The sequence below is a fragment of the Sceloporus occidentalis genome, unplaced genomic scaffold (assembly GCF_023333645.1).
Source record: "Sceloporus occidentalis isolate IW3139 unplaced genomic scaffold, rSceOcc1.0.p SCAF_4, whole genome shotgun sequence".
NCBI lineage: Eukaryota > Metazoa > Chordata > Lepidosauria > Squamata > Phrynosomatidae > Sceloporus > Sceloporus occidentalis.
In genome coordinates, this window is record NW_028316984.1 from 124066967 (window position 1) to 124355324 (window position 288358).

At 41.2% G+C, this 288358-nt stretch overlaps 1 protein-coding gene across 5 annotated transcripts; it reads left to right on the forward strand.

The window, feature by feature from the left end:
* Nucleotides 1-13787: 13787 nt before the first annotated feature.
* On the forward strand, nucleotides 13788-174995 carry LOC149314589 (tripartite motif-containing protein 44-like). Of its 5 annotated transcripts, XR_016280939.1 has the most exons (7): nucleotides 13788-14230; nucleotides 33602-33679; nucleotides 62979-63218; nucleotides 84853-84872; nucleotides 155881-156007; nucleotides 163364-163565; nucleotides 170019-174995. XR_016280939.1 is itself a non-coding variant. In XM_089521437.1 (6 exons), exons 1-5 carry the CDS (start codon nucleotides 13847-13849, stop codon nucleotides 155966-155968), a joined length of 810 nt encoding a protein of 269 aa, XP_089377563.1. In that variant the 5' UTR covers nucleotides 13788-13846; the 3' UTR covers nucleotides 155969-156007; nucleotides 163364-165629. The 5 variants fall into 5 exon arrangements, 3 of the variants coding, with proteins under 3 accessions (XP_089377563.1, XP_089377562.1, XP_089377564.1); XM_089521437.1 differs by lacking the exon at nucleotides 170019-174995 and having other exon boundaries at nucleotides 163364-165629; XM_089521436.1 differs by lacking the exons at nucleotides 163364-163565; nucleotides 170019-174995 and adding an exon at nucleotides 162993-163288.
* The last annotated feature ends 113363 nt before the right edge of the window (nucleotides 174996-288358 follow it).

A 288358-nucleotide genomic window follows, 5' to 3' on the forward strand; every position in this document is an offset into this window, starting at 1 on the left:
CTGGAAGAAAGTGCCAAGGCAGGTTTAATGTTGAACTTTAAGAAAACTAAAATAATGATCACAGTGGAGATACACAAATTCATTACAGATGAGGAAACTGAAATGGTTAAAGAATTCCCATACCTTGAATCAATCACTGACCAGAATGGAAACTACAGTCAAGAAATCAGAAGACGTAAGGACCAAAACAGATGGCCCTTTTGCACTGTCATCCAGGTGGCCAGTAGAAAGAAAGAAAGGTCATACACCAGATGAATATTTTATTTATTTATATATTTTATTGATTTGGAGTATTTATACCCTGCTCTTCAGTCACAAAGGCTCAGAGCAGCTCAGTAGACTTAATCAAAGAGGACACAGCCCTGAGCAAGATTGTTGAGGATAGGGTGCCTTGGAGATGCTCATTCACAGGATCAGTAAAAGTCAAAGTCAAATTGAGGGCAGTTAACAACAACAACAACAATGGTAACTTTTCCAAGGTGTGTTCAGGAATGAAATCTAGCCCACAGTAAGAAGCAGCCAAAATTCAAATCCTAAACCATTTCTATCTCATAAATACTTGCAAATGTACCTTATTTGAAAAGCCTTTATTTTAGAACATCACAGCCCTAGCAAAATACAATGGACTGCTTGCATTGCAGAACACTAGCTCCACGGAGCAAATGCTGCTAGTTACTGCTGCCTGTTGCGTCTTCGTTTTTTAGTATTTTCATCTGGCAACCATATCCCAAGAAATCTGTTATCCTCTTTTGTTCACTTCAAAACATGTTATTTCCGGCACTACAGACAACACATTTTTTGCATTTAGGTACCAAAAAACATCTGTCAGCTTAAAGAGTTCAAACAGAGGACTCCTTAGGAATGGCAGGGGCCTGCACTAACGCCCAGGAGGGGAAGCATCTTGTAAAGCTTTTATGAAGGATGAATCCCACAGTGCCTGCAGTGCAAGTACAGTAAATAAGATTTTAGTGGAATGCAAGACAAACATGGCAATGGGAGTAAGGGCATAAGAATGACCGTGTGGTTTTCTTTTCTTCTTCTGTTTTACTAGCAAAGGGCTTGTCATTATGCGACTCTATTCACCAAACTTTCACACAAAGCAAGAGAGTTCTCAAACCTCTGGGCTTCTATACACTGCCCAGTGGTAGCTTTAACCTATTGGTACATGGTCCTTTCCTTTCTTCCTCATCAGTAAAAGAGTGACCAACTCTATTGTAAAGCCCCTATTGGGGAAAAGCAATGAATTTTGTTGTATATTTCTAAATTACCCAAACCCATAAAAGGAAGGATGGTTTGAAGCTATGAGCACTGTCTTTCTGAGCTAATATAAAAGCATCCAAAACAGTTTAGTCTCCTCTGCCCTTCAGTCCCTCTATCTTATCCAAAATGAATTTGTTAGCCATTTTCATCCAGCATGTTATAAAGCTTGTACAATGAAACAGCTTTTCTGGCATCCTAACTGATTTAGCCAGAGCAGTCTAGTAGTTTGAGTGTTGTAATACGAGACTGGAGACTAGGGTTCAATTCCCAGCTCGAGCATAAAAGCCTACTGGTTGGCTTTGGCCATGTCACATTCTCTCAGCCTCAGAAGATAGTATTGGCAACCCCCCTCTTAAGAAACTTGCCAAGAAAATCCTATGATATGTTCCCCTTAGGGTTGCTGTAAGGCAAAAATGACTTGTAGGCACCCAACAACAATAACAAACCTGATTTAGATCACTGCTTGTAAAGCATCTGAAGTGGAAGAATGGCAAGATACCCCCCTCCCCCCATGTGCCAGAAACTAGCAACATATGTGTGACCATTGATTACAACTGTTTCTTTCTTTCCTGGAAACTCTTTATAACAGTGTGCCTCTAAATCCCAGTTTCTATAACTGATGGAGACAGACAATGGTAGCAAAACTTCAGTCTCAGGGCAGCAGTAGTGTTACATGCCCTCCAGGCACAGATTGCACATCATGGTGGCTAATTTCGATGCCAAACCAGAGCTGAAACAGTTAGTAAAGGATTGTGAAACCTTTGACTTCTCTGATATTTTGGACTTCAATGAGCCCAACTCAGCCTGGGCACTCATAAGGAATTATGGGACTGGATTCCAAAACATCTAGAGGACCAAAGGTTTTGTACAGCCCCACCCCCAAGCCTAGAAAGCAGTTTCATCTATGAGATGCTGAACAGCCACCGCTGACTTGGGCACTTTGCTCCAAAAGCATATATTTGTAATTGAGTGAACTGTTCCAGCTGCAGTGTTTAAGCAGTAGCAGATGAGAGCACTTTTATCCTCCAAGTGTTTTGCGAACACATCACAGTGGGCCTTTGAAGATGGTGGAGTCCTGTACTAAATCATGTACGGCAAAGTCCTGCAGGAACAAAAAAAAAAGAAGTTCACCTGCTGCCTCTCTGAAGATGCAATGGTGTTGGAGAAGCAGTTTCTTCACTGCTACTACCACCCAGTAGACCCAACAACAGGCTCTCATTGAGTTCAGTCATACTTGCAATGAGTTTTATGGCATTTTGGTTGTAGCAATCTCCAGACTTGCTAATTACACCATGTATGTCTCATCTGCTTCCATATCCCCAGATGTACTTTGACTAATCACTGACTGTAAACAGACATCAAAACATATGGTGCACTGTGTCGATTCCAATTTGTACTTCCTGACTTTCAACTGACTCCATGATGCTATTGGCTGCATTGTATTATTTGTTTAAGAGCAAGTCTCTCCTCAGAAATTTCCTTGGAGGTTTGCATACTGAATTAAACGGACACAGAAGAGGGTTGATACAGCAGTTTTAGAAAGTGTTTTCATGTGTAACTGTACATTTGCTACAGTCATCTTTGACTCCAACATGGTAATCATAACCAAAATGTGATGAACAACCTGTTCCATTCACATAATGGCTAATATGTCAGTGAAATTAATTTTGTAACTGAGATGAGATTGAAATATTGACCACAACATGAACTCATCACTGCCCTCTTGGATTCAAGCATGATGGCCCCTCATACTGTTTGCCAGATTGGCCTCATAACTTTTCTGACACAAGTAGACCATTGCTAAATGAAAGATATTCACTGCTTGAGATAATGAGTTACCCACAATGCAAAATATAGAAGTTTTATTGGTCAATTTATAGCTTATGTTCAGACTTAAAAAGAAGTATGATTCATTCCATTCAGGTCCAAGACATACTGCAAAAATAATTCAATTCAAGACCACTTTAACTGCCCTGGCTCAGTGCTAGGGAATCCTGGGAAATGTAGTTTATTGTGTCACCAGAGCTCTCCGACAGAGAAGGGCTAAAGGTCTCACAAAACTAGAGTTCCCAGAATTCCCTAGCATTTAGGGTTGCCATAAGTCAGGACCTCCCAACCGGGACAAATGTAGGACAAATGTAGGGCCACATTTTCAAATGTAGGACACTTTTAAAAATGGAGGACACATTAAAAATTCGATAATTTTTTAAAAAATGATAATATAAATGCATGTTTCTTTGGCTGCTCAAAATGGAGGACATTTTGGCATTATTCCTAGACAGATGGCAGAAATGTACTTCTCTTTCTGGCCAAATACCCCCCCTGCCCAATTCTACAACTACATGTCCCACTCCCAAGCAGGCCTAGGATTTGAAAGACCACAGGCACCCCTTTTTGCCACTGCAAACTACATTTCCCACTCCCAAGCCTTCTTAGCAATTCCCCCCTTCCTCCTTTTCCTTGCCCCCTCCAACCGCCCCCCAAACCCCTCACCGCCTCTTTTTCCCCAGGTATGTATCAACTTAGGGGGGATTTATGGGTCAGATCCCTTGCAAAGTCTTTTTTCTTTTGTAATGGGGGCAAAGCCTTGAGAAGCCCTGGACCCCTGAGAAGAAGAGGAGGGGGGCTTAGAGAGAGGGGGGTAAATAAGGAGGCTAGAGGCAGGGTTGCCATAAGTCAGAAAGGAGTTGGGCACACAACAACAACAATGCCAACAACAACAGCAGAGGAGGAAGGGGGAGGAGGAGAAAAAAGAAAATAGGAACAAAGAGAAAAAGAAGATGAGGAGGGGGAAGAAAGGAAGAAAAAGGAGAGGAGGAAGAGGAAGGGAAGAGGAGGAGAAGAAAAAAACGGAATAACAAGAAGAAGAGAAGGAGTGGAAAGAGAAAGAGAAAGAGGGGAAAAACTAAAAGCAGCTTGCCTGAGTGCAAAGCACTCCCTGCTTCAACGTTGGAGCATGCCAAATAAGGAAGCAGAGGGCTGGCCAATAGGGGCAGGGCAGAGCAGCAGACCCCGCCCCCTGTTAGCTCCAGGCCTGCTGCTGCTCCAGCCCTGCTGCTCAGCACTGTAGGAAAGGGAGGCAGCAGCCCTGGGAGCCCTGAGTCGGGCAGCCACCCGGGAATGGGGGGGAGGGCGGGGCAGGACCGTGCACACTCCCCAGGAGGTGGGAAAGTCCCGCCCACCACCATGAAATGGCAAGCCTACTAGCATTGAGCCAGGGAAGTCTCAAACTGGATTATTTCTGCAGTGTGTTTTGGACCTTTGTTGGCTCTCCCAGATAAATGTGCATGGACCTTGTGTTCTATTTATTATTTCAAGTATTTATATGTTATTTATTAATTAAGATATTTAATTGGCCTGAAGACATAAACTTGGTGCAGAAATGATTCCATTATTGGTGCCAATTGGACCTCCATGGAGCTGGAATTTCACAACTGACTGTGCCATAACGGGGCAGTAGGGCCCGCCCTCAAGTATTGAGATCACAAGATGTTTAGAGCTTTAAATATTATTGAATTCAGGATGGAATTACTAGCCTGTGCAATTCCTTCAGAAGAGATGTAATGTGATATTTGTATGGAGTACCAGTTAGTTTAGCTGCTGCATTTTGTAGTAGCTAATTTCCAAGTCGTCTTCAAGGCCAACCCCATGTAGAATGCATTGCAGTACATCTGTATCTCCCCAAATCCAAAATAGTTGTCATGGTAACCATGGCTGCATCCACACTATAGAAATAATCCAAGTTGACACCACTTTAACTGCCATGTCTCAATTCTATGGAATTCTGGGGAATTGTATTTTGTTGTGGCACCAGAGCTCTATGACAGAGAAGGCTAAATGACTCACGCAAAACTAAAATTCACAGAATTCCATAGCATTTCGCCAGGGCAGCTAAGATGCTGTCAAACTGCATTATTTCTGCAGTGTAGATGCTGTCTATGAAGTCCTGATAAGGGATCATAGAGTTGGAAGAGACCACAAGGGCCATCCAGTCCAATCCCCTGCCATGCAGGAAATCTCAGTCAAAGCATCCCTGACAGTTGGCCATCCAGCCTCTCTTTAAAGACCTCTAAGGAAGAAAACCTCACTACACTCCAAGGGAATTTGTTCCACTGTCGAACACCCCTTACTGTCAGGAAGTTCCTCCTAATGTTGCGGTGGAATCTCTTTTCTTGTAGCTTGCATCCATTGCTCTGGGTCCTTTTCTCTGGAGCAGCAGAAAACAAGCTAGCTGCCACCTCAATATGGCATCCCTTTAAGTATTTAAACAGGGCTATCATATCACCTCTTAACCTTCTCTTCTCCAGGCTAAACATCCCCAGCTCCTTAAGTCATTCCTCATAGGGCATAGTTTCCAGACACTTCACCATTTTAGTCACCCTCCTTTGGACACGCTCCAGTTTCTCAACATCCTTTTTAAATTGTGGTGCCCAGAACTGGACACAATATTCCAGGTGGGGCCTGACCAAAGCAGAATAGAGTGGCACTATTACTTCCCTTGATCTAGACACTATACTTCTATTGATGCAGTGTAAAATCGCATTGGCCCTGTTAGCTGCAGCATCGCACTTTCACTCATGTTCAATTTGTGGTCTACTTGGACTCCCAGATCCCTTTCACATGTACTTTCATTCAGCCAGGTGTCCCCCATCCTATATCTGTTCATTTCATTTTTCCGCCCTAAGTGCAGTATCTTACATTTCTCCGCGTTGAAATTCATTTTGTTATCTTTGGCACAGTTTTCTAATCTATTAAGGTCATTTTGAATGTTGATCCTGTCCTCAGGAGTGTTAGCTACTCCTCCTAATTTGGTGTCATCTGCAAATCTGATAAGTATGCCCCCAATTCTGTCATCCAGGTCATTGATAAAGATGTTGAATAGAACTGGCCCGAGGACAGAGCCTTGTGGGACCCCACTGGTCACTTCTCTCCAGGATGAAAAGGAGCCATTGTTGAGCAGCCTTTGGGTTCGGCCAGTCAACCAATTACAAATCCATGTAACAGATACCTTGTCTAGCCAACATTCTACAAGCTTGTTTGCAAGAATGTCATGGGAAACACTGTGAAAGGCCTTACTGAAATCAAGATATACTATATCCACAGCATTCCCTTCATCTACCAAACTGGTAATTTTAACAAAGAAAGAGATTAGATTTGTCTGGCATGACTTGTTTTTCTGAAACCCATGTTGAATTTTTGTGATGATGGAATTGCCTTCAGATGTTCACACACTCTCTGTTTAATGATCTCCTCCAGTATCTTTCCTGGTATTGATGTCAGACGAACTAGATGATAATTGTTGGGATCCTCTTTTTCCCCGCTTTTTGAAGATGGGAACAACTTTTGCCCTCCTCCAGTCTGCTGGGACTTCTCCCATTCTCCAGGAGTTCTCAAAGATTATTGCCAATGGCTCCGATATTACATTAGCCAGTTCTTTTTTTTAAAATTTATTTAAAATTTTCGTACACAAACCATATCACATAAAACATAAAACAAGAATATACATTACATACACCTTACATCAGTCACATATACATAAAAACAAACACAATAAAAAAAACTTCCTTTCCTTTACAGCGATTATTACTGCTCTCCAGTCACCCTGGGAAATATGACCTTCGTGTTTAACTTTTCCTTATAGTAACTTTAACTAAATTCTACATGAAGATATAGGCCCTTTTTCCTTTAAATGTCTTCCCTGTTCTCATACCATGATATCTTCCCTGGCATCTCTTTTTTTCCCCCTTTATTTTTACTTAATCTTCTTTAGTTGACTGATATACAGATTTCATTTATCAAAAGCTATTATTCCATTATCACCTTTCTCTATTTTCAGATAATTGATAACTGGTTGCCATTCCGTTCTATATCTTTCTAGGCTTTTGTCTTTTAATAAACATGTCAACTTATCTAATTCCAGAAATTCATACAATTTCAAAAGCCATTCTTGTACAGTCAGTTCATCATTTCCTTTCCATTTTTTTGCAATTGTGGATCTTGCAGCAGTTAACAAATAAAACATAATTTTCCCATATTTGTTTCCAGGTCACCACTCAACATGCCTAACAAAAACACTTTGGGATCCATCTCCAATGTAGTCTCTAACATTCTTTCCGTTTCTTTGTGTATTTTTTTCCAAAATTTCTTAACCCGCTGACATCCCCACCACATATGAAACATGGTACCTGAGCTTTTATTATAGTTCCAACAAGTATCTTTAGTACATTAGCCAGTTCTTTTAATACTCTTGGATGCAGTTCATCAGGTCCTGGAGACTTATATTCATTTAGATTAACCAGATATTCCTGTACTATCTCTGCTGAATTTCCCCTATTCTGTCCTCTGCTCCATTATCCTCAGGTTGAGCACCCTTTGCCTTTTCTGAGAAGACTGAGGCAAAGAAGGTGTTGAGTAATTCTGCCTTTTCTCTGTCCTCTGTTAGCATTTTGCCATCTTCTCCACTCAGTGGCCCTACCATTTCCTTCTTCTTCCTTTTGCTGCGGACATATCCAAAAAAGCCCTTTTTGTTGTTCTTAACCTCTTTGGCAAGCCTGAATTGATTCTGCACTTTAGCTTTTCTGACTTTACCCCTACACATGCCTGCTATTTCTTTGAATTCCCCTTTGGTGATTTCCCCATTTTTTTCCATTTCTTATACATGTTGTTTAAAACTTAGCTCAGATGAAAGTTCCTTAGTCATCCATCCTGGTTTCTTGAGACATCTCCCATTTTTTCCCCTCACTGGAACTGTTTTAAATTGTGCCTTCAGTATCTCCCTTTTGAGAAACTCCCATCCATCCTGAACTTCCTTCTCTTTTAGTATTCTTGACCATGGCATCACCCCCAATATTTCTCTAAGTGTACTGAAATCAGTTCTCCTAAAGTCTAGAATGAGTGTCTGCCTATGCCTGGCTTCTCCTTTCCACTGTATTACAAACTCCAGGAGAACATGGTCACTTCCACTTAATGATCCCACCACTTGCACCCCATTAACCAAGTCATTCCTGTTTGTTAGAATCAGATCTAAAATAGCTGATCCCCTTGTTGCCTCTTCCACCTTTTGGACAATGAAATTGTCTCCAAGGCAAGTGAGAAATTTGCTAGACCTTGAAGATTTGGCTGAGTTTGACTTCCAGCAAATATCAGGATAGTTGAAGTCACCCATCACTACTACATCTCTCCTTTCTGAGTGTGTGGTCATCTGTTCTAGAAAGACATCATTCAGTTCCTCCATCTGACTTGGGGGTCTGTAGTAGACTCCCACAATAACATCCTTGCTGTTTCCCTCCCCTTTAATTTTTATCCAGATGCTCTCCATCTAGCTGCCAAGATCAACGTCCTGGATCTCTTCACTGGTGTAAATGTCCCTGACATATAAGGCTATTCCTCTTCCTTTCCTGTTTGGCCTATTTCTCTTGAAAAGGTTATACTCCTGTATTCCTACATTCCAGTCATGAGACTCATCCCACCACGTTTCAGTAATGCCTATTATATCATATTTGCATTGTTGTGCTAGTTCAAGTTCATCTTGATTATTCCCCATGCTCTGTGCATTAGTGTAGAGATATCTTAAACCATGGGTCCCCACTACTTGCTTCCTGTGCATGTTTTTTTGCCTCCCACTGTTGAGTCCATGCACTGTTTGTCTTGTTCCCTTTGAGAGAATTTGACTAATTTCTGCAGCCCTTTTGCCGTCCAGAATACTGTCTCCCTCCCCCACATAACTCAGGTTAAAGCCCACTAATCAAATTTTTGAGACTATCAGCAAAAACAATTTTGCCAACTGGCGTGAGATGCAACCCATCCCTTGCTAGAAGTCCCTCCTCATGGAACCTCAGACTATGATCCAAAAATCCAAATCGTTCTTGATGGCACCATCTGCAGAACCAGTTATTCACCTCTGCCACCTTCCTGGACCATGCCCTTTGACTGGGAAAAGAGATGAGATGACAACCTGTGCATCAATCTCTTTCAAGTTCCTACCCAAAGCCTCATAATCCCTTATATTCTGAAGGCTGTGATTTGCAGTATCATTGGTTTCCACATGAACCAAAAGAAAGAGGTGACAGTCAGTAGGCTTGACAAGTCTTTCAGCCTCTCTGTCACATCACAGATCTTTGTTCCAGAGAGACAGCACACCTTCAAGACATCTTGTCAGGCCCCCAAACCACTGGTTCAGTACCTCTCAGCAAGGAGTCCCCCACGACCACCACACACCTCCTCCGAGGCTTAGTAGCGGCTGTTCCCTTTGGTGGAACTCTCAGGGTCCCCTGCTCTGTCCCTGAAGTCTGTCCCTGCTGCTGTTCCACATCATCCTTGATATTAGAGAGAGATTCAAATTGATTCTGTGGCTGCAAGCTCATAGAATGTTCCCTGGTTTCCCTACTTCTGTGTGTGACCTTCTCCTCTGTACTTTAAAACCTCCTTGACTATAAAAAATAGAAGGAAATTTCGGTGCACACCTCGGTTAGGAGCTATATAGAATTAGGCTTCTAGCTCCTTCTCCCAGTGACCCACAAAAATGGGTCACAATTTGAAAAGTTTGAAAACTCACCCCAGCAAAATGAACACAGAGAACCAGCCTTTCCTTTTTCCAAGAGAATGGATCCTTTCAGGACAGCCTCAGCATGGATGCTGAAGTCCCCCAGAACCACAGCCCTGGGTTCTCCATCACTTCCAAAACCACCTTGGCCAGCTCAGTCAGGGAGGCTGCTGGGAGTGGGGTGGATGATATACAAGCATGATTGCTGTTTTGTTTCTTTGGCTGAACACAAGGTACAAACCCTCAAAGTCAGTGCTAGAATGGATAGGCTTTCTTGTGAAAGTGATAGAATCTTCTAGAAGATAGCAGCACCCCCCTTCCTTGGCTTACCAGTCTGAGCTGATGTTGCACTGAGTACCCAGGTGGATAAAGCTGGGATAAGCTAGCCTGACACCACTCAGGTTCATCCACCCAGGGAATGGTGGTACGAGAGGAAATTAAGTTAATCAGTTCTCTCCCTCAAGACACCTGAGGTAGAATAGGAAAGCAGCTGGAATAGGGAGGGAGAGGCTCTCACCAAACACTGGGGCCCTGGCATGACGTAGTTGATCTTGGCTGCCCTTCTCCTCCCTCAGCAGTCAAAGTCATTGCAATGAGGATACAAAGAGAAGTCCAAAACATTTGGAGGGCAAAGTTTGGAAACCACTGAGCCAGTGCAATCGAGTCTAGGGGGTGGGAAACTTGTTTTATCCAGCTGGTTATGTACTTCAACTCCCATTAGGCCCAGTCTCATCAGACACTCATCAGGTCAAGCTACAAATCACTTTGAATATATAATCAGTAGCTATAGTTTTTCTTTACTAAAAATTAAGTAAGCAAGACTATGGCCCTAAAGAGACAGGCCCAAAAGAGTAGTGTGAGGCTGCACTGGCGCCATTTGTGCTGGGACTGCAGCAACCACATATGCCTGGTCCCAATCTGGTCCGCTGCTGTGGTCCTGAACAGGGCCACCGGAAGGAGTCCAGTTATTTTTCATTGGCATGGTCTTGACACAGTTTCCATGTAGCATCACCATCATCAGCTTACCTGCTCCCACATAACTTTTTTGGGAAAAGATAGCTGTGGGAAGGAAAAGAGATAAGAGATGAAAAAGGTAAGCTGTAGTAAGGGGTAATTAACCCTTTTTGATAAGGTTGCTTCACTCTCCCAACCCCCTATGTTTTTGAAACTCAGTGAGAAAGGAGGCAATAGTAGGCTGTTTTTCTTATTTATTTATTCATTTAAATTATTATTATTATTATTATTATTATTATTATTAAAATTTATTTATATAGTGCTGTAGATTTACATAGTGTTGTACATATATAAATATTTATATTCAGCCCTTTCTCTGAAGATCACAGAGTGCCTTAGAGAAAACTCAATTTAAAACAATAAATAATTACAAAAACTTGAAATATTCAAATATATATTAAATAGTTTTCAAGTCTACCCAGATGCAGCCTAAACAATATCATAGCACAGCTCAAAAACAAAACAAAAAAAAAAAACAACTCCCAGCTATTGGTATTGGCAATACACTGACTACTTTTCACACTCAAAAGAAACACTCACAGATACAGTTGATTCATCCAAAGTTCTGGAGGCTTTATCTTCAGTTGCAATGTGTACAATATAATACAATATAATACAATATATACACACACCGACTCTCCAAACTACTCCAAACCAACTCAACTAACCCACATGTGACCAGTCTCTTGGCCCACATATAGGCGGTTGTCTCTGAGTCATTATTCTGTGCTACATGGATGTTGCAACCTTGCTGTAACTTTGCCTCATGCCATGTGCTCCTGACTAAACAGTCTGTGGTTGTCCCATGGAATATACTGTATGTTATTCCATATCATCTGTCACTCAAAATGTTTTTCTGTTGTTAAAGGCATAATTACTCCAACATATTCTTATGTACTAACAAGCTGGCCCCCAGTTATGGTGACCATCTATTATTAACTGCCTTGCTCAGTTTTTGCACATTCAGGCTTGCAGCTTCCTTTGACTGAGCCAATCCATCTGTCAAGTAATAGGGTGGCAACACAACACTTAACTCCTTTCCTAGAGGGAAACCATTCATTCTCTTCTGGAAGGTGTTGTGTTTGACAAGCTGTCCAGTCCAGGTCTGATTGAAAGATAAAGAACTATAAAGAGGTAGGTCAGAGACATAGAGCTGCCCATCTAGTTACCATCATGATAAGGAGACTCAGCAGGTGCAGAGGTGATCTGGCCTCTGACATACAAGTGAGATGAATTGCAATTCTGTTTATTTTTTTAAAATCCTAATTTTACATCTCTACAGTATATAGAGTCAGCATGGTGAAGCGGTTTGAGCATTGGAGACCAAGGCTGAAATCCCCACTCACTCATAGAAACTCATTGGGTGACCCTGGGCAAATTGCACTCTCTCAGCCTCAGAAAAGGCAAAGGCAAAAACTCTTCTGAACAACTCGTGCCAAGAAAACCCCATGACAGGGTTGCTATAAGTTGAAATCAACTGGAAGGCACACAATAACAACCAGCATAAGGAACTTTATGCAACTTACAAATGTTCTCTCTGGTCATGTACAAATAACCACCACATATCTCCCCCTCTTTTCCCCACCAATTCACCCTCTCCCCAAGTTATTTCTAGGAAATCTATGTATGGTGGGGGAAGCAACATGTAACGCATATTTGCATTTAATATCTTGAACAACCTTAGTTTAGCAAGGGAGTTTTTTTCGATGGGGGGGAGAGGGCTGGCAGTTGGAGGCTTTAAGCCTGCATTAAAAATAATGTATATAATTAAAAAACCCTCAACCCACTCTGCAGCCAAGAGAAAGAAAATGAGCCAATTTGCTTCTTTCCTTATTCCCCTCCTTCCTACCAAAGAAAGAAAGAAAGAAAGGCTGGGGGAAACATCCTGTCAACTTCAAAGGACTTTCTTTCTGATTATTGCCAGACCAGTCTGAGCGTCCAGCTTCATTCACTGATTCATTCACACACACAAACACACACACACACACAAGGAATAAACCCACAGATCTAGTTTAAACACAAAAATGTGTGGCATCTCCCCCCTTTACCAGAACAAAGGGGAGGATCAAAATTCATTCTATTTTTAAAAAGGAAAAGGCTGCATTGCACTGCAGAAATAATTTGGTTTGATACCACTTGTAGCTGCCATGGTTCAATGCTGTGGAATTCTGGGAACTGTAGTTTGTTGCAGCAGCAGAGCTACTTTATGATTCCATCGCTTTAATGAGTCTCTTCCCTGCTGCCCAGACTAAGACCACCACCATAGATGGAGGAAAAAATGCTTCACTGCATCCACAATGCAGAAATAATCCAGTTTGATACCACTTTAACTGCCACGCCTCAGTGCTATGGAATTCTGGGAAGTGTAGTCCAGTGAGACATTCAGCCTTCTCTGTCAGGGAGTTCTGGTGGCACAACAAACTATAGTCCCCAGAATTCCACACCATTGAGACACGGCAGTTAAAGCAGTTTCAAACTGGATTGTTTCTGCAGTGTGTTTTGGACCTAAACCTCCCTTTAAATATCCTTTAAAGGCGGGATATAAATAAAACCTATTATTATTATTATTGTTTTAGCCTCCTCCTCTGCCAGAGAGAGCTCAGGTGTCACAACAAACTACAGTTCCCAGGATTCCCTAGCACTGAGCCAGGGCAGTTAAAACGGTCTGAAAGTGGATGATTTCTGCAGTGTGTTTTGGACCTTTGACTTTGGAGGAAAGTAGAAAGGAAGATACAGTTTGTTTTTTAAAAAAGGCCCCCAAATCCCCCTCAAAAGCGAGAGAAAACAAAAAGGGAGTCTGAGAGAGAGAGAGAGAGAGAGAGACAGAGGGGAAAGACTTGGGAGCTGAGCAAATGGCGGCGGCGGCGGCGGCGGCGGGCTGAGAGGAAAGGAGCTCCGACGACGCCGCCATTACGCAGAGCGCACCGACGCCGCTTGTAGACGGTTTACTAAGAGGAGGAGGAGGAGGAGGAGGAGGCGGAGGAGGGAGCAGTTGCTAATAAAGCCCGGGGCGGGGAGGAGAAAGGCATCATGGCTTCCGCTGAGGCCGGAGAGGAGCCCTGGCTGCAAGATGGCTCCTGCGACGCCTGCGAGCCCGACGAGGCCCAAAGCGCGGCCCAGGCCTGCCTCGACTGCGGCTTCAGCTTCTGCCCCCTCCACGCCCAGGAGCACCGCCAGAGGCTCTCGGGGCACCGCATGGCGGACCTGGCGGCGGCGGCAGGAGGAGGAGGAGGAGGAGGAGGAACGGGGGTTCCCCGTGAGGCGCAGCGCAGGAGCTGCCAGGCCCACGAGGGGCAAGCGCTGAGCCTCTACTGCCAGCAGGACCAGGCCCTGGTCTGCGTCCTCTGCGCCGTGGCCGGCCCTCACCGCCAGCACCCCCTGGCCACCCTCCAGCAGGCCTTCCAGGACCTCAGGGTAAGCCTCCCGCTCTGCAGGGAGCCATTGCCCTCCTCTGAGGCTGAGAGAGCGTGACTCCCCAAGGTCACCAAGTCCTGTCAGAGGGAGGAACTGGCAAGACCCCTCTGGAGATTCCTTGCCTAAGAAAAGCCTATGCAAGTCACGGCCTTTCATAAGTCCACACACACACAGCCCCCGGGGAAATGGGGTTATTCCACAAAAGCCGGGGTAGAAATACAAACCAGTCAGCCTTGAAGGCGGCCATCGGTTCCCTCCCTCCCTCCCTCCCTCCTTTTTACGCCGCAAAAAGCAAACGCCGCTCCTTCTTTGAAAAATAGGTATCAGTTTTCTAGTTGGGTTCCATCCCTCCTTTTTTTGGTCTGACTTCCTAGTGTTTTTTACTCTTGATAAAATAAGGCAGTCGCCAAGGAAAGGGATGCTAATTGAAGCCTCCAAAAAGTGCATCATCTCCTGAGGCCCCGAGGGCTAGTTGCCAGTCGCTCCTTTGAATGCACTTCAGTGTTGAAGTCCCCCTGAGATGGAAGGTGGGATGTCAGCAGGATCTTCCCTGTCTTCTCTTTCCCTGGATGTATTCACCCCTTCCCATGAATACTTCCCATGAATACTTGAGTTGTTCACCTATGATGACCCTCCTGGCTGTTTTGGGCAGGCCAGCCTCTTGTCACAGCAGCAAAGAAAGCGATGGTGGTGGCAACAAAACGGGATGTGCAAAAAGCAGAGGTTTCTAGAGGAAATGGCTGGAAAGTAACTCATGTTTCCTCCAACGCAGAAGGCCTTTTCGTTTTCCACAGGAGCAGCATATGGCCAGTCAATGAGCAACTGCTCTCAGACATAGTATTTCTGCATCAACTGTGCATTTTCCAGAGGGCAGGCAGAGTTTTCTATAATACTAGCCAGACAGAAGTCACTTCATATCTGGATTATCCTACTGCCTGCCTGAGCATTGTATTCTGTTTAACACAGCAATATAAAAGGAGTTGTGAGGCTTCAACAGTACCTTCATTCATTTACTGTAAGCCTTAATTGTTTCTGAATTACTAGGAAATAGTTCTTTTAGAACTGCATAGCACCAAAGGTTTGGAAACAAAGCATTATTAATTGGGTATAGATTTGAAGCTGGATCCACTTCATCCTAGTCTTGTGCTCAAGCAACCCTGTTCTGCTTGATGGGCCCATAATAGAGCAAAATGGTTGTTGTTATTTACATCTATTAAGTTACAGCCCTCTTTTCTGAAAAAGCCACTTTCATTTCAAGGCACTGTGACTAACAGATTGGAATTCTATGATGGGAAAAGCTTCCCATCTTCATTTTCCGACTGTTTGGCAGCTGAGTATGCCATAATAATTCACTTGGGTTGAGGAGGATGAACATGAACTTGGAGCCGGCTTCCTGGTGGTGTGGGGGCATGGCGTATGCACATGCCCCAATTCTGCCCCAAAGCTGGCATCATGCTGCCCTGCTGCCCACATGGGGACAGCTTTTTGGCACTCTGGCAGCGCGGTGTTTAGATGCTGCATGCCACAGGAGTGCCATTAAGCCACAGTGGCAGCAGAAAAGGCAGCGTTTATCTGGCACAAAAAGGAACAGCATTTGGTCACTTGTTTTTGCACCAGAAAAAGTCCAGAGTGGTGCTGGAGTCTGTGGTTACTGTGGCACCCACCTGGCTCTTTCAGGGGCAGCATCACGCCACCCCTTTGGGGCGGTCTGTTTCGGCCCTTGGCTAGTTAATTTTTTTTACCTTTTATGTCTGGAAACCATGCCCTACGAGGAACGACTTAGGGAGCTGGGGATGTTTAGCCTGGAGAAAAGAAGGTTAAGGGGTGATATGATAGCTCTGTTTAAATATTTGAAGGGATGTCATATTGAGGAGGGAGCAAGCTTGTTTTCTGCTGCTCCAGAGACTAGAACCCAGAGCAATGGATGCAAGCTACAGGAAAAGAGATTCCACCTCAACATTAGGAAGAACTTCCTGACAGTAAGGGCTGTTCAACAGTGGAGCACACTTCCTCGCAGTGTAGTGGCATCTCCCTCCATGGAGGTCTTCAAATGGAGGCTGGATGGCCATCTGTTGGGGATGCTTTGATTTGGATTTCCTGCATGGCAGGGGGTTGGACTGGATGGCCCTTGTGGTCTCTTCCAACTCTATGATTCTATGATTCTATGTCTTGCTTAAACTGCAAGGAACTCAAGACAGCAGATATGGTCACTCCACAACATTTTATTCTCATAACTACCTTGTGAAGTACAGTGGTACCTCGGGATACGAAATACCCAGGTTACGAAATTTTCAGGATACGAAAAAAACCCATAGGAAATTATTGTTCCGGGTTGCGAAAGTTTTTTCGGGTTACGAAAAAACTTTTGGTGCTTTTCTGCGCGATTTCACACGGAATCACGGCTTTTCCCCATTAGCGCCTATGGCGATTCGGCTTGCGAAGGCTTTTCGGGTTACGAACGGCGCCCCGGAACGAATTAATTTCGTAACCCGGGGCACCACTGTACTGTAGTTTAGGGCAACAGAGGTGACTGGCTCAAGATTAGTGCCAGTCTATCTTTCTGTTTTGTATTGTGTTTGAAACTTATTTGATGCTGTATAGCCAATGGTCATATGTGTTGCTTTATAGCCACGTGTATTCCTAGGCCATTCAGTGCTCACTGCTTTCTGCGGTAGATGAACACGTTGGAAGAGTTGTGAAAGAACAAGCTAAAACTGAGTGGTAAGTTTCTTTCAGTAAATGGCCACTTGCTTTGCAGAAGTTTAGAAACGGTGTGCTGGCAGAAGTTCATTTTCTTTTGCGCTTGCCCTTGCCCCTGCTGATGCGTATGTATTATCTTGTGTGCGTGCGCCATTATAAATAGCAGAGGTCGCCCCTCCACGCATATTCAAGTATGCGGATCTCAGATCCGAGAATTAAGAGGGGCAACTATAGATTTATCTGGCATTTGAAATTGGGGATGTAAAAGAAAAAGTTTAATCAGAGAAGGTTCAGAAACAAGTTCATTCTGCCATTGTTTCCAGATCATCAGTGAGTTTAACAGAACTAGGTTTCATATTGTTTTGAAGGAGTTTTTTGTATTCTAAGAAAAAAGACTAAATTCCATCAAGGAAGTATATTTTATTTCTAAATTGACCTATTCAGAAGCAATATCATGTTTAATAATGTGGGTTAGTTCACTCACTTGAAAGGTGCGAAAATGGGTTTACCTATCAGGTATTGCCAATCCATTTTTAGAGATGACATGTTTAGTCGATTTTCCAAATCTAGGTCTCTTCTTATTGAAAATAAATTTGTCTGTTTTTGAGTGCCAGCTGTTAAATTTAGAAAGGGAGAGGGTTAAGGAGATTGTCTGAAATAGAAAGCAGAGTAAGGGAATAAAGAACATTTTTATAAGGGTTATTGTACATGATAAAGAATTTTTAAAAAGATGGCCATGTCTGAACTTTGATTTTCGTCCACTTTGTTATTAGGTTATGAGTTTGTGGAATCAGTTTGTGATATATCCTATGTAATTATGATGCTTAAATGGGAAGAAGCCTGAAGGCTGCATTTGAAAGCCAATTAACTGCTGCCAGTGTTTTTGTGCTTGGAGAGCAGCATTTGAATACATCATTATGAACTTTGAACATTTATTTTGAGGCCAGTGTAAATACTAAACACGTTAAGAATTTTTTTTCCAACTCAGGAAAAGATTCCTCAGGATTTTCTTTTCTTTGTTTTTTGTTTGTTTTTACATTTTTTCATTCTTTTGTAAATTTGTCTTCTTTCCCCCCTTCCCTCACCTGCCACCCATTTAAATCACTTTTATGATCTGGATCAACTCTTAGGCCTGTTACAGACTGCCAAAATAAAGCTGCTTCGGGTCTCTTTGGAGGTATGCTGTTTAAATGATGCATGCATCAGAAGAATCCAGAAGCTGCACCAAAGCTGTACTCCAGTGCTTAGGAATGTAGTGTGGCTTTGGCGCAACTTCCAGACTCTTAGGACCCATGCATCATTTAAAATAGCATACCTCCAATGAGGCCCGAAGCAGCTTTATTTTGGCAGTCTGTAACAGGCCATAGTATTTTTTCCTTCCCTTCCTTCCCTTTCCTGACTATCCTTTTATTCCTGTCACCCCCTCTTAACCCTTCCTTGCTTACCTCTTTTCTCACCCTTTCCCCACTCCATTAACCTATCCCTCTTATTACTTTCAGTAATCTTACTCAATACTCCTTCTCCTCTCTCTCTCTGTCCCTCTTAATATGTCTCTAATGACTGGGCCTCCAGTCATTGGAAGACTTCTACTAGGTAATAAGAGTAAGCTGGGAAGGAGGCACATGCAAATAAGTAATGACATCACAGTTGATGGAAGGCTCACTTGACCAATCAGTGAGCAGGAGCGAGAGTTTCTTCCGGAAGCTTCTAAGAGAAAAAGCCTCTGAGTTGGAGAGAGAGAGACAGAGAGAGAGTCTTCAGCAGTTAGTAGTTTCCACAATGAGAATTCAAGGTGGGAAGGTCTCCCTCAAGTTAGTCTTACAGGTTAGGAAAACTGTCGCATTTTGCCTACAGAAAGAAGACATAATTCAGGCAGAGAGTCTATGCTAAGCTAAGACCTGTAACTATGGGCCGGTATAGACAGGCCAAAATAAAGCTGCTTCGGGTCACTTGGAAGTATGCTGTTTAAATGATGCATGTGTCCTAAGAGTCCGGAAGCCGCACCAAAGCCACACTCCAGTCGTTAGGACTGTAGCATGGCTTTGGCATGTTTTCTGGCCTCTTAGGACACATGCATCATTTAAACAGCATACCTCCAAAGTGACCCAAAGCAGCTTTATTTTGGCCTGTTTGTATGGGTTCTATATTTCAAATCCATCAGGGCTGGCATATTACATCAGTATATCAGTTAGGTGAGAATGTGTCAGATTTGGACATTTAGGCCTTATTTATTATTTTTCTGGTTGCTTGCATGAAATGAATACTGTTAGAATTACACATCTTGTACCTGCAAGGCCCTTAGGATCTTGCATGATTTATATCTTTTTGTTCTGTTTTAATTATAATAAATACTTTCTTAAAAGTATTGTGAAGACAACACTCCTTCACCTTATTTCTTCTCCTTATGATGGCAGTTCCATGGGTTTCTTTTAATCCCACCGCTGCCACCAAGTTATGTGATGCACAACTGATCCCTCTCTATGATGTCTCAACCCCTCTAAATGTCCAGTGTTTAGTAGCGTGTTATAATTTCAAAACTCAGGCCAAGTGGATGTTCAAACAGCAACAAAAGTTTATTTTAAAACAGAATGGTAAAGTGTAACTTGGACATGAAATCGTTATTGTTGACTTGCTTGCTTATTTAGTTACAGGTTGGTTCTTTTATCTCTGTTAGTAACTCAGCCACACAGGCTATAAATATCCCTCAGGATATTAATCAACCAAGACCCCTCTTCCAGAGTCTGGCTAACTCTGAGCCTCTCACTACTAGACCTCCAGTTCTACTACCGTCCCTTTCTGAGACCACTAGTCCCTCTCTTGGTCTACAATTAAAACCCACACTGACAAACTACTGTTCCCTCAGGAACTCCTGGAACACAGTCCTCTCTCGGACTTAACTGTTCCCCAACTTCTACTCTCAACTGTCAATGGCCAACTGCCAACTTCAACTTCAGCACAGAATTTTTTAAAGTTCTACCAGCCAGCTTTCTATTGGCCGATGACTGCTGCCTTGTGATTGGCTGGTTGGGCTCTTCACCACAAGTATTTGCTACTTCCACACTCCTTTACACGTGTCCCAGCCCAGTTGATGCTTGAGAAGATTAGCAAGAAGTAGAAGTCCCAGTGTATGTTAAAGGAAATCCAATGTGAATTCACTGGGTGGTGGCAGCGTGATTCGAGGATCTCCAGGGGTCATCTTCAACTCAGAAAGGAGTAGAAACATAGACCAGGAGACTCAGGGAGAAGCTAAGGATCTGCTTGGACTAAGAGCCAAGGCAGACCTGCTGTTTGGCTGCTTAGACCACAGGGAGATCATCACAACGTCACTTACTCCAGCCTTCCTCAACTTCCTTAACTATCTACATCTCCCCTCCTAACATCCCTAACACCTCTTCTTTCCTTATCAAATTCTCCCTGTTTGTCAATTTCAAGTTCTTGTTTATCAACCAAATCTAATCTGTTCTTCCTCTGTAATTCTATTCCCTTCCTCAGCATCTTTTGTCCCCCTTCCTCTTTCAACCCCCTCACCGTACACCAATCTTTCCCTTCATTACCCCATCTTTCCTCTGTTCTCCCCTGTTTAGAATTTGTTGTCATTATGTGTCCTTCTCTTGTTGGCTCCTCTCCATCCAGATATTGCCTTCTCTCCATCTCCACTGTTCCCTCCTCTCCATCCATTCTGATCCCACCGTTGTCTCCACATCATCTTCTTCCATCCTCTCTACTCACCTCCACTTAGTCCAAGTCTCCACCTTAATAATTTTATGTTTATCAAAATCAGTCTGATATTAAATCTTGCTCGATTCAATCAATGTCTCTCTTCTTCTCCTGTCTTCAGTCCACCATCTTCTATCACCACCTTCTGAATTTCAGATTCCCCTCTTCTGGTTTCTCCCCCTCGAAAGCAGTCAGCATTTGGTATCCTGTTCTTCAGTTTCTATTTTACATTCAATTATAATTCATACTTTAAATCAGCGTATTTGTTGTCCCTTTATGGAACGTTTCAGTAAATCCACTCACTTCTCACTTAGAATATTATTCAAATCTATCTGTCCTTCCTTTAGCTTGTTGCTGCCTCTTTTTAAGCAGGCCAGCAACAACAGGCCTCTGCCTGCTAAGAAGTAAAGCCCTCCTCCCGACCGCCATCTTGCTTGTCTTTATTGCATGTTGTTCAATTTTTATTGGTTTTTGTGAGGTTGTTTTTATGATGTGTAAGTTTTAAATGATTCTGTGAACCGCTTTGATCACCTCGGAAAAGCGGTATAAAAATAAAGCATATTATTATTATTATTATTATTATTATTATTATGTATCTCACCACTTCCTTCAGTCATTTCCAGATAGTTCGTAGCCTAAATCAAGTTATATTTAATCTGTTTCAAATTAAAACCAATGCTTCGCTGCTGGCAGAGAGGTTTTTAAGCCAAATAAGTTTGTATTTCAATTTCATACTAGGATCCAATGATTCTCGTAGTTTGTTAAATTAAAAATGCTGTTGTATGTTGCTAAGCCTATCTATCCAGGCAGCTGTCTGGCATGGCTAGGGCGGCTCTTTGGCTCCCTTGGTCTCCTCCTCCTTGGGTAGATTAAATTCTTCTCTGCCACATGTGGGCAACTGGAATGAGCCCCAACAAGCCCCTCTGTATGCTCTTTACTGAGAAGATCACTTGCAACCTGGAGTAGAAACTCACTATTTCACCACAACAAACCACAGATTTATTTGCAGCCATGTGAACCAAGTGGCTAGCATGACTCCATCCCAGCTGGAAGTGTCAAAAGGATTCTTCAGTGTTTTCAGGGAAAAAATAAAATATCATCAGCACAGAATATTTTTTTTGTCGATGACCATTAATCTGTCCACCCACTATTTAGACTGCATCAAATTTCCTAGAGGTTTAACATCCAAAGCAAATAAGAGAGGTGAAAAAGGGCAACCTTGTTTAATATCCCTTTGAAGAGCAATGGGGGAGAGCCGATTTCATTGACAAGAACTGAAGCCTCTGAATGCTTAAATAGACCCTGGACAGATGGGCTCTTTGCGGCGTCATGGCGTGACGACGTCACAGCTGCACAGCACCATCTACACAGCTGCAACGCCATTGCGCCGTCTCTGGTGGTTTCGGTGTTGCAACTGAGCCGCTAAAAGGAGCCTCTTCCTGGCGTTCCTTTCTTGCTGTGCAGCACCATTGCGCAATTTGGTTGCTGCGGCGCAAAGGAAAGGAGACGTGCCTCCCTGACGCCTCTTTTTGGTGCTCTGTACCATGCCATAATTTCCTTAAGCATGTCATAAATCTGTGGGCAAACACTATCAGTAAATATAAAGATACCAGTGCAGCTGGAGTATTCAACAGGATGTCATGATGTAATATATTAAGAACTCTACACATGGAATTTGCAAGTCTTCCACCTGGCATTAATTTGACTTGATCAGGATGCAACTACCCTAAAATAAATTCATTGTACTGACAAGAATTGAGGTTAGAATATCCTGATTTATTGGAGTTATTGGTATGATGGACTTAGCCTCTGAATTTTCTTCCATTGTTTTTGGAATGGGAATAATACAAGAAGTGTCAACTGATTGGGGAGAGTACAGAATCCATACATTGATTAAATACCTCAAGTAGGTATGGGACTAACTGCTAAAAAGTAGTTTATATAATTCTCCTGAGTAGCCATCAGGGCTGGGAGATATGCCTGGCTTCAGTTTGTTAATAGCTTGCTTAATTTTATTCATAGTTATGAGTCTGTTTACAAAAGAAGAATGTAAATTTGAAATTTTATATTTAAAAATAATAATAAATCCATCTATATTTAACTTAGTTGGGGTTTCAGACAAATGCAGTTTGGAGTAAAATTCATTAATAATCTCATTGGGACTGTATCCGCATTACAGAAATAATCCAGGTTGACACCATTTTAACTGCCATGGTTAGTGGAATAGTGGGATTTGTAGTTTTGTGACATAGGCCTGTTACAGACAGGCCAAAATAAAGCTGCTTCGAGTCACTTTGGAGGTATGGTATTTCAATGACGCATGCGTCCTAAGAGTCCAAAAGCCGCACCAAAGCTGCACTCCAGTCCTTAGAACTGGTGCATGGCTTTGGTGCGGCTTTTGGACTCTTAGGACACATGCATCATTGAAATACCATACCTCCAAAGTGATTCGAAGCAGCTTTATTTTGGCCTGTCTGTAACAGGCCATAGCTTCTGTCACAGAACTCTTATGTCACAATGAACTACAATGGCCAGAATTCCTTAGCATTGAGCTATGACAGTTAAAGTGATGTCAACTGGATTATTTCTGCAGTGCAGATGCAACATGAGAGAAAGTTTTAGACATTTTCTACATATGGTAATAGAAGTAATAATTTTTCTTTCTGCTCTCTTTTTAATTCCTCTGGCTAGAAGGCAAGCATTTTTATTACTATGTTCATAATAATATGCTTTAGAATAATATAATGAGGTTTGAATTTTTCTGGTATCTAATTTCATCAGTGCCAATTTTTTCTTTAGGAGTTCAGTAAAAATGTTTGAATCCTGAGTCAGTTTGTGAGCATGAGACAACTGGGTCTCTCTCTCTCTCTCTCTTTGAAGTTTGCCCCCTCTTGTATGAATAATCTATGAAAAATTGATTTTAATGTATTGCATAAAAAAGCTTCAGAGGTAATAGAGGTGTTGTTTTCTAAATAGAAGAGTTTGGGGTGTGTGAATGATGAACATTTTGTACAGTTCATCAGTTAAAAGAGGTAGAGTAATCCTCCAGTTTTTTGTTTTGTGTATTTCTGGTCCAAATCAAAACAAGGGGGAGAGTGATTGGTTCAATTATTACATCTGGTATATTGTTATCTCTTAGTATATCTTATAAACCCACTGGATGATTTTGGGCAAGTCACACTCTTTCAGCCTCAGAGGATGGCAGTGGCAAACCCCCCTGAAGAAACTTGCCAAGAAGACCCTATGATAGTTTTGCCTTAGGGTTGCCACTTAGGGTTGCCACAAGTCAGAATAGACTTGAAGGCATACAACAACAACAACAAATATCTTTAAACAGTGATTTAGATGCAAAGAAATAGTCCACTTCAGAATAAGTATGATGAATATTGGAGAAAAAAGTATCTGCATGGTTGCATGGTTCTTCATGGATCCACCAAATTAGTTTCCTTTGTCAATTCCAAAAGCAGAGATCTGTTTCAGTTCTTCCTCCTTGGATGATAAGATCAATCTAAATTATTGTATTTGTGTCTCCTCTGATTATAATTTCTCCTGTTGCTGCTTCTGTTAAAGTTTGTAAAAATAATCGCATAAATTTAGTTTAGTGGTATTTGAGGAGTAGAAAATGTCCAGCATGATTGCTTTGAGTGCCAGAAACTTTAGCAATATGAGAAATCTGCCTGCCAGGTCTCTTTCCACTGTCTCACTCAAAAAAAAACCCACAGGTTTTATCAAATAGCAACCACTCTAGTACGGTTTGCACCTTTCTCTGTATACTGAAATACTGATTGCATAAATATAGGTTCTATCCCTGTTGTACGTGTTTCTTGTAAAAAATACTAGCTTAGGATTTAATTGCTTTATAAATAAGTAATTTTTGCATGTTGGTAGAAATTTTTAAGGCCCATCTTTCTGCAAGGCTCTTGTGACTTGAGTCAAACCTGGTCTGGTATAAGGATCCCAAACTGGGCTTAAAGCTTTTGTAATCTGGAAAATGTATTTTTCCCCCTTTCTCATTGGTCATACTGTTCCACAAATAATTAACCCATAAGCAAGACTGTAAAAAGTCTGTGGCCTAATAGCTAATAGCGCCCTCTCAGGCCTGCTTCCAAACGAAAGCCCTGGTACACGGAAGATCTCCGGGCGCGGAAGCGGGTCCTGCGACGGCTAGAGCATCGCTGGCGGAAACACCTACGCTTAGCCGACAAGACTCTCTTAGACCACCTCTTGGAGGACTATGGAGAGGCGATACGGGCAGCTAAGAATTCGTTCTATGGTGCTCGTATCGCGTCCGCGGAGTTGCGTCCAGCAGAGTTGTTCAGGGTAGTCAGGGAGCTAACTCAGCTCCCTCCTGCCCCGAACCAGATCCTTGAACCTTCTAAGGCCTGCTGTGACCAATTTAACAACTTCTTCGCGGATAAAACCTCTCGGATAAGCGAAGGTCTTGAAGCCAGCGTTAAAGCAGAACCTAGAGTAGAGGCATCCAGAGCTTCCGTGGACTCAGTTATACTGGATCAGTTTGAGTCTGTTAGTACCGAGGATGTGGACAGGATCCTTCGGAGTGTTAGGAAGACAACATGCTCTCTCGATCCCTGTCCCTCATGGCTAGCGGCACAGGGGGGGCCGGTTGTGACATCATTGTTACACCGGATTATTAATACATCTTTGAGGGATGGGCAATTTCCATCTAATTTGAAATTGGCCATAGTAAAACCTTTGTTAAAAAAGCCCTCCCTTGACCCCCTGTTGCATAACAATTATCGGCCAGTCTCGCTACTGCCATTTTTGGGGAAGGTGATTGAGAGGGCGGTTGCTCTCCAGCTCCAATCGATCCTGGATGAAACGGATTATCTAGACCCATTTCAAACCGGCTTTCGGGCGGGCTACGGGGTTGAGACTGCTATGGTCGCCTTGGTCGATGATATCCGTCTGGGCATTGACAGGGGTAGCGTGTCCCTGTTGGTGCTCTTGGACATCTCAGCGGCTTTCGATACCATAGACCATGGTATCCTTCTGGAGCGCCTGGCGGAGGTGGGAATCGGGGGCACTGCGCTCCAGTGGTTCCGGTCCTACCTCTCTGGGAGGTTCCAGATGGTGCAGCTGGGAGACGTGTGCTCCTACAGGAGACCCCTAACATCTGGGGTCCCTCAAGGAGCCATTCTGTCTCCCATGCTTTTTAACATTTACATGAAACCACTGGGAGAGATCATCCGGAGACATGGGGCGCGGGGTTATCAGTACGCTGATGACACCCAAATAGTCTTCTCTATGTCTCCGGCTGATGCAGTGACCGGGGATGGCATCTCTCCTCTCGTGGCCTGTTTGGAGTCGGTAATGGGCTGGATGAGGGAAAACAGACTCAGCCTGAATCCAGAGAAAACTGAAGTACTTGTGATAGGTTCTCCTGGTCCAGGGATGGCAGTAATTCCACCCGTCCTGAACGGAGTCACGCTCCCCGTGAAGGACTCTGTACGCAGTCTGGGGGTGCTCCTTGACTCGTCACTCCACCTTACATCTCAAGTGGATGCAACAGTCAGGAGCACCTGTTATCAGCTTCGGCGGATACGCCAGCTGCGTCCCTACCTGGGCCAGAGGGACCTTGAAACTGTTGTACATGCTCTGGTAACCTCTCGCTTGGACTTCTGTAATGTGCTCTACATGGGGCAACCCTTGTACCATACCCGGAAGCTGCAATTAGTGCAGAATATGGCAGCCCAACTGGTCACTAATACACCTAGGGCCAGTCACATAACACCAGCGCTCAAAGAGTTGCACTGGCTGCCTATTCACTTCCAGGCGCAATACAAGGTGTTGGTCGTTACCTATAAAGCCCTAAATGGCTTGGGCCCAGGGTATCTGATGGACCGCCTCTCCCCATATAATCCGCCCCGCACTCTCAGATCATCTGGGCAGCAACTTTTAAGAGTTCCGGAGGCTAGGTTAGTTTCTACTTCCAAGAGGGTCTTTACGACCTCGGCCCCCAGCCTCTGGAACTCGCTGCCCACAGAGCTCCGTGCAGCCACCTCGTTACCTCAATTTAAGAAGGGGTTGAAAACCTATTTATTCAAACAGGCCTACCCCTGAATACTTCCCCCCAGATTGTTTATTCACCCCCTCTCCCTCTGCCAGCATTGTAGACTGGCATGAGGTGTAATGTTTTTAATACAGTTGGCCTTTCTTATACACGGATTTTTTATACAAGGATTTAAGCATACACGGTTTGAAAATGTTCCAAAAAAGTATAAATTTACCTTGATGTTCCATTTTTTATTAGGGACACCATTTTGCTATGTCATTATACTTAATGGGACTTGAGTATACACGGATTTTGTTATACACGGGGGATCTTGGAACCAAACCCCAGCGTGTAACAAGGATCCACTGTATGTTTAGGTTTTTACTTGTGATATGGCTTTTGTACATTGTATTTGTTTCGGTGTTTATTGTATTGCATAATTTTGTTGTGCACCGCCCTGATTTGAAGAAGGGCGGTATAAAAATAAAACTTTTATTATTTTTATTATTATTATTTTGTGGTTTAATTTGTAAAGTTGGTGTAGTGGTTTGAGTGTTGATTTTGAAGACCAGGGCTTGAATCCCTGCTCGGCGATGGAAACCCACTGGGTGACCTTGGCAAGTCTCAGCCTCAGAGGAAGACAAAGGCAATCTCTCTCTGAACAAATCTCAATGTATGTCGAGAACATCTTGAATACACACACAATCTTATTAAGTGTACATAGCTGGTAAATGAGAAGTTCTCTATAATGTCTGGAGACTCACAGTTTATTGAGAAGGAGAATGATATAGATCATTGTACGATGACTTGAACAATCTGATTGTATCAAAGACAGGATATATAGCAACGTTAGCCATGATTGAAATGGATGACTATTGTTGTGTGGGGAGTATGATGGATAAAGATAGCCTCAGAAATGTGATTTGGCCTGTAGATCACTAATCGGTTCTGCATATTTGCTGAATAAAAAAGCACAGGATTGGTTCCATTGGATAGCCTTCTTTAACTTAATACTATCAATCAGTCTGCTACCATGGCTAATGGTCAGGAATCCTAAGAATGGTAGTACAAAAGATCTGATTTGGAGGGCAGCAGGTTGGTGAATGTTGATAATAGGATTTCATTTGTGTGGAAGCAGTGTAGTAAGTAATGATGCTGCAGTTTCTTGGCCTGGTCTTCTCTGTCTTTGGGTTTTCTTTGTGCAGGGAGCAAACATATTGCCAGCCATCCTACCTTAGTGTACTGGGAGAAAACAAAGGCCAGTATTGCTGTAGTTTGCTTTCATGGTTCTACATCTCCTGCAAACTAAGGCACAGCTGATCTGTTTAATTTTAGGTTTTCTCTCTAGCTTTTGACAGATTTTGAGTGATTCCTAGAAAACATAGCTATATGCAGAGTTGTGGAAGTTGTTTTAGTGATGGTGTTAAATTCTCTGCTTGTCAGTCTATATTGGGGAAAGGGTGTTCTGCTGAGTTGTAGTTTCCACTGAGAAACAGGCTCTTTTTAATTGTATGTTGTTGTCATATTTGTTCTTGATGCATGAGTGGGGTTTTCTGTACATTTTTGGTTACTTTACCATGCTAAAGGAATAGAATCTTATAAAGATTTGTTTCTTTGTTTTTATAGTTGCCTGTTTCAGTATTATTAATGTTGCTTGTTTGAAATATTTCATTCTACCCAGTTTATTTATTCAGAATTTGTGTATGTGAAAACAGGTTATTCAGAGTGATGAATCTTGATAGGAGTTGTACTTTTGATGCTCAGAACTGGTTGAACTCAAATCTTAGGTCATTTTCTTTCTGGATCTACAGAAATGATCTACCATGATCACTCCGATACATGTCTTTCTTTGGGAGAAAGATAGGGGAATGCTATTTTGTAGATACTCCTTGGCCTCTTGAGGACTTTCAATACTATTAACTATGCTATCCTCCTGGAATACTAAAGTTAGGATTGCCCATGCCATCATATTTCCAGTTTCTATGCATGGTTGTAAAATCTGGGCAGTGAAGAAAGCTGTTAGGAAGAAAATCAACTCATTTGAAAGGTATTGTTGGAGTTCTACGGATACTGTGAACTGCTAAAAAGACAAATAATGGGTCCTAGAGCAAATGAACTTTCCCTAGAAGAAGAAAATGACTAAACTGAAACTGTCATACTTTGGCCATATTGTGAGAACACCTGACTCACTGGAAAAGACAATAATGCTTGGTAAGGTAGAACGCGGTAGGAAAGAAGGAAGACCGCAGTACAGATGGATAGACTCAATCAAGGAACCATCATTCCTGATTCTGCAAGACCTGACTGGGCTGTTGATGACAGGGTAACTTGGGGGCCTCCTTGAGTTGAAGTCGACTTGATGGCAGTTAACAACAAGGAATCCTCTTGGAATAGGTCAATGGATTTGTAGTAAGAGATTGCTACAGTTGTTGACCTTATTACCTACTGGATTGCTGCCAGAGACTAGCATTTTGAAACTTATTTATTTATTGCAGTATTTTCAAAATCTGGGGATTTTTCAGCTTCATAGGTTGTGCTTTAGGATCCACAAGACACCATCCAGTCCCCTATGCTAGTCAACATCGATATAACGCCATCAAGATGTGCCATCTGATGTTGTGGAGTACATTTTCTCTAGACTGCAGATGACACTCAGTTCTGTTTGCCCATTCCATCTGACTGCAAAAAGGGCTAGATGCCTAAAGGCAATGGTGAGCTGGGTGAGCGCCAGTAAGCTGAAACTGAATCCTAATCAGGCAGAGTCTTTGTGGGAGGCTTGTTCCTGGATCTGGGATTTAGACACATGCTAATGTTTTAAAGTGCCTCATGACTCTTTCTTATTCAGAAATGTGACTTTTTGCTTGGAGTCTGAAATGATTCCATTAATTTTACCACCTAACTTGTATTTCTTTACTGTGCCTCCTAAAATGTACTTTCATGCAACATTAAGATAATATGGGCAGTATTCCACAAGTCTGGAAGTATATTTGGAACATTTTGTCTGAGTACCATTTGCAACAAGTTCCAGACTATCATGATCTGGAAATGGAGCACAAGTTCACAAATCTGGCTGGAAGCCAGTTGTGCATATTATTTAGACAAGATTTCTCATATTTGCAGACGCAAGGAAAAGCTGCTGGCATACAAACCTGCCAGTCTGGATATGTCTGTTGTACATTTACATGACCATTTACTTTTCAGGTGACTGGGCAAGAGTCTCCTCTTCCCTCCATGCTCAGTGAAATCTTTGATTTGCTCCTTTACTATGTAAACAGACCCAGAGGTAGGCAAATCATAGATTGAGTGTGTGTGTGTGTGTGTGTGTGCGCGCACCCAAGCCAATCTTAAGCAGATTTTTCCTCTTGTAAATTGATGTTCCCATTAACTTGTATTTCATATTTCAATGCATTCAGTTTGTCCTTTAGTTAGCTGTGTTTGTGGAAGACTGACAAGGAGTTTTTAGTAATAAGGCTTCTCATCTGTCTATATACATTTGTTACGTAAGTACTAACTTGCTTTATAGTCTACATCAGTGATTCCCAAACTCTGGTCTTCCAAGTGTTTTGGATTTCAGCTCCCAGAAACCTGAACCATCTTGGCCAATAGTCTGGGATTCTGGGAGCCAAAGTCTGAGACTGTTGGCAGGCCAGAGTTTGGGGATCACTAGTCTAGATTTAGAAGTTTTATAGTTTAATTATACTCTGTTTGAGTTACTTAGTAAAGAGGTCTTAATCCTAAAGATGAACAAATATGCAGCTAAGGTGATTGTGGCAGTCATAATGCTGGTAAGAAGCTCCCTCCCTGCCAACTTGAATATTTCTCCTTGTGCAATCTCAGGGAGGAGAGGGGATGTACACATCTCCCAAGCCTGTGAATATCATCTCAAAACTTTCAGAAAGCTAACCATATCAGGCTATATAACTACCACTTGAGAGGAATTTCATTTGTCCCAGTCTTGGGAGTGGGGAATGCCAATGCCTTGACCAAACTCAAGAAGGCCCATTTGGAGTTAAGAGAACAACATAACATTTAGCAGTGCAGATCTAGGGACCATGTGCATTTGAGACTTTGTCTGTATTTGGCCAAAGGAAAACACAAACACTTCTCTTCTTTTATATTTTATGCTTTTGCATGTTTACCCATCTGTTGTTGTTTTTGTTGTTTTGTGCCTTCAAGTAATTTCCAACTTATGGTGACCCTAAGACAAACCTATCATGGACCTTTATTGGCAAGATTTGTTCAGAGGAAGTTTGCCATTGCTTTCCCCTGAGGCTGAGAGTACAGTATGTGATTTGCCCAAGGTCAACCGGTGGGTTTCATGGCCGAGCTAGAAATTGAATTCTGGTCTCCAGAGTCATAATCCAACACTCAAACCCTGCTGGCTCTCCATCTGTTTGTCTGTTTGTATTTCAGGTGATTTTCTCTTTCTTCAGTGCATCCTTGAACATAAATTGAGCAGGACTTGGGCCAGTCCCTCTAGTTCAGTACAACTCTCTGTTGTTATCCAGTAGTGTGGAAGAGGAAAGTATTCAAAGTGTTTCGCAGATATTACTTGCAGTAGTTGTGTAAGGAAGGCCATTATTATCCTACATGAGAGACAAAGAGAATCTAAACCTGATAGTAAACTGTCAAAGGCCAACTTATCTAAGCCTGAGGTAATATTTGAAGCAAGGACCTCCCAGCTCCCTTTAGATCAATGCTGCTCTACTCTACAGAAGGTGCAGTTTCTTGGAAACTATGTAGATAAAATAACTGTAATAATATGGCATAAATATGGTACTACCCCCTGGCACAAGAGGGAGGGAAATGCCCACCTATCACATCAGATAGCTTCAGAAGAACTCCTTTAGATTCTACACTAGTCCAACTCTCATTTAATACATTCAGTTAGGGACAAAGTCGATGGCCCCGTAGAAGCAGCCTTTGGCCGCAATCACACTGGGACTGAGGCGACTGTAATGCCTGTTTCTAAAGCAGGCTGCCACTGCAGTCCCAAACCAGCACTGCCAGGAGCTGGATTATTTCTGCTTCTTAAAGGTCTAGCTTTTACCCCCTTAGTATGGCCTCGGAGCGGCTTCCAGCTGCTTTGGGGGCATGCGTAATATAAACACCATGCTCCCAAAGTGGTCAAAAGCCACTTTATTTGGCCTGTGTTTTGAGCCTTAGTTTTAGTTTGTAATGTATTATTAGCGATTTTTCTCATTAAGGTCCTCACTTTTGGCCGAGGAATTATGTGACATTAGTGATTTCCCCACCTTGATGCATTCTGTTTTTATGAACCTTAGTTTCATTGGCTAGATATAAGAGAACATTTTAATATCACCATATAAACACAGAGAAGTAGAAATTACTATAGGTTCAGTCTTCCTTATCTGGATTTCCAAAATCCAAAACATTCCGAAATCGTCCACATGAGGGGTAGAGATAGTTCAGATTTGCTTTCTGATGGTTAGTTGTACACAGACCTTGTTTCAGGAACAACATTATTAAAATTGTTGTTGTTATGTGTATAAAATTACTTTCAGGCTATGTTTATAAGGTATATATGCAACTTAAAGGAATTTCATGTTTATGCAGTACTTAGGTGCCTTCTCCAGGATATTCCATTATGTGTATGAAAATATTCCAAAATCTGATAAACTCCAAAATCCAAAACACTTCTGGTCCCAAGCATTTTGAATGAGAGACTCAAACTATAATACATAAAAGCATGAAAGTACCTTGGTTGGGATGGTGACATGGAAGTTATTACCTTAATTTTTATTTGAGAATGCTGAGGAAGTATAAACAAATTGGGTGTAACAATAGAAAGTGGAAAGATCAGAGCTAACTCATTATGTGGTCTTGAAAGTGCCAAGTGTTTCCTGGAAATAATCCAACTTGCTGCAAGTATATAAGTAGTTGATCATTGTCTTCAGTGGCTATTCAGCCTTAATGAAATGGTTGCTGTGAAATAGTGGGATTAGGCTGTGAACAGAGTTCAGTAGTGATGGCTGTCTCTCAGCAGCACCAGAACAATTCACAAACATGTCCTAACACTATGTATAGTCCAGAATATCTTCCAAGAGGTATTTCTGGACCTCATAAATATTGTTTCATTGGCAAATATTGTGACTGAAGTACTGAATCAGTCTTCAGTCAGTGAAAGAAAAAAACGCTCAAGATCACAGATCTTTCCAAGGAAAACAAGAGAAGAAGACAAAAATGCTGTTTCAAGTGTTCCTCACTTCAGATACTCTTTTCACTGTTAAGGTCTCCCTCTCCCTTTAAGTATGAACTGCGAATTAATTCTGGAGAGAGGCTAGTTCAAGCAAAAGAAACAAATATTCCTAGGACTCCACAAGTGCCTACTGCTTTGCATCTTTCTTGAAGTGTGAACTCTTGATTACTTCCTTAATTAGTTCTTTCCGTCTGCTCCATTGTACAAATGGAACCAAAAAAGTGCAGGATTAAATTATCGGGCAGCTAATACCAATTACAGCAAATAAATGAAACATGGAAGTAGGTCACCATTGCAGGCATATTCTACATAAGGCCATTATGCTGGAAGGTGCTGAAAGGTACTGAGTCCCCTCTTGACAACCATTGAACTCTTGGCTCGAGGAGGGTGAAGAATGCTGAGCATCTAGCAGGATTTGAGCCTGCTTGAAGCTGAGCCACGTGACACAGGCAATGAATGACTTGGCCTCTGCAATAGCATTTAATTTTCATTCCAGTAGTTTTCCCAGTGCTCTTGGCAGATATATCTTTTCTTCTTGGTTGAGCCCGTTTCTTGCTTAACCTCAGTCCCAAAAGAATGAGTGAATGTATTCAGGGGCTCATAGCAACTTGGCTAATAGAAAATGCTGAAAGATAGCTATTCTCCTCCACCTCCCTCAAGTTATCTTATGGAAATCCTCCTTGTATTTGCAGGAGTGACCTTTAACCTCTTTGTCTTTCAGAACAAAGAACCTGTTGACCTGAAGGTGGCCATGCTAGAGATGGTGAAGAGGTTAAAGTTCAAGTGTGCAGACCCTAAAGTAAGTTAATAAAATAAACATGACTGTCATTTTTTTTTTTTTTGCCTTTTTATTCTCCTTGAGAAAAAATACACTGCCTTGCTAAAGACTGTTGGCACATTGCATTAAGATCTAATTAAGTCTGTCTGTCAGTCAAAACAAAACAAAAAAATTTAAAAATACTGCAGCAGTCAAGCTTTATATGTGCCTGGAGATAAGTCGTTTCTTTACCCTGCTTTGCCTTAAAAAAAAAAAGCTTGAAATAACATAATCGGTGTTTGTTTTCCCTGAACAGCACACCAGTGTGGCCTTAATCTTTTCACAATTATTTATTTATTCAGTGTTTGTCCTGTCTTTCCACTATAAAGCTAAGGATTGCATAAATGAAGCTAGCATATATTCTCAAAAGCATTGCTGTATAGCAGATTGGAACAACCTCCAACCTTTTCAGATCTGTGAACCACCTTTGTTCCACACGTATTTTTAGGTACCTACATCTTAATTTTTAACTTTACATTTCTGTAGTGATAATATTGCTGTGGTAACCCACCATAGCCAGGGTGTGATGCAATAGTGGGACCCAAACCAGTAGTTAAAAAATAATGTTAGGCTCAGATGACTGACCTAAGGCCAGTCAGTGTGCTTGAGATTTTGAAGGCTATATTGCCGGTTTGTACTGCACTGAATTATTTTCCTTGAGAAGACCTGTGTGCTTTGTGAGATCAGATCCCAGTCCATCTGTAGAGAGTGTTGATGGTACACCAAAACTAACTTATATCTTGGGGAATCAAAGATGTAGATTGTGTGTATACTTGCACTGTGGTCTGTATGAACATAATGAATACCTTCTGGACAAGGTGTCTGTATGCCTGTACATGTTTGCATTTTTCCTATCATCTGTATGCCGATGACACTCAGCTGTATCTTTCTACTCCTGACCTTTTGCCAGGACTTGAACAGCAAGTTTCATCTTGTCTGGCTGCTATCTCTCAGTGGATGCATCATCGACGCTTGAAGCTCAACATGTCCAAGACGGAGCTTCTTGTCTTTCCACCTAAGTCCTCCCTTCAATACTACTTTTCTGTCTTTGTTGACGACATCTCTATTCAACAGATCCAGGAAGCCCACAGTCTTGGTTTCATCTTTGATTCTTCTCTGTCGTTTATCTCCCAGATCCAGGCCACAGCCAAGGCTTGTAGATTCTTTCTTTACAACATTGCTAAAATCCATCCATTTCTTTCAGCCTCTGTTGCCAAGACTCTGGTCCATGCCCCTAGTGGTCTCGCGACTAGATTATTGTAATCTTCTTCTGACAGGGCTTCCTCTCTCTCACCTTTGTTCTTTAATTTCTGTCCAGCATTCAGCTGCACGTATTATTACATCCACTCGCTGCTTTGACCATGTTTCTCCCTGGTGGCGCAGTGGTTAAATGCCTGTACTGCAGCCATTCACTCAAAACCACAAAGTTGCGAGTTCAAGACCAGCAAAAGGGCCCAAGCTCGACTCAGGCTTGCATCCTTCCGAGGTCGCTAAAATGAGTACCCAGACTGTTCGGGGCAAATTAGCTTACTTGCTAATTAGCTTACTTGCTGTTCACCGCTATGATCTTTGGAATAGCGGTATATAAATAAAATAAATAATAATAATAATTATTATTATTATTATTATCATCTCCTCTCCATTGGGTCCCCTTCCCCTTCTGCATTCAGTATAAGCTTTTGTTGTTGACATTTAAAGCCCTGCACGGGCTGGTTCCTCCTTATCTATCTGAATTTATCTCGCCTTACATTCCTGCTCGTTCAAGGTCTCCTGTCCCAGCCTAGGATTTTCACTGCCCCATCCCGGATTTGTCCTTTCTCACTTGCTGCCCCTCACTCCTGGAACCTTCTTCCCCCACAAACGTGGCTCGTCACTTCTCTAACCAGTTTTAAAACTGAGTTAAAGACTACTGTATATTGTTCAGGGAAGCGTTTCCAGGTAGTGTGTGACTGTTTTTATTTGACATCTGATATTTGACCTGATGTCTGTTATTTGATGTTTTTAACCTGTTGTTTGTTTATTTTATTCTAGCTAGTATTACTATCTACTTTATATGCATTTGTTATTTTTTTAGACTGTACGCCACTGGCAGGTTTTATTATTCTTATCGATTTTATCCATTCTATATACAGTGCTGTGCAAATTTACAGCACTTTATAAATAAAATAAAATATAATAATAATAATAATAATAATAATAATTTAATAAAAAAGCACTTCTGAGTACATGGGATAAGAAAGGAGAGCCTGGTGGATTTATTGCTGCAGGGATGACAAACCCTCTCTTGATTTTAAGGCTGCTCCTCTCCCAACTGTTCCAAATTTTACAGGGGCTTTTCTATTGGGCCCCTTTCTGCTGTGTTTTCACTGTCAGACCTTCAAACCCCCCCCCCCCCATCCTCCTCAACTTGTGACCGAGTGGCAAGGATGGACAAAAGCTAGCCCAAGCCCTGCCAGGAAAGAAAGCAAGAAGGCAGGCTGATCAGCCAGCCAGCTACTCAGTCGCTACTTCCTTTATATCTGATCACCATGGGAGCAGCAGTTTTTCCTTCTTTTGTTCTTGCACGGGTAGGCTTGCCGTATGTGCTGGGAAACTGGGACAATCACAGATTGGGGTTTCTAAAAAATGTCTTGGCTGGCTTGGCATGTTTGAATCCACAAATCCTGGATACCAGCTTTGTTCCAGGCTGCATTTTGTCAGAGACTGAGAAACTCTCCATATTCTTATCTGAAGAGAGCAACATAATGAAATTCAAAGGCAGGTGATGATCACCCTATTAACACCAGAATAGGAAAAGGAAGCCAGGGAGGAAGATAGTCTCCAGCAGTCATGGCTTTAAATCTTGGATGGACAGTGAGGTTGAGAGACACTCTCACCGTCTCTCCCCCTCTTCTGTTGGACTCTGTTTCTGTCTCAGAGTGAGAGAGAGAGAAAATGGGTTAAAAAATAAAATGTAAGTATAAAATATCCCGTTCTCAGCACAAGATAAGCATATATACTGTGTTGTCTCTAATTCAGATGGCTTAATTTATGGGATGATGGTTGGGATTTTGGAGGAGGAATAAGCAGCCAGGGATGGAGAGTGGGGGTGGTGAAAGCCATACAGGGACTAAAGATGGTGGGGGGGGGGATTCTGAAAATACTTAAGCCTTAAGAGAGGGATGTAGAGGCAAGATGGGGGGAAATGTTTCAGGATCTGGTCTGTCACCTGGTGTAAATTAGAGTGGTTTTCTTAAATAGAATAATTAAAAAATCGCAAATTACGTGCCTGAATTTTAAGAAGTGGAATATGGCAATCCTATGCATGTGAGAGTGCAGCACATGCTACCAAAAGAGGTGCATGGCTTTGTGCAGCCACCCCCCTTGCACTACTTTAAGCCAAGAAGCACAAATTGAAGTAGGCAGTGACAAGCCGGGTGCAGCCAAGGCAGATGCTGCTGGCCAGCTGGCTTCTGCATGAACTGGGAAGGCGGCAGTAGTGAGAGGGCAGACCCCATCCTGTGACTGGGGGGGATGCAGAGGGGTATGCCATGTCATTCCACACCAGGTGGGAAGAAAGGAGGCATGAGTACTCAATCTCTGCTCCCTGTTTACCTTCAAAGCAGCAACCAAGTGACTATCTGGCAAGTCTTCCTTTTGTTCTTGCTTGTGAGAGTGTAGCACCTGCCACCAAAAGAAGCACATGGCTTCATTCATCTGGGCTCCCTGCTCCCCAATGTAGACAGGCAAGGCAGCTCCAACAGGCCTTGCCTGAAAAGAAGAAGGCATCTCTCTATCCACCATCTTGAAGGAGAGAAAGGCAAGCCAGCTCTATCAGGCCTCCGAGGAAGAGCAGATTTGCTGGACTTTCCCCTTTCCCCACTGCCATTCCCTTCTCCTTATGTGTCTTGTCATTTTTAGATTGTAAGCCTGAGGGCAGGGAAATGTCTAATTAACAAATTGTAAGCCGCTCAGATAGCCTTGGCTGAAGAGCGGGGTATAAATAAATAAGTATTATTATTATTGAGGGGGCAAGGAAAGACAGAGGAGACAGGCAGTGGCACCACTTTCCTCTTCCCTTACTGCGGAAAAAGTAAGGAAGGAGGCAGCCATGGATTGTGGGTAAGTGAAAGGGTGAACACAGTTCCACAGTATAAAGTAATAAGAACTACGGTAAATATCATAGAACAACTAGACAGCGCAGGATCTTCTGCAGTGGAAGGAAGCTGTAGAGCTAGTCTGGGACAATGGCATTGTGGAAAGGGAAGGTGAAAATGCCTGTGATGATTTCACAGTTTAAAAATTGCCCACCCCCAATACACACCACTTGCTATTGGCTTTCTGGTGGAAACCTCAAGATATAGAAAGAACTGAGCATGTTCACCATGGAATGCTGACTGATTGTTGACTGAGTAAAATGAGGGAATGCAATTTCTGGAATTCTGAAAAGGAGCCCTTCACATTGTAGCACTTTCATAGTTCCTAGTTGTCCTCTTCTGGTTGTGAATCTGTGTGGCAGTATCCTATCGTTCCATGATTTGTTTCAATTGAATTATTTACTGGCATTGTAATGATATGTGTACCTACTTGGTTGTTAAGAATTAGTGTATTCATGCAAATTATTCCTAGATAAGTGGTGTAGAATTGCATTAAAGGTTGAGTCTCCCTTTCTCCAGAATTCTGAAATCCAAAATACTGTACTCATGGGTGGCTGGGATAGGGTCAGGACAGATAGACCTGAAAGGGGGTGGCAGCTTGAAGCCGCCCCTTCTGAAGATAGATTGAGACCACATCAAACACATTCTGTGGCCCCAATCCGCCTTGAACCTGGCCAAAAAAAGAGCGGGTAAGAGCCGTTCCTTTTCTGGCTGGGGAAAAGCCATCTTTGTCGGCCCAGCTGCGGCCCCATGGCAGTTTCATGATGCTCTGGTGGCATATGACTTGTAAATGCCGCACCGCCAGAGTGTCATGAAGCCACCCACTGCTGGGCAGCTTCAAGCCAGTTTTCTGGCATCATTGGGACATCCTCTGTTTAAATGCTGTATGCTGATAATGCATGGAAGCAGGCTTTTTGGGTTATCTGTTCCAGCCCATAGTGACATCTTTGTTTTCCTATGATTCAATGTACACAAATTTTATTTCATGTGTAAATTTTTTAAAAATATTGTATAAAATTACCTTCAGGCTATGTGTATAATATGAAACATAAATGAATTTTGTATTTAGACTTGAGTCCCATCTCCAAGATAGTTATTCTGTATGTATATCCAGATACATTTGTCCCTCTACATTTGCAGCTTTGATTATTCACGGATTTTATTAATACTTTATCTCTAGGAATATCTAGGTCCTCCAGTGCAACTCTGTGGTTATCTTTAACCAAAAGTCACACTGAAGGACCTAGAGACTGCTAAAGAGAACACTCCACTAGACATTTGTAGCTCCTCCAGTGCAATTCTGTGATCAGTGTCTGGCAGATGTTGACTCCAGACTTGCACTGGAGGACCTAGAGATTCCTAGAGAGGTGTTTTCTCGTGTAAAATCATTGTGGTTTTGTTATTTGCGATTTTTCCACATTCACGGGTTCTGTACCCCTAACCCCAGTGAATGTGGAGGGACGAGCGTACAAGTATTCCAAAGGCTAAAATAAATAAATAAATAAATAAATAAAAATAAAATCTGATTGCAAGCATTTCAAACAGGGGAGAGTCAACCCATAGTAAATACCTTTGATTAAAAAAAATATTCTGGAACATGAATGCATACCCTCAAGCTCTTTACCAGTCTGCATTTGCTGTGTGTTTAGTGTTTTTTGAAACGTGTGTAGGGTTGGGTTCTCCCCTTCCCCTTTTGGTGGGAATGCTAAAATGAAGAAGAGCCAGGTTATATTCTTTTCAATATTATGATATGGGCTTTTTGCTTAGTAAAGCTAACTTGAGAAATGTTGTCATTAGGATCAAAAGAACGGTGATTGTGTAATACAATATTGTGGAATATAATGAAAAGATTTATGGCTTACACTTTTGAACTGTGTTGAGCATCTGTCCAGAATTAATAAATTTAAGTTACCCTGCTACGTGAGCCAAATCATTAAAAGTTCTTTCACTCATCAGTAAAAAAAATAAGGCAGGTAATCTATGACTATAATACTTCTGTTTTATGGGTTTGTTACATTACGACAGGTATTATTTGAGAAGTATTGACTGACAAAGCAGGACAGTTGTTGTGTAAGGAGGAAATCCCTGTTAAGTTTATTGGCTTTTAAAATATCTTATCATTAGGTTTTTTTCTTTTAAAGAACACAAGAGTAATACCTAATCCATATTGCATAATTTATAGGGGGAAAAATCAATCCAAGCGAAACCACACATTACTTTTGTACATGGCACAAACGCAGAAATACTCAAGTAAAGAAGACTGTCTCTTGATGATCAGTTTTCTGTCACAGAGAAGCACAGCTTTTCTCCACTTAAATCTTATTAGGCAACTTTTGCTATCCACAGTATAGTCTGTGTTCTCATGCAGTTTTGTGTTTGGAAACTATTTCTTGTTATATTTAACACATTGGCTGCAAGTTCCTGAGTTATGTCATTTTTAATATTTCTCAACAAAAGAACTTGTAAGTTGAGTATTGCCTTGTTATTTCTTTCACTCCTGATTAGGAAAGAAAGGAAGGCAGTACTTTATTGGCTTGTCTGCCAAATACAGAAATCATCACCATGGGATGTAAACACTTTCAACATTTAATTCCACTTTTATCATTTCATGTTAAGTAACAGATATCTCAGTCCATCTTTAAAATGGTTATCTCTAAGTCTAGAGGAGGGCAGCTTTGGCAACGCCAAAGGCCAGCCCCCATTCTACTCCCTGTACAGGCCACAAGCAGAAGTAACTAAATATCAACTTTCAATTTGTTTTAAAATTGGTTTGAGCTATATGTGGTGTCAGAGTTGCATTTCAGATCCCCCCCAGGAGGCCTTGCATCATTTTTCTTTTCTTTTTTTACTCAGACTGTCCCTTGCATCCTCTAGGAAGTATGAGGGCAATTGTGCCCAGAGGTCTTACCTTCTCCTCAGGGTTTGAGGCCCAGGAGAGGCTTTTTTCAATCCATAAATGGTTTACTTCTAGAGGTCTCCCCTGGGTCTGAAATTGGGGTGGAGGGAAATAACATGGCAGAATTGCTGGTCATTGAAGAAGAGTATAGAAGGATATACTCACTGTTTTTTTAAAGCCTGGGTGTCAACTGTGGGGCCTGCACTTTGCTTACAGTTCAGGTAGTTGCCTGTCCTTGATCTAAATTAACAAGTCATGACAAATATGAGTAGTAGAAGTTGTGCTGCACATTTGGAAAGGCTTGTACCAAAATATCATATTTTTTTGTAATTGGGGATGTTGTTTTATCAACTAGTAGCCTTGCTCATAATTAATAGCTTGTTAAGACTTCAGCTAGGTTCAGAGCTTGTGGTCTGCCACTGTGGAATTTATTCTGATACACTGTTACTGGTGGATTTTTTGTTTTTTGTAATTTGCTATTTTCCAATAGCAGAGAAGCTGTGCTAATCAGATGCAACATTTATTGGTTATGGGAGAGATAGGCTCTTCCAATGCCAGGTCCTGCCTGATTGAGAGAACAGGGCTGTTTTAGCCAGTTTCCAAGAGGCATTCAAGGGACTTGTGTAAGCTAGGATATCCACAAACGTTCTTGACCCTGGTTGGAAAGTACATGAACACCATAGTAGGCTTGTTTGTCTTCCTGAGACTAACAGTTAAGCACCTTATTTTCAAGGTATCATACCTTGGAGGCGTCCAGGATAAACAATTTGATTTCCCCAGTGGTTTAGAATAGTCTTTCCCACCAATATCCAGAGTATCTCATAACCTGAGATCGGAGGGAGTGCAGGTTCTGCTAGTTGCCCCATATTGGCCACAGAGACCTTGGTTCTCAGAGTTAAAAACTTGTTCATCTGTAAGTCATGGCCTCTGTCTCTTCATGAAGAACTTCTGCTTTAAGGAAGCATCTTCCAACCAGACTTACCATAGGCAGATTACAGCTCCAAGCATGGAGACTGAGCAGGGAAAGGTAGAGAACTAGGGATATACCCCTGAGGTAGTGGATCTCATGCTATTTTCCTAAAAGGATTCCAGTAATAGGATGTATAAACTTTCCTGGCATAGCTTTGGCAGATTGTACTGCTGAAACCGAAGTTTCCTTGGATTCCATCAAACTCGTTTGATCTTTCCTGTACTCAGGTGTTGACTCAGGGCCTAAGACAAACACGTTCAAGCACCTTCGAGCTGCCTTGGGGACTGTCCTAAAATTTTCACTTTGAGATATACTAGTTCAACATCCACACAACAAAAAAGTTTCTCACATCATGTAAGCTATCATTTCTGAACTTGGGACTTACATTTAGTCCCCAGATCACTCCTCTCTGCATGTTTTGAAACATTAAGAGGCATAGTGCTACAATTGCAGTTGTGCAGAGTTCTGTGTCTGGTGGCATTCACTTCCTTATCCAGGGTGGTGGAGATAGGGAAAGTTTCAATCTACAAGAGCTTATGTGTAAGGACTCAGCAGTGTCCTGTCTAGACCTTTCCATTGTCCCAAAGGTGAACAGTATGTTTCACAGATCACAGGAAGTTACACTGCTGACCTTCTACCCTATCTCCAAGGCGGAGAAAGAAAGACAGTGTGATAGTATGGATATCAGGCTGATATATAAGTTGTACAGTATATCACCTGGATAGGAGTTTAGGACCTCGAAGTCTCTGTTCACTTCTTTCCATGCTAGTTTGAAGAGAACAAAAGTTTTTTTACTACTCTGTAGATGGATTGGATAGTGTATCACTTTTGGTTATTCCTCTGTGTCTTCCCCTACTCCAGTGATGGTGAACCTTTTACAGACCGAGTGCCCAAACTGCAACCCAGACCCCACTTATTTATTGCAAAGTGCCACATCTCTCTGGCTTTCTAGTAAGAAACTCTGGCAAACTCTGTGCTAGGGTGACAGCATGTGTGCCCACAGAGAGGGCTCTGAGTGCCACCTCTGGCACACGTGCCATAGGTTCGCCATCACTGCCCTATTCCATCAGGCATCATGACTTGCTTGCTCTACCAGCAACATGCCCTCCTCAGCATCATTCAGCACAGCAGTCCCATTGTGGGGAGGTCTGCAGGGCTGCCGCTTGTTCCTCTATGTCCACCTTTATATATTTCTGTGAATGCCTCCTTTGCAGAGATGCTAGCTTAGGGATCAGCAATATCCTACCTGAGACAACCACTCTGATACATCGCAGCTCAGGACACTCTCCCCTGCTGTTAGAAATCGCAACATTGGTACTTGCAAGAAAGTCCTTTTCTTTTTTTCAACAGTGGAAAGCAATTTTGTCCCTCCTTTTTTCCAGAGATGTTTACTGTGGCTAAGCCATGGTTGTGTTAAAGTCCTATTATGGTTAGGGCTTGAGGGCTTTTTGAAAATTATTTTTTCTTATCTGGAGCTTGGTATTTGTAACAGAGAAGGGCTGTGTCTCTCACAACAGATTGAAGTTCATAGGATCATAGAATCTTATGAGATGGAAGGACTGCAAGGACTGTCTTGTCCAATCCTCTGTCATGCAGGAATACATAACTAATGCACTCCTGAACGATGCCCATGTTGAGGCGTGGAAAGATGCACTGTGTCCACCACGACCACCTGCAGAATTGAACCACGTCGACAGGACGCCAGGGAGAAGTATTTTGTGGCGATGTCTGCAAAGGTATTCAAGTCAAGAAGGAAAAATTCCTTCACCACTGCAAAAGAACTTGAGCTCCCGGCTTGAGAAATAACGACACTAACAAGCCTTCGTTCTTCATGAGGGCTTTTAATAAATAAGTTACTTTGCCAACCAAACAACCATAACAACAAACAACAGATAGGCAGTTACATAACAACAACTGCCATAACTAACACCACTAACAACCCACTTACTCTCCCTCAGTGACAGTTGAGAACGACAGTTGCATCAACATTCCAATGATGCACTGTTTGAATGCTGACACGTATAACTGCCACTAGTGCTGTAAATAACTTGCACAACAGCTCCATCTAGTGGCCACATTCATGTTATTTTATCAGACCTGTTTACCATGGTCCTGACAGCCCATCCAACCTCTGTTTACAGATCTGTGAAGATGGAGAGTACACCACCCTCAAAAGCAATCTACTCCTCTGTCAAACAGCTCTTACAGTAAAAAAAAATAGTTCTTCCTAATGTTTAGGTGAAATATCTTTTCTTATAATTTGAATCCATTGGTTCATCTTCTAGTTTCTGGAGCAACAGAAAACAAGTTCATCTTCCATCTTCTACATGACATCTCTCCAGATATTTAAAGATGGCTATCAAAACACCTCTCAGTCTTCTCTTATCCAACCTAAACATGCCCATCTCCCTAAATTGTTCCATATAAGGCTTGATTTCCAAATCCTTGATTTTCTTGGGTGCCCCCTTCAACCTATTAATGTCCTTCCTGAACTGTGGTGCCCAGAACTGGACACATTATTCCAGATGTGGTCTATTCCAAATCAGAATAGAGTGGTGCTACTTCTTTTCTAATGAGGACATTGTACTCCTGTTGATGCAGACCAGAATTGCAATTTTTTGCGGGGGGGGGGGGGGGGCTACTGTATCACACTGTTGCATCATGTTCAGTTTGTCATCTACTAAGGCCCCCAGATGATCCGTTTCACATGTACTATTTTCAAACAATGTTACTCATCCTATATTTGTGCATTTTATGTTTCTTGGCTACGTGTAGTATCTTTCTTTTATCCATTTTGTTAGTTTTGGCTCAGCTGTCCAAACTTTCAAAGTTGTTTTGAATTCTGATCCTGTCTTCCAGGTATTTCTTAACCAACCCCCCCCCCCCCCAAATTGGTGCCATCTGCATGTTTGATAATGTGCCTTCTATCCCATAGTCTACATCATTTATAAAGATATTAAACAACACCAGCCCCAGGACAGAAGTCCGAGGCACCCCACTAACTGCTTGTCTCCAATATGAAGAAGAACCATTGGTGTTTACTCTCAGTGTTTGGTCTGTCAACCAATTTCAGATCACCAGCTTGCCTGGAAGAATGTCATGGGGGACCTTGTCAAAATTCTTACTGAAATCAAGATATACTATATCTGACTACAGCATTGTTCAAATCTATCAAGTTTGTAACTCTGTTTAAAAAAAAAGAACAAAAAAAGATTAGTTTGGTATGATTTGCCTTTAAGAAACTTGCTCATTCTTAGTAATCACAGCATTCCTTTCTAAGTGCACACACACTGTTTAACAATCTGTTCTAGAATCTTTCCTGATATTGACATCATGCTGACATCTCAGTAGTTGCTCAAGTCCACTTTTTGCCTTTGTTGAAGATGGGAACAACATTTGCTCTCTCTTGATCTGTTGGGACCTCTCCTGTCGTCCAAGAATTCTCAAAGATTGATAGTAGCGCTGAGGCTACACCTGCAAATTCCTTTAATATTCTTGAATGTAACTCTTTCGACCCTGGAGACTCAAATTCTTTTGGAGTAGCTAGGTATTCCTTTACTACCTCTTTATCTGTTCTGGGCTGCAGTCTCCTAACTGCATGCGTTGTTCTATTTTCACCAGAAAATAAGAGGACAGTTTTATTTTGGGAAGAAGAGTGTAACAAATTAGCATAGATTTGGCCTGTGAAATCAGAGGAGACAATGCCAACTACAGGTACCCTCCCTCTACTGTCCAGAAAGGACCTTCTCAGTAAGTAACAATATTTCATTAACCACTTACAAAGAATTTTTAATTGCTCTGCAGGCGTAGAGAGAAACAAAGTCTTCCAGTCTCTGAATGCTGCTGTATGCTTGACTTGTGTAGTCTGCCCTGAAAATCCCACAGTGCTTTTGTTCCTGTAACAATTTTCCCACTCACACTATAGGACTTGATTAATCTAAATGCTGAAGTCCCATGGGACTGTAGCTATTTTTAGCAATATTGTTTTGCAGGGGTAAAGGTAAAGATTTATAGTTTTGTCTAGAGAAAAATCTACCTGCCTTTCTCTATGTAAGGTTGAATGCATTCCAGCAACTGCATCCAAAATGCTTCTTCCTTGATAGCCTTTTAATTCATCCGTTAAAACATTGAGACCCTGAGAATCCTGAATGAAAAGGAACATGTTGCTTGTGTGCCATTCTTCTTCACCTAACCTCCACACTTCTGTGTAGCCCGTTGGGCTTTGTGTCTGAGGTTAGGAAACTGGTACTGTATTTTAAATTTCCAGAGATTAACACTGTTTGTCTGTTGCATCAAAAACCACTATGAATCTTGTCATAATTAAAAAACTACCATATATACTTGACTGTAAGTCGACCTCATATATAAGTCGAGGACAAGTTTGGGGGCCAGAAATATGGATTTTGAAATGACCTGTAGATATGTCAAGGGTAAAACTTACGGACATATATCAAAGGATCTAAAAGATAAAGCAAAGCAAAATAATGTCAAAGAACTTACAAAATTTCAGCTGACATAACTCTTTGTGCTCACTCTTAAGGCTGGATGGATGAGAGAGTAGTGGGGGGTGGTGCTTTCAGGACAAATTATACTCTTGCCTTTCACCAGGGGATGGTTCCTTGTTTTAAATAAGTTAAAATACACTACATACATTGACCTGTGGATAAGTCAACTCAGGTTTTTTGGGTCAATTTTTTGACCTAAATTTCTAGACTTATACATGTGTCTATGTATTAGAATACATTTATGAACTTTTTAAAACTACAAGGAATGTACAGAGGTGGCAAACCACTGACTCTTTTAAAGATGTTTTCTGCTTGTTGAGAGAATCATGATTGTAAAGTAGCCTATTGAAAATATTTGGCATGGGCTAAGATGTCATCATTTTACAAGCCATTGACATGGGGCAGAGTAATCTACAACATGGTGAAATTATGTTTCATCTTTTACCATTATGTGTGTGCAAATAATATAATGTAGTTACATTGAAGATGTATTCATCCACAAAATTTAGATGTAAGTTAGAACCTGGATCAAGCAGGCTTTTAGACCATGGGAATTGTTCTGAACACGTTGCCTGCATGTATATTTCTGTAGTTGTGTTCATAATGACCTATGGGTGCAATGTAGACCACAGAGGTGATATTATATTGTTTTCTGCATCCTGCCTTTTGCTGCTACTTCCCAATGAATGTTCAATGCTTCATGAATACAACTTCAGAATCTTGCATACATTTCACTTGCAGGATCTTTCATAATGGTTGCCTATTATTACAAACTAGTGAAAGATGGAATGTGCCTTAAGAGAGTGAGCTCCAGTCCTCATAGGGTTGATTAAAATAAAATAAAGCTCTACAAAGCTTTCTTTTCATATATTTTGTTACTAAAGGAAAATGCTATGTTTCTTGAGTTGCGTACTACTAATTATTGCTGATATGGAAATATGCAGATAGGAATGTGAATAAATCAACAGATGTGTGTACATCTGGCTAATGTTTCCTTGTATTTTTTTTATTGATCAAGACACATGGGCAAACAGTGCCTTTGAAAGGAGATTAGGAACAGTGTATGATTCAACCTAAGCGTTAACTAGTGCATTTGTAACTCAGCTTCAGAATTGACTAATGTACATTCAGGGTAAAATGCACATTAGTTACACAGATTGAAGCATATAAATTAAAAAAATTGCACTGTCATGCACATGCTTGACTTACCATAATATTACAAACAAAACAAACAAACAAGCTTCATTCATATACCGCTTCATACCACCTAAGCAGTGTCTAAGTGGTTTACAACTGTAAGCTAATTTGCCCCCAACAATCTGGGTACTCATTTTAGCGACCTCAGAAGGATGCAAGCCTGAGTCAAGTTTGAGCCCTTTTGCTGGTCTTGAACTCACAACCTTTGAGTGAATGACTGTAGTACAGGCATTTAACCACTGCACCACCAGGGGGGCAGGGAAAGAATTTGTAAATCTACTGGATTTGGCCATAGGCTGTAGCTTAAGAGAATGGGCTGGCAGCTTTTAAAGGTGACTTCAGTTTCTTTCAGGAGTGATGTATAAGATTGGGATTGTTATATGTTGTTAATGGTGTGATCCCTGCATATCCATGTATCTTTGTGGACATATAAATGTGTATATAAAATAACTGTTTCATGCAGACTCTGTTTCTCTCTCATGAGATGTTTGACTAAGCTTTAACTAGCAAGATGAGACCAGAGTTAAGTCCTGTGTGTGTGTGTGTGTGTGAGAGAGAGAGAGAGAGAGAGAGATATGCAAAGCTTTATCTTTTTATTTATTTGCTGAGAAATATGGTCTTTAAAAAAATACCTTGAAATCTTTTCTAACTTATATTACAGTGTTTCTTTAACTTTCTTTCTTTCTTTCTTTCTTCTTGTATATTCATTTTGTGCTATTTCAAGTCTCCTGCAGTATTCTCTGCCAAATGGTGACTCATTTGTGCAAACAGATAATTATGAGGCAAATGCCACTTTTGACAAGCAGAGCAAGGCTGTCAGGCTCTTTTCCCCTTTGGGCAATACCACTTTGTGTTTCCAGTGCTAGATTGTATTTGACATTTAATTTAAAAGCCCTTGGTACCTACTCATAGGACTTTACAATGATAATAGAGATAAAGCAACTGAGAGCTGCTTATGACGGAGCCTTTATTCTTCCAATTGTCTCCACACTTCAGATTGTGCTGAAGTGCCTTATTTGCATTGGAGAAAGGAGCTTAACCTTGAGATCTAGGAGGAAGGGAACTGTCCCAGAATGATCTAATAATGAAACTCATTATTTTTGGCTCTGAAATAATGTGCCAATTCACTTTCCACATACAACCTTTGTGTGGCTACGTGACATATGTGCATGCATGCATTGTAGGAAAGGAAGAACAAGAGACAGTTGATGTCACTGAAAGAATTGCTTCCTTGATTAGTCACATCATTTGGTTTGTGATCCAACAGGTGTTCTCCATGAGCACAGACTCTTTATTGCTCTATATACTGGAGCTGCCAGAGAAAACACCACTAGTAACATGGCATGAGCTCTGTTTCCATGAATGTGAAAGCAGTTTCTCTTTCCCCCTGTCCTACCTCATAGATATTTATGGCATTGGCATTGGCATGACTTTGTCAGATACTGCAAATTGAGGTAGGTCAGAAAGGAGACTTCCCAAGAAATCCCATGATATGAAAACAAATGTGGCTATGGCTGTGTCCTCCTCTTTCTTCCAGAGTTAGCATCTCAGTTGGTATGTAGGTAAGGAGAAACGTCAGCTAACCTTTAGTATAAAATTTATGAAAATCTTAGCATTAGATGTATACTTCGGAATATATCAACCTTTATAATCTTTTCTGAAATGTTGAGGAAGACATATTCATATCAAAAGATATTTTATAAATATCTAGAGGCCCTATGTTACTAGAGATACTGTATATACTGATGTATAAGGCAATCTCATGTATAAGTTGAGGGTATTATTATGGGGCCAAAATTATGGATTGTGATATTATTATGCAGAGAGGGGAAAGTGCCAGTGATGCTTCAAGGAGCCCATTTCTCGGTTTTAGTGACCTTTTTTTGGATTCTTGCTGCCCTGGCCACTGCCTCTGCCATTTTCCCACCCAGTCTTTCAAAAAGGCCTTTTGCCATTCTACTCAGAGAAGGGGATGTTCCTTTTTTAGGTAAAGGTTAAAGAACAGTATTAACTTTTATCAGAAAACAATCCATCCTCTTTTCTGAATAGAGTGATGAAAGGCAATAGCTTAGTCCATCCTGGGTGTACTTAAAAGAAGCATTGACTCCATCTACTTTCCTCAGCACTCCTTTGAGGTGAAGCACCAAAGAGGCACTGGTGCTGCAACCATTTTCCTGCCCAGACATTCAAAAAGACCAGAAGTAGTGCCATAGTAGAAAGAGTAGAAGAAGTCATATATGTTGAGGCTGAACAAGAGAGGTAGTATAAAAGCAATCTTTAAATACCTGAAGGATTATCAAATGGGGAGATGGTGTGAGTTTGTTTTCTGTTATTCCGGAATATAGGATCTGAACCAACTGACTCTAATTACAAGAAATGCGTTTCCAAGTAAATGTTAGGAAAAACCTCCTGCTGCACACTTCAGTAGTGAAATAAACTAGCATTGAACTGTCCTTTGTAGGAGATCATTAAGCAGAGATTGGATGGTCGTCTGTGAGGAGTTTTTTAGTTATGGATTACTGTGCTGCCAGAGGAATGGACTATCTTAGGTTGCATTCCGGCTCTGTGATTCTATGAATATGAAAGTATGGTTGCTAAAGCTTATGTGCAAGTAATAGCCATGCTAGCTGGGAGATTCTGAGAATTGTACACTCGTCCCTCCACATTCGCAGTCTGACTTTTGCAGATTTGATTATTCACAGATTTTATTAATATGTTCTCTCTAGGAATATCTAGGTCCTCAAGCACAACCCTATGGTCAACTTTAACCGAACATCACACTGAAGGACTTAGAGATTCTTAGAGAGAATATCCCACTAGGCATTTGTAGCACCTCCAGTGCACATCTGTGGTCAGTGTCTGGCAGATATTGACCACAGAGTTGCACTGGAGGATCTAGAGATTCCTAGAGAGGTATTATCTCAGGTAAAAACATGGTGTTTATATTATTTGCAGTTTTTCCACATTCACGGGGGTCCGCTGCCCCTAACTCCAGCAAATGTGGAGGGGTGAGTGTAATTTAAAGAAGTCACATTTCCAAATTCTGCTGACATGTTTTGGTCATGGAGAGGTACAGCTTAATAGATTGAAAAACCTGGTAGACGACCACTCACCAAAGCACAATTTTAAGGATACTCCAGAAATGCTGACAATATATGTAGGTTTGTGTTCCACTTCATACGATAGAAGCCTTTCTCACAGTTAACCAGTGGTTAACCTATGTATATTTAACCAGTACAGTGTACAACTGGGGATGGGATCCCTTGTTCATGGGGTAGTCTCCTAGAATCTGGGATACAAAATTTTGAAACATCGGGTGTTTCTAGAAAAAGACTAGAGAGAGGGAGGAACATTTGTTGTTGTAGTGTATCTTAAAGTTGTTTATGACTTATGGTGGCCCTAAGGTGAACCTATCATGGGGCTTTCTTGGCAAGAATTGTTTAGAGGAAGTTTGCCATTGCCTTCCCCTGAGGCTGAGAGCATGTGACTTGCTCAAGGTCATCCAGTGGGTTTCATGGCTGAGCAGGGAATCAAACTCTGGTCACAGTCTAACACAGGGGTAGGCAATCTTTTTGAGCCGGGGGCCGGGTTGCTGTCCCTCAGACAACTGGGGGGCCGAAGCCAAAAAATAAATAATTAAATAGTTTTTTTAAAAAATTAAATATATAAATAAACCAGGACAAATGTAGGACAAAATTTTCAAATGGAAGACACTTTTTTTAAAAAAATGGAGGACACGCGAAAAAATTTGCTGATTTTTAAAAAAATGTTAATATAAATGCATGTTTCTGAGGCTTCTATAGACAATTGCCCCCCAAAGGCCCCGGCGGCAATCGGCGGCAGGACCGGGCTGGGGCCAGTCCCAAGGCCTTGCCGGGCCACATCCGGCCCGCGGGCCGCAGGTTGCCTACCCCTGGTCTAACATTCAAACCACTGTGCTACACTGGCTCTCAGGGAGAAACAAATTATGAAGTAAAGTCAGAGTGATCTGCAAGAGTATTAGCCCCGCTCCGTTTGATCTTTCACATTTCGTGGTGTTATAATCTGGAATTCAAATGGTCTAAATACAGTCATTATTTTGGTTTATTTGGGGGGGAGGGGTGTTGCCTTTGCAGTCTGCTCCTTCTTTTTAAAAAAATTGATTTTGAGGTAAAGGGAAAAAAGAAACTTGGGTGGTTAGAGGAAGATAGCTGACTTTACAGCTGAAATGTGGGGGCGTACTGTCAGAGGAGTAGGAAGAAGAGACATTTCTCTGTAAAACTAACAATCTGTCTTTCAAAAATAATGTCTGCTACAAAAGGCCCTTTCAACTGTTCGTGTCACTCTCAAACACCCACTACCCCTGTGATTCCTCTAAGCAAAAATGCCTCTCTCTGTCAAACTTGGGAATGAGAAGAACCTGCTGTTGGTGGAGTGGCATCCTAGGAAGTGGCATCCAACTAAGCAGTTGTCAGAAGTGTTACTCATAATGGAACAAAATTGCTCATAGACAATTTAGGCATTCATGAATTTTGTGTGGCTGCATTTGCAACACACGATACTGCCTATTTCCAATGTAGTTCAGGTATTACTTGGAGACCTTACTTGTAAACAGAAAAACATTTATTAAATATTTTTTTTAAGATTGTATGTTTGGAGGAGTGTGTTTGAAAGATGAACTACAACCTATTCTGGATAATAATGCCACTCTTTCAAGGGCCCTTGGTGGCAGACCTTTACTTGCTTACAGACAGCCTGCAAACCTCAAACAGGTACTCACCCACAGGAAGACACATGACACAGATATCGACACAGGTACTAAGAACTGCCACAAACCAAGATGCCAACTCTGCCCACACATTTTTTTCAGAAAATGTCATCATAAGACCTAATGGCATCACCCAAAATATTAGGGGAGGCCTTCACGTGCTTATCCTCAAATGTGACCTATGCTATACTGTATCAGAAATGCCCTTTCGCACTCTACATTGGGCAAACAGGCCAGTCCCTGCACCAAAGGATAAATGGACATAAATCAGATATTAGGAATGGGAATACACAAAAACTGGTAGCAGAACATTTCAGTTTCCCTGGGCATTCCATCTCAGACCACAGAACAGCCGTCATTGAACAAAAGAACACTACAGGCACTTAAACACTATCTGACCCCATCCTCATGGGGGTGCCCTACATTCACCTATTTCCCTCACTACAAGCTAGTCTGATTTCAAAACTGGATCTGCCACTTCATCTCCATGCAAAAAGATCAGTTTCCTATGTTTTTTGTGGGTTTTTTGGACTATGTGGCCATGTTCTAGAAGAGTTTCTTCCTGATGTTTCGCCAGCATCTGTGGCTGGCATCTTGAGAGATTTTCTGAAGATGCCAGCCACAGATACTGGCAAAACGTCAGGAAGAAACTCTTCTAGAACATGGTCACATAGCCCGAAAAAAACCACAAAAAACTATGGATGCCGGCCATGAAAGCCCTTGACTTCACAGTTTCCTATGTCTTTGTGCGCTAATGAACATCATTAAAATTGGAACTGCAACTTCATTTCCATACACAAAGGATTTGTAATTTGTATTGACATCCCCACATACCAATGGCATATATATGTCTGTACCTGGCTTCCACTCCACCAAATGCATCTGGGGAAGTAGACTGAAGTCTATGAAAGCTCATGCTGCCAATTTCTTTCAGTTAGTCTCAAAGGTGCTGCAAGATGTGAAGTCAAAGGTTTTCATAGCTAGCATCCATAGTTTTGTGTGGGTTTTTTGGGCTACGTGGCATATTCTAGAAGAGTTTATTCTGACATTTCGCCAGCAGAGAACTCTTCTAGAACATGGCCACATAGTCCGAAAAACCCACAAAAAATTATGTGCTAAAAGATCTATCTACATACTGATTCTACAGACTAACATGTCTGTATCTTTGCATCGCACCTATTCCAGTTTGCAGAACAAATGGACACATTCTAGAGATGTTGGCTGACTGCCTGCATGTGGCTTTTTATTATGTGCCTTCACATTGACTCCAGATTGTGATGACTCTTTCATAAGGTTTTTTCAAAGGAGATTTGTTTAAAATCCTTATGTTATGATCTTGACATAATATAGTTAGGGTCCACATCGATGTCATAAAGAGTAGTCTTCCTGACAACATGGTGTGTCCAGGTAAACTCATCATCATCTTCCTTTATATGTATGTGTGTGTGTGATTAATGTACAACAGATTCATAATGTACAACATTGGTGTGTGTGTGTGTGTGTAATGAATCTATTGTACATTAATCACATATCTTTGCAAGCTGGCCTGACATTCCTGTGGAGTACCATCAAAAAGCAAATGCACAACGCATTAATGAGCTGCTGAGTAGTTGTCAGAAGCATCACTCCTAATGGAACAAAATTGCTTTCTAAACAGACGGGATCAGAGGCCCGTGAATGACTAATCCTAAAATTCTCTCAATTGGCTGGCTTCACAAATGGTGAATCTGTTTTTAACTAGAACAGGGGCTCGACCATGGTATGAGGGATTGATTTAGTGTGTTTTCTGCACCCCTCTGTGGTGGTTTCATCTATATTTTGTATAGACTTTTGAATGTGTGATATTCATATTCGTGGTTGTACCACTGTATAGTAAGATGATTTTACCTTTAAAACAAATAATGCAAATGAACCTTGCATGCCATTATTTTGAGGATTGTCCTTTCCCCTCTGTACTCATTACCTGAGCTGCTTCCTTTCACCTACACTCTCTAACACTCTATTTCTTCCTGTGTTGTTCAGGGATCATCTCTGAGCCATGTGTATATGCATGAATTGGTGTTTGTGTAATTTTTGTTAGATCTGTATATATTATGTATCTCTGTGGAGTGAATATATTCCTGTCTTTTATTGCCTTAAAAGGCTTTTTAAAATCAAAAACCAAGAGTAGATTTTGTGCGTTGAAAGCAACTAGGCAGATCTCCTCAGAGATGCAGGTGGTGGGTAGAAAATAGTGTTGGGAAGGGTTCTTCATACAAAAGTAGCAAAAGCCATGCCAGAAATAGCTATCATCATATCAACATTTTACTTAAGGTGCGTCTGAATGGACAGCTTATAATGTTACCACTGAAAAGATGTTGCTTTTATAAGACATTCCTATACAAACTTCTCCCACATATTTGACAGGTTAGGGACCAGAGCACTGTCGAAAAGATGTAACCATTGTAATGCAAATCCAGGTGTTTTTTAACTTGCAAATTCATTTTGGCAAAAAGGCTAAAAATCAACTGGATTCTGCACATTTCTTGGAGGGGGACAGCAACACATAGGTAATGAAGCTGAGGTCTTCTTAGCATCCTGTCCCCACTACACATCAGAGGATCCTTTTAAAGCTTTTCCTAACATTAAGTTCACAGAGTCATTCAGTTTGAGTAGCCTTACACATTTGCTATTCCCCACCCCCACCCCCTCCCCTGAGAATGCTCCCCTCACTTTGGAGGCAAGTCTTGTCTGCTGCTTGAAGTGAATGATGCTATGGACTTTTAAGTTAGGGAAAGCTTTAGAAGGCTCCTCTGATGTGCATTGGAGACAGGCTGTTGAGTAGATCAGAATCCCCATGTCAGTGCCTAACATATTTGCTATTCCCCTGTGAGAAACATGGTCCACACTTTCAGGAGAGGTGTTGCCTGCTGCTCGAAGTGAACAACACAGTGGACCTTGCTCCTGATGATGGGGTTGGCTGTCAAGATGCAAATAGCTTTCTGCACTGCCATGTTGCTCCTGTCAGCAACCACAGCTCTCAAGACACACAGCTATCCCTCTGAGTGCTTGCACAAGCAACACCAACCTGCCTCATACAGTACAGGTATAATATTCATAAATCATAGAGTTGGAAGAGACCACACGGGCCATCCAGTCCAACCCCCTGCCATGCAGGAAATCCAAATCAAAGCATTCCCGACAGATGACCTCCAAGGAAGGAGACTCCACTACACTCCGAGGGAATGTGTTCCACTGTTGAACAGCCCTTACTGTCAGGAAGTTCTTCCTAATGTTGAGGTGGAATCTCTTTTCCTGTAGCTTGCATCCATTGTTCCGGGTCCTGTTCTCTGGAGCAGCAGAAAAACAAGCTTGCTCCCTCCTCAATATGACATCCTTTCAAATATTTAAACAGGGCTATCATATCACCTCTTAATCTGCTCTTTCGACCCCTTTAAATCAATTCAATATGTGGTTGAAAGAGCCAGCTATGCATCAAATATACTGTATGTGTTTTGGATATAATTTAGTAGGGCTGAAACAGTGGGTCATTCAAAAATGAGTCATCAAAAAAACTGGGAATGCCTATAGTACATTTGATTCCAGAAATCCCCAGAAGGTTAGTAGCTAGCAAACTGCAGGGTAAACATATGGAGTTATACAACTAATGGTGGTTAAGTGAAGTTGAATGGTGGTTAGCTGCTTTGGGGAGCCATCCTGTTCAGGGGGGATTGTTCTTGAAGCTGGGGCCCACAGAGTACTTTAAAAATCAAATAACAAAACATAAAACAGCAAAAATGTAACAAGTGGTTTTATTAATATCAGCAACAATAACTGACTAAGGGGCTAAACAGACTGGCACTAAACTCTGGCATCAGGTTGGAGTGGGGACATGGAGATCGCACACTGGATGCCCTGACTCCTACGTCACACCACCCACCCAACCACACACCAGGTGGTATCCCACCCCTTTTTCAGCATAGTGTTTAACTGCACTGGGCTGACAAATGGCTGCAGTGGGGCCTCAGCATGCGGTTGCTGCAGCCCCGATGTGGCACTGAAAGGGGCGGCAGGACACTGCTCCTTTGGGGCTGTCTGTACAGCCTCTAAGTTAGTAGCCAGCAAACTGCAAGGTAAACATATGGAATTATACAACTAATGGTGGTTAAGTGAAGTCAAATGGTGGTTAGCTGCTTTGGGAACTATCCTGTTCAGGGGGGATTGTTTTGGAAGCTGGGGGCCACAGTGGTGCAGGCTGTCCTCTGCATCTCATCCAAACAGATTTCTTTACACTACGATATCACAGCCACTTCACAAGCACAGAGATGTAAATCAGTCCATACAGATGAAAGCTATCTCTCAGCCAGTGCAGAGTTTTGAATAGGGTTGGAAAAAACCCAGTTTTTTTAAAACCCCAAAGTCAGGGTTTTTAAACCTATTTTTTTGCATTAATGTTTTAATGAAAAAAATTGAATCCTGCTTATTAATATTGTGAAACATTATTTTATGTATGAGAAAGCTTGATCAACCCTGTTTTAATGCTTAAAGAAGTGGGAGTGCCACTACATCTAAGAGTCCTGATGAGGAATCTGTACTTAGGACAAGAGACTACTGTAAAAACAGAATATAGAGAAACAGAATGGTTCTCAATTAGCAAAGGAGTCAGGCAAGTCTGCATTTTAACACCCTTTCTGTACAGGTATGCCGAAAATACCATATGTAGAGCACGTTTAGACATGGAAGAAGGAGTGTAGATAGGGAAAAGTAACATCAACAATCTAACATAGGCAAATGACACCATACTACTAATGGAAAGCATCACAGACTTGCAACAATCACTAAAAAATGTCAAAGAAGAAAGTGCAATGGCAGGCCTACTGTTAAACATAAAGAAAACAAAAATAATGACCTCAGACGATTTACATAAATTCAACCTAGATAACAAGGAAATCGAAATATTTAAAGATTTCCCATACCTGGGATGAAGCATTGATCACAATGGAGATTGCATTCAAGAAATCAGAAGAAGATTAGGAATGGGAAGGAGAGCTATGAAAGAACTAGACCAAATCCTAAAGTGTAAAGATACACAGCTGAACACTAAAATTAGAATCATCCAATCTTTGTATTCCTCATCACCATGTACGGATGTGAGAGCTGGACAGTGAAGAAAGCCGATAGGAAGAAAATTAATTCATTTGAAATGTGTGCTGGAGAAGAGTGCTGACAATTATGTGGATAGCTAAAAAGGCAAACAAGTGAGTCCTAGTACAAATCAAGCCTGAAATCTCCCTGGGAGCCAAGATGACTAAATTGAGGCTGTTGTACTTTGGCAGGACTCATTAGAAAAAACAATGATGCTGGGGGGAATGTAGAAGTCAGTAGAAAGAGAGAAATACTGCAGACCAAATGGATAGACTCAATCAGGGATAACGAGCTTGAGCCTACAGGTCTTGAACAAAGAGGTCGAGGATTGGCGGGGCTGGAGATGTTTCATTCACAGGGTCGCCATGAGTCTAGATCAACTTGAAGGCAGCTAACAACAGCAGCAACAACAAAACATTAACAATCCATGATTGTTGATATGATTTATATCTTTGAATAAAACACATCTTTATTGCTTATTCCTATTAAAAATCTGAATATATGTAGACAATACATAATAAAACATACAAAGTGCTCTCAGAGTTGTTTTGGCTGAACTTATTTCTTGCACTCTAAAATAAAATTATTAAAAAGAAAGCAAGTGACACTGGATACTGATCTAACTATGAATAACTATCAACAAACTGTTAGATGTTAAAATGTTTACATTCAGACAGTCATTATTGTTCCAATAAGAGTAGGGTTGCCATAAGTCAGGACCTCCAAACCGGGACAAATGTAGGGCAAATGTAGGACAACCTTTTCAAATGTAGGGCACATTTTATAAAAATGGAGGACATGCGGAAAAAATTGATGCTTTTTAAAAATGTTAATATAAATGCATGTTTCTTAGGCATGATCAAAATGGAGGACATTTGGGCATTATTCCTAGTCAGATGGCAGAAATGGACTTCCTTTTCTGCCCAAACCACCCCCCTCCATTCCAAAACACACACAACAGCACATTTGGGCACTTCCCGTGGCTTTACTTAACATGGCCTCTTGCATAGTTCAGAGGCTTATTCCATAATCAAACCCCTTGAGTTTAACACTTAGCATGGTTTAACATGGCTATGCATATTGAACATGTCAAGGTGGTTTCACAAGAAGTGGATTTGCCGTTTCAGGTTTCTTGCACCAACTCTACTTCTCAGAAGTGTGTACTTAGTCAAGGGACTTTGATTTTTTTTCACTGCACATGAGTTTGTAAAAATCAGAGCAGCTAACATTGGCCATGCCTGAGAGGCTTGCTGATATCAATATCACCATCACCATCATCACCATCATTGTCACAACAAGGGAGACTTGTTAGCATTAAAAGCACAAAAAATACACCAAAACCACACTTTGGAAGGTGACACTCTCTCAACTTCAGAAGCTGACTCAAATCACATCATCACCACACTATCCTTGTCGAAGCAAGGGACAATTGTTAGCATTAAAAGCATCAAAAATACACAGAAAAGGCACTTTAAAATGCACTTTAAAAATACAGTTTAAAAAATACAGCTTAAAAATGCACTTTAAAAATACAGTTTAAAAAACACATACAGTACTTCCTCCTTCTCCTTCTCCTTCTCTTCCTCTTCATCCTCCTCCTCCTCCTCGGCACCAAAAAAGGGCAAAGGAAATGGCCCTTTCCTTTCCCCTCTGGCTGCAGCCCAGCCCAACAGAGGAGGAACTCCTCCTCCTGAGTCTGGCTGGCCAATGGGGGCAGACTGGGGCTGGAACAGCCCCGCCCCCTGCCAGCCCTCACAGGCTCAGGCCTGGAGGACCCAGCCTGAGGAGGAGGAAGTCCTCCTCATTAGCCCTGCGCAGCTCTGCAAGGGCCAGCAAAGGCAACCTCATCCACCCGGGACAAGGAGGAAACCGTGCAGGGACGCCCCCTAGTGGTCAAAACCCGGGATTGTCCCGCCCCCAGCCGGCTTATGGCAACCCTAAATAAGAGGGTTGGGAAATAGTAATGATAGCCAAGCATTTAAAAAATATGAATAATCAATTTAAAACACCAGGAGTGTTTTATTTTTTCCCCTAAAGCATTTTGGTTTAAACCATACAACTTTAATTTTCAGTCCAGGAATTTTATGCTCACAATTCAAAACTCAGTTGGTCAAAGCACAGTAGTAGCATCACATAAAATGCATTAAATAATTCAGGTCACGAGGTTAGTAATGCATGAACCACTTTCCCAGAATGTCTGTAGCAGATGTACCAGCAAAAGCTGGTGATATGTGCTCTTGGTCAATGAGACTACTTGGGTCATCAGTGACAAAGATTAGTCCCTGGACACTACTAGACTATGCACCTGTCCCCATAGTGGGAGAGCAGTCCCAAGTAGGAGAGGGAGATTGCCCAACTCTCAGATCTGGGATTCACCTTCCACAGATCTTTGTTTTTCTGGGATTCAGAAAACATTTTAAAAATCCCCAGACAGTTTAAAAATCCACTTGGAAATAAATTTTAGGTCTGAAAAGAGGACATGTCTGGGAAAAGGAGGACATGTGGTAACCTTAGCTTTGAACTATTTGGTACTTGTGGCCTAGCTGACAGGACTAATTCTCTGTCCTCTCTTTACAGTAGGGCATTTATGGTTATAGCTCTTCAGATCTGGAACCTCCTCTTGATGAAACTAGGAAGTCTCAGCATTAGAAGAGCTCGTAGATTTTTTTCTTTTTCAGCAACTGTTTAGCTGATCTCATTTTCCCCTTTCCACAAATCAGTGAATTTTTAAAAATAGTGTCATTGTATTAATTTTTGTTCCTGCAAATGGCTTTGAAATGTTTTTGGAAAAGCAGTATTTAATAGTTTTAAACTAATTTAAACTAATAAAGGCCAATTTGCATGGACATCCTTAAAAAATATGCTTTTACCTTATACCTTATACTCTACTTGAAATCTTTTCTGTATTTCTTTCTGAAGGTGAAGGGCTGGTTTGGCTAGCTTTATACCTGGCAGGATATCAGGCTAATGGGATAAATGCTTCTGAAGCAAGTAAGCTGTTTCAGCATTCTGTTTTTGCTGTTTCCTATCTTTGACCTATGCAAGAATTTCCCCCTCCAGAGAGTGCCTCATGACCAATTTCTACAAGAACTTCAGTGTAAGGCCACCTTTAAAAATGTTCATCTCCTTCTAGTAGTGCTAATTGAAGAGAGAATGTGTGGCGTAGGCTTTTTGCTGACTGTAGTCCTGTCAGGAAAAAAGCAACACAGTGTTTAACTGTTGGCATTTTTTCAGACTAAGGTTTCTTTTGCTGGTTTTTAATTTTATTTTCTTGCCATTGCAATTAAATTCATGTGTAAAAAGAGTCTGATTTGTTGCATTACTTTGCAATTTGTGCTCACCACCCCACTCCACAAAGAAAGCACTTTAAACAGTACACACATTGAAAATAGTGCCCATGTGTGATTTGCAGCTTCTGATTTTTATGGCTTAGTCACTCCTAGTTTGTATTCCTATGCAGTGCTGCAAAAATCCTATAGCCATTGGGACAGAATTGGAGAGCCTTTTTTGGATAATCCAGTTGCAAGAAGCTCCATTTTTAACTCATTCTTGACAAGGGACTGGTGGTTCTTTGATTGGCATGTTCAGGAAACAGATGCTTTACTTCTCTGACAGAGCCCTGGAAAAGCAGCATCTCTCAAGAGTCTGCTTTCTAGCCTTCTATTTCCAACAAAATGCAGTCTTTTGGCTTCAATCTCTTATGCTGGGGTGGGGAACTTTTGACTTTCCAGCTGTTTTTGCTTGTAACTCTTGTCTGGCAATGAAGGGATTATGGGAATTGAAGTCCAAACATCTGGAGTGTTTGCCACCACTGCTGTATGCACCCACCTGGGAGTAAATTGGGATTACTTCTGACCAAACATGCATACCTGTGTGGCAGGGGTTTGGACTAGATGGCCCTTGTGATCTCTTCCAGCTCTGAGATTCCATTATAGGCTTGTGCACTGAGTTTTCTTGTGGCTGCATCATGTTGAATCTGCAGTCCTATCAGAAAACCCCAAACTAGAACAGTGCTTCTTAAGCTATCTGATATGGGGGAGTATCATACCCCTCTCCCAGTGTGCCAGGGACCAGCCATGTTTTGTACCTAGTGGCTATAATAGTTTCTTTCATTTCTGGAAATTATCCAGGGACTGGCAGCTGATGGCCTTAGAACCAGCACTGGTCCATGGGCGCACCATTTTGGGTAGTACTAAAAAACAAAAATGCACCAAGTTAGTGTGGGTGGCAGAACTCTTCAGAACAGCTAAAGCTGCTCCAAAAAGTTGGAACTCACCCTGAAAGCTCTAAATAAGCCATCCTATTTATGAAGCGTGAATTTATGCATCAGATTTGTGGCTCTTGCTTGGAGGAAACTGAATGTTCTTCCGCATTAACAGACTCTGTAAGAGAGGTGTTGACACTGACTGTTAGAATAATGAATCCAGAGTTGCTTCCATTTTCTCGTTTGGGATTTAATCTGTTGTTTTAGGGTATTTCTCTTTAAAAAATTAATACCGTGTGGCCATATAATTTATAAAGCAGAAGTGAACTATATTCTGATTTCATTTAAAATCTGATGTGAATTTAGATTTGTTTTGTTTGTGCATTTAATACAGGAATGAACCAACAAACACTCCCACATAAGTGGTTGGCCTATAGCCTCCCTAATCCCTTACCACTGACTATGCTGGCTAGGGCAGATGGAGCTTGCAGTCCAGCATTTTTTGGTAGTTTGCCCACCCTGATTTTTCTGGAAGGTCATAGCTTGCCCTCCTTTTATCCACACCTATTTCTGAAGTTTCCTCTTCAGAACACTCTCATCTTCCCCTCTTTTTAGAACATGAATAGGAATCACAGAGCTTGGAAAGTTACTTTAAATTTTTTTTATTGCTGTTGTAGACCATCCTCAATATAGAGGTTCTGCTGTTGTTACAGAATCTTAAAAGTAAATGTTTGGATGTTTGTTTCTTGGGGGTGGGGACCGAAAATAAGCATCGGTACTTTTAGCTTTTTTAAAAAAATGTAAATGCTGCAATCCACAGACCTGTGGTAGAAATCACACCTAAATTACAAAAATAGGGCATTGGAAAGAAAGACACATAAAGAGTAGAGAAAAATATCTGTAGGATTAATTAAAAAATGCCACAGGAGTGCCCATACCCACTCCAAATGCACCCCAACACTAATACCAAAGAATAGTGCACAGAGTTTTAAAAATGCACTTAAAATGCAATTTAGCAACATGGTTCTCCACCTCATCTCAGTGTAGTACAATATAAGAAAATATATTCTTGGTTTACATGACAGTAAGGTTAATTTTTAAGGATGGCTGATATGTGATTCATTTCAAACTCTTGAAAGCATTATAATAACATGTTCCATTGTTTTTTCAGTGCCTAAAGGTACCAGATCCTGTCTGTTTTTGGAAGCTAAGCAGGGTCAGCCCTCAGTAAGTGAATGGGAGAGCAACAATGAATATCAGTTGCTGTAGGCTATATGTCAGAGGAAGGAACTGGCAAAATCCCTTCTTGAGTATTCCTTGCCTAAGAAAACCCTATGAAATTCATGGGCTTGTCATAAGTCAACAGGCAACTTGAAGGCACATACATGTATACGTTTACTAGCTCAAGTTCAAACTTTCAGTAGAATTTTCTGGTTCCAGATAGTAACTCCTTAATAAACCTGGCAGTCATTCTCTAAAACCCATTGCTCTTTATACCTCAGGTGACTCAGGGTGACATGAAGCAATGCATTCGGCAAGAGTTCAACAAAGTACGGAGTCAGATTTGTGAAGAAGAGCGGCGAGCTCTCCACCTGGTGGATGTCAAGGAAGCATTGATCACTGCTCATACCACAGAAACCCTGGCTGACATTGATGTCCGCAAGGCAAAATTGATGACTGAGATGGCAGAACTCACAAGGCATCTGAATACCTTTAATGAGCTAGCCCTGCTCAAGCCCAAGGTAAATAAAGTTAACAGCAGAAGAATGTAAAGCTTTATGATGGATGCAGAAGTTTAATCTCCTTTATTGCTTGTCAGCATTTAAAGGTGGCCACAAATCCACTAAACTTCCAAGGGGATAAGTAGAATTGTAAGCAATAGCCTATTATGAATTATATGTGTGGTTTTGTTGGTACCCAGCTGATTTGGTGGTTTGAATGGGCACAAGGCCAGCTGATTCTGTCCATTTAAAAGTCAGATTGTAGCCTTTACAACAGTAAGACCCTCTGTCTGATTATCTCAGAACATTCACAGAGAGTTCTGCCATTCTTGTGATTCTCTCAATTCCATCTTCTTTCAAGGTAGAAAGAACAGCAGTCCACTTTAAAGCACAACTGCTTCTTTGTGGTCTCTGTCCCTCACATTAATGGGTTTTCGGACTTGTGCAGAGACCCAGTCTGAATGTTCTGCATCTGAATAGCTTGGCAGGAACTCCACCCATTGTGTGAGGGCACATATGATGACTCCAAGAATCAGATAACCGAATTACAGGTAAGCAACCTGTTCTTTCATCACACATGATATCCCCTCTACACTTTTTTCTTTTAAAGGAGGAAGATGTGGTTTTCTCTTTTGCCTAGAATGGGTCTATGCCTTTTAAAATGATTATTGCTTCCTAGTGAATTTGAGAAGGTAGCCATTTTGGCCACTTAGGCTATAGCAACAATGCAGATTGTGGTTCAGTTTGGAATTTAAAAACTATTCATGCAATCCAAATGATAAGTACCCATGTACATTTACAGTGCATCAATAAACACCATGGTGCTTGAAGGTAAAATGAATTTCCTAGCCTGTCATATTAGCCTGAGTTACCATCATAGCTCCCTTGTGTTATTGGTCTAGTGAACATAGGAGGTGCCCCCCCATCCTCAAGTTCTTTCCTTGCCCACCATCCAATCTCAGGGATCAAAAATCTATGAAACTCTTGGTCCTGCTGGAAAACTTTATTTTTTAAAAAATAAAACTAATCCAAGTTCTATTTGATATAAATCTGTTTGGTCTATTGTGCCAGAGTATGTATGGTTTTTAGAAACAAGGCAGTGAATTTAATCTGTAGAAAATAGCAGTGATTGTATTACAAAGATATCACATAGCACTGAAAGTGTAAGAAAACACTTGCAAGACCAAGATGAAACCCAAGCTTTCTTAAGCAAAAAGGATTTCACACTGCCTTGTATGGTATTTGCTTGATCAGGTTCTCCCAAAATGTATGCTGTTCCAACATTCCTCTGAAATGGTTATTTCAGCAGAGTCTGCAATGTAGCACCTGATCTTCTTGCCAGTTCTAGATCCATGTGTTATTTTTTAAGTTAACATCAGGAAAAGACTCCAGCCCCCAGCTCTGCTTAAATCCACTCCGTCCCATTTTGTGTTTCTACCTATCAGAATTGGCAGACAGAGTCCTCTATCCAGTGCACTGAAACCTAGCTAATAGGCAAATTGAATTTTTCCAACGTCATGCACACATATTATGGAGAGGGACTGATTTCTGCCAGTGTGTAATAAAGAGAGGCTTTATGTAAAACCAAGTTCCTGTACCAGATACTGAATCATAGACTCGTAGATTTAGAAGAGACCACAAGGGCCATCCAGTCCAACCCCCTGCCATGCAGGAAATCTAGATCAAAGCATCCCCAACAGATGACCATCCAGCCTCTGTTTAAAGACCTTCAGGGAGGGAGACTCCACTACAGTCCGAGGGAGTGTATTCCACTGTTGAACAGCCCTTATTGTCAGGAAGTTCCTCCTAATGTTGAGGTGGAATCTCTTTTCCTGTATCTGCATCCATTGTTCTGGGTCCGATTCTCTGGAGCAGCAGAAAACAAGCTTGCTCTCTCCTTAATATGACATCTCTTCAAATATTTAAACAAGGCTATCATGCTTCTGATGTTGCGCAGCGCGTGAGGCAACACGTCAACGTTTGGCACCAGATTTTCCCCTTTCGTGACTGTAGTCAGCAGCTTGTGAGCTGGTGAAAGACCTCTCCCTTTCTCAATGAGCAAAGAGACACTGTAAACTTCTCTCAGATGAGGCTTTTATTCTTAGAAGTTCCACTGTGTACAACAATATATACATCGACACCATCCACACCATAGCAACCCACACTGGGGTGAAATGCGCCTCACTACTCTAGCAAAGGCTCCGTGGGGCCTACTAGGCCTTGCCTCTCCCTCGGGCCACAAAGGATCCAGCCACCCTCTTGAGGGTCTCTTCAGACTGGTAGCATCCTACAGGACTTTACAGCACTTGCTGGCTATCTTTTTTGATGTCACTTCCTGTTTAAATGCCTAATCATTAAAGTAACCCTTTAATGCCTGGTTACTATTAAAACCCACATTGTACATTTTCCTTGTGACTCTCTATCGCAACATATTATATCACCTCTTAACCTTCTCTTCTCCAGGTTAAACATCTCCAGCTCCCTAAGTCATTCCTCATAGGGCATAGTTTCCAGACTCTTCACCATTTTGGTCAAACTCCTTTGGACACGCTCCAGTTTCTCAACATCCTTTTTGAATTGTGGTGCCCAGAACTCGATGCAACATTCCAGGTGGGGCCTGACCAAAGCAGAATAGAGTGGCACTATACTTTTATTGATGCAGCCTAAAATTGCATTGGCCTTTTTAGCTGCTGCTGTGTCGCACTTTTGAGTCATGTTCAACTTGTGGTCTACTTGGACTCCCAGATCTCTTTCACATGTAGTTTCATTCAGCCAGGTGTCCCCCATCCTATATCTATGCATTTCATTTTCCCCCCTAAGTGCAGTACCTTACATTTCTCCGTGTTGAACTTCATTTTATTAGCTTTGGCACAGTTTTCTAGTCTATTCAGGTTATTTTGAATTTTGATCCTGTCCTCTGGGGTATTAGCTACTCCTCCTAATTTGGTGTCATCTGCAAATTTGATAAGTATGCCCCCAATTCTGTCATCCAAGTCATTGATAAAGATGTTGAACAGCACTGGGCCCAGGACAGAGCCCTGTGGGACCCCACTGGTCACTTCTCTCCAGAATGAAAGGGAGCCATTGTTGAGCACTCTTGGGGTTCAGCCAGTCAACCAGTTACAAATCCATGTAACAATTGCCTTCTCTAGCCCACATTTTACAAGCTTGTTTGCAAGAATGTCATGGGAAACTTTGTAAAAGGCCTTACTGAAATCAAGATATACTATATCCACAGCATTCCCTTCATCTACCAAGCTGGTAATTTTATCAAAAAAGAGATTAGATTTGTCTGGCATGACTTGTTTCTCTGAAACCCATGTTGACTTTTTTTTGAATATGAAATTGCCTTCTAGATGTTCACAGACTCTCTGTTTAATGATCTGCTCCAGAATTTTTCCTGGTATTGATGTCAGACGAACTAGATGATAATTGTTGGGATCCTCTTTCCCCCTTTTTGAAGATGGGGGACAATTTTTGCCCTCCTCCAGTCTGCTGGGATTTCTCCCGTTCTCCAGGAGTTCTCAAAGATTATTGCCAATAGCTCCGATACTACATTTGCCAATGCTTTTAATACTCTTGGATGCAGTTCATCAGGTCCTGGAGACTTATATTCATTTAGATTAACCAGATATTCCTGCACTATCTCTGCTGAATTTCCCCTATTCTATCCTCTGCTCCATTATCCTCAGGTTAAGCACCCTTTGCCTTTTCTGAGAAGACTGAGGCAAAGAAGATGTTGAGTAATTCTTGTCAGGAAAAAGCAACATGGGATATATAGTCACAAGAAATATAATATGTATATGAATGTATTTGAAAGTAACATGACACAGCAAAAGCTATTGAAATGGCACATAGGTGTTGCATATAATGTAATTAGAAGTTCCTAAAAGCCAAGGACACATGTGGCAAGGACAAAGTGAAAAGGTGTAAATTGATATCACCTGAAAGTCATTGAGTGGACAGGAATGTATGATGCAATGTGAGGTAAAGATTGAGCCAAGTATGATATGTCAATCATAATGTATGTACACGCCCAGGAGGTGGCAACTGTATAATGAATGGAGAGACAAATGCCTATATAAGCAATAATGTATGGCAATATTTTTTGTGGGTATTGAGTATAGTAGTGTGAGTTTTGTGAGTAGTGAATTGTTTTGTGCATAGTGTATATATTAGAATAAAAGTAGATCTTTTATAGAAGACTACTGTGTTGACTGGTGTCTTGAGAGCTGCACAAGAACCAGCAGACTCCAGAGAAGATTGGAAAACATCTTCAGCCAATTCTCAGAGCTACTGGTCAAACTGGTTGTTCTTCCGCTGACCAGGGGGGTGAGAGTGAAAGCCAGGAGAAGAGCTGCAACTCCCATCATCCCTAACAATTCTGCCTTTTCTCTGTCCTCTGTTAGCATTTTGCCATCTTCTCCATGCAGTGGCCCTACCATTTCCTTCTTCTTCCTTTTGTTGCGGACATATCCAAAAAAGCCCTTTTTATTGTTCTTAACCTCTCTAGGAAGCCTGAATTGATTCTTCGCTTTAGCTTTTCTGATTTTACCCCTACACATGCCTGCTATTTCTTTGAATTCCCCTTTGGTGATTTCCCCATTTTTTCCATTTCTTATACATGTTCCGTTTAAAACTTAGCTCAGATGAAAGTTCCTTCATCATCCATCCTGGTTTCTTGAGACATCTCCCATTTTTCTTCCTCACTAGAACTGTTTTAATTGTACCTTCAGTATCTCCCTTTTGAGAAACTCCCATCCATCCTGAACTTCCTTCTCTTTTAGTATTCCTGACCATGGCATCACCCCCAGTATTTCTCTAAGTGTACTGAAATCAGCTCTCCTAAAGTCTAGAATGCGTGTCTGACTATGCCTGGCTTATCTTTTCCACTGTAAAACAAACTCCAGGAGAACATGGTCACTTCCACCTAATGATCCCACCACTTGCACCCCATTAACCAAGTCATCCCTGTTGGTTAGAATCAGATCTAAAATAGCAGATCCCCTTGTTGCCTCTTCCATCTTTTGGACAATGAAACTGTCATCAAGGCAAGTGAAGAATTTGCTAGCTAGACCTTGAAGGTTTGGCTGAGTTTGACTTCCAGCAAATATCAGGATAGTTGAAGTCACCCATCACTACTACATCTCTCCTTTCTGAGTGTGTGATCATCTGTTCTAGAAAGGCATCATCCAATTCCTCCATCTGACTTGGAGGTCTATAGTAGACTCCCACAATGACATCCCTGTTGTTTCCCTCCCCTTTAATTTTTATCCCAATGCTCTCCACCTAGTTTCAAGTTTTGATGTCCTGGATCTCTTCACTGGTGTAAATATCCCTGAGATATAATGCTGTTCCTCCTCCTTTCCTGTTTGGCCTGTTTCTCTTAAAAAGGTTATATCCCTCTATTTCTACATTCCAGTCATGAGACTCATCCCACCAGGTTTCAGTAATGCCTATTATATTATATTTGCTTTGTTGTACTAAGAGTTCAAGTTCATCTTGCTTATTTCCCATGCTCTGTGTATTAGTGTAGAGACATCAAAGAGCATGTGTCCCTTTGCTGCCCGGGCAAGATTTTTTGCCTCCCACTGTTGTGTCCTTGCACTCTTTGCCTTGTTCCCTCTATGACGTTTGGCTATTTTCTCCAGCCCTTTTGCCTTCCAGAATACTGTCTCCCTCCCCAACATAACTCAGTTTAAAGCCCTCCTGACCAAATTCTTGAGACTGTTGGCAAAAACGTTTTTGCCAACTGGCGTGAGATGCAACCCATCCCTTGCCAGAAGTCCCCCCTCATGGAACTGCAGACCATGATCAAGGAATCCTAATCGCTCAAGGTGGCACCATCCGCAGAGCCAGTTATTCACCTCTGCTATTTTCCTGATTTTATTGAGGTGGACAAACATTACAAATCTAGCCTATTTTTGTCACTCCTCCTTTAGTCGCTGGAAATAAAAACAACATATCCATCAAACATTTAATGTGGTATAGACAAAGATTTTGAAGCAGGACATAAGATCTGTTGAATTAGAACAGACTCCATGGGATTTAGTTGCTGGTGGCTAGCCAATACCCCTGGAAAGAATTCAAAGATCTCACCAAGTTGCCCCATAGGAACTAATAATAAAGTTCCTATTTATCACAGCAATAACAGTTGGTAGACCTGTCCACTGTGCTGAATCATTTTAAAAACCATCTCATGAGCTTGCCTCCACCACTTCATTTGACAGCAAGTTCCATACATAATTATGCATTGTGTGAAAAGGTACTTTTCTTTTGTCTGTCATGAATCTACTGCCAATCAATTTAATAGAGTGACCCTAAGTTCTAATATTATGAGGAGGGAAGAAAAAAACCTTTCTTTCACCATGTCATTTGAAATTCTGTAAATCCCCAGTGTCGCCACCCCCTATTATCTTCTACCTAATCTTAAATAGCCTGAACATTTAGCCTTTTAGCTTACAAAAAGCTTTCTAGCTCCCTAATCATTATGGCTGTCCTCTTCTATTTTTTACAGCTCTATTTTATCCATTGTGAAACCAAATAGTTGGATTAATGCATTCTGAACTTGATTAAGTGTGCAAGAAAAACTGCTCGTTTAGACCAGTGGTTCCCAACCTTCCTAATGCTGCGACCCTTTAATACAGTTCCTCATGTTGTGGTGACCCAAACCCATGAAATTATTTTCATTGCTACAGTGGTACCCCGGGATACGAATTCACCGCGTTACGAAATTTCCGGGGTACGAAAAAGTTCCATTGGAAAAAACTGTTCCGGGTTACGAAGGATTTTTCGGGTTACGAAATTTATTTCGGCGCGAAATTCAAATCGGAAGCCGCGGCTAGTGGTTTCCAGCGCCTTTTCGGGTTGCGAAATGTATCGGGTTACGAACGGCGCCGCGGAACGAATTAAATTCGTAACCCGAGGTACCACTGTACTTCATAACTGTAATTAAATAGATGTTTTCCAATGGTCTTAGGCGACCCCCATGAAAGGGTCATTTGACCCCCAAAGGGGTCCCGACCCACAGGTTGGGAACCACTGGTTTAGACCATCAACCTATCTTGTTGCTGCTGCTGTTGTTGTTATCTACCCTCATATCAATCTTGACCCGTTGTGACCCTGTAGATGAGACATTTTGTTACTACAGTGGCCAACCAGATGCCTATGGAGTTTACAAAACAGACGTGAGTAGTATAGCACTAGAACTTGGAAAATTTACCTTTTTGGCTTACAACTCAAAAACTTCCCAGCTAGCATGGCCACTTGCCATAATAGTTGGGGGATTCTGGGACTTGTGTTTTTAAAAACGTATTTACCTAGCTTCAAATCATGCCCATAAAATAAAGATACATATGGCTTCTGATTTTGGAGTCCATTGGTTGATTTATCCTCTGTATATCACTGATTTTTTTAAAAATGGAGTCCATGAAGGAACTTCAATCCCCTGATAAGAGTTTTACATACAGAAAGTTCCAGGTTTGATCCTTGGTGTATCTAAATAGAGCAGGAAAGACTGGGGAGCTGCTTTCAGTCATTGTCAAAAATACTCAGATAGGTGGCTCAGTTGTGTGATTTTGTTTGGGAACAAAGCAGGGGGAAGCAGGGGTGAGTACAGCCTTCCCCTTCCAGGCCCTTAGAGAGTTGCCCGACTTCACAGCCTTCATTAGGGCAATTTTTGCCCAGGAAGCTGCCTCATAGCTTAGGGGCATCCTACCTGGCCCAAGATCAGCCAGCGGTCATCAGCTGGCTCCCGTTGGAGCACTCGGTGGCTCCCCCTCCTCTGCCCGAGTGGGACTTGGCCCTGAGACCCTCGGTGCTGCCTCCCCTCTCAGCGGGGGCTCCCAGAGCTTAGGGGATCAGCATCATCATTCTCCTCCCAAGGGCTTTATGGGCTGAACTCTCCCGACTACCAAGCGTGGTGGATCCCTGACTGGTCCTCCAGCCCTCGCCAGGCCTCATCTGGGCGAACCCAATCGTCCCTGGTGAAGTCCGGACTCCAGGGTCTGTAACCGGATCCCTGCCGATCACGGAGGTTGCCGCTCCACCTTCCCACGTGGTCCTCCCTCATGGCGGCAGCCATCCTGGACACGTGACTGGTGGCAGCCATCTTTTTTCACATTTATGTTCTTTATCAACTCCAGGAAGTATACTGTCTGGACTGGTGACTTACTAGTTTGTGAATTGTCAGTGTCAGAAATTTAGCTTTGATAATTTTTGCATTGTGTTTTTCAGTAGCCCCTTGAAAATGAAAGGTGTCAGGCACTATCTTCCATATGTCTGCCCGCTAAACCACACAAATATTTTTAGCCTCTCTGTAATCTCCCTAGAGGTGTATAAAATTATGTATGCAAGGAGAAAAAGGATAGAAAGAACCTCTTCCTTTCTCATTATCCTACAACCCAGAGTCATCCGCTGAAGTAGAATGGTGGGAAATTAGCAAGTGCATTTCTATACCATTTAGCAGTGCACTTAAGCACTCCCTAAGCGGTTTACAAAGTATAAGGTAATTGACCCCAACAAACTGGCTACTCATTTTAGCGACCTCGGAAGAATGCAAGCCTGAGTCGAGCTTGAGCCCTTTCGCTGGTATTGAACTTGTAACCTTATGGTTTGTGAGTGAGTGGCTGCAGTACAGGCATTTAACCACTGTGTCACGAGAGCTCTTAAAGGAAGTAATTGACAGTACAGAGGTAAACTTTGAATTTGCTGCCATAAGATGTAGTGATTTCTGCAAAACTGAATTACTTTAAAAGGGGGTTAGATAAATTCATAAAGGTTAGGACCGTCACTGTCTGCTAGCCAGTATTTCACTTCCAATGTGTATGTATGTGTTTTCATGTCACCTGTCAACTTGTGCTAACTCCATAAATTTCATAGGGTTTCATAGTTGAGGAATACTCAGAGGTGGTTTTACCAGTTTCATCCTCTGAAATATAGCCTTTGAATTGTTGGCAGTCTCCCATTGAACTTCTAACCAGGAGTGATCCTGCTTAGCTTCCAAGATCAGAAAAGATCTAGTGCCTTTAGGGTATTTAGGCCCATATCATCTCTATCAGAGGCAATTTAGTACTGTATCTCAGGTAGTGGCAAAATGAGACAGAGGGGTTCATTTCCACTTGTGCTTATGGGCTTCCTATAGACAACTGGTTGGCCATTGTGTGAACAGAAAATCCAGCCTTTAGTCTTTTCCTATCTTTCTTTCACCCCTTTGTCTTCTAACAGTCTAGCTACCTCTCTGGTTTCCTGCTCTTTCCTCATATTTTCACAGAGTTTGTGTTTGTTTTTATTTTTGTAATGTGAGCCCAAATTTCATATTTTAAAGGAAGTAATCTCGGATTTATGCGTTTCTTGACTTTAGCTAGTTAATGACACTGACAGCCTCCTAGATTTGGTTTCTTAATCAATGGTTATAATTTTGGGGAGCTTCTATTGTAGAATTTTGTTGGATCTAGATGTAAGAGGGAAACAAGATTGGGTCAGACAATTTGAATTTGCCATGATTGGGTCATGGCAAGGTGCATTTTGTACTGGGTGAACATGAAACCAGTGCCTTTCTTTCAAGAGATATCATGTGCTTCAGTTAATGGGAAAATGGGATTGGGAACTACTTGTGGGTATACTTGTCAGCTACTGGTGTTATGTTGGGGCAACTTTCAATTTGCTTAGGAAGGTAAATTTGATAGCATGTTAGTTAAAGTGTCCAAGAAGCTTCACAATAATTCTATCTGATGCCAGACCCTAGTTGTTTTGTAGGTTTAAGCTGAGATACTACTCCCTTGTAGTCTGTTCCCTGGCCAGTTGTTCTAAAGTTTGTGTAGAAACTGTACTCTTGTTCTTACCGGACTGTATACTTATTCAAATTGAGTTGGCTACTTCCCTGATTTCTATTAACTTCTCAAGTTCCGGTTAGAGTAATGAGAATTAGTGGATGTTCCCAAGTTTCCTTGCCATACTATTTTTTGGGACTCAGTATTTCCATCCATATTGATTTTATAGAGGAGTTACTTACTGTTAAGCTTCATAGTTAATTGGATTTGCTGGTTTGGACACACACAAAAAATATTCACAAAATCTCTCAGATTTTTTTTTATAGATCTAGCAATAATTATATTTTTAGTGAACATTTCTGTTCAACCAGATTTTTAATATGTCTGCCACACCTATATTTTCATTTAGAGTGAAACTGTCAAGTCCCTCCATCTTAACTTGTCAGATGTTTGTATCTCCCAGCATTGGTTGCTACCTTGTTTCAGTGCAAAACTACCACTCTTGTAGACATTTTGCTGGGGGTTTTTCCAGCAGGAGAGCATTTAGATGGATGGGAGAGACTGGAGTCTGAAAAATCAGCCTTAGGTGCTTCGTACAGCCACATGCCAAGAATTTATAGTCTAAGGCAGCCATGTCTAGTCCAGCCCATTCTTTATGGTTTTGACTATAACTTAAATTCCAATAATAATAATAATAATAATAAGAAGAAGAAACTAAGACCAGGAATTGCAGTGATATACTGTACGTATTTTTACATTAAAATCTACTTGATACATAGTATTTAGAGGTAACATTTGTCTGAAACAAAAGAAAATGAACATTTTGTGTTAAATATTTTATTCATTCTAAAAGAAAATATTTCATAAACAGCTTTTTTAAAGTTTACAAGGAAAAAAAGAGGGTTGAGGGGAAAATCGTGTATTCTGAATTTGACCATTTTGATGGGTCTTCACATCCTCAGTTGTCAGTTAAAATTATCTTCATAAATATTTTTGATAATGTAAAAGCCAGCTTGAAGGGTACGGAATGAATATGAGAATAGGGAGTGATCACATCTGCATACCTAATGCACAGATATACCGCAGAATATTAATTGGGAACATGGAGCAGAGGTACACATTTCTCGGGGTTGGTGCCAGTTGTGCAAGAGCTCAGGGCAGAGGTCCAGGTTTTGGCTCAGTAAAATGTACAAATGAGTATCCAAACTCAGGAGGCCTATGATACCACATTTTGAAACCAAAGAAGTGAAACACTATGGCTAGATCCATTCTTTAAGTTATTGAATGGTGAGTCAACATGTAGAGAAATCTAATGGATTAAGTGGCTCTAAAGGACAATGTCATATAAAGAGGTACTCCTATCCCCTCCAATGAGACCATTATGTACAGAATATAAAATGATTTAAATCTACCACTGTTTTGGCTACTCGGTGCAAAAAACCAAAATAACTTTAAAGCAGTACGTAGAGAGATCTGGTAGCACCTTTGAGACTAACTGATAGAAAGAAATTGCTCAAAGGTGCTACAAGATCTCTCTATGTACTGATTCTACATACTAACATGGCTATATCTTTGAATTCTAACTTTAAAGCAATTACTTATCTGCCTCTTGCTCTTGTTGTCATACTATTTCATGCTAATCTTGCCAGTATATTTAAGTCGTTACTAAAAGTGATATAATGTGTTGTCTTATTATTTAAAGAATAATATGAAATAAAAGTACCCACTGAATTAGATACAAAGGACAAAGTATGTTTTTGCTATGAGAATCATCTGGGGGTTTGTTTTGTTTTGTTCTCATAGAAAGCCTGCACTTTCACAACATAGGTTTGCAAGTCAAATGTTTGTTTTTGGTTCTGCTCCCATCTAAGAGTCTTTTTTGACACTTCTCTCAAAGAAATAAATTTAACCTACCAAAAACTTCAGTCACTTCCTAGAAGTTGTACCAATTATAACTTCAAGAAACTGGGTTAAGAAGGAGCTTGAATTCAAATTGTGACTGTTTTGTTTTTGTTCTGCTTTGAGCAAAGGTTAAATCCATTCAGTACCTTTTGATTCACTTGTCTTGGGAAAGGGAACTGTTGATGTTTGACAGAAAGATGGTGACACTGTTGAGCTTTTTTTAGATCACAGAAATCTTTTTACTGTCAGAAAGCAAATTACTTGTAGTGATCATTGTGTGTGAGGATTTCTCGTTCTCTAGACTCTTGAAGACATGAATGGTGACTCCTGATCTAAAGAGACACATAAAGAAATACTGAGCAGCCCACGAGCTCTGTTAGTCAGTCATGCAGTGATAATTCCACATTGACCTTCTTCAGGTTATCTTTGGCCTGAAAGAAACTGAAGTTCTTCAGTGTCTTGAAAGGTACAGTACAGAAATGTAATGATAAACATAGATAGCTGGTGCTTTCAGAAAACAATGGGTGCCATGAGACATGCCTGTGCTTCTAAGTCACTCCCACCAGTGAGGCCTGGCAGGGTTGAGAGAAAAAAAAAGTAGTTTTGTTTGTGGGAATTTCTGGCCCTCCAGATGTTGGATTGAAACTAGCCAGCCTAGTTAATGGTGTAGAATGACTGGAGATGCGACCCAACAACGTCGGAAGTGCCACACATTGGCTATAGAGTTACTGTGTATAACAGAATACATACATAGTTTTTTGTGGGTTTTTTGGGCTATATGGCCATGTTCTAGAAGAGCTTATTCCTGAGAAGATGCCAGCACAGATGCTGGCAAGACATCAGGAATAAACTCTTCTAGAACATGGCCACATAGCCTGAAAAACCCACAAAACACTATGGATGCTGGCCATGAAAGCCTTTAACTTCACACAGAATATATACAGTTACTGTGTGTGCTGACAGATACCCTGCCACTAACAAATTAAAACCATGCACAATAACATATTCCCATTGATCATCACTGTCCAAGCTACAGCACTCTCTCAATCAGAAACCTTACAACAAGAAACTCGGCCTTATAACGCATTACTTATTATATATGTACACAAAAAAAATTCTGCACATAGAAGACTTTTGAGAAAAAATGGCTCATTTTTAGATGCAGAAAATATGACAAGGAGTCTGGGAAGAGGATCATATTTTCCTTTATTATTCTATTAGATCCTGGAGACAAACAGGGCAAAGGTGCTAGTAATCTTTCCTGAGAGCCAGATTCCTTCAAAAATTGAATGTGTGGCACTGGAAATGTTGGGTGAAGACAAGTGAATTGGCTGCAGACATATGATGGGTGGATTCATGGTTAGGAGTCTCAAAATGCAAATCCGTTTTTTCTGAACCTACATTTGCTGTTGCAATGCAGCAACTTTATAAACAACCTGGTTAACTAAAGAGATTTAAGAGCAATTACCCCATCTAATTTCCTATCCATATTACTTTTGTTTGAATTTACCCTATAGATTCTCCAAATTAATTTCCCTGTTGCTACCTTCTTTCCCAGAGGAAGGGAGGAAATTCCTTTTTTCTTACAGATGTTACATCAGTTTGTACCCTAGGACAGCTGTCTTCCATGCTCTCCCAACCACATTAGCATAGCCACTAGGGTATGGAGTATGCTGAAGTGTGTTCCCAAGAGAGGATTCTTAGAACATCATCAGTGATGATAGATGAGACTTCCTCTACAACATGGAAATGAAGTGGCTGTTCTTCTATATATAGAAGTCTGTAGATGCAGAGAGGAACGAACGCATTAACCACATTTGTACTGTATTTACTATCTCAGTGTATTGGTGCGAGCACCAGAGGGACAAATTTTGAAATTACCATCTGTGACGAATTGACTTACAAACCAGCCAATCAGAAGCCAGAGATCCACTAGCCAATCAGGTGCTGGCTGAGGAATTTGAACATTCCGCTTGGCAGTTGGGTTGAGTCAGTTAGGGTTTGGAATCCTGAGGGATGAAGATGGAGTTCAGTGGGGAAGATAGGATTAGAGACTGAGGGAACAGTATTTTGATAATAGACCAAGGAAGGGTCTGTTAGGTCCAGAGAGGGACAATATTAGTTCTGGAGAGTCTAGAGAGGAGAGACTCAGTGTAGCCAGACTCAGAAAGAGGGGTTTGGGTTACCTAATTTCTTGAGTGATAGTATAGCCACCGGATAGGCATAGACATTGTGGGTCCATTACCACAGGCAACCCAGAGAGGAAAGAGATACATTCTGACGCTGATAGACTATGCTACAAGATATCCAGAGGCAGTGGCTCTGAGAAATATGGAGACCCTAACAGTGGCCAACGCTTTTAATAAACATTTTTGGTAGACTAGGATTTCCTAGTGAGATCATCTCAGATTTGGGAAGTCCTTTTACTTCTAAGTTGATACAAAAACTATGGGAGGTCTGTGGGGTTAAACCTTTGACCACATCAACTTATCACCCACAAGGGAATGGATTAGTAGAAAAATTTAATGGGACACTGGTCAACATGATTAAAGCATATACCACAGAAAACCCATGAGATTGGGACCTCAAGTTACAACATTTATTATTTGCCTATCGTGAAGTCCCACAAGAAAGCTTAGGATTCAGTCCATTCGAGCTAATGTTTGGACGTAAGGTACAAGGACCTTTAAACCTTAGACACGAGTGGGAAAATACAGTCGAAAGAGAGCCAGAAGATGTGGTATCCTATATCCAAAACTTGATGACGCCCCTAAATCAAGCATTACAAAGTGCTGGGGAAAACGTAAAGACGGCTCAAGGTTGACAGAAGTCATGGTATGATAAAAAGGCTCGAGTCAGAGAGTTCCTGCTGGGAGATGAAGTTTTACTTATGCGAACAACAAGAGGAAACAAACTACAATATGCCTGGTCCGGTCCATTTCAAGTGACAGAGAAAATCAATGACATAAACTATATAGTGGACTTGGGGGAAAAGATGGGATGTAAGTTTGTACACGTGAATATGTTAAAGCCCTATCACAGGAGAGAAAATCTAGTATTATACGTATTATATGTGGTTAAAGAGACTGAGAATGATGAGATTGCCATTCCCAGTTGGAGACAGGAGAATGGGGGAAAAGAAAATCATAGAATCATAGAATCGTAGAGTTGGAAGAGACCACTAGGGCCATCCAGTCCGACCCCCTGCCATGCAGGAAATCCAAATCAAAGCATCCCTGACAGATGGCCATCCAGCCTCTGTTTAAAGACCTCCAAGGAAGGAGACTCTATCACCCTCCGAGGGAGTGCATTCCATTGTCGAACAGCCCTTACTGTCAGGAAGTTCCTCCTAATGTTCAGGTGGAATTGTGGGTGATGGGACCATCAAGGCCGAAACTTCTAAAGTAGAAGCCATAGATAACTGGCCCGTCCCTACTTCAAAAAAAGGTGTGTGGTCATTCCTGGGATTGGCAAGATACTATAGGAAGTTCATTCCAAATTTTAGCAGTATTGCCAGCCCATTATCCGATTTAACCAAAAAGGATAACCCTGCTAAAGTTCTCTGGTCAGAAAAATGTGAATTCACTGAATTAAAACGCCTGATGACCACGGCTCCGGTTCTGATGGCTCCGGATTACACCAAGGCTTTCATAGTTACTACGGATGCCTCTAATGTTGGTCTGGGTGCTGTGTTAAGCCAAGAAGGGGAAGAGGGTCAGATCCATCCGATCTTATATATAAGTAAGAAATTCCTACCTGGAGAAAGACACTTAGCCACAATTAAAAAAAAAATGTTTGGCTATAGTGTGGGCTGTAAATAAACTTAAGCCATATTTGTGGAGAAGAAAGTTCGTGATCAGAACAGATCACTCTCCCTATTGTTGGTTAAATCGGACACGGGGAAATAACAGCAAGTTATTACGATGGAGTCTTATGTTACAGGACTTTGACTTTGCTATTCACTATGTCAAGGGTAAGGAAAATGTAGTGGCTGATGGTCTCTCTAGACAATTTGAAGAGGGGTAAAAGAAAAGAGACAAGGTTTGTAAACAGGTTGATATGATAATGTATATAAGTGAAATATATATGTATATAGTGACGATGTTTACTTATTGTTTGTATAATGTTATATATAATGGGTAAGTATAATTTATAACTGAGAGTTCCTTGGCCCATATAACCGTTTGGTTATGAGTGTGAATGAACTTATTAAAGGGGGGAGTGTGTGACGAACTGACTTAAAAACCAGCCAGTCAGAAGCCAGAGATCCACTAGCCAATTGGGTGCTGGCTGAGGAGTTTGAACATTCCGCTTGGCAGTTGGGTTGAGTCAGTTAGGGTTTGGAATCCTGAGGGATGAAGATGGAGTTCAGTGGGGAAGATAGGATTAGAGACTGAGGGAACAGTATTTTGATAATAGACCAAGGAAGGGTCTGTTAGGTCCAGAGAGGGACAATATTAGTTCTGGAGAGTCTAGAGAGGAGAGACTCAGTGTAGCCAGACTCAGAAAGAGGGGTTTGGGTTACCCAATTTCTTGAGTGATAGTATAGCCTGTGTGGCTGAGTTATTAGAAAGTTAAAACCAGATTTATATATATATGTGTGTAACAAAAGAAGATATAGTAACAACTTCATGTCAAAGTTACCTTTGCCTATTCTGTGTTAAAATAAACTTTTATTATTGTTTAACTATCCACTTGGCCTGTGATTTAACATCCATCCACACTACTGACCTTTAAAAACCCGAAGGGGTGTTGGGTCACAAAGAAGGAAAGAATTGTGAGGTGGTGGGGCAACGTTACACCATCTTGAAGAGAAAAAGAGGAAACACAATACAGGAAAAAACATTCTCATTGTTTGTTTTTAAATGGAATTCCTATATATTCCATTCAATGAAATTTCATTTCTTTGATGTCTTTTTCACAGAATCACAATCATAATCATACACACACAACTAGACAAAACTGCTGCCTCTTAAAACAGTCTTAGAATGTGGGTTTTGCACATTCATGGGGGTCCTGTGCCCCTAAACCCAGTGAATGTGGAGGGCCCACTGTAGTTGTCTACTCACCACTGTGATCAGCTTGGTCTTCCCTAGTAAAGGTGATAGCTACCGCACCAAACACAGTTGGGCAAAGCGACTCATGGCCAAAGCAGCCAAATGGCTTTCCAGGGATCCAAGAGCAACCTCAGGCTTGCAGAGAGGAAGCAACCCCATCCAGAGCAGTTTGTAACCCCATCTTCAAGTTTGCTGTCCTATTGAGCAACAGAACCTGTCTAGATTAAGCCTGTTTATTCGCCCGCAGCCAGGCCATGATGAAGAACCTCCACAGCCACCTTGACATCAATTACAAAAGTAAGATAGAGCTAGGTATCATCAGCATCCTGATGGCCCTCAACTCCAAAACTCTGGATGATTTCCCCCAGAGGCTTCATGTAGGTGTTTAAAAGCATAGGAGACAGTACTGAGCCCCATTAGACTGTAAGGGCCTCCCCTTGCAACTTTGTGACAAAGAATAGAGAATTGCACCCTCAGAAGCTTCCAGGGATGCTGTTCTCTTAGTAAACATATCACCACGCACCTTATTTATTTACAAAAACATGTAGACATAACCTTTTAGTCACTAGTGGTTTTATGAAGAAGAGTGGGTGCAGCCCATGGTTGTCCAAGGGTGATGGTTGAAAATAGGGCAGGTGGCCTCTAGGTCTTCTGCATTTGGCCATCCCTGCTACAATGTCTTGTTGTAGTGAATTCCATAAGCTAATCATGAATTGTGTGAGGCAGTATGCCTTTTCGTCTTAAAAAATACAAGAAATAGTGAGTGTCAAAGTTGCTGTGCCATAGGTGTAGTGCTAGAACCAATAAATAGAAGAATTAATTTAAACAGAACTGCAATTCAAGCAATAATAGATAGGGATGGAAACAACTTGTGTTAAATATAATATTGAATGTACTTCTGAATGCAGTAAATTCTTAATTATTGAGGATCAGCCATGTAAATACACTTTCGACCTTGAAATAACATGGTTGCCATTCTGCTGAGTATGTGCCTCATTTCTAATCTCAATGATGAATTTTCATGAAAGAAATTAGAGACAGAAATAGTACTGTTCCAGCACTATGTTCTAAAGTCTGTATTTTCCAAACTTAGGCCCGTTCTAGACGGGCCTTTAATACACCCCCGTCACGTGCTAGGGGTTGGCCGAGGACCTAGTGTCCATACTGGCCTTACCCCTAGCACGTGATGGGGGCGTAAAAATGACGGCACCCTATACACATGGGTGCCGCCATTTTTACGTGCCGGATGCTTAGCATCCGCACGTCCCCCTGCACTTGCAACATCACGAGTGTGCCATTTGTGCACTCGTGCGTCGCAAGCGCGACGCAAAAAGATGTCAAGGAAATGCAACATGGGACATGCAGTTATAGAAATAAAATATGTATGTGAAAGTCAGAATGACTAAGCATGAACAATTAAGAAATCACACAGGTGTAAAGGATGGTGTAATTTAGAAGTCTTGGGAGCCAAGGACAAAATTAAGGAATGTACATTGGTAACACCTGAGACTTGTTACATGTACAAGGTGATCAGATGATGTTCATGGGTTGGACTTGAGTATGGGATGAACAAAAGTCAACCAATCATTGTGAATGTACACACCTACTGGGTGGTAATAGTCTAGTGGGTGGTAACAAACATTTGCTATAATAATTGCCAGTTTTGCTAATGTAACTTGTGGGTAGTTGCGGAGTATTGGTAGAGTGTAGAGATATTGTGGATTGTTAGGCATATAGAGATAGTAACTCTATATAGTAGAATAAAGTAGATCTTTTATGTAAGACTACTGAGTTGTGTTGGTGTCTTGAGTGAAGATACAAGAACCAGCAGAATCCTGATGGTGTTTGGAGACATCTGAAGAAGAAGAGTGAGAAGGCTTGGAGAAGATTGTCAGGGTCTTCAGCCTATTCTCAGAAAACTCTGCTGCTTTGGGAGAAAGCAATAACCACTGGCCAAAGCTGGTCAGCTCAGCTTCATTAACAAGGTGGTGAGTTACAGCCTGAGGTGTAGAGCAACAACTCCCATCATCCCTGACAAAAGAAACCGCTTTTGCGGCTTCTTTTTCCGCCGCCGGGAAGCCTCCCCGTTTGGAGGCTGAGGCTTTCCGGCGACGGAAATGGAGGCGGTGGCAGACGGCCCTTTTTGGGCAGTCTGTAAGCCACCTTAGGCTATTATAAAGGAGGTGAGATGCTGGTGAGATGTTTGGCTCTGAATCTTATGAATATATGGAATTATCTTGTACAGTACTTTCTGCAGTACCATATCATTTGTTTACTTTAGTCAGTGTTATCTTCTGTGATTGGCATTTGCTCTTCAAGGTGTCTAGAGGAAAAGGTCTTTTCTGAGGCCTGCTATCTGAAATTGTTTCAACTTTAGATAGCAGGGTTTAAATCTGGAACATTATGCTTTCAGAGCACCACTGAATCTTAAACTCTGTGTTACCAATATGCTGCCAAGCTGTCCATGCAATGCTTATTTAAGGTTACCTTTAAAGTACCAGTTGTTTACCAGTGGTAAATAATCTGAGAAAGCAATGACGACAACAGGTGTATTTGACGAATAATGTCATACATAATGGTTTTATGTCTAGTTAAATAAATTTGATTAAATTTCAGTACTAACCAAAGTTTATATTCTGCATCTTCTGATTAGACACTCAAAGCAAGCAGCTTTCTGAGCTTTCTTAATGTTGCCCTTTTCTATGCAGAAGAGAAAATATTACTTGCATGACTCCACAGTGGTATTTACATAGAATTGATTATTGCAGTGCCCTTTACTCTCTCTCAGAATGTGATACAAAATGTCTTTACTGCTCTGCTCAGAGTTAGGCACTCTAGTGAGCACTGGGCTTTCGTCTTTCTTTGCCACAGCATTTTAACACCTGTGCATTGTCTTCCATTTACAAGCTTTATGCAAAAGCAGTGTGCAACCAGATGAATGTGTTTGGAATTGTAGCTATTCATTATTCAAGCACCATGGCATATAGACAAACACATAATATGAATGGCTAGGTACCATTAGGGTCTTTTGCAATTACATACCATCTGCCAGCCCAAGCACCTGATAAGTGTTGTCAACTGTCGGCATGGTAGCAGGATGGGAAGATGTTATCATCAACAAGCAGCAATCCTGAGCCATTCCCATCTGGCCGGAATGACCTGAGAATCTGGTGTGAAGGACTAAAGTATGCTTAGCTGACGAGGCTAGAGACGTTCCTTGTGGAGATACTGTTATTACTGCTGCAAGTCCAGTATAATAAATGAGCTGTTCATTGTGCTCTTCTGGTCAAGTAGAGCCTGTAGCATTAAATCTAATGATGATGATTTCTGTTAACAGGGCAGAATCTCTCTTTCATCATTAGTCAGCAGACTCTTTATGTATCTAGATTCATTTCAGTCTGGCTTCAAGCCTGGCTATGGGACAGAGACAGATTACCTCTGTAGGGAACTAGATGGGGCAGTGTGTCCCTGTTGTTTCTGCTGGACTTCTCAGAGGCTTTCACTGACCATGGTACCCTTTGGGGTCACCTCTCTGAGATAGGTCTTGGGGAACGCTGTTTTACAATGACTCTGGCCTCTTAAAGGCGCAACCCCAGAAGGTGGTGCTGGGGAATGCACTTTTGAGATCCTGGTCACTATCCTGTGGTGTCCCTTAGGGCTTCATTCTGACCCCAGTGCTGTTTAATATTTACATGAAATCACTAGGAGAGGTTATCTGGAATTTTGGGACTTGGTGTTATGAGTATGCTGTGATGACACACAACTCTTATCTCTCCTTTCTACCGCACTCCAAGATAGCTGTTTCTTCACCAGTTCCTGCTGTCAGTAATAGACTGGATGAGGGTGAACAAATAGAAACCTAATCCAGACAAGACAGAGGTGTTTCTGGTCAGTCAGAAGGAAGATCAGGGAATAGGGATTCAACCTGTGGTGGATGGGGTTACACGTCCCCTGAAATCTCAGCTTCTACGCTTGGGTGTGCTTTTGGACTCAGATCTGAGCTTGGATGCCCACATTTCAACTGCATCCAGGAGTGCATTTGCATTGTTAAAACTAGTTCTTGAGAAGTCAAATCTGGCTGTGGTGACACATGCCTTGATTACATCCCATTTGGACTGCTGTAACACATTCCACATGGATCTGTGTTTGGAAACTGTTAGGAAAATTCAGCAGGTCCAAAATTCTGTGGCCAGGCTGTTGACCAGGGCAGGATCATGTGACTCTCCTATAAGAAACAGCTGCATTGGCTACTGGTCCATTGCCAGTCAGAATTCAAAGTGCTAGTTTTGACCTTTGAGGCCTTACGTGGCTTGGGCCCAGACTGTCTTCTTATATGCATCTCCTTATTAAAACTAGTGTGATAAGATGTGAAGGGAGGGCTTCCTCTAAGTCTCACCACCTTCACAGGTGCACTTGGTGAGGACTCAAAAGAGAGTCTTCTCAGTGGCTGTGGAACTCCTTTCCATGGGAGGTCCAGTTGGCCTCCTCTCTGCTCTCTTTTTTGCCAGCAGGTGAAGATATTTTTGCTTAGGCAGGCCTTTGAATTTTAATTATGGAGCTGTAGTATATGTATAAAGTGATGTTCTCTCTCTCTCTCTCTGTATAAATAAGTAATATTTTATTGAAACTGTGTTTTAAATGTGTTCTATGTGTTTTAGTCTGTTTAGCTGTCTTTAATAACATTTTAATAATATTGAGATTTAATGTCTTTTTAACATCTGTAAATTACTGTTTTAGCTGGAGCTTTTAAATATTATTTTAAGCCACCTTGAATTCCATTTTGGGAGAAAGGTGGGATATAAATTCAATAAATAAATACATATCTGTTATATATTACTTACAATAATCTAAAGATGAAAATCAACATTTACTGATCTCAACATATGTTTTTTTGCTTGTGTATGTGTGTGTGCTTTTCTTTTGCAGAGTGCAGATGAAGAAACCAGGTAAGCTCACTTGCTTGCTTTCCCCCTTGCCTACCAGCTACCTTTACTTTGTTTAAAGTGTGTGGAAATACCATTGCAGATGGGGTTACATTATGACCCCCATGCCCATTAGGGATACATTCCAGGAGTTACTGTAGAAATGTGAAACTGCAGATAATAGTGAGCTCTGTTGAAAATAATGACTTCTGGTGAAGTTTCCCATAGAACTGTGCTGGAAGGCTACAGATTCCTAGAGAGACAATTCCTAGATCTTCCAACATGACTCTGTGGTCAACCTCCACCAGAAGCATACTGTAGAATCACACTGGAAGACCTAGAAACTGCCTAGAGATATTTTTTTTCAGACATGGGTAAGTGAAACTATGAGTACTGTGGTTATTAGGGAGATGCATGTATGGCTTCTGAATATCAATGCATGAAATGCTGGGGTTGAAGATGCACAGCTCTCTGTGTTGGTCATTAGATCATGTTTTGAAGTCTTGTCATGGAGGACAAGCAGTACGTTTACTTCCTGTTTGAGATATGCTAAAAAAAAACCCACATATTCCTTGAAAATATATGGTGGGTCCTTGGTATCCATTGGGGTTTGGTTTCAGTACCCCTTCCCCCCCCCCCCCATGGATACGAAAATCCATGGATGTTCAAGTCCAATTAAATATAAATATATGCATATTTTCAATCTGTGGATACTTAAATCCATGGATATAATGAATCTGTGGATATGTAGGGCTGACCGTATATATTTTCCACAAGCTCAGAATGCAAAGAAGTCACAGAATCTGAATGAGCCATCAACTGTTCCTTGCCAGATGTGCAGTACTATTCTCCATTAAGCCCTAATGAAGGCCCAGTATTGAGGGTTCATAGGAACTGAAAATGACAATATCTGGAGGGCACCAGATTGGGAAGGATGTCAAACATGTCAGGGATGATGGGAGTTGTAGCTCTTCACCTCTGGCTCAATCTCACCACCTTGTTACGCACCGGCGCTGACCAGTTTTGGTCAGTGGTTAAAGCTTTGCTCTAAAGCAGCAGAGTTACAGAGAATAGGCTGAAGACCCTGACAAACTCTCCAAGCCTTCTCACTCTTGCTTCCACAGAAGTCTTCACACTTCTTCAGGATCCAGCTGGCTCTTGTATCTTCACTCAAGACACCAGACAACTCAGTAGTCTTATATAAAAGATCTACTTTATTCTACTATATACAGCTCCAACACAACTCCAATACTCCTCACTACTATCCACTACTACTACCCACAAAATACATTGGGATTCATAGCCATTATTATAGTCATTGGATAATACCACCCACTGTTGTCTGTTTCCACCCAGTGGGCGTGTACATCCACTCTCATTGGTTCTCTTGGTTTAACCCACAATTAATGATTTCATCATCTCAGCCTTGACCACTTAACAATTCTCAGGTGTTCTCAATTATCCACTTTGCATTTCTGTCCTTGGCATTTAGGACTTGCTAATTCCATTACCTTTTACACCTGTGTGGCTTCTATTTGCTTCTGCTGAGTCATCCTGACTCTCACATACATGTTTTATTTCATTCACTGTATATCCCATGTTGCATTTTCCTTAACAAAACAATATTTCCATTCAACCATCACTGTTAGTATAGGTTCTTTCTATTGCATTCTTTATTTTAAAAACTACCGGGGTTGTACAGATGAATATATAGGGTTGCCTAATTCTTAGCCTAATTTTACCCCTCATGGGACATTGACAAATTGCTGTTCTAGAGCATTCAAGTTGTAATCCAGGATCCAGTCATTGACTCTAGTGATTTAACTGTCATCCTGTGACAGTTGGTGTTGCCTGATATGGGTACTTGATTAAAACTGAATTTCGCACCTTCTTCCACCCTGAACTCAAATTACCATGTGTTCTTTTCAGTTTAGTGATTTGTATCTTTGTAAATATACAAAAATGGGCTGATTTTTCTTTTGGCTGTGAATTTCCACTGTTTTTGTTTTGTTTTGTTTTGTTGTTTTTTTTGAGAGAAGGTTAATGTTAGTCTTCACCACATTTCTTTTCTATTTTGGCCTTTACTACTGTAGCAGGGAAATGGGATTCATTTGGGCAATGCCTGATGCAATTCTTATGGGGTCTATCAGTATGACTTCCACTATTTTGACAATGAATTTGATGCAGAATGACAGGCTGAATGGATTGTTCAGCTTCTTCCTCTCTTCCTGGTTGGTCTTATTTTTCATAGCTTTATATTTTTCTCTGTAGGAGGAAAGACATGCTCTAATCATATGAGATGGACTTGGCATTTGTAATACTTGTAATTTTCATATTGCCAGTCAAATGAATGTTCAGGCAGGTACTATACATCATTATTTCTAGATAGCTTTTACTTTTTTGAATTATTCTTGGGGAAAATTTTTGACTTTCTGGGAAGACATAATCTATGAACAGAAAAAAAGGAGAATGATAAAAGTGAAAAGATGAGATATGCAGATAAAGAACATGAGTTTTAGCTCTTTAGATATTCTGATGGTGATAGTAAAATAAAGAGTACTTGAGGCTTTTTGTGGGTTTTTCAGGCTATTTGACCATGTTCTAGAAGAGTTTGTTTCTGAAATTTTGCCATCATCTGTGGCTGGCATCTGAAGATTCTTCTAGAAACTCTTCTAGAACATGGCCATATAGCCCGAAAAACCCACAAAAAACTATGGATGCTAGCCATGAAAGCCTTCGACTTCACAGTACTTGAGGCCATAGGTATAGAACTTTTCAGGCAGATGTTATGTTACTTTCCCTTCTTATCAGAACTCTTATATTTAAATTCATTTATATCGAGTATTGTATATACCCATGTATAAGTCTAGAAATTCTAGTCAAAAAATGGATTTAAAATACCTGGGTCGACTTATCCACGGGTCAGTGCAAATACTGTACTTTTCTATTTAAAAAGGACACCACCCCCCTGGTGAAAAGCAAGAGCACATCCTGTCCTGCTCATGCTCATAAATTTTACTCTCAATTTATGCATGAGTCATATGAAAATCCATTGTTTTGACCCCAAAACTTGCTGTGGAGTTAGACATGAGATCGACTTATAGTCAGTTATATACTGTAGTTCAGTTTCTTTAAGTGGAATATCCAAAAATGATATTGATTACAGTGTTGGAAGGCAGATTTTCTTAAAATTAAGTGGAAGGAAAAGCTGTATTGATTCTTGTAATTCTCTGGTTTTCCCAATACACCGTTTGGTAGAGTTGACTGTGATTTTGTCAGAAGCCTAGGACACAAAGTTTTCATTGAGTCACATAACTAGTTTGGATCTGGGATGAAAAAAGCTCCTCATAGTCCTCACTTTGGTTACTCAGACCTCTGTCACTGCATCTCAGAAAATATTTGGAAAATCAACCAAATAAATAAATAAATCCTGGTTTCTACCCAACACCTGAGAAATCCAGATCCAGTGCAGGAAACATTTTCCCTTTTGATCTTTGTGGTTCACTTCTCAAAATGAGAATAGAGTAGCTATTTACTTTGTACTCATGAAGTGTATCTCTGTTCACTGATGTAAATGAATACTAGTGAAGACACGTAACCTGTCCATTTCTCATAAGTATATTGCTCATTATTTTGTAATGCAGACGGGCCAAAAGGGTCAAGCCAATACTGTGCCAGCTACAGTCGCACCAGGAATGTGCTGACCACATGAGCCCTCTTCTGAAGTGAGCTGCAGCCACAGTCCTGAACCTGACTGCCATCAGGAGTGGCTTTTCGACACTCATTTTTGTGTTGGCTTTTCTGGGTTGGAGCATTCTCCACATGGCTTCCAGCCACTTTTGAGGAGTGCTTCTTATAAGTGCCCTGCCCTCAAAGCTGCTGTTTCCTGCCCATCTGTTTTGGGCCTTAGAAGCCAATTTTTTGATCCTTTTCGGAGTATCAGGTAAGTTTCAAAGCTGCAGGAGAGTGGCATTGATCCATAGCCCTAGGTAATATGGCTGCAAATATTTTGTTTTCATAACCCTCAGTAACATAGAAACAAATATTTTTTGTAGTTTGTTCAGTCAGCTCTTGGTAAGTTCTGCTAATTATCTTTCTAATATGGGCTTACATTGTACACCTAAATTCTAAAATCCATATACACTTCATTCTCTGTAAGAGAGAAACTGAATGAATGGACAGTTAACTAAACATGGAAGGTGAGGAGCACGCTAGGTCTATGCTGTCCATCATTGGTTTGCTCCATATGAAAAACTAACAAGTCTGAAGAAGAGAGCCTCCTCTATCCATGGAAGATCTTCACAAAAGCCAGAACCCTGGGAAATCAGGCTTTACAATCATGTGAAGACCCTTGATGGCTACAGGAGATTCTCTACTTCAGTCCTGCAACTCTTCATGTGAACAAACTAACAGTGGGAGGACAGGCCTAGCTATTTCTCATCTATCAGTTAATGAATAGTTAACTCTATCTAGAACAGGTTTATTGAGGAGCCTGAGTAGGTTTCCTACCAAATCCAAATTTAAGATTTAGGTCCAAAACACACTGCAGAAATAATCCAGTTTGAGACCGCTTTAGCCGTCCTGGCTCAGTGCTAGAGAATCCTGGGAATTGTAGTTTATTGTGGCACCAGTGCTCTCTGACAGAGAAGGCTAAATGCCTCACAAAAGTACAGTTCCCAGAATTTCCTGGACCAGGGCAGGTAAAGCGGTCTCAAACTAGATAATTTCTACAGTTTGTTTTGAACCCTTGTCATTGAAATAAAGAGACAACCTTCTAATTGGTGGAGCTCAGAATGAATGTTTGGAAAATGAAACTATGTGGTGTTTAGTGTGTTAATCCATGCAGCATTGGTTCTCCAGCATTTTAGACAAGTCTTCTCTCCCCCTCCCCATGTGGTGGTGCTGGAGATTGATCCTGGGGTATTTTGTAAGCAATGCATGCACTCTGTTACTGAGTTCCTGTTCTTCCAATCAATGAAGAATGGCTGATCATGGATTGCAAACTTCAGAACTATGCTGTATTATTGCTTTCTTCAAAAGGGGCTAAAAACTTTAAAATGATGATCTGGGGCCCAGTTAAAATATGGGAAAATAACAGACTTATTCATTATCAAAATGTACATAGTTGAGGTTTGGCATGATCAGCTAGTTTCTCTGATTAGGAGCATAATTCAGTTAAATGAATTAGATAAAATAGTTACCTTATACTCCCCTGGATGTATGTTAAGCTTTCTGATTGCTAATCATAAGAACGGTCCTCTGTTTTCATGGGGGATCCGTTCCTGACCCCACTGCGAAAACGGAAACTCGCCTGTATTCAAGTCCCATAGGCTTGAATGGGTGTGGGCCACAGGGGTGTGCCACATTGAAAATAACGGAGATTGCCCCTCTGTGAATATTCAAGACCATGGACCTCAAGTCTGTGAGAAAGGAGGGGCAACTGTATAGTTGTTGTTGAGAGGGAAATATTGCTTGTGGCCTAGCTATCATGTCCTCTCCCTGCTTGAAATTTCTCGATGCCTCAGAAGTCTTTGTGAGTATCCTAAATCAATGATGATCACTGATTTTATAAGAAGCCTCTCTGGTTAATACCACCTTCTTTGTATTTATGACATCAGTGTTACCCTATCACCAGAGATAATAATCCTGTCCCTGTTGTGTCTGTAATTTTGATTTGATTTAATTGTAATCATATGTTTGTGATTGCAAACTTCTTGGAATGAACTTACTTACACCATCCGGCTGTTCTTCATCATTTCTTTCTAAGTAGCTACATGTTCTCAGAAATGTTTTATGCTGTTCTGCATTACCTGAGCCTCCCACATTCAGCTTATTGGCCAGATGTTCATTACTTGCATATTGTTGATTTCCCATTGTGGAAATTTATGTTACAGCTTTGATTATATGCATAGTTTGCAAAATGAAGATCAGGTAAGTTGTACACTAGTCTTCATCTTACAAGAAAGGAAGGATTGTCACAACATCTCTTCTAAGTAGTTCTGATAGTTTCAACAAACTGACATCCTCACTTTTACATGTTCTGTGTCTGGTTGGCACTTTGATGAAAAATCCACTCAGGTACCACAAAATAAACTGTCTTAAATGGCACTTGACTTAAGTATTTACTTCTTTTGAAGATACTATTGATACTACAGCCTTTTTCTTAGATGTTATGTCTTTTATGTTAGTAAATAACTACTGTCATGCAGTGTGCACATTTGAGTCAAGGAAATGTAAATATATCACTGCTATTTTCTTGGCTTGCAAAACTGGACTCTTCTGCTCCTTTTTTCTTGGTGTTCTCACAATTTTAATAATCCCAAAGTGTGCAGACTTCCAACAACATATTCATTATTATTTTATGGAAAGTGTGTTTTATGACAGTGAGTCCCTTGGGGGTTCTCAGTTGTATTTGGCTGAATGTAGGTAAATGGCTTTCCGTTTGTCTTTCACTGGCGACATGTAACATGGCTGCCTCAAGGGGTGACTTCTGCATTCATTGCTCTCCCATCTCCTCACTAGGTCCCTCTTTCTCACTGGGTCACTTCTCTCTTGCACAAAAGCCTTCAGTTCCCTATGCTTCCTCCATGCATACAAAAGCTTTTCTGCTGGAATACACCATGTGGCATTCTTACAGCTTTAAAAACACACAAACACAGTGACTTAAACTAAGAATTCTTATTAAAGAGATTCAAAATATTAATGCACATTTGCATAAGTTTAACAACATAGCATTCAGTAGCAGGCTGCAGCTTAGTGGTGATATTGAGCCTCAGAGGCTCTCTTTTTTCAGTTCAAAGAGCAGGCTCAGAAACAGTGTTATGATTTTTAGTCCTTTAAAAATATATAGATTTACTTATGTTTTATATATATTAAAATATTTATATTCCATCCTATCTCATAAGACATGGGAGTATTGTGAAGACAAAAGAGCAATTTAAAATAAAGCAGTTTAAAACTATTTAACTTGGTCTAAAATACATAAAAGAAAATTTATAAAACAAATCAGCTACCAAGTACTTGTACAGATTGAAGCCACTGCCTTAGATCCTAAAGGCTTAGGGTTTGGTGGTTAAATGACATTACCATTGCCTCCAGTTGAGTCTCCAAATAGAGACCATTCTACATCAGGGTGGATGGCAGAGCAGCACAGAAGGCCTTTTCCTTCATCTCTACATAGTGTATTTCGTCCACTGGTGGGAATCAGACAAGACTCATTTCAACTCTTCTCAGTGTCCAGGGAGAGACTGTCCTTTAGCTATCAAGGCCCCAGGCCATTTAGGACTTTAAAATGTCATATAGCACTTTACATTTAGACTAGAAATAAGGTGGCAGCCATTGGATTTCCTTTAGAACTAATAGCATATGGTTTCTCTAAGATGTAAGCCCTATCCAGCCTGGGTATCAGGTTATTTAATAGAATCATAGAATTGTAGAAATAGAAATTTGAAGGACCATGGCTGAACACAGATGGCCCTAAAGGAGCGATTCTGCTCCCCTCCTTTGCTTGCCCGAATGGGGCTGTCACAACTACACGCCACAGCCCTGATCTGGCATTTTTGCAGCCCAAAAGAAGCGGCAAAATGGCACTCCTTTTGGGGGCAGAAAAAAGACTCCCTTGCCACCACTGCAGCAATTCTTCTGCATTTCTTTGGCACAGTGTAAACACTGCACCGCAGAAATGTCGTGATGTCGCCTGCCATCTGGTTTGGCGGGCAGTGTGATGCCGCTTGGGGGCAAAGCGGGGTGGGTGGCTGGCAGTCACCATTCCACCCTGACGCCACTGTTCTTGCTGATCTGTATAGCCCCTATGTCTCCTTTTATGAGCCCAGTAGAACTCTAAGATTATCTGAAGAGATCCTTCTCTATCCCACCACCCTCTCAGGCTCATTTGGTAAAAACAAGGGAGAGGGCATTCTTGGTGGCTGCTCCCAAACTTTGGAACTCCCTCTCTAGAGAGGCTAGGATAGCCCCATTCCTGTTCTCCTTTCGGCAGCAAATAAAAACATTTTTGTGCCATCAGTCTTTTTCATACTGATGAGGATTGGGCTTCCAAATGTTGTGCAATTCAGATTTTAAGGTATGTATACATTTTAATATTTTTAATGTTTAATATTTTTAATTTTGTATATTGTGTTTATTAAACTTCATATTTATACTTTTTAATATTTTTGTATTGCTTTAAATTTGGTTTTACATTTGCTATGTGCTGCCTTGAGGTGAAAGGGGGGGATATAAATAATAATAATCATCATCATCATCATCATCATATTTCAGTCAGCAATCTAGCTGCTACATACTGCACTTGGTACAGCCTCCATTTCATCTTCAAGTAGAGTCCCATATACAGTATATTAGAGAAGCCTAACTGAAAGTTACTACTAGGGCCATAATCACTGTTTAGGAAAGTCGACACCCGGTGTACCCGTTGAAAGTGTGGATACATTCCAATTCCACTAGTTTTCTTTCAAATCTTCTTCTGTAATCCTTTTGTTCAAGGACCACTGTTCTGAGGTCTGAGATGGAATGTCCAGGAAGATTGAAGTGTTCTGCAACCGATTTCTGGTATTCCCATTATTAATGTCTAATGGACATTATGTTCATAGACATAAATCAGCCTCCTTCTAAAGAGTACATCAACTTCCCCTAATTTTATGTACTCTTCTTTCTCCCCCATGTTGTGTTTTTCTTACATCCAGTCTATTTCCAGGTCCCTCTCCTTTTTTCTTTTTGCCCTTTTCTTTCTGTATCTTATCATCTATGTGTAATGACCTACTGTTTAGACTGCAGTGGCCTTTCCTACTGCCATTCATTTCTCTCTCCTAATTATCTCTGTCATATTTATGTCCAGTGCTAAGGTCATGGAAACCCTCAGCCTTTATTCTGAAACATTCCATACTTGATGGTATTCCTTATTCTGTTAGCTGGCTTGTTCTGTGGAAGCTTATGTTGTATTGGCATAATTTATGAGAATATGAAATGTGAGTTGAAAGTCCACAATCTGGACTCCAATTAATTTATTGAAAGTCCAAGTCATTCTTTCTCGGGCTTTGACACTCCCTGCCCCTGTCTTTAACATAAAAACAATACTTACCTGCATTTCAGGGTGGTTGTAAAACTCTAATCTTCAGATTTTTTACATTCAGGCAGAAGTGTCTGCTGAGGAACCCATAGATATTTGCCATAGAATCATATACATTGCATAGGGTTTTGAACTAGTTAATGGGAGGAGAATACAGTAGATGCTTCGTATAGTGGACTGGCAATCTGTGGATTTGACTGCCCATGGATTGCCACACCCCATATTATTTAGTGGTGATGCGTGCACACATCCATGCTGACACATCCATTTGCATGTCACTGACATTGAATAATATGGGTCATGGCCATCCGTGTTTTTTGCCATCCATGAGGGGCAGGGAACCTGGAACCAAACCCCCACAGATAGGAAGGGTCCACTACAATATTGAGACTCTTGAGTCTTCAGAAAGCCTTGAATATTGGCTGGCCTGCCAAAGCACCATGACAGTCAGTTCAGGAATATTTTCATTTTCCAAGCACCTTATTTGTGCTCACTGGTTACAGTTCTTTCTTTCTTTCTTTCCTGGGAATACTCCAGGGATGAACAGCCAGTGGCTGGGGGAACGGCAACAGTCCAGGAACCACCACTTTAAGTAGTATTGGAGTAAAAGGTCTTTCAGAAAAGAGTATCACTGAATCTTCTCACTGAAAAAAAAACAAGTTTTTACAAAGCAACGTAGGTTTCTAGGATCACAATGTGTGTGTGTGTGTGTGTGTGTGTGTGTGTGCGCGTGCTCGCATGCATGTGTGGAAGGAGCTTAAGGCTTAGATTCAGCCAATTCATGGCATTCACAATTCTGGTTTGGGTTTGTTGTCACTCTCTGTGAAGGGAGAGTAAAACCCTGCCTAGACATTCTTCTCCAGTGTAGCAATCTCCAGATCTTTTTGACTACATCTCCCATCAGTTTCAATCAAAACACCCAAAGGTCACTGGATTGGAGAAAGCTGTCATAGATTGTGTTTATATGTTGCTTCATTGTTTGTTTAATTATTTGCATCTTTTTACTCCAGCTTCACTTTTCAGTTTTACAAAAACATATCAATTGGCACAGCACTTACAAAGTGAGTTACATAATTATAAACACAAAATATATTAAAGACATTAACATCCAAACAGAGAGAAATATAAAAATTAAAGCCATAGGCTAATAGTAAGACAGCATTGGTTCCAAATAAATAATACAGGTGTATCTCCATTAACAAAGTAGAATCATAGAATCATAGAATTGGAAGAGACCACAAGGGCCATCCAGTCCAACCCCCTGCCATGCAGGAAATCCCAATCAAAGCATCCCCGACAGATGGCCATCCAGCCTCTGCTTGAAGACCTCCAAGGAAGGAGACTCTACTACACTCCGAGGGAGTTTGTTCCACTGTCGAACAGCCCTTACTGTCAGGAAGTTCCTCCTAATGTTGAGGTGGAATCTCTTTTCCTGTAGCTTGCATTTTCCTGAGCATTATATCTTTAACAGTAAATGTAGTATTACAGGCAGAAATAACATGGAAAGAACAGTCTTCCACCACAAAAAAGAAGAGCAGTTCAACATGCTTTAGCAAGCATTTTACTCAAAGCTAGCAATATCAGGTGAGCCTTGCATAAACAGCAGCAACAAAAAATTGATTCTCCTAGAGACCCAGTTACTTCTCCCAAAATGGATCCAGGGATGATTTTTTTCTTTCACCAGGTTCCACAATTCCTCTGACTTCCATTTGGTGGCCAACATATAGACAGATCAATGTATGCTTTTTAATATGTTGGAGATAGTGGATGAGGCAGACTTACCTGTTTTCTCATTTTTTTCTCTGTTCTTCTATTCATGCATGCTCAGTAAGGGATCTTGGAGACAGATGCTGTATATCTTAGCTGTTGTAGAAAGGCACACACAATTACAGTAGAATTCCATTCTTCCTCAGCTCACACTTTATAGCATTGTTTACTGCAGACACACTGCTGTAAGCCAACACTGAAAGTCTGTGTTTCTCCAGTCCTCCATCCTCCTCCTAAGGCCAATGGCCTAAAAAAACTTCCAGCTAGACAGAGAGCAAGGAGAAAAATGGGAACTGTGTGGGTATAAAAAGATTGTCAAAAAAGAGGCTTTGTTTAAGTTTAAGGGGATTTGTTAACTGAGAGATATCTATAGTAAAAACTTTTGAAAATAACTTCATCACTTTAAAAGCTGCAGTATTAGGTGATCTTGTGCTCTGTATGTTTCCCATCTCAACCTTGTAAGCTTCTGTATTACCAGCACAAATATTATGTTTTCTTGTACTCTATATATTTTCCCAAAATGGAATCTCTATTCTGAATGCCCACAACTAAAGATATGAGAAAGTCTGAAGGGAATGGGTGTAAACTAAGTGGGGACAAAGTGTGCATGCCACACTGCTGTGACAAGATGTGTGTTGTATACTTCTCTGCAGTGGCGAAGGGCTGTTTCCTGCTCATGCCAGTTATCTTTTTTGTCTTTCAGTGTTTCTGCTTCCACCCTTAAGTATAGAAGTACTAAAAATACTTCTGCAAGAAATACTTTAGGTATCCATTAAACATGGCAGCCTTATGGAGGAGTCCTAGACACACTAAATTTCTCTCTGTGGCAATAATACATTGTTAACAGGATCCCAGCAGAACCTGAAATTGCAAATGGGACCAATCTACTCACCTTACACAGATTGTCTCTGAGTTAATAGCCTAGCTGTTCCACAAGGGAGTAATTGTCCATTGTCTCTCCATCTGTCCTCTTTCTATCTCTATTTGATTAGAACTGGCTTGGGTGAGAGCCAGTTCATGTGCATGAAAATTGAAATTTAACCGTTGCAGAATTGGTCCTTTCTAAAAGCCTGGTTTCCAAGGGGGGGTGGGGAATGTAAACAAGGAAGTTAATTACTCTTCATAGTACTTTTCTGTCTCACCCACCCACCCATTCCCAGATATTTTCCTAGTTCCCTTTGTTTGCTGTTCCCTTTTACACTTGCTTCTGAGATGAAATGGTGAAGTATTCATTGAAGTTTACCAACTTGCATATCAGTTCCCCTTTCTCCTGAACCAGAAATCACCTGTGCTTGGCTGTACAAATTCTGTGTCAATTCCTAAAGGATATGTAAAGTCTCACAATACAGAGTGAGAGGTTTTTTGTTTACTTAAATAGGTTGCATTGCCCTCTTTTAATAAATTAGTTTATCCCCATGTGTACACACAGGCAAATGTTAGAATCATCTCATGATAGTCCCCCTTTTCAAGGAAAATGCTTATCAAGGAAAAGTTTATTAGGAACAGGGCTAGGTGAATATTCTTAAACATGTAGGTCCAACAATTTAAGTAGTTTATTGTCAATAAACTTGTTGGCGCCTGTATGGTGATCAAAACAATAATTTTGTACCTTTTTATAACCTCCTCCTGCAAATACGTATATCTGAATCGTTATGTCCAGAAGATGTGAATGGATGGATCAGCCTTATTCCAACTTCATATCAGTTTATCATGTGTTCATGTATACAACATTTCTGTTCAATTTCTGCATTTATGTACTTTTAAAAAACAAAGTCACGTACAATGTATATGTTAAAGATTCATATGTGGTTTTATTTATATACTTTCTCACAAAATATGGCTGTGAACCCAAATATATGCATTTTCACATTGAATTTTATCTTAAAATATGTATTGTTGTGTGTGTGTGTGTGTGTGTGTGTTTTAAAAAAAATTGAGCCCTGAATCTCCAAATTTAGAGAGGTTCTAAATTATCTGAAGGATAATTATTTTCCAATGTAAAGTCAAAGGCTTTCATGGCCAGCATCCATAGTTTTTTGTGGGTTTTTCTGGTTATGTGGCCATGTTCTAGCAGAGTTTCTTTCTGACGTTTCACCAGCATCTGTGGCTGGCATCAAGATGCCAGCCACAGATACTGGCGAAACGTCAGAAAGAAACTCTGCTAGAACATAGCCACATAACCAGAAAAACCCACAAAAAATTATTTTCCATTTCACATGTTAATCTGGGAGGCATGGTCAGCTTGTGCTATTATTCACAGTTTGTTTTCCTCATGCATCCTTTAGAGATCAGTCTTTTGAAATTGCAACCCATATATAAAACATACACACCAGAAGGAAGCTTTTATATGTGGGGCACAATTTTGACCTGGGATTCTTTCATACCATGTATCCAAACTACACTTTTACTGCTGGAAACCTACAAGGCTCTGGCACTAGAATGGAGTGGGAGAGATTGGATATACTACTAATTCCTGTTTATAGTAATCACTATTATTTTTCCCTCCAGTACAACTAATGAAAAATTACATAATGATAAATGATTAACTTAAATTTTGTGTCAGTAGCTAGGAGGGGAATCAGCCTGGCCTTGTATTTTTTCTCAAAGTTTTCTCATAATATTTCCATCTGATATCATCAGTTGCTTATTTTATTGTTTCAGCCAGCCTTCCTGGGGTCTTGCTGTCAGCTCTTTTCAAGCATGTTGTTCTGAGCCACTCCATAGGGATGCTTTTTAACCACACCAAAAAAAGAGAGAGAAATGAGCAATATCAGTGGTATGGTAGATATTAAGTTCTGAAGCAGTGCAGAATTTAAGTAGCTAGTTTTCAAGAAGGTGCTAGCTAAGAAGGAATCCAGAGCAAATCACAGCCAGAAGTATCTATCTGTCTTTGGGGAGATAAAAGTGAGGGGAAATAGAAGGTTGGGAGGCTCAGGTAGCAGGGTGAGATCATTGCCTCAAATACCTGTCTAAATGTCAATGTACTGTGAACCACAGACTGTTCAGAGCCTGCATCCACTTCATCAGCATCATAGCAGTTTCTGCGGCTGTTGCAATATTGTTGCCATATGAAAGAACTTACGGTAATCATTACTGGCAACATCCATTGGGCCTGCGTGTGAAAGCAGACATTAATTAATATTCAGACATAAAGCTGTAAGATGTGGAGTTTTATTTTTAATGACAACTAAAGCTGGCATAGCTTTCACTGAAGTGTCAAAGTACAGAGTCCACAAATTTCAACTTCATGCCATCTTATATTTTTAAATATGTGCAGTGGGCCATTCACATTTGCTGGTGATAGGGGCACAGGACCCCTGTGAAAGTGGGAAAAGCCCAATTAAAAAAAAACACTATTTTTTTTAACTGAGAGAACACCTTTCTAGGAATCTCTAGGTCTTCCAGCACAAATATCCACTGGAATTTGACTATAGACTCATGCTGGAGGACCTACAAGTGCCTAGAGAAGTGTTTTCTCTTGGAATCTCTAGGTCCTCCAGTGTGACTCCATGGTTAACATCCAGCAGAGTTGCACTGGAAGATCTAGAGATTCCTAGAGAGAACTTATTAATCAAATCCATGAATAATCAAATTCGCAAAAGTCTAACCTGCAAATCTGGAGGGACAACAGTATTTGTTTTTTATATTTCTCTTTGACTTCTCCTGTTGTTGTTGCTAATTTATTTCTAGTACTTAGAAATCTCCTGATATAGTGAAGTCTCTAAGCCGTTTATATTCACAGGCCTATATAATGTAAGGTAAAGCAATATAAAAAGTAACAGTTTAAAGTAACAAGTTATTTTAAAACACTACAACAGCAACAGCAGTTGTGATAGTTAACAGTGTCAGTCTTCCGTCTAAGAAAGATAAAATTGTGCCCAGCGCTGGAATCCTGTGAACATTTAGTTTGAAATAAGCCTACTTCAATACAGTGGGCATGTTTGCTTCTGCATCGTATTGGACTGTGAGATGGTTCTTTGTAGCCATAATGCCCTACTTTAGATGCTCCTTAGCGCAGACTTGCAGCTGCAGTCTGCACTGGTAAAATAAGCTTAGGGAAACCTTAGTGTAGTGCCTGGGTGGGAGCATGTGCTGTGAGGGGACTTCCACTGCCAAGCAGATTGCTGAACCTAGGAAACTATATTGCATGGTTAAATGGATACACTGAACCATCAAATGAAACTACAGTATGCAGGTCATCGGGTGCTGCGTTCTGCTCCAATAATATAGCAAAACTGAACAGCAAACCTATTGGTACTCTTATCTTTTCTAAAAATAAGTTTCCTCAGGATTTTTAAGTGTGTGTAATCAAAAGGAATTGTCCCATATTCAAGTTGAGAACAATCCAAAATACCCTGATACATTAAAGTAAATTGTTTTAAAAGCACTTGCTTTCTTCTTTAACTACTAAAGATAGGACTGCATTTCATATTAAAGGCTATTGTCATCTCAAGAAAAAGCAAAGCAATGTGTCCTTGTTGTGTGCCTTCAAGTAATTTCCCACTTATGGCAACCCTGTCATAGGGGTTTCTTGGCCAGATTTATTCAAAAAGCCTTTTGCCTTTGCTTTCTTCTGAGGCTGAGAGAGTGTGCCTCACCCAAGGTCATCCAGTTGGGTTTCCATGGCTGCTCAGGGTGATTTGAACCCTAGTCTGCAGTCATACTGCAGCGCTCAAACCATTACTCCATTCTCCTAATGTTTAGCAACTAACAACTTCACTATCAAAAATGGTTTGGAAGTTTTCAGAATGCTACCAAGAAAATCCTATCTACTTCCTCTGTGACTATTTACATTATCTGTTAATTTTGCAAGCTTATTTCTTGATTATTTACGGGTTTAGGAGCACTGCTGCTCATGAATCCTCTTGGCTTTGATTTTTCCATTAAAGATATTCTAAAAAAATTAGCAGTGAAAGATCAGACAGAAACTAGAAAAAAGAATGTGTTGATAATAGTTTTTAAATTGAAAGACAAAGGTATAGCTGTATCTCAGGGAGGGGGCAAAAAACTATGCTGAGTGCCTGTTTTAAAGAGCAAGGGTGTTTGTAGTTTGAAGGATCATACTTCAGCAGTAAATGAAATTGTACATGTTCTTGTTAATCCCATTATGCCAAAATGAATGTTGGCCACTGTAGCATACATATTGCAGATGTGAAGAGTAAGTAAATTGACCGAAGGGGGTTCATTTCTTTTTACCAGATTAGTTACAAAAAAGCAAGAAAATATACACTTCAGATTTATTCAGATGTTTCTAATATGTGAATGGACTTACTGTTTATAGGACTAAAAACATTTATCTTTGTAATTGCAGCCATTCTGATTGTCATATCTTTAAAGAAAATGTACTTTCTGTGTACATGGAAGGAAGGGATCTTCTCAGAAATACTTTAAAGTAGCTGTAGTAGTAGTAGAAGTATTTTTACACTACCTCTTTGTAAAACTACTAAGCTGATGTATAATAAATTGAAAGCAATAAATATAGCAAAATCAGAACCAACATTATAACATGATAATCAATAAAACTACTAAAAGTAATTTCAGAGGCCAAATTAAAAAGATCGTTTTGAAACATTTTCTAAAAGCAGAGCAAGTGTGGACAAATCTTAGCTGGAGAGGGGCTGTTCCAGAATTGGAAGCTGCACAGGAAAAAACTGTACTGTGTATCCCCTACCAGGCGGGCATTGGCTAGTGGAGGTATTCACAAAAAGCCTTCTCCTTCAGATGTCAATAACCAGCCAGGTTCATAGCATGATCTCTTACATAGTCAGGTAATCATCTGTTTCAGACTTTGAAGCTTAAAATCAACACTTTGAATTGATCTTGTGAAACAGTGAGCAATCAGTTTTTTTTTTAAACTGTCTGGGTTACATGCATTGATTACCAGCCTACATGCTGCAGTTTGCATCAGCAAAAGTTGCAGATGCTTTTCAAGGTCAGGCACCTGACCACAGCACTATGGAATGGTATAAGCATGATATGGCTAAGACATGGGTAACTGTTGCAAAATCAAACTCCAAAAGTATCCAGAGTAACTAGAATTGCACCCACCTCAGAAATACAGTGGGGTTTAGATATCTGCTGGAGTTTGGTTCCAGGACAAAATCTGTGGATGCTCAAGTCCCATTATATACAGTGGTGTAGTAAAATGGTATTCCTTGTATAAAATTTAAAAAATAAATAAAAATATTTTCAAGCTATGGACAGTTGAAACCATGGATGCAGAATCCGTGGTTATAGAGGGCAGATTGTACTTGGGTGTCATTTACAGACATCAGCAATTGTGGATACATGCTGTTGGCTTGTAACAAGATACAGTTGATATTGGTACAATTGTTTGAAGGTACAGAATTATTTCTTAACTTGGCCAAATGAATCTACAGGATGGCAACTGTCATTCACAGTGCATAATGCTGCAATATCAAGAGCCTGCAAAAATTCCAAGAATGAAACTCCAATAATGGTGTAGACATTATTTCAAAGGCTCTAAACCTATCACAGTTCCTTTCCCCCTATAAGATTTCCTAGTAGTTGTTCCACCCTTTGAGTATTACCTTGTACTGTACTTCATTTGTCAGAATTTTATAATTGCATGTATGGCTTGAAGGTTTCTAGATTAATATATTTCCTGATTTCCTCTCTTTGGATATATGTCAAACAAGAATTTCCCATTTCCACTATATACAGAGGTTTTTGTTGTTGTGCCTGCAAGTCATTTTTTTACATAATGTGCTCCTAAGGTGAACCTATTATAGGGTGTTCTTGGCAAATTTCTTCAGAGGAGATTTGCCATTGCCATCCTCTGAGGCTGAGAATGTGTGACTTGCCCTAGGTCACCCAGTGCTCCAGCGCAGAATAAAACCCTGTTCTCCAGAGTTGTAGTCCAGCTCTCAAATCACTCCACCATGCTAGTATACCTGTAAATGTAAGTCGTCCTGTTGTGATACTTTAGCAAGTACCACTCTTTTACAGTATTTGCTAATTATTTGTTATTCAGTTTGGCTTAGTAGAAAATAATACCAGATTAAGGAGTACTTGCTAAAGGATTGCAACCAAAGTAGTTGGGAAGTGTTGCATTCAAAGTATCGGAGATGAATTTCCACACTGGATCTCATGCTGTGAGGAAATTGCAGTGCCTGTCCACCACTTTAGGATAGTTCTAAGAAGCCTTAGAATGTCATGATAAAAGAGAACACTGTGCTTTATTGTACCATTTACTAGAAATTGCTGTATATATTCCATTGTTCAATCTGCCAGATATTCAGGCACATTTGAAAATGGGATGATGGTACTTAATACTTCTGCAACATGCTTAAAATGTTCAAATCACTTCAGATATTATCTTAGCAATTCTTACCATAGCCATCGAAGGCAGACACCGTGATCCTCATATTGCAGATGGAAAATATAAAAGTTTGTTGTAATTGACGTAGAATGAAGTCTTTCAGTATAAACATGCAAGTATCTTCAAATAAGAGCTACTGGTTGTTTGGTTTTTTTTTTAAAGCCCTGTTTCATTTTAGAACAGAGGATTAAATGGGCTTTTCAGACTGGCCTTATTTTGGTCTGAGATGCCTGATTCTGGCCATTGATTTGTATTGTGTCCATAGATGATGTGACTAAGTTGACACCAGCAGGTAACTCTGGAATAGCCATCAGAGAAGGGGTGGGTAGGAAATGTCCTTTTGCCAAATTTATCTGTCATCTTAGGGGACATTGTGCCTGAGTTTGCTCAGAATACAAGAACTAAATGGCATATCCTTGCTATGAACCATAAAAAGACCCTAATTCTTAATCAGTGATGTGAAAAGCTTCTTCTGGTATTCTCATTGAGTCATAACAATCACATTACAGCATAAAACAGAACAAGTTATTTATTTATTAAACTGCCAATAAAATAGATTCCTACAAGCATTTCACAATGCTAATTTTAAAAAGGGGTATTTTTTTTTAAAAAAAATGCATCAAAATCAGTAACATAAAACTAACAGAAATAGCAACACAGCATAATATGTTATATGGGAGCAAACCTAAAACTATTGTCAGATACAAGAGATAAAACCCTAGTGCAGGGACAAACTTGAAAAAGCCTGAGTTACATTAAAACCCAGTGTGGACAGAACTTACTCTTATTTGACTAATATTTCGTTTACCAAAAATATGAAGTTTTTGAGTGACACAAAACACGTCTTCAGTATTTGGGTGTCTAAAGCTTGTTGTTGTTGTGTGCCTCCAGGTCATTTTTGACTTATGGTGACCCTAAGGGTTTACTTGCCAAGTTTCTTCTGAGAGGGTTTGCCATTGCCTTCCTCTTAAGCTGAGAGAGTGTGACTTTCCTAAGTTCACCCAGTGGGTTGAAAGCTAAACCTGATAATACATCAGAAATACATGTTTCTCACATCATTTTTTCCCCTAGCGTGGGGAGTGTCACCATAACCTTGTCCCAATGTATATTTCAAATTTTACTATGTTATTTTGGTGGATTTTCCTCACAAGTCTTGCCTCTGCCAGATTTCAAATATAGTAAAAGAAATAAAGAGTCCTGTAGCACTTTTGGGAATGTGCAGTAACCTACTAACATGGCTGGAAATTCAGAGTGTGGGTAATATCTGTATCCAGACACAGTTTTATATAGCATTGGCATTTTTTTTACTAGATATGTGATTAATTTCCACTATACATTTTTAGTCATGGGGAGTGTCTTGCTGGGCTAATTTTGTAAATAAAATAGTGCTTCAGTCTCACTGACAACTTGAGTTTCTGAGAAGGCACAAATAACTAGGTTGAAATTTCTGGAGCATGAAAGGTCAAGGAGCAAGAAAAGATCAGCTCTTGCATACAGATATTATTATCATTTGTTACATTAACATGTCTGAGCTGAAAATGACTGGGAAATACTGGCCTCCAAAACTGAACCTAGGTCATAGATCAGAAGCAGGGCAGTGCTAAGGTAGAGATGAGAGCAAAGGACTTGCATGCAGATGCAGCTGGCACAAGACTGGGAAGGTATTTTGACTTCAAACATGAACAGCAGTGGGAATCATGCCCTAACCAACATAGGAGACGGTGAAGAGAGCTGAAGGTTGCAGTCCAACAATATTTGGAGGGTTGCAGGCTTCCCAATCCTGTCTAGCAATCTCATCTAACAGACTCAGAATCCAACCAGAATATTTTCTTTTCCATTCCTTCTTGCAGGTAGGCCATTGAGCAGAAGCTCCCTCAAGAGTTAAAGACTATATTGTTTAGCGAAACGTTCCCAGGGGTGAGTCTCTCTCTGCCCCAGGATGCCTCATTTTAACTATCCATTAAGAAGCCAAGCCCTCCCTCCAGTCCATCTCCCTTGGTCCAGGCCTCCGAGGTAGAGAAGAACTGCTGGACCTGATCCCCTTCCCCACCACCATTCCCTTCTCCTTTTGTGTTGTGTCTTTTTAGATTGTAAGCCTGAGGGCAGGGAACCATCTAATTAAAAAGAGTGTATGTACAGTGTTGTGTAAATTTACAGCGCTTTATAAATAAAGGTTAATAATAATAATAATAATAATAATATGCTCTCTCTGGGTGTGCTGTTCTTCTGAGGTGAGCAAGTTCAGGCCAAGGGCATACAGGTTGAGTCTCTCTGACCCAAAATGTTTGGGACCAGAGGGGTTTTGTATTTTGGAATATTAGTAGATATGTACATAATAAGATCTCTTGGAGATGGGACCCAAGTGTAAACACAAAATTAATTTATGCTTCACATACATAGCCTGAAGGTAATTTTATACAACATTTTTTAAAAAAATAATTTTGTTCATGAAACAAAGTTTGTGTACATTCAATCAGAAAACAAAGAGTTCACTGTCTCAGCCACCAGTGAAAAAAGTTTTGGGTTTTTGAATATTTTGGATTTCGGAATTCTGGATAAGAGAGATTTAACCTGTCTTTTCACAGTGCTCACTGATGTGGATGAGACTGGCAGCGAAGTGCCTACAATTAGAAATCAGAGAATAGACACCTGCCTCCTCCTTGTGTTAGTATAGTTGCAGGTTCTGGGGTTATTCAGATGGTGTAATTAACCCCAGGAGAATGTGAGTTGAATCTGGGTTGTTCACATAATTTTGAAATGCATCTGATTAAGTTTTTTTGTGGGGCTGCCAAAAATCCCACAAAACCCAGGCTAATCGATCTGGGTGGGTGGGTGGGTGGGTATTTTTTTAGTTTTCCTGAATGATTTGCGTTGTTGGCTATGTGAATAACTGATGCGGGTAAACCTGTGATAAAACTCTGTATGTCTTGAATGTGTTTCAAATACACTTGCATCATCAACTCCATCTTTATTTGCAGTGCTGGCACATGTGAGCAACAAAACACATATAAATTTATGTAAATGGGTTCAGATTAAAAACAGTGTGAACAACAAATCAGGAATGTGTGAGTGAGATTATTCGCATAGTTGCATTGCAAAAGAAAACTTGAATAACCCCTGTGTCAGTGCCTTGGTACTGAAGAAGTGGGGAAATTTCCTGTTGCTTTGGAGTGAGGCTGTTGTATAGCCTGAAAAGAGTCTACCCAAGTAGTGCAAAGCAGACACTTGAAGCTGACTCTCTCACAGCTAGATATCCACAATGTTCCATGCAATTGTTTGGGGCCTTCACTATTTTCAGCTGTGCTTTGGAGCCTAGTTGTTGAATTACATGGCTATCTGTGCATAAGAAAGAAAGGAAAATTTATTTTCCTCTTAGCTCTGCAATAAACTTTCCTTGTATGCCTTTTCAACCCCATGCCATCTCTTCTCTTCCAAAATCTCCTTTTCTTCTCCTGCTCCTTTCTGCAATCCCCCCCACCCATGCTTTACTTATAGGAAGAAATCACAAACTGTTCTCATTGTGGTGTTACATCTATATATTTTTTCCCTCCAAAAGTGCCACTGTTCATCCAGTGGCAGGTGCAGGCCAGTTGTTGTCATGGCAACAAGGGAAGAGTGAGAAAACCAGCTTAATTCTGCAGCTGATCATCAAGGGGGGGGGGGGAGAGGAGATAATTGCGGCAGGGAGGGTGCAGGGAGTCAGTAATTATGCCAGAACAGTACAGATGAAAAGACAGGGCACAGAGACTCGTGGGGTGTCACGCCCCGCTGTAGGCTTTTAAGTCCCTGCAGCCTGCAAAGTGGTGGAAAATGAGAGACAATGCCGTTTCAAGCAGAGTAGATAAGTTCCTGGGAAGGGGGGTTCACCTTTGGAAGGACAAAGCACAAAGGCTCATCAGAAAAGGGGCAGAGACTAGAGTGCTCCGGATGAAGTGGCCCATTTCCCTGGCACTGAAGGGCATGCTTTCAAGGGCATGTAATGCATCTTAAGTACATCTCTCCTTCACAAGCCGTCTTTCTCTCCCTGACACACTTCCGCATCTTGCCGTGAGAATGGTGCCCCAGTGTGTGATTGCATGTTGGCGGCTGTGGTCTTAATCTGCCTTAGCAGCTCCTGCATAAAAGCCAAGGCAATGGGAGTCTGAATTTGTTGATTGGTAAGAAAATACACTTTCTCAGCTTCAGAGGGAAAAAATCTTGCCAAGAAGCCCTTTTGATAGGTTCACCTTAAGGTCACCTTAAATCAGAAGTGACTAGAAGGTACACCACCGCAACAAAATACTGCTCTGTATCATATATCCAAATGGGAGCTTGACATTCACTCATTTCCACTCAGCTGTTTACTAGCTAAATACTCACTTCTTTTCATGTCATGCACAATTCATGTTAAGTGATCTCCTGATAATAATAATTAAAAAATAGTGATAGGGTAGAGTATGCCCTGAAATGCTAAATTGGTAAATGTTGTCTGTGCATATTCAGTAAAGTGGATGAAATGCCTTTTATTTTGTCATTAGTGGAATTTTAAAATGCCCTTTATAAACTGCATAAGTACAATTTTAGACGAGATTATGTTTGACTTAGTATATGTTTCTTGGTGATGGAGAAGCATATGATAATAGACTTGCACTGAAAAAGAACTGAATCCATCCTTCTGCTCAGCTTGAGGTTTACTGGGAAACTAGACAAGGCAGATGTTTCAGGAGGAATTAAGTAGAGCCCCCTCGAATAGTTCAGCTACACCCAAGTGGAAGAAGCAGTTCCAAATCAGCAGCTTTATAAGACCAAATGGAGGACCCTATTATTTCTGAATCCATGGGGTAGTTCCCAACAAGAGCAAACCCATTCAGTCAAGAGACCTACATAAGTTACTAAATTCTCATTAAGTTAATGTGTCTTATCTAATTGAGACTCAGAGTTGGCTTTAGGCTCCCGTCACCATTTGGTTATCTGAAGGACTTGCATTGAGATGTGTTAACTACAAAACCACAAATCTCATGTGCCTCAAATGTCATTGTAGTGCAGCAGAATTTGACCCAGTAATTCCATCTGGTTGCAGAGTGCCATATTTCATATTTGTAGGATTAAGGCTTTGCCTCCAAAATCTGCAGTTGGATTTCTCAGTCACATACACCAAGTAACATGGAATCAAGTCTTCTTTTAATTAACCTGTCTCATGGGATGATTTGTAAAGCAAGTCTGCATGTTAATTATCCTCATATCCTTGGATGGAAGGTGGGATACAAATGACATATACAGAGACTCAATAAAGTCAAGTTACTTCATTTCTCACATGACAAATATGGGGCTGTCCCAAGTAATATCTGGGGCCACCCATGTGGCTGGACACTCTCTGGACCTGTTTTTTTATTCTGGGTGAGATGATGGTAATATGAGTGTGGGGAAACTTTTCATTGTCATGGACTGATCCCTACCTAGTGGCATCTGAGGAAGTACACTGAAGTCTATGAAAGCTCATGCTGCCAACTTCTTTCTTTCAGTTAGTCTCAAAGATAAACCCTACCTAGAGGGGTTTAGACTACATGGGACTCAAAGACTCTGCAGGAATTGGAGCCAATTAAGATGGTCCACCCCAGGAGATGTATGGATCCAGATGGATTCCTGACAGTTCTTGGGGCCAAGGCACTGTCAAGGCAGTGACCTAATGATGTCCAATATTTTGGTAAATTTTCTAGTCCCCTGCTTCAGACTAAGGGATCTTTGTGAGACAAGTTGCAAAAACTCTCTATGGTTTTTATTTTAAATCATAATATTGTTCCAGTCCTTCCATTCAGTCTCTTGTCTCTTGTTCATCTCCCCCCCCCCCCCCCGTGTCCACACACCAGGCCCTTCCTTTTCAGCCTAACAAGCTGGTATTGGAAAGAAGCAATTAATACTGGAGTTGAGGTGTTTGAGTGACATAATAATTATGCTGGAAAATGTAATTTTCTCTGCGTATTAGAGAAGGGATTATTTCAAGGAGATCTCATTAATGTGCCATTTGCCAACAAAGAACATAGTAACGTGTCCCATAATAAGATTAACTGAAGGGTCAAAATGTCGGACTCTGTTAGGGTGATATTTGTCCTTTTGTTTGAGAAAAATGCATTATCTTCTTATATTCCAATCATTTATTGTACCATATATGAACCATATTTGCATATACTTCTAGTTCCAGTGGTGGTTCTAGTAATAGTTACACTTGTTTATTAGGAATAGGATGTTCTGTTTTTTTCCAAAGACCATTCCTTATTTGTTACATTACATTGATCAAAATGCCCTTTCTGTCAGTGTGTATTATATAAAATATAAATATTATTACTCAAATCAGAATTAACTTTTCCAATCAAAAATCTCTTCTCCACAAGCCACCTTTCAGAAAGTTGTGTAGATTATCATCTCACCTTGCTGAATTCTAAATACTAAACATAGTAAATGAACACTAAGAAGTTTCATAAGATCTTTCAGAGAAGGAATGGGAAAACTAATTGGCTACTTTACAAGAAAGCCAGGAATATTGAGATTTGCCTTCTTATGTCTTGCCTCCTATATATCATCCTTCTAGATCATCTTCTAGAAAACATACTTTTGCCAATGTCCTGAACAGAAGATACCCATAGCCTTCTCTTGGCATGTTGTTGTTGTGTGCCTTTATGTCCTTTCCTACGTAATACAAACCTATCACAGGGGTTCTTTAGTGACATTTGTTCAGAAGGCCTTTGCCTTTGCCTTCCTCTGAGACTGAGAGAGTGTGACTTGTCCAGTCATCTCACCCTAGTGGGATTTCATGGCCATGTCGGGATTTGAACCCTGGTCTCCATAGTTGTAGCCCAACGCTCAAACCTCTACACCATGTTGGCATACTGCATTCTAAAATAAATCTGACCTCTGGTAGCTCTGTGAAAACTGAAATCTTATAAATAAGGTAGCATGCCTTTTTTAAAAAGTCAACCATTAAATATTATGAATATCAACAATAGGTGGAGATGCTTTATCCTTTTAGTATCCCAATCTCTTTCTTCTAAGGTGTATAGGATTAGTTTGTAGACATAAATGCTTATCTCATTTTCAAGATTTAGAGATTATGCTGTGAAGTGTTACAAGTATTAAATAAAACTTTAATGTACTAGATTGATGAAGAATGGATTCACTGAACATTCAGATTTTCAGTCATGAGGAAACATTTAGAGCTATATTTCAAAGAATCACTTCTAAACTTAGAAGCTGGTTGTTATTAATTCTACCCATTTCAAGTTGCATGCACTCATTTTATGTAGAAGGGAGATTGACTTAATAAAACACGGTTTTACATCAACTGTGTTCATCATAGGTGGGATTTTTTTTTAAAGGCGAGTTATTGAAAACAAAATGACAAAAAGAAAGAAAGGTGATAGGCATCTAAAGAAGCCAAAGTGACTATTTAAAGAACTTTGAATGAGTAGGATATGAAAAGTTACCAGTTAGTAATGTAATAAAACTATGAATGGAAAGGTCAGCCATGAAAGAACGAGACAAGATCCTAAAGTGTAAAGATATACAAAAGTGCACCAAAGTCAGAATTGTCCAAGTCACTCTATTCTCCATCACCATGTATGGATGCAAAAAATGGACAGTGAAGAAAGTAGATGAGAAGAATATCAACTCATTTGAGATGTGGTGCTGAGACACCATAGACATCCACAGGCCACAACCAAGCTGTGATCTATTTGATACGTCAAAAACTATGCAGCATGGTGAACATCAGCTTTCCCTAACCAGGTCCTCTCCAATGTTGCCTTGAATCTCTAAGAAGACACCAGGTTAGGGAAGGCTGTTCTAAATATTAACCCCCCCCTTTTTTTTTTTTTTTGGTAACACAGTCATTTAGAGTTTGTTTGTTTTTGTTTTTAAAAAAGTTGCAGGTATAGTTGTGTTGACCATGAAGCATAAATCTATAAATCAACCTCATGCATAAGTCAAGGGCAGGTTTTGGAGCCAAAATTATGGATTTTGATATCTACCGTGGATAAGTCGAGGGTAATACTTAATAGCATGTAACAAAGGATATAAAGAATGAAGCAAAGGGAAATGATGCTAAAGATCTTTAAAATTTTTGAAAGGCATAACTGTTTGTGCTCACCCTAAAGGCTGGATGGGGGAGATAGTAGAGGGGCTTGATGCTTCTTTTATGTGCTCCGAGAAGAGATTAAGCTCTCACATTTCACCAGGGCATTGTTCATTTTTTGATAAGAGTTAAAGTACAGTACTTACATTGATCTATGGTTAAGTCGACCCAGGTTTTTGGGGTCAGTTTTTTGACTAAAATTTCTAGACTTATACATGAGTATATACAGTACTTCCTTTTAGAATGAAGAATCAAATGTTTTAAGATAAGACATGCATATGTTTACTCCCCAAAAATTATTTCTAAAAGCTATGTAACAGGAAGACTTTTCTATAGGATAGTGTACAGAATATCTGGTCATTGCAATTCCTGGTCTTTCCTTTCTTGTATCAGTTCTTTTATGAGAATGAGCGCTTTATGTCTGCTTGACACTGTGGGGAATTAAAGGAAACAAAGTAATTTTCTCTCTTCTACTGACATTCGTGGTTTCTTCTGCTTTTATTGCTTTTTGCTTAATAAACTAGCAAAACCAAAGAAGTTTCTTACAGTTCATGACTCTGTAGTTCTATTAGTAACAAAAATAAACATTTTAAAAGGAAATAAAGTATGCAATTATTGTCTGAATAAAATGCACTTTTAACATACCAAACGTGATGAAATAATGCCAAGCCAAATTATACACAGCACATTTTATTTTACTGAAGTTACAAACAGGATTTCAATCTGTATAGTGTTCTATATCACATTTTTCCAATTTCCCCCCCAAAAATCATTCCCTCCCACCCAAAAATTGGGGTGGGAGAACTGAGTTTTTCTATGGTTTCAGAATTTCTTGACAATGTTATATCTCTGTAAATAACTCTAGTTACACTTTCATGGCCTCATTTACAGCCTTTCGCAAAAAAACCCATTGATATATGTTACATTCCTACTCTATACTCAAAAATATAAATGAAATCCTTGGATCCAGAGACTGCTTTCCATGAACTTGGATCCAGCAAAGCATTTCTGATGGTGAAATGGGGAAAGAGTTTATCTTTGCTGCTTTACTCCTTACCCACCAGTTGGCTATCCTTGCAGATGATCTCTTCCACTTATAAGCCTCTCCTGAACAGCTTGGTAGACGTTGCTGGAGAATTCTCTGTTGATGTTTTGGGCGATGTCTTTTGCCCGTGGTCCCGGTCTGGTGCCAACTGGATGCAGATGCAGACTCCTCTACAACTCAGGATCAAAGCAAAACTCCAAAACAGGCTTTGCAGCTTGCTGGAACAATGTTTAGTGAAACAGCTGTTTAAATAAAGAACCACAGTCTAGCAGGTTCACTCCATAGAGGGCTTTTATTTCTTGTTTCTAAATACACGAGCTAGTTACTACTACTGTACAAAAAAATCTCTTACTCTCTCAGACTCCAGACTCCCAGAATCCACTAGAACAGTGTTTGTTCTCATATATACAACATTTCCACGATGTAACTACTTAGTCCAGCCTCCTTTTTACAAGTTGCTATGCAATATAGGAACCAATCCCTGTACAGACAGAACACATATCATGTTTACATTTTGTCTTGTTCCGTTGACCTTGAACATCCTGTGTGCAGCTCAGGCTTCTGGCCTTCAATTGTAGCCAATTTAGACTTCTGCAGACATTGTCACATCTGAACATTTTCACCTTAAATATACATTAACATCCTCCCCCTGTCCCAGCTGAACTCTCCTGAGCAGAACTCAGCTCAAGGAGGAAATGCTGGATCCAAGCCATTGTCTCTCAGAACCCAGATTACTGTTGATAATTGTCAATTCCTGGGCAAAATTCAGAGACCTGAGGAAAAACTGTACTCTAGTTGCCAAATTTGTGTCATTCTTTCTCTTTATAGTTCCTGGATCAGGAAAAGAGAGACAGTAGTGGCTGCATAAGCAAGTGAAAGTCTTGGCTCCATTTGTATTTGTTGTTTCAGTAGCTCATATGAATTTTGTTCTGTTATTGTGTGTTGAGGCTTTCATCTCACGAAAAATGAATCACTTCCCTCTGAAATATCTGCATTCAGTACAAGGGGAAGTAAGAGGAGGCAGTGGTGTCCATTGGCTAAAGCTAAGAGACATGGTCAGGGAGACATATGTTTAAAACAGATATATTGGCTTTGACTTTAAAAATAGAATAAAAACTTGCTTTTACATCTATGGAGCTGTGAACCTTTTTCTCCCTCCTTCATACAACCCCCCCCCCCAGCCCTTTTGATAAGGAGCCATGCACTGAAATAAATCACAAGCTCCTTAGCATAGGATTTTTAATACTGGCTCTTCAAATGTTGGACTAATATTGATCAAGATTCCTGGATTCCCATTCCACTGAAATAAAACATCCGGGTTTTGACAGACTTTGCAACATTTAGCTTTGCTTAAGAACTGATATTTGAGCCTATAGGTTGTGATACTTTTAGTGTAATTTCAGCTGGTAAGTAGTGATTCTTTATGTGTGTTTCCAGCACATGGAAGAAGTTGTGATTTTATTTCTAGCTCAGGATGAGCAGTTTAAAACAGCAAGGCCCCTGTCCCTGTCAAACCAGACTTTAATTAATGTATATCTGTTGTAACCTCCACATGCAACATATTCATTGGGTCACAGGACACTTGTTTGAAAAACAAAATGGCTTCCTGTAACACCAGACCCTTTTAAAGTACAATGGCTAAAATCTAGGAAACCACATTTAGGATACAAATAAGCATTTCTGAACATTTGCTTTCCCTTCTTGTTTTCCTTGCTATTGATTTAGTTAATCTCTGATTTTGTATTCTGTATCCCTGAAATGTTCGATCTTTCAAACAAACCAGTGTCTTGCATGTAGACATGTAGCCCTCTTGTTAATCTGTGACATGGCATGGACCATCTGTGCTGTGCTTCCCATGAAGATTTTATTTAATTTGTCACTGTTACATTTCCTTTTCCCTGAATGATTGGGCTGATGGGAAAGGAAGAAACTCCATGTTGTTCAAAAGATATATCTGCTTTGGACACAACCACCTCTTCTAGCTTTCTCTCTTCTCCTATAAAACAGATTGAAGTAGAGATGAGTTTGCGGGGTTTTAGCTGGAATTTTGCTCTGTTGACTAATCTGGATGCATTGGCATAACACTTCATAATGAAGTAGGTGGGTGCGCTGAGACTGAGCTGAGAGTAAATGTTGTTCTAAGATTTTGAGGGGGGAAGCAAGTTGAAAATAAGTTGGCCTTTTTTCTTTACTTTTTTTTTTTAGAAGAATCATGATGAGTTTGATCCTAAGGTTGCTTTGATTTTGGGATGTCCATTGCTCACATTTTATGCTAGTAGGAAAGAGCACTTTTCCTAGTTGTATTTTCCCACCAATTTTATCCTGACATCAATTCTGAAGCATACAACAATTGCTAGCCTGCGGAATTTCAAACTATAGTAAGAATCCTCATAGCGACTGCTGCATTTTACTGATTAGAGTATGGTTGATGGCACACCTTCCATACAGGTCAAGTGTGATTCTATAGGGTGCTAAACAAAAAAAGTCAGTGACCCATTCTACATATCTATAGTAATGAGATCCCAATTGAAGAAGGGATCAATCCTTATCTTATTTCCACATCTGTAGTCTTTGGTTCTGTGCCAAGTTAGCGGTCAAAGATTCCCTTTATGCGTGGTTGATTCTTGCATACTAGAAAAGAGCTAAAATCAACTTATATGTTTGTTGTTGTTGTGTGCCTTCCAGTTGTTTCTGACCTGTGGCCACCCTATCATGGGATTTCTTGGTAAGAGTTGTTCAGAGAATGTTTGCCGTTGCTTTTCCCTGAGGCTGAGAGCATGTGACTTGCTCAAGATCTCCCAGTGGGTTTCATGGCTGAGTGGAGAATAGCACCCTGATCTCCAGAGTCATAATCCAACATTCAAACCACTACACCATGCTGGCTCTCTTAACTGTTAACTCTCTTAACTCTCTTAACATGTACAGGCATGCAAACCACTATAGATATTGACACATCAAATGTGACAGTTCTGCACACTGTTAAAATGGTAATATTTATCACCTTTTCAAATGTATGACCACCTAGATAGTGTATAACTTGGATACTGGGATATTGGGAAGTCTAAGTTGAATGTAGAACTGGACTCAATTCCAATTTATAAAACTGGAATAATTCATTTCATTGCAGTGTCATGGGGATGAGCAAGGAAAAAGACACTCTGGCTACACTTAGTTTTAGGCTACAAATCTAATCAATATATAGGAAACCATATGAAATCTGGCGTCATATTGCACACATTAGTTTCTAAGTGCTACATTCCCTTGCCAATTAAAAGGTTTTCAATCAATACTTCTACAACCGGAAGAGCTTATGTCGCCAGGCTTGTCAGCAGAATCTGTACAACTTTGTGTGCATAGACTGTGCAAATTTTCTTTGGAACTCATCAAGAGTGTAATCCTGAAGGACGGATGGAAAAATAGACTGATATTCCCAATGCATCATGGAACTGCCTGGTGAATATTCAAAATAATATGCTTTATAAAAATGTGCCAACAATCTTTCAATATACTCTAATGAACATACATAAAGATCCAACTGGAAACACATGGATTCTGTTTTGGTATTCCTGTAAGACCCAATGCTCATGGAAGGGAAGAAAGAGTGAAATCTCCAAATAACTTAATAGTTTTATTTTTAAAGCTCTCAGTGATGCAAAAAGAATTCAGTGATTCAAAGTTATCTTCACTGTGTTTACCCTTTCATGGGAGGTCAGTGGACATATACCTCAGAGCTCTATCAAAATATGCATTGATTTGGCCACAAATGAGCTTACCTTGTTCTCAGTACCTTTTCATGTGTTCTTTAGGATTGTTGCTTCATGCTTTGAAAACTATTGTTCTAATATTTTCCTAGTAGGTTTGTATTTTAAGGAGCAGAACTTCTTTCAAGCATGCTTAGGATTTCTCCTTGGCCCACTGCTTCTCAAACTTGGAAGCAGACAATGTTGTTGTTCAGATCCCACATTTAGAAATTGCTTACCTTCCCCTGCCATTAAGTGGCAGTTAGCCAGTTTGTGAGCTTCTCTCTAATTTATGTGGTATACTAGTTTCCTCATTATCACTTTTATGGACAAGAAATCTGGAAATCCATTACTTTTAAATGTCTTGCTGTTATGGATGCATTTGATGTTCATTGTAATAGTGCCAGTCATAATGAATTCATTTTGCATTCATTCATATGTCAGTGGTCCTTTTGGATTGTTATACTGTAATTTACATCAGTAAACACTTGAAAGAATTTCCTGTTGATTCAACAAGAGTGCAAAGGTCAATGCTGGACATGTCTTCACTCAGTTAGTTAGAAAATGCAGCTCTGTCTTGGGGAAAAATCAGCAAACAACCTTTAAGGGTTGATGGACTGCTTCTTCCTGATGACATAATTAGGCAGCATATTTGTCTAAATTGCCTGTGTTCACCTTCTGCTGTGCTTTCAGCATTTGGCTTGATAGAACAGACCACTTACTAACTAAAATACCTACCTTGGATTGTTCACTGCAGGTAACAGGTATCTTAATTTTTCATTTTTGGAGCAGCTATTGTGTTTTATAGCCCATTGGATGTCTTTCTCTTCATGCACCCACATTTAGCCAGAAGATGCTGGTGTTTCAACAACAAACCTGTTGTTTGCAGATAAATTCTCTCTCATTCAGTCATGCAGACTTTTAGCTTAATGAACTGAAAAATAATTTGTCAACAGATGTTTGTATTTCAGACAGTACAGAACCTTTTAAAATTTGATGGAAATTATAAAGTGTGTTGAGGTGAACAAGAGAAGAAGTGATTGGCTCAGGACAGTATCCATAACCAACAGTGAAATGTGTGTCTCCCCACTAAGTCCACCCATAGCCATTCACCCCACCCCATTTAAGTCTTTTCATACTTCTCACAAGCAATATGTGGGCTGAGAGGCAATAGATAATATTTTTAAATAAATAAGTTCCTCCAAGACTTGATGGTGAAGGGTCTGGAAACCATGCCCTGTGAGGAACGACTTAGGGAGCTGGGGATGTTTAGCCTGGAGAAAAGAAGGTTAAGAGGTGATATGATAGCCCTGTTTAAATATTTGAAGGGATGTCATATTGAGGAAGGAACAAGCTTGTTTTCTTCTGCTCCAGAGAACAGAACCCAGAACAATGGATGCAAGCTCCAGGAAAAGAGATTCCACCTCAACATTAGGAGGAACTTCCTGACAGTAAGGGCTGTTCGACAGTGGCACTCCCTCGGAGAGTGATAGAGTCTCCTTCCTTGGAGGTCTTTAAGCAGAGGCTGGATGGCCATCTGTCAGGGATGCTTTGATTTGGATTTCCTGTGTGGCAGGGGGTTGGACTGGATGGCCCTAGTGGTCTCTTCCAACTCTACGATTCTATGATTCTATGAAAAGACACTGTTGCTGAGAAGTTGTGTCTTGGGGTAGCCGTGGGACCTCCTCTGATGAATTCTAGAGTGGAAAGTACTGCAGAATGGCTCAAAGAATTCCAATGAATAGCAGCTCTCAGTAAAGATATCTGCTTCCCTGTTTCTTTTTGACATTTCCAACATTTGTTGCTTGTGTTTTTGTACATTTTTTCTGGTGAAAGGTATCATCTATAATGCATTTTAAAATGTTTTCTCTAATATTTTGCAAACATGAAATTTTTATCATTTTTCCCATACTGTATCATCAATGGTGGTCTTGTACTAAAATAAAAAAATAATCTGGAATTCTGTACATAAATCAGTGAAGGAATTTTGAATTTGAAAATTCAGAAGAAACCAGAGTTATGCCTATGGATTAGAATAAAACTAGAATATTGCACCTCATGACATTGGCAGCAAGAATGTTTATTGCCCAGAAATGGAGCATGAGTTCAATTCCCTCATTACAAGATTGGTCATTAAAATTGCTTGAGATGGCTGAATTAGACAAGTTGACATGTTTAATGAAATGCAAAAGTCTAGGAAGATTTGTAGGAAATTGGGATTCATTGATGAAATATCTAAGTAACATATGGGGAGAAATGTCAATTATTGGTTTCAAGGACTAATGGAAAGTAATTATTTATGTATATACAGTCAGCCCTTCTTATACACGGATTCAAGCATCCACGATTTGAAAATATTCAAAAAAAGTATAAATTTCAAATATCAAACCTTGATTTTCCATTTTTTATAAGGGACACCATTTTGCTATGTCATTAATGGACTTGAGCATCCACAGATTTTGTTATCCACAGGGGAACTTGCAACCAAACCCCAGCATATAACAAGGGTCCACTCTATATTGGAAAAATAGATTGGTCGAACCACTAAAGATAGAATCAAGAACGTTTAATACCAAGAAAAAAGGACAAAATAATACAGTCGTCCCTCTCTGTTCGTGGACTTGAGATCTGCGGTCTTGATTACTCGTAGACGGCAAGTGGGGAAGGAACAAAATGGCACGCGTGCCTGCAGCTCACCCACAGAGCCACCCACAGGAGCACACGGCCATTGAAATCAATGGGACCTCAATATTGGCGATTTTTCAGATCCATAGGGAAGTCCGGAATGGATCCCCCGCGGATCGGAAGGGGCGACTGTATATACAAACACCAAGCATAGTTAGAACAGGAAGAACTGAAGAAATACAGTATATGGAATAAGTGGGAAACAATGTCCAAAGTACAGCGTGCCCATGTCATACGTGGGTGCATGTTACACGGCTTCCAGCATACACTGGAAGCCACACTGTAAGGGAGCTGTGCACCAGAAGAAAACAATGGTGTGCGTTCCCATGGCATGCGCTGTCGCGGGCTCAAGCCCCATTCATTTGTATGGGGCTTGAACATCCGCATTTTTTTCCCTTACACAGGGGGGTCCGGAAGGGAAGACTGTATTTATATGCCTATTTTATTTTATTAATTAGCTTATGTTATGGGATGCTTATTTTGGATATGATATGCTATGTTTACTAATAAACAAAAAAAGAAGATATCTATTTTCCTGTTCCTCTGTAGGAATAAAGGTGAGATCTGTCTCACAAACCTTTCAGAATGTTTTGAGAGAATCAGGTAGCATGTGGATAGTGTGATCAGTAGTTGGCTTGACCTTTCAAAAAGCTTTTCAAATGGACTGATACAAATTTGATTGATTGATTGATTGATTTCTATGCTGCCTTTCTCCCAGAAAGGGACACAAGGGGGCTCACAAATAAAAATCTAAGAAACATATTACAATAAAACAATTAAAAACATCAGCTAAAAACAATATAAAATTACAAACATTAAAACCACAATACCCACCCCATATAACAAACACCCCTGGCTGCCGGAATAAAACGATTTTTGCTTGCCAACAAAAGACAAGCAGGGAAAGGGCCAGCCTTGCTCTCATGGAAGGGCATTCCAGATCACAGGAACAGCCACTGAGAAAACTCTCTCTCGTGTCCTCACCAGGCAAGCCTGTGATGGTGGCAGGACTGAGAAAAAGCCTTCTCCTGATGATCTTAGGGCTCTAGCAGGTTCATACGGGGAGAAACAGACTCAAATAGTCTGGACTTAAGCTGTGGAGGGCAAAAGTCTACCATAAGAGAATGGTTCCTCTTTAGGAATCATTGACTGGTTAAAATGGAATAGAAACAGATAGTTCTCACAGTGGAGAAATACAAGAAGCTATGTGCTCATAGGTTCATATTGGGACCAATGTTTTTAAACTTGTTCACAAATAATGGATCATTGTTACTAATAAACTGAATAAACTTCTGTGTGTGGCTCTGCGGATGAACTGCAGACATGCATGCCATTTTGTTCCTTCCCCACTTGCCATCTGCAAGTAATCAAGACCACGGATCCCAAGTCCGCGAACAGGGAGGGATGACTGTATTACTCTTACTGTCCTTTTTTCTTGGTATTAAGCATTCTTGGTATTAAACGTTATTGATCATTGTGTTAGGAGTGGGGATGAATCAACCAATCATCTCTTTCTTTTTTGTGACTCTAAATTGTTCAGCACAGTAAAAGCAAAAATGCATTGCAGTGATATCCAAAAGGATCTTTCCAAATTTAGTAAATGGTCAATGTATTTGTAAAATTTTGCAGATTGGGGCAAAATCCTGACTTCAGACATAACACTGATGCTAAAGTGAACAGGTGGTGGCTGACTAGGGAAGGGATTTTGACATCATGATGGTCAGCTCAGTGGAAACATCAACTCTGTGAAAAAAAGCAAATGCTGTGGTAGAGATCATTAGATATCATCAAAATAAAAGTGCCAATAAGATAATGACTGTATACAAATCTACGGCAAAAACACTCATGGAATATTTTGTATAGCTCTAGTTTTCATATTTCAGTAGGCATTATTGGATTGGTAAAGATGCAAAAGGGGGGGGGGCAACCAAAATGATCTGGGGATTGGAACAGTCCATTGTCACAAAATACTACAATATTTTAGGCCTTTTCATTGAGAAAAATAGATCTGATAGCAGTTCATAAAATTATGTGTTGTAAATAAAACAGAAAGAAAATATTTTTACCTTCTCATAATAACAGAACTGAAGGACAGTGGTATGAGACAAGGAAAGATAAAAGGAAATGCTTCTTCAAACAGTGCCTTATCAAGCTATGGGATCCAGAACCACAGAAAATAGATTAGGCCATTAATTTAGATGAAACCAGTTTTTTGTGAATTTTCCTTGCTACGGGGCCATATTCTGGAAGAATTCATTTCTGACGTTTCACCTGTATCTGTGGCTGGTATCTTCTACACAACCAACCTACACAAGAACTCTAACCATTGTCCAAGACAAAAAAGGAACACACTGAAAAAACTGGTAGACCACATAAAAAGGATCTGAGAAGCTCACTTCCTGGAAGATTAATTGAAGCAGCTAAACTGGTCTCTACAGGCTAACGGTTACTCCAGCTCACATCAGAAGAGCTGCCAGACCTAGAAAAAACCACAGGAGTGAAGGCAAACAACCACCCAAAGGGAAAGTATTTCTACCAGATATCAAAGGAGTCATGGGCAGAATAGGCAAACTGATGAGGAAACACAACCTCCAAATGATCTACAAACCAACCAAGAAAATCTAGCAAATGCTGCGCTTAGTCAAGGACAGGAGAGACCTTCCCACAGTCACAGGAGTTTACCACATACTGGATACGTCTACATAGGGACCGCTAAACGCAGTGTTCAAATAAAAATCAAAGAACACGAGAGACACTGCAGACAGGGTCAGCCAGAAAAATCAGTAGTAGCAGAACATGTCATAAACCAACCTGGGCATAGAATGTTATTTGAAAACACTGAAATTCTGGACCATGCCAGCAACTACTAGGTCTGAATGCACAGGGAGGCCATTGAAATCCACAGGCACCTGGACAACTTCAATAGGAAAGAAGTAACACTGAAAGTAAACAGGGGCGGGTTATAGACCGCCGCTTTGAGGCGGTCTGCCGCCGCCGCCGTTTGCTCCGTAAGGGAGCTGTCGCAGCCACACCGCGCGGCTCCCTTACGGAGCAAAAAAGAAGCTCCAAAATGGAGCTTCTTTCTGCAGCGCCTCTGTGACGTCGCGAGGCGCCAGGGGCGCATTCGCGACGTCACAGGCACCGCGACACGTTCGGACGCACAGCGTCCGATACGTAAAGATGGCGCCGGCCGTGTGGAATGGCCGGCGCCATATTGTACGGACAGAGTCCGTATTAGACCCAGGGGCGTCTAGAAGAGACGCCCCTTTTTTAAAATGGGACGTCCTGCAGACGTCCCAAGTGCCGGTTTGTAACCGGCCCAAATTTGGCTAGTAGTCCAGAAGAACACCAAAATTAAGACTCAATTCATGCAAATGAACACCATCTGGGGTCAGGGGGTTTCCTGCAGACAATGGATTGCTAATTAAACAGACACACATTTCCTCCCACATATCATCCCACCCTGAGGCCTTGCCATTCAACAACAGAGTAACACTCAGATCACCATGTAAATCAGTTTCTCCCAACCAAAAGTCACACAAGTATATATACCTCACATACTTCCATGCCACTACCCTCTGAATATGCCAACCACAGATGCAGGTGAAATGCCAGGAATAACATGGCCAGTAGCCTGGAAAACCCACAGAAAACTATATATGCCAGCCATGAAAGCCTTCGACTTCAAGTTAGATGAAACTATTTGATGGAAATAGATAATTGTTTTGAGGGAAAGAGTATTAATAGGAGATATAACTAGATCCTGCAGGCCTGCAGTATAGATATCAGTTTATAATTTGTTCATGGTTTTTACCACTTAAATGGCAACTATTGGGCCTTTGGGACCTTGTTTTGCCATTACCCAAAGGAAGATGAAGAGGCTAATCAAGATAGGTTTACGATATCTGCAAAGTCAGAAGCAGTATACCTTTCAAAGCTAGTCATTGAAAAGTAACAATAGGAGAGGGCTGTTGGTTGGCTACTATGAAATACTGTGTACTGAAACAGAGAATAATAATAATACATTTTATTTGTATTTCCCACCTCTCCCTGCGGATCGAGGCGGGATTACAACAGAAAATAAAATCAATAGTAAAATACAAGATACAGTATTATCTAAAAATACAATCAATAGAACAAACAACAAAACTACTACCAATCACTAAAACGACCAAATCGTTGTCTGTTTTCCATGCTATCAAAGTCAGAAGTGGGAGTGTTCTTTGAGATCAGCTATAGAAGGCCAGATGGATAGGCGCATTGGAAGAGAAGCCTTGGATCTCATCCAGTGAGGCTCTTCTTACTGGTTTTTGTTTTGATTTGTGCTTCTAACTATTTCTGATTTATACCGAGCCTAAGGTCAGCTCCTATCATGGGGTTTTCTTGGTCAAGATTTGTTCAGAGGAGGTTTGCCGTTGCCTTCCCCTGAGGCTAAGAGCATGTGACTTGCCCGGGGTCATGCCCAAGCAGGGAATCACCCTGGTCTTCAGAGTTGTAGTCTGTCACTCAAGCCATTACGCCATGGGGGCTCTCACTTACATTGGTTTAAACACAGGTGTACTAAGAATATAATTGCATACCTATTAGAGATATTTCCATTGGTCTGAAAACTGGGAAAAGCAAGCAGATCACCACTCAGTTGCACATAACAGAAGCAGGTAGAAAACAAAATTCATGGTCTTTGTTAAGAAAACCAGGCATTTTGTGTCATTTGTGGTCTAGCAGACAGAGCTGAACCTTAGCTTTGTGAAACATGGAGTCATGGACAAAACAGTATTATGCCATTAAAAACACATTACAAATATATATGATCTGGAATAAAATGATTCATAAAATGCCTTGTGGAATAAAATGATCTTCAGGGCTCATCTAAAAATGGAAGAAAAAATGTTTGATGGAACTCCCTGGGAAGGGAGTTCTGGAGAAGTCATTTTGCTTTTCAGTTCACAGCCACCTCCATTTATCTCCATCATTCTAAACTGATGAAACTCAAAATGGATTTGTTTGGTGCAAATGCTCTTTCTAGCAGACCAACGCTCAAATTGATTGATGCTCGGCATACTATTTGTTCACTAGGATATATAAAACCTAAGAATGTGACTGCATCAGCTCCTTCCCCACTCCTCTGTAAAAGAGGCAAATTCTTTCTAGTTACCACTCCATGTTATTCTCAGCAAATCCTACACTATTCTCAGCATGTATGCCATCCTGACATATGTGTTAATCCTATATCAGACATCCTGCAGTGGTGTAGAAGCTTCCTCCCTACCTGTAAATGCACTTCAGTACTAAGAAGGCAGCCTGATCTCCATAGGGCATCTGTTTTGCAGAGAGCAGTTGAAGTACTCTGTAAAACAAATGAAATAATAATAATAATAATAATAATAATAATAATAATAATAATAATTTGTATACCGCCCTCTGGCAAACCAATCCGGGCGGTTAACAACAGTAAAATATAAAATATGACAATTAAAAACCCTTTATCCCTCCCCCCCCTTAAGACAGTATTAAATAGTATAACATATTAAAAACACAATATCAAGCATAAAAACAGCAATTAAAACTAAAAACCCTGATATCCCTCTGTTGATCCTCAACCATCACTAAGATGGGGCCACGGGAGGAATGAGGGAATCAGGGAACCTGGGCCGGGATGGTTAATCTGGAAAGGCCTGCCAGAAGAGATCCCTCTTGACCGCTTTTTTAAATAGTCTTATAATGTGTAAGGCCACTGGTCCAAGTAGCTCAATTTGTTCTAATAAGAACAACTTTTCACTAACAAGTAGCCCTACATAAATTTTTAGCCCTGCCTGTCTGAAGAAGGCTTTACTCTGGAATTGGGAATGACCTTTTATACCTTGTAGGTTTTCTTATATCACTGGTGTGTAAACATGGCCCACCATATGTTTTGGGCAACCATCAACTGAATCCTCTACCTTCAGCTGTGATACTGATGGAAATTGATAGCCAAACTCAAGTAGGCCAGATGTTTTCTAACCCTGGGTTACCTACTTCTCTGGCAAGCATTTTAAAGGAAATATTTCATTAAGTATCTGATAAGTGAAATTCTCTTTAGGATGGATGGAGAATTGTAATATTTTCTTGTATTAGTGGCATGGACTGAAGAAAGAGCCTAAGAGAGACTAAAGAAGAGAGACACTTTGTATAATGAAATGTTCTGAAACATTTTGGTTGTTGGTGTTCATGAGCTGGCTGGATTATTAATGATGCTATTGTTTTCATTGTTTAACCAATTAATGTATTTGTTCAGTGAAAGTAATGTGAGAAACACCCCCTTTTCTTTGGCTGCAAACACAGCACTATTTTTACCATGTCTGTAATTTTCTCTGTTTACCTTGTGAGTTGTGAATTGCTGGAAACAGCTGGAGCAGCATAAGGAGATTGGTTGCAATGCAGTTGAGCAAAGGGTGGGGGTAGAGCATTATAGTTCCTACACAAGGATAAGCTATGAGCAAGCAATAGCAAGTACATTTCTATATTGCTTATCAGTGAACTTAAGCACTCTCTAAGCAGTTTATAATGTGTAAACTAATTGCCCCCAACAAGCTGGGTACTCATTTTAGCAATCTCAGAAGGATGCAAGTCTGAGTTGAGCTTGAGCCCATAGCTGGTATTGAACTCACAACCTTGTGGTTTGTGAGTGAGTGGCTGAAGTACAGGCATTTAACCACTGCGCCACCAGGACTCTTCAGTTAATGATGCACACTTGAATGTTTTTAAGAGTAAATAAGGGGTTTCAAAAATAGCCCATGCTTATAATAATTTGACAGATCTGCACTTGATTTCTACGTGGCATTGCCACTAATGGTGTTTCCTTATCACCATTATTGTACAGGGTCATGTGATATTGGTGAATTTTCAGATGGGCTTTTGGAGTTACTGATTTGTATCCAGGATAAAATGGATTGTTGTGTGCCTTCCAGTTGTTTTCAACTTATGACAACCCTAGGGTGAAACTCTCAGGGGCAAGATTTATTCAGAAGGGGTTTACCTTTGTGTTCCTCTGAGACTAGGGCCTGTTACAGACTGCCAAAATAAAGCTGCTTCGGGTCTCTTTGGAGGTATGCTATTTAAATGATGCATGGGTCCTAAGAGTCCGGAGGTTGTGCCAAAGCCACACTCCATTCCTAAGCACTGGAGTGCAGCTTTGGTGCGGTTTCCAGATTCTTAGGATGCATGCATCATTTAAATAGCATACCTCCAAAGAGACCCGAAGCAGCTTTATTTTGGCAGTCTGTAACAGGCCTAGGAGAATGTGACTTGCCCAAGATCACCTAGTGCATTTCCATGGCCAAGCAGTGATTTGAACCTTGGTCTCCAGAGTTGTAGTCCAGCACTCAAACTGCTAGACCACCCTGGCTCTCATAAGAAACTCTGAATATATTCTGAGGTAACTTCAATTCAGGGATATTCAAAATAGGCAATGTGGTGGTTTCAGAACTGTTAGACAAGGTAATGTACCATGTGGCAGCAATATGTATTATATTTGATTTTGAAAATTTAAAAATATTTTAAAATTTTAACATTTAAAAATAATAATTGGGATTTTTTTTTGTATTTCTGTAAAGAGTAAATCTTTGTGTACCTATCTAAGTGATTCTTGACCAGAGTACAGTTGATTGTTTTGTATGTTTTATTATTTATATGCTTTCTTATCCTGGTTGTATGTTGAACTTTTAAGCTAGGTCTTTAAGTTAATTATGTGATCTAGAAAGGAAAAAACACATAAATTTTAGTGGCCCACATGTAAAACACTTGAAATATTAAAGTAGAATATCATCCAAAATCCCGAAAACAGTGATATTTTTACTGGGACAACCAAAATGCACAAAATATGCTCCACAGACTTTGATGCGCCACAGACTTCTTCATCAGGCAAAGGTGCTGTATAGGTGGGCCACTCTTCCCCCTGGTTATGTGGTACTGGGACGGAGGCATTCTGAATCTCAAAGGAAGTAACTTTTTGTGTTGCTGATGGAATTTAAATTTTATTTCCTGGACTTTAAAATGCTTTTTATCCCAGCTATGGTTTGGGCTTACTTTATGGGACGTGTAGGATAGTATGTCTCTAGAGGATATACCTTTAAGAGAATTCAATGCATCACTTTATCACCTGCAGCCTATTGCTGAGGCAAAGTATATTATGAGTTACTATTCCTGTGAATTTGTACCAGCATCCTTTTTTATCAGTCAAGCCAAGCTGTTTAATATTGTGGGTAAGACATAATGATTCAATTTCGTTTGTTAATTATATTATATTTGGTATTATGTTGCTGATAGTAATTAATATATCTTTGATTGTCAACTTTGTGTATTTAGAAGTATGGAACACACAATGTACTATATTATTCCGGTTATGAAATTAATATGCTGATGAAGACCTTGGTGAGTCGAAACGGCCACACAGGACTCCGGAGGTAGCCGTCCCATCTGAATTCTACTTATAAGGACCCTGCTACCAGCCAATATTATTAGTTCCAACTTCATGTTGATTTGTTCCAAGCATCATCCATCGTCATTGCTTTTTTGATTTTGGACTCTAATATCATGTTACAGCAGTAGAACCTCCTTCACTGCTAAAATCAGCAACATTGTGGACTTGGACTGTTACCACTTCACTCTTTAGATATATATTGGCTACTATTGATGTGTCTTGTAATTATGTATCTGGATATATATATCTTGTGAATAGACATAGTCTAGTTATTATACATATCTCTTGTTGTTCCCTTTTTGTTCAGTTTTATCCCAGTATGACATGACCATTAGGAGGAGGGGCCTGGCTACATAGATAGCCCTCCATGCCATTTTGACCCAGAACAACATCAGCAATATCTTGACAAAATGCAGACCTGTGACTAACATCATCATTTTTTCCCTCCTGTATGATTTTTAACACCTTTGCCTAATGAATAAGCCAGTTTGAAAGCTTGTGACAAGTATTCTGTGCATTTTGGTCCAATAAAGGTATCACTGTTTGGTGGATTTTGGATGTTATTGTATTTTGCTATATGACCAACACACTTACCCTGGGTGTGTTTACTTGAAATATTAGTTCACTACACAAGCCTCAATAGTTCACTACACAAGCCTCTTTTATCCACTGAAAAAACTTCAACTGGGAAGTCCAGAGTTAGTTAATTTACATCCTTTAGTCTATCCACCTGCATTGAGAATAAAGTCTTTCTGTCTCAGCCCTATGACTCTTTATCAGTTTGTTATGGCTTTCTTGACACCAAGAGAATATTCCACCCTGTGAACTAAATTTGTAATCCTTAGTATTTGCTTTGTCACTTGCTTTCTAGCCACTACATTTCTGAAAAAGACAAACAAGAAAACATTGCTTTCACAGAAACACACAAAATACTTTTATCAGAACCCCCCCCCCTTCATGTTTTTACAATACTTTAAACTGAAAATAGATATAGAGTGGGTATAAATCTTGATTCATTCCCTTCAATTTGGGCTCTTACTATCACTTTTGTTGTCTCCTTTGGCTGGAAGCTGCTAATAAAGTGTTCTATAGATTCTTGCTTAGTTTTTTGTCACTTATATGGGCAAGGAGGCACATTTGGGCAAGAAGAGGCAATGGGACTAGTGCAGTCCTAGTGATGGGATTGCACTGTAGCCAGAGAAAAAGAAGTGAGGCTCTGTTACATCTCTCTCCAAAATTTAAGAAAGGGGTAGACAGACATCTATCTATTCTGGTGGATAGAAAGGGGCTACCTAATTTGATTTACCTGGAGGTGTCTGCCCAAGAAGATGTTAGAACAGGATGCAGAAGTAAGGATCAGGCAAGTTTTGAAGGCATAAGTTGACATGAGAGAAGTGGAAGTGGTGCAATGTTTAGATGCTTAAATCATCTCAGTTGTAGTTTAACCTGATTTTAGAAGCACATACAAGCATCTTGGATCAAGTGTGGTTTGGCTCACATAGAATATATTACCAAAGCTTTGTGTTACTCCTAAAGTAGATCACTAACCAGAATCTTTTATTTGGAAGCCAGGGATTTTAAATCAGTTTGTCCATGGCTCAGATGTTTAGGATTCTGTTCAAGTTACTTGACCTACATAGAAGCCATGTAGGTTTTTTTCTCTGGAGCAGAATGGCATGCAGTATTTCTTAAGTCCCTTAAGGGTCAGTGGTTGTTGAAGTTTCTGTTCAACCATTTTCTCCTTCCCTATATCTATGATTCTATGATTCTAGTAAAGCAAGATAAATAGTGATTTCACTTTCCTGTTACCTCAGGTAAATGATGGAGTGATAAAGCTGTGGGCTATGTTCTGACGGAGGTAGAGCCTTGTGTTTTGTATATACTTGTATGAATAGCTGCCCTTGGGAAATTAAATTGAATTGTAGAGACCCTTTCTTTTATCCCAAAGAAGGCCCATTTCCCTGTGTTCATTAAGGTGCCAACTGGTATACATCTTGTTTCATTTGGAATCTGTTTCACTTGGCTTTGGAAAATGTTCACATTGCTTTGGAAAATGAACGTCCTAAGGTTTGACTGAGTCTCAAGGATTTTCACCTGCTGTTATAGAAGCACATGAAAAGCACTATTCTTGCCTATGGGAATCATGTGGCTGTCCAGATCGTGGACTGCAGCTTCCATCATTGTTATCCTTGATCATGCTGGCTATGGCTGATTAGAACTGCAGTCAAACAGTATCTGGAGGGCCATGATTCTTACATTTCTTCTAATCTTACATCCATACACAACAATTAGGGGACACAGAAATCATATCCTTAGTATAGTTTTCACTTTTTCCTAACTAGCACATCTAGAATCATTTCTATATCTACAATTAAGTATTGTAGAGTTACCAGATTTCAGATTCGATTCCTTTTCTCTTCTCCTTGGGGTGATGAGAAAGAACTTCAGAACAAGAACACTACGTTGAAAAGTGTGTGTGTGTGGGGGGGGGTTATATACGTGTTTTTATTTGAATGGCATACTCTGTGCAACTGTGATTGGTACTTAAAGTGTCATCCTTAATGATATCACCATAGACTGGCCCTTGCAACATCTCATAGAATCATAGAGTTGGAAGAGACCACAAGGGTCATCCAGTCCAATCCCTTGCCATGCAGGAACTCACAATCAAAACATCTCTGACAGATGGCCATTCAGCCTCTGCTTAAAGACCTCCAAAGAAGGAGACTCCACCACACTCTGAGGAAGTGTGTTCAATTGCCAAATAGCTCTTACTGTTTCTGCTAATGTTGGAATCTCTTTTCCTGTAGCTTGCATCCATTGTTCTGTGTTCTAGTCTCTGGAGCAGCAGAAAACAAGATTGCTCCATCCTTAATGTGACACCCATTCAAATACTTATCAGGGCTATGATATCAACTATCTCTTTTCCAGGCTAAACATACCCATCTTTCTAAGTCTTTCCTCATAAGGCATGGTTTCCAGGCCCTTCGCCATTTTGGTTGCCCTCCTCTGAACACGCTCCAATTTTTGAACATCCTTTTTGAATTGTGGTACCCAGAACTGAACACAGTATTCCAGGTGGAGCCTGACCAAAGCAGAATAGAGTGGCACTATTACTTCCCTTGATCTAGACACTATACGTCTATTGATGCAGCCTAAAATCGCATTGGCCTTTTTAGCTGCCGCTTCACTTATGTTCAACTTGTGGTCTACTAGAATTCTTAGATCCCTTTCACACATAGCCAGGTGTCCCTCATCCTATATCTATGCATTTTATTTTTTCTACCTAAGTGCAATATCTTACATTTCTCCCTGTTGAAGTTAATTTTGTTAGTTTTGGCCCAGCTTTCTAATCTGTTAAAGTCATTTTGAATTTTGATTCTGTCCTCTGGGGTATTAGCTACCCCTTCTTATTTGCTGTTATCTGCAGATTTGATAAGCATGCCCTCTATTCCTTCATCCAAGTCATTGATAAAGATGTTGAACAGCACTGAGCCCAGGACAGAACCCTGTGGCACCCCACTGGTCACTTCTCTCCAGGATGAAAAGAAGCCGTTGTTGGACACCCTTTGGGTTTGGCCGGTCAACCAATTACAAATCCACCTAAAAGTCACATTGTCTAGCCCACATTTTACCAGCTTGTTTGCAAATATATCATGGGGAACCTTGTCAAAGGTTTTACTGAAATCAAGATATGCTATGGCCCCATACAGACAGGACAAAATAAAGCTGCTTCAGGTCACTTTGGAGGCATGCTGTTTCAATGATGCATGTGTACTAAGAGTCTGGAAGCCATGCCAAAGCCACAATCCAGTCCTAAGGACTAGAGTGCAGCTTTGGTGCAGCTTCCAGACTCTTAGGATGCATGCATCATTGAAACAGCTTACCTTCAAAGTGACCCGAAGCAGCTTTATTTTGGCCTGTCTGTATGGGGCCATATCTACAGCATTCCCTTTGTCTACCAAGCTTGTAATTTTATCAAAAAAAGGAAATCAGATTAGTCTGGCATGACTTGTTTCTCTGAAATCCATGTTGACTTTTTGTGATTATGGCATGCTTTCTAAGTGTTCACAGACTCTCTGTTTAATAATCTGCTCTAGAAGCTTTTTTGGAATTTGATGTCAGACTAATTGGGTGATAATTGTTGGAATCCTCTTTTTTCCCTTTTTAAGATAGGGTAAACGTTTGCCCTCCTCCAGTCTGCTGGGACATCTCCTGTTCTCCAGGAGTTCTCAAAGATTATTTGCCAATGGCTCTGAGATTACATTTGCCAATTCTTTTAATACCTTTGGATAGGTGACCTAGTCCTGGAGACGTAAATTCATTTAGATTAATCAGGCATTCCTGTACTTCCTCTTTATCAGCGGTTCCCAACCTTTGTTGGGCCCTGACCCCCTTTGGGGACGAAAGTCCTGCCTGCGGCCTTCCTGATCAGTTGGGAGGCCAGGAAGGGGCGGGACTTTTGGCTGCCTACAAGCCCTAGTGGGCTTTGCAGCTGGAAGTCCCACCCCTTCCCGGCCTCCCAACCAATTAGGGAGGCCGCCAAGGGAAAAGGGGCAGGACTTCCGGTCGCAAAGCCCGCTGGGGCTTGCAGTCCCATCCCCTTCTCCCCGGGGTTGCCTGGCAGCCCCGGGGAGAAGAGGAGGAGGCGGCCCGCCCGTCCCTTCCTCCCCGTGGGTGCTTGCACCCGCGGGAAGGAAGGAAGAGGAGGAGGGACCCCCGCTTCCATTCCCTTCCTCCCTGTGGGTGCCTGCACCCACGGGAAGGAAGGGAGAGGAGGAGGGAACCCTGCTTCCATTCCCTTCCTCCTCGTGGGTGCCTGCACCCGCGGGAACGAAGGGAGAAGAGGAGGCGGCCCAGCCTCCATTCCCTTCCTCCTTGCGCGTGCCTGTGCCGGCGCAGGCACTCGCAGGGAGATGGAAAAGGAGTGAGCCCCGACCCCTTCCCTTTTTCCCTGCGCGATGCCTGCTCCAGCGCCGGCACCCATGGGGAGAAGGGGAGTGGGGAGTCGGGGGGATTCCCAACCTGGCGACCCCCTAGAAAGCGCCGCGCGACCCCCAGGTTGGGAACCCCTGCTCTTTACTTATTCTGTGCTGCATTTCTCCTATTGTGTCCTCTGCTCCATTTTCCTCAGGCTGAGCACCCTTTTCCTTTTGTGAGAAGACTGAGGCAAAGAAAGTGTTGAGTAATTCTGCCTTTTCTCTGTCCCCTGTTAGCATTTCACCATTTCCTTATTCTTCCTTCTGTATAGTGCTTCATGGCTTCCCTTGGGCATCGAATTGACCCCACTCGATTGTAGAATGCTTTAAAAGGGGGCATATATCAAAATGTGTTCAATTTAGTGCAACTCTCTCGCAACACCTAAAGGGTAACTCTGTTTTTCCTTCTTGAAATTCATCCTACAGCTGCCCAGTCTGGGAATATTTTCAAGCTCTATTTCATACCATTCACCAGTTGGTGAATATATGCTATATTGGCCTGAAATAGTATAGTATTGAACTGACTTTTTGATCAAGAGCAAAAATCCTTGTCAGAAAAGAAATTCAAGTATCAGAAAGCAATTCCACTGTATCAAAAAATGACAACAGATAATCATGCCTTTCTGAGAACAGCAATACTTACAACTAGAACCACTCGAGGAATGTAATCTTTAAGAAATCCAGTACAAACTGAAATCATATGCTCCTCCAAAACAAATGTGTAGAGCAGACCAGAACTGTCCTTCAGATTTTTGCACTTCTCTTAATTTTTCAGTATAGTTTGTCCAGTTAAAAAAAAATAATCAGAATGCATTTGGAATGTTTTGAAAGAAAATGTATCCAAAAACTGAATTGGATCCAGCTTATTTTCATTTAGACCCCATACAGACTGCCAAAATAAAGCTGCTTCGGGTCACTTTGGAGTTAGGCTGTTTAAAAGATCCATGCATCCCAACAGTCCGGAAGCTTTGCCAAAGCTGTGCTGCAGTCCTTAGGACTGGGTCGTGGCTTTGGCACGGCTTCTGGAGTCTTAGGACGCATGCAACATTTAAACAGCATACCTCCAAAGTGACCCAAAGCAGCTTTATTTTGGCCTGTCTGTATGGGGCCATCGCTTTTAGGAACAAAAAAGGAATGAAGCAGTCTTTGTAAATTTTCCCACTTCTGTCGCATCCTTCAGAACTATCTTCCCCACACTTGACAGCTTCTGAAACTTCCAGAGTAGATTCAGGGACAGACGAGGGATAGATAGCTGCAGAGGGGAAAAGAATAAAGTATCTTCTTCTATTCCACTAGCAGGAATTTTATACTACACCAGAATCCTTACATGCCTGAATTAAGATGTCATGGGAGACAAATTCTCAGTCCAACTCTGTTTTTAAATAAGTACTGAAACACAGTTTCCATGTAAAGTTTGTTTTTATTATAAAAAAAAAACAACGTTGCAGAAAGTATTAGAAACAGTGCAGACTTACAAATCAACACAGGAGAAAGTGGCCAGATGGGAAATAGACTTATACACTGTTCTGCTGTACTGAGTGGGTCAAGGCAATGTTGATGAACTTCGCTGTTGCACAGATATGTCTCCTTGTTTGTATTTTTATGTGTTTTCAAAGCTTTGAAAAGGAACTGCTGTGCCAAACAAGTGACTGAATGAGTCATTGCCCTGAACTTTTGCTGACAGTCATGTATAAAGATGCTGGTACTTTTAATAATCATCCCTCTACCCTATCCTTCCACCTGTATCTTCCCAGATACAGCATTGAACTCATAATTTAGAGCGGTGTACGTTCTGAGCTTGTGAGGAAGGTTGATGTGAGCAGTGCAGCATAGAGCTGTCTTTCATGAGGGCAATGAAACGGATGCCTTGTCTGTTGCCTTTTGCTAGCAAGCAAGGCTGAATTCAAACTTGCTTGACATTCATGGACAGTAAAAATATTACAGTATGCTGAAAGGCAGCCATTGGTGCTGAAAAAACATCTTACAAGAGAGTAGGCTAGTAGCCTGGTGAATATTAAGAGTAGCACCTGACTTATTTTTTTATTTCTTATAGCTTGGTTTACAGCATCATAAAATCACAATTTGACAGCTTGAGGCTAATCATTATTCTGCAACCTACATATATATTCGACTAGGTCAAGAAATGTATGCCCCAAAATTGACCCTAAAATTCTGTGTCGACTTATATACAAGTCTGTACGCTAATACTGCTTAGAAAGGTCCTGAAAATAGCATCGCCTGATGCCCTACTCTTTGTACCTCAAGGCAGGAGGTGTGTGTGTGTGTGTGTGTGTGTGTGTGTGTGTGTGTGAAAGAGGTTCCCAGTCCAATTTGAAAGCCTTCTCTTTCCATCAAAGAAGCACCCCTTTTAGTGCCTCTTCCCAATCCGATTTGAAAACCTTGTTTTCCCATCAAATAAACACTCCTTTTAGCTCCACTTCTTTCCCTTCCCAGTCCGATTTCAAAGCCTTCTCTTCCTATCAAAGAAACACCCCATTTAACTTAACTTTGGCCCTTTACAGACTGCCCGAAAAGGGCAGTCTGCTGGCACCTCTGCTTGCTCCACGAGGGAGCCACAGCTTCCATGCCGCGGGGCTCCCTCATGGAGTAAAAAGAAGCCGATAAAAGTGGCTTCTTTTTGCGCCACGGAAATGATGCCACAAGGCGCCAATGGCGCACTCATAGTATCCTTTCCGCCGCACGATGTGCGGACGCTAGGTATCCGCAGCGTCAAGATGGCGGCGCCCGTGTAGAATGGGCGCCACCATTTTGTACACGCCGAGCGCATACTAGGGTTAGGGGCGTCCGGAAAGGACATCCCTTTCTAACCCTAGTACGTGCGTGGCACGTACTTTCTGCCCGTGCGGAACGGGCCTTTGTATCTTTCCCAACCCAATGTTAAAACCTCTCCTCTAGCACCTGGGAAGTGTTAGGTATTTGAGAGAGGTCCAGACAAGGAGGGACGGAAGTGATGTTTTCCCCTTTCCATCCTTTGTTATAGCCCTCTAAGTTTAACACTTGACTTATCCATGGGTGATAGCAAAATCCATGGTTTTGATCATGAAACCTTCCCTCAACTTATACATGAGGTTGACTTGTATACAAGTATACACTTGTCCCTCCATATTTGCTAATGTTAGGGGCACAAGATCCCCGTGAATATGAAAAAAACGCAAATAACAAAAACACCATGTTTTTACCTGAGAGGACAGCTCTCTGGGAATCTCTAGGTCCTCCAGTGCAACTTTGAGGTCAACATCCAACAGACACTGACCATGGAACTGCAGTGGAGGAGCTACAAATGCCTAGTAGAGCATTCTGTCTAGGAATCTCTAGGTCCTTCAGTGCAACTTTTAGTTAAAGTTGACCATAGAGTTGCACTGGAGGATCTAGATATTCCTAGAGAGAACATATTAATCAAGTCCGCAAATATCAAAGCCGCAAATACGGAGGGATGAGTGTATATGGTAATCTTCTTCAATGGGATACAGCTGGAGACTCTTTGCACTTTGAAAAGTGATGTGGTGGTTGTAATGATGGTGGTGATGGTACTAATAGTTTAAAAAGATTTTGGTTAGCAGGCCTTAGAAAAGACCTCTTTTTGGAGAGGTCTTCATGGAGAATTGATGCTTGCCAGAATAGATACTTCTCTGACTAGATATAAAGCAGCTTCATCTTTATGTATTTATTCCCTTGAACCATGGTCAAGTAACATGTGGCTTACAACTCCCATGATGCAGCCTCTCATCATTTGTTGTGCTGGCTTGTACAGATGTGATTTATAACCTTATCCACCCCTGCCTTAAGATCATAGTTGTCAAACGGAGGCAGGTCTATCTTAGTCGAGAGACAATTGGGAAGGAACGCCTATCAAAACAGAATGAGTGTTGGCTCAACTTGCTGCCATTTGTTATAAAAGGGGCAGATGGAAGGGTTATCTGTCCTCTGTTAATCAAGTCGGTAATTTGATGTTTTACTGATGTTGCTAAACCTTAAAATTCATGTAAGTCTTTAAAGGATCGTGCTACTGAGGTCTTGAACACAATTTTTGCTGCGTTTGACTTCCAGGAAATATCAGGATAGTTGAAATCATCCATCACTACTACACTTCTCCTTTCTGAGTGTGTGGTCGTCTGATCTAGAATGGTATCATCTAATTCCTCAGTCTGACTTGAGCATCTGTAGTAGACTCCCACAATGACTTCCCAGTTGTCTCCCTCCCCTTTAATTTTTGTACAGGTGCTCTTCACTTGGCTTCCAGGATTTAAGTCCTGGATCTCTTCACAGGTGCAAACATCCTTGACATATAATGCTATTCCTCCTCCCTGTGATAATCACTGCCTTCCTTTCTAAATGCTCACGGAATGACTGTTCAGTCATCTGTTCTAGAACTATTCCTGTTATTGACATTGGGTAGTTACCAGGATCCTGAACATGAGACCTTATTCTTTCTAATAGTCTATTTAAACGTCTATTTAAGCTGCACATTCAGCATGCTTGGATTTATCATTAGGTTGCATTTTAAAAGAGAAGAGCTAGCAGAAAACAGAAGTACTTCTACATTTGGCTTCTAAAAGTAGAACTGAAAGGACTGATCTTTTGCCAAACCAGCATGCCTTTCCTACTCAAAACAAAATGATGTGATTCCTCCATTAGCAGCTGATTGATCTCCGATTATTTACCTCTGTGAGTGAGCTTCAGCCTTTTGTCTCTCACTGTGATAAACACAACTAGGATAGAGTTTGATCTTAGCATCAGTTGGAGGAAAGAACAGCATATTCCATTAAGGAATTGCTCATACAGAATGGCATTGAACCCCCCATCTGTTCCATACCCAGCAGTCTATTCAAGTGGCTGTAAAATTTATTTATTTATTTTGTACATTACAGTTTAAAATATCAAAAAGTGCTGACTGAACACAACACATTTTCATTTTTTGCAGCTGTAAAATAGTGTGCCATGTCATGAATTTATTTTTAAATATGTCTGCTGTGCATCCAGAGCCACTCACAACAGTTTAAAAACTCAGTGTTATTTAAAAAAAAAAACATTTAATTTAAAAATGCAACAGATTACAAAAGCAGTTAAAATACAGAAGCTGAGATCAGATATTATAGGTTTAAAATAATCATTAAACCAGACAAACTTTTAACCATTTCCTGTGCTGAATGTGGATTATGTGGATTCGGACACTCTGTGGGCAGAGGTAGATGGTACCCCTGCTCTGTCATGGACGGATCACTTCCTGGTTGAGGTTTGACTTAAGGCAACTACCCAAATCCCCCCCGGGGATGGAGGACCGATTAGGATGGTCCACCCTCAAAGGCAGATGGAATCCAAAAGGTTCCAAGAAGCCTTAGAGGGGTTTATGGTTGGATCTGACGGCGATTCTGTTGATGTCCTAACTAACATCTGGGACCATGACCTCTCCAGGGCTATACACAGTATCGCTCCTAAGTGCCCTTTCCAACCCTCTTCCAATAGGAAATCATGGTATACTGAAGATCTCCAGGAAATGAAGCGGGCCGCGCAACGACTAGAACGCAGCTGGCGGAGACACCAGAACTTATCCGACAAGACACTCCATGAGGCTCTTTTGAAGTCCTATGGAGTGGCATTAAGCGCAGCAAAGAACTCCTTCTATGCTGCGCGTATTGCGTCTGCGGAGTCATGTCCAGCAGAGCTGTTCAGGGTGGTTAGGGAGCTGACTCAGCTTCTTCCCACTCTGAACCCTATTTTAGAACCAACTAAGGCCTGCTGTGACAATTTCAACAACTTCTTTGCAGATAAAATCTCTCAGATAAGGGCTGATCTCGACGCTGGCATTTCAACAGAAACTATAGAAGAGGTATCCAGAGCTTCCGTGGACTCTATTAAACTGGATCACTTTGAGTTTGTTCATACCGATGAAGTGGACAAGCTTCTTGGAAGCGTTAGGAAGACGACATGCTCTCTCGATCCCTGCCTTTCTTGGCTGACCGCCCAGGGTGGCGATGCTGTAACACTATTGTTACAACATATTATCAACGCATCATTCAGGGAGGGAAAATATCCATCAAGTTTAAAGCTAGCAACAATCAAACCGTTGCTCAAAAAGCCCTCCCTGGACCCCCTTGGTAAGGAACAACTATAGACCGGTCTCATTGTTGCCATTCTTAGGCAAGGTGATCGAGATAGCGGTCGCCGTCCAACTCCAAGCAGTATTGGATGAAACCGATTATCTGGACCCATTTCAAACTGGCTTCAGAGCAGGTTATGGAGTGGAGACTGCCATGGTCACCTTAGTCAATGATTTCTGTCTGGGCATCGACAGGGGAAGTGTGACCCTGTTGGTGCTTTTGGACATCTCAGCAGCTTTCAATACCATTGCCCACGGTATTCTGGAATGCCTGAGAGAGTTAGGTATCGGGGGTACTGCGCTCCAGTGATTCCGTTCCTACCTCTCAGGCAGATTCCAGATGGTGCAGCTGGGGGACACTTGCTCCTCTAAGAGGGAACTGACATCTGGTGTCCCTCAGGGAGCTATTTTGTACCCCACTCTGTTTAACATTTACATGAAACCGCTGGGAGAGATCATCCGGAGACACGGGACGCGGTGTTATCAGTACGCTGATGACACCCAAATATGTTTCTCTGTGCCTCCGACTGATGCAGTGACTAAGGATGGCATCTCTCCTTTGAATGCCTGCCTGGAGTCAGTAATGGGCTGGATGAGGGAAAACAAACTCAGCCTGAATCCAGAGAAAACGGAAGTACTGGTGATAGGTCCCCCAGGCCTTAGAAAGGAAATTCATCCATCTGTCCTGAATGGGGTCACACTTCCCCTGAAGGACGAAGTTTGCAGTTTAGGAACCTCTCGCTTAGATTTCTGTAATGCGCTCTACTTGGGGCTACCCTTGTACCAAGTCCGGAAGCTTCAGTTAGTACAAAACATGGCAGCCACATTGGTCACTGGTGCGTCCAGATTTGACCATATAACACTTATCTTGAAAGATCTTCACTGGCTGCCCATTCGCTTCCGAGCACAATACAAGGTGTTGGTTATTACCTATAAAGCCCTACATGGCTTAGGCCCGAGTTACTTGAGGGACCGCATCTCCCCATATGATCCGTCCTGCACACTCAGAACATCTGGGAAGAACTTATTGGTAATTCCACCTTCCAAATATGTTGCCACATCCCAGATGGCCTTTTCAGTGGCGGCCCCACGGATGTGGAATGATCTACCTGAGGAGCTCCGTCTGACAACCCCCCTAGAAACATTCAAAAAGAGGCTTAAAACTTTTCTTTTTTGTCAAGCCTCCCCCCCCCCCGCAAAGAATGAAGCTGCCTACTCTGTTGCTATCGATTCCCTACGCTTACCCCTGAATGTGAACTATTGTGTTTAAAATATTTGTGATTGCACGGTTTTATTATGGGATTTTATCTATTTTATGCAATGTTTTTTATGGTTTTTTAATTGTTTGTACACCGCTTTGATCTGCGGAAAAGCGGTATATAAATAAAAATTGTTGTTGTTGTTGTTGTTGTTGTTGTTGTTGTCATTGCACCTTAACAACATTCATAGGTCCACATGTTCCTCATACTTGACCTAGCAGATAAAAGCTTGTTGAAATTAAAATGTCTCCAGTAACTGGTGAAATACATAAACAGTATGCCCATGGTGTTCCACAATATCGGAGAAGCCCCTTAGAAGACCTTATCACCATCAACCTCCATCCTTCCCTAGGTTACATAGAAAAGTACCTTGCCTTCTGATTTTAGAGAACAAGCAGGTTGATATGGAAGAAGGTGGACCTTCAGATATTTCAGATCCAGTCCATCTAAAATGGGGCTGGGCAAAGTGCAGCCTGTAGGGACCACCAAATGCAGTGTGCAAACAAGAATCAAGGAACACAAGAGACACTGCAGACTGGGCCATCCAGAAAAATCAGCAGTAGCAGAACATGCCACAAACCATCCTGGACATAAAATACTGTTTGAAAACACTGAAATTCTGGACCATGCCAACCACTACCATGTCAGGATGCACAGGGAAGTCATTGAAATCCACAAACATCTGGATAATTTCAAACGGAAAGAAGAATCCCTTAAAGTGATCAAAATTTGGCTACCAGTCCTGAGGAATAGCAAAATAAGGACTCAGCAAATGCAAATGGGAAACCACTCAGAGTCAGGGGCTTTCCCAGCAGATAATGATCACCAGTTAGCAGACACCAATCCTCTTTTGCATTATCTTCCCAGCCTGAGGCCTGCCATCAGCACAGAACAATACACATGCAAATCACACCTGCATTCCCAGGCTCACACAGTATATATACACCCACTTTTTCCAGGCAAGCATTCTCTGAAGATGTCAGCCACATATGCTGGCGAAATGTCAAGAAGAAACTCTTCTAGAACATGGCCACATAGCCCAAAAAACCTATAAAAACTATAGAAATGAATCAGTGTGTCAGCTGTATATTGGTGACAATCAACTCCAAAATCACAGACACCAGTGGCATGGCAAAGTTATGCACCATTGCCTGTATTGGCTAGGGCTGATGGACATTGATGTCCAACAGTGTTTGTTACTGGAGTGCCACATGTTTGTTGTTGTTGTGTGCCTTCAAGTCTTTTCTGACCTATGGTGACCCTGAGGCAAACCTGTCATGGGGTTTTCTTGGCTAGTTTCTTCAGAAGGAGTTTGTCGTTTCCATCTGCTGAGGCTGAGAGAGTGTGACTGCCCAAGGTCTCCCAATGGGTTTATATGGCTGATGTTATGGAAACTCACACTCTGGAGACCAAGGAATCAAATAGGGATCTCCCCAAATTGTCTTCTGGAACCATTCTCCAAGGAAAGAACTTGAACAAGTACAGAATGGTGCCTCCCATAGTCAGACCCATTCCCATGAGAAGATCCAGGAGAAACAACAGGGATGAATTCTTCTCTCTTTCTCTCTCAGTTCTCATCCTTCATCACCCACCAAAGTGACCAAGGTTCTCTCAGTCCCCAGACTAGGCTAGAAGCCAGGCTGAAATAAATATAGGGAATTTAAAAGTGAATACACCACCACCACCACACATACAATGCAAATACACATATTTTCCCTTTCATCTACCAAGCTAGAAATTTTATCAAAGAAAGAGATCAGATTTGTCTGGAAACAAATCATGCCAGACAAATCTGATCTCTTTCTTTGATAAAATTACTAGCTTGGTAGATGAAGGGAATGCTGTGGATATAGTATATCTTGATTTCAGTAAGGCCTTTGACAGGGTTCCCCATGACATTCTTGCAAACGAGCTTGTAAAATGTGGGCTAGACAAGGCAACTGTTACGTGGATTTGTAATTGGTTGAACGGCCAAACCCAAAGGGTGCTCAACAATGGCACCTTTTCATCCTGGAGAGAAGTGACCAGTGGAGTCCCACAGGGCTCTGTCCTGGGGCCAGTACTGTTCAACATCTTTATCAATGACTTGGAGGAAAAAATTGGGGGAATACTTATCAAATTTGCAGATGACACCAAATTAGGAGGAATAGCTAATACTCCAGAGGACAGGATCAAAATTCAAAATGACCTGAATAGACTAGAAAGCTGGGCCACAGCTAACAAAATGAACTTCAACAGGGAGAAATGTAAGGTACTGCACTTAGGGCGAAAAAATGAAATGCACAGATATAGGATGGGGGACACCTGGCTTAAGGAGACAACATATGAAAAGGATCTAGGAGTCCAAGTAGACCACAAGTTGAACATGAGTCAACAGTGCGATGCGGCAGCTAACAAGGCCAATGTGATTTTAGGCTGCATCAATAGAAGCATAGTGTCTAGATCAAGGGAAGTAATAGTGCCACTATATTCTGCTCTAGTCAGGCCCCACCTGGAATATTGTGTCCAGTTCTGGGCACCACAATTCAAAAAGGACATTGAGAAACTGGAGCGTGTCCAAAGGAGGGTGACTAAAATGGTGAAGGATCTGGAAACCTTGCCCTATGAGGAACGCCTTAGGGAGCTGGGTATGTTTAGCCTGGAGAAAAGAAGGTTAAGAGGTGATATGATAGCTCTGTTTAAATATTTGAAGGGATGTCATATTGAGGAGGGAGCAAGCTTGTTTTCTGCCGCTCCAGAGACTAGGACCTGGAGTAATGGATGCAAGCTACAGGAAAAGAGATTCCACCTCAACATTAGGAAGAACTTCCTGACAGTAAGGGCTGTTCAACAGTGGAACACACTCCCTTGGAGTGTAGTGGAGTCTCCCTCCTTGGAGGTCTTCAAACGGAGGCTGGATGGCCATCTGTCTGGGATGCTTTGATTTGGATTTCCTGCATGGCAGGGGGTTGGACTGGATGGCCCTTGTGGTCTCTTCCAACTCTATGATTCTATGATTCCATGATTCATAAAGTCCTAAGAAACATAGGCAGTAAAAACAGCTTGGCAGTTTAAGAACAAGAAAGAACAAATGCAGAGTTAGACATCCACATCTGTTGTTAGCTATGTATCAAGTCATAAATTAAAGCAGAAATGCATTGATTATTTCCAAATGCTTTGCAGATTAATCTAAGAAAGTAGTAATTTGCTCCCTAAAACATGTTTTACAAGGTCATTTCCACTCCACCTGTTTGCAGGCAGCTTTCATTTTCTATGAATGAACAGATTGCAACAATTTCAATTGAAATAAGTACTACAGATCATGGGATGCTATTTTTAAATATGGTCACCCGGACAACTTGAGCTGCAGTATGGTTGCAGATCAGGGTAATATGTGAACCCTAATCAAGTATTTAGACTAGGGTTAACCTGAAAGCTTATGGAGAGACAGCAGGCTCTTCCCGCTCTGTCCTTCAGTGTCACTCTTTTCCTATGGAAAATAATAGTCCGAAATTGAGCCCCAACTACTATGTTACCCAGGAACCTAGAAATGTCCAGGGGTTTCTAATTGTGGGATAGGGCTGCATACACAGGACATTGTCCTCATTAGACTGTTTCCTTTCCCCAGGGAGAGAGTGATGTCAGACAGGACAGACGATTCCCTCTCCTCATACGTTCCAATCAGTTCTGTCCTGAATGCCTGAATAGGGTTGTATATGCCATTTTTTGAACAATTTTCTGTGCTTTATAGCATCTAGGAAGAAAAACTGGTGTAGTATAGAGAGGTGAGAAAGCATTTGGGTTTTGATATCAGCTATGTGGTATAATAAATGTAGTGGTAGGGGTATAATAAAGGCATTAATGTTTCTAGCGTTTTTGTGTCCTCTAAATTTTCCCCTCCTTACTATCTTTCTTCCTACTGAAAATCTCAGAATAGAGGGACAAGTAAGCCCTGTTGCAACATATCTGTTTGTGTTCTGGCAGCCTACAGTGATCGATATCAGCTGCTTGTTCATATGTTCCCAAGAATCTTCTCTGTTCTCCTGTTTTCAAGGGAAAACCCCAGGCTAATCCCCATGTCTTCCTTGCTTTTGGCCTTTAATCTGCACTCTGAGGAATGAAGCATGACAGCAAGAGAAGATTCAGCCCTGCCCTTCTTCCCAAACACTGACGGAATGATAGGGAGGAAGAAAAGAGATGTTTCTATAAACAAAGCACACAGAATATTCTCATTTGTCAATTGCAAGATGCTGTAGTGGGAAGAATATTCCTTAATATTCCTTTCCTTAGTTCCTCAATATTAATTCCTGAGGTGCTAGCAAAAGGACTGGTGCATGTTTCTGTACATTTTTTCCTTCTTCTCTTTTTATTATATTTTCCTGCGGCATGATTGTTTGTGAGTAGGTCCCATTTTAAGATTAAAACCATGAAAAGGAAGGAAGAGGATGCAATAAAATGAAAATTTGGTCATATGAAGGTGAATCTGATCAGCCATTTGTCATTGTCAACACACAAGCTTTCTGCTCTTAGAGATAGATTAATTTTATTCAGACTACACAAAATCAGGAGGATTTCCAAAAAGATGAGAGATTGGGTCTCTAAAAGAAAATAACATTCTTTAATACTATTTTTATGCAATAAAAACTTCAGCTCATGTGTTGAGTATCAGTCCAAGTAAACAGTAGCGAATGCAGCCTAACATCTCACACTCGCCTGTTTGACTTTGAAGAAGGTACACAGTCATATATGTTTCACTATAACATACAGGTTTGGGGGTTGTTTTTTTATTCAAAGTTCTGCTTGTCTATTCTGCATTGTTAGTGTGTAGCAATGAAGGCACATTGCCCCACTTTCTTGTTACTTTAACAATCATTGTACACAGTCTTGGGGCCCATTGCCTTCAAGGGGCATGTCATTACAGCATGTTTTTCATTAAATAAAAGAGATTGTCAACAAATCTCAGTTCATCTCAATCTCAGTCAGCTGTTACACTAGTCCAAATAGAAATCCAATGTAATCATTGTCTTTAAGTGTGCTTTCTTCACAGCTCTTTTGGAAAATAGTTTTAAAACCACATAATCAAGTAGTCATGTGTATAATGGAGAGAATGTCATTTTACTCATATTGCCACAAACGTGGGTTACTGACTTACTGAGAATCTGCTTTCCTGGTCTTCCCTGCCCTAAATGTCAGGGAACATAATGTAGTGGATCTCACCCATGTGGATCTCATATATTTTCTGAGAATTTGGTCTGGGAGAGGTTGTCATTAGGCAGCAGGCACATCATCTGATGCCTAGATCCACAGTGCTATGCTGCACCAAGGCTCACACAGTTGTAACCAATAAAGTTGGGGCTTTTTTCAATTCCAAAATTTCATTCATGTATTGTATTATTTGTTTCCCTTTTCTCATACCCCTTCCCATAATCAGCCAAACATTATACTTTTTTCAGTTTAATTGGCTCATTATTTGTTGTTAACTGCCCTCAAGTCAACCCCGACCCATGGCGACTCTGTGGATGAGACATCTTCAAGCCCCCCTATCCTCCACTGCTCTGCTTAGGTTCTCCAAATTCAGGGCCATGACCTCTCTGATTGAGTCTATCCATCTGGCTTGTGGTCTTCCTCGCTTTCTACTACCTTCTACCTTTCCTAACATTATTGTCTTTTCTAATGAGTCATGCCTTCTCATGTTGTGACCAAAGTATGACAGCTTCAATTTGATCATTTTGGCTTCCAAGGAGATTTCAGGCTTCATCTGTTCAAGAACCCATTTGTTTGTCTTTTTGGCTGTCCACGGTATTCTTTGCACTCTTCTCCAGCATCACATCTCAAATGAGTTGATATTCTTCTTACAAGCTTTCTTCATTGTCCCATTTTCACATCTATACATAGTGATGGGGAATACAATGGCTTGGAGGATTTTAACTTTAGTGTTCATTTGTATATCTTTAGACTTTAGAATCTTATATAGTTCTTTCATAGCTGCCCTTCCCGTTCCTAGTCTTCTTATTTCTTCACTGCAAATCTCTGTTCTGATCAATACTTGATCCGAGATACAGGAACTCTTTAACTGTTTCAGTTTCCTCATTGTCTAGGTTGAATTTATGTATTTCTCCCATGACCATTATTTTTGTTTTCTTTATGTTCAGCATTAAGCCTGCCTTTGCACTTTCATCTTTGGCCTTCCTTACGCATTGTTGCAAGTCTGTAATGTTTCATCCTTCCAGCTGAAAGTCAGCAATTGATAACATACAAAGCTGTTATACTAAATTAAACATTAAGTTCATATTATTATTATTATTATTATTATTATTATTATTATTTATACCCTGCTCTTCAGCCAAGGCTATCAGAGCGGCTTACCGTTTGTAAATTAGACATTTCCCTGCCCTCAGGCTTACAATCTAAAAAAGACAAGACACAAAAGGAGAAGGGATTGACAGTAAGGAAGGGGAAAAGTCCAGCAGATCTGCTCTCCCTCGGAGGCCTGTTGGAGTTGGCTTGCCTTCCTCTCCCTCAAGATGATGGACAGAGGGAAGGCTCTTCTTCTTTCAGGCAGGCCTGTTAGAGCTGGCTTGCCTTTCTCTCCTCAAGATGGTGGATAGAGGGAGGGCTCTCTCTTGGCAAAGTTAATTCTGACTGCCAGCAGCACTCCAGCATTCGGATTTGTAATTTGGACTTTTTTATATCCATGATGGCTCTGTCCTCTACAATTGAGCTATGATGTCTTACGTAAGGGGGTGCGGGGTGAAAGGACTACATCAATAGAAATTGGTTGGAGTTGAATATACCCATATATGATAGCGTGTTATTGCAGTATTCACTGATATTAAGCTTTGAAAAACATATTTTTTCCCATCACTAATATGACTAGCACAAGTATGTGTAGCAGGGATGCTAGGAACTGTTGTGACCTTAAGGTATGAACTATGATAGATTTGCCTTAGGGTCATCATAAACCAGAAATTACTTCAAGGTACACAACAACAAATGTTATGCTGTATGTTTATGGCACTGTGTGTTCAAGACCTCAGTAGACATAGCTTTCTGGGTCAACTAGGGAAACAAAGTGGTGAGAAACATTACAAGGTTGACTGAGCCAATTGGTTTCATTGTCTGGTTGTAGTCCAACTTGAACTAGATTGTCTTTTATATCCCTGAAAGATATTTATTTGTACATGTAAATATTATACATAATATACAATACAAAAATGTATGACTGAAGCCTCCCACATCACTCACCTCTCACAAAAGACAAACATCTTATGCTATACTCCTCAATTTTTCATTGATATTCATAGGACTCTAAATTAATAAAAAGCATCAGAGTGTTTGGGAAGCTTCTTTGCTAATGCTGTCATATTTTCTGATATGACAATTTTCTGGTAAGAAAGTTGAGGAGGCAAAGATGAGAAAGAAAAAGAACCGGAGTGGGAGGGGAGAGGGCTACTAGGAGAACTAATAATAATTTTGGCTCATTTCTGCAGATGTTGTTCTTGGTGACATACTGATGATGACTGACACATGCGTTATCCTTCCAAAGGCACTCTCTGATGTATATAATGTGTGAACATTATTTTGAGGGCTTTTGAGGTGTGAATGCGCCACACATGGCCGAATCTGTGAGCTGCTTTGGGCACAGCTGCTTTTTTGCTGCCTCCAGCCAGACTGCAATGAACATATTCCTCAGATCTATAATTTCAATCATGTGTTTTTAAACAAAGATTCCAAGAGGTACCTTTCACATGCTGAATTTCCTCCTCCCCTCCCCCCGATGAGTTTCTTTTAATCAATATATAGCCCGGTGCAGATGGGCTGAAAAGGACGCCCTCACCATGTGCGAGGGGCGGCGCTTCTAGACACCCCTTGCATGTGATGAGGGCGTCCTCACTGCGTGGCACCGAATAGATGGTGTGCATAGCGGTGTCATCACTACAGCATGGCCTCCAGATGGAGCTGCGCAGCAGCGACATGCTGTTTGCAGCGGCATAGAAAGGAGCCGCTTTTTAGTGGTCCTTCTTTTTGCGCAACCACGCCATGCAATTTGGTTGCTGTGGCATGGCTATACGAAAAAGAGAGGCTGCTCTCCTGGCTGCCTCTTTCTGGCGGTCTGTGCCCCGCCTTTAAAATTTAGCCTCTCTGCCTCATTCCCATTCCTTTGTTGGCTTTGAGCCATGAAAGACAGTGCTTCCCAGCATGTCGACTCTATTTTGCTGCAGACAGCTATGCCCCACTTCTATCCCAAAACTGCACGGCATGTTTTACTGTAACCTCACTTTGTCGCTGGCCTTATTGCTAATGTCTTTTTTTCCCCAGCTTCATGTTCCATCTGTGTCCCTTCTTCCCAGGAAGCAAATTATTCTCATGTATATATATTTCCCCTGTGCAAAGAACAAATTAGTAATTTTCCCCCCAAATCACTGCAGCTAGCATACTGTAAGTTGCATACAGTGGGCCCTTGATATCCTCTGGGGTTTGATTCCAGGACCCCACAAAATCTGTAGGTGCTCAAGTTCCACTATATACAGTGGCATAGTAAAATAGTGTATGCAATGGCAAAATCAAGGTTTACTTTTCAGAATTTTTAAAAACTTATTTTTAAGCCATGGGTGGTTGAATCCATGGATACAGAATCCATGGCTATGAAGGGCCAACTGTTCAACTTAAGCCTCCATATATTTTTATAGCAGGAGGAATTCATTACCGCTTTGCACAGCAACCCTTCTACTTCAAGGTTCACCTTCTTTCTATACAACACCCCCTCCACCTCCATTTAATGGCTGGTGGGGAGCAGAGAGCCTTGAAAGTAAGGTCTGGCTATGCTTTGGACTACCCCCACAGGGCTCCTCAAGACAAGAAAGGGGAGACATGATGTAGTTTCAACTGGGCAGAAATTTATGCTTTATCTCCTGATACAGGATCTCAGCCAGTGTTTCATTTGTGCCCAGTTTCACTAGTTATAAATTCTAGAATATATTTTCAGTACCAGAGTTGTGGCCTTAAATATGTGAATAATAAGTTGCTGAGTATGTATGGAGTGCATCTTCTTCACTACTGAGCAATTATATGTTATCCATACCCCTGTTAAGGATTAGAATTAAATGTGCTGTTTCCACAAACCTGAGCCCTAGTCTTCCTTACCTTAGACACTGAGCTTTGCTTCTATTTCATTTATGTTGCCAGAGGACACACACAGTCACTGGTAGACTCCCAATCCCCTTGCTAAATGTCATATATCTGTATGTATGCATCCCTGCACCAGTATTGCAATCTTGTACCAGTGCTAATCCCAGAATTCTATTTTAATGCCACCACAGAGCTCACAAGTCCCTCCTTTTTACTTCTCAAAAAAGCACCCACTAGGTTTCCTCTAACCTCACATTTTGAGCCTGAGCTGTTCTTCGCCCAAAATAGTACAGACCTCGGAATAATGCCAGAACAGTAGGAATTGTGTCTCAAGTTAGCAGCTCTGGTGAGATTAGATGGCTTTAAAATGGTGCCACTCACAGATTTGTCACCCCCCCTCCCCCTTAGCTAAATAATGAGAGGATTGCAATTTTTGCTCCCTCTCCACCCTATTCCTTCCTTCTTGAATTGTTTGCAATTTATTGCAAAGTTTCACTGTTTTTAGCATATTAATTAGAATAATATAGATATGTGTCTATCTCACTGCATACTGGTGCAGCAGAAGACTCAGCTGACAGCAGGTTCTTGTGGCTTGTGTGTGCAATGAATTTGGCAGATATGCCATTCACATATATTATAATGTGCTCTTGGTATCTGCTGGAGTTTCATTCCAGGACTCCTCATGAGTATCAAAATCAATGGATGTTCAAGACCGATTAAATACAATGGCCTGGTAAAATTGTGTTCCTTATATAAAATGCCAAAATCAAAGTTTGCTTTTGTGGATTTTTAAAAATATATATTTTCAAGTCATGGATGGTTGAATCTATGGATAAAGAATCTGTGGGTACAGAGGGCTGACTGTACTTTGAATTTGCCATGTTCATTGTTTGCTTTGTTGTTGTTGTTGTTTGCCTTCAAGTCGTTTTTTATTTATGGCAACCGTAAGGAGTATCATGGTGGCTCTCTATTGTTTGATACACATAAGCTTCATGTAGGAAGCAGTTCCTAATGGAAATATGATCTTTTGCTGTGTTTCTTCCCTAGAAAGAAAGGAAGAAATCTGTTCCATCATGTTCTCTGCCCCTGCCAATTTGAATAAAGCTTAATCCAAAAACTACCAAGAAATAATTTGTTTCCATGGAGTCAGGAGAAAAAAATAGTAGATGAAGTGATTCATTTCTCACCGTCACCTTAAGTAAAGAAAAAGGTTAGGTAATCAAGTATATCTTCCCATTTCCAGGATCTTTGGTGAGCTGGCTATAAATGGTCATGAGTGCATGATATCATTTGCCTCATTTAGGTTCTGAGTACTTTGCAAGTATGGGATATACTCTGAAAAATGCGGGAAGAGTCTGTGTATACTTTCAGATGTGTTTCCCAACAACCATTAAATTAATTTCTAAAAGATAGCGATAACTGAGCTAATAAAACTAGAGCTCGACCATCTCTATTCAAAAGCTATTAAATCCAGATCAGTTAATGTACTGGGAAGCATTTGAATGTGTCCCAAGAACATGTTTCTAGGTTTTCACAACACTAAGGGGTTTCTGGTAAAGGGGCTGTTCACAAATAACCACTAACAGAAAGGAGATAGGAATAAGCATTTTCATGAGACAACTTTGGCAGTGCATCCTCTGCCCAGCTTTACACAGATTCTACATCCTCATAACCTGCAGTGTTCAAAGGCAGAGACATGTGTAACCAAGTGTACAGTTGGCCGTCCTTATACATGGTTTTGCCATCCGTGGATTTGAGCATCCGCGGATGGCAAATCGGGAAATTGTCCCGCGCGCCGCCATTGGGGACAATTTCCTTCTCCTCCCTCGCTTCCCTCCTCGCCTCCCTCCCTTCCCTTCCCCTTACTTACCTTCTCGGCGCAGCAGCTTGGCCTCCGCCGCCGCTGGTAGCAGCGGCGGCGGAGGCCAAGCCTCGGCTTCCTTGCCGCCGCTGTGAAAGGGCGCGATGGCGGTGCTGGAGGCCTCTTGGCCCCCAACAGCACCGCCACTGGGCCTTTCCTGCAGTGGCGGCGATGAAGCAGGGCTGCCGCGCTGGAGGCCTTCAAGGCCTCCAGCGCCAGCACCCGGCCTCCTCCAGGCCTCTGCGGCCACAGAAGGGCCAGGTATCGGTGCTGGGGACTCTTGGCCTCCAACACCTCTACCCGGCCCTTCTGTGGCGGTGGAAGCCAGGTGCTGGCGCTGGAGGCCTTGAAGGCCTCCCGCGCTGCTGCCCTCCACGCCTCCTCTTCCAAAAAAAGGCGCGGAGGTGGGGAAGAGGAGACGCAGAGGGCAGCAGCGCCAGAAGCCTTCAAGTCCTCCAGCACCAGCACCCGGCCTCCTCCAGGCCTCCGCAGCCACGGAAGGGGCGAGTGTCGGTGCTGGGGCCTCTTGGCCTCCAGCACCGGTATCCGGCCCTTCGGCAGCGGCGGAGGCCTTGAGGAGGACAGATGCCGGCGCGGGAGGCCTTGAAGGCCTCTGGCGCGGCAGCCCTGCTTCATCGCCGCCACCGCAGGAAAGGCCCGGTGGCGGTGCTGTTGGGGGCCAAGAGGCCTCCAGCACCGCCATCGCGCCCTTTCACGGCGGCGGCAAGGAAGCCGAGGCTTGGCCTTCACTGCCGCCGCTGCTGCCACCCGGCTTCCCCTGCAGCGGCGGCGGTGGAGGCCAAGCCACTGCGCCGAGAGAGAAAGGTAAGTAAGGGGAAGGGAGGGAGGCAGGGAGGGAAGGGAGGAGGGAAGCGAGGGAGGGGAGGGAGAAGGAACTTTTGTCCCAATGGCGGCGCGCGTGCATGTGCGCCGCCATTGGGACAAATGGGACTTGAGCATACGCGGATTTTGTTATACGCGGGGGGTTCCGGAATGGATCCCCCGCGTATAACAAGGACCCACTGTGTAACAGAAATTTCAGGAAACTTAAAAATCTAGGATTGGCAGAGCAAGGAATTCGCAAGAGGACCTGGTAATTGAAAATCCATAAGTTTATTTCCAACTGTAGTACTGAAAGCCCTTGTACATATGTGGGTGTCCTCCATGTACTTTATTCCTTCTTTAAACTCTCTGTACAGATTGTTGGAATGCACTCTTTAAAAAAACACCAAAATCCAACCCACAATGAATTTCCATGCCTTGCATTATTCGGGTACTATTTGTACTTGTCACTTGATAACTGATAACGTATGCTTCAAGTTGACAAATGTGGATCACCACATAGCATTACCTGTTATTGCTACTTATGATAGGTAAAGGGACTCTGATACACACTAGACTTGTTATATTTGCATATGAACAGGGTCTCATGTGTGAAGCACTTTGGAAACCTGTGCAAAATGTCTTCTCTTAAATGAACTTAATAGGAAGTGTGATGCCTCAGACACAATGGTATTGCTGTCACCACTTCCTTGCCAGTTGTCAATGTGCCACTTCTTTCTTTTCTAGGTAACACCCTTCTCTCCAGAGTATAGTTAGTGAGAAGATATAATGGAGACTTGGTGGAGCATATTTTCCTGCAATCATCAGCCTTTTTAATGTGTTCATCAAACCTTTACATTCCCATAAAATAACCATTCTGTCAAGATTTGTCTTTTTCTGCTTATTGCTGGATTTTTCTCCTTCTTCTGCTACTCTCATTGTGTCCAGTGTTCTCTCACTTTGGCATCCAGATGCTTTCTAGCTTCCTTTTTTTTAAAGACCAGCTTTGCCTTGCAGTGGCTCCTGAGCTAGAATGATATCTTACATAAACTTATTCTCAATACACTTTCCTTTCGTCTGTTCTGGATGATGGATAGGTCATAAAACAGACTGCAGGGAAGATTAATACACAGGAGAGGCTCTCACCATGTGCACAAAATATGGATGACTTCCCTGCGATCTTCACTGTGTTAGCTAATATTCTTCTGCTAATCTGTGGAACTGAACAGAACAGATTGAAAATGCCAGTTATGTTATTCTGCCATTTCCCTTTCACCTGTCGATTTTGTTGAACATCCAGAGTTACATACAGCTACATAGACAACTGTCTGGGCAGTATAAAAAGAAAAGTGCTATGTAGACTACTTTACGTGAAGTAGAGCCATAAATTATAATATATGTCTTATTATAATAGGAAGGGGGGAGCTGTGTGTTATTGAAAAGGATACTTTCAATTTGGGCCCTGTTATTAAGCAGGTAGCCCATGGTCTATATTATGTCCACCAAACTTCTTCACCTGGCCATCTTACGCATCTATCACCCCACCATTGCTATCCATCACCATCCATCCACCTTAGTGCCACTGTTCTTGGTTTGGGATACTGTGTATGGTTTCCTATAGTATATGAATAGTTAATAGGAAAAGTTAGGGGCTGGGGTTTGACTGTTATTAGCCAGCCAGCAAAAACCAATCAGAGAAATGATTGTTCTCAGAAGGACAGGTTGTGAGGTGGTTAGCTTGCCTTATAATTTAAATAACATCTGATTGCAAGTTTACACAATTTGAGTGCCTTGTTTTCTGGAATATGAGATGTTCAGTAATTCCACAACTGAATGCTGAGTGAACAAATAGTTTCGTATTTTGACTAATGTTCAGCTTTGTTGAATCTGTTTACTACCATTGGCCTGCTTTCCTAGACTTTGGGAAAACATACATGCATGTGTGCTGAAAACTATTCATATCCAGGTGTAAAGGAGAAAAGGTCATGCTATTATCAGAAGTATAGGCTTTGTTTATATATGCACTGATGTCTGGAAATTTAATCAGAATCTTTCAGGTAATTGATTGGTGAAGGTACAGTGAGCCTGCCATACTGGCAGGCTAGCCATCCATGAAATTGAGCTCCCACTTCGCTCTGCCTCATATTAGTCAGTGGAAGTGTGCACTCATGGGCATGCTGACACAGGCTCATGCACATCGCAGCCCATTGAATAATATGGACTTGATATCCTGTGTGGGGTTTTTTCTGTCTATGGGGGGTGGGGGAATATGCCCATTCCTGAAGATGCCAGCCACAGATGCTGGCGAAACATCAGGAATAAACTCTTCTAGAACATGGCCATATGGCCCAACAAACCTACAAAAAACTATGGATGTCAACCATGAAAGCCTTCAACTTCATATTTTAGTTTCCTTGTTGTCTAGGTTGAATTTATGTATTTCTCCCATGGTCATTATTTTTGTTTTCTTTATGTTCAGCAATAAGCTTTGCATTCCTTTAGTGGGATATATTTGCTAAAATCACATATAACTACATAAAGCAGTTGTTGTTCTGATCATGAAGGCCCTTGGCACTATCAGTTGTCATATGGAAAACATTTCCCTCTCTGTTGCTGTCTCTCAGTTGCTACTTTCAATCAAGCTCTTTCATTTTGAATTTAAATCTTCTTTGCAATTCCTAATTAATACATCTTCCCCAACAGTTTTCTGTTTAGAAAGCCTTCATCTCTCAATGAATGTCTGGTGCTTCAGTGAACTGGCAGCTAACAGCCAATAGCAAGAAAATGTGCATGTGGCCATCTGGTCTGCCCTTATTAAATTTTAGGTTTAATGCTGAATGATGCTGTTGCAGTTTGTTATATGTGAAGCACATTCCTTCTCTGTCTCTCCACTGTCACCCTTTGTCTTTTGACTGCTCCTCTACTCTTCCTTCCCATTCCCTCTATTTCAAATATGAGAGAACCTTTCAGAAAATACTGGGTTTCAAAGACCTGTGTGTAATTTGGGCATGGTTACCTGAAAGTAAACAAACAAGAAACCTCTCCCCAAGCTTCAAATTACAACAAAAACGAGTAAGGGAAAATAGTGTATATGCCTACTTAAACCAGAGGAGGAGGAGGAGGAGTATTTGACACTGACATTTGAGCAGGGTTGTTTGTGTAATGGGAAACCATTGAAATTATGAATGAAAGGGCCATTCTGTGAATTTCAGAGGTATAACATACAGTAATTAGTTCACAGACTGATCTAATTCAGATGCAGTGGACATCCATGGATGCCTCTGTATTTGACCTCACCCACACATTGAGTTCACACACTTCTCTTTTTGCACTTTAGAGATAACAGAAATGTTATATTTTCAGTTTAAACTAACCACAGTTTACCAGAATGTCCATACTTCAGGAACTATGGTTTGCTTAAACTCCAGATACTGGGGGAAAACCAGGAACTGAAGTCAAGATTCAATTTTGTCTTGTTCTGAAACTGATGTTTGAATTTTGATATTATAGGGAACTGTTGTTGATTTAAAAGTGGGAATGCTTGATATTCTCATCCACTAAGTGAAAGAAGAAGGTAGAAGAACTCTGTTAAGTCTAAGGCTCACAGTCTTTCATTCATATAGCGAGAAGGGGCTATAGTTCAGAGCACATGTTTTGGAGGTAAACCATCCCAGTTTCAATCTGTCATCTCCAGTTAAAAAGATTAGATAGCAGGTAATAGGAAAGCCTTGTGCCAGCGAACCACAGCCTATCAAACCAGGGAGAAAACCTGGGCTAGATAAATAAATAGTTCAGCTTCATATAGAACAACATCTTCTATTCCTCTGTCCGTGGTTTTCTATTACATATTAACTATTGTTTTGTTGTGAAGTCAAAGGCTTTCATGGCCGGCATCCATAGTTTTTTGTGGGTTTTTCGGGCTATGTGGCAGTGTTCTAGAAAAGTTTATTCCTGACGTTTCACCAGCATCAGTGGCTGGCATATTGTTTTGTTATTAAGGAATGCACAACCTTGTTTAAGAAAGCATAGTTTAGAACGATATAAAGAATGTTATAGTTATATTTATTTTAATTAAGGCTTTTAAAGAATTCTTTAACTAAAGAATAAAGCTTAATCTTTGTGAAGCTACTAAGACTGAGCTATCTGAGAATAGTGTATAAAACTTTGCATAATGCACAGCCAAGCCAAGGCACTAGGAGATGAGGGAATCTGTTAATCTCCATGAAGCAGCTGCCAACTCTCAGTCTAACTTGGGGACTTGCTAATATTTAAACCAAAGGGTGTTTTTTAGTATTAGTGGGAAGCAGTTTTATTCCTCTTCCATTGAGGCTTGTGGATGTTGTAGTAAAAAGCAAATGCACATTTATACACCGACTTGTAGCTACTAATTTACCATATTTATTAAGTTGCAATAGTGTGCATCCACGTGCTTGTAGCTAAGAATTTGGTGCTGCCTACAGTTGTTGTCTCTAATGTGATTTTGACTGTGCCTTTTAAGTATGTCTGTCATACTGTGATAGCTTTATACTTAATATTGATTTGTGGCCACAACAGGCCTTAACATCACATCTCCTATTGCAGTAGGAGACAACTCCTACTACAACACACAAACTTAATGACATATATGATTCTACATTTATTCTACATTTCTTTTTCATATAGGCCTAACCATATCCCTTCTCCAAATCTTCCCCAAAGGGACAGCAGATACAATGATGATGATCCATCGCCTGCCAATGGACCTTGTTGAGCAAAGTGGAGTAGCAAGGCTACTGAGGAGTCTAAACAGGTACTTTTTACTCAGTAATTATAGATGTGATCTATAATACATGTCCATCCTATCCTTTTTGGCTTCTAGGTGGGATACAGACCGCCCAAAAAGGGTGGTCTCCTGCCGCCCTGGTTTGCTCCGCAAGGCAACCACAGCAGACAAACCGTGCGGCTCCGTCACGGAGCAAAAAGAACCTGCAAAAAGCGGGTTCTTCTTGTGGTGCCTTTGTGACGCTGCAAGGCACCAATGGCGCACTTGCGGCATCACAAAGGCACTGGGACGTGTGGACGCTACACGTCCATCATGTCAAAATGGCGGTGCCCATATGTACAGGGCACTGCCATTTTGACACCCTCGTCACGTGTGAGGGGCGAGTCACATCTGGAAGCGCCGCCCCTCACATGTAACAACAGTGCCCCGTATGGCCCGTTTGTACAGCGCCCTTGTTTAGATGTATGAGATCTGAGTTCAGATGTTACTTAGCCAAGAAGCTTAATATGGGTGGTCTTGACCATGACATTAGTTCTTATACTGAATCAGTCTCAGAGTGTCATTAGGATGAAATTAAATGAGAACATGTTGTTTTCTGTCCTGTAGTCATGAAAAAACAAAAACAACAAAAAAAAATGAAACAGTGCAAATAAGTCATCTGATGTCCTCTGTTATGGTTAGGAAAGTATTTCAGTTTTTCATTCTGGTATTTTAACTGAAAAGAGGACTGTCTGGTTCACAAGCAACCACAAAAGAAAGAAAAAGTAAAAAAAACAATGAAACTCACAAGAGATGCTAATTTGTTTATTCTGTGCACTCTTGCAAGTAATAATTATAAAATGTATTTCATTATGAGAAAGGTCAGATCAAACCAGGATCACTCACGGCTGGATCCACACTAAGTTAGTTGAATTTGGTTCCCTTTGAAATCTGTTGAGGGTCTGAGTCCTGCCATATTTTCTTAATGTTTTTTTAAAGTTTAGAAATAGTCAAGTTTCTTCTGCTACGAGAGCATATACACTTCCGGATCAATTGCAAGACTAAACTGTTTCTTATGTTTGGACTAAAATATCACTGTTATATCTCAAAATGTCAGACAAATGTCTTTCCAAGTGCCTTTCCTTCCAAGTAATCTGAGCCAAGGCATTGTAAGTGGTATACCTACTATCTTTGCCTCCTACAATTTTTTCCCCAAAATTCAAAAGGGTATCTAAAAATGTCAGTGATACTTGCATTACAGGTTCTTTTTTCTGGGGGAAATTAGGACACATCCTTTTCTAAGACATTTTACAAGCAAAACAATGCTATCCAGCTACTGAAAACTATTTATTTACACTTTCACACTGCTCATATGATACAGTCTGTGTCTCAGTAACACTGATGGCTTTTCATTAGTTGCAATAAAGTTGATTCATGTGCTGGGAAAAATGCAGCCAGGCCTGTCTGATCAGTAATATTTTAAAACCTCTTGGGGGTCCCCTCCCCCCATGCAGTAGTCAAAGGAAAGGGAACAATAAAGTCTTGCTTTGGGTTTAATTCCAGGGGAGGCCATGGATACAGTTCAAACTCTAGCAGGCTTTCTGGGGAGATGGTTTCACAAAGGACACTTTGTTCCCTTTTGGGAGAGATGCCACTGAATAGTAGAGTTCATTTCTTAATTATTTCTCCAGGGTTGTGCCGTTTCCAGCTTGCTCCCAAGCACTTTCACACAGATACGCTTGGAATGGCACAAGGGGTGGGGAACAGCTCGAGGGATTTGGTTTTTATGCATGGCGGGGCTTGTGTTCTCTCATCTCTGAGCTCTGTTGTTTCTAGGATACCCTTATGGTCTTCATTTATGGAACTCATGTTATGAACTTTTTCAAACTCCTCCTTCCCATCACCTATGATGTACTCTGATTTTCCTGCTAAGCTGCTTTATGTTTGAGGCCCAGGCCAACAGTTGAACATAAGCTCTAAATAAATATTTAAAATGACAATTCCTTGCTTACCAGACTGTGGATGAAGGTACTGAAAGTTTGCATTGTAAAGAATGATGTGGAATATTCAGTGAAAGGTTTGTGATAGCAAGACCTTGATGGCAAATGAGATGTGCTTAAAGATGGTCAGTTTAAGGGGAGGGGGAAAATGAGAAACCAGACCACAGAGGTTTCATTAAATTCTACCCATTTTAATCCAATGGTCTAGTCTCTACCCTTCTAACTTCAAATTAATGATAAAATCATTATAAAGCAAAACTAGTGGTATTTCCAGTCATTATTAATTAAAATGAAGACCAGTTCTTCTGTAACAGCATGTCAAGGGAGCATTTCCTGACTAGCAAGCAATCAGAGCAAATAATCTTTTTAACTTTCTTCTCATCTGGAATGATTGTAGATATGTCCTCTTGCATGTTCTTCAGACTTTTAACACATCATTTTGCAAAGTAGAAAACAAACAAGCGTAAAACAATTGGGAGACCTTTTGCTTTGTGTAACCAAATAGGAAGGAGACGTTGAGAACAAAATCAAGACATTTGCATCCACATTGTGACAGGAAACAAAAAAACCCAGGCATATTAGCTGGAATTAATAATTATATTAATCACATTCATCCATTCTCTTTTGTAATAAGCATTGCATTAGAAAATATTATGCGTGAAACAACAATATTGTTGAGTTTGTATTGTTTTTTGTTCTTTGTCATGATGAACCAGTTCTACAGAATGCCTGACATGTTCAAAATATACCTTGTCAAATTCTGGAAAATCTTTTATTGGTGTGTTGAACCAACACATGGCAAATTAGATTATCAGAAGTTCTGGGTCACAAATCTGATTACTCTGTCAGTGATTGATTTTCAAAATTTATGACAGAAAATTCAGTCAGTGTTCTTCCTGACTAAAAACACTGACAGACAGTAAGGGCCTATAGCAGTGTCGGAACAAACAAATTAAGTGCTTACAGCCACATCATTTTACAAAAATAATAACCCTGATTCATATGTGCTGACAAGAGGTGGTAGTGATAGTACCATTAGGGCATATGGCTTGGGTCTATATTATTTGAAAGACATTATCTCCCTGTATAAGCTCATTTTAAGACCATCTGGAGAGGCGCGCCTCTCTGTCCCACCACCTTCTCAGGCTTATATGCTAAGAACAAGGGGCAGGGCCTTCTCAGTGGCTGCTCCCAGACTTTGGGAATTCCTCCTCATAGAAGCCAGGATGGTCCCATCCTTGCTGTCCTTCCAATGGCAAGTTGAAACATGTTTGTGCTATCAGACCCTTACAAATGGCTGAGGTTGAGCTCTTCATGCTATGGGGTGCTGGTTTTGAAGTTTTTTAGGGGCCTGTATATAGAGTTATTTTTATAGTTTTATTGTTTAAAAATTTACTGTTTTTAAACACTTTTATCTTTTTTAATTTTATTATATTCTTTTAATGATGTCTTAATACTGTACTAGTTTAATTCTATTTTAATGCTCACTTTTGCATGTATTTAATTGTATTGTTCTTTTAATTTGTAAGCCACTTTGTGTCCCAATTTGGGGGAAAGTAAGCTATAAGTAAATATAATCATCATCATCCAAATATTCATATGAGATGGGGAGTAGCTTGCAGCAAAATTATTATATCCTTTTTGGAAAAGTCTCTGAAGATGCTTTTTGAGCAGTCAGTGAGAACCATAAACTGGAAGCATTGTTGCAAGAGCCTGATGGCCCTCTGTATTTTTAGCTACTCTAGGAAAAGATGGAGCACCTCAGCATCTAAAACTGACAACCCTTTCCCTGTAGGTTGACTTAAATTTTAACAAGCTCTTTGTGTCAATCATCTTCAGAACATCTTTCAGAATACAGAAACCTTGGAAATTTTTCATAGAGCTATCCATGGGTTAAAGTTTTCATCACTGTCAAACATATCTGCTGAGTTTTCTATCTTGCCTTGTTAAAAGGGTTAGAGGCAGAGAGGAGCTATAATGTAATACATTATTTAGCTTGAAATGGGGAGGGGGATTATGCTAGTCCCTAATGTCTTCCAACTGCATTTCCTACTTATTTCTGTTTGCCTTGAGTTGGTCCTGGTTTGTGCTTGTAATTAGATTGAAACAATATAAGCAAGATAAGAAGGTGGTATGACAGAGAAAGAGAGGAGGGCATGATCTCATGGCAAGAGTTTTAATAAGTTAATTGCTGTGAGAGATGGCATTCTATCTAGAGTTTGAGATACAGTTTTAAAAGAAGGGAAAACAACTTGGAAGATATGATCCTGAGGAAAGCTAATTCTGAGCTTCAGCAGTTTTTTCTCTGAGTACAAGTAGAGTAAATACATGTAGCAACTTGTTCTAGGCCAGGGGTAGGCAACCTGTGGCCCGCGGGCCGGATGCGGCCCAGCGAGGCCTTGGGACCGGCCCCAGCCCGGTTCTGCCACTGATTGCCGCCGGGGCCTTTGGGGGGCAACTGTCTATAGAAGCCTCAGAAACATGCATTTATATTAACATTTTTTTAAAAATCAGCAAATTTTTTCACGTGTTTTTTTTTTAAAGTGTCTTCCATTTGAAAATTTTGTCCTACATTTGTCCTGGTTTATTTATATATTTAATTTTTTTTTTTAAAAAAAAATTATTTATTTATTTTTTGGCTTCGGCCCCCCAGTTGTCTGAGGGACAGCAACCCGGCCCCCGGCTCAAAAAGATTGCCTACCCCTGTTCTAGGCACTTCACTTGCTGTTTATCTCCCAAGACCTGTACTGCTCTTACTAGGATGGCAAACATGGTCTATTAATATGCACATGTTTGATTGCAGATTCAGCATTTCTTTCTGTTACCTCCATGCAAGCACTATGGTTGCTTTTATTAGCAGTGGTTAAAGGTTACAGCTACTGAGCTAAGTAGGAGTATTTCCTTCAGCATATTCATTGTCATGAAAACAACATTCAGGTCTTAAAGACTAGTACTGTGAATTGCTTAACCAATATTGCCAACTATGAAATCAGTAATCTACAACTCTGCATCTTAAACTCAGAGCCCATTCACACTACATTTTAACCTGGATTAGGATTCAATCCTTGCACATGAAGTTCATATTTACCCCGAATCCCCCACAAGCGAATCAGAGGCTTGCACACCCGTTCCACGGCAAATGCCCCTTAGAGCAGGTTAAAAGAAATCGAGGCAAATAGCATTTCTTTTCGGAAACCCCAGGTTCTGCTGAATATGAACTTGCCCCCGATCATGATCGGGGCAAATTCAGGGAGGGATTTAGGTCTGGGGGAGGGCAGAGGGCAGGGCATTCCCTTCCCTTCATCGGAGAAGGAGGAGGGAGAAGGAAAGATCCTGGATGCAGAAAGGGGAATCGGAGGCTCAAGGGTGACAGAAGGCTAAAAGGGGAAAAGGGGACGAGGGCTGCAAAGGGCTGTCAGAGGGAGGGCAGGGGGGCTGGAGAAAGTGACGGAGGAGGAGGATGAAGGAGCCGGGGGGAAGAAGGGGGCCATGGCCATTCTCTAATGGAACAGGAGGAGGAGGAGGAAGGAGCCAGGGCAAGTCAGAGGAAGGGGAGGGTCGGAAGGAAAGAGGAAGAGGAGGATTGCTAAGGGAAATTGGGCTGCGGGGCCAAGCCGGAGGAGGGATGTAGGGAAGTCAGGCTGCAGCAGAAGGTGCCTCTTTTATTTTTGACAATCTATGTGCATGATCTTTTGGGTGACATGTCTCTGTGCTTGCTTGTGCTACTTTCATTTCCTCTTGCTCCTGGATTATTATTATTATTATTAGTGTTATATGCGGATGCTACAGTCAGGTCACTCTCTCTCAGCCTCAGTGGAAGGCAATGGCAAACCTCCTCTGAAGAGAATGTAAGCAGGAGGAAAAGGGTCGGTTCAGGTCAGGTCAGAGACAGGGCATGAACGGAGCTCCCATCAGGCACCTTCTCCCCTTTTTTAATTTTTTTTAAAATTATTTCTGACAAAAAATGTGCATGTTTTTTGCTTGAGGCAGATATATAGATAGATAGAACGTGGCTAGCTGCTTGTTCCCTTTCATTTGCTCGCTTCCAGCAAAGAGGAAATGTTGCAAAGGGCAAGACTTTTTTCCTTTGCAAATGAATGCTACAATTTGAATGTTACAAAGTTGCTCTTATCAATTTGGCAAATTGGCAGTTTGATACATGCTTTTGCTACTGTCTCTAACGAATTCAGGGGTAGCCCTGAATTGCTTTTGAAACCAAAAAAGAATACATGTAAAGAAAGCAAAATAAGAATGCATCCTTTTCTGGCATTTCCGAGGTGAGGAATTTATTATTATTATTATTATTATTATTATTATTATTATTATTATTTCATGTGTAAGAGGCATTCTGGGGTGGCATGGAGCTGGGGATACAGGATGCATTAGCTTGCATTTTGGGGTTGAAAATGGGGCCAAGGGCAGATCATAACCTGCACTGACCCAAATGCCCACAACACACACACACGAGGTTTTTAAATCTGACAAAATGTGCGCATTTTGGTGCATTTTGTGCCTGGCTCTTTAAAAAAAAAAGGAAGGGGGAAAGCATACTTCCAATGCCCCAATGAGTGCTGCATACGTCACCTATGACGATCGCTTGATTGACAGCAGGCGCCTTCATGTTAAACCCGATTTCCCCAAGAGGGCATTCGGGTTAAAATGCCCCTGATAGTAGTGAGCACTTGCTTACAGAGAGATTGGGGAGGGGGCCCCCCGAAGCTGCCCATTTCCTTCCAGAGCAAAACCGCCAGTGGGAATGGGGCCTTAGTGAAAGAACACTAGCCATGAACACTGTGTATGGTATTTGATTGTGTTGGTATAATGGCTTGATAGGATGATGATCTTCTTTAGCCTTCCATTGTGTGTAATGAAGGAACTGTGCTTTATTTTTCCTGCTGTCTTCAAGTGTGCCAAGTTGCCAAGAAAGATTTTGCTATGGTTTGGAATATTATTCCTGTTCTGAATCCCATAAGCCTGAATTGAAGACTTGCCATTTTTGCCATTATTCACTGAATTATTGTTTTCATTTGCAGAAGGATGCCTCTACATTCATCCTCCAAAAGATCAAAATCTCCTGAGGTCTTAGAAGATTATCTTAAGTTCCGAATCTGTAGCAGAAGTAATCAATTACTTTTGCCTTTTTAGTATCTTTTTTCTGTTAAAGAGTGTCTACCTCCTACCAGGAGCAAACATATTGCTTTTTTTACACCTAATGAGTTATTTGCTGATCAATCACCTTATTTCTAAAGATTGAGAGACATCTTCTTAATAATTCAGTACAGCTGAAATAACATGTTTTTCAAGTTAACCTTTCAAGATGTGTTTGAAAATAAAAATGTTAATTTACAAGACTGTTTAAAAAGGCTGTCTGAGTTTCACTTTTACCTTTCTTGGTTTTTTGTAGTTGCTGCTTAATTACACTGAAGAGGCTTGACAATCTAATCCACAGCAGAAGCAAGACACACATCTTAAAATGTTCAAAAGATGGTCACTTATTCATAGAAAAGGCCAACATGCTTTGCCCTATGTGCAATCTCCAATTCCAGAAGGCTACTTGGAATCACTTTCTGAAATTTCTGAACCAGGAACTCTGAAGTGATTTACTGGTAACCAGAAACTCCCAACTAATTGACTGGCCAGTAAATGATTTGAGGGGACTAAATACCCTAAAGACACAAAGCTAAACAGGGTCATCCCTAGTTAGTAGATAGATGGGAGACCACCAACCAGGTTGTGTAGGCTATATTTCAGAGGAAGGAACTAGCGAAACCACTTATGAGTATTCCTTGCTTAAGAAAATCCTGTGAAATTTATGTTGTTGCCTTAGGTTGTCAGGCAACTTGAAGGCACATGCACACATACACAAACAGTACACACATACACAAGCAGTAGGCCAGCCTGGTGTAGTGGTTTGAGGACTCCAGGAGACTAGGGCTCAAATCCTTGCTCAGCCATAGAAACCCACTGGTGAACTTGGTCAAGTCACATCTCTCAGCTTTAGAGGAAGGCTGTGGCAACCTCCCTCTGATCAAATCTTGTGAAGAAAACCCTATACAATGGGTCCTCCACATTTGCTTCTTTCCTTCCCCTTTGATGCCTGTGGTGGATACATGGGGAGAAGGCAAGTGCCAGTCACCTTTTATTCTTTTTCTCCCTCCAACCCTTCTGCCCTTTCTCTCATGTGCCTGACACAACTCCTGCATGCCTCACTTTCCCATGAAGGAAGCACAGACAGAGCAGGGGAAGGAGTAAGAGAAGATAAGCCAAAAGAGAACATGTCAGGGGTGGAGGAGAGAAAGAAGTCCTTGCCATGATGACAGCAGCAACTTCAAGCAAAGCCCAAGGGGACCCTGAAAGAAGGCAAAGGGAAACAGGGATCGCCACATAGTTCTTGGTATCTTCTACACCTACACAAAGCCCCCCTGAGGAGGCTGGTGGAAGGGGGAGATGAAGAGAAGACAAAGCAAGGCAAAAGGAGCTGTGTGGTTCCCAGCCTCTTTTCTGACTACTGTCCAACCTCCTCACCTACTTCGCTTCTCTCCCTTTCATGTCTTTCTGTATACACTGATCTTGGCTTCTCTGTTGCACAGAGCCACAAAGCCAGCCAGGGAAACACTAGAGGCTAGAGGAGAAAGGGAGGAGAGCAAAACAGGAGGATGGTTGACAGTAAAGTGAATGAGCAAAATCTTTTTTCTTCTCCCTCTCTCTCTCTCTCTTTTTTTTTTTTTTGGTCACCTTTGTTCCCCTTTTACCTTCTCAAGAAGTGAGTATGTGAGTAGTCCAAAGCGACTCTTTGTAGGAAGAACTGATGAAAGCTTGATCTTTCAGCGCTTGCAAATTATACATACAGGTTCCATTAACTCAAGGAGGTGGCAACTCTTTTGTAGGCAAGCCTAGGGACCACGTGAGAGAACAATCCCAAGCAAGCCTCATCAATGAAAAAGTGGACCCCTCATTGAGTTAATGAAACTCATCTGTAAAGTGTTGAAAGAGTGAGTCATCAAAAGTCAGAGGAACATGTATCATTGAATATTAAAGTTGAGATTGTCCATGCCATTGTATTTCCAATTTCTGTGTATGATTGTGAAAGTTGGACAGTGAAGAAAGCTGACAGGAAGAAAATCAACTCATTTGAAAAGTGCTGGAGAAATTTCTATGAATATTGTAGACTACTAAAAAGACAAGTGAGTCCTAGAGCAAATCAACCCTAAATTCTTCCTAGAAGCCAAGGTGACTAAACTGAGACTGTTGTACTTTGGTCAAATCATGGCAAGACATGACTCACTAGAGAAGACAATAATACTTGGTAAGGCAGTAGACAGTAGGAAAAGTGTAAGACCACATTCCAGATGGATAGACCCAAACAGGGTTGTTTATGATAGGGTGACTTGGAGGTCTCTCATTCATAAGATCACCATAAGTCAAAGTCAACTTGATGGCAGTTAACCAAAAAAAAAAAAAAAAAAAAAGGAAAGAAACACACCATAGTCTGGTTTCTTTCAAATATGAAGAATAAATACAGAAAACAGTCTATTTTAACTTTCACCTATTTGACTTTTCATCAAAATGTATATGCTAAGCAGTTCATATATGCTAGAATCTATGTGCTCCCATCCAATTATTGTTTATTAATGCCAGTCAAGGCAATGATTAATGTTTCTACTTTTTACATTTCCTCCCCTTGCTAATTACATTCTTCCATCCCCAAAATGTATGCAAATATCTGCTAACTGAGGCATCTGATAAAATGGGCTACAGTTTGCAAAAGCTTGTGCCTGATAAAACTAGTTAGTCTTTGGTAGCAGATACTGTTGGGTACGTAAGTGTAGATAACAGATCTTGTTTTTGCTGTGAAAGACTAACATAGCTAGGTCCTTGAAAGCTTTAACAGGTATTACTTCATATAAGAAAAAAAATCAAAGCATGTGCCAAACCAGTATGGAAGATATGTTCCTTAATCCCATCCTTGTACTTTACCACGTGAATCCCTACTACATCCTCATGCATGTAGCTGCTGTTTGTTTCTCTGATAGAATTTACATTGTTTGTTTGTTTCCTTTATTAATTTATTTGTATCCCACCATTCTTCTAGCTCCGGATTCAAGGTGGCTTGCTGCAAGTTAAAAACAAAGGAGACATAGACATATTTGTTTGAAATATCAGTATGCAAAAGGATCTTGTAGCATCTTTGAGACTGAGCAAAAGATATAGCTAAGCTTTCATAGACTTGGTCTATGAAAAGCTTATGCTACAACATCTTTCAGTTAATTTCGAGGGTGCTACAAGATCTCTTTGCATACAGTTAAAAACAAAGTATGGCTAAAACCTATTAATACTGAGAGTTTGAAAGAATAAAACAATTCTGTTTGAAAATACAAGTTAAAAAGTTTGAAAAAACATTTCAAACCTAATCAGGTGCAGACACAGCACACCATATTAAACCTGTACTATACAAGTAAATGTTATTCCTCACTATGGTCATATTTGTGAATAAACAGGTCAAATGCTCATGCCTTAATCCCAAGACAAAAAATAACATTCAGCCTCCCGTCTCTTGTACATTGCCACACACACCACTTACTTCCCCATCTGTCCTACTCCCTCTCTTGCTTCACCTTGACCTCTCACAGTGTATCCCTCCTTGCTTCCTACTCCCTCCCTTGCCTCATCTTGCACTATTGTCGGCCATGAAGCCCCCTGGGTGACCTGAGCAAGTCACACTCTCTCAACCAGATAAGATGGAAGTGGCAAACCCCCTCTGAAGAAAGTTGCCAAGAAAACCCCATGATAGTTTCACCTTAGGGGCACCATAAATTGGAAACCACTTGAAGGCACGCAACAACAAACAAAGTGTGCCCCTTGGTTCCTTCTTGCACACCACTGGTCTCTTCCTCATCTCTCCTACTACCTTGTCTTACCTCACACCCTCGCAATGCACCCATGCTTCTTTCTTGTGCACTGTCACTCTCACTTCTCTCCAACTGAAATTCCCAGGTGGACCTGTTTCTTGCAAAACAATCTGACAGAAGAATGCTTCCATGTTTTGTCCCATATCTCAGCAGCTATAAGGGCTAGAGACATAACTTTTAAAAAAAGGAAACGAAAGCGAAGAAAAAAAGCTTGGAATCCAGGTTTTGTATTCCAAATGGGCACCAGCTGGCATGCCTAGAATCCAAATAAAACCCAGATATCTGGGTGATATGGTAATGCTACCCTAGTAACAGTCTTAGGGGGTCTGAAACATGTGCTGGGATGGCAATAAATTAGAAAGGCTAAACATATAAGGAAAGGCTGAGAGAAACAGTTACATTTTGCCTTTATAAAAGAGCCTTGCAAAATGAGATTACATTTTTAAAACTTGATAATTGAAGAAGAAGGTGCATGTGGTGTTTCCTTTTCTAAAGAGACAAGGAGCAATTGTTCATCAAAACAAGATGAATGGGTTTAATCTCTTAGCAAGGAAAGCATAAGTCAGACATTGACAACTGGAGTTGGTTCCATTGTTTTTGGATGGCAGCTCCCATCACCCCTACCATTGGTGTTGCTGCCTAGGGCTGATGAGAACTGCAATCCAATAACATCTAGAGGATCAGACATACATAGCTGGATCTTTTCCTCATTGCAACAATAGTTCAAAGAAGGATGAAGCTTCCCTTAGAAATTCCTTGTCTCATTCACTACAGAGAGGGTAAGGTTCACATACCCAAGAAGGACCATCCACAATAGTGTGCGTGGCTGCTATCACTGAGTGGAAATGAAAATGAAGAAGGGCAACCATTTTGCATGCTAGCAAATATTGCCAGCAGGCAGTAGAAGAAAGGGGTTAATGGAACAGTATAGCAATAAAAACATCCTACAGGGTCTAGAATGAGCTGCACAGCGAAGAAAGAATCCAACAGAACCCAGAGTGGACTGATGAAGCTCTGAATGTTCCTGTTGTACATTGTAGAAAACCATGTTCGATGCTGTTTTCAGCATACATGCTCCATCCCCCCTGCTGCCTGCCTGTAAGCTCTGTTACAGAAAAGCTCTTTCAGTATCTATTTTTGTTGCTAATACTGTGAGTCCTCTGTAGAACCAAGAAGGCAGTGTTGAGTTGCAAACCACAGGAAATGTGCATTTCCAGGTAATTATCCAAATGTCATTTGGAATTGCTTGGTGAGATGCCAGTATGTATCTCAAAGTGCCTATCACTTGCCCCCGACAATTACCACTTTCTCTTATCTGCAGTGCCTATCTGTCGCTTTGAAGTGATAAAGACTGAAAGTTTTATCTTCAGCATATTAAGTGAAAACTAGGTTCAGGGGAGATATATTCATGTCACCTGCATGTGCGGTTCTTATGAATATTGGGGCCCCTGAAATGAGCTACTTAAATTATTTCAGGCAACAGATGCTCACTGAACACTGTACCACTATCAAATCTCCCCCTTTAAAGGAGACATTTGTTTCTAAAGGTTGTCAAACCCCTATCTGTGCCTGGGGAATGTCAATTTGTCCGATTACTCCTATATCCACCTTAGACTGTACCAAAATCTATATGCATTTCTGTGTAGATATCTTCCCACTCACCTACCCCTTTTTGTTTTGTTTTGTTCCTTTTCTATTGTTAATGATTACCATAACTTAATAGTTTTCTATTAAAAACTTATCAATTTTTGTTCATTGTTTTTTAAAGTGGGGTGAAGTTACACATTTCAAAATCCCATTAACTTGCAAGGCTGATCAGCAGCATTGCTAACCCTAAGAGGACTAGATAAAGACTCCTATACTGTGAGAGACACATGGAAAGGGAAGGGGAAAGAAAGGAAATCCTGGGCCTAGATAGATAAGGGAATTGAATTTGGGGAATACTGAAGGTCCTGGGTGAAAGAACAAACTACTTCAGGCGAGCCAGTTCCCATGACAAGTGCAAAATTCTCTTAGTCCCAACTTGGCAGTTGATACAATCACCCTTATCCTGCTACTACAAACCATCAATCATTCTTTCTCCATGCACAGATATCCCTAAGGAATCCTTGGAAATTTAAAATAAAGGTCAGACATGCAGAAAGAAAGAAAGAAAGAGGAAGATACAGAGATTCATGAACGATGGAGGCTAACGAATGTGATGTCATTTCCAATTTCTTTCTACTGTAATTTACATAATATGTGCACAGTTGTGTGCATGGTTCAGGCATCTTCCCCTCCACACAACAGTTCTGGTGCAGAGAGATACTTCATACTCTTATCACTTAGAATTTGATTGTGGGGAGTTTGGCAGGTTTCTATTGCATAGGAGGAAAGACAGGCACCAAAGCTTCCTCTTCACATAAATCACATTATGGGAGCCTGAATAGAAAAGGGCAGTGGAGCTGTAGTGGTAACTCAGTCCACAAGCTGATACAGCTTTCCTGCCTCTGATGTTAACATATTGGGTATGGATGTCTGAGGAGGGAAAGTCTTCAGAGATGGAGCTGTATGCAATCTTGAATTCCAACCACATAGGGTTCCCACCACGTTGTTGTTATATGCCTTCAAATTGATTGACTTATGGCAACCACATCACACAGTTTTCTTGGCAGGTTTTTCCCCCCCAGAAAAGATTTCCATTGTCTGTGGCTGAAAGAGTGTGGCTTGCCCATGCTCACCTAGTGGGTTTCCATGGCTGAGCAATGGTTCAAACCCTGCTCTCCCAGAGTGATAGAATCATAGAGTTGGCAGAGATCACAAGTGCCATCATGTCCAACCCCCTGCCATGCAGGAACTCACATTCAAAGCACCCCCTGACAGATGGCCATCTAGCTTCTGATTAAACACCTCCAAAGAAGGTCTAAGGGACTGTGTTCTACCGTTGAACAGCCCTTATTGTCAGGAAGTTCCTTCTAATATTTAGGTAGAATCTCTTTTCCTGCAGCTTGCATCTATTGTTCTGGGCCCTATTCTCTAGAGCAGCAGAAAACAAGCTTGCTCCATCCTCAATATGACATCCCTTCAAATACTTAAACAAGGCTGTCACATCACCTCTTAACCATCTTCTCCAGGCTAAACCTACCCAGCTCCCTACTTCTCTCCTTGTAGGGCATGGTTTCCAGACCCTTCACCGTTTTGGTTGCCCTTCTCTGGACACGTTCCAGCTTCTCAACATCCTTTTTGAATTGTGGTGCCCAGAACTGGAGCTATCTGGCTCTTTTACCCCTAGGTAAGCCTGTATGTCTAGGGTTCTCTTTTTCAGATTTCTGTGTTCAACAAATTGGCACTACAGGTCAGGATGAAGAATATGTGTGCCTTCATGTGATTGATGTGTGAAAGAGGGGAAGCTTATTCTTCTTTTGGCCCAGCAGATAAGAGACCAACAGTATAAGCTGCTTAACTTTCAAAACAATTCAAACAGATGGTCCCATGTCTTAAAAGATATATTTAAATAACTTAGGAATGATACAGAAGTGCACTCAAGATAATATTCCCTTCAAATTTATGGAACGATGGAAGAAACTAAACAAAATACTAGTCGTTCTAAAATGGGGATCAACCCCTCATTGCACACTGGATATGAGAGCTTGTACAGAGGAACCACTGAAGGCCTGTATACTTTTAAGTAATGTTACTGGCCCTCTTATGTGTGTTAGTTTACCAGTTGCACAACTCAAATCTGCACAGACAAAACAAGGAAGAAAAGCAGGTTGTGTATGTGCATCTCTCCTTTGTGTGGCACCTAGGCACTCTGACAGGCCGCCCAGTTTCTCCATTGCTGCTGACAATTTGCTTTTGGCCTTGTTAGCATAGTAAAAAGAACTCTTCTCTGAGTTAACCATGAAGAGGATGAAACTCCCTTTATTGAGAAACATGGTAATAATCCCAGCCCTTTAATAGGTTCTGAAAGTTTTGCTAGGCTAGGCAAGTCCAGAGTTTAGTACAAGTCAACAGACGAAAAAGCTAAAGATAAGCAAGCTGGTCTTTCATATGGGCTTTGTTTTGCTTTGTTATATGATCAGTACCAAGACATCTTGGAAACAACACCACCAGCTGAAAGTTCAAATTGAGAGGTACTCCCAAGGGCATCGTAGATGAAATGTCAGATGTTTAGAGGTTTGATGAAAATATTAAGCTGTCTACAGCCAGGCACAGCAAGCATGCTTGGAATTGTCATTTTATAACCTGAGAAAGAACTTGATAAAGAGTCTTTCCTACCAGAGCTTTTGCATCACTTCCTCTACATCCTGATACAGAGATGGTTCTGCCATTAGGAAGACTCAGACACCCACAGATGGTTTGCTGCTGAGGATTAGGGACCAGGCAAACCTGTGTGTGCCATATTGTCTGCATTAAACTGCCTAAGCCACTTAACTGCCCTCAAGAGAGAGATACCAAAAGTCAGTCTCATTGACTTCTCTCTTTTTAAAAATAAAAAAATTAATCCCTGCATTGGGAATTAACATATCAATAGAAGACATTCCTGCAAACAGACTTAAAATGTTAAAAAACATCAAACAAAAGGGGGAAAAGAGTCACCCCATCTCAGGGGTGGGGTGTGGGATGGAGATCCACTTTCAGCAGGGCTGGTGGAGTGACACTCCTCACAATAGCAAGGGCAAGTACATTTCTAGCAATAGCACTGATACTGCTTAGCAGTGAACTAACACTCCCTAAGCGGTTTACAGTGTGTAAGCCAATTGCCCCGAATAAGCTGGGTACTCATTTTACTGACCTATGAAAGGATGGAATTCTGAATGGACCCTGGAGCCCTGCCTGGGATCGAACTCACAACCTTGTGGCTGTGAGTGGCTGCAGAACTGGCATTTAACCACTGTGCTACCAGACTCTGTAATGGTTGACTTCTCAATGCCCTTGCCACCCTGTGCTTCAAATGTCCTGGTATCTTGGGCAACTTTTTCTTGGTAGTAGCTCTCCTCTTTCTCCCCCAGCTGTCTTTCCTGCTCTGGTCATGGTATGCTACTAGCCTTGGATCACAGCAGTGCAGGCAGAGTGTTAAGGAATGAAAACACAGAGGGGTTTTTTAAAAAATCATCTGAAAAGGCTTTGAGTTTTCCACCACAGCTAAGATGTGGATATGCTCAAGGTGATAAAATGTTTATTGGGTGTAGGAGACTCCTGGCAATGCCAGGGATTTTCAGGATAAATGCCCCCCCCCCCCCCAATTGATCGAATGGCTTTTCTCAGTAATAAGCCTCTGTTTAGTCTTGTTGACAGGGCAAACCCTTAACCGTTTTAACACATTATCAGATTTCATGCCTGGCTTGAGTGACACCTCTTCTTCAATTTTTGGGCTCAGCAACAATGATACGGGATTTAGTTCTGGCCTTTGGGGCAAAGATTCCTGTGACTGAACTCTCTAAGCAAAGGGCAGCTCCAAACGGTCTGCAGAGTGTCTCAAACAATTGCCAACACACTTTCCTGTCAGTTTTTCAGCTGAGAAAAAGAGAAGAAGACTCCAGACAAGGAAGAGCATTTTCAGAGTGAGGGTGCAGAGGAGGAGGAAATGCATTCCATAAGACATATATTCCTATCTTGAAGTTGATCTTCCACTTACCCAACAAACTCATATATTTAAAAGTGTTTACTGTGGATTTTATTTTTAATACGTTTTAATTAAATACAGCAGTGGTACCAAAAGTGCTTTGCTTTTTTTCTCCTTTAACATAAGAGATTTTGGTTCAGTTGAAACATTCAAAGAGCTTGATTCATTTTTAGATGGAACTCAAGGAGACAATCTCTTCCTTAATTATTATTGCAGTCCTCTTTACTAGGCTGGGAAATAAGGAAACCACACTATCCTGGTACTAAGCCATAAGAAATTACCAGTTTGCCCATGCATCACTTTCTGAGTCTAGACACAGAGGGATGGGAATGTTGTTATGGTTTTACACATCCATAACTGACCACTGTGAGTTCCCAGACTACCCAAATTCTTCCAGGCTGTGTAACAGATAGAGACCCAGACACAGCTCTTCTTGCTTTCCACTCCAGCTGGACACTTCAGTTTCCTCTGCAGTCCTTTGGAGTTATGCAAGCATAGCATTACACAAGGAGTATAAACTGGGAGAACTGAACTAAATATGAAAGCTGTTTCCCCATGAAGTTTTCTTTCAGTCCCCAAATTTCTAGCATTGTTGTAGAAATTTGTAGAAACTTCAGTTGAGCATTTGAAAATACAGTTTAGACATTCAGTGAAAAAGAGCAAGTAAAGTTACCAAGGGAGCACAAACAGAGCAGGTGCAAGAGTTCTGGGTATTTATCAGTATCCTACTCTGCAATGCTAGAAATTTGGGGATTTGAAACAGTGATAAATGAGCTGGACGATATATGGTGGAAACCTCAGAGGAAGAAAATAGCTAAATTCTACAAAATTCTACTTAAAAGGGAGTTGGAAAAATAAACGATAAGGGAAAATATGATAAGATGGGCGCAAGACATTGGTCACCCAATAACATATGAAAAATGGCAAAAAGCGTGGGGAAAAACAAATAGCTTTATGGCATCACAAACATTAAAGGAGAACTATTTAAAGATTTCAAATAGATGGTATTTTACCCCGTCAAAAATCAATTTTTTTAATAAAATACCAAACTTAAAGTGTTGGAGATGTGAGAAAGGCGAGGGTACATTATTTCACATGTGGTGGTCTTGCAAGAAGGTTAAATTTTTTTGGCTTAGAATACATACAGCAATTCAAAAAGCATTTTCTATTCAGTTTAATATATCTCCTGAGTTTTATCTATTGAACATGTTACCAGATATGGATAAAAAGAAAGAAAAACCCATTGGAGAGTGTTGTTATATTTAGCTATGGCGGCAAGACTTGTAATTGCAAAAAACTGGAAAAATAACAATTGAAGATTGAAGATTGGATGCTAAAAACTCAAGAGCTCAAAGAAATGGATAGGCTCACAAAACTACTAAATAATAAACCTGAACATGTCTTGAATGAAGAATGGTACCCGGTGTCACAAATGTGGGATAAGGCATTTGATGTCAAAGAAGACTTATTATTAGGATAAACCTATGTTGTAATCGGAGACAAAGAGATATTACGGATATGATTTATATAGCAATGTTAACAATATAGGGGAGGTTTATATTGGCCTGTGCTATTGTTTTTCTCTTTTTTTCCTTTTTTGCATTCTTTGTTTTGTTATTTTTTTTCACTCTCTTTATATGTAGAAATTATATATTGTATTGTGTATATTATTGAAATAAAAAAAGAAAAAGAAAAAAAAGAAATTTGGGGATGAGGGGGCAGAATTTTTATAGGGGAGGGCTATGCCTTCATTTTGCTCCCCTCCCTGCAGATATATACTCGCTATACGCTGTGCTGGCTTTCAACTAGCATCTCAGCAAGTATGTTGTGTACTATTGAACAGTAACACCCATGTTGAATTCATTGGTGCTTACTTTCAGAAATGATCAAATATTACAAACTTGTGATGTATTTTTATGACAGGTATGAGCATAAGGGCTTTAGCTGCACATTCCTGAAATAGCACCATGTATCCATCAGTGTGTGTCAAAGCAAGCAAAGGAAAAAGAATGCATTAGAAATTTTGTTTGTAATCAAGTTTAGCAATTCTGTGGGGACAAATTGTTTTTGTCTATGTGAGTGTCAATCTTTTATTCAGTCTCTAGTGTCCTCCAGGACTCAGTTCTCAGGAGCCATTAGAATTAGTAGAAGTATGCTGCATATATTTCAAATAAAATCATGCAAACAACTTAGTGATTCAGATTATTTTTTCAAATATTCCCAATGATAAAACTTCAAAAGAAGGCCAGGTGTTTTAAAAAGAAAAATGCACTTCAGATTTAGAATACCCTACAATAATCTGCAATTGAGTGGATCCAGACAGAAAATGATCCTAATACTTTTGAAATAGTTGCGAGTCCCTTCTCTTGCTATCCAGAACACCTGATGGAACTTGGAAGAAGGACATGCATTAAAGACCAAGCTGTAGAAATGTACTAGGTTTCTGGTTAATGCATTTTTATCATTTTAAACCCTGCATTATTCCTCGTGATTGCTCCAGCAGTTTCTCATAAACTATCGAGTGCCACATTAGTCCTTGAGCATAAGAATTACATTGTTCCCATTTTGTTCTTAGGCCATGCTGTGCAAGTGCTGATGTATTATTCAGATTTGGCTGAATTATGTTTTGATTTGACAGGGACTGCGAGCTCATAGAAATCCTGAAGAGGCCTTTATCAGGAAAGCAGAAAACAGGCCCTCTTTTTTTAATGATTCACATCTTAATATAAGGGCTTGTAGCTACATGCCCAGCAAAGATACCAGTATATGCATTACACCACTGATGTCTGATATATGTAGTAGGTAAATATACTCTGTGTGTGTCTGCGTTTGTATGTGTGTGTGTGCACAAACTTTTCCTCATGCCCTACAGCTTCTGCAAGGTTTCAGGGAATGATGTGGCACATCTCTGGTGTCATGCACTTTTGTCAGTTCCAGAAGCAGAATGAAAGCTATGAGTTGGGACACCCAAGATCCTGTACAGTATTGCAAATGACATTGAGATACACTTTTGAGATCATGCTTGACAGCTGCTTGGGGTAGTGATGTGTCTAGCTCCAGCTCTATTTTATTTATCTTCTTTTTCTGCTGATTTTCTTCTCAATACTGGAAGAAAAGAGGAGATGCAGGAACGAGGCCAAATGAAGTGCTGCTGATTTTCAAAATGAGCCCGCAAGCTGCCCACAACTGCTTAAAAGAGATATTCTAGATTTCTTAAGACACTAAGAATATTATATATATGAATGAGGAGACACATATTCAAGGAAAGACTTTGGTGGCCAACCTGCACAGTTCTTCTGACTATGCTGTAGACCATTTTGGCTAAGGGCAGTACAGGAGCTGACTAATTTAACTATGTGATGTGTTACAAAATAAAATAAAATCTTTTTGTGTGGCCAATTTTCTACATCTGGTCTGTTCAACGGACTGCAAGAGAGCCAAAAATGGGTGGCAGGGAAGAAAACAAAGTTGGATGTGGCTAGAAGTAGATTTTGGTATTCAATAGCAAAAATTTAAATAGTGCATCAGGAAGGGGGATTGCAACCTGTTTAAACAGTGAGTTGTCTCTCCTGGAGGCTTTTGAGAAGCACAATTCATTTTTCCCTCTTTAGCCAGAAAAAGAATCCAGGGAGCTGGAGACGACGAGTTGGGAGGCACAAAAACAGTCTGGGAGAGGCTGCACCTTGCCCACCACTACAATAGAGTCCTACAAAACTGAGGGCAGAGTATGTGCTTCCATAAGTGAACTGATAAGAAAAAAGTGAGGAAGCTATTAGAATTTGGATGGAGTGGATGGTAGTGGTACGGAATACTACTGAAGGGCAGCCATCAAAAACAAGGGGGTTAGAAGCACTCAACTGCAATACTGAATCAGTCAAGGGGGTTGTTCTCACTAGGTGAAACCCCGCGTTCTGAATCGAATCCAAGGAGTGGTGTTCCGATTAGGATCCGATTTAAACCTAGAACGGTTCTAGAGCAACCCGCAATCGTCCCCACTACAAATCGAATTGTAGAGCGGAATAAAATTTTGAATCGAGTTTTCCTCATTTAACGCGTGTTAAAAAAACACTAGGGTCCGACCTACGTTTTTCCATTGATTCGATTTAGGAACCGGAGCATTTAAATAGGAACGACAGCCTTTGAAATTGCGTTAGATGAATGGGAGGAGCGGACTGCGATGGGGCTGGCCTTGGGGGAGTTGCCCTTTCTGTCCCCATCCGTCTGGCTGTCGCCATTTTTGCTTCCCTCACCCCTTTGTCCGCTGTGGTCTTTCAATAAGAGATAAGGATTATTTTTATTTTTTATTTTAATGGTTTACAGGCGCTTAATCTCTTCAGCGCTTTAAACACCTGAAGTCCCGGCTGCTCAAGGCTTCCCCCGGTGGATTGCAACCTCCCCTCTGTGTGGGGAGAGCCCATTTCTAACGGAGGAGAGGCAGGGAAGGGATGGCTCCTCGCGAGGAGACATCTGATCTCGCCCAGGCAGGGAAGGGCTCTAATCAATGGGGGGGGGGGTAGAGCCTTTCTCTCTCCCTTTCTCAAATAGAATCTGCCTTCTCCTCCAACCCTGGAAAGAGAATCTTTGGGAAGAGTGCTCCCTCCCTGCTTTTCCAGCAGCCTCCTTCATTGATCTCTGGGCTCTCTGAAGGGATTCTCCCATAGTTCCTCTGGAAAGAGCTTCGCTTTGCCAGAAGCCTCTCCCATTGATCTCTGTGCTCTCTGAAGGGATTCTCCCTGGCTGTCTTGGGAGACAGGATGCTGCCCTCCAAAACCTATCCCATAGTTCCTCTGGAAAGAGCTTCGCTTTGCCAGAAGCCTCTCCCATTGATCTCTGTGCTCCCATTGATCTCTGTGCCATTTTTGCTTCCCTCACCCCTTTGTCCGCTGTGGTCTTTCAATAAGAGATAAGGATTATTTTTATTTTTGCAACCTCCCCTCTGTGTGGGGAGAGCCCATTTCTAACGGAGGAGAGGCAGGAAGGGAAGGCTCCTCTCGAAGAGGCATTCCCTGCCCGCTTGGGCTCTGATCTCGCCCAGGCAGGGAAGGGAAGGCTCCTCGCGAGGAGGCATCTGATCTCGCCCAGGCAAGGAAGGGCTCTGATCAATGGGGGGGGGGGGGAATAGAGCCTTTCTCCCTCCCTTTCTCAAATGGAATCTGCCTTCTCCTCCAACCCTGGAAAGAGAATCTTTGGGAAGAGTGCTCCCTCCCTGCTTTTCCAGCAGCCTCCTTCATTGATCTCTGGGCTCTCTGAAGGGATTCTCCCTGGCTGTCTTTTGGGAGACATGAAGAGGGGATGCTGTCATGCAAAACCTATCCCATAGTTCCTCTGGAAAGAGCTTGGGTTTCCTAAATTCGCTTTCATAAATTCGCTAAATTCACAAACAGTCAATGAAATGGAAATGATGCCAAAAGATAAATCGCTTCCAAATATTCCGGATTAATGTTACGTCATTCTGACGTACTATTGATTGACAGCTCCAAATAAGGTATGGAGGAGAAGAATCGCTTTATTTAAACACCGATTTCATGCCAAGTAGGAACGCTTGCAGGTAAAAACTTCGATTTAAATAACCAGATGGGAACGATGAACAAAGCGATTCGAATAGCGGGATAAGAACAGTGTTATTTTGAATCGATTTTATTAAAAATGTTGTATTTTAAATCGTTTCAAATCTTAAGTGAGAACAACCCCTTGGGAAGGTATATCATATGATAATGTAAGTAAAAAAATATCAATCTATTGTATATATCTTAAACAAAAATATATTACAAAGTGACAATTTTTATGTAATTACAAAATCATAGAATGATAGGGCCAATTCACACTGTGAAATAACCCATGTGGAACCTGGGTTATTTCACTGAAGTTCATATTGGCCCCAACTGCAGTCAGTGCAGTTTGCAGAGTGGGGGTGCAAAAAACCCATTTAACCCAGTGTATTCGGCATCAGGTCCCTTACCACTTTTGGGGGGGGGGGTGTCCTGTAATTATCCGGATCTTTGGTAGTGAGAATGCACTTCCAGGTCGATCTGGATTGTGCAGACCATTTCCTCCTTCTTCTTCCTTCTACTGGTCTTCCTCATCTTCCTCCTGCCCCCCCCCCCGACCATCATTGTTGCCTTCCTCCTACTCCTCCTGATCTTCTTCCTTCAGAAAGACAGTGTGGTGCAGTGGTTTGAGCGTCAAGCTATGACTGGATTTGAATCCTGGTTTGGCCATGTAAAGCCCTTGGGCAAGTCACACTTTCTCAGCCTCGGAAGATGGCAATGGCAACCCCCCTCTGAAGAAACTTGCCAAGAAAACGCCATGATAGGTTCATCGCCCAAGTCAGAAATGACTTAAAGACACACAACAACAACAACAACAACAACGAGCCCTTCCACAGACCACCCACCTCCTAGGTCCTGTCACCAAGACCGCAAGCGTTAACGGGGAACAAAAAATTTGATCATGACAAATGTAGTGAGAACTGTGAGCCTGGTTGATTTGGGATGGCATGGCTAAGGAGACCCCAGATCTCCTCGGTACAAAATCATAAGTGTGAATGGGCCCATAGAATCATTAAACCATAGAGTTGAAAGAGACCACAAGGCCATCCAGTCCAACCCCCTGCCATGCAGGAATACTCAATCAAAGCACCCTCAATAGATGGCCATCCAGCCTCTGTTTGAAAACCTCCAAAGGAGACTGCACCACACTTTGAGGAAGTGAGACATTAAAATGCACAATAAACAGCAAACACAATAATGTGAAACAAATGAGTAATATGACAATGGATGTGACCTAACTAAAAAAAACCAAGGTCACGAACTCAACATCACCTGTTAGGCTACATCCACACTGTAGATTTGATTCAGGTTGACACCACTTTAACTGCCATGGCTCAATGGTATGGAATTCTGGGAACTATAGTTTTGTGAGATTTTTAGCCATCTCTGTCAGAGCACTCTGGTGCTACAACAAACTACAAATCCCAGGATTTCACAGCATCAAGCCATATCAGTTAAAGCGGTGTCAAGCTACATTAATTCTGCAGTGTGTCTGCCTCCCTCATTATGTATGCATAATTTAGTAGCATCTCCTGGCTAAACCTACTTTACTGGTCACAAGCTGTACCAAAAGATAGAGATCTTTTCTGCTGGCAATGGGGCAGAGGTGGGTGAAGTTTCCACCCCTCCCACCAGCATCCAAAACTCCAACAAGGAATTGTTTTAAGGGTCCTGCTTAACTAATTCTTTCAAGTTCACTCACTAACAAATTGAGGGTAGAAACTTCATCCACGCCCTGACCACCAGCAGGATGAACTTCTTTCTCTTAGTGTGGCTGATGCTCAGTAAAGTGGGTTGGGGGGGGGGGGCACAATCATGAATACTTAGGGATCCTGAATAGGGAATAGTTAAGTTGTGTACGCTACACATCCATAATTGTAATAATGCCAGCCAAGATGAGCAACAACAACAAAAGCTGGCAGTGGAGGGTAATAGTAGTCACCAGTGCAACCACATTTCTGCAGTGGGACAGGGATGCAAAACAAAGATATGGGAGCCAAATGTTGCTTCCTACCAGCTGCACATTATCTGCCCCTATTGTAGACCTCTGCTTATAGAAGCAGCAGGACCACCATTTCAGTTGAGGTTCCTCTGCTCAAGCTCTTTGGAAAGCCTGTCTTTATTCTTGACTTCTGCTCTCAGGAAGGATGAAAATTAGAACTCCCAATTAATCTATCAAAGCCATACAAAATGTGTCAGAACATTGGTGAGCAGAGTGATGTATTCTCATTATCCATCATGGCCTGAAAGTCAAGATGCTCTCCTTGGGGTTCTTTGCAAAGATCAAATGTTAATTGTTGCCAAGGGTTTCGTCCAGTAATTGAGGGCCTTTTGCTTGTCCACTTGCCATCCTCTGGAATTGTGATGGAAGACTGGAGCAATGATAATAGAATATACCTTTCTATCTAGCAGGAAATTATTAATTATCTCTCTGAGCTTTTTGATCTGTAGCACAAAGTTCTGCAGGGATGATGCTCTTTTCAAAAGGTTCTGTTAGGCCACCTCATTTGGAAATGATGGAAAATAGAGATTCCCCATTATCAGACTCTTCTCCCCAAAATGAAGAGACTTCATGTTTTTAAATTTTGTATGCCTCAGGACATTGTACAGAGTGTCACTGATACTAGCCTAGCATTCACTGACAAAATCAATGACAGAATTAACACATTCTTTACAATCATTTTACATTATGACATGTAAAAAGATAGCCAAAGAGATGCAGCCAGTATTCTTTCAAAGGACATTATACTGTATCCTTTGGCGAAATAAGAATGATTCAAAGGATGACAAGCATCTTTCCTTCTTGCAGGTGTAAAATCAATTCTAGCAGCCTTTGGGAAAGTCATTTAATTCTACAAAGCCTAATTCTAGAAGACACATAGCTCCTTCATTTTACTCCATCAGCAGTCCAACAACTGGACTGGAGAAACCACTGAAGCTGCAATCCTATGCTGATTTATTTGAGAGTAGGGCCAGTCAATTCAGTGTGAATAGGCATGTACAATATTGTTTGGTGAAGCACAGAAAAGGCTGTGATTACCTTAATCCAGTGACTTTTCTGTTAGAGGTAGATGCTACGTTGGCAATTTCTAGCAAAAAGCTGTGATAGGAAAGCTTCAGTCCCTTGACTGTGTGTGAGTTTTAATGATGCACAATCAGATGCTGTATACAATTAGGCAATATAGCCAAAACAGAGTGCCTATTTGGGCACCCACACATTGATTCTGGGATGACGGTGTAACCTAAGGACAAGGTATATATTTTGACTAATTGTGCTGTTTAAGCTCCTTACACTCAAGACAAGAAAATCAGGAAAATATGGTTCTTTTGCTAACACTTCTGTCTCATCTTTTCATCAGTTTGAAGTACAGATGTAGCACTTTGGCATGGATTTAACTTTCCTTTTTCATTGCTATTTTGGCCTGTTCCCTGTTTTGCAAGCTCACAGTAGCTTGGAAATGTTCTTTGTACCTTACAAGCCCCAAATCCACTGACCAGCATGGCCACACTGGCTGGGGGATTCTGGGAGTAGTAGTCCAAAACGTAGCAATCCCTATCTAAAGGGTTTAAGCACTTCCCATGCATTATCTGTTAACCTTCCAAGAAGAATCGTATTAAGGCCAGTCAGTATTATACTGAAGGCAGAGCACCAACCATTTTGTGAGTTTTTGGCAGAGGTAGGATTTGAATGAGGAATATCTGATTAACATGCCCAGTTACTGAACCACTTTCAAAAGTATCTTACAAATTCTGCTTTCAGAGATGTGCTAAGAGGTCACAGATAGAGGGGCTTTCTTAATGGTTTGAAAACCACTTGCATATAATACATAAAAAGTATGTTGAAATGTAGGTATCAATCCAAACAGAAACGTTTATGGAGAAAAAACTGTGTGGGAAATGATTTCTCCATGGATCTATAGTGTTTCTACAGGGGTGGGCAACTAGATACAAAAAATCTCCAGATATTTTTATGGCCTCCAGCACCCATCAGTCCTAACCAGCATAGCCTATTATGAGGGATTATGGAAGCTGCAGTCCAACAACATCTGGGAGGCACAGCTTCCCCCCTCCACACTGCATTACTACAGTGGACTCCAGGAATTGACGTTTTATCTACAAGAAAAATCATTTGAATTTTAGGTACTCTACATTAACTATTTGTTGTTGTGTATCCTCAAGTCATTTCCAACTTATGGTGACCCTATCATAGGGTTTTCTTGGCAAGTTTCATCAGAGGGGGTTTGCTATTGCCATCTTCTGAGGCTGAGAGAGTGTGACTTGGCCAAGATCACCCTGTGGGGCTTTTATGCCCAAGTGGGGAATTGAACCCTGATCTGCAGGGTCATAGTCCAACACTTAAACTACTACACCATGCTGGCTCTCCTACATAAACTATACAGACACATAAGTGTGCGTGCACACACACACACACACACACACACACACACACTATGAACTTTGCATGTTGGGGTAGCATTTTCCAGAGAGTACAAATCATATTTATTTACTTATTTAATATGCTGCTCTTTTTGTGAAGTGGAACCCAAGGCAGCTTACTTAAGAAATCAATTAAACTCTATCTATGCAATATATACATATATAATTGTCACAATTAAAACAATATAAAATTACTTTAAAACATACATTTTTAAAAAAAAAGATTACCCACCACCACCATTTTAAAAAGCCTTCCTGGCACAGTTACATATTAAAAGCCTGCTTAAACAAAAAGTTTGTTGTCTGCTGGTGAGAGGAAAGCAGGGAGGGGGCCAGCCTAGCTTCCATTGGAAGGAAGTCCCCGAGGGTGGGAGCAGCCACCAAGAAGGCTCTCTCTTGTGTCCTCACCAAGCAAACTTCAACTCTCTTTTGCACAAGTCAGGCTCATTACATGCGCTGCTGCAAACTGAGAGCTAAATATAATAAAAATAAATGAAACTGTGGATATCTACAGAAACATTTTAGGCTGAAATCTAATTGTTAATCTCAATTAAAGGAGATTCTTTGATTCACTGGAACTTATGTAGCTCCTATCAATTATTGGTTTGGCTTGGGGGGGGGAGGGGGCTAAAGGAGGGGCTGGATTTGCCAGTTCAGAAAGAGAAGGAATGCTGGAGAAGAGAATTTGTAGTTATTATGGATAAGGACTAAGTCCTTTTGTCCTTGAATAATTACTGTATGTATTTAGGAAGAGACAAAAGGATACATTCCTTGTGGTGGGATTTCTATTATGCACTTGCATCTATTTTGTACTTGTTATTTAAGGCTTTATTAAGGTTTGCATTCATGTTGCAATACTGCTGAGCAGTGTGTTTAGAAAAGTCTTACAATCAAGCCCTGCACTTTCACCTCATTGAATGCAGGGAACTTTGGGGACAATCAATATGCGTTTAATTTAATATATAATTTGTTGTATTGTTTGTTAAAATGGGCTGAACGTGCAGTTGTGGTTGCAACAATCATTTATAATTGATCACGCAGAGCTCAGAAAGAAATACACTGTCTTATGTATACTGATCTGTCACAAATTCTTGTTAATTTAATAAATCTCTTCTACCTGGGACTAAGGAGAGTCAGTGTGGCATAATGGTTTGAGTGTTGGACTAGGGCTGCATCTGCATTGCAGAAATAGTGCAGTTTGACATTGTTTTAATTGCCATGGCTTGGTGCTGTGGAATCCTGAGATTTGTAGGTTGTTGTGACATCAGAGCTCTTTGATACAGAAGACTAAATATCTCACAAAACTACAAATTCCTGAATTCCATAGCGTTGGATGTTATCACACGGGGGAAATTGGGGGATATTGAAAGGTCAGTGCAGTGTGACCCCGGATGCAATCATGCGGATTCACGTTATTGCGCGAGAGATTATCACACGTAATTGAAGTCAATGCTAGGTCAATTCAAACCCAATCCAGGGTCAACCGAGAGATGTGTAAATTCAGTGAAATACAGAATTTACAAATCCTGTTCCACTCCAAAGTTGCTTTCAATTCGAATTTGGCAGGTATGGAACGCATGTCTCAGTCGCCCTTGGATTGTCTTCGAAGCAGACTACAATTCCCAAGCTCCTTTGCTGGCTGCAATTTTTTCCTCCCTCCCCCCTCTCTCCAGGTGTGGGGGCTTTTCTCTCAGCCTCTCAGAGTACTTCTGGAGCTGTTTTGGGGATGAAGCAGCCCTCACCACAGAGGTGAATTGCCTAAATAACGTGAATTGCCTACATAACGTGCTGTGTTCTTCTGTGGTGTGATAGCCATCCATGTACTTGTGTTCATTTCCAAATTGGCCCTAGTTTGTTTTCTTTTGAATTTGAGAGACATTCCTCCTATGTGATAATGTCCATTGAGTCAGGACAGCTAAAGTAGTGTCAAACTGCATTATTCCTGCAGTGCAGATGCAGCCTCAAACTCAAGACCAGGGTTTGGATCCTTGCTCAGCCATGGAAACCAACTGACTGACCTTGGCAAGTCACACTATCTCATCTTCAGTGGAAGGCAATGGCAAGCATCATCTCAGGAAAGCTTGCCAAGAGAACCCTATGATGGGTTTAGGGTCATGATAAAATCAGAAACTACTTCAAGGCACACACAACACACACAACTGGGACTAACAACTGGGTTTAAGACTTAGCCTTGGTTAAGACAGAATCCCTGGCTCCAACTCCAAAGACTGCTTTCATAAATAAGGCTTTACATTTTCCCCCTTTTATGTTATCAATTATTTGTTCAGAGAGTTTATGTCATTCCTTATTATGGCTTTTCAAATGTTAACATGCCTCAACTTCAAAAACAAAACATAAAACATTCATAATTTCTTAAACAAGACAGGTCCCAGGAAGAAAACCCTGCCAATTTTTCGCTGGATGGGAAAAAAATACAGTTTAAAATGCAAATTCACCAGAGTTTTCAGATTAAGTAGTGACCAGACGAGGAAGTATGTATATTATCCTGTGGAAGGATAGGCTATAAATACAAAAAGGAAAGAAAGAGGCGCATGTTTTAACTTTATTCCATTTAAATCAATGGGAATTAATAACATCTTTAGTGACTGCTCAGGTGAGTTTCCTCTCTTAATCATGCCTTAGTACTGGGACACAAAATAGCAAGGAGCTATTTTGTTCAGAGCCTTTTCTGAAAAGCAAAATGTGATGCTTGATCAGGGGAAAGCATAAATCCTTCTCCAGAATTGAGCGGTGCAGCACTACTCTAGCTGGGAGGAATATTTCTTCCCAGCTCCAGCTGGTGATCAGTTTATTCCCTCAATCATGTGGATTGATGGACCTTGTCATCTTATCCTAGTCTCTGGAACTGCAAATGTAATCCTGGCTCATGTGAAACGTCAGTGCCTTGTTTAAAACTTCCTGAGGTTTTTTTGCCTGCTGCAGTATAAATTAGAGAAATCAGCTACCATGGATTGTAACAATGGCTTGCTCAAAAAGAAGAAAAAAGAAAAAAGAAAAGCCCATCCTGGGATTGTCAGGGAGACACGATGGTGGAAAACTCTCTCTCTCTCTCTCTCTCTCTCTGTCTCTCAGACACACACATTTAAAGGGATACTATTTAGCAGCCCCCACATGGTTATCTAGAAGATCGGACAAGTGGCACCCATTGATAGGGTGCCATGTTTTCCCTATTAAATTCTGAAACCTGTTTTCTTTGTAGAAAGGAAACATCCAGTGAGCCAGGAGGTACATTTCCTGGTACATCAGCTTGGAAGAAGAAACAGAAATGGACATGAAAAAAATGATGGAGAGGAAGGGCTAAACATCCCCTTTCCATCACCACTTTCCTACCTTCAAAGCCCTGACAAAAGCCTTATTAAAGCAAAGTGGGTGTAGTTATGGTGTGTGGGGGGGAGGACTGAGAACATTGGTCCTCCAAATAAGAATTCTACCCTCTCTCAAATGATTTTTCCCCTTCAGTCCCCAAATTTCTAGCATAGCAGTACCTTAAAAATTCAGGTGAACATTTAGAAATGCAGGTTCAGCACTTAAAGAAAAAGGCAGGCAAAGTTAGCAAAGCAATGCAAACACAGCACTCTGAAATTCCCTTTCAGAGTTCTAGGTGTGGACAATTTTCAGTGTCTCACTTTGCAGTGCTAGAAATCTGGGGACTCAAGGAAAATTCCATTTGAGGTGCAGAAGTCTTATTTGTGGGGCAAACACTTCAGTGCTACATTCCTGTAAATAAGGTGTAGATAGGGGCAAAGTTAAGTCTCCCTCTGCCTTGGCAAGGCCCATCCTGTTCACATATCCCTGTTCCATAGTGTCTGATGTCTACCCACCCCCCTGTCCCAGAAAGAGGGACAGAATTGTTATTTGAGGGGAATGCCTTCCCATGTCCCCCTGGGCTTATTAAATAACAAAGAATAGCATGGAAGATCCTTCCCACATAGGCTGACCATATTTCCTTGAAACAATATTCTGTACTCATGAAAATGAAAGAGGATAACAAAAGTTTTATCACATGAACATATTGAGCTAATTATTAGTCTTCAGTGACAGAATTCATACAAAAATTTAGGTAGGTGTGGAGGGAGAATGTCAGCCTGTACAGACTGGCCATTAAGGTCAACCAGGGGGTGGAGTTGGGGCGTGGCGTCCACATGCCACATACCCCCATGGTAACGTGATGCCACAGCTGCAGCACACGATGCATGGCATCACAGCCCTCCTCTGGCGCTACATCTAGATGATACAGCACCAAAGGAGCGCTGTAAAACCATAGCACTAGCAGCTACGGTGCCCTTTCCGTGGTACAAAAAGGAGCTGCTTTTTGCACCACAGAAAGGCCAGATTGGGGCCGCGGCGTGCAGTTGCCGCAGCCCCCATTTGGCCAAGACTAAGGCGCCTACAGGCTGCCACTTCAGGGGCAGTCTGTACAGCCCCTGAATTTCACCATGAATACCATGAACGTTTCTGTCATGAAGTAATCTTATGCAGTAAATTTCAGTCTTTCAACATGTTATCATAAAACTCATACTCCATGAGTATGAGTACAATTTATTTATTTATTTGTTTTTTTTTGTTTTTTTGACAATCACAACTTCAAACATGGATCTTCAGACCATTTTTGCAACATAACAGGGCATTTTTTTCTTGAAAACAGGACAAAATTGACATTTATATTAAAATGAAAGGACGGTTTGGAAATATGGGGGGGGGGGGGGGAACTGGTACTCCCCCATTTAAAACAGATGTTCTCACAGAAGTTGTGGAGGCTGGCCTTATCAGGTAAAATGAAGCAGCTTAAGCTGGGTTGGTGACAGCAAGATGACTTGCACTGGGCCCCCTTAGCACCTGTTGTCCTCAGGTATAGTAGAGATTACTTTCCCATTGCTACTACTGAAGAAAGATTTAATGGCCACTTGAAAAAGCTTTTGTATTGGATGGAAGAAAGGTGCCATGTTCTTTACTTCAAGCAGAAAAACATCTTGGGCCAGGCCTGCATATTGTCAGGTTTTCTCCATGTAATGGAGGTATGTGAAGGAAAATTTGTTGTGGCCATTTCCTTCAGATGCTATAGATAAAGGAAGTTCACATCCAGCACAGGAACAGAGAGAGACTGTGTTCCTACGTATCATGGAAGTTTTTGAAACTAAAAATTGAGCTGTTATTTCAGAGATATGTGATCATCCATAATTTTGTGCTGGAAGGAGGAGGAGGAGCCACCTTTCCCTTTGCCTTCAATCACAGGCAGAAGTTATGCTACAGTGGGCCCTTGATATCTGCTGGGGTTTGGTTCCAGGACTCTTCATGGATACCAAAATCCATGGATACTCATATTTTCAAACCATGGATGGTTAAATCCATGGATCAAGAATCTGTGGCTATGGAGGGCCAAGTGTAATTATTTTTTAGACAACATCTGCAAGATTTCTCCAATGGCCATGCTAGCTAGGGGATCCTGGAAAATGTAATCCAAAATATTTTCCCCCCTCTGGACTCATCAGCTCACAGCACTTTCAGAGTTAACTGATTGCCTGTTTGGCAGGAAGAGGTTTTGGACTGCTTCCTTTTTTTGAAACTGGTAGAAAGAAAAATAGAACAGTGGTATACAGAGAGAAATTTATACCCAGGCAAGAAAACCACATAACCCACACTGGCATTATCATCTCAGGGCTGTCAAATTTAAGCCTGTCAAAAGGCAAAGGTTTGCTCCTAGTTATTTCCTTTCAATAAAGTGTTCTCTGGATTTCTTGGTAGGTTTTCTTTTTCTAAGGATGAATTAATAGCAACTTTTAAAATGTGATAAAGTGCCTCTAATTAAATGTTTTGGCCTGCAGACCAACCAAGGAAGAGTTATAATGTAGGTTGACATTCTATTTTTATCTTAGCCTGCCTCAGTTCATGTGTCGTCCATTTTCCCCCGGACAAGATGATGATCTTGACATATGCCAGAGCATTCACACAACTAATCACTCAGCAGCCTAACCATGTGAAATATATTTGTTGTCATGTGTGCGTAGGCATGCAGGGTCTTCATTGCATGGATGAAAAATAAAATAACAGTTACTCAGATTGCGGGAATGAGGAATGCCCAAGATACTAGGAGCCACCATGCTATAACTGTTTGACTTGACTTGACATGTGTGAATTCACTTTTTGACACAAACCTCAAGAAGACATGGGGAAATCCTCTTCTTATGCAGAACCGTGAACAAAAATCTTTCTAGAATTCTGGGACCACTGTAAACGAAGCATATATTTGCCTATATTTGCTTGCTTTGCATAATTTATTCTGTGATTCAGGGGAGTCGTATCAGGAGATAGGCAACCCACTCAAGCTTTCTCTCCCTCCCTGGTAATGGAAATCCTACTTAGCTTTTTTCTAATCCTATTTAGCTATTTAAAGACATTTAATCAGGCATTGGGCATATACTTCCAAGCACTGTCTAAAGAGCCACTTAACATTTCAAAAATGCAATCTAGAACTCTCTACTTGTTGAAATCTATGATCAATGCTATATTTTAGGATAAGTATGGGAAAAGTCAATATATCCCTTCAGGTCTAAAATAAAGGAAAAAATATATAGAGGAAACGGACTACCTGTTGATTTGGTCAAACAGATATCACGCTGATTAAGTATTTGGGGGTAAGGTTAGTGGCTAGAATCCTATATGGGATTTACAAATGCGTAAGCACTATAGTCACAGTGCTATACATTGAATACTGTCCCGAGCGCCCCCCCCCCCCCCCGACCAGTAAGCACTGCAGTTGATGGGCATTTATCCATCAATGAGCAGCTGACTGCCATTCCCACCCCCTCACACAAGCAATCTCCACTGCAATAGGAAGAAATAGAACCTTGTTGCAATTTCCCCTCATACCAGCTGTTGCATATGGGAGGGTGAGATGAAAACACTAGGCAGCTGCTCCCCATGCAGGGAAGGGGGGCAGATCCTCATCAGTCACAGAGGCTGAGCTTGATAGGGCTTTATAGATCATCACCAGCACTTTGAATTATGGCCAGGAATGGACCAATAGCCCATAGGGCTGTTTCAACAAGGGAGTTGTGTGCTCTACAGTCTCATCTCCTGTCTTCCCTCCCAGAACCTCCACTATTTCTATGCTCTTTTCTCCCAGACACAACCATGGTAAAAATCAGGGGATGGCTAAGAAGCAGCTCCCTATGTCTCTATAGCCAGATATATAACAACATTATATCTCCCACAACCTACAGAGGACACCTGGAAAGTACTGGAAAATGCCTTCATTGTTGTGCATCTGGCTGTGGGAGATATGCATCGTGACTGCCCCCAGCTCTCCCCCAGCCACTACATGGATGTGTCAGGGAAAAGAAAATGGTGGGTTTTCCATGGGCAGGGGGAGTTGGCCTTTGTACAAAGGGAGGTAAAAAACGCTGACCTTCACAACAACAACAACAACAACAACAACACACAGATGCAAGCATATATTGGACTGCATATGTCACTAATAGAATGCCAGCATAATACTGCAATTTGGAGATTTGCGGGGGGAACTTTATCACCCTATTTTTCACTTTAAAAGATGGAGCTGTCATTTTCTGAAGGTAGGTTTAACTTTCCAGATATCAATGTGTATCATAAGGCATATCTCCTAATGCACATGGAGGCCTGGCAAATTCACTTTAAGACACCTTTCCTTGGGGTTGTGCTCCTTGGGTTCTTCCTATTTAAATAAAAAATGGGTGGTGCCTCCCTCACACTTTATGCTGCCAAGCTGGCCTGGCATGTGAATTAATTGATATGGTCATGCCAATTTAACTTTATGTGACAATCACAGTTTCAATCTTTTATGGAAGAAATGAGCTAACTGTGGGATTTATAGCTTGGATCAATAAACAGGTCCAAATCAAGAACATTTGCTATGCCCAGTACTTCAGTCAATTTACCCATTACTATCTGGTGTGGGATGTCAATACTGAAGTTATAGGCCTTTCCATGTCTCTGTATCTGTCTCTGCGCCATCAGATTTGAGTACCTTAACCACTCATCCTGTGGTGGAAGCACTGATCATATCCTCAAAGACACTAAAATCACCAACTGTGATTTATAAATGTTGGCAAGCATTACCTTTGATAAAGTGAAGCTAAAATTGAGTGAAATAAAGAGTTAAATTGTGAAAACCCATCAATTGAAAATTGCCTAGTTTCAATACCTAAACTGTGTTTGGTCCAGCAAAAATGGATGTTTCAGGTATACTGGATGCCACTACACCCTTTTTTAGAAAATGTTTTGCTATCTGATGTATTTTTAAATTGTATAGCTAGGGCTTGGAATTTAACTGAAATGGATTCTGTGTGCTTTTACTGTTGGCAAAAGACTTACACTCCAAGGCTGGGAAGATAAACATTCACCCTTCATCATTCAGTTGTCAGAAAATCTTGCTGCTTTAGAAACATGTGAACTTGTATTTTACAGGCGTCAACTGCAAGAAAAAATATTTTTGGACATACAGTCAGGTTATATTAATGTTTATGTCCAGCCCACTATCCTATACATCCCCTTTTTCTTTTCCTCCTCCTTCTTTATCACCCCTTTTTTGGCATTAATCATCACAATTTTATATGAACTGTTATGTTATGTAATTTTACACATACCTAGTTATGAGATGTTTTTAATGGTTTTTATATGGTCTGTAAACCGCTTTGATCTATGAAAAAGTGGTATACAAATAAAATTTATTATTATTATTATTATTATTATTATTATTATTATTATGTAGCAGAGGTGCTAAGAAACCCTTTTACTGAATTGCAAATATGCATAACAGGACACTGGCAACAGCACCCGATACAAATTGGGACCAAAGCACATTGTTGTGAATGCACATCACTGTGTGATGCACATTGGTGCACATTGTGCACTGGTGTGAATTGAGCAGCCATTCACTTTGGGCATTTTGCCAGCTTTACTATAGTAGCAGAATAAAGCAGCCTTATACTGGATATAAATGTTAACATAACTGTGCAATTTTAATTCCTGCAGATGTAAGTTTGTTTATAAAGAGGTAAGGCCCCAATGTGATTCTGGCAACAACAAAAAAGTAACATCCAGTTTAATAAAACAGAGGTTACTAGCAGAAAGTTCGATGGACAGCAATATTGAAGTTAGAGCTTTCGGTATCTATATATGGACCATCAGAAAGTATGAAGAAATTTCTATTCAGACATGCAACAACAGTATGTGAGACATGCTTACCATAAGCTCTTAACCAGTGCAATGGAAAGTTACTTTTTGGAACACTGGGCATTCTGGCTGGTGCATTCTGGAAGTTGTGGTCCAAAAATGTAACTTTTCCAAGCCCTGCTGTCATAAATGATAGAAACAGTAAGAATGCCTGCAGGCATCCATGTATGTGGTTATTATGGTTTTTTTTTATGTTACCACTTGGCAAGCTGCTGGTCTGTTTTATCATGCTAAGCAGTAAAGACAATATTAAGCCCATTCTTTTCAAACATTTCTTTCCCTAAATTAAACCAGTGGCACTCTGAAGAATTAGATTTGGCAATTTGTTGTCATTGTTATAGCACCTATTATCGCAGCTACTACAGTGGTTAGAGAAACCACAACTGATTAGCTTTGCCATCTGCCAAGCAGAGCCAGCCCTATCATTTTGCAGAGAGTAGAAGCCACCTCCAGCCATGGATGCTGTGGGTAAGGAGTGATATGAATAAAGGTCTGAAAAACATAGCTTTTTGTGCCATACAACCTCCTTAGGTCCTCATACTGCCCACGGGTATAGTGGAGAATGTGGGCTTGTTTCCATGTCAGTGAGCAGTAAATCCATTCTGGGATTTTTACTTTAAAAGAGATATTCAAAGTGCTGACCCTTTTCTCTAGAATAATTTCAACTGATATGGAACACTGACTGCAAAACAATTTCAGCCTCTTCATGAGGACTAAAACTCAGTATGGATTCCCCACCTCACAGACTTTGGAGATAGCAGCCACCACTGGATCTCAGTGCCTGTCTGGGTTCTTTTAACCAGTTGTGTTCTCTTGTCCTGTGCCTCAGGCAGCAAATACATTTGGACCCCCCCAAAATATATGGGGCTTCCTTTGAAAACTGTTTGGAAACTTTTATGGATCCAAAATGCTTCAGCCAAACTGCTGACAGGCTGCTGACAGGGATTGTGTAACTCTGCTGTTGCAGTGGCATCACTAGGGTTGGCATCACCCAGTACTGTAACTCAGGGTGTCATTCCCCCATTGACCTCGTCCCATACCACACCCTACAGAATCCTTAGTAATATTCTTTGTACTAATGTTACTCATAAATCATAATTCCCGTATATCACTGAATGTAATGGCAGTAGTTGTGGCAAAAGCAACTAGCAAAATTAAGATCATATCTTTAAATTACAATATCATACCCACAACCTAAATGTATTAATATGTACATAGTTCCAAGTGGTTAAAGTGAAAATTTGGTAAGATGGGATGTCTTTAAAGAAAATTTTAAAAGAATAAAAAAAAAAGATTTTTTTTTTTAAGTTTAATTTTTTTAAAAAAAAATCTGGGGCCTCTCCTTTCTCTTCCCACTGAGCCTTGCCCCACTCACACCATCTCTTCAGTATTTTAAAGGGAAGTAGGAAAACGCCACAGCCAGTTTCTGCCCAAAGGCAGATGTCTGGGAAGCAATGGTGTCACTCCCTTTTAGGGTGTCACCTGGTGCAGTCTGTACCCCCCCCCCACACACACACACACATCCCAGTGACAACCCTGGTTGTAACAGCTTCAGTGGCTTCCAATCTATTTCTGGGCAGAATTCAAAGTGTTGATTATTAACTCCCTACACAACTTGAGCCTAGACTATCTAAAATACTGCATTTCCTTATACAAGTGGGACCAGTTTTAACATCTCTGGAAGCAGGCTTTTTCTCAGTCCTACCATCACGAGGACATTTGGTTAGGACATGAGAGAGTGCTTTCACAGTGGCTGCTCCCAAGGCATAGAATTACCTCCCATGGGAGGTCCAGTGAGTGCTTTCCTTGCTTTCTTTCCACTGGCAAGTTAAGACTTTAAAAAAAAATTATACAGGACTTTAATCCTATGCCTGAATAGTGTTTAAAGTAGTATGCTGTGTGTTTTCTTCCCTGCATGCATTTAATTATTTTAAAATATATTTTAAAGGTTTTTAATAATCTGTTTTTAATCATAAAAAAGTAAAAGGTAAAAGTTTTCCCTTGACGTGAATGTCTAGTAACTGACTGTAGTGGGCAGTGCTCATCTTGGTTACTAAAACCGAACAGCCAGCATTATCTGAAGATGACTCCATGATTATGTGGCCAGCATGATTGCACCAAACTCTGTTACCTTTCCACCAAAGTGGTACCTACTTATCTTCTTGTATTTGTATGCCTTTGAACTGATAGGTTGGCAGCTGCAATAGGGATGGGAGCTCGTTCCATCACGTGGCACTTGGGGCTCAAACTGCCAACCAGCTGACCTTACGGTCATCAGAATTGACATCTTAACTGCTAAGTACTGTTGTTTAATTGCTGGGTTGGTTTTTTAAAAAAACTTTTAAAACATTTTAGCCAACTTATATTTTAAATTATTATAAGCTGCCTTGGGTCCCTGCATGGAACAAAAGTGGGGATATAAATGAAGTGAGAGCCAGTGTGGCAGAGTGACTTGAGTGTTGGACTATGACTCTTGAGAACAGGGTTTGAATCTCTGCTCAGCCATGGAAACCCACTGGGTGAACTTGGACAAATCACAATCTCTCACCTTCAGAGGAAGGCAAAGGTACCACCACCACCCCAAAACAAATATTGCCACAAAACCTCCACAATATGGTCATCATACATCAGAAATTACACGAAAGCACACAACTACAACATAAATTGAATAAATATCATAGAAGAAAATAAATAAAATCCAAATTACTAGCAGCCCTACCATAAAGTCAAAAGGAAAAGCAAAAGCATGGCCAACTCTGCACCAAGTGTTCCACTTTCCACTTGCTTCACTTGGCACATACAAAGTTGTTTTTTTTTTAAGAAAAAACCTTCTCTGAAAGCATAAACCTTTCTTTCCATCTGGTTAAGTAACTATGGGGAGGAAGCTGGACCACTTCACACTGGGCCTGGGTTGACTAAGTGGCTCTTCCATTTATCTTGCTTATACAATATTTGATTTGCTATCCAGCCCTTGCTTGACATTTATTAACGTTTTCTTCCACTTGTGCTGTCTTACAGGCTTTAGGTGAGTGTTTCTTTTCAGTGCATTCAATTTATTTTTGTGCACAAAGTTTCTATTAAACGTAACCTCTCTAACAGCAGGAGGGATTACGTTGTAATAGGATCCTGTAATAGCATAAACAGTCACAGAGACAAGAGGATGAAAACCAGCTCAGGCACATTTTGCTTCCTAGGATCTGACTTCCAAGAGACAAGCCAAGCCAGGGTCCAAAAGGAAGTCTATAAATTCCGGGAGCTTTAGTGTTGATGGTCATAATGCAAAGTCAAGTCCAAGTGAGGAACTTAATTGCTTGCCAAAAGAGCATGCTGCAGACTGCATTAAAAAACAAAACAAACCAGAAAGGAGGTTTCTCTGAGACTATTTCCTGTACATTTTCACACAATGTCGTAATCAGAGAGGACTTATCCAACCAGGAACCAGCAATGCTCCAGCAACGAATAATTCATGGGGAAATCTTCTGAATGATTTGTTTCTGAAGCATTCCTGGTTCTTCCCAGGATAGGTCCTCTCTAAGCGTGATGTGTGTGAAAATCTTCACCGTGATCATGCGACTGTCCCTGAAAATGCCTGTTTAAATCCCTGATTTCCCCCCATGTGATGAAGTCCTATATGCAAACCAACACTGACCTTCCAGAACCCAAGGAAATCCTTCCAAAGGTCTAGCAGCATGACTGAGCTGTGGGTATTGAAGAAGCTAAGATACACAATGGAGTTCTTGGATGACTAACAGCCTCTGCCATATCATCCAGTCAATGTGGCAGTGAGATATTAATTTCCCTTTGAACATTAGAGTTTGCTCTGATGACAGGGTGTGAGCTTGTTGCCAATAGCCTTTCCCTCCATGGTGTACAGATAGAATTGCCATGTTGCAGCCCATAATTCTGAGTAGAAGTTAATGTGCCATTCTTCCCCAGATCAACTTTTTGATGCTCTTCTCTTAACACAATATGATATTTAAAATAGAAATTCTTTTTAAGTTGCATGCAGGAGATAGGGGTAGATGGAACGAGCTGAGGGAGGACTACTCAGGAGGAACTGCTTCTGCTTCACTTTGTGGTTTATTTGGGAGTTTGGAGATCATGCATGTTTGGATTATTGCTAGGAAATGCTTACTTTTTGGATTAAAACTCACATACTACCCTCTCATGACTATGTTGGCAAGGACATTTTAACAACTGTAGCCCCTAAAGTAGCTCTTCTAAGCTTTGGTCTGGGTTGCAACCTGTCACCCCTATGTGATGCAGCCCTCAGGCCCTGTCTCTTCCTTTTGCAGTTTTGCCCATGTTTGGAATTATGAGCCTCAGAGATTACCACGTTTCCTAGTAAGAACAAAAAATCCAAATTCCTGATGCATAGTTTGAGCCAGTCAGTCAGTCTCTAGCAATTGTGGTGTGGTTTATTATTGTCCCAAGGGTTAGGAGGCAAGAATTTTGTTTTTATTTATTAGAGGCTGAGGAGCTTTGGAATGCAGTCTGGGGCCATCTCAGGCAAACAAAGATTTCCTCTGACCAGGTGCTTAATGCCTCTTTGAGGGGACAAGCCACTTGCATGCTACTGTCCTCAACAGGCGGTGCAAACCCATGGGACTCTGAGCATCCAGCCTGAAAATAGTACTTCAGCTGACCTTTGTGAAATGGAATATGTCAGGGGTGCAACAAATGGCAACACCATCAAAACGTGTGCAACACTCTTGCAGCATTTCATTTTTACTTACAAACATGAGATCCCATCCTGAGCTTTATTGTGTATTGTGTATGAAAAACAAAACAAAATCCAGAATAGCTTGCTTTGTTTCCAGCAGTGAGAGGTAGTGACTTCCTGGTCAATGGGAGAGTGAATTCATTTCTGGTTTTCAGTTCAAACTCCAAAGGAGCTACCGAAGGCCCTCAAGCCTAGTCTCTGCAAGAGGTTCAACACCTTGGATAGCCAAAAATGCACAAGGAAGTGAATTCAATTAGTAAAACCTCATTATTAGGATGGCGAGGCTGAAGTAAGGAAACAGTTGCTGAACTCCAGTCTGCCATGCAGATTGGAAGGTCTAGCAGGCTTACCAGGACAAACTGGCATATTTAATTCTTCCAGCACTCAAATACTGTAAACAGATAGGGAAGATTACTTCTCTATTTAAAGAAGGTCTGGGAAATTGTTGGAGGTCAGGCGACTGGACTGCCATCCCACTGCTTTCACCCTAAAAACAAACAAAAAATAAATCCTGGGGGGGAAACACCTCTTTGGGGACAATTTTGCCATCTGTTGCCCAACTTGGCCAATGTAGACATTAAAATGTTTTTCCCCATCAGAGAGTGACTAGAAGGTCAATTTCCAGATTGCATCCTGTTAGGGGAAAGGCCTCTCCTGGATTTAAGGGGAAAACTGCCCTCCCATATCCACAGATTCTTTTTCCATGGATTCAACTATCAATGGCTTGAAAATATTTTTGAAAAATATATAAATTCCAAATAGCAAACCTTTGTTTTGCCACTTGATATGTTGTTGCTTTTGTTTTATGCCCTTAAGTTGTTTCTGCCTTATTGAGATCCTAAGGCCATGAAAGTATCATGGGATTTTCTTGGCAAGATTTGTTCAGAGGAGGTTTGCCATTGCCCTCCCCTGAGGCTGAGAGCCTGTGATTTGCCCAAGGTCACCCAGTGGGTTTCATAGTTGAGCAGAGAATAGAACTCTAATCTTCAGAGCCATAGCCCAGCACTCAAACCACTATGCTACTCTGGGTCTTGCCATTTTATATAAGGGGCACCATTTTACTATGCCATTCTCTTGAATGAGATTTGAGCATCCATGAATTTTGTTATGCATGGTGGTGAGGTCTTGGGACAAAAAAACAGCAGGTACCAAAGGTCCACTGTAGGAGGGGGCAAAGTTGCTCTCTACAATTCCAGAGGCATAGGTGCACATTTGTGCCTGAAAATCCTGCATGTAGTCTATAAGCCCCCCCCCCCCCCCCGTCTGATTTAAAGCCAGTGGTGATTAGCATCTGTAAAACTTGGCTTCCATAAAGTTCACTGGCTGACCATGAGCCAGTCACCATTTCGCAAAATAATCAACCTCACAAGTTTGTTACGAAAATAAAATGGGCAGGAAGAAATCATGTATGTTGTATAGAAGAAAAGTGACATTTCCTTCACTTGGAAGAAAAGTGTTAACAGTTAATAAATAACAATAGCTCAGAATGCTCACATAGATGGGGTTAAATGTCAAAATGATTATAAAGACCCAATTGTTCAGCTGTGGGATTTGCAGAAATCATTGTTTTATTGATCCATAAGCACATGCTAATTAGTAATAGCCGAATTTTACATAAAAGAGGGGGGACTACATTAGGCCCTTTCCTCTCACTTAGCATCTCATTCCCAAAGCCACCCACAGAGTATTTATGAAAGAGAAATAACTCTAAAGAACAAATCCAAAAGAGATCAGTTAATGGATACAGCATGTTTCTCAGTTAAAGTTTGGAACTTTGGCTTGAAAAAAGGTGAAATGTTAGTGGGATTGTGTAATTTTTTTCCCACTGAACAGTAAAATTAACAACAGATTTTATTTTACCAAATGTAGATGTATATTTATAAAAAAGCAGTCTTGCATCTCTGTATTTAAAAGTACTGCTTGACACTTAGAAATGAAGCAAGTGCTAAGAAAAGTTTCACCTGCTTTCTTTCTGCAGGCCCAGCTGTTGTTTAAAATGCTGGAGCAAAGCAGTAAATGAGTGGGCAGGCTTCCTCCCCAAAACATATTTTGATCATCCCGCTTTTGTCTAAATGCAAAGCCGTGGAGCTAAAGGGGATCTTTTGTCATCGGGAGGAATACATGGAGGATTAAGTTGATTATAGCATTATCTATCTTTTTATACATATATAGAAAAACAAAGCTTACAGTATGTATTAAAAATGCCTCAATCGAAGAATGCATAAAATAGAAAAAGCTCAACATTGAGATTTTTTTCAAAACCCATGTATAAAAACCAAAGAGTTTCTAATCAGTGTTGTCTTCCATGGGGCATGTGTTATGTTCTACAGCAGCACATAAATTGTCAAGTGAACTTTATGACCCAGTTTCATGAATTTCATTTCTTTGTTTCTTGTAACCTGCTTTGATTTGATGGGCCGACATTCTGAGGATGCGACCTCATTCTACTAACTCTCCTCAGTATCCTCAGAAGCCATTTCTGTCATGGTCAGCTGCTCCCTAAGGCAGCAGTGCCTAAGGACAAGACACAAAGCCACCTTTTTCCTTTTTATGCAAGAGGAGGCATTAGTATTCCACAGAAGCTCTTCCATTCATCAATAGGTGCCCTGCAATGGCCAATGATTCTCCAGCCAACTGGCACCATCTGTGCCATGTCATCACTCCCAATCCCACAAGGGAAAGGGACTGGCATTATTTCTTGGTAAAGGGAATACAAGCCTTACAGTGAGGCACTGGTTTGCTTATTATCATCACAAAGCCTGACTTGAATACCCCTTGGCCATTGTTTAGGAAAGTGTAAGTTTAACATAGTCTTGAAATGACTTGTGAAAGTACTGAGCCACTTATGATTCAACATGGAACTGCATAGTTTGCCTTTATGGGCCTACAGTTGCGACCCCTAGCACCTTGTGTGAAGCATGAGGAGGCACCCTTGGGCCTCCAGATGCTTCACCCTACATTCCCCATCAGTTTCGTCCAGAATTACCAAAAGGAAGAAATTGTGTAGTTGTACTGGAAGGCCAATGTTTCCTCACCTCCAAGTTATAGGGTATCCATAAATTGGACTAGGAAAGACCCTTGCCTGAAACCATGCAGGAACTAGGTGACTGTCATTGTTGTGTGCCATCAAGTCATTTCCAACTTATGGTGACCCTAAGGTGAATCTGTCACGGGGATTTTGGCGGCTGAGAGTGTGTGACTTGCCCAAAATCACCCAGTAGGGTTCCACATCTGAGTGGGGAATCAAACATTGATCTCCAGACTGGAGTCCAACATTCAGACCACAACACCATGATGGAATGAATCAACTAGATTAATCTCATTTTGCATAATTATTCTTTTAAAGCCTGTCATTTTATGCAGGCCATGGTAGCAGATTTCCACAAGTTGTTTTCCTACAACTCCCATAATCCCTAAACCAGTACAATAAACCTTCTTTTATTCTCGGTTGCGCTTCCTGTATTTAACAACTTGTTTTTGTGAAAGGAGGCATCAACAAATGAAATGTGTAATCTCAATGCAAAGATCTCATTCTGAATTTTGAGTCAGTTATATTCAGCTGCCCATTGGGGCACAAGGAGGATAGTATTTCTAACCTTCCTCAGCCAATGAGCAATGTTGTGACAGGGAACTGCAGCAAAGGACCTGCTTCTGATTTTCACCACTGCACTTGCTGGTAGGAGGGTGTTGGAAATATCCTCTTCCTTGCACCCTGATCGGTAGCTGAACAGATATTCTTTGCCCAATCTGGGTGCTGGTTGTTAAGGTGGGTTGGAGGGGCATTTATACAGTCTTCTAGTAAGACTATGGCGGGATACAGACGGGCAGGAGAAGACGTCTTGGAGGTGTATTCTGCTGAATACGGAGCCTCCAGACCACCCGCCCCGGGGGCGTGCTTCAGGTGTCGGGGCTTCCACACGGGGGGCAGTGAAGACGCCTCACCTGGGTCCGTTTCGGACCCGTAGCTTCTATACCGCCGCCTCGGAGGACGCCGCAAAGAAAGGGGCAGCTCCGCACGGGCGGCCCAAACCGCGGCTTTTTTTCCCCCTTTGCCGGCTGGCGGATGCGCAGCTGCGCAGCTGCAGCGCTAAGCAGCGGCGGCAGAAAGCCTATGGGCACATTTAAAGCGCCCAAGCCCCTTTAAAACTTTTTTCCCCTGCCAGCTGGTGATCAGCTGGTGTTGGCATCCTTGTCCGCTTGCACTTTGCCAGTGTCACCAGCATCATGGATGCCTCCTCTCCTTTGGTCCCCGCGCTCCTGCTGAATCTGCAATGCACAGCCACAGCTGTCGCTGCTGCCACCGCTGTCCCCCTGCCATCCCCCATCACCTCCCTTGTACATATGTAAATATTTAAAGTTTTAGAGGTTTTTATTGATAGGTGAATGGCACAGGAATGTGTGTAGGGGTTCACTTTACATTCCAAACTTTCCCCAATTCTAGCAGCGCATGCGTACATGTTGCTCTAGGGTTAGGGTTAGGGTTAGGGTTAGGGTTAGGAGTCTTAAAATGCGCTGCAGCTGTGCTGCAGCTTCCACACCTGCATGGCAGCGGACGCTGCAATTAAAGCCTGACTGCAAACTGCGCATGTTCCAAGACCCCAACTCATTATGCGATGCAGCAGACACGGAGCTTTTAAATGGGCAACTTAAATTAGCGGCGTAGCAATTCTGGTGTACCGGTGCAGCAGCTCTCATGGCTTCTTCCACTTCTCGATATGTGTCAGCATTCAGGTAGGACTGCTCCAGTTTCTGCAAAATGTTTGGCTGGGACCATATAGCTATGAGGTCAGCCGTCTCAGTATGAGACCAAGACGTCCCCCTGCCTTTTTTCGGGGTGCTGGTGGATGGCTGAGCCATCCTGCCTGGTGGCAAAGGGGAGCTGCCGCACAGCTGTGCCAGGAGCAGCCGAACTGTGCCCGTTCCCAGGTGAAAATGGCGCAGGAATGTGTGTAGGGGGTCACTTTAAATTCCAAACTTTCCCTTATCACTTTCTACAACCAAAACATCCGCCGGCAAAACTTACAACTTCCCACGATTCCAGCAACGCATGCGCACATGGAGCTCTAGGGTTAGGGTTACGAGCCTTAAAATGCGCCGCAGCTGTGCCGCAGCTTCCACAGCTGCATGGCAGCGGACGTTGCAATTAAAGCTTGACTGCAAACCACGCATGTCCCGGACCCCGACCCATTATGCGACGCAGCTGACACAGAGCTTTTAAACGGGCAACTTATATTTGCGGCGTAGCAATTCAGGCGTACCGGTGCAGCAGCTTACAGACGGAGCTGCGCACGTACGCCGCAAATCAAAAAGAAGCGGAAAAAAGCAGCACCTTTTTAATGCCGCTTCTTCCCGCTTGGGGCGTGCGGGGGGCGTGTTCATGACGGCATTCAGGTAAGGGCCGTCTGAAAGCTCTACCTTCATGACGTCATGAATACACCCCTTTTTGCCCGTCTGTATCCCGCCTATGTAATCTTACAGAGAGCAGTCAGAGCAGTTACAGATGTGTTATTCTAGGTTACACATCCATAACTGTAACCCTGAATACTAGCCCTTATTTAATTTTTATTTTTAGGAAATGGAGTACGTTACCACCTAGGTTCCGCCAGACAGAGCTAATGTGCTGGAAGGCTGTGGCATTTATTTCTGTAATTCTTGGTTGGTTGTTTGGTTAGGTTTTTTTTTTAATCCAAACAGCATTTCTGTTGTCCCAAACATTTTTCTGGCAATTACCAGCATCAGGTGCAACATTTTGTTCCCACCTTCATGTGACTTTAATTCCAAGATATTTTGGAACAGAAAGTATGCTTTTCTTCTTTCTCTCATGTTTATTCTTTTAAGAGTTAAAGTGCTGCAGTGTATAGTGCACCACTGAAATGACACTTTTCTATTATTTGTTGTTGTTGCTGTTGTGTGCCTTCAAGTCATTTCCAACTTAGGGTGACCCTAAGGCGAAGCTATCATGGGGTTTTCTTGGCAAGATTTGTCTAGAGGAGATTTGCCATTGCCTTCCCCTAAGGCTGAGAGAGTGTGACTTGCTTAAGGTCAAGATGGGAGTTCATCACTTCCACTATGCCATGGTGGCTCTAAACAACTGGCAAACCTCGGCAAAACCCAAGGAGCTATGGCACATAAGAGTTCCTGCTTCTTCAGACCAGTCTGGGGTGGATTTTAGTATCTCGTTTCAAAATCAATTGCTTGGCTTTGCGTATATGGACCTTGACTTGGGTGGATAGAGACACTATCTGACACTCATATCTCAGAGAGCAAAATGGACTGAGCTGACCCCCCTTCCAAAGAAATGAATAAAAACAGTTGAGGTTGGTTATTTTTGAAATCCATACTAGAAAATATCAGAAAACCTCTCTGGCAGTAACAACACAATGGGTACATCTTCACAGTAGAAATGACAGTTTGACACCTCTTTAAATGCTTTAGCTCCATTCCTATGTAATCCTTGGATTTGTAATTTCACAAGGTCTTTAGCTTTCTCTATCAAAGAGTGGTGGTGCCTCACAAAACTATAAATCCCAGAATTCTGTAGGATGGAGGCATGGCAGTTAAAGTGGTGTCAGACTGCACTATTTCTAGAATATAGATTCATCCAATAATGCATTAAGCAACTACATATTTCCTGCCCTGCCATGATTGGCTACCTCAGGGCTCCATTTCAGGCTGTTATCACACTATTTGACATCTCTTTAACTTCCATGGAATTCTGGGGGTTTGTAGTTTGGTGGGGCACCAGAACTCTCTGATAGGGAAGGCTTAATATCTCACAAATCTGCAAATCTCAGAATGCCATATCATTCAGTCATGTCAATCAAAGTGGTGTCAAACTGCTTTATTTTTTCAGTGTGGCAGCAGCCTCAATCTCCCTCAGAGTTGCTCACAAATGACCTAGGAGCCAGTGCAGTTGTCAAAGCTCAGGTACAATGCAATCACCATGTCCAATTCCAGATAGCAGCTTTGCAGCTGTATTTTGAACTGATTGCAGTTTCCACATCATGGAATCCCACTGAGCTTGGTAATGGGGTTTCTCAGGTCGATTCTCGATAAGATGTGTAATCCCAAAGTTGAGCTACACAGTTCAGAAATAAGTAATTTTCACAAAGACGACACCACTCTATTCATGGCAGGTGTGAAAGATGTACCTAGCTTTACAGGGACAGTTAATTACCTAAGTGCCTGTCGACTGACAAAAAGCTTGGTGTTTTAGAAAGAAGAGTAAAACAGCTTACAATTTAAGCTACTACTCATCTGTAGTCAAATATCCAGGCATAATAATTCCCCCTTCATTCTTTATTACTATAACCTTCCAGAACTGAAATAGTCTGAGAAAGTGTGTCTCACACTCCAGTGACTAAAAGTTGCCCTCTTGTGTTAGAGGTAAGAGACTTTCAAATAAATTGAAGCAAGGATCACATACTACTAGCACATGCATTAAAGCCAAGAACCCCTAATATAGGGTTCGTAGAAGAACAAGCCACTGAAGGGATAATAATATTGAGAAAGGGTAAATTTAAAAATGCCAAGGTACATCTACGATGGCCCCACATCTCAGGACAAAGATCAGATACTTTTACTTGGCAAATGGGTTAGGCATCATAGTGTACAGATTGAAAAGGCCAAACCACATACCAGGGAACACTTGCTGGTTTTCTTTGTTTTACATAATCTATGGCCTGTTACAGACAGCCAAAATAAAGCTGCTTCAAGTCACAGTGGAGGTATGGTGTTTCAATGATGCATGTGTCCTAAGAGTCCAGAAGTCGCACCAAAGCCACACTTCAGCCCTAAGGACTGGAGCGTGGCTTTGGTGTGGCTTCTGGACTCTTAGGACGCATGCATCATTGAAACACCATATCTCCACTGTGACTCGAAGCAGCTTTATTTTGGCTGTCTGTAACAGGCCTAAGGCTGCAACTACAGCATTGCTTCTAAGATGTGAGCAACTGCAAAGGGTCTTGAGAACAATTCAGCTTCCAGGACCTTCTTCACTTTTACTATGCTCCATATCAATGGTATCACTAATGGGGGGTGGGGGCGGAGTGCACCGGGTGGCACTCCAGAGTAAGGGTGTCACCCAGTCAGTGAGTATGGCCAGCTGCTTTCTGGGTCCTGCGCAGCCATGGCCACTGGGACACATGGGGGTGGTGGCTGCATTCTGGGTCCTATGTGGAGAGAAGAGGGGCTGCTGCAAAGCCAAACACACTCCCCACCTTGCTGCTGGGGTGCTGTCCTACACGCTGCTGCAGCAGCAAGGTGGGGGTAGTGCCCTTTCTGGTGTGCTCCCAGAAGCCCTGTCTCCAGAAGCCCCGCCTCCAGAAGCCCCATCTTCCCACACCAGGTGACACCCTGGGCGGGGATACCACTGCTCCATATGTAATGTCTACAGGAGATCCTCGATTCCTTGATCTAGGCCAACATAGTGAAAAAGCTCGTGTTTAAGGAGTTGATCACACAACACTGTTATACTGCCATTGCCATGCACTGGTCTCAACTTTATCTGGAGCTTATTATATAAGTCAATCGTTCCCACACTTTGGTCTTCCAGATGTTTGGGAGTTCAGCTCCCAGAATTACTGATTGCTGACCAAGTTGGTTGTGGCTTCTGGGAATTGAAGTCCAAAGCATCTGGACTTTAATCAGCACAGCAATTTAGAGTGATATTTTGCATTAACTGTTTGGCCCTTTTGAAGATGTTCAGTCATCAAAATACCTTCCTTATCCCCCAAAAAAGTCTGGCCATGACCTTTCCTGCTGATCATTGAGCCTTGAATTTCTTCAACTATGAAGGACCTGATTGCTCCTCATGGCTCCCAGGGTATCTGGGGGCATGAAGCCTCAAGGACACCCCTTTTCCATGCCCAGAAAACTGGTGGATTGGGGCCGCAGGGCTGCCAGTGAGGCTGCCCTAGTCCCAATACGGTGAGAAAGGGGGCGGGTGCAGGCTGCTACCTTTCTGAGTACAGGAGAAGTGGTTTTCAAGAAGAGCAACTCAAAACAACTGACTTGTGTCATAAGCACCCAAGAATGGGGAAACACCTCTGAATCTTGATTTATTATTATTATTATTATTATTATTATTATTATTATTTTGCTGTCAGCTGAATGGTTCCCCTTGGTAGGCATTACAATTTCTTCATACCTTCTGCTTCCAAAATCCCTTGATTAAAATTAGTAGTAATACTCCAGGGCAGGGTCATTTGCAAATAATATCTGAACTGAGAGCTATGCTGGATCTTTTAGGGAAGACTTGGTCTGCTGGTGAAAAGCACTGTAGTAATAACTTCAGAAGATGCCAGCTACAGATGCAGATGAAATGACAGAAATAAATTCTACCAGAACACAGCCACATAGCCTGAGAAACCCACAAAAAACTATGGATGCTGGCCATGAAAGCCTTTGACTTCACATTGTGATAATACTTTCAGTCAACAGTGAAGAATTCAGTCCTGTGGTATGAAATAAGATGAAGGAAGTGAGAGAGGTCAGGAGGACAGCATGTCTCAGAGAGCTAGAAAAGAATTTGGTGAAAGTTGTCTCCCATTTCTCTCCCCATTGTTCTAGTCATTAGAAGGCCAGCCTTACCATTAGGCAGAATGAGATGTCTGCTTCAGGCAGCAGATTTGGGGAGAAGGAGGGTCAAGAAAAGGCAACATTTTTGTTATTGCACTTCTTTATTCTCAGTTCAAGAGACTTGTCTGATTTTCTGCCTCAATTGCCAGAATAACATGCCTAGCTTTTGGCACTGTGTACCTTGACATGGTTCTAGCCATTAGTTGCTCTGCCTCAGGTAGAAAAATGCATTGGGTGGAATATAAGGATGGAAATGGCTCCGGGGAAGGGGGGCACTGAGGGGTATATAAAATAATGTGTCAAAAAGGTAATAAAATGTAGGGATGTATTTGTTTATGGAAATAAAAATTAAAAAGAAAAAGAAAAATGCATCGGGTTGGCTTCAGTCATTCAGAGAGAAGGCCCATGTCCTGAGGATGATCTGCTACTTTCGGTACCATCTTGGGTAACAATTACTTTTTTCTCAGGACTGGCAGAGCAGTGAAATAAAATATGGGAAAGGCTCAGGGGTCAACCAAGAGAAGAGATGGATCCCCTGGGGAATAAACATCCACCAACTAATGAGGTGTACATCCAAAAGGAGGGGGGGAGTGGAGAGCGAGGCACTCATTAGTTGTAGGAGCTACACTTTTAAAATGTGATGGCCATGGCACATCTTTCTGAATAACTAACAAGGAGTATAGCTTGATACAATGAGATAATTGATTGTGTGGGGCAAATGCAGGGGAGGAGGCTGGCCTGTCTCCAGCATTCTGGAAGGGCAGAAGGGATCACAAAAAAACTAATTAAGGCCTTGCTCATATTTTTTAAAATTGTTGGTGTTTATGGTTATAAATGCAGCTGATTGTCCAACCCACACCCATCCTGAACCAAAAAGGGTAATCTGGGTTTAAAAAAAAAAGGGGGGGGGGGCTTATGGAAAAACCAACTCTTTTTAGAATGATAAAATGAATTGCTTGAATTACAATGTTTAAATAATATAATCAGATAAAGAATTCAGAATCCTGAACATTTCTCTGATTGTGAGACAATCATGTTTCTGATACAGGTCAAGATCCTGCATCAGACAAATAGCAATGATGTTATGACTATGATCCATCCTCTGATCCCACCCCTAAAACCCACCTTAAATGCCAAGTAAAAGGTATAGACCAAGATCCAGCAGGAGATACCTAGCTACAATGTCATGGCTATGCTCCATCTCATGATCTGACTGCCAAATCCCCATTAAAAGCTGAGGAACAGATATAGACCAAGATTGTGCAAGAGATACATAGCCACATCTCCGGATCTGAGCCCTCAAACCCACCTTAAAAGCCAAGGGATGGAGTTCTGCAGTGCTGGCAACAGAGCACTGAAGGATGTTCAGCCTCTTCCCACTGTGGTGTGAGAAGCAGAATCGGGAACCCTTGTGGAATCCTATCACAACTTAGTAGCTCATTCGCAGGAAGGGGCTGAATGCATCATTCATCAGCATGCTGCGTGCCAGCACTCCAAAATTCCATTCCTTAGTACATCTATCTGGCTTTTAAGATTGGTTTTATGGAGCACTTATAGTCATGGCAATAGTGTTAAATTGGGCTCTGTGCAGACTGGCCTTAAAGGCCAGGTTGGGGCGGAGTCGGGGCATAGTGTCCATATGACACACACACTGGCTCCACCACCAGAGCAGCATGACTCTACACACTGCACACATGATGCGCAGCATCACAGAGCTCCTCTGACAGCTTAGTTTGTCCCAGGAGAATCTAAAATCTGACCTCCTCTACTCTCTCCACCTGTGCACTGCATCTGGGTGAGCAGAGTTATACCTGCTGAAATTCTGTAAGTTCCTTGGCATCATTTTCCTTTGCTTCAACCTTTACCTCCTCCATTACATGCCCTTAGGTTTTATCCTCGACTTATGTAAGGGTCATATCAAAATCTATAATTCTGGCACCAAACCTGCCCTCAATATATATATGAGATTGTCTTATAGTTGAGTATATATAGTATGTATCTTTTTTGTTTGAATACATAGATAGAGAAGCAAGTTAGATTTTAAAATGACAAAATCAGGTCATAATGAAATACTGTGAGATGCTCAATGGATTTTCCGTAGTTGCTTGATCCTGTTTGATCACTTCCAAAGCTATTATGTCTTCTCTGCTGCAATCCAACCCAAATACTACATGTCATAATTAATAGTAACTCAAGACATTTTCCCTCCTCAATACTAAATAAGAAGGTCAAAGAACAACTCAGAAGATATGTCTATAGATTTCAGTGGGACAGAATACCAAGTAAGTAGATACAGGATTGCACATCTTCCAACATTTCACAGATGAAAAGTGGGACATGTATGGTCAAGGAACATCAGAGTGTGGTCAAGAGGGCAAAAGTGATTAATGAGGAAAAACACACAAGCTAGGAGAGGCTGGAGCAGTTTGCTTTTCCCTGAGTCTACTGGGAAGGGCAACTTTCTGACCTCTTCTCTCTTCTCTCCCCCCCCCCCCCCCATTAATTGTGTACTTTGAACTCAGTTTGCAGTGACTGAAGAAAAATGAGGACAAAGAGGGAGTGACAAGAAGAGTGAGAAACTGGAGCATTTCGAAAGCAGCTTTAAAAAGTGGAACAGCATAGGATTAATTGGGACTGGCCCTGACAAACTGGAGGACTATGGGACTGTAGCCTTAATACTGTGTAATCTCAGAAGCCCCTAAATCAATGAATCTATTGTTAAAGTGAGACAGAGAAAACAGGGGAAGGGAAGGGAAGGTTTCAGTTGATATCTTTCATCTGAGCTCTAGACTGAACATGAATATAAACTGACTAAAGGCTGATTTATTATTTATTCACAACATGTTTATCTATTTTTCAATAAGATGTTATTCAAAGTGGTGGATAAGAAAATACTGTTTCCTTTTTCAAACCCAAGAAGAAAGGCTTATTACTCACACAAAGAAGCAGCAAGCATACAAAGGGGCCTGTTGTCATGCATCTCCTTCCAGCTTCCTGTGTGTTCAGAACAAATATCTAGAGCACAAAGTCTAGTGCTCTTACACCAAGGTGATTCCTAACCTTGGATCGTCCTCAGATGTTATTGGACATTATCCCTGGCCAGTGTGGCCAACTCTCTGGGTGATGGAAGTTATTGACCAGAAATAACTGGGCAACTTAGGCTAAGTACTACTGAATAGGATACCTGTATGATTTAAATCCCTGCTCACCTCCTGTGCCCTATGCTGCAAGGGAATCTACATGAGAACAGCAGTTTTTCCACTACAGATGTTTGTCCTGAAAAGCCAGAAGGTCATCTTTCTGTTGTGAAAATGGGGATGGAGTAGAGATGTAGCTCCACAGCTCCTTTGTTACTCAGTTTGGTCCTTCGTATGAGTAATAATAATTGAATAGGCTCAATTGAAGCCCTCTTCAGGCATTCTAAAATTCTGATGTATTAACGCATACCGTACAACATTTCACAGACAAAAATGGGGAAAGGTGTGGCCAGGTAATACCAGAGGATGATCAAGGTGGCCTCCACCCCCTGCACCCACTGGGGGAGATGTGGTCCTCCTGCCACCTGGCAACCCCTTTCAAATCTGGCAGGGCTGCTGGCCAGGTGGGAAATGGAGTTACCAGTGGCAACAGCAATGACATCATGAACTCCTTCTCTTCCTGCCATCATTGGCTCTCTTTCCCACCCAGCTGGCTGCCAGGCAGCAACAGCAGACCCCCACAGCCACCATGAGCCACCTGTCCTTCTTTGCCTCCTTGGCTCTTTCTTGCCTTGGCCAAGATAGCAAAGGCCACAGAGAAACTCGAATAGATGGCTGCCAGCACAGTAAGCCAGTTGCAAGCTCATCACAGCTGCCAGAACTCACCTGTTCTTCTCCACTGTCTTGGCTCTCTTAGACAAGAGAGCCAAGGTCATGGAGAAACCCAAATACTAGGTGGTGTGCCTCCTGGGGGTGAGTTTATCGCACTGGGGTGACACCAGCCCTAGTGACACCACTGCTTCTAGCCCAAGAGAGTGGCTCAGGATGAAAAAACACATGAGGCTAGATGTCAGCTAATTATCTACAAGGGGAGTGCCTTAGTAGTAGGGTGACAAAATGTTAACATGGAACCTGGACTGTTTAGCAACAAAAGCCACAATCTAGGTTGGAGGAGTTGCCCTAGAATTTGTCATCTGATTCTAGACGGATCCTGGACCTCTTGACTTTTGCTGTGACTTGGCTGACATTAGAATGTTGGGCTACATTCAGATGCTTTCTGGCTGGATTTTGCAAAACAACAACAACAGTGTAGTGTAATGGCTTCAGGTTTACAAGATTATCATATGGAGGAGGCAAGCATCCTCCTCCCATTATTAAATCATAATTAACTCATGTTAATCGCACAAAGTCATGAAGATTATCACACCCTGCACACTTATCCCATTTTCCCATCTGTAAACAATAATGGATCCATCAGTTTGTACTAATGGAAGTTTCCGTTAATACCAAATGACGCATCCATTACTGTTTACAGTTGGGACAAGAACAGGATAAGCATGGGGGAGAGTGATGATCTTCCCCTGATCGCGCAATTAACATGATTTAATGATGGGAGGAGGACGCTTGCCTCCCATGTGATAAAGTCCTTAGTCTAGGATGCTGGGAGACCAGGATTTAAATCCCTACTCAGCCATGAAAGGGCACTTGGGTCAGGTCACACTCTCTCAGCCTCAGAATAGGGCAATGGCAAACCTTCTGTGAACAAATCTCACCCCAAAAACTCCATGATTGGCTTGCCTTAGTCAGAAATCAGAAATGACTTGAAGGCACACAATAATAAGAGGGAGACACTGGCTCAAAAACCATGCACCTGCTGCCACATGGGGCCTTTTGAGAGAATGATTGCCCACTTTTGCACAGGCCAAACATCAGTATCCTGAGCAGGCAAGGTCACTCCATGCATGAGAGAAGATTACTACTTGGATCCCCTTTAACTTGCAATTGTGGACGCAAGAGAGGCTGCAATTAGGGTTTGTAACAGTTACTGTTTTGGACTACAACTCCCTGAATTCCACAGCCAACATGACTGGTGGTCATGCTTGTCTGATTAGCTGAATATACTGTACAGTTTTTCATTCTAGATAGTTAGGTGATGTTTGTTAAGGAAAAAGCAACATGGGATATACAGTGAATGAAATAAAACTTGTATGTGAGAGTCAGGGTGACTCAGCAGAAGCAATTAAGAGCCACACAGGTGTATAAGGTAAAGTAATTAGCAAGTCCTGAATGCCAAGGACAGAAATGTAAAGTGGATAATTGAACACACCTGAGAATTGTTAAGTGGTCAAGGCTGAGATGATGAAATCATTAATTCTGGGTAGAAACAAGAGAACCAATGAGAGTGGATGTACACGCCCACTGGGTGGAAACTGACAAGAGTGGGGGGTATGATCCAAGGACTATAATATTGGCTATGAATCCTAATGTATTTTGTGGGTAGTAGCAGTGGGTAGTAGTGAGGAGTTGTATTGGATAGTTTTGGAGCTGTATATAGTAGAATAAAGTAGATCTTTTATATAAGACTACTGAGTTGTCTGGTGTCTTGAGTGAAGATACAAGAGCCAACTGGATCCTGAAGAAGTGTGAAGACTTCTGTGGAAGCAAGAGTGAGAAGGCTTGGAGAGTTTGTCAGGGTCTTCAGCCTATTCTCTGTAACTCTGCTGCTTTAGAGCAAAGCTTTAACCACTGACCAAAACTGGTCAGCGCCGGTGCGTAACAAGGTGGTGAGTTCGAGCCAGAGGGTGAAGAGCTACAACTCCCATCATCCCTGACAATGTTATCATAGCAATAATGGCTAGAGGACAGAATCTGGGAGTCCTAATCCAAAAAGTAATTTTCCCAATCTCTATTTGGCTTCAGGTGACTGGCACTGTCAAAATACTCTGCCCTCTAAGAGAGTAAAGCAAGGCATGGCGTGGCAGTGTTGGTTAATAAACAACATGGGAGAAACATTTCATAATACCAACCAAACTGGCACCCCCCCTTTTGATGCATTTCAATGTGCAAAGAAGACAAAGCCTGCATCTTCACTGCAGAAAAAAATCCAGTTTGACACCACTTTAACTGCCATGACTCCATGCTATGAAATTCTGGGAACTGTAGTTTTGTGAGACCTTTAGCCTTCTCTTCCAGAAGGGTGCCACAACAAACTACAATTCCCAGAATTCCATAGCATTGATCCAAGGCAGTAAAAGTAGTGTCAAGCTGGATTATTTCTGAAGTGCAGATATAGCCAAAGTGATGAAATCTAACTGGCATTTCCCTCACACACAGTAGTTTGGCCCCGAGGTTTCCTTTTTTTTTTTTTTTTAAAGTTCAGTTGTATATCATTGTAAATGGAAGGGGTCTATGCTCTTAATCAAAGTGTGGCTGACAACTTTTTGAAGTCGAAGGCTTTCATGGCCGGCATCCATAGTTTTTTGTGGGTTTTTCAGGCTACATGGCCATGTTCTAGAAGAGTTTCTTCCTGACATTTCGCAAGCATGTGTGGCTGGCATCTTCTCTGAAGATGCCAGCCACAGATGCTGGCGAAACATCAGGAAGAAACTCTTCTAGAACATGGCCATGTAGCCTGAAAAACCCACAAAAAACTATGACAACTTTTTCTTTCACATGGAGCTATGGCTTCTCCAGTTTGTTTTCTGGCTGCTCTGCAGAAGATGCTTTTGCAGAGGTGCCTTTGCAAAATGAGACAGGAATTCTCTGGTTTAGACAGGGGAAAAAAACCCTTCGCCACATAATGAATACTCTCAAGAGGATTTTGATTTGCCACGACAGTTCTCAACCATTCCAGCAGGGGGGCTGATAGCTTCATTCTTTCATGGGGAAAAATATACCCACCTTCACTTGAACGAGAAAATATAGACACAGCTCTCCCTTGCTGATGGTGACGGTAGCTGCTGATCAGATTCTATCAGTGTAAATTCTGCATTCTCTTTGGCAACTCAGGTGTGCAACAATAACCACCTTGTCGTTTGTGTGGAGAAAAAATAAATCAAGAGATTGATTTTTCCCCCCTCCTTGCAGAAGACCAGCCTATAAGCAAAGCTATTATGTTGCCAAGGACGATACAGTCCTTAGGATAAAATAGGCAGATGGCCTCTCAGGATGCAGGCATACTAAAAAATAATCCATTTTGACACCACTTTAACTGCTATGGCTCAGTGCTATGGAATTCAGGGAACTGTAGTTTTGTGGGACATTTCGCCTTTGTTGTCAGAGAGCTCTGGTGCTGCAAGAAACTACAGATCTCAGGATTCCATAGCATTGAGCTGTGGCATTTAAAGTGGTCACAAAATGTATTATTTCTGCAGTGTGGATTTAGCCTCACTCTTTGCATCTTATCTTGGCGGCTTGTTTGTTGTAGGATGAGAAAAAGCAAACCCAAGAAAACCATCAAAGATGACATAAGTTCTGAAAGTGCATTTTTTGTTGTTGAAGAGCTTGGAAAAGTTACTGGGGGGGGGGGGGGATTGCAGCTCCCAGATTCATTCAGATAGCATGGCCAATGGGACAGTCCAGGAGATGATTTTTTTTAAAAGCAAGTACTCTGCTTCTTTGCACACCTTGAGCAGGCTGCTGGCACTCAGACTTTTAAAAAATTTTCAACAGGCAGGCTTTCAACAGAGAGATGAGGAAGAGGAGCATAGAAAATCACACAGGTTAATTTGATTTCTTGCCTCTAATTTTCTTGTCTGATAATGCTAGGTATTAAAGCTTTTAAAACCTGTGATTCCCCATCCTCACCCAAAATAAAACCTTTGTATGGGATACAGTTTTAGGAGGATTCTATCACAAGCTTAGTCTCAGTACTTGTTCAAACTGGCTGACTTCAGTGGCTATGTCTGGACTACAGCCAGCCTTCCATGATAATTAAAAAAAAAAGAGGGGGGAAAAGCCTATCCGATCTCAATTTCCTTTTGCTTTTGAAGGGATATTTTCAATGCTCCCCTAAAGTGATGGTATCACTTTTGATACTATAGCATTTCCCAGAGAGGAAATTATTTTTACATTTGGAAGCATTTGAAAATTTTGTCCCGCTTGCATTCTGAGGTAATTCAGTCCACAGCTTCATCCACTGGCCCTTAAGCACACTGTCAAGAGTTCCTATTAAACTAATTTTCAGTGGCATTTAAAAACAGCTAATGATCAAATTAGATGTGACATTATTCATGTCTCCAGACCAGATGTCTGTGATCCCCCCCCCCTAAAGCTCTGGTGCAAAGAACCGGACTGGAGTTTATCACACATGGGGGGGGGGGGGGTTGCAGCTCAGATCCGCAGTCACTCCTGTTCTAGCAATGCAAAGCATGATGTTTTTCCACACCAGATCCAGAGTCACTCTTCTCTAGCAATTCGGATTGAGGTTAAAACGTCATGTTTTTCCACACCTGGTTGCCTTTCTGTTGTCCTTCCGAAGTGAGGGAGAAGAGAAGTCAGTTCAATTCCAAGCAAGTCACGTGATGTGGGCTCAAGCAAAGGGGAGTGAGTGCACATTGTATTACCACACCAGAGCATACTCTGAGGGGTCAACGATTCGAATTGTCCCCCTTGCACATGATTAGTGGGGCTTTGGATGCTGTCCTCCTTCCCTGTTCCCTCCTTAGCTGTCATCCTTCATCGGGGTCTAGGAGAAGGCAGGGGATGATGGGATAGCTCGCTGGGGGTTGCTGGGGCTAGGATCAGAATGCAGGAGCAGTCAAGGGATGAGGGGATAGGTGGCTGGGGGTCCCTGGGGCCAGGATCAGGATGCAGGAGCAGCAGAGATGATGGATTAGGTGGCAGAGGGAGCGAGATGGGGATGCAGGAGCAGTCAGGGGATGATGGGTTAGGTGTCAGGGTGAAGGAGAGGAGCAGATGGGGGTCTAGGAGAAGGCAGGGGATGATGGGATTGGTGGCAGGCTGAAGGAGGGGAGCAGATCGGGGTCTAGGAGGCTGCAGGGGACGCAGGGGATGATGGGATCGGCTGGTTGGCAGAGAGGAAGAGATGGCATGAAGGAGGAGGAGGGGAATTATTAACTTTTATTTATGAAGCGCTGTAAATTTACACAGCGCTGTACATACAATCTTATTAATTGGACGGTTACCTGCCCTCAGGCTTACAATCTAAAAAGACACGACACAGAAGGAGAAGGGAGTGGTGGTGGGGAAGGGGCCTGTCTAGTAAGATAATACATATAAAATACATAGCAATACAGGAAATGATTCAATAAAACAGACAACAAAAGAACATCAAATAGCAAGTGACAATTATGCAATGCCTGGGAACGCTTCTCTGAACAGGATGGTCTTCAGCTCTGTTTTGAAGCTGGTTAAGGAAGTGATGGCTCTTGCTCGCGGGGGAAGAAGTTTCCAGGAGTGAGGGGCAGCAAGTGAAAAGGGGCGAATCCGAGATGGGGCAGAGAAAATCCTGGGCTGGGACAGCAGACCTTGACTACCAGAATGGAGGGCCCTAGTGGGAAGGTGAGGGGAAATAAGGTCTGATAAGTAGGGAGGGGCCAGCCCATGGAGGGCTTTAAACGTTGACAGCAGGAGCTTATACTGAATGCGGAAAGGGAGTGGGAGCCAGTGAAGGGATGCCAACACAGGAGAGATGTGGTCAGAGCGGTGGGTGGATGTGATAATGCATGCAGCTGAATGCTGGACAGAAATTAAAGGACGGAGGTGAGAGAGAGGAAGCCCAGCCAGGAGGATGTTGCAGTAATCGAGTCGTGAGATCACTAGGGCATGGACCAGGATCTTGGCAGTAGAGGCGGAGAGATATGGTCGGATTTTGGCAATATTGTATAAAAAGAATCTACAAGCCTTGGCTGTGGTCTGGATCTGGGTGATACATGACAGAGAAGAATCAAAGATAAAACCAAGACTGCGGGCTTGCTGGACTGGTTGAATAGAAATGTTGTCCACAGAGACAGAAAAGGAGTGTTGAAGGGTGGGCTTAGGAGGAAAGACAAGAAGCTCCGTCTTGGACATGTTGAGCTTCAAACGCCGATGGCGCATCCACTGTGAGACAGCTGTGAGACATGATGAAACTTGCTGTTCAAGCCTTGGAGAAAGGTCAGGGGTGGAAAGATACAGCTGGGTGTCATCGGCATACAGATGGTAGGAAAAACCAAAAGAGCTGATGAGTTTACCTAAGGACAGTGTGTAGAGAGAAAACAGAAGGGGACCCAGAACAGAGCCCTGGGGAACTCCCAACAGATAAGGGAACAGGAGATGAAGTCTGACCACCTGCAACTACTGCAAAAGATCTGCCAGACAAATAAGATCGAAATAGAATGACAGAGCAGGACGCAGGGGCCAAGAGGTGCTTTTCCACACCAGACCAAATTGCAGGGCAATCGAAGGCAGCCAGGAAGTGAATTCTCTGAAGCCACTTTTTTTCTGTTTTAACCAAAATGAGGGGTGACTTCAGAAACGCTGCTGAAGCAATTCGCAAGGGGCTCCCATAGAAATCAATGGTGTCTGATAAAACAGTCCCTTTATGAGGTGAAACTGCATCGTTGGAAGTACAGTCACTTCGGAACTGAGCTGGAACTGAGCTACAAAACCACCCAAAAGCTCCGTGTGATATACTCCACTATCAGAATGACTGCAAATGATCATTCATCTTACTTCTGATGGGAAACTCAGAGCAAGATCTCTGGGAAAATTTTAATATTTGGTCTTAGGTATAATGTAGCACAGAGCCAGCATGGTGTAGTGGTTTGAGCATTGGATGATGACTCTGGAGAACAGTGTTTACCTGTATAAACCCACTGGATGACCTTGGGCAAGACACAGTCTCTCAGCCTCAGGGGAAGGTGCTGGCAAACCCCCTCTGAAGAAATTCTACCAAGAAAACCCAATGATTGGGTCACTATAAGTCAGAAATGACTGGAAAACATACAACAGCAACAACAACAACAACAACATATCATAGCAGGCAGTCCTCTTCTTCTGTCAGAAAGAAACTGGTAGCCAGTGAAGTTTTTAAGGGTGAAATATAGTCCATTTTATGGGATGTGTTCCACATAATAATGAGTCTTGATACTTTGAACAATTCGGCGTTCCAGTAAGCTTTATAACCAGCCCTGGTGGCACAGTGGTTAAATGTCTGTACTGCAGCCACTCACTCACAAACCATAAGGTTGCGAGTTCAGTACTAGCAAAAGGGCTGAAGCGCGACTCAGGCTTGCATCTTTCCAAGGTCATTAAAATGAATAGCCAGCTTGTTGGGGGCAATTAGCTTACACTTTGTAAACCGCTTAGGGAGTGCTTAAGTGCACTGATAAGCGGTATAAAAATGTACTTGCTATTGCTATTGCTTCTCATAGACATTGGAAATACTAGCAAACAGCAACAGGCTTTGTTCTTCCTCCTTAGAATGGATCTGGGAATCACTCTTTAATATCCAGTCTGTGGGGAGGTGAGCAGAGGGTGGGGTGATCTCCCTCCATTAGGGTGAAGGGTTCATTCAGGGCTTCCTCAGATCTCCAGTGGATCAAATGGGAAAACACCACAAGCGGAAGTAGGTCTTTTACATTTACTGGCTCAGTGTGTTTTGAACCTACTTGACTGATCCATTCTTGGAAACTTACAGATGGAGACATGGGAGTATGTACACAAAATGTCAGTGTGCTGGTTCTTTTCCATCCTCCATCATTGCCTCTCATAGTGAGCTCAAGAGCTGAGTGCTAAAAGGAAGGGACATTGAGCCTGAGACAGAAGTATCAGTGTACTCAGAGGAATCCAAACTTCCACAAATTTTGTGGAGTACAAAATTTTTAGGAGATCTGATAGATGCTGCTACTCATGATTCATTTGCAGTTATAGAATAAGGGCAATCAGATTAATGGGAGGATTAACCCTCACAAACTAGACCCATGCTGGTGGACTGCAACATTTCACATTCTTCCCCATTAGCGATGTTGTCTAGGGCTCCTGGGAATTACAGTTGGATGACTGCAATGATTCTCAGACCCAGACTAGGAATTTTAAAGAGAGAGAGAGAGAAGAATTCTGTGAGATATTTTCTGAACTCAATGAGAATTCAGATGTATTGCAGAATACAAAAATACCCAAAGGAGTAAATGAATGTAGAATCAAGTGTATACTAAACATCCAGAGGCAGAAAATATGTAAGGCAGAATAAAAAGTAAAGCAAAATAAAATGAATTCTAGTAAAATGTTTGTCACTGTGTGCTTTCAGATCAACACTGACTTATGGAGACCCTATCATAGGTTTTTCTTGGCAAGGTTTCTATTCAGAGGAAGTTTGCTATTTCTGTTCTCTAAGGCTGACATACGGTGACTTGCCCATGGTCACCCAATGAGTTTTCATGGCTGAGTGGGGAATTGAAATCTGGTCTTCCAGAATCCTAGTTCCACACTCAAACCATCATAGCATGCTGGCTCAATTAAATAAAATGTATTACGTCTATTAAGGTATTTCCTGATACAAATGAATTCTAATCCTCCCACCCCTGAAGACATATTAATTCCCCCTGACTGTGGGCAGTCTACTGACAACCAAAGCATACCATTTCTGTTTTGCTGCCTCAAGATTTGTCCAAAAATGACATTGAACATTTTTTGTTCTGATAAACTGTGATATGGTGGAAAGCTAACCCAGCAGGGGAGAAATCAGTCCATTTGTTAGGACCTTTGTGGTCCCAGATATTTTTATTAATAGAAAAATCAACAGTACATGGCAAGTTGCTGGAATTTGGGGACATTGTTTCAAATTTTGAAGGGGACCATGTTACCCAATGCCTATATTGTGGATCTAATTTCTGGAAGAAAATGAAGGGAGAGATTAAATTTATAGCCTACCTGTTCTTCCAAAATGGGGCCCAAAGCAGTTCACAAGAATGCAATAATACATGATAGTTAAACGTCTTACTAGCAATTTTTAAGTCAAAATGAAAATAAATTATTCCGGCCACCCTGTTTCAATAACCAAAGTTGTTTAGCTTATTCCATGTAAGTGTTTATCAGGTGTAGCAGGTGTGGAACAGCCTTCAGCCAAGGTGTAATTGTGGAAGGAGGTGTACATAAATTGTGGTCCTTGGAGGGAAAGCAGCAGTATAGGAGCATCCTGGTTTTCATCTGTGGCACGTACAGGGTAAGATTCAAAATATTTGGATAATTAGAGATTTAATTAGAGAGTAAATGGAAAAGGCAAGATTACAGGGAAGGCACACAATGTACTCGGGAGTTTTAGATAATCCACCTCTGGCTAATATGCTTTGACCTTAGTGTCAAGCACATGTATTTTGACATTAGCTGTATTATTTGGTCCTGATTATAAAACAGTGTATGAGTTTTCTCCCGATACTTGACTGGATCCCCCCCCCTTTTTTTTAACCTCAACCTCAGTAACACAGTTGTTAATATGGTGCTGTATTTATATTTAACCCACTATGTCAAGGAAATTAACAATTCCCCCTCCTGTCGTAATGGAGTCCTACAGTAGGTGAACAACTGATCCTCCACTGGTAAGTTTTGAGGGAGAGCTGAATATTGAATAGTTAAGAGAGCTGGTTGTGAATTCTGGAGATGGTTCAGACACTGGAGATGGTTCAGGCTTTCAGAGATATTTTTGGTTCTTTCTAGATTTCCATTTCTGGGCAACAACTCCATTTCAGTGAGACTATCAGAAGACCCATGCTACCTCAGAACAAAAGTCTATAAAAGTAGCCCAAGAGATTATTGCTGCCTGTGGGAAGACAAAAATGACATCCCATACCCATTCCATGTACAGAAGCAATTTATCCCAATGATAAAGCAGCATCTTCCACCATAGCTGAGGCAATACAGTCTTATACGCAATTTTTTTATACATGGATTCAAGTATCCACAGTTTGAAAATGTTCAAGAAAAGTCTAATTTTCAAATAGCAAACCTTGATTTTCCATTTTTTATAAGGGACACCATTTTACTATGTCATTATATTTAATGGGACTTGAGCATCCATGGATTTTGTTATCCACGGGGGATTGTGGAACCAAACCCCAGCATACAACAGGGGTCCAGGTCAATTGACCCTTTGTATTCATAGATTCTGCATCCACAGAGTCAACCATCCATGGCTTGAAAATATTCACACACATAAATGTTCCAAAAAGCAAACCTCGATTTTGCCATTTTATATAGGGAATACCATTGTACTACACCATTTGAGCATCATTGATTGTAGTATCCAATGGAGGTCCTGGAACCCAACCCCAGCAGATATCAAGGGAGCACTGTATAGCAAACTATTTCCAAGGCTGACCCTTGTTCTTTACTTTCAAAGACCCTGAGCACTCATTGTTTGACTTGCATTTGCTTTAACACCACCAAAAACAGGTGATAACGCCTATTTTCTGTTATTGGCCTTCTTATTTCTCAATCCAAATGCACTTGAAATACCACTTATATTTATTTTTCTTATTATTTTGTAGGCAATAAATGGGCTTTACTGCAATCAAATTACTCCAGTCCTTTTGTCCTTGAGATTTGTGAAATAACAAATCCGCCAGCTTTATGCTGCCACTTTGGGGGCTGTGGGAGGGGGAAAAGGTAATCCATTTCTATGACTCACCTTGCTCAGGTTCCAAGCTTTGATAAGCTCTGCTGCTCCTGCAGCAGCTGCAGCTCCCCACTGACAGCTAGAGGCACTTCTGCCAGGATTACTGTGTGATTGTATTAGCTTCACTTCAGTACCACTGATAAAATGAAGTCTTGCCAACAGATGAGAACAGGGAGATGGCAAATCAAGTGGCAGTGGTTGTGAGCATGAACTGAAATGTTTGCCAGACATGTTATGTGCCTCAGATAAGTTTCTCCCCTCTTTGTTTTCATTTGAGGAATTTCCTTCATGTCTTTGTCTGTGCCACTCCATCTACCTCTCCTTCTTTCTGAAGAACACTCAGCCAAAGGGTCAGAGGCAAGGAAGATCAAGGCTGTATTGTAGTTTGTCATATAGAAGATGAGATTTTAGGTAGTTTGATGGTGATACAGATAGTTCAAGTCAACATCTGAGTACTTCGTATCTCTGAAAATTAGAACATGGTCCAGCAAAAGTGAACAGATGCAAGGGAGGCTATATAATAGTTAAATGGCAGAGGAGATTTCAGCTGTTGGCAAGCCATAATATTATGGGAGGGGAAATTGTTATGTGCCAGAACATCTTGATTCACTACCTGGATTCTTTATCACATATAATCATCCTAATCTCTCAACCTTACCTTTATATCCACTAGCATTTCACCTCATAGTCTTGTGTTATATTGATTTTGATAGGTACAATAATTAGTTGCTCAATCTGCATACTGATAACTCGTATTTAAGAACCTGTGGGGCTGCGGTTTGCAACAGAGGTACTGCCTTAGCCAGCTGTCTACCTCCCTTCATGTTTCAGTTCATTTGTACCAGCTCATTGCAGATCAATTGAGAAATTAGCTCCTGTGTCAGCAATATGTGAACGATATTCCTTTCAGGTTCACAGCCGTGAAGCTCTTTTAGTTTGAAATTTGAGTTTAAAAAGAGAGGCACAGTGGAACTCCAGTGGAAAAACCTCTCACCCTTTCCCAGAGGAGTGGTCTTTTAATGAATTCCAGGGGTGGGGTGGGGGGTGACAGTAAGGAACTTTGTAGCACTATAAAGTTTTATTTCACACAAACTTTCAGGAATTACATCCTAAATCTGGAACTAAGTATTCAAAAGTCTCAGGAATCAATGTGTGTTGGCATATCCCACCTGAAAATGATTGGTTTACTTCCCTTGGGGCCAAGTGACTTGCCCAAGCAGGTGTATCTGAATTGCTGGTGCACAAGTTCATAGACAGCAGAGATGGGCCTATTGGGCCTCAACCCCTAGCTGCTCAAGTCAGTATTGCCAGTGTGAGAGAAGCTTGGAGTAGGAGCCCAACAGCATCTGGCAGGCTGCATGATTGTTAGGATACAGGAATAGAGAAACGGGATTATCCAACTGCTTCCAGCTCAAGCCATCCCATTAGTGTCATACCACTGCTCCTCCATCTTTCCTACAGTTTTACTGGAGTAATAATTTCAGAGCCTGAAAAAGTTCCTTTTTTTGGACTAATGCATCCTTAATTCTAAGTCCAAAAATATACTTTTCCAGGCTCTGAAGTATAACTCAAGTAAAAGGATAGGTGTATGCAAAAGAAGTGTTGAGAAAATTTTTTCCAGGCAAAGCATTCTCTGAAGATGCCAGCCACAGATGCTGGCGAAACGTCAGAAAGAAACTCTGCTAGAACATGGCCACATAGCCCGAAAACCCCACAAAAAACTATAGTGATGCAATTGTTTCACATCTGGCTATAGAGACATAGCCAGATGCTTCTGGCATCCCCTCCCCCCCCCCCCCCCATCCATCAGGCATGGAATATAGCAATAGCAAGTACATTTCTATACTGCTTATCAGTGCACTTATACACTCCCCAAGTGGTTTACAATATGTAAACTAATTGCCCCCAACAAGCTGGGTACTGATTTTAGCAACCTTATGGAGGGATGCCAGGCTGAGTTGACCCTGGACTCCTGGGATCGAACTCACAAACTCTTGGCTGTGAATAGCTTCAGTACAAGCATTTAACCACTATGCCACCAGACCTCCTCTGGTTGTGAGGAGGATTCAATGGCTCTTTAATACGCCAGGAGGGAGGGTCACTGAAGATGAAGAAAGGAAATAAGAACACCCACAGCAACCCAAACTATACACACTATATAAGGTTACCCCTGGATATGTTACTAACATGATACCAGTCTATGAATGTTTGAAAACCCTAAAGGGGTAAATAATGTGCAAATCATACTTACAAAGCTCAAGGCATCCATTCTCTCTCTCTCTCTCTCTCTCTCTCTCTCTCAATTTTAACAAAAACAAATTATATAAAATCTCATCATAATACAGTTTCATTTTCATACATAAAATAAGCACAGTATTTTCTTAACTCTCTTCCCTGTCAGAGATGATTTTGTTGTATTCATTTTTATTTCCTTTCCTTTCCTTGTAGCATTTAATTTTGTCCTTCTGCTTATCCTACCCATTATAGTCTGTATTTGCTTGCATTTCAAGTAAACTATCTATCCGTCATACAGATCTTTACATCAAATGCTCATTTTCTCTTGTATATGAATTTTACATAAATGAATGAGTAATATTTCATAGATTTTTTCTATCATGTGTGTGTGTCCTGATAGTTTTATTAGTCCTCAAAACATATCACTGATAGTTTTCTTCATCTTTCTCCATTCCTCATCTCTTTCTGTGTAAGGTCTCCATTCCACAAAATGAAAAATGCAGTTACAGTGGGAATACTACTAAAGTGAGGCCAAACAGGGAATGTGGGGCCCTCTCAGATGTTGTGGGACTTCAACTCCTTGCATATTTCACTAGCAGAGCCAGTGATGTAGGATTATGAGAGTTACAGTCCCATATAATTTGGAGGGCCATATGTCACCCATCCCTGGTCTATTGCTTACAGCTCCATGAAAGAATTAGTATCCAGTAGCTACTCTATGGTACCTCTATGGTAGGTGCATGGGTGGTAAATGATTCAGTGTAGCATAGTATTTCAGCATATAGGATTGGAACCTTTATTTCCCAGGGTCATGACCTCATTACAGTACTTCCTCCAGCCAAAGCACAGCCTTTCCCCATCCATTAATACACTCTTTTGTCACATTCTATGGGCTGCAGGGCTGTGATTTCCACATGTGGCTGTAATGTATTTATTTTCAGTGGTTTTGTTCAGCCTCTAGTCTTTCCATAGGGTTCAAAACTGAAACTGGCTTATGATAAGTTCTTGAGACAAGACTACAATTCAAGCTATATACTTTATCTCCCTTTTCTAGCAAGGCAGATGTTGATTCTATAAATAAGCATCAACACAGTGCACTCAGTGTATTGAGGACATGCTTACTATGAATAGCTATTTACAGAAGAGTGAAACTGACAGTTGTTTGCCACAAACAGATGGCAACAATGACTAAGGTGGACAGTTATATTGGCCACCCCTTGCAGTAGACTTAAGGCTATCACATCCAAGAGAACAACTCACTGTGCCAGTCTCAGCAACTTCCCAGTGAGAGAAATATTTGATATCTTATACTATTTGTGTACCAGCTATCTCTAAAGCACAGGTAGGCAACATGGTACTCCCTAGACATCATCAGACTATAATACCCATAGCCCTTGAACATTGGCTTGGCTAGATGGTCCATTGCCCCCCCCCCCAAAAAAAAAAACCTAGAGGACATCACAGCTGACATCCTTGGGGCCACTACATACTGGTGTAGATAATGACATATACCTTCTGTTTGGACTACTGTGTTGTGCTCTACATGGGGCTACTTTTGGAGACTGTTCAGAAACTTCCACAAGTCCAAAATACTGTGGTCATGTTGTTGATTGGGTCTGGCTGCAAGGATAATATGACTCCACTACTGAAACAGTTTCCAGGCAGAATTCAAAGTTTTAAAGCCCCAAATGGCCTGAGTTGACACTATCTTAAGGACTGTATCTCCTTATACAACCCAGTCCATTTGATTTTATTTAATGTATTTGGTTTTCATTAAGACAGCTTGCACAAAAAAAAATCCTTTCATCTAAAAATCTTGTACTAAAAACAGCAATCTTGCATACACAAAAACTGATATCCGAATATGCAGGATTTCTGTTTTTTTGCATAGAAAGCATCAATCTGACACGCAAAAAAGTCCATGTAGTTATCTGGAAAAAGTGTTTTCCCTCCACGAAAGAACATATTTTTACACAAAAATCCTAGGATTGTTTTCCTAAAAACCTTTGGAATGTATAACTACTAGCTAAAAACTGAACAGTTTGCCACTTTGTTATTCTTCCCAAGTGGGTTTCTTGTTTATCAGTACAGAGTTCTTGGCAAGGGGAAAAAGCTGCTAATATTCTTTCCAACCCCAGTTTTCATAACCATTGCAGAGATACGACTTTGAACTCCTTGGAGAAAGTGTGTTATACAAATGCAATAAATAGATAATTAAGCACTGAACACTACAAAGCACTAGTGAATTTTAACGATGCTGACATTCTATGATCATAATCATCTTCTTAGCAACTGTATCGTATGTCAGCATGGGGAATCATCCATAGGTTTGCCTGAAACTAATTGTATTTTGGTTTCTGCAAAGGTGCTAGAAATATGTGCTGTGACCTGAAAATCAATCAATCAAAGCTGGGGAAGGAACCTGGCAAGCAAAGGCGAGATGCTTAACATTTCACAAAGTGCTTATGCCATTGCTTTTTTGGAGTCTGGATGGATGGGATATACAGCCTACAAGCTAATTTAAGTCACAGAAAGCAACACTTCTTGTAGGGATGCATATAATCATCAATACTGATTAGACTGGTTTCCTCTCATCCCACCTCAGTCCTCATGATTGCTGAATCATCATCATAGATGTTCATTTGCAAGTTGACATGACTCTTCATAATCACTGACTGTCTTCTCAGGATGTGTGCTTAATTGGTACTGTGGATTCTTTCCTCTGCTTTGCCATTTCTATCAATGTCACGTCACACCTATTGATATTCTAGGGGAAAATTCAGCTTTGAAGCATTCTGGATGCCACATATTCTCCTCTGAGCAACCTGTATGGCACACAGGCTTTTTCCTGTCACCATGAAAAACAGCTTTGTAAAGGCCCATCAGCAGTCATAGTGCAATTCCCCTACTCCTTCCAATTTCTGTGTCCTATTTGCTCAGCCCGACATATTTATTACTAGTTTCAGTCTTGCATGATCAACCGATCTAATGTGCTGTGCAGTGCAAAGCTGTAGGGAGAACGCAATAAAGGCAAAGCAAGACTGCCAACCTATTCCTTGGGGCTTTTGAAGAGGAAAACATTGCAAGCACAAGTTTGTTCCTAAGCAATGCACTAACGGTATGTCTGCAGATATTTCTTGCTAAGGAGCAAGCCCAAGATTACTTGGCAGTGGATACTGAGAGGTTTTCATTATTTACAGTGGGAGGTGGTTCTCCTAATACCTGCAGCCAAGTGTGTAAGCTGAAAGTGATGGCTTTTCCTGAAGACGATGCCAATTTAAACAGAAATAAAAGGATGTGAGACAGGGGGATTCACATCTCCTGGGAGCAAAAGGGAAAACATAATTTTTCACTTTGAAGTCACTGGGGTTTGAGCACTGAGTGAGTCAAAAGAGTGACTATGGCATTTGGTATTAGAGCATAAAGATGCAGTTCTAACACAGGCTTGGCAGCAAGTTGCCTTGAAATCAGTAATACTTGTTTCCCAATTGAAATGTATCTATATGTATTTGTCTGTCCATCTGTCTTTCTGTGTACATGATTAAAAAGGAAACCAACAGCACTTCTCCCAAGTTTGCTCCAGATCCTAGAAGGAAACAGTTAATCACTGAAGAGAATATATTTATTGAAGTGATTAACAGAACTTTTAAAAAAATGAGCATATCAAGAAGAAAATGTTTTGGCTTCTGCCTTCTTCAGTTACAACTTCAGTCATCTTTAGCAACTGACAAAGACAGAAGCCAAAACCTTTTGCTCAGTTTCATCTTTGGCAAATGAAAAATATAAAAGCCAAAATGGTTTGCTCTTGATAAATATATTTAAAATTATCTTTGTTAATTGCTTGTTTATTAAGCATTCATTAATACAGCATTGTTAATCATTTATTAATATAGGCTTTTGGCTGGATAGCTACTCGCTGGAGAATGGCAGAATGGGAAGTTCCTATATGATTTGTTGTTTTAAATCTACCTTCAAAGCAGGAGAAAAATCACAATGGAATGAACTAACTATCTCATGGAATAGATTTATGAACAGGAAGATATCAGTACAGCTGATATGTAGAGAGATCTTGTAGCACCTTTGAGACTAACTGAAATAAAGAAGTTGGCAGCATGAGCTTTTGTAGACTTCAGTCTACTTCCTCAGAGGCATATAGTGGAGTGCAAACCAGGGACAGACATATATATGCCATTGTCAATTCAAATTCAAAATCCTTTGTGTATGGAAATGATGTAGCAAGTCCAGTTTTAACTATTGTTGTTAGTTAAAGACATTGGGTATTGGCCAATGTGTATGGAAATGAAGAGGCAAGATCAGTCTCGTTTTGGAAACTAGCCTGTAGGTGAAGAGAATAGATGAGTACAGGATGCACCCCTGACCTTGAAGATTTTCACACGGCATCGTTATATCGTTCCTTTAATGTCCCAAAGTGTAGTGGAATCGTCTTAACAGATAGATGATTCCAAAAGATTTTCATATGAGGCTGTTAGTGTTCTTAAAACGTTGATATATCAGAATTCAGCAATAAATGCTTACAAAACGATTTCAAAACAGCTGAATTGCTGAATTCTGATATATCAACGTTTTAAGAACACTAACAGCCTCATGTGAAAATCTTTTGGAATCGTCTATCTGTTAAGACAATTCCACTACACTTTGGGACATTAAAGGAATGATGTAACGATGCTGTGTGAAAATTGTCATAGTGTTGAAATGTGTGTAGTGAGTCAGGAAGCCATTATCCCTGTTCAATCCATTGCTGAGGGACCATAGTTTACAGATCAATTCCAATTCTGCTGTTTCTCTTTCTAATCTACCTTTTTATTTCTTTTGTTCAAGGCTGCTGTTTTGAGGTCTGAGATGAAATGCCGAGGGAGACTGAAATGTTCTGCCACCCATTTTTGTGTATTTCCATTTCTAATGTCTTATTTATGTCCATTTATCCTCTGTCACAGGGACTGGCTTCTTTGCCCTATGCAGAGTGCTGATGAGCATTGATGACATGGCATAGCATAAATCACATTGGAAGATGAGCATGTGAAGGTCCCCATAATATTGTGGATGATGCCCTTAGGTCTTGTGATGACACTTCCTGGATAAATGTGCTGGCAGAGTTGGCATCTTGGTTTGTGGCAGGGCTTGGTACTTGTATCCTCATCTGTGTCATGTGTCTTCCTGTGGTTGAGTACCTGTTTGAGGTTTGGAGGCTGTCAGTAGGCAAGTAAAGGTCTGCCACCAAGAGCCCTTGAAAGAGTGGCATTATTGTCCAGAATGGGTTGTAATTCATTGATGATGCACCTGAGTGTTCCCAGCTGGGAGCTGTATAGGACCACTAATGGGGTTTGTCATTTTCTCTCAATCTGTTCTGTAATAGATCAGACCTGGGCAAAAGTCTTGCCTTGTTTATTTACTTTTTTACTTCATGTGGTGGGTACTGTAGTTTGAGGAATGCCTGTTGTAATTCCTTGAGCTTGGCATCCCTGACTTGTGGGTCTGAGCTGATGTGATTGTATCGGAGGGCTTGGCTGTAGATTATGGATCTGGTGGTGTGTTCACGGTGGAAACTGGAGGCATGTAAGTATGTGTAGTGGTCACTGGGTTTGTGAACCACCCAGAGTCAGGGCCTTTCCCAGCAGACAATGATCATTAATTAAGCAGACACTAATCCTCTTTGCATCTCCTCCCACCCTGAAGCCGTGCCATTCAACAACAGAACAAAACACAGATTAACATGGAGATCACTCCTCCCTACCCAGGGTCACAGTATATATATCCAACTCTCTTCCATCCCAGCATTCTCTGAAGATGCCAGCCACAGATGCTGGCAAAATGTCAGGAATAAACTCTTCTAGAACATGGGCACATTGCCTGGAAAACCCACAAAAAACTATGGATGCTGGCCATGAAACCTTTGAGTTTTGTTGTTTTGTTTTGTTTTATTGTATTTATACCCCACCTTTCTCTGAAGATGGAGACTAAGGCTATGATACATCTATGTGATGAAACCGCAGGTAGAATAAATTCTATTGAGATAAGCATGTTGGTCTCTATATAAGCCAATAGCTGAAGGTTCCCATTAATTCACAGTATGGAATGGAACAAAGTTTGAAATAGTTACTTTTCAGGGACTAAAAACAATTGTCAGAAGACCTCAGCCAATGTGTCTGGGAGTGATTGTGAAAAAAAGTAACCTCTCCAAATTCTGAGCAGCCACCCTGCTGCTTCCATTATGAAATAACCACTCTTGGAGTACCTGAAACAATTCTTTGCATCCAGAGAAGTACAGTTAAAACCAAATATGTTTTGAAGCACTTTCCCTTCTAACAACAGTTCTTTGATTTCATTTCCAACTGTACTATTATCATGTAATGACATTCGGCACAGTGGAAAGAGATGCAGTGCAAATCAAAAAGATTAGGAACAGGTGTGTGTGTTTTGGCTTAGCGCTCATGAGGTGTTGCAGAGAAACTACAGTTTTTATTTACAGCATGATCATGTAAAAAACACTCAAGTCATTTTTATATTTGCAGGGTTTTTTTTGTTTTGTTTTGTTTTTTCATTTTCAGGGGGGTCCTGAGCCCTAAACCCAGCAAATGCAGAGCTACCACTTTATATGCAAATATTTTAAAATCCAAAGTAATCCCAAATCCAAAACACTATTAGTCACTCTACATTCACTGGGTTTAGGGCTTTTTTTAGGGGAATATATTTAATATATTTAAATCTATACTTCTTTTGGGGAACTTTCTCGGTTTCTCCATTTCCTTACTATCAGTAAAACCTTGACAATTCACAGCACAACCTTTTGACTATTTGCAGTTTCTATATGATTCCTCCTATAGTTCTGGAACTGAGCTGCTACAGAACCAAAGAGCTTCTTTTTGAACCTTTATCTTCTACTCTCCCACATTTACTTCCTACCCTTGCTATCACAAGCATTTCTTTCCCTAATAGCAACAACTGTTAACATCTATTTGGAAAAGGTAATTGTTTTACCTGGCAATTGAAGGATAACGACTTCAATAAATTCTGCAGGATCAGTCTGGTGAGCAAGCCTCAAGAGGACAATAGAGTGATATCCACTGATGTAGTGAGGAATAACCTGTAATCCCAACACTGGGATACAAGCATCAGTCCAGAGATGCCATCTATGTCCTCAAATCTATCAGTGTTTTAAAAAAATAGTGTGTTCCCCACTTTGGAGTCTGAATCATAGCATACAAATCATGCTATTCCTGATTTACAATACAAAGGACCCCAATCCTTCCTTCCAAGGTAACGAGACAGCAATATAAAGTGTGTAAGAACTTTATGCTGCAAGGTATCAATGCAAGTAACAGGTGGTAAGTTTGGATTTTGTTAATAGTGTTTTAAGGAATTGCCTAGGCAGGTGTGCTGATGGACAGCTGAGTCTTTGAAATGCAGGAAAGATTTAATCAGTGAATGATTGTCTATGGTTTTACATACTTCTGATTACTTTGCTAAAGAGCAGCACCTCTGGAACTCCTCAGAGTGATTATCATAAAGCAGCCTTTAGCATTTATGTGTCTTTTTTATTCAAATCCCATCAAAGCACTGCAGACTGTGAGTTTTAACAGCATTTGCTTTCTTTATCAAAATTTTGATACTATCTTCAGTTATTTTTCTTGAGGGAGTTTTTAGCTTTAACATATCCTGTCCATAGCATTCTCGTGGACAGTAACTTTACCAATACCAGTCTTCCAAGTCTTTTTGGATGAAGCTGTTTTTTGTTTTTTTAAAAAATACTCTTCAAGCTAGCTTTCTAAGCTCCTCTAGCTATCTTGGTTAAGGAAATGTCTCTCCTGGACTTCTCAATGGTTTATAGGTGGTTTTGATATTATTTACCATTATGTCTCTTTGGGTAAACTAGAGGACCAGTTTTAGGACCACTGGGACTAGTGGTGGGGACTGGGAAAAGCAATCTTTGAAATGCTGAAGGATGCCGTTTTTGAGATAGTCTGATCCCAGGACTTCTAAGACCAAAGCTAATGTACCTCTTTCTGAGTTCTCTGCAACCAATTATAATTGGATATTTTAAGCACAATCATGAGTTAAGTACACACACACACACACACACACACACACACAATTTTTTAAAAATAAATTATATGTTAAATTTGACACATATGCACTGTCCCAAAACATCCAAGCATCCACTGAAGTGCCAGTGCAAGACTTTGTTGCAGGACTCTTCTACCTCTGATGTTCAGTAGTACAGTGTTGCAACATTTTAAATTAAAGATACAAAAAAGGTGGAAATGCATTAACAGAAATTCCACTGTAAGGAATGTGCCCTTTTGTTTCTTCCTAAATAAATGACTGAAAATACCATTACCTAAGTGAAAAAGGCTACTTCTTATCCTTGGCAACTGCAGAGCCTCTCCTCTCACTCTCTCCTTCTCTTTCTGAACTCATCCAGCAAGTACAGCCCCTTCATTAGGGTTGCCACACCAATGACTCAAGGGGGTTACACTTATACTCTGAATTAACTCCAAAACATATTAGTAGCCAGGTGTCATGCCCTGCTTCCAGAATATGGACATGGATTCTGACTTAGAGACTGAAGCAATGGAGCTGCTGGAATCCACTGTGCAACCAGAGCAGAAAGATGTTCCAGAGCCACTTGTCTCAGAGACAGGCCAGAGTGCAGTACCAGCTCTGGGAGAGATTCCTATCCATTCAGACAACATATCCCTACCTACCTTTGCCAAACAGAGACAACAAAGGAAGAGCTTGAGGAGATCTCAGGGGATTTGTAGGAAGCAACAATTAATTAAGCAGAAGCTGCATTGAGAAGCTGATCTGTAAATTCCCAGCCCTCCACTCCAGGAGTTATCAGAGATTACCTGACCTACCTGGATCTCAATTATGTTCCTGAGCTCCGTGTTTGACCTGGACCAGGTTTGTTGAGTCTGGATGCTGTGCCCTGACTGTATTTGGGACATCAAGGTAGTTTATAAAGAACCATAAAGATATGGTCTTATTTTGTAACTCCAGGCAAAAGTTTGGAGGGCACATTTTGAACTATTTGCAGATTCTGAACCACCTTTCAAGGACGTCACCATACTGTGATCCTGCCTAGAAGTGACTGTAGTATGAGAGCATATGTGATCCTTCTAGGAAAGATACAGTTGTTATACCAAGTAGAGACTTTTAAAACCACCCTTAACTATTGCTTCCACTTTGGTTGTCAGGGTGTAGTTACGGTATGGTTATAACAATAACTGGGTGTAAATATTAAGTTATCAAAATAGTCTGTGCAGACTTTAATAAATAACTGTTGAGTTAGAACAGTGGTTCTCAAGCTGTGAGGCAGGAACCCCAGGAGGTAACAATAGTGGCTCAAGAGAAGCACAAGGAAAGCCAGCCTGAAAGTACAGCAAATGTGAAAAAGGAGGGCAAGCCTCTGTGTGTGCGCACCGCTGAGGATAGATTGGTCCCCACAAAAGCAATGCTAAGTGTCTTCCTCCATAACACTTTCCTCCAGCTTCTGACATAACAAAAATGAGCTTTCCTCTTTTTAAATGCATTTCCTGCTCAGCTTCGCCAAAAGTTCTTGTTGGCACAGTAGGCGCATGCCTCTTAGCTACCTGTCTGGCTTGGGAGAGAAGGAAGGAGGAAGAAGAGGCTACTGAAAAGGCCCTATAGCTGCCTCTGTGCTTCTCAAGTCAGGAGAAATTTGCTGGGTTTCTTGGATGAGCCCCCCCCCCCCGCCGCCTCCTTCCAGTGATCCAATCTGGGGCAATTGCTTTGAATGGTTTTCCAGGGAGTCTGTGCTGTGAAGGGGATGGGGAGAGGGACTTCACAGCCATAGAAAAGCAACCCAGCAAACTCATCCCAGCACACAGGGGCCAGCCTGTATTGTTCAGGGGATAGGGAAGGAGGAAGACAAGACTTCTGGAAAGGCCCTACAGCCACCTTCACTTGTTCTTCATTATGCCTTCTTTCCCCCAACATCAGGCATAGTGAAAACCAGCTTCTCTTTTTTTATGTATTCACTGTTCAGCTTTTCCATATGTTTCATCCTTGGAGCATCAGGTGCATGCCCCAAGTGACCACAAGGTAGTTTCTCTTGTGTGGCAGGGAGGGAAGTGAAGAGAGGAGACAGAGAGCATGAAAGCTCAGTATTAAGGCAGAGGGCACATGTCACACATGAGGCCCATGTGTGTGAGAGAAGTGCTATTAACAGGAGGCAAATGAAAATGAACACATTGCACAAAGAAAATACTTTTATTCATGTACTACATTGTGTGTGTGTGGGGGGGTGACAACTGCATGTAGATGGAAAGAGGGTCACAGGGGTAAAAAGTCTGAGAACCACTTAGCTGGAAAACATCTGATGTGTACCACTGTTTCCTGTATTCAAGAGACCCATAGCAGAACAAAGAAATCACAAGACACAGAACTGCAACGGCTAAAGTCTTTCCCCAAATGCTCCTGCACCTCAGAACAACTGGAGGTCAGGGATGGGGGCATTTAGCGAGAGATCACAGGAACCACTCCAGTACTTTTGCTTTCAGTGCAGTTAGTTTATAATAGCTTGACCATCATGGGGCCAGCTCTGGTGAGTCCTTTCAGGGACATGGGTTTCACTTGGACCATGCTGAGACCGGTATGTCTTCTTTGTTTTTTAGAAAAGGTCTAGGTCCTAGTAAGATTGTAATATTTTCTTAATCTTTTTGCATGGGTACTTTGCATCTCTTTCACTCTAATTAAGATTTCGGTCATCTTAGTTTTATTCACAGACCGCTTCTACTGAAAGCATAGGGAGGTTATAAATCTTTCTTCACTCTTCCTCAGGGAGGGGGCATAATGGACCCTTTAAAGACTCTGAGATGGTGGAAACTAAGAAAAGCGAGGGGATGGCTCCTCAGAGAGGCCTCTGGAGAGGTATTTGCCATTGTCTGCTCTTGAAAGATGGCTGGCTATTAGGTTAATCTTCCATAAAATATCATTTAGACCATCATAGTTTAGCTAAATATGTGGTCTTAAGAATTTGCTATATTCTCCTTTTGGCTTTACCGCAGAGAAGAATAAAGAAACCCAAGGTGGTGGTATTATTATTATTATTATTATTATTATTATTATTGTGTATACTTAGATGTGTGTGTAAGAGAGAGAGAAAGAAAGAACATAAGAGGCTTTTCCTGCCAAGTATTTAGTTACCTTGTTTTTATTGCTTTTTTGAAATGTTATATCCACAGATTGCCGTAATATTCACTGTCCAAGTTCCTACACTGACACAGTGTAGTGTAAGTAACTGACAAAAGAAATGAAATCACCCTATATGCTAAAATTGTTGCTACTTTCTGAACACATTTTTGTTCAGAATGTACATATGCTCCATAATTTATTGTTTATTTTTTCATAGCACTTGCTTTACAGTCCTTCTGTCAATGACTTGGATAAATGAATATAGGGCATGCTTATCAAATTTGCAGATGACAACAAACTAGGTGCAGTAGTCAATACCCCAGAGGACAGGATTAAAATTCAAAATGACCTGAATATATTGGAAAGCCGGGCCAAAGCCAACAAAATGATATTCAACACATAGAAATGTAAGATACTGCACTTAGGGTGGAAAAATGAAATGCATAGATATAGGATGGGGGCCACCTGGCTTAACAGGACTACATGTGAAAGGGATCTAGGAGTCCTAGTAGACCACAAACTGAACATGAGTCAACAGTGTGATGCAGCAGCTAAAAAGGCCAATGCAATTTTAGGCTGCATTAACAGAAATATAGTGTCTAGATCAAGGGAATAGTGTCACTCTATTCTGCTTTCGTCAGGTCTCACCTGGAATATACTGTGTCCAGTTCTGGGCACCACAGTTCAAAAAAGATGTTCACAAATTGAAGCATGTCCAGAGGAGGGTGGCCAAAATGGTGAAGGACCTGGAAACCATGCCTTATGAGGAAAGACTTAGGGAGCTGGGTATGTTTAGCCTGGAAAAGAGAAGGTTAAGAGGTAATACAATATCCCTGTTTAAGTATTTGAAGGGGTGTCACATTGAGGATGGAGCAGGATTGTTTTCTGCTGCTCCAGGGACTAGAACACAGAACAATGGATGCAAGCTAAAGGAAAAGCCTTAACATTAGGCGGAATTTCCTGACAGTAAGAGCTGTTCAACAGTGGAACACACTCCCTTGGAGAGTGGTGGAGTCTCCTTCTTTGGAGGTCTTTAAGCAGAGGCTGGATGGCCATCTGTCACGGATGATTCGATTGTGAGTTCCTTCATGGTAGGGGGTCAGACTGGATGGCTCTTGGGGTCTCTTTCAATTCTATGTTTCTATGATTCTATTCAGAGGTAGCCATGTCAGCCATGCTGCAAAATACAACAAAAGCCTAAAGCCACAAAACAGTGAAATTTTTATTGGGCCAACTAAAAAGCACAAAATACACCATGCAATCTTTCGAAGATTCACTGGCTTCATCATCAGACAAATGTATTAAAAATTATACCTGGGGGGAAAAAAGACAATTACTTGCTTAAACATTACTTAGTGTGTTTACTGCTAAGCATGAATGTAAGCCAAGTTTTAGATCTAACATAATGTTTAGGCTTTATGGCTGATTAGATTATGTGAAGAATAAGAGAAGAATAAGAGACAGGGCCATATGTGTTCTTTTCATGCCTAGCTTCCTTTTGCAAGTCCCTGATCTCCCTATCCTGAACAGGGAGGTCTGCATGAGCTTCTACTTACATTTGCTTGAACATATATAGAATCCTTAATGCAGCTTCAAACCATTAGAACACATTGTTCCTTGCTGCATGGAGGCTTCTACTTGCATTTGAGCAAGAGTGAATGGATACACCCATAGATCTGTGAACATGGTGGAACTAGGAACTATGACGCTCCACCTGCCACTCAAGGTTCAATTCCTCTTAAATATGATAGTGTACCATCCAGATGTTTTGCACTACATCAACACCTACCAGCATGACCATTGGCACAAATGTACTGGACTGGGAGAACTTTCTTCAGACATAACACCCAAATCTAGTAGATTGTATATGATTATATAATATGAAGAAAGAAGCAAATTCTTGATAGCTTTGGATTTGTTCTTAGTCCTGCCCTGCAATCCAAAATAAAGATATGGGAGCTGTTTCCACCTAGAACTGTGGCAGTTGCAGATTTGTCTCTTGAAATGTCTACTTGAATAACTTTATTGTCCTGAAAAAAAAGATTGAGCTGCCCTGCCTTGCCTATAATCAAACTTTAACATTGTGGTGGTTACGCAGTTAAACATTTGTCCAAGCTACAGCCCTGCCATCTGCTTCAAACAGGAGGTCACCCTTCAGTTCACTTCCATCTTTCATCTCCTTTATCCCAGAAAATAGGGAAAGGCCTATCTGAACCACTGTTAATTAAACTTTTCTGAACAAGAAAATGAATCTGAGTTGGAAAGAGCAGAATGTTTAATCTGCTCCTTTGCAAGGAAGAGACTGAACTGTGAAAATGGCAGGCCCTATATAAATACACAGTGCCTTGAACCCATGTTTGGCCTTCCTTGTTGGAATGGCACCACATAGAGAAGACACCTCCATCCAGTTTCCAAGGATCAGTCCTCCTCTGTACCACTATTCAGCCCATTCAGATGTGGAAATGGAGAAATGTGTGACCATACTTGCACAATTGGCTATGCTTCACAAGAGAGCAAGAGCACTATATATGAGAGGCCTTTTCAGTGGCTGCCCCTAGACTCTGGAACTCCCTGCCCAGGGAGACCAGAATGGTCCCCTCTTTATTGGCCTTCCTCCAGCAGGCATGCAGGCTTTTTAAAACAGAATGTTCTTAGAGGACCGGCTTAGGGTGTTGTACCATTTTAAGTGTTTTAAAATATTATCTTTTTAACTGTATTTTTATTCTTTTAATAAGCAATCTATTTTAATATTGTAACAACTGAATTCTCTTTTAATGTATCACTTTTCTATGTTTTTAACTGTATTGTTCTTTTAATGTTGTAAACTGCTCTGGGTCCCAGTTTTGGGGAAAGAGTGGTATTAATAATAATACAAGCAGTTCCTTCTTTGTCTTGTTTGCTCTAGCAGTTCCTTTCTCACAGATGACTACTCTCAGATTCGACTTCACCTCTCCTTCCAGTAAACAACAGCAGTATTATGTTCCATTTTTTTCTTCCTCTCAGGTATGCATTTCTCTGTAATAAAATGTTCTCTTCAGTGAAGATTATATATTATTGATGATTTCAAAAGTACCTTCAACTGCAGCATAACAAAAGGGAACAGAGAGTACCTCAGATCAGTTTCTGTTGTGGTTGCTGCTGTGGGCCCGGTCCAGATGGGCCGAAAAGGATGTCCTCATCACGTGCAAGGGGTGCCTCGTGGTGGCGCTTCCAGATGCCCTGCAACCCTCGCATGTGACGAGGACATCAAAATGGCGGCGCCCTGTACACACGGGTGCTGCCATTGTTATACAAGCACCGCACAGCATCCGCATGGCGCTGCGTGGCACTTGCATAACGAATGTGCCAGTGGCGCCTTGTGGTGCACTCGTTACGCCAGCACCGTGGCATAGAAGGAACCCGCTTTTTGCGGGTTCTTTTTCTGCCGGTGGGAAGCCTCGCTCTTTGGTGGCTGAGGCTTCCCTCCAGTGGAAAAACAGGTGCCGGCAGGCTGCCCTTTTTTGGATAGTCTGTACCCCGCCGTTGTTGTGTGCCTTCAAGTTGTTTCTGACTTATGACCACCCCAAGGTTTTCAGAGGCTGAGAGTATATGAAGATTTTCACATGGCATTGTTATATCGTTCCTTTATCGTCCCAAAGTGTAGTGGAATCATCTTAACAGATGGACGATTCCAAAAGATTTTCACATGAGGCTGTTAGTGTTCTTAAATTGTTGCTAAATCATTCTTAAACTGTTGCTGTGTCCAGTGTGTGAATGTAACTGTTTTGAAATCGTTTTGTAATCATTTATTGCTGAATTCGGATATATCAATGATTTAAGAACACTAACAGCCTCATGTGAAAATCTTTTGGAATCGTCTATCTGTTAAGACGATTCCACTACACTTTGGGATGATAAAGGAACGATATAATGATGCTGTGTGAAAATCTTCTATTATTATTATTAACCTTTATTTATAAAGCGCTGTAAATTTACACAGCGCTGTACATACAATCTTATTAATTGGACGGTTCCCTGCCCTCAGGCTTACAATCTATGTCATGTCTAAGGTCAGCCATGGTTTTCATGGCTGATTAGGGATTTGAACTCTGGTCTCCAAACTTGTAGTCCAGTGCTGAAACCACTATGCCAAGATCAGTTGTACATCCCCGAATGTGGATCCAGCTGATTAGCTATCAGCAATGTAATATGCACCAGTGGAGAAGATTACAGGATTTATCTGGTACAGATGTAATGGGTGCTGATGGAGTGTGGCTGCTGAAATGTTTGGAGACAATGAAGATTTTCATACCAGTGCCTAAGCACTGGTAAATCGTTGCTGAAATGTTGAGGAAGGACTTCTGTGTGAAATCCTGGCACACTTCCTCAACATCAGGGAATTATCGACTCCCGTCCAGCGTCACTGAATGGAGAGAGGCAATTTCTTCTGAATGGAAACACTGCGTTCAGAGGAAATTGCCTCTCCCTGAATGATTCAGTGACTCTAGAGAGGAGCCAACGATTCCTTGATGTTGAGGAAGTGCACCAGGCTTTCATACACGTGTGCTTCAACATTTCAGCAAGAATTTACCAGCGCTTACCGTGGGGTAAGCGCTGGTATGAAAATCTTGAATGACTAAAAAAGTGGCATTTTCATAATTAGAAATATGTGTATATTTTAGTATAACTTTTATGTACTTTATAATTCCTGATGGAAGTGTTGTTATCATGTGCATCTTCAAGTAATTTCCAATTTACGGCAACCCTAAGGCAAACCTATAACGGGATTTTCTTGGCAAGATTGGTTAAGAGAGAGTTTGCTATTTCCCACCTCTGAAGTTGAGAAAGAGTGAATATGCTATGGTCACCCAGTGGGCATCCTTGGCCGAGTGGGATTCAAACCCTGGTCCCCCAGAGTCCTTGTCCAATATTCAAACCACTAGACCATGCTTGCTCTTACCTAATGGAACTAGATTTCTTTAAAAAAAAAAAAAAAGCTTTTATCAAGCTGAAACACAATAGTTTTTTCTTGGCTTTGTGTATGTGTGAATATATGTTAGTTATTGTTTTATTCCTTCAAGTCATTTGGCAAGCTTCTTTAGAGGAGTGTTGCCATTGCAACACTGAGGGAGTGTGACTTGGACAAGGTCACTCAATGAGTTTCCATGGCTGATATGGGATTTGAAACCTGGTCTCCAGAGTCATAGTCCAATGCTCAAACCACTACCTCATGCTGGCTCTCCTATAAAATCTCAGTCTATGAAGGATTTTTTTTTACTATAAATCTAAATTACACTTGACTTGCTCATCTTACACAGAGCATCTGCAAACGGAGATCTGTTTAGTGCTAGCAGCACTGCAAATTAGATCAGTCTGAAGGTATGGTTAGTGCCAAACTGCACATTACAATATTCAGTATGTTGTTAAAAGCATATTTCAAAAGTGTGCAGCTTTCTTGGGAAGAAAAAGCAGCTCCAGAGCTTGACCTGGAAAGTGCTCTATGCAGATTAGAAGTAATCTCACTAAATTGTTTGTTCCCGATGAGAAACATTGCCTCAATTTGTCAAGATGGCCCTCACTGACAGTTTGTTAAACCCCTGGAAGATTTCACACCTCCAGTCTGAGAACAAGACAACTTTTTCTAGAGGTGACATTTCTGCAATTTGCACAGAATGTCTCTGTGCAGGACAGCAAAGCCCACATATCACAAACACAGACGGACTGGCTGATGGATCAAAAAGATACAAATAACCAATTTCAAACATATAATTTTTTAAAAGTCCATGAACCAAGGCAGCCACTGGTGTAGTTCAGCTATGCCATTTGCGCAATATATGCAGTTTGTGGGAAATTTGTTATTGCAAATACAAAAATTCTCTTGAGATCAAGAGAAGAGACTGAATTTAGCTCTCTTGCTGGTGCAGATAAAAAAACCCTGCAGTTTCTTGTTCTCTAACCCAGATTAATATTCCCAATCCAATTTGGGGCCCATACACTTTCCCTATGGGAAATCACAAGCTCCTTTTGGATAAATGGGTGCTGGATAAACACTACTGTTCTAGGGGACAAATAGCCATAGGGAGATTTGTGGAGAGACATTCTGGTTTTGGGCCCAAATCCAAATATTTATGGAACATGAATAATGTATTATGTCAGTGGTACTCAGACTTTTTACACTTCTACATGTGGACATTGTTCCCCCACTCAACATAGTATATGAATAAAAATATTTTGCTTATTTAGTGTGCGTATTTTCATCCCCACATTCATGTATATTCATATTTTGACATTTTGTAAGAAAATAACATTGTTCAAATTAGAACAGTTTTGTTTAAATAAATTTAATATTTAACTCAATGTCTGCATAGATTTTACACATAAGAGTTGGGGGGGAGGAGTGATCAGGGCCTCCAAGTCTTGTGCCCACCTTGAGCAATTCTTGTGCCCACCTGGGGGTCCCCGCCATTTGAGAAGCACTGTTTTATGTCCTTTACTTTTTCATTTATATGTATATCACTCTGGTTTTTCTGACTGATGTATGAGATCATTACCTTAAGGTTCACTGTCTCCTATTCAGGGCTTGTCTATACTTGTCAGAATACTCCGGGCTGTCTCTTGAGTATTCTGCCCCAAATTTCCAGTGAATTGTCCCCTTAACTTGCAGGTTTTTGGTTCTCTTTGCCAATTATGATGGGTGGCTACTTTCCCACACAGTCCCCATTTGCCTTGGCACCTCTACTGAGGTCAGAACAAGGCACCTAGCCATGCTATCAGTGTGATCTCAGAGTGACTTGTGCCCTTTACACCAGGCAACAAATGGGGATTGCAAGTGAAAAGGCAGTGGCTGTTGTCACTGAAACTGAGTTATTTAAATGTAGGTTATGGGGAAGAAGCCCCAGATTGAGTGCAGATGTCATGAAGACAATCCAGACTTGATTCAGGGTTTTGGCCCTGTGTCATGGGGGAAATTTGGAGTAAATTACCTATGTAGACAAGGCATCAGATACAAAAGTACCTCATCTAATGAAGCTTCTGTTAGTGAAGCTTCTTTTTCCAAAGTCTTTTAAAACCCAGTCAGCCCTCTTTTTCTTCCTCTACATCCATCTAGCTGGATTTTTTAAGCAGTGTCAGCATCGGAGAGTGAAGAAGAGAGGAAGAATACTGACTTTCAGTATCAGGTTGCTGCCGCATTTCTGTAGTAATGAAATAAAAATACTTGAGGTGGGAAATAGGAAAGTTTGGCTCCAGTGATCCTGCTTTAGCCCTGTGTGTCTGCCTACAACAGGCAAGGTAAATGGTAGTTGCCTCCAGATTCCCTTAATGAACAAACAAAAATGAAAATTAAAAGGAGAAAAGAAAGCAAATTAGCTTGCATTACCAACTCCTCCATTAAAAAAAATGTCTATAAGTCCAGCACCAAAATAGAAATCACATGAAATGTGTGGCTGGTGAAAAGAAAAGGCATCCCTAGAAGCATGTTGGAAGCAGTTTCCCAGTAGTCTTTAGACGGCTCAGAACATTTTAGTTCATTTATGCAAGGTTTACCTGACCCAGTTGTTTCATTGTACATCATATTGTTGCTTTTGAATAAAAAGTTTCTCTGAAACAAGTTTAACTAGACTTTTTTGTGGTGTAAGAACCTCTCCATGTTCTTTCCATGCTACTTCTGCTTCTGGTACCAAATTTTCTGCTAAAGAAAAAACACCCAGGGATTTCTGCAAAAAAATAACACCCAGTAACTGAGATGTACTTGTATTTTCCAATCCCAAATATATTTCAGAAATCAAGTGAGGATCTGAAGTCGAAGGCTTTCATGGCCGGCATCCATAGTTTTTTGTGGCCACTTAGCCCGAAAAACCCACAAAAAACTACAAGTGAGGATGGCTCACAACAGTTTTCTCCCTAAAGCAAAGAAGAAGATTCTGCCTCTTTAGTTTGTGAAATGGTTTGGACTGTTCAATGAATCTTAACTTCAGCAGTGGTGACATTAATGTGTTACCCAGTCTATGAGAGTTTAGCAGTCAAGTTTAGGGGGTATAGAACAGGCTAAGTGACACATAGAGGAGAAAACAGAGAGCTCAAGCAGAATGCCTAGAGGGCTTCCCCCAATAACTGCCACCTGAGGCTGTTACCACACTACCTAATGATAGCGCTGACCCTGTCACCACATGACATAACAAGAGTGAGAACATAAGCCAAAACAAAACTTTATTTGCACTGAAGATGTTTTACAGCTGGAGCTAGTTGACTTACCAGACTTGGATAGTGTTCAGCATGACTGATGTCAGCTTTCTATTAAATGATTGTTTGATCCTCCAGCAGTAGCTTTATTACTGTTTCTCCAGAGATGCTTGGCAAAGCACATACTGTTTGTGGACAGAGTGTAACTAGGCAAAACAGTTGAGTAGAGTGTTCTTTTCAGCATCAGCACTGTCCACAATTATTCAGGTCAAAGGAATGTGGAATAGTTTTATATTCATGGGGCAAAACTAAAAGCCTTATCACACCATGGGGTTATAGCATGATAGCGATGCATTAGTCCCACTGTTGCTTCAGCCTTATTGCACGAGACCATTGCTCTTCTGTTGTTCTGCTGTAGGAGATAGTTTGGAAATCATTATTTTTATCAACACAAAAAAACCATTAATCCTTTCCAACTTCTTTCCTGTGCAAAAATTCAGTTGAACATTTATGCCTGTTTTGGGTGATCAATGGGCCTGCTGTAAGCATGGCTTAAGTGTCTTTTGCTTACCAGTGATCAGGGAGAAGGAGAAGGCATGGAAGCCAAGAAGGGAAAACCTTTGATCACTAGCCCATCCCCTTTTCCAGCAGAGCAGCCCAGTTCCTGAGTCTCTCTCTCTCAATCTCTCTGTGTCTCAGACACACGCACACCTGGTAATATAATAAGCATTAAAGAGTTTTACAGTTAAAACAGCATTTATTCCATTATTCTACCTGTTCCTGACTGATTAATTGCTGGCAAATTAATCACTCCTTTACCTGATGACTTTCATCTGCCAACAATGAATCAATTCTATCCCAAATCAGGATAATCTCCCCATACATACACAAAACACCTTTCTAAATGTAAGACTGATTTTAATTTATTTTTTATTTTAATTTATTTTTTGGGAGGAGGGAATGTCTGAGTGTGTGCCAAACTAGAAAAAGGGGCTTTACTGGGTGGGCAGTGTAAAATGCTGCATGCGATAGGGTTTTAGCACAAATGAAGGCTGGAGTGCTGGAAAGATTACAAAGGTGTGACAGGAAAAAGAGCACTCCCACTTGCATAGTACTTTTGAAAACAATGTTATTTTAGCTGAAGAAGAGCCTAGTGTGGTAAGACCCAAGCATCTAATGAAGAGGTTGTGAGCAATATAGAAGTAAAGCACTGCTTTGCAGAAGTTAAATGGGGAACCAACCTACTATTGGAAGAGTTGCCTTGAACACACCCTTTGCTGATGTTAAAATGTTTCATGTACTTCACTAGTGTTAGAAATTATATCTCTCTCTGGCTTTACTTCGTGAACGAAGATTCAGGAAGGACTCATCCCGTGCTTTCTACAAGTGCGTTGATGACTAAAAAGGCCAATCAGAGATAAACAAGTCCGGTTGCAGAAAGCACAGCAGAAAGTCTCCTTGGGTGATATTTCCAGGTTGTGGTTCTTTCTGCGTTGTCGTTTCTCTTCGAGACTCGTTCGGTGCGAGCTTTCAAAGAAGGCTGCAGCATCATGGATAGTACGTCTCCATGCCTCCCGGTGCAAGGCCAGGGTGGATCATTGATGATCAATTTGGCCGAGCCTGAGAAGTTGTTTCAGGGAGTCCTTGTATCTCTTCTTTGGGGCGCCTCTCTTACGCTGACCCATGGCGAGTTCACCGTAGAATACTATTTTTGGGAAGTGATGGTCCTTCATCCTAGAAACGTGTCCTGCCCAGCACAGCTGCGCCCTCAATAGCATGGCCTCAATGCTGGTGATCCCTGCTTGCTCAAGGACAGCAACATTTGTCACATAGTCAGTCCAGTGTATATTTAGAATTGTGCGTAAACAGCGCTGATGAAAGCGTTCAAGGAGTTGTAGGTGTTGGCGATAGGTGACCCATGTTTCAGACCCATAGAGGAGAATAGACAGTACAATGGCTCTATACACACTGATTTTTGTGCTTCGCCTCAAGTGTTTGTTACTCCAGACTCTTTTGTGAAGCCTTCCAAATGCACTATATGCCTTTGCCAGTCTGTGATCGATCTCTTTATCAATCTTGGCGTCTGAGGAGATGATGCTTCCCAGGTAGGTGAACTGCTAGACGGACTTAAGCACTGATGTGCCTACAGTGATGTGGGAATGGTAGTGTTCTTCCTGAGGTGCCAGCTGGTAGAGAACTTCCATTTTCTTCAGACTGACATCCAGTCCAATGAGCTCTGCAGCTGTTGCAAAACAAGATGTTAGGCGCTGCAGAGCTGCTTCTGTATGGGCAACGAGGGCAGCATCGTCAGCAAAAAGCAGCTCATGGACTAGATAGTTTAGAGTCTTAGTGCGGGCCCTCAAGTGGCTTAAGTTAAACAGGCTACCATCAGTTTGGTAGCGTATATAAAGGCCATCTTCTTCTTTGAGACCTGCTGTAGCCCTTTGGAGCATCATGCTGAAGAAGATTGTAAATAGAGTTGGAGCGAGAACACAACCTTGTTTCACACCATTAGTTATTAGAAAGGGCTCCGAGAGAGCATCGCCATATCTGACTTGAGCTTGCTGGCCTTCAATGTAGCAGGATGATCATTTGGAGGAATTTTGGGGGGCATCCTAGTCGTTCCAGGATCTGCCACAGACCTTTTCTACTCACAATGTCGAAGGCTTTGGTGAGGTTGACAAATGTTACATAGAGTCCTTTGTTCTGTTCTCTACATTTCTCTTGCAGTTGTCTAAGATACCATATCTGTAGTGCTCCTATCAGCTCCAAAGCCGCATTGACAAATTCTACTCAGACCTATGCCATCTCATACAAAAAGCCCCTGCAGAAGACAAAATCATTATACTTGGTACCTTTCAATGGCAGAGTAGAAAAGAACTTTGAAGCCTGGAAAGGTGTTTTAGGCAAGCATGGTGTTGGAAACTGTAATGATAACGGACGCCTCCTGCTAGAGTTTTGTGCAGAATAGCAGCTGACTATTACAAACACTATCTTTCAGCAGAAAGATAGCTTGAAGACAACCTGGATGCATCCCTGATCCAAACACTGGCACCTCATTGACTATATCCTAGTGCACCAGAGAAATAGTCCGTCATACCCGAGTGATGCCCAGTGCAGAATGTCAAAAAGATCATCGCCTCATAAGATGTAAACTAAATCTTCATTTTAAGTTCAAACCTAAGAGGGGTGGCATCCTAAAGAGGAGGCTCCAAGTCAACATGCTTCAACAAGCTGCCATGAGAGACAACTTCCAGGCAAATTTGCAAACAAAACTTGAAGACCATCCTGCAGACTCTTTTCCTACAGCGCTTTGGCAACATATCAAAAATAGCATCCTGCAATCTGTGGAAGAATCCTTAGGATTCTCCCTCAAGAAAAATCAAGACTGGTTTGATGAAAACAACCAAGAGATCCAGGAGCTGTTGGCAAAGAAGAGAATTGTTCACCAGGCACACCTCACCCAGCCATCATGCCATGTAAAAAAAGCAGCCTTTCGCCTTGCATGTAGTCAACTCCAACAAAAACTCAGAGACATCCAGAACAAGTGGTGGATCAACTTAGCAGAAAAGACACAACGTTGTGCAGATCGGGGTGATTCCAGAGGATTTTATGAAGCTCTTAAAGCAGTGTTTGGACCTACACATCCGATCCAAAGCTCCCTACACAGTACAGATGGTCAAACCCTAATCACAGATAAAGCTTCCATTCTGAACCGATGGGGCTGAACATTTCCAAAGCCTCTTTAATGCCAAGCAAGTAGTCCAAGACTCAGCTATTCAGCATATGACCCAACAACCGATGAAAAATGAATTGGACATAGCTCCCACCATGGAAGAGACTCTTAAGGCCATACAACAGATGAAAAATGGCAAGGCAGGGATTGATGGAATTCCACCTGAAGCTTGGAAACACGGAGGTCATGTACTCCATGCTAAACTCCACAAGCTCCTTGTGAGTTGCTGGGAAAAAGGTGAACTGCCATCAGATCTCCGAGAAGCAGTCATCATCACCATGTATAAGAAAAAAGGAGCAAAATCCAACTGCTCAAACTATCGAGGTATAACACTGCTCTCCATTGCTGGAAAAATCCTAATAGTTCCTGTTATTGCAGAAGAACTTCTCCCTGAAAGCCAATGTTAGAAATTATAAATAGCTGGTAAAGGGAAAGGAATTTAAAACTTTGTTTTTTAATGTCTGGGTTGTTATTACAAACACAGAGACAGGGGAGAGGGAAAACTGCTCCCTTTCTTTTTTCTGAGACCAAATGTTACATTTTTCCAGTGAAAAACTAGAAATATCAGAGGAAAAGAACTGTTGAAAAAACGAAGAAATCAGTGAAATGCTTTTAAAGATGTTTTACTCACTATAATAGAGGCTCCTCCCTCCATAACTGTCATCCTTCGGCCTGTGAGGGAGAGAATAGGCTGGCCCAGCTCCACCAGGGCTAGCTTGAAGAAGAAGAGCCCTCCCTCCAGTCCATCAGCTGGACCTGATTTCCCACCACCATTCCCTTCTCCTTTTGTCTTGTGTCTTTTAGATTGTAAGACTGAGGGCAGGGAACTGTCTATTATCCCCTCTGTTGTAAACCGGCCGGATTCCCAGTGATTGGGCGGCATATAGATAAATCTTATTATTATAATAGCTACGTAGATGAAGATTTGTATTTAAGACAGTCTACCAAATTAGTGAACAATTCCTCTCCATACCTATAAATATACAAAACACTGAAATCCAAGCCACATTTCTATACTTACAGGTATATTAGGAACATGTGGAAGGCCTGCATTGCTTGGACTGGTTATACATTATTGAAGAGTTCAGTACTTTCAGTGAAGAAATATACAAATATGCCCAGTGGCCCAGTCCTTATGGTTATGAGTTCATGAGACTATTTCCATGCAAATAATGTAATTTATTTTGTTACAAAATTTATGGTTTCCCTACACACTTTCCCCTACCCCTGAGAGAGCAAGAATTAAGATTCATGTGTTTAATTCACATAGGTTGCAGCAGGTTGCAGCTCTCTTTTTAGTAAGGACTATATCAGAATTTTGCTTGGGAAAAAAAATAAGGCATTTCTATTTTTAAAATTAATAAGTATTCCAAATAGTGCAATTTTATATGCTATTAAATTATAAATGAAACATTTTGTGTTACTAAGGTGATAAAATGAGTTGAGATTTGATATGAAATACAAGTATTGGATATGTTTCCATTCCCCACCACCACTACTGTGGCAAAACAAGGATTTGAGTCTGTATCCCCCTCTGCTAAGTTTTATATAGTACCCACCATGACTTCTTTCCCAAAAACCTCTAGCAAAATCAAACATCAAGAGGCTTCTGCATATGTTCAATGGATTCTCACTTTACAAGTTAGGGGTGAGCAACTTTAGTGAGTCTGGAAGTCAATGTTCTGCCCTGAAACCCTTCAAGGGCTACATGGACTCTCTAATAAACAAAAATGCAGAATTAGGCCTATCTGGAAGTCACTGTAAGTTCACTCCTGCTTTTGAAAGAATGACACTTTTTGGTGTTAATAATATGATGGGAGCCACTGATTCATTTGGAAAGTAGATAGCTTTTTGGGGGGTTCTAAGAAAGACAATTCACTCTTTTTACCAGAAAACAGGCAGCCTGAAGGCCACACCAAAACAGTCTTTGAGGCTACACTCCAGGATCACACATTATCCGGAGATTATAGCTTACCCTCTAAGTATCCCAATTTGGCAGGGACAGTCCCACCTAATTTTCTGTTGTCCGACTTTTTCAGCTGCTTCCAAAATGTGCCAGTTTCCCTCTCCTCTACCCACTTTCCCCCTTTGTCCTCAACTTTTTTCAATTGCTGCAAACTGAGTTCAAAATATAAAAGTAGTTTGCACTCAGTTAACTCAGCAAGAAAGAGATGAGGTGCAGAATCTTGCCATTTCCAGAAAGTTTTGACAAAAGTGAACTTGTGCAACCTCTCCTAGCTTGTTGGTTTTTCCTCTTTGGTACCTTTTTTGTCATCTTGACCACAGTTTGAAGTTGCTTAATCACACACGTCCCAGTTTTTATCTGTGAAATATTGAAATGTATGCTATAGGAGGGAAATAGTTTTGTTCAATTTTGAAGTCCTTTTTTACCCCAGTTCTTGTGAAAATGTCGCTCCCCAGAGATCCTTGTCATCACAAATTTGACTTGCCTCTTGGAAACCTTTGTGTGGAAGGCAGCATAGAGGTTTGACTGTTGTTCTGATATTTAAAGTACATTTTGGAGCTTGCAGTCCAAGGAAAAGAATCTGATTCCCAGCAATGTGAATGTGTGCCAAGACCTGACTTAGAAAATTACCTGTGGAGAACTTTCTGCTCATGTTAAATATATGAACTAGCTTGCCAAAGCTGTACGCAGCTGTGTTTGGTTTCCTGTTTGATGATGGCCCAGAAGAAGAGGAATTTGTCCAGAGTTTGTTTATAGTAGGAACTGCTCTGTGTTCTGTCCACTGTGTTTTCAGTCTCCTTACACAGGTGCCTAGCACTTGGACTATAAAAAAAACCTACAGTCGCCTTCTTATTTTAATTATGTTTACTAAAAACATACATTTTTTGATAAGGGAGAAAGCACACCTGCTTCCTAGCCCTTGGCCCATTCCCTTTTCCTTGTATTATATAAAGGAAATTCAAAAAGGCTTATCTGTAGGCACCTGTCTCTTAAAGGAAATAATGTGAAGATTTCCTTTTTTAAAATAAAAAAGTCCTAAGAAACCAAGTTGAACTTCCTCAGGCTGTTTCCTGCCTGAAAAGTGAAACACACATGCCCAGGCATGTATTTCAGGTTGAGTCTCAGTACAGTAGACTACAGATGTTTGGCAATACATCTTGTTGCCTCAGGCTGGGGAAAAACCTGGAGGTAGGTTGCAACCCTGATAACATCCATATGCTTTTAAAAAAACAACAACCACCACACACACACAATAACTCCCTGATGCTGTGTGAGACAAAATACTTACACCTTCCCCTATCCATTTCTTGCCAGTTCTGTCATAAACCCTTTATTCTCCAGGCCTACTGCTCAAGGAGGGAAAAAGCTGTAGGTGGCATAACTAGGAAAGGAAAGCGTGAGAGAAGCTGCTTTTACCTTGTCTGATGCCAGCTGGTTTCAAGCTAAATCATATTAGCAGTCTCTGTGCTGCTTCCCTCACCTTTTTTGCTGTAATTCCAGTTTATACTAAAGAAGTGAAAACAGAAATTACACCATGGGAGTCCTTCAGCTTTTATGCAGCTGGTTGCTCTAACTGGTTGTTCTGACCAGCAATTGGTTATTATTTCAATGTAAAGTCGAAGGCTTTCATGGCCGGCATCCATAGTTTTTTGTGGGTTTTTCAGGCTATGTGGCCATGTTCTAGAGGATTTTCTTCCTGGCGTTTCGCCAGCATCTGTGGCTGGCATCTTCACATGCAAATCACTTCTGCATTTCCAGGCTCACACAGTGTGTGTGTGTGTGTGTGTGTGTGTGTGTGTGTGTGTGTGTGTGTGTATACCCACTTTTTTCCAGACAAGCATTCTCTGAAGATGCCAGCCACAGATGCTGGTGAAACGTCAGGAAGAAAATCCTCTAGAACATGGCCACATAGCCTGAAAAACCCACAAAAAACTAGGTTATTATTTCCTTTTCAGAAGAAGATGGTTGAAATAGAAGCTAGGACTCTGATAATAACATAGAGTCCTTATAGTGTTTTGCTAAATGGGCATCAATAGGAATGATTTATTACTCTTAGGCAATTGATAGTCCCCATCATTTTATCCTGCAAATTTCAATTCTTGAGTATTCATGTTCATAATATTTTCCCCAAATATTTAGCAACAAGAAATGATAGAACTCCAGTTGTTTTGTCCATGTATGTTTCTTGAAGGTTCTTATCAAAACACAGCACATGCCCTGAACACACTACCCCCTTATTAGCACTGATTTTGGAAGGAGAGTGTATTTGTTGCCGAGGGGGTGTGGCTTCTCTCAGTCACATCTCTAAATCACTAGGGGGTGGAGCTAGCAGCCTAGCTTTATATAACTCCTGCCAGAGGCAAAAGCATTACGGCACGCAAATTTTCACAGTCAAGGGAAACTAGAGCACCGGCAGAAGGAGAGCTGGGAGTGGTGTTTGAGGGGTTCTCCTTTAATATTTTCCAATTTTTTTCTTTAAAGGTTTTCTGTGGGGATTTTGCTAAGAGGAAGTGAGTCATTGGAGATTTTCACAATGGGGGAGAAAAGAGAAGAAAAAGGCATACTCCTGAGATGATCATGCAATTGCGGGTCAGATTTTCAGATAATGTCGTGCTCAATCGGGACTTCTCTTGGAAGGAAACAGCAATTAAATGGGAACAAACTATTCATGGGACATTCTGTGAATAAGCTTCCCAATAACACAATTGAAGTGTGATTGCCAGGATGCGAAAGCCAATCCGCTTCAACCACAGGGGACAAAACTAACAAAATGAATTTCAACACAGAGAAATGTAAGGTACTTGGAGCAGAAAATGAAATGCATAGATATAGGATGGAGGACACCTGGCTTAATGAGACTACATGTGAAAGAGATCTAGGAGTCCTAGTAGACCACAAATTGAACTTGAGTGAACAGTATGATGCGGTAGCTAAAAAGGTCAATATGATTCTAGACTGCATCAAAAGAAATATAATGTCTAGATCCAAGGAAGTAATAGTGCCACTCTATTATGCTTTGATCAGGCCTCACCTGGAATACTGTGTCCAGTTCTTGGCACCACAATTAAAGAAGGATGTTGACAAGCTGGAGCATGTCCAGAGGAAGGTGACCAAAATGGTGAACGATCTGGAAACCATGCCCTACAAGGAGAGATGTAGGAAGCTGGGGATGTTTAGCCTGGAGAAGAGAAGGTTAAGAGGTGATATGATAGCCCTGTTTAAGTATTTGAAGGGGTATCACACTGAGGATGGAACAAGCTTGTTTTCTGCTGCTCCAGGGAATAGAATATGGAACAGTGGACACAAGCTGCAGGAAAAGAGATTCCAGCTAAACATTAGGAGGAACTTCCTGACAGTAACAGCGGTTTGACAGTGGAACACACTGCTTCGGAGTGTGGAGGACTGTCCTTCTTTGGAGGGAATGCTTTGTATGGCAGGGGGTTGGACTGGATGGTCCTTGTGGTCTCTTCTAACTCTATGATTGATTCTATAAATTGTTGAGCAATTTAAATCCAGATCTGCCCCAGGGATACTTTCCTGGACAGTTCCAAACTGTCATTTACAGTATTTGAAATGTGTGGCACTGAGAGAACCACTTGTAACTTTTATCGGTAATATGGGTGATGGGTAAGTTCTTCCTTTTTTTCTCTAACAATTAGCCAGACTAGATTGCAGTGAAGAATGACAAGCAGGTACCCATATTTGGGCTTGATTCCCTGGAGTCTTTCTTACTATTACCATTTCATTCTTTGACCATGTCTGCACTGGCCAGGTTATTCTGAACAAGGTACCCAGCAGCCTTGTGGCTGGTGCCTCATTCTGATGTAAGAGTGAGTGACTGGTGGTAGCAGTGGACAGACTGGTTAGTTCAGCGGGATGTGCTTCAAGTAGCTGCCTGGCATCAGAACAGAAGGTTCTGCATCTTCTGGGAAGATCCAGAGCAAAAGGTGATGTGTCCTAATGCATGTTAAGAGGCGTATACTCCAGTTCTGGTGCTGATTGGGCCAAACATTGTCCAGTCTGTTCACACCAGAACCAGGGTTTGGACTGTGCAAGACCCAATCACCAGATGAAAGAACAGTGGGAGGCTGTTTTATTTGGCCTATGCAGACAGGGCCTCTGCAAGTTTGGGGGCTAGGGGAGGCCTTTTTTGGGGACAAAGAGAGGTCCTTGCCTTACTCTGGATGCAGTCTCTTGAATCTGCAAATATTTGCAGGAGTGCACACATAGCATTATCAGGGCATGTCACATGGCTAGATTATTATCTTTGATGTTGTGCAACCCATTAACCCATGCTGAGATCCTGCATCAGAGGCTATCAGATGATATGACGCATAATTTTATGATGACCTATGTATCCACAACTCTTCTAGTAAACTGTGATGATGTACATCAGATATCTCACTGCACAATATAGGCTCCCATTGCCTGTTGGCAGATGCCATTCCACTGTAGTATGGGACTCACAGTACAACAGGGCCATTACACAATGGCCACACCACTGGCTCCACTTGCAAAAAGTTCTAGTGGTATAGCTATACCCCCTCATGGGATTATGAATGTTGTGCAACAGCACAATTAAATTTTATGCAATCATAAGTCAGTTTACAAAGATGTAACTTCCCAACAGGTGGCCAGCCTTCTCATACTCTTTAGCTTTGCCATTCATTATGTCTTAGTGATTAATGTGTGGACTCTACTGGATGCCCTAAAATGTTTCTGATTATTTTTAGCAGTGACCAAGACTGGTAATAGGCAATTTCTCATCTTATCCTGTACAGTGACATCTTATATCTCTTGTCCATCACTTAATAGTATCAGATGAAATACACAAATTGCTATAGAAGGCAGTGGCCTGCATATTGTAAAGGCACCAGATCCCCTCTGATCTTGAAAACTAAGCAGGGCCAGTACTTGGAGACAGCCAACAGAGACCAGGTGCTGTGGGATATATTTCAGAGGAAGCAAGTGGCAAAACCTCCTCTGTGGATTTCTTGCTTAAGAAACCCATATGAAATTCATGGAGGTCACCATAGGTTGCTAGGTGAGCTGAAGACACATACACAACCAAATATAATGCAGGCAGCAATACATTGTTTCATACAACCCAAGTTCCACAGTCACAGAATTGTTTACTTTGTGTGTGATCATGCTGGTAGCTAAATATCTGGTTGTTTGGTTTTACATCAGGATGGGGATGGGAAAAAATTAAAGGTACTCATAAAATATGGTGGCTGTGGCACTCCTGCATCTACTACTAAACCAGGAAGCCCAAATAGTGGTAAAGGGCTCTTTCACATTAACATGTATAGCACCATGATTCCATTTCAGCTGCCATGGCTGCATCCTATGGAATCCTGAGATTTGCAGTTTAGATAGGAGTATTTAGACCTCTCAGCCAGGGAAGTTTACTGCCTCACCAGTCTGCAAATCCCAGGATTCCATAGGATGTAGCAGTTACAAATAAAAAGGAATCACAGTGCTATATGTGTAATGTGAAAAGACCCAAGGAAAGGGTCTTTTTGAGCAGTAGGGTCCTTCAAGATGAAGTTTTATAAGGCTTGATGACTCAAGGCAGAAATAGGAATGCTAGTGAAAAGGTGCTGTTATGTTTTACATTTCTCAAGAAAAGTGAAAAGATTTGTATTAATCACATGTATGTTGAAAGTGAGAGATATATTACACTTAATATCTACCTACTTACCTACCTACCTATCATAGTCATTTAAAGTTAAATTATGTTACAAAATGAAAATCCTTATCAGAATGCAGGTGAGAAACCTCACCCATGATTTTACTCCTGGCTTCTACTTCTTTGCCTTATTTTGAGCTTGAGAGAGAAGTAGACAACTGTATGAATTTTTGAAAGCTCAATTTTTCACCTATCCACTCCACCAAAAACCTTTGGCAATAAAGAGATAAAGTGATATTTGCACCCAATATTGTTTCTTTTCTCTGCTTCTCAAATATATATCTGAAAGGCAATGTTTTAAAAATACACAGGGAGAGGAATATTCCAGGAAACTCAAGGTTTTATCTATAATTATTATCCCAGATCTTTTTCATAAGAACTACTTCATCTCCTTCCCCCATCAACAATATCCAAACCCTCTCCACTGCTAACTGCATCAAAAATACTCAAGAAGAGCATTTTTCAGAAATTTTAGGGGACACACAGTCCAACCAGTTGACTCTTCTAAAAGTGAAATCTTTGAGTCGACCAGAGACCAGTTCTGCCTCAAAAGAAACAGCTTCTAAAGCATGTTATCAGATAATTTTTGTCTTTTTTTAGTTGTGACATTGCCACTCATTCTGAAACAGATCTCAACCACTGTGTTGGAAGGCCCGTCTGTGTTGTATTTTAAAAAGCAACTGAGAATCTGGAGAAACTCACATAAGGAGAAGGAGAGTTATGTGCTGCCTCTGTTCAGATATCTGGAGATTTCCTCCCCAACACAATCCTTTTGCCTCAGGGATTCAATGTCATTGATGTAGTTTTGGAAAAAGTCTCTGTCTCTAGTATCGGTTTTCTTTTTGCAGACATACTGCTGGGGTTCTAGTGTTGCTGTTAACTTTTAAATCCTGCCTTTAATATGGCTGCTTGCATAGACCTAGGAAAGAAAGTGTGTGAGAGAGAAGGGAGGGGGGTGTAAGTTAGGAAAAGGTAAAGGAAATCATTTACTGAATTGGTTGAGCTAGGAGTGCATGATGCCTCGCTTGCAGTTGCCAGCCTAAAGGCTTTGAGAAAAAGAAGGAAATTAAACAATTTTCTGTTGCGTCTGGATAAGCCAATGTTGGGAAGCAAACAGACTGCTGGAGTACATGCATCTATACTTGTTCTGGCCTGATGATCCACCAGAAGTCCTCCTCTTATTTTCTAATCTCATCTGGGCATCCTCATGGCTTGAAAATATTCAAAACATATATAAGGTCTAAAAAGCAAATCTCGATTTTGTCATTTTATATAAGGGATATTATTTTACTATGCCATTGTATTTAATGGGACTTGAACCAGTGGTGTCATTGTCCAGGTGTAGCCAAGGGTCTGATTCGGGGAATTTAATATTATTGGTATTAGCTCAGTATTGCCTTGCAGAACAGTCTCCCGTTGTATATACCGAGCAGACCAGGAGAGTCCATTAATTGGAGCTGAGACAGACTTCTACAATTAATATCCAATTTATTAAAGCAGGGGGAAAACACACGCAAATCACTAACATACACACACTCATACAAGGCTTGGGAAATCAAGAGTGGAAATAGGGAATAGTTCAAGGCAGAACTAGGGCTATACTTACTTCAGTAGGCTTCTTCAGGAGTCCAAATGGAATATGATGGGGATGGCATGAGGCTCAGCCATAGACTGACTGGGCAGGAGCCAGGACTGAGCTTCCCCCTGAAATCCATACTGGCCCAGTGAACAGGCAAATCTGATGATACTTATAGGCAAAATCTTGCTTCTTGCAAAGGTGCTTGATGTTGAGAACAAAGGTGTTTGGTTGCTTGGCCATTGTAAACAAAGGCTTTACATTGTTTTGTTGAGGCAAAGTGGTCTGACAACAATGGTGGGGAGAAGGTAGATGAGTTAAGTTAATCACTGGCTCATCAAGTGTGAGACCCAAAACAAAGATTTTACTCTTGGAGGTGATGGTTTTCCCTTTAGTAACTCCCAAACCTTTCTGTGGGGAATTTCCAAAGTATTGCTTCTCAGGGGTCTTGTGAAGCTGACTTATCTGCCTACCTGACTTACTGTTTTCAGGTTTATGGCTGCTAGCCTGGCAGGTCATGAAGGAATTCCACACACACTCCAAAATTTATTAAAATCCATATATGGTAAGACTGGGGTCATCCGGCGGGGGGGGGGGGGGGTGCAGGGCTTCCAAGGGGCAGGACCAAAAGGACATGCCCCTTCACCTCATTGTTGTGTGCCACTCTACTCATGAGTAGAACAGCATGCAGCAGGGTATGTGCATTCTCTTTTGCTGCCACACTCTGCTCTACTCATGAGTAGATTGGCATGTGGTTGGGGGTGCTCTCAGCCGGGTATCACTCCTCTTGTGGGGTGTCACTCAGTGCGGTCCACACTCCCCGCACCCACTAATTATGTCACTGACTTGAACATCTACAGATTTTGGTATCTAGGGGGGTGCTCTGGAACCAAACCTCAGTGGATACCAAGAGCCCACTGTATTTTGCTGTAAATGCACATCATGTCATATTTGCAGCAGCAATTTAGGCGCTTACAAATCAACACCCTAGATTTATGTTTAAGAGTGGTCAAATAGAGCCAATGATCTGGTACTGTCAGGAAAGTCTTCTTGTCTTTGGTCCACATAACTGCAGTAGTTGCAACATATGACACAATACCTATCCATTCCATTAGTTTTTTGTGCATGATGACTATGGTCTGCTCATTTCTATTATTCTGAGTCTTGAAATATAAGAGGGATGTTTCTTGGTGGAAGATATGAAATAAAATTCAGAAAAGCATCTTTTCCCACAAGCTTATGACAGCAAGCTTTTCAATTATTTTGGCAACACAAGTCTGCTTTACTATGACGTACCCTGATGCCTTACTCTCTAGCCACTGTTTGATAAACTCCTTTTTATGGAGGCATCATCACTATGTGCATATTCATATCCTTGCATCTTTCTCATTCTTCAAGTATAAACATCATCAACATTATCACTGGAAACTAATATACATGGCACTACCCAGAATAAAACAATAAAATACATGTGCAAGTGGGATACACTCTAATAAAAAAGGACATATGAGGAGAGGAAAAGATAACTACAGGGACACATAGCCAGGATATAAGAATTAAGTGGACATTCTAAATGCTTCAGCTTTTATTAACGGTTTTAACTGAGATTTAAAAACAGCAATTGAAGGGACAATCCATTAGTATTTGGGAAGACAATTCAAAATGAATGGACCAGCAAAAAAAAAAAAAAAAAGACAAAGCCCAGCTAGTGGTGTCATATTTATGGTGGCTTTTAAGATGCCTGCAAACAAATGCCACAAAGTCATCATGATTACCCTCTGTCAAGAATGGAGATCCCATGCAGTGTGAAAATAAGAGATAAGGGCTGAATCATAGCGAGGGCAATGTTATGAGGCTTAAAGAGTTAGGACAAGAAGTTTGTACTGAAACCTTGGAAACAGGGGCAGCCAATGAAGAGACTTCAAAAGTGGATATTATCAAAGTAATTAGCCAAATAAATAATTTTAGAAGCAGAAACTCGAGGACTAAGATCATGAAAAAGAAGATTGCAATTGTAATGACAAGAAATTACCAAAGTCATTGCTGAAGAAACAGACAAGTAAGGTCTAATTTTGACAATATTATAAAGAAAAATACCACATGACTTTGCTATACCTTCAATATGAAGAGCAAAAAACAAGGAAGAGCAAAAAAAGCTGCTCTTTTAGGATAGAAGAGAAATATTATTAACAAGAACAGAAAATGTTTACAGAGAAGAAGACTTCAGAGAGAGAGAGAAAATAACCAAGCAACTTTGGTTTTGCCATGTTCAGTTTCAGGTGACAATGCAGCCTCTATACTAAAATGCCTGAGAGATATGCCATGATACATCAGAAGAAAGTTTAGAAGTTGAACAACGTAACTCACTGTCATCTGCATAAATATTATGATAAAACCTCAGTTACCTAGAGATAATGTATGACAATAACAATTGAGTATTTCTTTTAATTTTTCAAGATGTGCTTTCTGGGAGGAAAAAGGAAAGAAAGAGCCCGTTCAGATAAGCCAAAATAAAGCTGCTTTGGGTCACTTTGGAGATATGCTGTTTAAATGATGCATGTGTCCTAAGAGGCCAGAAGACATGCCAAAGCCATGCTACAGTCCTAAGGAATGAAGTGCAGCTTTGGTACAGCTTCTGGCCTCTTAAGATGCATGTGTCATTTAAACAGCATACTTCCAAAGTGACCCAAAGCAGCTTTATTTTGGCCTGCCTGTACAGGCCCAAAGAAACCTTAGGTTAAAACTGCAAAGAAAACCTCTCCAGATTCACAATTGTATTCAAAAGATCTAACATGTTCTTGTTATATGCAAAAGAACCACATAGCATGACTGACACCCTCAGCAATAGTTACATTCAAATGTTCTTTGTCATCATGTGCTAAGCTTCTTGTTGAAATGATTGTATTAGGAACCAGAGGCAACAGTTGCACATCACCATTAGTTTTTTCACCCACTGTGCTACAACTGTCTCAACTATTTTTAATCCATACCAGAGCATTTCATTTCTGAAGATACAAGAACTCTGAAGGTCATGTCTGTCATAGGAAGTGGTGTTCCCTATAAGATGAATGTTGATGTGAACCCTTCTTGGTGGTCTCACCACATGATTCTTACAAGGAAAAGATTTCCCTGCTAAGCCATCACCTCACTGTGTGGCCTTAGATGAGCAGTTTTCTCACATACAGCCCTATTACTTCATACCGATGTAATAATAATTTCTTTTATAGTGTTGTTTGTTGTAAGGAGGAGGGGAGACAAACAGAAGATCCATGCCAAATAATAGCATTAAAGGCACCAACAGGATTTAGTACATGTTGGAGAACAACAAATCAGAGTTAAGTGGCAGGAGCCTAACCAAAATTTTGGAAAAGCTGGCAAATTCACTTCCCAGCAAAGATAATTGGCTTGCCCATATTTATACAAACAACAGAGACCAAAGCCCAGCAATGTGTTTTCTGGCTCAGTGATCTAAATGAAAGATAAGAAAGGCTTTTTGATCTCTGCTGAAAAGATTAATGTCAATGCAGAAGGATTAGTTTGCTGCAGAGCGGGAGATTAAGTTTGCAAACTTTCCCATTACTGGCTTCTCCTACCACACGATCCCTGTAGGCCTCCAGCGTTATACTTTGCCAAGAGCTGATCTCCCATTTGCCCATTGTTTCCTCTTCACACCCTCTGCATCAGAAGAATAATCACATAACTGGATTGCCTTCATTTCCCCCTAAACTCTTCCAGGGCCTAAGAATTCTGGTTCATCAATAAGCAGAAATAAAGAAAATGATACATATGCTTCTGACAATTAGCAATCTTTCTGTAACCCTTTACTCCTTTCTTTCTTTTTTATTTACTGTCCAGAAACTTCAGTAAGAAGTAATCGATGAGGGGTTTTCAGACCAAGTCATATTCCTAAGAAAAGAAAGGGGAAAGATTCCTCAGTAAATAAATAATACCACTCACATGGACATATGCAACTTTGGGGTCAGGCAAGCCCTGTGTTTGGAAGACCTGAAATGAGGTTTCTGTTGAGCTTTCCAAATCTAGCAAACAAAGAAAGAAAGCCATTTTGGGGTCCAGTATGGTTTGTGTTCCTGAAGGGAAATACCACAAGATGGGCAATATCTGGTGAAAAAAAATATGTTAAATGGTTGAAAAACTACAATGAGGTTGTACAAACAACAACCAGAGAAGACACACACACACACACACACACACCTTGGTTTTTCTGCATTTAATGGGACTTGAGCATCCACAGTGTCCAAAGGGGGTCCTGAAACCAAAGCCTAATGGATACTAAGGGTCCACTGTACAACCCCCATAAAGAATAGCAACATAGTGCAATGAACACACACTGGAAGCCAATGTGCATTTTCACATTACTCTCTGAACATCAGTGTGAAGTTGCATTGCAATGGTTCTGCATGCAGAATTGTGCTTCTGTAGATGTCAATTGGATCCAACTATTGCACATTATCTATAAAATCACCCCATATACCTAGCACAATGTACACCTGTGTAAGTCACTAATATGATTCTCATGCATATTTAATTTTTTAAAGAAAAGGACTAGATCATTGCTTTCATTTCTCTAGTTTGTGGTGCCTTCAATTTTAATTACCCAGGAAATGCTTGCATTAAATGGAAATTTCATTGTCTTGGCAGCACCTTCCATTAGTGCCTCCTATGAACTCATATATCTTTCTATAAACCACACAAAGGGAACAAAGGTGCAGAGACAGCTTCTTTTCCCTTTACAAATAAAAGGAAAGTCATGGACACAACCAGCTTTGGACCTGGGAATGGCACTCCCAAAGCAATCAACTAAACAGTATAAGTAACCAAACAGATGTGGAGCAATAGCGATGTGATGCTGAAGAATGTGTTGACAGGTACTGAGTTCATACAGTGTTCATTCAGACTATAAGGCACTCAAGCAGCTGTGATTCATATAGATAAGACAGAATCCCACCCATTTCACTGTGAAGGAGAAGACTAGATGAGCTTGTCTCCATTACTGATTTTTCATGTGTCACTGCCACATTGAAACACCTGCAATTTACATCTGATGTGCACCATTGGCATTGGCAGCAGTTTCTAGTTACCTGAGGCATAGCTTCTTACTTCAGGTGGAAGAGTGCATTCACACCAAAATCAGCAGAGATTTCTTTTTAATGCAGGAATAGAAACAGCACTTGGGGAACAAATTATAATTAACAATACCCTCCTTACATTAAGCCCAACTGCCCTAGAAATGTGTGTGTGTGTGTGAGAGAGGGGGGGGATAGAGAGAGAATGCACTGGAAAAGAGTAGGGATCCCTATATGCTACCAGCAAGGAATATCTAACAGAAACAAATAATAAGGTCTCCTGTCAGGGTTTGTTCTTATAAACAGCACATGAGATGGTAAAACTGTTTTGACCCATGCTTTGTTGGATATAAAACTATTATGTGCCACATGATTAAAGACTATACCTATGCATGCACACAAATATACACTCACACACTAAACACACATAGTGAACCAGGACATAAGGGGCAGCAGAGACAGATTATAGTTACAGATGATCGAGGGCTCATCTGGATCCAGCTTGGTGTAGTGGCTTGAGTGTTGGGCCTGTATCACATGTGGGGAGTTTGCAGCTCAGATCCGCAGTCACTCCTGTTCTAGCAATGCGAAAAGTGGTATTTTTTCACACCAGATCAGGAGTCACTTCTGTCTAGCAATGCGAATTCACATTAAAAAGTGATGTTTTACCACACCTGGTTACCTTTCCGTTGTCCTTCCGAATCGAGGGGGAAGCGGAGTCAGTTCGATTTCAAGCAAGTCACGTGATGTGGATTCAAGCAAAGCGGAGTGAGTGCACATTCTATTACCACACCAGGACATACCATGCGGATTCAACTTGATTCGAATTGGGACCCTTGCGCATGCTCAGTGGGGGTCTGAATGCATCCTGAACTTTCGGAGTGAAGAAGGGAGCCTGGTTTCACTTTCACATGAATGCTAGTCTCACGTGAATGACTCCCTGTATTGGGAGTTTTTCACTATCCAAATTATGCGCCTTGCTCAATTTCTTGTGAAATTTTGGTGCAAGTGGTGTGGGTGGTTTTTCACTGCCCCAGGAGTTTCTGAAACAGGCTTGGGGTAAAGGCCACATCAGCATCCATTGTCTTTGTTCCTTTTATACTACTGAGTGTCTTAGTGATGATATGATAAATTGAAGAATACTGAGGGAGGGAGGAACCCTGTCCACACCACAGTTAACCACACATTCAGCAGAAAAACAAAAGAGAAGAAAATCCAGCAGAATCATAGAAGAGTTGGAAGGGGCCTTATGGGTCACTGAGCCAACTCACTGCTTAATGCAGAATCTCCAGTATAGCATTTCCAGCAGGTAGCTGTCCCGTCTCTTTTTGAAAACGTCTAGCACCACCTTCCTAGGCAATTCCCACCAGTGCCATACCACTCATACTGTCAAGAAGTCCCTTCTGGTGTTTAATTTAAATCTGCTCTCCTGTAACTTCAAACCATTAGACCTGATCCTACCCTCTGGGACAACAGAGAACAGGCCTGCCCTCTGTGACAGTCCTTGAGGTATTTCAAGAGGGTAATCATGTGACCCCCCCCTCCCTCACCACACGGCTTGTCTCCCTCAAGTTGAACATGCCCAGCTCCTTCAGCCTCTCCTCATAGGTTTTGTTCTCCATACCTCTTATCATCCTCGTTGCCCTTCTCTGAACCTGCTCCAACTTGTCTATATACTTCCTAAAATGAGGTGCCCAGAACTGAATGTAGTACTCCAGATGAGGCCTGACCAGCACAGAATATAGCAGGAATGTTACTTTTTTCAGCTTCGAAACTATACAGTGGTACCCCGGGATACGAAATACCCAGGTTACGAAATTTCCGGGATACGAAAAAATCCCATAGGAAATAATTGTTCCGGGTTCCGAATGTTTATTCGGGTTACGAAAAAAATTTTTGGTGCTTTTTTCGGCTTTTTCGCACGAAACGCGGCTTTTCCCCATTAGCGCCTATGGCGATCCGGCTTACGAAGGCTTTTCGGGTTACGAACGGCGCCCCGGAACGAATTAATTTCGTAACCCGGGGCACCACTGTACTTCTATTAATGCAGACTAAAATAACATTTTGCGTTTTTTGTTGAAGCATCACACTGCTGGCCCATGTTCAACTTATGGTCAACCATACACCGCTTGCTCCTTTTCCCATGTAGTTCTGCTGATCCATGTATCTCCATCCTACACTTGTGCATTTGGTTTTTGTGGCCTAAATATTTTTGCATTTGTTTTGTATTTGTCTCTATTGAATTTCATTTTATTAATTTTTGCATTATTTTGTAGTTTATCTAGGTCCTTTTGCATGCTGTTCCCATCTTCTAAAGTGTTAGCCATCCCTCCCAGTTTTGTGCCATCTGCAAACTTGATAAGGATGGCCTCCATGCCATTATCCAAGTCGTTGATAAAAATGGAGAAGAGTAATGGTCCTGGTCAGAACCCCGAGGCACTCCACTTGAGACTCCCTTCCAGTCTGAAGCACAGCCATTGATGACAACTCTCTGAGCACAGTTTTCCAACCAATTATCAATTCATCTGATAGTGTTCCCATCTATTCCATATTTAATGAATTTGCTAAACAAAATATTATGGGAGAATTTATCAAATGTTTAGCTGAAATCAAAATAAATGACATTCACAGCATTCCCACCATCTCCTAAAATAATGACAAGATATAAGATTATCTTGGCAGGATTTGTTCTTGAAAGCACATGCTGGCTCCACTGATCATTGTAATGTCATCAAGATACTTGCAGAGAGACTCCTGTATAATCCATTCTAATATTTTTCTTGGTACAGTGCACCCGCGTCATATGTGGGTGCCTTTTACGTGGCTTTCAGCTTACGCTGAAAGTTGCACAACAGTAGAAACATTGGCGCACGCAGCATGGTGCGTGTCATGCACAAGCTCCATTATATCCAATGGGGCTTGAGCATACACGCTATTTGCCTTACACAGTGGGGGGGGGATCTCCTGCATAAGGCAAGGGCGCACTGTACTGAGGTCAGGGTGACTGATCTGTAGTTTTCTGGACCTTCTGTTTTGCCTTTTTAGAAAAAGAAAAAGAAAAAGAGAAGGACAATGTTTTCCTTTTTCCAATCCTCTGGCACCTGTTCTCCAAGATGCCTCAAAAATGATGGCAAAGGCAAGTTGTTCAACAAGTTTTTTCATTACTTTGAAATGTACCCTGAGATGGCCTTGCAGATTTGAACTCAGTATATCCAGGACATGACTGGATATGGAAGCAGTAGCAACAATTGCCAGGCATTACAAGGTGGAATTTGTTGTTGTTGTTAGCTGCCCTCAGGTCAGTTCCAACTCATGGCGACATCTCCAAGAATCCCTATCCTCCACTGCCTTGCCCAGATCCTGCAAGTCCTTGCCCATAACCCCCCTGATTGAGTCTGTCCATCTGGTTTGTTGTTTTCTTCTCTTTCTTCTATCTAGTGATCCGTGCTTTTTCATTATGTGACCAAAGTACGATAGTCTCAACTTCATCAACTTTGCTTCCAAGGATTGCTCTGGTCTGATCTGTTCAAAAACCCATTTGTTTGTTTTCTTGGCTGTCCATGGTATCCTAAGTACTCTTCTCCAGCACCACATTTCAGACCAGTTGATTTTCTTTCTGTCTGCTTCCTTTACTGTCCCGCTCTCACATCTGTACACGGTAATTGGGAATACAATGGCCAGAACTATTCTGACTTTAGTGCTCAGCTGTATGTCTTTGTTCTTCAGTATCTTTTCCAGTTCTTTCATAGCTGCCCTTCCTATTCCTAGTCTTCTTCTTATTTCCTGACTGCAGTCTCCATTCTGTTCAATGTTTGATCCTAGATATGGCAATTCTTTAACTATTTCAATTTCCTTGTTGTCTAGATTGAATTTGTGTATTTCTTCTGTGGTAATTATTTTTGTTTTCTTTATGTTCAGCATCAGCCCTGCCTTTGCACTTTCATTGTTCACTTTCCTTATTAACCGTTCCAATTCCAATTCAGCTAATATTATGGTACCCCCCCCCCCCCAACATATAACAGATCAAAAACAGGATATATGTGGCCAGATAATGTCAGAATGTGGTCAAGATGGCATAAAGTTATTAATGAGGAAAATCACACGAGCTAGGAGAAGCTGCAGGAGTGTGCTTTTCCTTGAGCCTATTGGAAAGAGAAAGATTCTGCCACCTCCTGTCCTCTTCCCAAATTTGGTTAATGGAACCTAAACTACTTCTGTATTTTGAAGATTGGTACACCAGAGAGGTGCTCATGGGTCTCCTACTTCCCACTTTATCCTCACAGCAACCCTGTAGAGTAGGCAGGCTGAGAGAAAGTGAATGACTAGTGCTGCTAAGGGAGGGATGTAACCTGGATTTGTCAAGTACCAGTCTATTGATTTATTTATGTATATTAAGTAATGGTCACTCATTGGAGTTCCCATCTATAGACAGATATATAACCAAGAATCAGGTTTACCATCTAGGTCTGAGAACTCAGGCTGACCCAGAGAACATAATTTTCTATTGCCTACTGTAACAACGCCTAACTGTGAGAATTTAAAATAATTAGTACATCTACAGTTTCCCTGAAGTTTCACTTGTCAATTAATTTGGTAAATGCTATTTACATGACTGGTATGACATATGAATAAAAGGATGGAGAACAAAAATAGGAAAGCTTTTATGTTTTCTTGTAAAACATACCAAATTTTCTTTTGACTAATCAAACAGGGTGCAATATGTTTGCTTTGAACCTATGCATGGTGACATGCTAGATGGTTTTAGTTTCTTTTTTAGCTTGTTTGATTAGCTTTTGCAGAGGGATTATTTGCCTGGTATTCTGAGAAAAGCACTGCATTTCCAGTTGTGTACCTGATGTAGTTGTGTTAAAGACAGACTCCCCTCCCCTGCTGTTTAGAAATGGAGACCAGCTGGCAAAGAATTGCACTGAATTCAATTATCTCTTTCCGTGAGGTTTTAGTGATAGTCACATTGTCACAGACTCTGCAGATAGACCTTCTACCAATGTTGGAGCCAGGAGACAGGCAAAACAACAACATTGTAATTGTTTCAGTTATTCTGCCTTCTTTTCCTCTCCTTTCCTCTTGATTCTTTTCTAGTTATTAAATACATTTACAAGATATTTTCCAGCACTCTCTTTCACAGTGGATGCTACTGGTTGCCAATTGCGTGCCATGCAAAGCTTGAAATATTTGGTTTGAAAATTTTGATTGTGTCTTCCTTCATGGTGTTAGGAAGGATCGAATTAGGGGATCCTTTAATTAGCTCAAATTTAGCCGAGAGGTGGCCCTAACAATGCCATGTGCCAGGATCGGGTCCCTGTATGTATACCAGAGGTTGCCTAGTCCACTCCAAGAGAAATAGACTCTGATACCAATTAGGTGCAATTAATCTAATAACATTTATTAACGCACAAATAAAACCACTCAGCAAAAGGGGGCACACTCTCACACACACACACATTCAATGCTATAGCAGGGGAGGGGTGAGTTCGGGAGACAGGTTGAGAAGGAGAGGCACCACTAGGAAATACTACCTTAGACATCTTCTCCTGGAATTCGGATGCAGCTTGGATGGATTGTGGTACACAGCCGCGGGAACAAGGGAAGTCAGGCTGTGGAGGCTTAAGAGCTGAGTTCAAGCGGGCGAAAGCTAACTTGCGACCTGGTAACAGTGAGAGCTTGGCTTCGCTCAGTGATTTCAGCAGAGCACAAGGCTCGAAGAACTCAGGCTCAAACAACTTAATGCTCAAAAGCCCAAAGAAGGTCTCAAAACTCAGGGTTTATATAGGGCTGAACATATCCCAAGGCTATGAGACTTGCTAGACAAAGGTGTTGATTGCATGGGCTTTGTCAAGCCGATAACAGGTAATGTGTTTGCACAATGCATTAGGTCAGGACACCATTCAGAAGGGCAGCCAACTTGATTGCTGAACCATTAAGCTAATCACTGGCTCATTAAGGAGGAAGCCAAAGCTATTGTCTTTCTTGGGCTGCAGAGGCGAATCTGGTTTGGCGACTCCAAGACTTCCTATGGAATTTCCCAATTCTAGCTCTTTCTCTAAGGCTCCGCCTTTGCAGGGCAAGATGCCTACGTGGTCTCTCCGCTCTTGGGTTAATGGCGGGTCCTCTATGGGGTCAGTCAGGGGTCATAGCACAGACCGCATGTACCCAAAATTTTTATATAAAACCAAACTTGGTAACAATGGCAGGGGGTTGGATAACCCTTGTAATCTCTTCCAAATCTATGACTCTATGATTAATTTGAAAAAGTTACATGTTGAAAATCTCATGCTATACTGCCACTAACTCTTATAATGGAAATTGTTTAATCATTTGAATTATCATTCATTTAAAATGTTACTTTTGGGAAAAGATCATTAAATTGACAGAGTATGGCATGGAATCTATCACCATTGATAGTGAGAGGGGAATATTTTGCTGTTGGCACCTACATAAGTATTGTTTTTATCATTTTAAAATGTCTTTCAGAAAGTGATTGTTGCCTGCGAATGGTGAGAGTTCCAAATGTCTTGGAACTGTCAGGTTGGGAAGATCTGTTCTAAAAGGTCCCCATCTTACACCTTGTTCATTTCAGTTTTGTCACTGATCTGCATTTCTCTTCTTTTCAGACCCTCCTACCCTTGCCAACATGTACATTGTTCATTTTATCCTTCAATCCTATTAACCAAAGGTTAATAAGGAGTGCTGCGAAAGGTTAGTAAGGAATAATGTGTTTATCTACTTCAAGTATAGGAATAAGTGACTAACTATAAAAATCAGTGTGTAAATCAAAGGCAATTAATTCCTAATCCAAAATGTTTTGAGTTTATCTAATATATGCAAGAAGTTTGATCACTCCATCCCTCTGCCCCCCCCACTCCAAATCAAGACCTGTTATCCACCAAGAGTGAAACAGTAAAGTGTTGGACTATGACTCTGGAGCTCAGGATTCGAATCCCCAGCTCAGTCATGGAAACTCATCGAGTGACCTTGGGCAAGTCACACACTCTCAACCTTAGAGAAAGGGAAAGGCAATTCACCCTCTGAAAAAATCTTGCCAAGGAAACCCTGTGATGGGTTCAGGTCACCTTGAAGGCACAACAGTCTCAAGATCCCTTACTTCCAGAAAAGGGCACAGCTGGCGTATCAGCCGAAGCTGATAACAGGTGCTCCTTGACTCGTCGCTCCTGATGTCGAACCAGGTAAATGCGACAGTCAGGAGCGCCTGTTATCAGCTTCGGCTGATACGCCAGCTGCGCCCTTTTCTGGAAGTAAGGGATCTTGAGACTGTTGTGCACGCACTGGTAACCTCACATCTAGATTTCTGTAATGCGCTCTACATGGGGCTACCCTCGTGCTTGGTCTAGAAACTGCAACTAGTACAAAATATGGCAGCCAGAGTAATTTCTGGAACATCCAGGAGGGACCATATTACCCCGGTTCTAAATTCCCTCCACTGGCTGCCCATTAGCTTCCGGACCCAGTACAAGGTGTTGGTTATCACCTTTAAAGCCCTAAATGGCTTGGGTCCAAGCTATCTCCGGGACCGCCTTCTCCCCTACAATCCTCCCTGCGCACTCCGCTCCTCTGGGAGAGGCCTACTTCAGCCACAAAAATCTAGGCTTTCGACTACCTTCCAGAGGGCATTTTCCATCGTCGCCCCCAGACTATGGAACGGCCTGCCAGATGAGATCCGTCTACTTACATCCTTAGACAGCTTTAAAAAGGCTGTTAAGACAGATCTCTTCCAGCAGGCCTTCCCAGAATAGAGAACCCGGCCTTAGAAAAACGTCTGGGAAAGATACTGCTGCTCCCACTGGTTGCTTGTTGGTATGATGTTGTTGACCTTCTGGTCAGTTTTTAACTTGTATGTATGTATGTTTGTTTGTTTGTTGTTTTTTGTTCTGTTTTTTAAATATTGCATTGAATTTAACACTTTTTTAAGGAGGGGAGGGTATCAGGGATTTTATATGTTTTGTATTTTTAACCTTGTTAGCCGCCCCGATTGTTCTCAGAGGGGTGGGATACAAATAAATATTATTATTATTATTATTATTATTATTATTATTATTATTATGGCATAGAAATGACTTGAAGGCACACAACAACAGTGTGTTTGCATGCAGCAGCCAAAGGGCCATTTAAATCCCAGGCTTCTCCAAATGAAAAGATCATGTCTCTAAAAAGCCCACAATTCTCTACAAACTTCTTCCCTTAATGCTTGCTTGTTTAAAACTCTTGATTTTCTACTGTAAGGCTAATAAAACAAAGTGATGTTCACACTCATTAATTGTGTTGGCTGTCTCTGTTTCACATGACAAATATGAAATGTTTTCAGTGCAGCTTCAGAAAGGAATTAATGCAGCCCAGGGTCTGGTCTACATAATCATTAAAGCAGCCCAAAACATCTATTCTGGCAGCCTGGCCTGGCTGGTTCTCTGTGGTCAAAACCTTTTCACCCCTGTCAGCTAAGAAAAATGGGTTTAATAGCTCCAACTAAACCCCTCAAATCATCTGACTCATAAGAGGGCAAAGAGAGAAAGAGAAGTGAAGAAAGAAGGAAACTTGGGAAGAGTGGGAAAAAAAGTTTCACTTAATTATCCAAGTGCTTAAAGCAGGGGTAGGCAACCTGTGGCCCACGGGCCGGATGCGGCCTGGCGAGGCCTTGGGACCGGCCCCAGCCCGGTCCTGCCGCCGATTGCCCCCGGGGCCTTTGGGGGGCAATTGTCTATAGAAGCCTCAGAAACATGCATTTATATTAACATTTTTTTAAAAATCAGCAATTTTTTTCACGTGTCCTCCATTTTTTTAAAAAAAGTGTCTTCCATTTGAAAATTTTGTCCTACATTTGTCCTGGTATATATATATATATATATATATATATATATATATATATATATATTAAAATAATTATTTATTTTTTGGCTTTGGCCCCTCAGTTGTCTGAGGGACAGCAACCCGGCCTCTGGCTCAAAAAGATTGCCTACCCCTGGCTTAAAGGACTACAAAGAGCTTCATTGCATCTAACCCCAAACAATAATATACAGTATTGTACAATACAATATATAAAAATATACACTAGAAAATGGAATAAAGCCACGAAAGGAGTGGAATTAAAAGAGTCACAATACATCCCCGTTAGAATGATATCCCACAATATCCATAAAGGGCAATAGGTGGTGGTGGGGGAACTGGCCTTACAGGTCTAAATGGCATGACATGCTGAAAGGGCTATAGATTGTTGAGAGTCTCTTGCTACTTCCATTCCAGGTCTCACTCCCCCCTCCTTTTTTCTCTTTCTCTTTCTTTTCCTTTTTCCTTTTGTCTATTCTTCAGTTGCTTTCCTTGTCCTGATCTTCTGTGGCTTCCAGGCTTTGGATCTGCTCATGGATTTTCTTCCTCTTCTCCTCCCCAGAAAGTCTTGATAAGGTAGGACAATTATTTCACCTAGCTCCAGGGGATAAATTTCTTCCAATCCTAATGTTCTTTTCCTGAGATGCTGCTGTTTTACTGGATCTGACAGAGGGAGAGCCACTCCACCCTAATGAATTTTACTGATATAAAACTAATTAATTTGTTAAAGCATAGGATTAAGTTCAATATTAGTACTATTAGTATTAATCAGGAAATCTAGTGAGCTAAGCCAAGTTGCAGGAAATCTAACCAATTAGTTGTATTATATTATACTTTTTGTGCTGTAAATACACTTTGCAGCCATGGAGGACAGGCTTACTTTTACTTCCTAACTCATCTTTACCAAATAAAATAAAATAAAGAAATATGTTTTCAATAATTCACTTCTCTTTATTTTATGGCTAATGGCATGGATTAGTAAAAAGGTACCACGTCAAACCTACTGAATCTCTTCCTTTGGGAATGGTGTTTTATGTAATCTTCCAAAGCATCACCTCACTTCAGCAAGGCCTCTGACCTTATACAAAAATGTATTAATGGAGCAATGCCAAATGAGGGGAAGGTAACAGCTGAGGTTGTCCAATTGTAAAATTTGAACCTGTTTATTTTTATTAATGGCTTGGATAAAATGATAATTAGAGTGTTCATCATATTTGCAGATGGTAGAGAACTGGGCAGGATAAACAGCTTTGTAACTAGGGTTACAGTTGAGAGTGGGGACTGTTGCATTGTTGGTAATGCTAAAGTAAACTATTAGAAGTTTGGGATATATAAAGCAATACACTGTTAATTAGGGGCTAGGTTTCAAGCACAGACCTGTCTGACCAAATTGAGTGAGAATCAGCTGGCTGAGGGCCATCCAACCCCCCAAACAAAGAGTGTTAGATATTATTTAGGATGACTGTCCCAATTGCCTGACTTTGTGCCAGCACTTTGTCTGTGTCTCTGGGCTTGAAGAGGTTTGGATCTGCAATTATTCAGCTCCTCCAGACTCTTCATCTCCACCCCTTTTTGGCTCTTCTGTCAGCCCATTTTAACAAGCACAAAAGTTAGAATCTTACAAGCGACCGTATTCCTTATTACCATGTATGGATGTGAGAGCTGGACAGTTAAGAAAGATGATAGGAAGAAAATCAATTCATTTAAGATGTGGTGCTGGAAAAGAGCGTTGAGGACCCAATGGACAGCCAAAAGGACAAACAAATGGGTCTTAGAGCAGATCAAGCCGGAAACATCTCTGGAAGCCAAAATGTCCAAACTGAGGCTGTCGTACTACAGGCACATCATGAGAAGGGAGGACTCATTGGAAAAGACAATAGTGCTGAGAAAAGTGGAGGGAAGTAGGAAGAGAGGAAGGCCACATGCCAGATGGATAGACTCTATTAAGGAGGTCACGGGTATGAGTTTACAGGACCTAAGCAGGGCAATGGAGGACAGGGGGTCTTGGAGATGTCTCATTTGCAGGGTTGCCATGAGTTGAAATCGACTCAGGGGCAGTTAACAACAACAAAAGCTTTTATTTGGAAAGGTCCTACATTTTTCTTGCATGTCTTACATTTTACGGTGCCTTGTCCTCCTTTCCGGTTAGGATATCTGGTCAGCCTGATTATAAAAGTCCTGGAATGGCTATTGGTGGACAGTCGAACAAGCTGGATTTAGATGTTTCAGAGTTGCCTTTTTCGTCAATTCTGAAGTAGAATTGTTCTGATGCCTGGAGAGAAAGGCTAAGCTTGATGACCTTCTAGCCCATGTTCTTATGAATTTTTGATCAGGAAGATGTCTTTTTGAGCTACATCAAATCCTTCTGCAAGGCATGTGGCTCAACTGTATTGATTTCCAAGGCCTTTTCTCATTGTTATGGCCATCTCTGCTTGTCCAATGCAGTGATATAAAAGCAGCCTCTTTGTGAGGGCTACATGATCCCCTGATTTTCACCAGCTTAATAGACACTTCTTCCACTCCTGTCCTGTCCTATATTACTGGTTAATATGTCAAGAGATGTTTCCCCCTGCAGTGAAGAATGAGAGCTGCTGCAGGGTGGGAGGGGACAGGTACTTGAATTTCTTAATTGAGGAAGCATTGAAGCAAAGGTTCTTTTTTATTATTATGACTCATAACATACTGGAAAGGATTCTGTTCATTTAGTCTAGGTTTAGCTTAATGGATTACTTGTACTTTAATGAGACTTTTCCAAGATGGAAAAAACCCTGAATTGAAAATGACCTTATTATCCATTTATAAAATCCAGCCCCAATTTGGCAACACTGAGAACACTGTGTACATTGACCCTGATACTTTGCATTCTGGACTATTCACAACCCATTTTGGATTATAGCTATGAACCCTACTTAGCTACTCTTAGAACACAATGTGATGACAAGAGTCAACCTGGTTATACACCTGGATTTAAAGTAAGAGCACTGGGGATTTAAGTATATCTTGTAAGACAACTAATACCCTAGATTCTCCAGGGTTTAACCCTTATTACAGGCAGAGTTACATTCCACTGTGAACAGTAGAAACTCAGTTCTCCCTTTTCCCTGGATGTGTTTCAATCTTTTTTTTCTTTTTCTTTTTAAAAAAGGATTTCACCAACCACAGTGATGTTACCTCCTGGGTTTGGGTTCTCACCACATATGTAAATAATTAAGTGTCTATTGTTAAATGTTAGTATCTTGGCTGAAGTTTCCCATTGTTTGCAGGCAAAGCAGAATTATGGATGTGATTAGGACAGCCAGTGGTTAGTTGTAATAAGACATCTAGGAGAGAAACTTTGAGCATGAGACATTGGCCTTGTGGGAAATATGTATCATTCTTTGGGGGAAAGAGCTATTTTCGATATAGTGATGCAGTGCTCACTAGTTTGCAACAAAGACTTGATTTTGCATTGCTCCTTCTTTCCCTGCATACTTCTTTTTCTTCATGTGCGCTGGAAAGAAAATCTACATTCAATTGGTAGTCCCAACTACAGCAGACCCATTGAACCAACCAACAGATTTTATTTAAGTGTTGATTTACCAAGTCCCCAATTGTTGAGTGGGTCTAGCTAGCTGGGACTAACAGATGGATATAGACCAGGTGATTCAAAACCCATACAAGCAGGTGGACACAAAACATCTGAGTCTGGGCTGAAATTAAATACTAATCTAAGTGTGGAGATTATTTGATTAATTTGTGTGTGTGTGGAGGGGGTTGAAAAAGAAGCCATGCGATCAGTTGAGGGGCACCTTTCCCATGATGAAATCTTTTCTCAAATGCATCCAACACATTCAAATAAGTTTCATAATGACTTATTTTCTATTATGTAACATTTTTGCAAATATTTTGTTATTGGAATTTTGCACTGCATTAAAGATCAATTCGAAGTTGGCTAAGGGGCTCGACAGACCGCCCCAAAAGGGCAGGCTGGAGCCACCCATTTTCGCTTCTAAAGGACGCCGCAGCAGCCAAACCACATAGCGTCCCTCCGCAGTAAAAAGAACCTGCTAAAAGCAGGTTCTTTTTATGGCATGGTCCAGATGCCATAGAATCATAGAGTCGTAGAGTCTGAGGAGACCACAAAGGCCATCCAGTCCAACCCCCTGCCATGCAGGAAATCTCAATCAAAGCATCCCTGACAGATGGTCATCAAGCCTCTGTTTAAAGACCTCTAGGGAAGGAGTGAGCCATGACTGCACCATTGATGCGGCACAGTGATGTCTGAATGCTGCAATGTGCTTGCATCATCATGGCGCCCCCTTGTGAACAGGAGGCCGCCACAATGGTGCCCTCCTTACAGATTAGAGTTCGGAAGCATACAGATGCTGCGCACTCCTGAACCCTAGAATTGGCGCCGGCATGTCACTTCCCGCGGGTCTATACTGGGCCTTAGATCCTATATTGAGGCAACATAGTATAACAACAACAACAACATTTCTTATCTGCCTTTCCCTATAGATCAAGGCAGGGAACACCAACTAATAACACAACACATAATATCAGTTAGAAGAACATATAAAACCAATGCACAATAACATCAATCAATAAATCAATAATCTAAAATTCATAATTTAAAAATTATCTGGATAGACCTGCTAGAAGAAATTGGTCTTTATATGCAGACTGGTCTTTAAATGTTTTATATGCAGGCAGATGGTATAAAATTACATTCACATGTAATCTTCATTGCAGAAATAATGCAGTTTGACACCACTTTAACTGCCATGGCTCAACACTACGGAATTCTGGCATTTGTGGTTTTCCATGTTCTCATCAGATGTAACTGTGAGGGTGATGAGATGGAGAATAGTGCCTATTCAGCAGATCCTAAAGCCTGGGAAGGTTCATATGGGAGAATATTGTCCTTCAAATAATCTGGAACCCAGTTGTATGGGGATTTACAGGTCATAACTAGGATTTTGAAGTGTGACTAGAAATAGACCAGTAGCCAGTGGCGCTGTCATACAAGGGAGTTTTCTTCATTGTCTAGCTCCCATACCCATACATAATGATGTGAAATATGTTGGTATGGACAATCCTGACTTCAATTGTGTAACAACCACCACCAGTTCTGTCCACGACAGACTGGACGCAATAGGAGAGATCCATGTTGCCAACCAATACTTTACCAGTGAAGGCCCATCACATCACACATTGCATCCAGCAGCTTCCCCTTGCCCTTGGCTTTCTAGGATCAGGAAGATGGGGGACTAATGCAGACTCAGCTTTGGCACTGAATACCTGAAAATCCTTTGTTCACCCCAGTCCCTATATGGGCTGTGGGGTTCCCATGCTCCTTGTCCACTGCTACTGCTTGCCCTTGCCTGTTGGTGGCTCTCCTGTCATACTGGGAAGTCACTTCCTCCCAGATTGGGCAGTGACAGTGCACAGCTTCTTCAGCACTACTGCCCTCTGCTTACCCCTGCCTTTGTCCTCCTCCTTGTGATGGATCAGGAAAACACACTTCTGGGAGAGTAATTTTGCTTGTGTTCACCATTTCCTCACCCAGAAGGCCTTCTCAGGTTGTTCCCAGGCAACTCTCGCCCACATAAGGCTCAGGTTGGTAACCTCCTCTCTGTTCTCCATCTGCTGGCAGGCAAAGACCTTTTTATTTTGACAAGCTTTTGATTCTTAATGAATTTGTTACAGAAGGGTCTTCTAATGGAAAAGTGGTGTTCTTTACTTTTGGTTTCATAGTTATGTTTTAACATAACCGCTGAGTTAATTGAGTGCAAACTACTTTTGCACTTTGAACTCAACTTGCAGCAATGGAAGTAAGCTGAGGACAAAGGGGGCAAGTGCGGGGAGGAGGAGAGAGAAATTGGGACAGTTTATAAAAACCTGAAAAAGTAGAATGACAAAGAATTAATCAAGGTTGTCCCTGCTAAATCAGGACAGTTTGAGGGAATGGTTTTAAATGGATTTACATTACAATTTAGTTGTACAGTGCTGCATGACAAAACCAGCAATGGCATGTGCACCTATGGTGCGCATGCCTTGCCAAATGCACAATCCCCACTATTTTCAATGGGGCTCAAGCGTATGCGGTATTTGCCTTATTTGGGGGGGGGGGGGTCCAGAACGAATCCCCTGAGCAAAACAAGGGAGCACAGTATTTTAAATGGGATAGATTTGTTTTTACTTTTTAGTAAAAGTTGAGCATCCTTTGTTGTAAAATCAAAAATTGAAAATGCTCAAAAACTTTGTTATGGTTGGCTGTGAGAGTGACACCTTTGCTTTCTGATGGTCCACTGTTCACAAATTTTGCTTCATGCACAAAATTATTTTGAAAATATTATGTATAAAACTACCTTCAGGCTATGTGTATAAGATGTATATGAAACATAAATTAATTTTCTGATTAGACTTAGGACCATCTCCAAGGTATTTCATTATGTGTAGGCAAATATTCCAAATCCAAAAACAAAACAAAACCCCCCTTTTTAAAAAAAATCTAAATTTCAAAATACTTCTGCTTCCAAGCATTTTGGATAAGGGAGAATCTACCTATATTATCATTTTGTTTTAGCCGTACTTTGGTGTTCAGTTATGCTGTGTGATACCTTGGATCTTATATTGAGAGAAGGGCAGGATAACAGACAAACAAACAAACAAATCGTATACTCCCCACCTGTATTCCTACTGAAAATAGTTCTCCCTGCTTGGCGTAGAAACTTTTCTGTCTCAAGTTCCCTTTGGCACTAATCACAGATCCTCCCCTTAAGTTCCAAGTGCAAGGGTGCAGTGATTTTTTTTCCTCTTTAGTATGTGGCTGGAGTGGGAAGAGGTTTAGCTTTCACTCACTCCATTCTTTGTTCAAAGTAAGATTCCTCCACTCACTCCATGCCCACAAATAATTCATGAAAAAAGAAACATGCGTGCACAAGCCAGAGCTACATGCCACATCATATTTCTAATATATAGACAGAAAGCCAAGATCAGACAGCTGTTGGTTTGGATGAAAAGGGAAGCACCTTAGGGTGCATGGCTTCTGCCTTTCTGTGTGGACAAGATAACATGACAGAGGATTAACTCCTTTGTCAGAGTGCCTGTTATTGTTCTGCTTGCAAATTTGTAATCATGGGGACATAGGCTGGACTATAAAGGATTGCCGTGTATGCTAGTTATTTTCTATTTCTGAAAAAGGGTGGTGTTCTTGGGTGCCTGTGTGTCCAGAATCCAAACATGCAAACATCACATGGCTTATATCCAGCTATGTCACCTTTTCTCTGCAGTGGTTATTTTGCCCTGTGCCTACAGCAGGGGTAGCAAGGTGTTCCCTTGCTTGTGAACTCTTTTTGCATACCATTGTTGTTCCCTTATAATACTGTAACACTGGAGTTATGCCCCTTCCTTGCTGGTCAGAACTGTACTCCATACTTTGCAGCAGAAAATAGCCAAATAATCTCCTGCAACTGGCTGCCACTTTCTTCCTCAGAGAGTGGCACCTTGTCAGCAGCCCATGTGTGTCTTGCTTGCACTGGGAGCAGAAGAATGAGCAGCCACCTGGTAACTTTGGCTCCTGCAGCTTCCTCATCACAGTGCTGTTCTATAAATCAACATTTAATGAGTTCACTAAAGCAGACAAAAGATTTTGCTAGATCGAAAAAAGCACAGCAGTCCTGGAGAGGATGGAGTAAGTGGAAACTTTGCTATAAATATCCTTATTATCCCGAATCTCAGCTTTCTCCAGGATTTTTAAAAACCCTTTCAAGCAAAGAAGGATGCAAATAATATAGCAGTTATGAACATATAATTATAAGACTATAAAGTGTCTCAAACTGCTGTCTAAGGCATATCAGGATAAGAACATTTTAGCTTTAGCCATTATGAGCATAGATGACTCATATAAGGTTCCCCAAGGCATCTAGACTTACCCTCTGTTGGAATCCACACCCCATGTCTAAAGCACCCCTGACACATAGCCACTTTAAAACGTTCCAGTGAAGGAGAATCCTCCACATACCTACTGTCAAGAAGCTCTTCCTAAAGTTTTTTTTAATTGGCTTGAGTCCTTTCTTCGTTACTTCCCTCCCTCCCAACCATAATACAGTAAAATATCAATTAAACAATCAAGAATTAAAAAGAATTAAAATTAAAATTAAATTAAAATTAGGATTAAATAACCAAACATTCAGCCAGTCAGGGGTAGGGGACAGTTTGGAGTGTTCTCCATGATGGTCTGCATCCCTGGAAGAATGGGTGGCTTATTCAGGGAAGGCCTGTCGGAAGAGATCTGTCTTGATGGTCCTTTTGAAACTGTCAAGATTGGTAATATTCTGGATCTCTTATAACAGGTCATTCCATAGTTTGGGAGCCCTACATAGTTTTAAAGCCCTACATGGCGTGGGTCCAACCTGTGGGATTGCCTCCTTCCATACAATCTGTCCCATATACTTAGGTCCTATTGGGGGGAAAAACTCCTTCGACTAATAAAGACTAGGTTGACCGCGGCTACCCAGAGGACCTTCTCATCAGCCGCTCCCAAACTATGGACTCAAATAACGAAGAAAGGACTCAAGCCAATTAAAACTTCCTTTGCCTCTGTTGTTGGTGTGTATACTTGTATTTATATGATCGTGTCTGTGAATGGTGGAGATAAGAATCCAAAACCATCTAGAGGGCCACAGTAACCTTAAGCCTGCCTTTAAGCAGTGGACCCCCAGGAATCAGATTATGTAGGATCAGTACCTATAATTAGCAGGAAGAATGAAGCTTCAGTTAGCTTGATATAAACATTTCCAGTCACCATACACATTCTGGTGCACACAGAAAATATGGAAGCAAAGGCAGGGATATGTTTCTGACTGTGCTGCACTTCAGAGATATTGCTGATGCCTCTAAAGAGCAGCTTGCGACTAGAGATCCTAGGTCCTGAGCTCATAAGAGAGATGGCATCTTATTTCTGACCCTGTAGTTTGTTTTTAGTGTTCTGACTGCCATCACCACCATTCCTGGCATCCCTAATGGCATTAGAGATGGGGAGAGGATACATGCTGGAACTGTAAAGCAGTCACCCTGGTGAATGTAGTGATTTAATTTGTGGATGCTTAAGCCAGAATCCTACTGGTGAATTATGTTACAGCTCCCACCATTTGGACACTGTGCAAGAAGGTATGCAAACCTCTTTGTACAATACTCACCTAAATAAATCCTGTTTGCCCCTGACTAGACTAGACTTATTGAATCAACCGGATTACCTATTCAACAATTCATTCAGTGAGTCTACTCTATTAGGGACTAACCAACAAGACCGCAGCCTGTGTTTATGCATCTGTGCCACAGTTGCTGGACAGTACTTGGATGCAGCTGTGCCTAAGCAGGATGTCTGCTGGGAGAGCTCTCTCATAACAATTAGCAGCTCTCATCTTCCTGTATCTCCTGCATAAAAAATATGCTGGCAGAATATTTTGCTCTGTCAGTATTCAACCGGATTTGAATTGGTGGCCTAGCTTTCTTTCTCCATTCAACTGAGAAGTACCTTGTGCATCCTGTATTTTCAGCTCCAGCACACACTCACTGTTAGTCTGGAGCTTTGAACAGGAAAATGCTACTCCTGGTTTATTGCCAATATGAAGCTCGGTGTCTGAACCTTCAGTTTGAGAAAATCCATAGATTTCTGTAGGACATGTTCACAAGATCTAAGACCAAGGAAAGACATTTACTTTCTTAGGCAATAGACAAATTTTGCTTCTTGGGGCAACAGACAGGATGGTGATACTTACTTCCCTCTTATCCTACAGAAGCCAGTCATCCTGGGAACTGAATATCCCTAGTGACTGGACAGTATCCTCTACTACACCCTAGCTTAGGGGGATGCAAGATACACAACCCTCAGGACTTTTCAACCAAGATTGAATTATGGTAGAATATCAGATTGATAGTTCTCAAAATTCCTACAGTATGTGGGACTTCACTTGGTCTATCATACCGATGGCTTTATAACAGCTACTTTGCATTTACAATGAAGTAGTGATTTCAGTGTTGAACTACAACTCTGGAGACCAGGGTTTGATTCCCAGCTCGGCCACGATACTCACTGAGTGACCTTGAGCAAGTCACATGCTTTCAGCCTCAGGGAAAGGCAATGGTAAATCTTCTCTGAACAAATCTTGCCAAGAAAATCCCATGATAGGGTCACCTTAGTGTCGCCATAAACAGGAACATGAAGGTACACAACAACAACCATCACCACCTAACATTACAGAACAACATTTTAAAGAAAAGACAAAAACATTTTACACAGGCAGGTCCTGGGTTTGTAAGGTGGTCTGTTATCAAAGAGGTGTCTAACCAGTTTGGTATGAAACATTGCTTCTATTATTGTATTTTTAATCTATTTATTTACTCTTATTTTATGTTGAAGGTTTTTTAAAAAAATAAATCTTTTATCATTGCTATGCATGTTGGAAACATTCCCCCCCACCCTTTTTTGGTAGCAAGGCATAGTATAAATTAAACAAACAGCACCTCAGAGCTTGTGCTCCAATAAACACTTTGGTCCTTTAAGATTCCATGTTGTTTTGCTTCAAGACACTATCAAGGCTTCCGGACAAGAAAATTACAATTTAAATACTGTAGAAATGTAAAAGTCTGGTTGGTAATAGATTTTCTCTAGCAAAAAGAAATAAAAATTGCATTTGGATGCAAGAAATCTAAACTATGAAAGTACACTACAATGTCAGCAATTTACTGGGCTCTGCCTGTTCCAGCCCCTTGGGCTCCTTGTTTCATTGGAAGGGCTATTGGGAAAAAGGGGACAAGCAGAGAGAAACAAAGAGCTTCTAGATGAAAGGAAATTAATTATATTGGATTAGATACCCAGCCAAATCAAGACAAATATCTCTGCATCCAGCTGGAAGAATGGGTACCAACAGCCCAGGATAAGGAAACAGTCATTGTATTTCCAGGAAAAACAGAAGTCAAATTAAAGCCAAGGTTCTGGCACCAAAAAGAGCCAATGAATCTGCCAAACTGAAGAGTGTTTTAATCTTGATCAACATAATGTTTTGAAAAGACATGACTCATTAGAAAAGATAGTAATGTTTGGTTAGGAAGAAGGCAGTAGGGGAAAAAAAAGACTGGATAGTGGATAGACCGTCTAATCATGAAAGCCACAGCATTGAATTTGCAGTGCCCAAACAGACCTGTTGATAACAGGGTGACTTAGGGCTCTCTCATTCATAGGATCACCATAAATCAAAGTCAACTTGATAGCAATTAACAACAAATTATGTTTTGTCATAGTAATAATTTTGATAATCCCAGTTTGCATAAAAGCACCCTAGAAAGACTGCTAAAGTGCAAGGCTTCTCAGACAATGGCGCCATCTGTGATTTAAGTCCAAAGTGATTTCAGAAGTTGAACAAGAAGCTCACTCTTGCACAAAATGTTCTAGAAATCCAGGTTGGAGAGGACTAATGGTCACATACCCAGGTCTTTTAACTTATAAGTGTTCTAGTGCATTTGCCATCACATTGGCAGGATCAGCAACAGTCTTCAGTGCTTCCTGCTGCTCTTAAACTCAGAAGTTTAAGAAAATGTTTTCAGCTGTGTTCTTCTTCAGGGAAACTTATATGATGAAAGATATATTTGAACTTGTACAATAGTACAATATAGTACAAAACCTCTGTGATTGAAACTTATATTTGAACTTGTACAATAGAACCATGTTGTACAATAGTACAATATAGAGTCTGCTTTATAATACTTAATGCTGCCTCAAAACTGATACAGATTGTGTATAATTCAAAGACTGCATATCTACATCTGCATTGAGATTCTACATCTAGGAGATTGTAACTTTATACTTGTGGAGGTATGTTATGATTACACATTAGTGAATTGCTGCACTGCACAAACAAATGTGAAATGCAATATTGCAATGCTCAAGGCACATCTACATCTGTCATACACACTAGCAATACATGGGCAATAGCACTGTATATTTAACTCTGCTTCTGCAACCGTCAACTGGACACAGATGTTACATCATGGCCAAAGTAAAGTACAACCACATGTATAAGGGAATTTACTAATGCGCAAGTCACTAACAGACTGAAAGCCAGATGTATTCAGTACACAGGCAGCAGAGGTGTTTTAAAGCTATGTCAAAAAAAAGTGCCCAGCCCACCTATTCCCCCCTACTCAATCTAGCTGGAAGCTTTTTAGAAGCATTAACACTGGGAAGATGATGAAGGAGGGCTGGCAAAACATAGAGTTTTGGTGCCAGGTTGCAACAGCTGTATACCAAACAATACAGTAAAGTCTGGCTTGGGAAAGAATAGGATTCTGCTCTAGCTGATCCAACTGTAGCTGTGTATGCTTGTCTAGTACATGGTAGGTTAAAAAGCAGCTAACTCTGAATCCCTAACTGAACATTAAAAGGGAGAGAGAGCAGATAAGTATGCCTTACCGGCTATCTCAGCATGTTTTTAAAAAAGAGTTTTTAGGCCAAAACAGATGGGTCGATGGGGGCGGCTTCCAGCTGTTCCAGGGGTGGTGCTTATACGACACACACGCACGAGCAGCTGGAAGCTGTCCTGGGGTTGCACCAGGGCTGCCTATGGCAGCCCAAAACTGGCCCAAAAGGAGGGGATATTTTCTGGTCCTTTCTGCAGTTCATTTGGGGCTGTGGCACCCTTGGGACCACAGCATGTGGTCGCTGCAGTCCTGGGACAGTCGGGTCCTTTCTGCCCATTTATTTCACCCCATTATTTCCTCCAAAATGGAAATAATAAAAAAGTGGAGACTGGTGAAAGAAAAAAGTCATTCCTGCATGCAAGACACCACTAGAAGTTTTAGGTGTTTTTGTTTACTTATGCAAGGCTTACCCAACTTGGGATCAGCAATGGAATTTCTTTTGTACAAATGCTTCTAGTATTGTCTCCTGTTTGTTAATCCTGGATTTGTATATCTGTAAATGTGCCATAAGGTTTCCAGTGGTGGAACTGCAGTGTACCTAATGTTGAAGCTGCTGCTTGCACCTTGATCAAATGAGATTTTTCTCATTTTATGTATAATTTTGTTTTCATTCATCATAATTGTGATATCACACCAGCACATGCTAGTTTTGAATAAAAAGTTTGTTCTAAATGTGTTGAACTTCTCTTCCTTTTTTTTTTTTTTGGGGGGGGGGGTGATGTAGGAATCTGTCCCTATACTTTCCATGTCATTTCTGGTACATTTTTTGTTAAAAGAGTAATACCCACAAACACATCTACTGAAGGATGCCTGTAAAAAATAATCTAACAAAACTGGAAACAGAAGCAAACAATGTATTGTAATAAGGAAAACTCTGGGGACTACAGGGAAAGATCACAGTTTACTGGGAAAAGCAGTCATGGTGCAGAAACTTCACTGTTCTCCCCAATATTATTCTACCCTTACCTCCCAATGCACAACCACAGATAGGGATGAAATATTTTCTAGAATTTACTCTGATTTCAATAGGAGGCAATAAGGAAGTTCTGCACATGTGGCCAGTATTAATTAACTGTGTACCACAAAGTATCTCCTTTCCATTTCAATATACTACAACAGGGTTGGACAAATCTTGGTCCTCCAGATGTTCTCAGTTTCAAGTTCCAAAAGACAACAGAAGACAATTGTCCAAAATCCAGATGGCCAAAAGTTTCCCACCACAGTACTACAATGCTCTCCCTGCTATATATAACAACAGCCTTTCCTACCTGAGTACTGCCAGCTATTTCATAGTGTTGATCATTCCTGACTGTTTGGCTGTACTGTCTAAGGCTTGTGGGAGTTGGAGTCCAAAACATCTAGAGGGACTCAAGTTGGGGAAGGATTTCCTATGATGCATAAGCACACATTCCTTAGCAGGCATGTCATCCTGGAAAGGATGCCTAAAGGAAGGAGGGCTGGAAAGTACTGAGCTAATATATAGGAATATCAGAAGTGGTTAACTAGTTTCCCAGACATATACATTGAAATATAATGTTGAAGTCTTCTCAGCCTGGCCTCCTGTCATTGGAAGTCATATATTCTACACCTGACTGCACTGGATAAGATCTTTCTCATGAAACCTAAGCTCCCCCCAAGCAGTTCAGTGAAGGGTTTATTGGTATGTTCCACTTCTTCTATTTTACAGCAGGGTAATGGTTTGGCAGAAAGGAAGGAGACTTCTGTATGCAAAGAATTAACATGGTTGAAATGGTATCTGCTCTTATCTTCATCATCTTTTCCTGTAGAGGTGACCTGTTCAAGGGATTCATTCCAACATGGTAAATGGAGAACCACTCCTGAGCTGGCAGAAATTCATTTGTCATATTCTCTGTTATGCTGAAGAAAACAGCTGCAAAATTCCAGCTGCCATTCTGAGCAGAAATAGTCAGTTTCTTGAGTGACATGTTATTACCGCACTCATGGTATTTGGACAGCCAACGATATGAGGCCACAAGACTGTTTTGCTTGGAAGCAAAGCCTGTAAGTTAAGGCATTTCAAATGTGCACGCACTGCCCTAATGCAGCTAATGTGCCAGACTATTCAGGACTTAAGGTTGGTAGGAATTCAGTGGATTAGCAACAGACAGGAGACATTTTCCATCTGTGGCTGCACTCTTGTGTTTAATTCCAAATGTAATAAGAGTAATTTCATTGGCCCTTACCTTGGGCAGGACAGTGTTTCCACAATAATAATAACTTTCTCCACAGTAAGTTGAGGATCAAAACCAAGCTCCCCTCCAGTAGCTTACCATTCATAGCTGGCCCAATCCCGTCTTATGATGGAGAAAGTCATTCTTATTCTGGAAACTAATTGATGAAGTAGAAGTCTTCAGGCGTTTACTGAAAGAGTAGGGAAGGGTGCAAGTCTAACCTCTTTGGGAAGGGAGTTCCAGAGCCACTGAAAAGACCCTCTCCTGTGTTTATATCAGGTGTACCTGCGTGAGCGATGGGACAAAGAGAAGAGCCTCCCCAGCAGATTTCAAGGCATGGGTTCATAAGGGGGACATATAGGACTTTATAGGTCAAAACCAGTGCTTTGAATTGTGTTAGGAAATGGGCTGAAAGACAGTGGAGCTCTTGCAAAGCTGGATCATGCAAAAAAAAAAAACCATCTAGTCCAGGATTCTGTTCCTGTAAGAGCCAAGCAGTAGCACATAAGCCAGGCACAAAGGCAAGAGCAACCTCCCCACTTGTGTTCTTCGGTGCTACCGATATTCAGTGGAGAAAAGGAGGTCATAGTACCCTGTTTGTGAAAATTTATTCCCAGCTGATGACTCTGCTATTATCCCTTTGAAGACAAACAAAAGCTTTCAACTTGTTACCAGGCTTTTATTCTGTTTTAAATGGTACTTTTATAACTGTTATTACTGACTCTGTGGGTGAACTGTAATTTTTAGATTGTATTTTATTGTTTCTTCTATTTCTCTGTAAACTGCCCTGGCAGATTTTGTTAAGGGGCAGTATAAACAAATTAAATAGATTAATTGTGTGTGGCTGGACCAGTTTAGATTTGTCCTGGACAATTGTGTCAAGTGTGACCTTTCTTTCTGTCAATGCTGCTTGTGCTAAGTTCCTAATTTTGTTTCCCCATGCAGTTTCCCTTCAGTCCCAAGGCAAACCAAACATGTAGTGGTGACCTTGGGCTAGTTGCTCTCTCACACATACCATAACCTATTGCACAGGTTTCATGTGAGAACAAATATGGGTTGGAGACCCATCTACACCATCTTAGGCTCCTTGGAGGAAAGACAGGATACAAATTCAACTAATAAATAAAATAATAAAGGCTTCAGCTCATTTCCTCTGCCCTGTTTTTCAGCCTCCTAGCACTTGTTCTTTCCTCCTCTTTCTTGTCAGATGCGTCTGACTTTATAGCACTCCAATACCAGATTAACAGCCATATCTCTAATCTATAGAATTCTGGTATTTCATGCAATATTTACCACTGACTGCCTGAGAGCTCTAATACTGTAACTGAGAGGAGCACACTAGAGAGTACCTCACCATACTACAAATGCCAGGATTTTGTATGATGTAGCCATGTCAAGTGAAATAATAACAAACAGCTGCAATTTTGCAGTGTTAGTATGCCCATTGTGTCTTGCTTCCTTTTCAAATATTAGCTGCTTCTCTAGTCTCTTCCTTCCTGCCAGGCCTCCCATCATGTTCCTGTCACCACTTTCTTCTCCCTTAGAATCTTAATATTTTCCCTTCCTATCTCTTTCCCTATTTTGCCCCGTTCACACTCCACTTATGGTTCAAGTGAGTCTGGGCAGGTACAAGAGCTCTCTGTTCATGCTGCTGTTAGCCTGTATCTTAATTCAGCAAGATCTTTGCCCAGCTATTTGTTTGTAAAATACAAAAACAGAATTCAGAAGCAATAGTGTGTTTTTTACTTTCCTCCCTTCTTAGCTCTCTTCTTCCTTAAAAGCTGATTAGGTTGTGGTCACCTAGAAAAGTCTAGCAACCCTGCATGCTAATGCCTAGATTGATAATATATTCTGTGTATGGGGTTGTTGCTGCAAAAGGCATGGCCAGCACGAGTGTAAAAATAGACTTCCAAGCCTGGGGAAGGAAATAATGAAGGCATCCATCAGATCCAGCTTAACGTCACACAAAAAAAAATAGATATGCAGCAGCCTCATGGAAAGAGTTCCCCTCTCTTTTTTAATTGTTTTGACTGGTGTGAAATACCACTGCAAAGCTACCCTGAAAATCCAGATTTCTCAGATCAACAACCCAGTCCTCAAAGTTTCCGGTTGGCTCAAGGCCAATGGAAAAGAACAGGGCTTGCCCGGAACCATTTCAGGCTCCAGTCCGCAAATGCTTCCCCCTACCCTTTTAATTCCTTTGCAGCAGCCCAGTATTTTTTAGATGGCTTTGCCAATCTTCACGTAAATACCACTGTTTGCTTCTCCTGGGTGCATATTAAAGTCAAGGGTGTGTTCTGGGTTATTAATATCCTTCTTGTTATTTTCCAGGTGCCTTCTCTTATAGCCTTCTGCTATTTCCCTTAGGGACATTTTTCGACTCGGGCCCTGGAATCAGATCCATGTGGAGGTGGTTGCCAAATGCAAATCTCAGCTGCTTTGGAAAGTTTTGCTGATATAGCAACCAATTGGAGAAGATTTTTCAAATCATATAAACTGCAGCAATTAAATGTGTTAATGAAGTGTGACAGCCTTATTAGAGCATCCCTTCTCCTCTGTGTATTGGAAATATTTTGTTCATAGATTAGAACTCATGTGATTTACACCGTGTTGCCTGTGGCTCCTTGTTGACTGGGATTGCAAGCTCTTAACCTGAACACACACACACACACACACACACACACACACACACACACACTGGAGGGGGTTGGGATGAGAGAAAAAACTATGACTTGGCTGGGAGGAACAGAGGGATGGCCAAAATTAGTAATCTTTCAAATTCATCAACACCAATAAGCAAAGCAAAACAAAATAAGATACATAATCTAGAGTAGTGGATTTTACATGCTCCAAGCCTGGGTGGAAAACAGGACCCCTCCCCAGATTTTACAAGGAGATACAAGCAATTTCAAAATTTTCTAGGCCCCAGAATGGGTTGGTGGACATAGTCATGTGGAGATCATTTTCTGTACAAGTTCTGACATATATTTTGCCAGTAGTATCACATACAACATTATGAATAGTCAATACAGTCACCTACATACCATTAATCTGTTTCATTATCTTATTAAACCCTTATTAAAATATTTATTTGAAGAATAAAGTCAGTCATTCTTCCACCATCTTTGTACTAGCTGAAAATCTTTTGTGTTACTTCGTTGTAGGAAATCAGTTTTTAAAAAGTTGCATTGCAGAGAGAAACCAACATTTTGTCTCAATTAATACAATTGTTGTGGTCTTCATCTCTCTGCTGCAGTTTCCATGGGCATCACAGAAGTGAACGATCCATGGCGTCATTTGTGAAATGTCTCAATCTTACCCCAGTATCTGATTTCAGTGTCAATGCTCAATTTTTAAAAAAAACAATTGAATGTTATTTTGATAGAGTCCTGGACCTAAAACTCAGTGGAGACTCTAGGGCAGTAGTTCCCAGTGTGGAATCCCCAAATGTTATGGAGTACAACTTCCAGAAGCTCCAATAACATGGACAACAAAGAGGGACTCTGGGAGTTGTAGGACTGTGACAACTGGAGAACCAAGATAGGAACAACTTCTCTAATGCAGAGCTTCTTGGCCCTGATCCCATTTCCTCCACAGTAGTTGTATTAACAACTGTATTAACAGTAGTTGTATTAACACAGGGACTTGGTGGCTCAGCGGTTAAGATGCTGACTCTTAATGATTGTAAGATCAGCAGGTTGCCAGTTCAAGGTCCAAGTGCTGCATGACGGAGTGAGCTCCAGTCACTAGTTCCAGCTTCTGCCAACCTAGCAGTTCAAAAGCATGTAAAAATGCAAGTAAAAAAATAGATAACACTTCAGTGGGAAGGTAACAATGTTCTGTGCAGTTATCTGGCCACATGATCACACAGTTGTCTTTGATAATGGCTTAGTAATGGAGATGAGCACTGTCCCCTGTTGTCAGACATGACTTGACTACCTTGTCAAAGAGGCGACCTTTACCTTTTTAGTTATATTAATATGGCTTAGTTGAAAAAGTAATTGGAATTTACTCTCTGTACTTCTTTAAAGCTTCCTTAATCTGTAGTTGATCTCTTTAAAAATTTATCTTTCATTGCTTGTAAAGATCTACTGGTGACACCTTAAGAAACTCTAGATAAAATCCCCCAAGTTGAAAGGTAAATCCACCAGACTAAAGGCAACTTGGCAGGAAATTGGGCCACCATTTACATTAGGAATTCTACTGTCCGAAATACTGTTGGCAGATGTACAAAGTTACTCTGTTATAAATTTTCCATTTATGTTTTCTGTCAGGCACTATGGAGATGAACTTTTATACGGTTATCACAATCCAAGACAGCCATATTGGACTGCATTCACTGTCTTTTCTACTTTTATCTCTGAATCCTCCCTTGGCTGATATTTGGCAGTGACTACATTTTATTCAGGAATTGTATTTTATATCGTATAGATGCAAAAGGTTCAAGGAGTTTTGCTCTTGTCACATAATGTTTATTTCTATTATTTATCTAGGAGTGTTATGACTCAAGTATTTACTGTCAGCAAATATGGTGTGGTATTTATTTTCTGTGAAAGCGAGTGACTTCCATTGATGTCTCATCTTGCCATCATTTATTATCCACATTGCATTTATTTCTGTACTAGATGCCATGCAAA

Coding starts and splice junctions, on each gene's coding strand:
- LOC149314589 (XM_089521437.1), top strand. CDS start 13,847: ATGGCTTCCGCTGAGGCCGGAGAGGAGCCCTGGCTGCAAGATGGCTCC. Junction 14,231..33,601: donor AGGCCTTCCAGGACCTCAGG/GTAAGCCTCCCG, acceptor TTTGTCTTTCAG/AACAAAGAACCTGTTGACCT. Junction 33,680..62,978: donor TCAAGTGTGCAGACCCTAAA/GTAAGTTAATAA, acceptor TTTATACCTCAG/GTGACTCAGGGTGACATGAA.